General features: G+C 44.9%; 2 protein-coding genes and 2 long non-coding RNA genes across 5 annotated transcripts; 2 read left to right on the plus strand and 2 right to left on the minus strand.

Moving 5' to 3' along the window:
* Positions 1-71,726: 71,726 nt before the first annotated feature.
* Positions 71,727-73,535, plus strand: LOC123485108. Its single transcript, XR_006658870.1, has 2 exons — positions 71,727-73,059; positions 73,194-73,535. It is a non-coding gene; the product is annotated as an uncharacterized LOC123485108 (long non-coding RNA).
* LOC123485115 lies at positions 73,076-74,195 on the minus strand. Its single transcript, XR_006658871.1, has 2 exons — positions 73,532-74,195; positions 73,076-73,339 (listed from the first exon to the last, which is right to left on the minus strand). It is a non-coding gene; the product is annotated as an uncharacterized LOC123485115 (long non-coding RNA).
* A 963-nt stretch (positions 74,196-75,158) lies between these two features.
* brip1 (BRCA1 interacting helicase 1) lies at positions 75,159-184,122 on the plus strand. 2 transcript variants are annotated; one of them, XM_045213786.1, is made up of 26 exons: positions 75,159-75,241; positions 75,669-75,789; positions 76,062-76,173; positions 76,390-76,587; positions 76,946-77,094; positions 77,460-77,609; positions 81,610-81,918; positions 84,193-84,414; positions 85,103-85,302; positions 85,659-85,791; positions 86,016-86,170; positions 86,356-86,524; positions 86,703-86,843; positions 87,172-87,333; positions 100,830-101,001; positions 101,271-101,392; positions 105,176-105,288; positions 105,465-105,547; positions 106,092-106,475; positions 110,487-111,416; positions 114,794-115,537; positions 115,665-115,729; positions 115,855-115,933; positions 116,030-116,242; positions 117,045-117,190; positions 183,903-184,122. In XM_045213786.1, exons 2-26 carry the CDS (start codon positions 75,697-75,699, stop codon positions 183,966-183,968), a joined length of 5,310 nt encoding a protein of 1,769 aa, XP_045069721.1. In that variant the 5' UTR covers positions 75,159-75,241; positions 75,669-75,696; the 3' UTR covers positions 183,969-184,122. The 2 variants fall into 2 exon arrangements, with proteins under 2 accessions (XP_045069721.1, XP_041732583.2); XM_041876649.2 differs by lacking the exons at positions 114,794-115,537; positions 115,665-115,729; positions 115,855-115,933; ... (1 more) ...; positions 117,045-117,190; positions 183,903-184,122 and having other exon boundaries at positions 110,487-112,669.
* Positions 184,123-185,604: 1,482 nt separating this feature from the next.
* On the minus strand, positions 185,605-222,360 carry LOC121566695 (T-box transcription factor TBX4-like). The gene is made up of 9 exons (XM_041876640.1): positions 221,877-222,360; positions 216,939-217,084; positions 216,482-216,576; positions 205,301-205,420; positions 197,440-197,587; positions 193,912-194,064; positions 193,636-193,724; positions 187,921-188,129; positions 185,605-187,671 (listed from the first exon to the last, which is right to left on the minus strand). The coding sequence occupies exons 2-9, from the start codon at positions 217,080-217,082 to the stop codon at positions 186,992-186,994; spliced, it is 1,638 nt and encodes a 545-aa protein (XP_041732574.1). The 5' UTR covers positions 217,083-217,084; positions 221,877-222,360; the 3' UTR covers positions 185,605-186,991.
* Between the last annotated feature and the right edge of the window lie 12,508 nt (positions 222,361-234,868).

The raw sequence follows: 234,868 nt of genomic DNA on the forward strand, positions 1-234,868 counted from the left end.
GTACAGGGATTGGACTGCTGAGGACTGGGGTAAAGTCATTTTCTCTGATGAATCCCCATTCCGATTGTTTGGGGCATCCGGAAAACACCTTGTCCGGAGAAGACAAGGTGAGCGCTACCATCAGTCCTGTGTCATGCCAACAGTAAAGCATCCTGAGACCATTCATGTGTGGGGTTGCTTCTCAGCCAAGAGAGTGGGCTCACTCACAATTTTGCCTAAAAACACAGCCATGAATATGGAATGGTACCAACACATCCTCCGAGAGCAACTTCTCCCAACCATCCACGAACAGTTTGGTGACGACCAATGCCTTTTCCAGCATGATGGAGCACCTTGCCATAAGGCAAAAGTGATAACTAAGTGGCTCGGGGAACAAAACATCGACAGTTTGGGTCCATGGCCAGGAAACTCCCCAGACCTTAATCCCATTGAGAACTTGTGGTTGATCCCCAAGAGGCGGGTGGACAAAAAAAACCACAAATTCTGACAAACTCCAAGCATTGATTATGCAACAATGGGCTGCCATCAGTCAGGATGTGGCCCAGAAGTTAATTGACAGCATGCCAGGGCGGATTGCAGAGGTCTTGAAAAAGAAGGGTCAACACTGCAAATAAACGTAATGTAATTGTCAATAAAAGCCTTTGACACTTATGGAATGCTTGTAATTATATTTCAGTATACCATAGTAACATCTGACAAAAATATCTCATAACACTGAAGCAGCGAACTTTGTGAAGTCCAATACTTGTGTCATTCTCAAAACTCTTGACCACGACTGTACTGTGAATAGCTTTAGCACAACTCTTTCCTTGGCTTTAGCCTCCTGTGATTGGAACACATCAGATGTAACTAATGGCTGCTTGCAAAATCATATTCAGGAAATGACTGGGCCAATAATCAAAGCACTCTTAGACGATGCACCTAGCACTCATGCCTCCCAAAGATACAGCTTACAGGCTTTAGCTCAGTGAGCTAGCACAGTCTTTTGGCATGCACTCTTTTTCTATAAGAGAACAACAAATGATACAATGAGCTATCTATCTCACTTGGAGCTTCACTGATATGAGACATATTTGGCATTTCTTCCAGCGGGGGCGGATGACTGGCATTGTTACCTCAATTATTATTCAATTATTATTGATGAGGACCAGGAATGTGCCTTGGCCCTCCCCTCAAAATTGATACGATGTGACATAGGTACACAACGTGCTGCAGCGTGCTTTGACACAACACTGACACACAGGAGGGAAAACCCCAACATTCTGTTTTAACTGATGAATGGGCGGAGAGAGAGGGAAGGAGGGAGGAGAGAGAGAGAAAAGAAGGGAGGAACGTCAGCGTACTGGTCTTCCAGACAGTGCTCCAGGACAATACAGAAGGAGGATGACTCTGGAGCACCATGGAAACCAGCATACTAACAGATAGAGGCGGAGTCTGGAATGGCACCTTATTCCCTATATCCAGTGCATTACTTTTGACCAGAGCCTTATGGTCAGAGAATATGGGCTATGAGCCTATGAGATGAGACCTGTAAGCTCTGGTCAAAAGTAATGCACTATATAAGGAATAGGGTGCCATTTTGAAGGCAAACGACCTCTTTAGGGATATGGAACCCAATTGAGTTGAAATGAATGAATTAGACATTAGTGAAAGGATTGCTAGGAACACAGTGATTCACTTCACACCCTAATGAACAGAGCCCTGTTGACACTGTAATGAATATGACCTACTACAACCTCCTGACAACTGTCAGTATGTAGTACAGGACCAACAGTGAATTATGACACAATGGCACAGCATTACACCCCAGCCAACAATAGAATTCCATGGATAAACCAATTTGAGAGGAATGTTTGTAGAGAGAGGGGGAAGTGCACCCTGTTCCCTACATAGTGCACTAGCCTACTTTTGACCAGAGCCCTATAAAGTGGACTATATAGGGAATACGGTGCCATTTGGGAAGCACCCCAAATACAGTGGAGTGACATCCTAGTGAACTATTTGACTGGTGGACAGAGCATTATTAAGCTAATTGGTTGAGATTGATGCTGCGTTGGTTATGGTGACGTTGCCAATGGAAATGTGCTCTAAAACAGTATGAGCCATGACGGGTAGCCTACCACAGATTTGAATTCTAATCTAAAACATAATATTATTTCTCAATAATTTTGGAAAACCACGACTAATGGCTTTAAAGGTTTGATGTGTTGTTGTTATAATCATATTAGTGGTGTGTGGTTGTGTGGTTGTATGACTCTTTGTCTACTTTTAGAACGTCTTAAATTATATCAACTGGCAAAGCAAGGGCAGCTAGAACTCAGAAATATATACTTCTATCGATGTGTCATTCCTTGTTACATAATTAGTGTTTGCTTGGAAAGTTGTTTCTAAAAGTTCAAAATGTTGAAATAGTAGAGCCTACAGTTTAGGATCTCAGCTAGAGCTATAGATCCTACAGTCTGTGGTAGAGGACAATTGCCATCATGTTCTCTTTGCTCGCATACAGCACAATATAATGTAGGGCATATTGTTAAATAGCCCACATATGCATCTTTTTATTTTCTCCATTCTACGTCCAAGACTTAAAGCTCCCCCCTCGTGGAGAGTTGGCAGCAGTAGCCTAGTGATATGCCGTCTGAAAGAAATGCTTGCCCCCACAGAGGGAAGAAAAATCACAGAGTTAGAGAGCAGCGAGGAGCGAGGAGCAGAGAGGAGAGCACTCCGTCAGGGCCATATGGTTTGGGTTAGAATGAGAATCAGTTTTCAGGCAGCCGTTCCACCGTTACGCCTGCCTGTCGATAGCAGTTTCACTAGTCGGGATAATCATTAGCCTATACATGATGTGACAAGACCTAAACATCCCTGACAGCTGTCCCGTCCATAGGTCCTGCTGAGTTCTCAAATATAAATGAATTTAAGTGTAATTTTTTGAAATTGTTTTATTGAGAGTAAATGTGATAACTGTATAACATATCAGAGTCAAATACCCCAAATAAAGATGTTTAAACAATTCTACAGTCAATTCTACAAAACTGATTTTTGCACTTTGGACCCGAAAGAGTAAAACAAGTGTATTAAAAAGAAGAAGAAAAAGAAGGAGAAAAACGAAAACATCCAGCTTTAAAAGCCTCCAAACTTGAAAATAGTCTCCTTAACTTCATGACTGACTGTGTGTAATGTTTAAGGGGCCATTATAACAAATGCACTAGCCTATTCTGCACATGACAACAACGCTAAATTGTGTAGTCCCGTGTAGCTCAGCTGGTAGAGCATGGCGCTTGCAACGCCAGGGATGTGGGTTCGATTCCCATGGGGGCCAATATGAAAAAAATATATATATGTATGCACTCACTAACTGTAAGTCGCTCTGGATAAGAGCGTCTACTAAATTTACTCTCAAGCTTTAGCCTAATAAAACGTCCATGCAATGTATGAATGTAACGCAACAATGTATAATTAATACCTCGTTGTCTTCAGCTAGCGAGGTGAGATACATTTGACAGTAGTAGAACACTGCAACGAGGACTTACATTCATCTGCTCCTTTTCTGCCTCTGAGCGCACGCACGTCGGTTAGCAAATAATGGTCGCTTCTTTAAACAAATCCCTTGTGGAGTAAAAAGACAGAGTACACATCTAAACTAAAGTAAAAAACCTCCTAAATGATATCCATTTCAGAAAGACAAAGCGGTATCCTTTATAAAGTATCCTTTTGGATGGTGAACTCGTTTTCCCTCCAGCAACCTCCTCTTGTGATTTATTCTGTACCCTATTCCTTGTCAGGTGACGAAGGATAGGCAATTCAAAATAACTTTTTCCGCGACCGTTTCCTTTGTATGGTTTCAATTTTGTAGTCAGCACGTTATCAACTTCTCGGCATCGGGACAGCATCCACACTAACTGTTACTGGAGCGTCTAGTTGCAGAGCTGCTGCTGCTGCCTCCCCTTGCGCGGAGTGAAACCCGACACCTCTCTATTGCTATGGACGGCCCTCCTTCAGGTCGGGCTAATTTATTCAACACGTGAAGAAGTGTTTGGTTATGTTGCTTGACAGCGCTGTGCTAGAGAGATGCCAAGGAGAGAGCAGAGGAGAGGAGAGGTGGATAATTCTGAACTCTGGTGCCACCAAGCTATGTAAAAGGGAAGTGTATATCGTTAGAATGTCTTTGGGTTCTAAATATCTCAAACCTGATGAGCTGGTTGGGCTACTCTGACCCACCTGTATTCGGTAAATTACCTTTAATTGGCATAGTGAAGTAAATGAAATGTTTCAGAAACACAATTATGCAATTGAGTAGCAACATATTTGTCAATATAATAACCATCAACTAATATCGCACAACATCACTGAAAAAGGGACATTTGGACCATGTCAAAATTATTCTACAGTAGACCTCCATGACAAGTTTGACATTGTTATGAGAACAGACAGGTTTTTCCCTCTCAGACAATAAAGGGTGTGAAGGGCCTCAATAGAATATGTAGGATGCCCAGACAGACACAGCCCTGTTAGAAAAGAAAGAACATAGAGAAGAGAGAGCCTGACTACTTTGTGTGTCCCAAATGGTGCTATTTGGGACACAACCCTGCTTCTCATGTTAGAGTCTAGTCACCCAGCCCTGTTCTTCTCTCCATCTGGCGACTGCTTGGTTGAGAGGAGCATGTTACAGCTCCAGTCATTATGCATTCAAAATGGCACCCTATTCCCTATATAGTGCACTACTTTTGACCAGGTCCCATAGGGCTCTGATCAAAAGTAGTGCACTATGCAGAGAATAGGGTGCCATTTGGGATACAGGCTATGTTACCACTCTATGTTCCTGATCCAGTCTTCTCTCTGGAAGAACCATGCTTTTATCTTCTCCACAGCTGGAGCCATGGCCTTGGATCACTTGGATCACTTCCTGGTACTATCAATCAGTAGAAACAGCTTAACTAAAACCTCTGTCTTTCTACATTCACAACCTGCCGATCATAAGAGTATGGACAAGGAACCATGGGTTGGAGTTAATCGTTCATTCACTTCCCTTACTGTGACAGCTGCTTGACATGTCTTGGCTGTGAACATCCAGGTCTGTTTTTATCTGTGTCCCAAGTTTAACTCCTCAATTTCCTACTATGGAGACACATCCATATATTCCCATTAATTTATGTGGCTCTATACATTAAAATGAAATGTATTCTCACTAACTGGCCACCAGAAAACAGAAACTGAAGATCAATTGAGCTTGGCCACATCTCAAGAACATCTAAAAGGCTTAAATAACTATTACAGCTGTCTTCCTGGTATGTCTGCAGATGGTAACTATGTTTTAGCATGAGAAAGATCAAGAGGATATGTCTCAATGCATTTACTAGATTGAGATCTTATATGCTTTGGGGAATTAAAATAGAAGATGAAGTTATCCTTAAAAACACACCGCTCAGTTTATTTATATGAACTGCGTTTGGAAGAGAGACGGAGCTGGCAACGACACACAGGCGCTCTCTTTCTCACACACATACACATACATACACACACACATGCACGCAAACACAGACACGCACACACACTCACACAGAGACTCACGCACAGCGGTATAGTAAATTCTCATGGATGTTGGATCATAAAGAAAATAAATTATTCGATTTTGATGTGTCTTCTGCTAGGCAGGACATGCAGGACATGCAGGACATGCAGGACTGTTGTATACATTTCTTCCTTCTGACTCAAAAGGTTTTCTTTTAAATATATTTCAATACATTTTTGATAACACTCAAGTGGGAAAATAATAAACATTTCAGACTGAATCTGGCCCAGATCATCTGTCATATTAAACTCGGTAATAACAAAATAACATCCTCCTACAATTATCCTCATCAACTAAACATTATGTCACTCTACACAGTCATCTACCTCCCTGTTCGATTGGACAAACCAATGGACTGGCTTTGAACACAGATCCTCTGCATGCCTCAAGACTGTTAGCACACTGAGGTAGGCAGTAGCCCTGGGAGGGTAACAAACACAAGTCTCCAGGTCTCAGGCAATGTTGCTCATCACGTGAACGTAGTTCCTCGAACCTCCTCAAAATCATTGACACATTATCACATTTGCACAAGTTTACAACATAACGTCTAAACTTCCTTTGCATACTCTTCTTCTTTAGATAACTGGGTCGAGGGTCTTTCCTAGCTAGCTGTGTTGTGTTGTGTTTGGACCTTAAACACACATACATCACTGCATATTTGTTCTATTACATTACCTGGATAATAAGCATGGTATCCAGCCAAGTTCTTTAATGTGCTCCTCCTCTCTAGTCTCTACCAACAACCTGTCAGAGCCTTGCACTGAGGGGACCTTTATTCAAAACAGACTCCTCAACCTGGAACCACTCACAACTGGGCTGCATACAGACTTTATGGGCTGCGTCCTAAATGGCACCCTATTCCCTACATAGTGCACTACTTTTGACCAGAGTCCTATGGAGCTGCCGCTGTGGGCCTTTGTCAAAAGTAGTGCACTATGTAGGGAATAGGGTGTCATTTAGGATGCAGCCTTAATGGACTAGCCTCCTCCTCACAGGATACCATTAGGGAGGACCATTGCATGCCTCAGTTAGAACTGGAGGTAACTAAGCTTGTGTAAAAGAGCATCAGCAGCAACAGATAAATCTCCTGTTGGGTTTGTTGTTAGTTTTTAAGATGACAGCGATTTGATTGGAGACATCTATTAGGAGATAGAGGAGAACAGATGTTTACAATGTGGATGAACACAGGAGGGAAATAATGCAACCAAATAGGTTCAGCTCTCTCTCTGTCTGTCTCTCAATTCTCTCTCTCTCTCTGTTTATCTCATTCTCTCTCTCTCTGTCTGTCTCTCCTTTCTCTCTGTTTCTAATTTCTCTCTCTCTCTCTGTCTTTCTCTCTCTCTCTCTCTCTCTCTCTCTCTCTCTCTCTCTCTCTCTCTCTCTCTCTCTCTCTCTCTCTCTCTCTCTCTCTCTCTCTCTCTCTCTCTCTCTCTCTCTCTCTCTCTCTCTCTCACTCTTCTGTCTCTGTCTGCCCCTCTCATCTCTCCTTCTCATTTCTCTCTGTCTCTCCTTTCTCTTTCTCCATCTCCCTCCCTCTCTCTACCCCCTCTCTCTCTCCTCTCTCTGCTGTCCTGTCAAATCATTCAATAGCGTGTGTTTTCCCATTAACACTGTAAATACCTTGAGACCTGACTAATTCCAAAACAAATATTCTCAACAGCATTTATTCAAATGCACCGACGACCTTCCATACACCTGCTACAATAACCATAGTTTCTTAACCATAATCTAAGGGTGAAATATGGAATATATACACTGCTCAAAAAAATAAAGGGAACACTAAAATAACACATCCTAGATCTGAATGAATGAAATAATCTTATTAAATACTTTTTTCTTTACATAGTTGAATGTGCTAACAACAAAATCACACAAAAATTATCAATGGAAATCAAATGTATCAACCCATGGAGGTCTGGATTTGGAGTCACCCTCAAAATTAAAGTGGAAAACCACACTACAGGCTGATCCAACTTTGGTGTAATGTCCTCTAGACTTTATATTTAAGTTTGCCCTACAAAAACAAATTTCGGCGGTTGATGGAAAGGAGGGTTAAAACAAGTCAAAATGAGGCTCAGTAGTGTGTGTGGCCTCCACGTGCCTGTATGACCTCCCTACAACGCCTGGGCATGCTCCTGATGAGGTGGCGAATGGTCTCCTGAGGGATCTCCTCCCAGACCTGGACTAAAGCATCCGCCAACTCCTGGACAGTCTGTGGTGCAACGTGGCGTTGGTGGATGGAGCGAGACATGACGTCCCAGATGTGCTCAATTGGATTCAGGTCTGGGGAACGGGCGGGCCAGTCCATAGCATCAATGCCTTCCTCTTGCAGGAACTGCTGACACACTCCAGCCACATGAGGTCTAGCATTGTCTTGCATTAGGAGGAACCCAGGGCCAACCGCACCAGCATATGGTCTCACAAGGGGTCTGAGGATCTCATCTCGGTACCTAATGGCAGTCAGGCTACCTCTGACGAGCACATGGAGGGCTGTGCGGCCCCCCAAAGAAATGCCACCCCACACCATGACTGACCCACCGCCAAACCGGTCATGCTGGAGGATGTTGCAGGCAGCAGAACGTTCTCCACGGCGTCTCCAGACTCTGTCACGTCTGTCACATGTGCTAAGTGTGAACCTGTTTTCATCTGTGAAGAGCACAGGGCGCCAGTGGCGAATTTGCCAATCTTGGTGTTCTCTGGCAAATGCCAAATGTCCTGCACAGTGTTGGGCTGTAAGCACAACCCCCACCTGTGGACGTCGGGCCCTCATACTACCCTCATGGAGTCTGTTTCTGAACGTTTGAGCAGACACATGCACATTTGTGGCCTGCTGGAGGTCATTTTGCAGGGCTCTGGCAGTGCTCCTCCTGCTCCTCCTTGCACAAAGGCGGAGGTAGCAGTTCTGCTGCTGGGTTGTTGCCCTCCTACGGCCTCCTCCACGTCTCCTGATGTACTGGCCTGTCTCCTGGCAGCGCCTCCATGCTCTGGACACTATGCTGACAGACACAGCAAACCTTCTTGCCACAGCTCGCATTGATGTGCCATCCTGGATGAGCTGCACTACCTGAGCCACTTGTGTGGGTTGTAGACTCTGTGAAAGCACCGCCAGCATTCAAAAGTGACCAAAACATCAGCCAGGAAGCATAGGAACTGAGAAGTGGTCTGTGGTCACCACCTGCAAAACCTGTCCTTTATTGGGGGTGTCTTGCTAATTGCCTGTAATTTCCACCTGTTGTCTATTCCATTTGCACAACAGCATGTGACATTTATTGTCAATCAGTGTTGCTTCCTAAGTGGACAGTTTGATTTCACAGAAGTGTGATTGACTTGGAGTTACATTGTGTTGTTTAAGTGTTCCCTTTATTTTTTTGAGCAGTGTATATTGCACTAACATGCTCCCCATGTTGTAATAGTGAATCTTGTGGCTCTGCCTCCCTAAAACTACACTGCGTCCCAAATGGCACCATATTCCATACATAATGCCCTATGGGTCCTGGTCAAAAATAATGCACTATATAGGTAAAAAGTGCAATTTGGGACGCATACTATCATGTATAAACATAGGACAGTCAGTGCTGTTGCAGTTGCATCCTAATCACTCTGCTACTGGTGGGTTCTCCATCTTTCATAACAACTCATGTTTTAAATGATGCCGCTGTCACACGGCAACTTATATAAGATAAATATTCTGTTCCATTTTCATACACAGTGGCGGCTCCTTAGTGGTCGACGGTTGCTGGGCCACCGTAGTGGTAGCCTCATCCTGATCAGGCAGTGATGTATTGAGAGCAGAGAGCTGTGTGTTGCATCACTGAGGATCACACACACACACACACACACATACATATATACAAACACACACACTCTGGAAGGAAGATCAATGTGCTAAAATGTAATAGAGTGGAGATCTGCTTTTCTACTCTGTAGTGCGGTGTTGTCCACATCACAGGGCTGTGGTCGGGGTAATGACGGTGTGATGGCTATTTCTGTGACATCTGACCGGGAATTAGACAGCAGACCACAGAGCCTGGTTCCTATGGAGCAGCTGGAAGTACCAGAGAGAAATAATAAACACAGCTAGCCTAGCCAGCTTCATCAGGAGAGAAAATTAAAACTGCAGTATGCAATTAGAAGAACAACAAACCCGGCAGCACTGCAACTTATTTTGGTAAACAGCTGAGGGATATAAGAAATGTAACCCCTCTCAAGTTCATAGACAGAGCTATGGATGCCAGGCAACTGTCTTGTGTACACACAGTATCACTGTCCTCATTACAAACTCAGAAACAGAGCGTTGCTTTGAGTCATCTCATATTTATATGAGCACACAATAGACCAAAGACTGTTGTGATCATCATCACATATTGGAAACCTGCGCTTGGCAGAACTATACAGAGACATGCCGCCTTTCTCTGTTAACTGGTTTTACTGTGAAACAGAGCAGGCACTGTTTGAGCAGTGTATCTAGCAGTGTATCTAGCAGTGTATCTAGCAGTGTCTGTATCCCAAATGGAACTATATTCCCTATTTGGTGCACTACTCTTGACTAGCGCCCATAGGGCTCTGGTCAAAAGTAGTGTGCTATATAGGTAATAGGATGCCATTTGGGATTTAACCAGTGCTGACAGTACTCAATGGAATATATTAAATTGTGTTCAATATAAAAAAATCGAAATACAAGACCCAATTATACTGTATTTTTAAAATCTGTTTGTTGTTGGGTTGTTTCACATTATATCCTGCTGTATACAAACATTGTATCAGTTCTGTCTTTTGGGGTAATACCAAACATGACTATAAAATAGGTCAGGGTTCTTCAATTCCGGTCCTGGAGGGCCGAAACACCTCTGTTTTTCATCCTCTCCTTCTAATCAGGGGCTAATTCAGACCTGGGACAGGTGAGTGCAATTAACTACCAGGTAGAAATAAAAAACAGAAGTGTTTCGGCCCTCCAGGACCGGAATTGAAGAACCCTGAAATAGGTCTTGCAAACAGCAGTTTTCAGCACATTCCAGATTTAGCAACATTTTCAGTGCCTGCGTCCCACAATACACCCTATTCCTATGTAGTGCATTACTTTTGACCAAACCCATTGGGTCAAAAGTAGTGCACAAAATAGAGACTAGGGTGCCAATTGGGACGTAGTTTGGATTCGGGACTACATAAATATAACACATGCCACTCTCTGGTTCTCCATCATAACTACAACCAGAGAAGGTTGTTGACGGACCATCTCCCACACACCTGGCTGTACACAAACTGACAAATATTTACATAATCCACAAACATTTCTCAATGCTTCCTGTGGTTAACTATAGCAAGTTCATTGGTCCATAGAGGTGGTGGGTCAGCCAGTCTATCCATGTTGAGGATTTGTTTCTCTATGTTTTGCAGGTTCATTAAACTGTCTTATAAACAATATGGCTGCTGTCACAAGCTGGGCTAGAACTCCGGTCTCAGATGTGGGGAGCTGGGGGTTCTACCCCTTAGCCACAGAGGAGGTATAGTTGGACCCAAATGAAACACCCAAGGCAATACTCCAGGTAAGTAGATTTAATGTAACAAAAAGGTTCTTTGCACTTCAAAAATAGTCCAACAAAAGTTCTTCTCAGAAAGAGATATATTAACAGAGGTAGAGTAACAAAACAGGAGGCAAAACAAAATAACTCCACGAGGGGAGAAAAACAAACTAAAGATAACTTAGAAAAGCTTACTTGGAAAGACACGGTGGGACAAAGCAGGAGACACATAGCCAGGACTCAAAAACCAAGTGAGGAACAGGGGAAAAAACACAGCTAAAATACTCTAGGTGAAACAAGGCACAGGTGACCTGGATCAAGCTAATAAGGACACACGAGGAAGAACTAAGGCAGAGGGGGAACACAGATGACCTCTAGAGGCCCGGAGACAAACAGGAGGCAGGAAGCTGACAGGACCCCCTCCTCTAGGAACGACTCCTGACGTTCCTTCCAGAACACCCTGGCCTCAGGGTGCGAAACTCTCGGATCAAACCTGGGTCCAGGATGTCCCTGGCTGGAACCCAGGAGCCTCCTCTGGCCCGTAGCCTCCCAGTCCACCAGATACTGCAGAGAGTTCTGGACCCTCCGGGAGTCCAGTATCCGGCGGACTGTGTAGGCTGGCTGGCCGTCAATGATCCTGGGAGGTGGCGGGGGTCTGCGTGGGGGGGCAAAAGGAGAAGACAAGACAGGTTTAAGTAGTGAAACATGGAAAGTGGGGTTAATTCTAAGGAGCGAGGGAGAACCAAACGATACGAAACAGGGTTAACCTTTCTTGCTATGCGGAAAGGGCCGATGTATTTCTGGGAAAGCTTCTTGGATTCGACCCGGAGGGGCAGGTTCTTAGTGGCCAACCAAACTCTCTGACCAGCTCGGAAACTAGGGACCGTCCGGCGGCGGCGATTAGCCTGACTTTGGTATCTCTGGGAGGTCCGAAGGAGGGTACGCCTGGCCTTCTTCCAGGTCCGCCTACAGCGTTGGACAAAGCGCTGGGCCGAGGGAACACCAACTTGCGCCTCTTCCTCTGGAAATAATGGAGGGGTGTAACCGAACTGGCATTCGAAGGGGGACAATCCGGTGGCTGAGGACTGCAGGGTGTTGTGGGCATATTCAGCCCAAATGATATAGGTGGCCCAAGACGTGGGATTACTGGCCGCCATACACCGCAGGATGGTCTCCAGATCCTGATTAATCCGTTCCGTTTGGCCATTAGACTCTGGATGGAACCCCGACGATAGGCTGGCTGTGGCCCCAATAAGCCTGCAGAAGGCGCCCCAAAACCGGGACGAGAATTGGGGACCTCGGTCGGAGACCACGTCCAGGGGAATACCAAATATCCGGAAGACATGGTTCATGAGGAGCTCAGCAGTCTCCTTAGCCGAGGGCAGCTTGGGCAGGGGAATAAACCGGGCAGCCTTAGAGAACCGGTCTACCACCACTAGGGATGACGGTGTTGCCCTGGGATGGAGGAAGTCCCGTGAACAAAGTCCAGAGAAAGGTGTGACCATGGCCTTCGAGGAACAGGTAAGGGATGGAGCAGTCCCTGGGGTCGCTGGCGTGTCGACTTTCCCTGGTTGCACACAGGGCAGGCCTCAACATAGACCTGCACGTCCTTCTTGATGGACGGCCACCAAAACCGCTCGTCGGAGGAATTCCAGTGTGCGAGCACTGCCTGGATGGCATGTCAAGGGCGACTCATGACCCCACTGCAAGACGCGGCCCGAACAGAGAGAGGAACGTACAGGCGACCGGCAGGACCACCGCCTGGATCGGGCTCATGGACAAGGGCCTCTCGTACCCCTCTTTCAAGTTCCCACTGAAGAGGTGCGACGATCCTAGACCTCGGAATAATCGATGCCAAGGGCTTCTCTTGTACCTCGGGAGAATAGGCTCGAGACAGGGCATCCGGCTTGACGTTCTTGGTGCCAGGTCGGTAAGACAGGAGGAACTGGAATCGATTAAAGAAAAGGGACCATCGTGCTTGCCGAGGGTTCATCCGCTTAGCCTGTTGGAGATATTCCAGGTTCTTGTGGTCTGTGAGAACCTGGAAAGGATGCTGAGCCCCCTCAAGCCAATGGCGCCACTCTTCCAAGGCCAGCTTAACCGCAAGCAACTCTCGATCCCCCACGTGGTAGTTGCGCCGGCCTCAGACAGGCGGCGAGACATGAAGGCACAAGGGTGTAATCTCCCATCCTCACCCCTCTGTGACAGGACGGCTCCCACCCCCCCACCTCTGAGGCGTCCACCTCCACCACGAAAGGTATTTCTGGGTCAGGGATCACCAGAATCGGAGCAGAAGTGAAGTGGCGCTTGAGATCCTCGAAGGCCCCTGCTGCTTCCGGACCCCAGTGAATCTTGGTCCCTCCTCCCTTGGTAAGCGTCGTCAAAGGGGCTACCACAGAGCTGAAATTCTTAATGAACTTCCGATAGAAGTTAGAGAAGCCAATGAACCGTTGAACCTCCTTGACCGTGGCAGGTGTGGGCCAGCTGTGGACCGCTTTGACCTTCTTGGGATCCATCTCTAGGTGGCCGGGAGTGACAATAAACCCGAGAAACTGAGTCTGAGAAACATGAAACTCACACTTCTCAGGTTTAACGTAGAGGTGATTGTCAAGGAGCCTCTGGAGAACCCCTGCTAACATGCCCCTCATGCTCCTTCAGTGACCTCGAGAAGATGAGGATATCGGTCCAGGTACACGAAGACGAACAGATTAAGCATATCCCGGAGAACATCATTAATCAGGGCTTGGAATACTCGCGGGGGCATTGGTGAGCCCGAACGGCATCACCCGATATTCATAGTGCCCCGTGGGCGATGTTGAACGCCGTCTTCCATTCGTCCCCTTGCCGGATCCGCACGAGATGGTAAGCATTGCGGAGATCCAGTTTAGTAAAATGGAAGCCCCTTTGAAGCAGCTCAAAAGCAGTGGCCATGAGAGGAAGGGGGTATCGATTCCGAACCGTGATCTTGTTGAGTCCCCGGTAATCAACACAAGGCCTAAGACCCCGTCTTTCTTTTCAACAAAAGAAGCCCGCCCCAGCCGGGGAAGTAGAGGCACAGATGAGGCCGGCTGCCAAGGACTCCTTAATGTAGGTGTCCATAGCTGCTTGCTCGGGGAGGATAAGGAAAAGATCCGACCTCTAGGAGGGCAGCAACCAGGGAGTAGATCAATGGCACAGTCATACGTGCGATGAGGCGGTAAGGAAGTAGCCAGGGCCTTGCTGAACACTGCCTTGAACCGATGGTAAACACTGGGGACTCGGGAGACGTCAACAGACTCTTGAAACTGGGTACTAGGGGCTGAGGGACTCTGAAGCATGCAGGTGAGTTGGCAAGTGGAACCCCAGTTTAGAATGGTGCCAGTAGGCCAGTCGATCTGGGGATTATGTCTGCATAGCCAAGGGTGACCCAGGATAATAGGATACTCGGGAGAGTCAATGAGATAGAAGGTCTCCTCCTGCTGGTGTTGAGAGATAGTAAGTCGCAGGGGACTGAGTCGCCTCAGTAACCTTTCCTGGTTCCAGAGGTCTGCCATCTAAGGCTGTAACTGCCTGGGGTTGAGGAAGTAATTGGGTAGGGATCTTGAGTTCCTTCGCCAAGGTTACATCCATGAAATCACCTGCGGCACCGGAATCGATCATAGCCTGGACCCGATGCTGGTGGCCCTCCCAGGACAGAGTGGCTGGAATAGCTAGGACAGCGTTAGTAGGAGGAGCTCTAATTTTCCCCATCACAACCCTCCTGTAGCTGGGCGGGGACAGGCGTTTCCCGAAAGCTCGGGGCAAGTGGAGCGGAAGTGGCCGGCAACCCCGCAGTAGAGGCACCGACGCTCCCTCATGCGACGTTCCCTTTCGTTGGGAGAAAGCCTGAACGGCCTAACTGCATGCTCTCCGGGGAATCCTGGAGCAGTTCAGGAGCCGGGGAAGCTCTGAATGACGGAGTCCAAACAGGAGAAACAGAGCTGCTCAGAGGAACCTGGGACTGAGACACCTGGCGGCGAGCCGTTCTCCGCTCTCTTAGACGATTGTCCAGGCGGATGGCCAAGGCTATGAGGGACTCGAGATCTCCAGCTGGTTCTCGGGTGGCTAACTCATCTTGAAGGGGCTCAGATAACCCTCCCTGAAAACAGACCCTCAGCGCTTCATCATTCCATCCGCTCCCTTGCTGCTATGGTCCGAATTCAATGGCAAAATCTGCCGTGCTTTTGGGGACCCTGACGGAGAGACAGTAGGCGCTTGGAAGCCTCCCGCCCACTGACAGGATGATCGAACACCCGCTTGAACTCTTCTACAAATGCAGCGTAGGAGTCACAACAGGCCTCCTGGGACTGCCACACGCAGAGGCCCAGGCGAGCGCCTTGTCTGAAAGAAGGGTAATGATGTAGGCAATCTTGGAACGGTCTGTGGGAAAACTTGAGGGTTGGAGCTCGAAGGTGAGGGAGCATTGGGTGAGGAAACCCTGGCAAGAGCTTGGATCCCCAGAAAAGGGCTTGGGAGGTGGTAGTCGGGGCTCCGCCACTGGAGAAGGCCTGTCGTCACTGGGGGTGACCTGGAGGAAGGGAGAGGACCAGGGAGGCGTTCAAAGAGCTGGTGGAGGGAACTCATCATTTCGGCCAGGAGTTGAGAATGACTAGCCATCAGCTCTTCTTGTCGGCTGAGAACGGCTTCCTGGCGCTGGAAAGATGCCTCATGTCGAGTGATCACCGCCAACAGGTCCTGGGAACTGAGTGTTTCTGGGTCCATGATTGACTTGGTTTTTCTGTCACAAGCTGGGCTAGAACTCCGGTCTCAGATGTGGGAGCTGGGGGTTCTACCCCTTAGCCACAGAGGAGGTATAGTTGGACCCAAATGAAACACCCAAGGCAATACTCCAGGGTAAGTAGATTTAATGTAACAAAAAGGTTCTTTGCACTTCAAAAATAGTCCAACAAAAAGTTCTTCTCAGAAAGAGGTATATTAACAGAGGTAGAGTAACAAAACAGGAGGCAAAACAAAATAACTCCACGAGGGGAGAAAAACAAACTAAAGATAACTTAGAAAAGCTTACTTGGAAAGACACGGTGGGACAAAGCAGGAGACACATAGCCAGAACTCAAAAACCAAGTGAGGAACAGGGGAAAAAACACAGCTAAAATACTCTAGGTGAAACAAGGCACAGGTGACCTGGATCAAGCTAATAAGGACACACGAGGAAGAACTAAGGCAGAGGGGAACACAGATGACCTCTAGAGGCCCGGAGACAAACAGGAGGCAGGAAGCTGACAGGCTGCACTAGGCAGAACACATTCATAAACCCACAGCTTTTAGTGTCTGTATCCCTAATGGGACCCTATACAGTACCAGTCAAAAGTTTGGACACACCTACTCATTCAAGGGTTTTCTTTATTTTTACTATTTTCTACATTGTAGAATAATAGTGAAGACATCAAAACTATGAAATAACACATATGGAATCATGTAGTAACCAAAAAAGTGTTAAACACACTCTTGGCATTCTCTCAACCAGCTTCATGAGGAATGCTTTTCCAACAGTCTTGAAGGAGTTCCCACATATGCTGAGCACTTTTTGACTGCTTTTCCTTCACTCTGCAGTCCAACTCATCCCAAACGGGTTGAGGTCGGGTGATTGTGGAGGTCAGGTCATCTGATGCAGCACTCCATCACTCTCCTTCTTGGTCAAATAGCCCTTATACATTTTACATTTTAGTCATTTAGCAGACGCTCTTATCCAGAACAACTTACAGTTAGTGAGTGCATCGATTTTTTCATACTGGCCCCCCTTGGGAATCGAACCCACAACCCTGGCGTTGCAAACGCCATGCTCTACCAACTGAGCTACACGGGGCCTACATGGGGCCCATATACAGCCTGGAGGTGTGTTTTGGGTCATTGTCCTGTTGAAAAACAAATGATATCCCACTAAGGGCAAAGCAGATGGGATGGTGTATTGCTGCAGAATGCTGTGGTAGCCATGCTGGTTAAGTGTGCCTTGAATTCTAAATACATCACTGACAGTGTACCCAGCAAAGCACCCCCACATCATCACACCTCCTCCTCCATGCTTCATGGTGGGAACCACACATGCAGAGATAATCCGTTCACCTACTCTGCGTCTCACAAAGACAAGGCGGTTAGAACCAAACATTTCACATTTGGACTCATCAGATCAAAGGACAGATTTCCACCGGTCTAATGTCCATTGCTCGTGTCTTTTGCCCCAAGCAAGTCTCTTGTTCTTATTGGTGTCCTTTAGTAGTGGTTTCTTTGCAGCAATTCGACCATGAAGGCCTGATTCACTCAGTCTCCTCTGAACAGTTGATGTTGGGATGTGTCTGTTACTTGAACTCTGTGAAGCATTTATTTGGGCTGCAATCTGAGTTGCAGTTAACTCTAATGAACTTATCCTCTGCAGCAGAGGTAACTCTGGGTCTTCCTTTCCTGTGGCAGTCATCATGAGAGCCAGTTTCATCATAGTGCTTGATGGTTTTTGCGACTGCACTTGAAGAAACTTTCAAAGTTCTTGACATTTTCCAGATTGACCGACCTTCATGTCTTAAAGTAATGATGGACTGTCATTTCTCTTTGCTTATTTGAGCTGTTCTTGCCATAATATGAACTTGGCATTTTAACAAATAGGGCTATCTTCTGTTACCCCCCTACCTTGTCACAACACAACTGATTGGCTCACAAATGAACTTTTAAGAAGGCACACCTGTTAATTGAATCGCATTCCAGGTGACTATCTCATGACGCTGGTTGAGAGAATGTCAAGAGTGTGCAAAGCTGTCATCAAGGCAAAGGGTGGCGGCTACTTTGAAGAATCTCAAATATAAAATATACTTTGATTTGTTTAACACTTTTTTGGTTACTACATGATTCCATATGTGTTATTTCATAGTTTTGATGTATTCACTATTATTCTACAATGTAGAAAATAGTAAAAATAAAGAAAAACCTTGGAAGGAGTAGGTGTGTCCTAACTTTTGACTGGTACTGTATATAGTGCACTACTTTTGTCCAGGGCTCATAGGGTGCCACTTGGGATACAGCCACTGAAAGCTGTGGGTTTATGAGTGTGTTCTGATTAGTCCTCCCTCTCCTTTCCTCCAGTCCAGTAACTAGCTACAGCACTATATTACGGTGAGAAGTTGAGAAGTCCCAGTCCAGGTTTGGAGAATTTAGTTCCTGATCCCTCTGATGTTGGGGGCCCCTGTACGCTCTATTGGGGTACCGTGGTGTGTGTGTGATTTTGTGTGTGTGCATGCAGACTTTTATTAACAAAGACGAAACACTAAGCAGAAGCTGGGGGTGGACGGTTGGTTCCCCCCAGAACACTGTTGGTTATGAGGTAACCTGAGCCTGGGTCTGTTATTGTTCTCTTAATAGCTGTGAGAACCATGTGGTCTGTGTCCCAAATAACACTCTATTCACTATATAATGCACTGCTTTGACCAGGGGCCAAAGGGGTCTGGGTAAAAGTAGTGCACTATATAGTGAACAGGGTGCCATTTGGGATGCACACTCAGACTTATTGGTGTGGCAGGTTGTGTGGATAAATACAGCACACAATTGCTCTTCCATCTCTGTGTTGGGGTGTGAAATATAAACACTTCACACACACGGCACGGATATAGGCATGGATAGAAATTGGATCTGTAGTATATGAATATGAAGTACGACACGTTTGTGAAGTAAATTTCCAGAGTAGGTAGATTTTGGAATGGCATGATCAGTGGACTTATAGTGTGTGTGTGTGTGTGTGTGTGTGTGTGTGTGTGTACCTGCTTTCTTTGTGTATGTGTGTGTAGGCTTTCAGAGTGGGGTAATAGGGGAAAGGAGGGCACAGACCGAAACAGAGTTTACAGGTAGTTTCCATTAGGCTGTGTATCATTCCTGCCTCTCTGTCATCTTCTGGTTAATCATCTTCAGGAAGAAGTGCTTTTAAAGAGTCTCTGTTTAGGGTTTCTGGATCCTGCCTCTAAAAAAACTACAATAAAACTACTAAACTCGTGCTGAAAGGTTGGAGACTGACCATTGACTGAGAAGCGTGCTAGACATACAAACTCTGTGCACACAGCAAAACAATGGAATACCTCAACTCCACCCACTAAACAAAATAACATCCCTTTGAAAACAAACATATACTTGGAGGATTTCTTTAGGGCCGACTACACCAAGATAATTGGTTTTGTTTGGCCATTTCTGAGAAGTCTGATCTTTTACTAACAGTGGCCTCAAGTCTATTAGCTTCTTCTTATTATTATTCTTCTTCTTGCGTCCCAAATAGTACCCTATTCGATACATAGTGCACTGCTTTTGACCAGGGTCAAAAGTAGTGCACTATATAGGGAAAAGGGTGCAGTGTACTATGTAGGGAATCGGGTGCCATTCGGGACGTAACCACAATGTTTGTGTAAGTCTGCCCTGGGCAAACTAAATATGTCTCTTCCTTCAGCCTGCTGTAGCAGAGGAGGACATGAAAGGAAGTTAGATTTATATGAAAGATCTATACGGCCTGGGGTGGTGGTCCTACCGTCGTTCACAGACACACACCCTCTCTGGAGCCACAGCTCTGTGATGCCAGCTAGCCGACTAACTTCATTACTTGTATTATCTGTTATTATGGGATGGAGAAAAAAGGGAGCCAGGTCAGGGTTGACTTACAATTAGAGAGATATAGAGATCACACACATACACACACACACACATCTTCTCTTAACCCCACCACTGGTCTCCCCAGTCCCCACAGCCAGTATGGCTTCAAAGACTATAGACTGCAGTATCAAATACATGCATCAAACACCCTCTCCCTGTTTATACAATATATCCAGTGCTATATAAATAAACACTGTGTCAGCTGCTGGGTTCTGACCTTTATTCTGCTTCTCTCTGGACATAGTGTTCCCCATTTCCCCTCGCAAAGTTAGACCTTTATCCTACTCCCTCGTTTACCTGTTAATGATAGTGTGTTAAATGTGTTCAATTCCTTCTCTGGATCTATCAGTGACACCTACCACCATACAATGTACTGTATATTGGTTATGTACTATGGACCGTGCTATTATTCTCAGAAACTATTAGAAGTTAACTTACAATGACAAAAAACAAGCTCTAACTCCTGTCCTTGTTCTGTACCTCTGTCTATGTCTCTGCCCATGGCCTTGAACTAGCGTCCTGATGGTGTCTGCGACCCTGGGTTGCTACCAGCCGCATCCACGGGAGACTGCAGGTGGCTGGAGGCCAGGCGGAGCCAGGAAATTGCCTTGGGCCTTTGCGCTGACCCCCTCCACCTCCCCATCCCCCAAACACACACCCTCCTCCAGTCTTCAGTTACGTCCCAAATGGCACCCTATTCCCTATATAGAGCACTACTTTTTTGACCAGGGCCTATATTCCCTATATAGTGCACTACTTTTTTGACCAAGGCCTATATTTCCTATATAGTGCATTATGGGCCCTGCTTAAATGTAGTAGACTATTTTGAGAATAGGGTGTAGTGAGCACATCCATCGGTCTGCTGAGGTCTTCACACTCAGTCAGCACCCTCCTCTTGGCAGCAGCAGCACGGACTGGCAGAGCCGCTACACTATCCATCCGCACACTACGACCCTCGCCAAGGATGAGGATATCCAACTATCAGTGGGAACTGGGAAACTATTTCTCTCGTCCAGGGAAGCGGCTATAATGTGATGCACCTAGAGGCAGACAGACTGGCTGTGGGGGTTTTCAGATGCAGAAAATAGCCAGTTATTCAGGCAGCCAGGATCAATTCCAACCAGGCTCCTCCAACTTGTCCAGTCAAAATCGAACACTTAGTAAAATGATGACCTGGTCCCAGATTTGTTTGTGCTCTTGCCAACTCCATTGCTGTCATTGTCAAGCCATGTTTGGCATAACAATGAGTGATAGGGAGTTGCATGATAGCAAAAACTGACTGGCACTCAGGCTAGTTAAATGATGCTTGTAGTCCAATGACATAAGCTTTGGTGGTAATTTATCAACGATCAATCAAATATCCATCTTTTCTGACACTAACATTCCAGGGACTTTGTTCTGAGTCTGAGTACGATTCTGATGCAGATCACTTTTATTCTCCTCCTGGAACACATTCTGTTGTCTAGCAGTCTAGCACTGGAATGCAGCCCCCTTTTACACACTGGCTCAGGAATTCCCTAACAAAACAATTAAATTGTTCAAGCAAATATTTATTTGCCAGGGGCCAAAACAGAGAGAACAGAGAGAGAAAGATGGCACTAATCTCATTACTAGAGACTCTTTGAAACATTGTCGCTCCACAGAGTCTGAAAAATGCTGATTCTCCTCAGTCCATCAGCAAGAACAAAGTCATGACAATGGGAGATGGCATGGTAATGGTAATGAACACCCACTATTTGGCCTATGAGGTCATCCCTGCGAGACCTGGGCTGTGTCCCAAATGGCACCCTATTCCCTACATAGTGCACTATGTAGGGAATAGGATACTTCAGACGCACCTTTGTTTGGACCCATCCTTTAATCTTTAGAGACAGACAGACCTACCCTACAGTCATTCAGACAAGGGGATCTCCAGACAGTGATGCTCTCACTGCCATCCCAACTTTAGACCACACAAGTGGTGCACAGCTAATGGATTCATGTGCATCGTGCTGAGGGAAGAAGAGGATGACGCTATGGGAGGAAGAGGATGCTCTGCAATAATAAGCATGCATCAATGGAAAGTCTATTTTCACCAGCAGCAGGGCTGTAACCAGGGTCTGAGTTTCAGTGAGGTCCAGACAGGGGGGGGGGGTGGATTCAAGAAATGTTAAGAAAGTTTAAGCTCATTTACTGCATTACTATACATTAGCCCAGCCATTTTCACATTGGTTGCTGTAGCTTCCTTCACCTCAGTCGATCTACAAACACATAGCCTATTAGCTATACAATTAGCCACTCACATTAACTCAGCACCGGGGTTAAAATCTATAACGTAATACATACAGAGGGATCTGTTAGCAGAAAAGTATTTTATTAACGAAAAGTAAACAAATTAGTTTGCTTTACCAATATTTTTGTTGTTGTTGCAGTTTAACAACTAATTTTGTGCAATTCTACACATTTTGCTAATGAGTAGGGAGACATTTTTGCAGTTTAAAGCTAATTTCCTGTAATTCTACACATTTTGCCATGACTTATGCCATGTTAATATGATATCTGAGTGAGAGTCACTAACAAAATCAACGTGGGCCCCCTTTTGGTCAGGGCCGCTGGGCACGTGCCCTGCGTGCCCGGTCGGTAATTCGGCCATGGTTAGGCCTACTACACGTTTAGATAGCTGGCTAAACTAACAAGACTAATTTATAATAAAATAAAATAAACTACTGACATGGGCTAATTGAGGAACTGTCAGTGAGTGACATATAACAAGAGGAAATCTGCTAGATGCACAACTAAGTTTCGAAATTGTACCTTGTGTATTCTACTATTCTAACTCTCAACAGTAAGTTGAGACCCAGACAGAGGAGGCTGGAGTTGTTTTGATGTGTGTTCCCAGTGACATTAGGCCCCAGCCAAAGTCATCCACTCCCTGTGCTCCCTGTGCCAACACTGAATATGATATCCCTTTAGTTATCATGGGCACGCTACTTGACAGATCATCCTATCTAAAGCACTCAGGATCATCTGCTGGAATTCCACTCACCATGACTAGGGCCCAGAGTTTTTCCTGGCCAGGACATTCCTAGTCAGGGAAAACTCTGGGCCCTAACCATTAGTGATGTGCAGTTCACCAACGATTCGTTCTTTCGAGTGTCTCATTCATTTTAGTTGTTTGTTTGACCTGCTGACTCATTCATTTTAGTAGTTTGTTTGATACATGCTCCTCCGGCTCAGTGGCTCAAGAGACGTGCTCTGACCAACAACTGTCTATCATGTGCGCGCAGGAAAATACATCATGCTGCAGGCATGATCGCATGGTGCAAGAACTAATTGAATGTTGTGATGGACACAGCTTTGTAGAACCAAAACACACAAGGTAACACTTTATATGGACAATCTACAGACTATCAGTAACATTTAAACTATCAATTAACCCTAACCCTAACCTTAACACTTATCCTAACCTTAAACTTAACCCTTACTTACCTTAATCCTAGCTCTAATCCTAACCCTTACCTTAACCCTTATTCTAAACCTAACCCTAACCCTAACTGTAACCTTAGCAAGCAGTTGCTTATCAACAGATAGCTTGTTGATAATAAGACCATCGTTAGAGCATCTACAGATGGACTATCCAGACTAGCCAAATAAAGTGTGACCACATACACTACTTCTGCTCAACAAACTCAAACTCAAGAATGAATAGTTTGGGGGGCTACAGTTTGCAAATGATATTGTGCTTATCACTCTCACGACAGTCTAGCTGACTAAACTCCACTCCATGTTAAAGGCAGTTTCTGATTAACTCCATCAACAGAGTGGAGCAGAGACCAGGCTTTGTGGACTTCAGCTCCAACTACATCGATTTGGCCAAGATCAATACTTTAAAAAATATAAATTATGAAATGCTAACCTTGTATCTATATTTGTCCTCTGTAGTTGCGTGCCTTTGTTTGTTTGTTGAAACCATACTTTGTAAATAAACGTTAATCAAATACAACCACCGACTGTTTGCTACATTGCTGTTGTATTAAGAAGGCAACTCAGCGCAAACGCGCACTTGCCAATTAATCTTAACAAGGAAACAGTCGGTGGTTGATTTTGAGTAACGTTTATTGAAAAAGTGTGGATTTCAGCAAACAAAGACTGAATTCCACAAAGCCTGGTCTCTGCTCCACTCTGTTGGGCGAGTTCATCAGAAACTTCCTTCACCATGGAGTGGAGTTTAGTCAGCTAACGGCAGTCAAGGAACGCATTCTGCCAAGAGTCGTTCACAATCTAGTCCGGTTGCAGCCACAACTAGAACTTGTTTCAAATGTATCAAGAAATACTCTTCTTTGCATGCCTAGCAATCAACAAATGTATATTGTTTAAAGCACACTTTTACAAGTCTCATTCACAAATGACAGCTCCAATAAGCCCCCTGGTGAATGACGTGAACAAGAGGCTTGTAGAATCATGACTCTTTCGAGTTTTCGGTTCATCGTTCGCCGGTAGGGGGTCCTGCTTGCTCTGGACATTACTGACTCAAATGAATTAAATGAGTTGAACGATTTGTTATTTTGACTGAACAAGTCGAAAGATCAGTGTCAGTAAAAAGAGCAGAACATCCCATCAATACTAACCATAAAACCCCAGAATATTGCTAATTATTTGACTATGGTCAAACAGATTATCTAGTTGAATGCATCAATGTGCCTCATACTACACAGTCCAGCAGTCATAGTCTAGTGGCAGTCAGCATACAGATGCAGGATCTTAATTTGATCACTCTTTTGTTGCTGAGAAAACGCAAAATTATAGAGCATTTGAGTTTTAAAAAGGCTTCTAAAGTTTGTAATTTCCACTTTGAAATTTCAGACTTGATTTGCCCCACAACATTCTTTTATCAACCCCTAAAAACATTTCCATTATTTATAATCCACATAATAATTCAAATGTTCTGTTGGCTGCAGGATTATTATCCTGCTGTAGCAAACTGTCTCAATTTAAGATCCTACATCTGTAGGCCATTGTCCTGTCACGCTGAGTGTGCCATAGGAGAGGCCTGGTTTGATGCCCTACTTTGCAAACAATGGGAAGAAGTCAGATGTAAATAAGGTTGTGGTTAACCTCATAACCAGGCCCATATGGTTGTGCAGAACAACATATTTCATATGGTAAATGCCAGATGGGATGGTCCATCTTTAGCCCAGTGGACAACTCTAAATGTATTTTATTTGCGGATATTGATAATTGATCATTATTTGGCTGAAAATGGGGGCCACAAGGAATGAAATGGGCCAGTGTGTTAGAAATGCCCATGCAGATTTCTTCGTCCCTGACCGGAAGAGAGAGGAGACGCACACATCAGCCCTCTAGAGGGGTTCTTTTCCTAACTTCATCAACCAACACATTGTTTTTCAGGTCACGTGACACACATGGGCCTGCATCCCAAATGGCACCCTATTCCCTATATATGTACTCCTTTGACCAGGGCCCCTGGGGTGCACAATATAGTGCACTATTATAGGCAATAGGGTGCCATTTAGGATACACAAATGGTCATGGTCATACATTAACATAATGAGAAACAGAGGAGTTGAAAGGAGTGAATGGTGAGAAATGATTAATAGCTCTTTACTGAGCAGCTGGGGACAACGGCCTGGCTTCAGACCTGCATGGGTTCAAATACTATTTGCATTCTTTCATATACATTTAGCAGTTGCTTTAGCCTGCATGGGGTGCCAGGTGGGCAGGGTTTGCCCTTCTCTATTGATTTTGACTATTCTATTGGTTCCATTATGCCAGGCAAGCTCAATCAAGCCCAGCTAAAGTATTTGAAATTATTTCAAACAATTGTTTAACCCATGTCTGCCTGGCTGACTGATTTAATCCCAGAGTCAAATACCAAGGGGAAATTACACTTACATTTAATTCCAGCTGTTCAATGTTCCTGAGCTACAATGTAGGCCTGCAATGTGTAGGCAGCATAGTCAGTAAATCAGCCATCCTTCATGTATGTGTTAGGAGGATGCATGCCCGGTCCGCACCATCCTGCCTTTGAAAGCACAAGGGGCAAACTTCTCTCCCCAAAACCCTTTGAAGCTTGTCACCATTCATTCTCAGTGGCGTGAGTGTGTGTGAAACCACATGCACGCACACACACACCCACGCATGCATGCACAGGCACACACACACACACACACACAAAGAGTGCAGCAGCAGGAACAAGTGTCCCGTGAGCATGCTAGTGAGCATGTGGTGTGAACATGTAGCTAGTCCTCAGACTAGGGGAAGTTCAGAGCTGGGTCTGGAATGGAAACCATGTACAATATGGACTGAACAAACAATCCAACAGGGGACCTAGCTGGGTATGACACACTACCTACCAGTAACCATTTCCTCCCTCTGCTGTGGTCCAATCCTGGAGCAGAGACATATGATGTCCCGCCCACTCAAAAGGATCAAAACAAACCACTCCAAAGGCTTCTGGGAAGGAAGAGCTCTATCCGTGGTTACAGTTCATCTAAACCTGTCATCGAATATATGAAAAACCCCTATGTTTATTTCTATGTTTTTTTTATTTACTGATGTCCTCCAACCGTGCTATGAACGCGCACACTAGCAAACACACATACCCCGCATTAGAATTGTTTGCAAATGTATACAAAATAGAAGACAGAAATGCCTTATTTACATACACTACCGTTCAAAAGTTTGGGGTCACTTAGAAATCTCCTTGTTTTCGAAAGAAAAGCAATTTTTTTGTCCATTAAAATAACATCAAATTGATCAGAAATACAGTATAGACAATGTTAATGTTGTAAATGGCTATTGTAGCTGGAAACGGCTGATTTTTTATGGAATATCTACATAGGCGTACAGAGGCCCATTATCAGCAACCGTCAGTCCTGTGTTCCAATGGCACGTTGTGTTTGCTAATCCAAGTTTATCATTTTAAAAGGCTAATTGATCATTAGAAAACCATTTTGCAATTATGTTAGCACAGCTGGAAACTGTTGTGCTGATTAAAGAAGCAATAAAACTGGCCTTATTGAGACTAGTTGAGTATCTGGAGGATCAGCAATTGTGGGTTCGAGTACAGGCTCAAAATGGCCAGAAACAAAGAACTTTCTTCTGAAACTCGTCAGTCTATTCTTGTTCTGAGAAATGAAGGCTATTCCATGCGAGAAATTGCCAGGAAACTGGAGATGTCGTACAACGCTGTGTACTCCTCCCTTCACAGAACAGCACAAACTGGCTCTAACCAGAATAGAAAGAGTGGGAGGCCCCGGTGCACAACTGAGCAAGAGGACAAATACATTAGAGTGTCTAGTTTGAGAAACAGATGCCTCACAGGTCCTCAACTGGCAGCTTCATGAAACAGTACCCGCAAAACACCAGTCTCAACGTCAACAGTGAAGAGGCGACTCCGGGATGCTGACCTTCTAGGTAGAGTTGCAAAGAAAAAGCCATATCTCAGACTGGCCAATAAAAATAAAGGATTAAGTAGTCTGAGATATGGCTTTTTCTTTGCAACTCTCCCTAGAAGGTCAGCATCCCTAGAAGGTCTGTATTCTATAGTAAACTGTGGAAGTGTAAGTGTATGTCTCTGACTCCAGCAGTGTAAGGCAAAGGAAGCTACAGATGGTAAAGTTGTCTGGACGTTGTCTACCGATAATTGGCAGTTATCTTTCGCTACAGATGAGAATAAAGGAATTCGCTTAACATGGCAAAGAAATCACTCCTTAAAGCTGTCATTGGGTAATACAATTATTATTGTCTCCTATCCCCAACGGAGCCTAACCAAAATACTGCTCATGTTACCGTGAAAAATAAATCACACCACTAGTCTTTAGTTTGACCCCGACTGAGGGCACGGACAAAGTATGTGCCCCAAATGTCACCCTTTTCACTATGTAGTGCACTACTTTTGACCAGGGCCCATAGCTGTCTGGTCAAAAGTAGTGCAGTATATAAGGAATAGGGTGCCATTTGGGACGAAGCCAAAGACAACATCCAGGAAAATGGAAATGTTGACTAAGTTCTATTAACATGCTTTTGGAGGGCTTCCTCTGTAGCACATAGCTACACGATCTGAATGGACGACATTTATATTCTATGAATCCTATGAAAATAAATGACTCTGATTGGGGCCTCAATGTCTCTCTTGTTTAATGTTAGTGGGCCATAGTCTTCCGCTGCATGATGTAGCCTCTCTGTGGCCTTATAGCTGCATGGTCTCAATGCATCAGACAGACAATATTATGGGCAACATTTTCATGCTGCTAAATAGTTCAAATCTGTGCAAAAACTACAGTAAAACTCAAAGTAAACTTGCAGTGTGATTTAATTCAACACTTTTCTTCACAAAATGTGTGATTGTTTAACTAGTTTGTAAACTGAACAATGCATAGATCTCCTTGTATTGCACATTTCCAGAGAAGTTTCAAATGAAATCTCGCTGCCAGATTATAGTATGGTTTACAGTACTTTTGCACAGATCTGTGCTCTTTTCCACCTGAAAATGTAACCCTATAAACTGTGTGAATCTCAGGAATATACTATGACACCAGGGCCTGTCATGGGTTGTATAATGCAACAGAACAGAACATCCTAGCATCTCTGTTGTCTGTATTTTGATTTATCCTTGGCTCAAATCAATGTCAGCGTCCCAAATGGCACCCTATTCCGTACTACTTTTGACCAAAGCCCTATGAGCCCTTCCTGACCTTGTATATTTCATATAGAGAAATGTCATGCTTTTGACGTTGCATGAAACAATTTATTGAGTAAGGAAATCCCATTCTTCGAACATAAGATAAACGATCATTGAGGAGTTTAGGAACCGAACAAGACAACAGTATAGTGCCGGTAAAGCAGGGAGCAGCCAGGAAGAGATGTACTAGGGTGGAAGAGGAGGTAGAGTAAAGTTGTGTCCCAAATGGCACCCTACTCCCTATATAGTGCATTACTTTTGAGAGACAGGGCCCAGGGGAAGGCCTAACGTCAGCATGTAATGTTTCAGTATTAGTCATACCCAGATGGTGTATATAGACAGACAGATCTGTTATGATACAGTCAAGGCCACATGAACAAACACTGTAATCAGGCCAGGGCTGCATCCCAAAAGGCACCCTATTCCCTATATGTGCATATAGCCCATAGGCCTCTGGTCAAAAGTAGTGCACTAAATAGGGAATGGGTGCAATTTGGGATGTAACCCAGCACTAAAAATAAACTGATGGGTTTATAAATCAGCAAATTACAGATAAATATATAATTATTTTAATGGCCATGAAGATTAATGACTTTGTAACCGTGGAAATAGTAAATCAGGACATCCCTCATTAGTGCTTTGATGGGTAGACCTTTTCTCCGCCCATCCCGCCCAGTCAGTCAGTCGGTCGAAGGGTTTTGGATGAGATTCCTCATCCTTCGGATAGGAAGTTGTCTTACGGTGTGACTCACGACTCTGGAAATATAGAGGAGACTTCCAGCCAAGTCATAAACAGAGAGCTGGAGTCGTAAAAGAGATAGAGAGGTTTTGAAGATCAAAGTGGTGAGAGAGGAGAGGAGCTGGAGATGAGGGACAACCTAGTGCTTCTGCATGTCCACAAGGTCACAGAGGAGTTATCAATGGCCATCATTCTGGAGATGGAAACTATAGAGAGATACCTTTGAAATAGTGGTGATAGTTGGAAGGCGGCCTGCTATTTATTTTGACTCAATCTGCACTTTTGGCACACACAAAAAAAGCCATGGTAGAGCTTTGCAAGACTGGAGTCGAAGCACGCTTTATAAAAGTTATAGAAGTTAGAGGATTTTAGAGGATGCAAAGAATGTGAATTGTGACTGTTGAGTTAATGTATGCAAATGCTTGAAGACAGCAATCTTCCGTCTTTGAGAACAGACTAACATTCACACCAGAGGGTTCATCATCATAACAACAAAAGCTAATTAAAAGTTTATTTGACATTCCATAAAGTTTCCCGTCCTTACTCTACGCTGGATAAATACATAGCTAACATCATAATGAAAACATTGTGCTCTCCCCACAGACGCTCAGGGTGATGCATCAATGTCAGGTCTTAAAACTACAGTCTGGGATTGGTACATCCAATTTTGGACGACATATATTCATGTATAGCCATTGATTTGTAAACAAACACTGTACAGCTTCAAAACATAGTTAAAATTATAATTTGATCATGAACTGTCAGTCACATCCCTCACAAGTTGTGAATGTTGTTTTTCGAATCGCAGAATGTAGCTTTAAATCACCTCTGTTGAGTGGATCCCCTTCAAAAAGCTCTATTAATTTTCCCCATTAACATCTGCCATCTCCCTGCCTGCTGCCGTAGCCCCCTAATACACAGTGCTGCCTAGTTAACACACACACAGAAGACACAGCGCTGTCCAAACGTCTCGGTGATGAGTTGTTGCTTTGGTGTTGAAAATAATTTCCTTCTCAGAGGACAATAAATCTATTATATTTTATTGTAAAGCTTCATGGATGCAGGGTACACCACATAGGGAATAGGGTGCCATTTGGGACGTAGCCAACATTTACATGTAAGACTGAAAACAAATGCCCTAATTATCTATCTATCTGGGGCACTGCTGTTATCACAAGACCACTGTAGTAAGAGTTGTCTACAACTCTTCACCCAACAATGCTTCAGCAACAGTCGAAAACAGAACATGGCTTTTTGAGGCATATATTTCCTGGGAAGGGAGGGATGGAGGGAGGGGTCACAGTGAGGGTACTTTGCTTCCGATGTACCGTTCAGTGAACCTGGCTCTGAGATGTTATTTTAATGGTGCATAGAGAGAGCGAGAGAGAGAGAGAGAGAGAGAGAGAGAGAGAGAGAGAGAGAGAGAGAGAGAGAGAGAGAGAGAGAGAGAGAGAGAGAGAGAGAGAGAAAGAATAACAGGGTGTAATATCCACCAGTGTTTTTCTAATCAACACAGGGAGGATGGGGGAGCAGAAGGCTCTCTCTCTCTCTCTCTCTCTCTCTCTCAGGCCTGGTGTTACCATTATTCATATTCACTGCATTAAAACGTCAGTCCCTTAATCAGACATTATGCATCCTCTCATATGCCTCCTCTCCTCTCTTCTCTTCTCCTCTCCTCTTGCTGAGTTAAGCTCTCTATGGTGAGTTAGTCTACACGCCTCTCCTCTTCTCCTTTCCTCCTCCTCTCATTTCCTCCTTCTCTCCTCTATTCTCCTGAGCTCTGGACCCAGCAGCAATGGAACAGAACCTGACAGAGTCTCCTCGTAAAGAGAAATTGTGCGTGATGATGTGTTTGTGCTTTTCCATAAATTTAAATAGGGACATTGACCTCTAAATGCAACAGACTGTATTTTTAGATCAAGATTTTACAGTATTCTGCCCCAACAAGGAACAACGATACTTGATTCTATCCTTCAGTGGAAGAGTTTGATAAAAGTGCAAAATAGACACTCTTACATTTTGGTTGACAGAAGCCAGCTGAGTCAGATAGAACATGCAGGTTTTGAAGGAGGAACATTTGGAGAGTTAAAATCACTTATAAATCTATTTCCAGTGGTGGAAAAAGTACCCAGTTGTCATACTTGAGTAAAAGTATAGATACCTTAATTGAAAGTTACTCAAGTAAAAGTGAAAGTCACCCAGTAAAATACTACTTGAGTAAAAGTCTAAAAGTATTTCGTTTTGCATAAGTATCAAAAGTAATTGCTAAAATACACTTAAGTATCAAAAGTAGAAGTAAAAGTATAAATAATTTCAAATTCCTTATATTAAGCAAAGCAGACACCACCATTTTCTTAAAATATACGGATAGCCAGGGGCACACTCCAACACTCAGACATTATTTACAAAAGATGCATTTGTGTTTAGTGAGTCCGCCAGATCATAGGCAGTAGGGATGACCACGTTTTCTCTTGATAAGTGCGTGAGTTTCACAATTTTCCTGTCCTGTTAAGCATTCAAAATGTAACGAGTACTTTGGGTTGTCAGGGAAAATGTATGGAGTAAAAAGTACAATATTTTCTTTAGGAATGTAGTGAAGTAAAAGTAAAAGTTGTCAAAAATATAAATAGTTAAGTAAAGTACAGATACCCAAATAAACTACTTAAGTAGTACTTCAAAGTATTTGTACTTAAGTACTTTACACCACTGCCTATTTCCTGCACCAGACCTTCATCACCATCACATTAGTGTCAACAAACTTCCCCCTCGGAGAAATGCAATTAAATGGTGATCTGATCTACAGGGGAGTAGAGAATGGAGAAATTCTGTTCTGAGATCTTTAATACAGTATCCTCCCACTGGGCACACACTGGTTGAATCGATGTTGTTTCAACGTAATTTGTCAACGTATTGTTACTTGGAATCAACTTAAAAAATCAATTTAAAAAAGTATTCAACCAGCACTGTTTTCATCTCATTTCAACCAGTGTTGTAAACATTGAAATTAGGGTAAAACTTCAACTGAAATACATTGACTTAACCTGAATAACAGGTTGTTACATCAATCTAATTTCAACACAATCATCAGATGTAACATATACGCCGGGAGTCAGGAAACAGGTGCAGAAGGTGAGTTTAATAAAGAACTGATGTAGATGAACAAACATACTGAACGTGAGAGAAAACAATAACACCTAGTAACTGAAGACAACTGAGGGCTAAATTAAGGGGGAGTATTCAAGGAGGGAATGCCGACCAGGTTTGCGTAATGACGGGGAGCAGGTGTGCGTAATAATGAAGCCAGGACCGGTGGTTAGTAGACCGGCGATGTCGAGCACCGGAGGGAGGGAGCAGGAGTAGGCGTGACAGAACCCCCCTCTGACGCGCGGCTTCAGCCGCAGGACAATGCCCGCCATGAGGACGGCGGCCAGGAGGACGACCCCGAGGGCGAGGAACGGGCCGGTCTGGAGATAGAAATCCCGGATGATGTTTGGGTCCAGGATATCCGCCACCGGGACCCAAGAGTGCTCCTCAGGACAATACCACTCCCAGTCCACTAGGTACTGGAGCCGGCCCCCACAATGTTGAGAGTCCAGGAGGGACCTAACAGCATAGGCAGGAGTCCCCTCAATGTCCAGGGGAGGTGGCGGGGTGTCGTGGGGGACGGCATTAGCCAGGGGACCTGGAACCACTGGCCTGAGGAAGGAAACATGAAAGGAAGGTGAGATCCGGTAGTTGGTGGGGAGTTTGAGACGATAGGTTACCTTGTTGACCCTCCGGGGGACCTTGAAGGACCCAACAAACCAGGGGCTCTGCTTCTGGCAGGGCAGGCAGAGCAGGAGGTTCCTGGTGGAGAGCCAGATGCGATCACCAGGATGAAACACTGGAGCCTCACTGCGGTGGCAGTCCGCTTGATCCTTCTGATGGCGGACGGCGTGCTGGAGCCTCACGTGGGCGAATTTCCATACCTCCTCTGCGTGCCTGAACCACTCATCCACTGAAGGGGTCTCGGTCTGGCTTTGAGTCCACGGAGCCAGGGCCGGCTGATGTCCCAGGACAGACTGGAAGACCGGAGAAAGGGATAAAACGGCAGGATTATTAGAATATGTCAATAATAACCATAATAGTGTCACAACCATCAGAAAGGGGGAGATCAGTTACAAAGTCTATGGACAAATGTGACCAGGGCCGCTGACGCACGGGAAGGGGAAGTAGTTTCCCTGCTGGAGCGTGCTGGGGAGATTTGGATTGAGTACATATGGAGCATGAGTTGACATAGTGGGTGACGTCCTGCGCCAAGGTGGGCCACCAGTACGTTTCGGAGAGAGATTGGATGGTGCAGGTGATACCTGGGCACGGCTCACTCTTGGATTGCGTCCTACCTCACAGGTCACTCCTACCAGGTGGCTTGGCGAGAATCTGTCTCCGCACCATGTGCTCTCACCACTGGTGTCCCCCAGGGCTCAGTTCTAGGCCCTCTCCTATTCTCTCTATAAACCAAGTCACTTGGCTCTGTCATATCCTCACATGGTCTCTCCTATCATTGCTACGCAGACGACACACAATTAATCTTCTCCTTTCCCCCTTCTGATAACCAGGTGGTGAATCGCATCTCTGCATGTCTGGCAGACATATCAATGTGGATGACGGATCACCACCTCAAGCTGAACATTGGCAAGACGGAGCTGCTCTTCCTCCCGGGGAAGGACTGCCCGCTCCATGATCTCGCCATTACGGTTGACAACTCCGTTGTGTCCTCCTCCCAGAGTGCAAAGAACCTTGGCGTGACCCTGGACAACACCCTGTCGTTCTCCGCTAACATCAAAGCGGTGAACCGATCCTGTAGGTTCATGCTCTATAACATTTGCAGACTACGACCCTACCTTACACAGGAAGCGGCACAGGTCCTAATCCAGGCACTTGTCATCTCCCGTCTGGACTACTGCAACTTGCTGTTCGCTGGGCTCCCTGCCTGTGCCATTAAACCCCTACAACTCATCCAGAATGCCGCAGCCCGTCTGGTGTTCAACCTTCCCAAGTTCTCTCACGTCACCCCGCTCCTCCGCACACTCCACTGGCTTCCAGTTGAAGCTCGCATCTGCTACAAGACCATGGTACTTGCCTACGGAGCTGTGAGGGGAACGGCACCTCCGTACCTTCAGGCTCTGATCAGTCCCTACACCCAAACGAGGGCATGGCGTTCATCCACCTCTGGCATGCTGGCCCCCCTACCTCTCCGGAAGCACAGTTCCCGCTCAGCCCAGTCAAAACTGTTCGCTGCTCTGGCACCCCAATGGTGGAACAAGCTCCCTCACGACGCCAGGACAGCGGAGTCACTCACCACCTTCTGGAGACACTTGAAACCCCACCTCTTTAAGGAATACCTGGGATAGGATAAAGCAATCCTTCTACCCCCCCTTACCCCACCTCAAAGAAAGAAAATAAATAAAAATAAATAAACATATTGTAAAGTGGTTATCCCACTGGCTATAAGGTGAATGCACTAATTTGTAAGTCGCTCTGGATAAGAGCGTCTGCTAAATGACGTAAATGTAAATGTAAATGCATCGGTTCTTTTTTTGGTACTTTTACCCCTTTTTCTCCCCAATTGGTATTTACAGTCTAGTCCCATTGCTGCAACTCCCCTATGGACTCGGGAGAGGTCAGCTTGCAGGCTGGGCCGCCACAAGGAGTCGCTAGAGTGCGAATGTGAGAGCTAAATAAAGGGGGAGTAATCAAGGAGGGAATGACGACCAGGTATGCGTAATGATAGTTACAGTCTTGTCCCATTGCTGCAACTCCCCTATGGACTCGGGAGAGGTGAAGGTTGAGAGCCATGCGTCCTCCGAAACACGACCCTGCCAAGCCGCGCTGCTTCTTGACACACTGTTCGCTTAACCCGGAATCTAGCCGCACTATTTTGTCGGAGGAAATACCGTCCAGCTGGCAACCGAAGTCAGCTTGCAGGTGCCCGGCCCCCACACAAGGAGTCGCTAGAGTGTGATGGGACGAGGAAATCCCGGCCAGTCAAACCCTCCCCTAACCCGGACAACACTGGGCCAATTGTGTGCCGCCTCATGGGTCTCTCGGTCACGGCCGGCTGTGACACAGCCTGGGATCGAACCCGAGTCTGTAGTGAAGCCTCAAGCGCAGCGATACAGTGCCTTAGACACCACGACAGCCCTCAAATAACTTCCTTGGACTTTATGCAAACTGGAAACCACATATCCTGAGGCCGCATTTATTGTAGCTGGGGATTTTAACAAAACAAATTTGAGGAAAACGCTACCGAAATTCTATCAACACTTTGATTGTAGTACTCGCGCTGCTAAAACACTCGACTACTGCTACTCCAACTTTCGGGATGCCTACAAGGCCCTCCCCCGCCCTCCCTTCGGGAAATCTGATCACGACTCCATTTTGCTCCTCCCTTCCTAAAGGCAGAAACTCAAACAGGAAGTACCCGTGCTAAGGACTATTCAACGCTGGTCTGACCAATCAGAATCCACGCTTCAAGATTGTTTTGATCACGCAGATTGAGATACGTTCCGGGTAGCCTCCGAGAATAACATTGACGAATACATGGATACGGTGACTGAGTTTATTAGGAAGTGTATAAGAGATGTTGTACTTACTGTGAGTATTAAAACCTACCCTAACCAGAAACCGTGGATAGATAGCAGCATTTACGCAAAACTGAAAGCGCGAACCACCCCATTTAACCATGGCAAGGTGACTGGGAATATGTCAGAATACAAATAGTGTAGTTATTCCCGCCGTAAGGCAATCAAACAGGCAAAACGTCAGTATAGAGACAAAGTGGAGTCACAATTCAACGGCTCAGACACAAGACGTATGTGGCAGAGTCTACAGACAATCACGGATTACAAAGGGAAAACCAGCCACGTCACGGACACCGACGTCTTGATTCCGGACAAGCTAAACACCTTCTTCGCCCGCTTTGAGGATAACACAGTGCCACCGATACGGCCCGTTACCAAGGACTGTGGCCTCTCCTTCTCCTTGACCGACGTGAGTAAGACATTTAAGCGTGTTAGCCCTTGCAAGGCTGCCGGCCCAGACGGCATCCCTAGCCGCGTCCTCAGAGCATGCGCAGACCAGCTGGCTGGAGTGTTTACGGACATATTCAAACTCTCCCTATCCCAGTCTGCTGTCCCCACTTGCTTCAAGATGGCCACCATTGTTCCTGTACCCAAGAAAGCAAAGGTAACTGAACTAAATGACTATCGCCCCGTAGCACTCACTTCTGTCATCATGAAGTGCTTTGAGAGGCTAGTTAAGGATCATATCACCTCTACCTTACCTGACACCCTAGACCCACTTCAATTTGCTTACTGCCCCAATAGATCCACAGACGATGCAATCGCCATCGCACTGCCCTATCCCATCTGGACAAGAGGAATACTTATGTAAGAATGCTGTTCATTGACTATAGCTCAGCATTCAATGCCATAGTACCCTCCAAGCTCATCATTAAGCTCGGGGCCCTGGGTCTGAACCCCGCCCTGTGCAAATGGGTCCTGGACTTCCTGACGGGCCACCCCCAGGTGGTGAAGGTAGGCAACAACACCTCCACTTCGCTGATCCTCAACACAGGGGCCCCACAAGGGTGCGTGCTCACCCCACTCCTGTACTCGAGAGTGGGGTGAGCTGTGGAGCAGGTGGAAAGCTTCAAGTTCCTCGGCTTACACATCACTGACGATCTGAAATGGTCCACCCACACAGACAGTGTAGTGAAAAAGGCGCAACAGCGCCTCTTCAACCTCAGGAGGCTGAAGAAATTTGGCTTGGCACCTAAAGCCCTCAAAAACTTTTACAGATGCACAATTGAGAGCATCCTTTCGGGCTGTACGGCAACTGCACCGCCCGCAACCACAGGGCTCTCCAGAGGGTGGTGCGGTCTGTCCAACGCATCACCGGGGGCAAACTACCTGCCCTCCAGGACACCTACAGCACCTGATGTCACAGGAAGGCCAAAAAGATCATCAAGGACAACAACCACTGCCTGTTCACCCCGCTATCATCCAGAAGGCGAGGTCAGGACAGGTGCATCAAAGCTGGGACAGAGAGACTGAAAAACAGCTTCTATCTCAAGGCCATCAGACTGTTAAATAGCCATCACTAGGCGGCTTCCACCCGGTTACGTAACCCTGCACCTTAGAGGCTGCTGCCCCATATACAGTGGGGAGAACAAGTATTTGATACACTGCCGATATTGCAGGTTTTCCTACTTACAAAGCATGTAGAGGTCTGTAATTTTTATCATAGGTACACTGTGAGAGACGGAATCTAAAACAAAAATCTGTGAGAGACGGAATCTAAAACAAAAATCCAGAAAATCACATTGTATGATTTTTAAGTAAATAATTTGTATTTTATTGCATGAAATAAGTACTTGATACATCAGAAATGCAGAACTTTATATTTGGTACAGAAACCTTTGTTTGCAATTACAGAGATCATACGTTTCCTGTAGGTCTTGACCAGGTTTGCACACACTGCAGCACGGATTTTGGCACACTCCTCCATACAGACCTTCTCCAGATCATTCAGGTTTCGGGGCTGTCGCTGGGCAATACGGACTTTCAGCTCCCTCCAAAGATTTTCTATTGGGTTCAGGTCTGGAGACTGGCTGAGCCACTCCAGGACCTTGAGATGCTTCTTACGGAGCCACTCCTTAGTTGCCCTGGCTGTGTGTTTCGGGGTCGTTGTCATGCTGGAAGACCCAGTCACGACCCATCTTCAATGCTCTTACTGAGGGAAGGAGGTTGTTGGTCAAGATCTCGCGATACATGGCCCCATCCATCCTCCCCTCAATACGGTGCAGTCGTCCTGTCCCCTTTGCAGAAAAGCATCCCCAAAGAATGATGTTTCCACCTCCATGCTTCACTGTTGGGATGGTGTTCTTGGGGTTGTACTCATCCTTCTTCTTCCTCCAAACACGGCGAGTGGAGTTTAGACCAAAAAGCTCTATTTTTGTCTCATCAGACCACACGACCTTCTCCCATTCCTCCTCTGGAACATCCAGATGGTCATTGGCAAACTTCAGACGGGCCTGGACATGCGCTGGCTTGAGCAGGGGGACCTTGCATGTGCTGCAGGATTTTAATCCATGACGGTGTAGTGTGTTACTAATGGTTTTCTTTGAGACTGTGGTCCCAGCTCTCTTCAGGTCATTGACCAGATCCTGCCGTGTAGTTCTGGGCTGATCCCTCACCTTCCTCATGATCATTGATGCTCCACGAGGTAAGCTCTTGCATGGAGCCCCAGACCGAGGGTGATTGACCGTCATCTTGAACTTCTTCCATTTTCTAATAATTGCGCCAACAGTTGTTGCCTTCTCACCAAGCTGCTTGCCTATTGTCCTGTAGCCCATCCCAGCCTTGTGCAGGTCTACAATTGTATCCCTGATGTCCTTACACAGCTCTCTGGTTTTGGCCATTGTGGAGAGGTTGGAGTCTGTTTGATTGAGTGTGTGGACAGGTGTCTTTTATACAGGTAACGAGTTCAAACAGGTGCAGTTAATACAGGTAATGAGTGGAGAACAGGAGGGCTTCATAAAGAAAAACTAACAGGTCTGTGAGAGCTGGAATTCTTACTGGTTGGTAGGTGATCAAATACTTATGTCATGCAATGAAATGCAAATTAATTACTTAAAAATCATACAATGTGATTTTCTGGATTTTTGTTTTAGATTCCGTGTCTCACAGTTGAAGTGTACCTATGATAAAAATTACAGACCTCTACATGCTTTGTAAGTAGGAAAACCTGCAAAATCAGCAGTGTATCAAATACTTGTTCTCCCCACTGTACATAGACTTGAAATCACTGGCCACTTTAATAATGGAACACTAGTCACTCTAATAATGTTTACATATTTTTGCTTTACTAAACTCATATGTATATACTGTATTCTATTCTACTGTATTTTAGTCTATGCTACTCTGACATTGCTCATCCTAATATTTCTAATATTCATATATTCCTTAATTCCATTATTTTACTTTTAGGTTGTGTGTATTGTGTGTGTGGTTGTGAATTGTTAGATATACTGCACTGTTGGAGCTGGAAACACAAGCCTTTTGCCACACCCGCAATTACATCTGCTAAACATGTGTATGTGACAAATAAAAGGTTATTTTATTTTATTTGACAGATGCCTTCTTGTAAAGAAGCATTAGCAGCATACACCACAACATCCATGCTAGAAATGACATACAGAAAACGCCAAACACCTACTTGTGGAATTTCAACTTTGACAAAAGGGGAATATATATATATATATACAGTGAGGGAAAAAAGTATTTGATCCCCTGCTGATTTTGTACGTTTGCCCACTGACAAAGAAATGATCAGTCTATAATTTTAATGGTAGGTTTATAGACAGAATAACAACAAAAAAATCCAGAAAAGCGCATATAAAAAATGTTATAAATTGATTTGCATTTTAATTAGGGAAATAAGTATTTGACCCCCTCTCAATCAGAGAGATTTCTGGCTCCAGGTGTCTTTTATACAGGTAACGAGCTGAGATTAGGAGTACACTCTAAAAGGGAGTGCTCCTAATCTCAGCTTGTTACCTGTATAAAAAACACCTGTCCACAGAAGCAATCAATCAATCAGATTCCAAACTCTCCACCATGGCCAAGACCAAAGAGCTCTCCAAGGATGTCAGGGACAAGATTGTAGACCTACACAAGGCTGGAATGGGCTACAAGACCATCGCCAAGCAGCTTGGTGAGAAGGTGACAACAGTTGGTGCGAATATTCGCAAATGGAAGAAACACAAAATAACTGTCACTCTCCCTCGGCCTGGGGATCCATGCAAGATCTCATCTCGTGGAGTTGCAATGATCATGAGAACGGTGAGGAATCAGCCCAGAACTACACGGGAGGATCTTGTCAATGATCTCAAAGCAGCTGGGACCATAGTCACCAAGAAAACAATTGGTAACACACTACGCCGTGAAGGACTGAAATCCTGCAGCGCCCGCAAGGTCCCCCTGCTCAAGAAAGCACATATACAGGGCCGTCTGAAGTTTGCCAATGAACATCTGAATGATTCAGAGGAGAACTGGGTGAAAGTGTTGTGGTCAGATGAGACCAAAATCGAGCTCTTTGGCATCAACTCAACTCGCCGTGTTTGGAGGAGGAGGAATGCTGCCTATGACCCCAAGAACACCATCCCCACCGTCAAACATGGAGGTGGAAACATTATACTTTGGGGGTGTTTTTCTGCTAAGGGGACAGGACAACTTCACCGCATCAAAGGGACGATGGACAGGGCCATGTACCGGAAAGGAGTGGCTCAAGAAGAAGCACATTAAGGTCCTGGAGTGGCCTAGCCAGTCTCCAGACCTTAATCCCATAGAAAATCTGTGGAGGGAGCTGAAGGTTCGAGTTGCCAAACGTCAGCCTCGAAACCTTAATGAGTTGGAGAAGATCTGCAAAGACGAGTGGGACAAAATCCCTCCTGAGATGTGTGCAAACCTGGTGGCCAACTACAAGAAACGTCTGACCTCTGTGATTGCCAACAAGGGTTTTGCCACCAAGTACTAAGTCATGTTTTGCAGAGGGGTCAAATACTTATTTCCCTCATTAAAATGCAAATCAATGTATAAAATTTTTGACTTGCGATTTTCTGGATTTTTTTGTTGTTATTCTGTCTCTCACTGTTCAAATAAACCTACCATTAAAATTATAGACTGATCATGTCTTTTTCAGTGGGCAAACGTACATTCAAAGGTTTTTCTTTATTTTTACTATTTTCTACATTGTAGAATAATAGTGAAGACATCAAAACTATGAAATAACACATATGGAATCATGTAGTAACCAAAAAAGTGTTAAACAAATCAAAACATATTTTATATTTGAGATTCTTCAAATAGCCATTCTTTGCCTTGATGACAGCTTTGCACACTCTTGGTATTCTCTCAACCAGCTTCATGAGGTAGTCACCTTGAATGCATTTCAATTAACAGGTGTGCCTTCTTAAAAGTTAATGTCAGGTTTTGGCCATGACTGTTCGGGTTTTGGTCACTAGATGTCCCCATTGCACCTTTTTTGTACCTTTTGTTTTTTCTTGCTCTAATTATTGTTTGCACCTGTAGGTCATTCCCTTGTTAGTATTTATACCCTGTGTGTTCCTCAGTTCCTTGCTCAGTGTTTGTAAGTTAGCACCCAGCCCCAGCCCAAGCCTTGTTTTATATAGATATTTCTCTGGTGGGATTTTCCAGAGGTTCTCTGGTTTAGTTCTTGTGTTTTGTTTGAGTAGTCTTTTGAGGTTTGTTTTTCCCTGCTGTTTTTTACCACTTTGCGGAGTTTCTTTAGTTTTTTGGAGGTTTTCCTCTTTGTGCCTCTTGGCTTTATTTTTGGACATTGTGGATTTAGTTTCTTTGCCTGAAGATTTTGTTCTTTAATTAAACCACCATCTCTAGTACAGCTGTGTCTGCCTCATCTTCTGGGTTCTGACAATTATTAGTGACTGTTTCTCGCACCGGGTCGTGACAGAAACACTGAGCCATTATTATGAACCCAGAGGCAGCCAGTACCCAGGATCTTTTTTCCATGCTGTCCCACCATGAGGGGACTGTCCAACGCCACGAAGCTGCTCTGGTTCAGCAAGAGGCCTTAATGGCTAGACATTCTCAACTTCTGTCAGAGATGCTGACTTCCATAAAGCAGATTTCGGATCGACTTTCCCCGGCAACCGCTTCTGCTCCAGTTCATCCGATTCAAGGGCCCCTGGCAGTTAATCCCCTGGCTGAACCTCGTCTGCCGCCTCCCCAACGGTTCTCAGGGGATCCGAGTGTTTGTAAGGGGTTTTTCACCCAATGTTCCCTCTCCTTTGAGCTGCAACCATCGTCGCTTTCCCACCGACCGGTCCAAGATAGCATATATCATCACCCTGCTGTCGGAAAAGGCCCTAGCCTGGGCTACTGCTGTGTGGGATGCCCAAAGTCCCTGCTGTGCCAGCTACTCTACCTTTGCTGAAGAATTCAAGCGAGTGTTTCAAGGTCCTACCAACGGCCCTGACTCAGCCAAACAGCTCCTGACTCTCCGCCAAAGGTCGGCGCAGCGTGATGGACTATGCCATCCAGTTCCGCACTGTGGCAGCAGCAAGTGGCTGGAACGACGAGGCGCTCACAGTGTGTTTTTTGAAGGGTCTTTCTGACACCATCCAAGATGAACTGGCCACTCGGGAACCACCGGACAACCTCGAGTCCCTTATCAAGTTGGCTTCACGCATAGACCAGCGTCTGAGAGAGAGAGAACAAAACCATAGACCGCTCACCCTAGCTCCTATCGGTTCCAGCTCCGAGTCTCCACCTTTATCCTCGCTGGCTCCACCAGAACCCATGCAGGTTGGACGCATCTCCCAGGCTGAGAGAGACCGCCGGATGAGGGAGCGATGCTGTCTATATTGCGGCAAACCGGGCCATTTCCGCTCCACGTGTCCCGGGCTCCAGGGAAACGCACTCTCCCGTGCAGGCCTGGGAGGACTGTAACGGGAAACATAACCTCCTCCCATCCATCCAACTCCCGCCTGCTCATTCCAGTTACCCTTTCCTGGGACCGACCACGAGTTTTCTCTTCAAGCCTTGGTAGACTCTGGAGCCGCAAGTAACTTCATGGATGGGATCTGGGCGAAGGAGAATGGCGTTCCTTCTGAACCTCTAAGTGACCCCATAAGGGTTACTACGTTGGATAGAAGTCCTTTGGGATCTGGACTTGTCACTCGTGCCACTACCCCCTTACGACTTTCAGTTTCCCAACACCAGGAAGTGATGAACTTTCATCTGATCTCCTGTTCCGAGTTTCCTCTCGTCCTTGGTTATCCCTGGCTTCACAGCCATAACCCTCACATCGACTGGTCTGTGGGCACTATCAAGCAGTGGGGTCCTACGTGCCAAGCCACTTGTATCTTCCCGAGTTCCCAGAGTTCTCCTTCCGAGTCTCTAGAATCCATCGACTTGTCCCGAGTTCCCGAGTGTTACCATGACCTCAAACTGGTATTTAGCAAACAGAGGGCCACCAAACTACCACCCCATAGACCTTACGATTGCACCATCGACCTGTTGCCGGGGACCTGCCCTCCCAGGGGTCGGATCTTTTCCCTTTCTCCTCCCGAACGAGCTGCTATGGATACCTACATCAAGGACGCTCTGACAGCAGGCCTCATGCGTCCATCTACCTCACCGGCGGGAGCAGGGTTTTTCTTTGTGGCCAAGAAAGACGGTGGATTACGACCTTGCATCGACTACCGGGGACTCAATGCCATAACCGTCCGTAATCGCTACCCGCTACCCCCTTATGGCCACAGCCTTTGAGCTGCTCCAGGAAGCAGTTGTCTTCACTAAGCTTGACCTAGGGAACGCATACCATCTTGTGCGGATCAAACCCGGGGACGAGTGGAAGACCGCTTTCAACACGCCTACTGGTCACTACGAATACTCGGTGATGCCCTTCGGCCTGACCAACGCTCCGGCTGTGTTCCAAGCGCTCATAAACGATGTGCTTAGGGATATGCTTAACATCTTTGTGTTTGTTTACTTGGATGACATCCTCATCTTTGAGCTCCCTTCAAGAACACACTAAGCATGTCAGACAAGTGCTCAAACGCCTCCTAGACAGCCATTTGTACGTTAAGCCGGAGAAGTGTGAATTCCATTCCTCTCGAGTACAATTCCTGGGATTTATAGTGGAACCCGGACAAGTCCAGATGGACCCCAAGAAGGTAGAGGCGGTAGCGGATTGGCCCACCCCCAAGTCCGTTAAGGAAGTTCAGCGTTTCCTGGGCTTCACCAATTTTTACCGCAAGTTCATCAAGAACTTCAGCTCGGTGGCAGCCCCTCTCTCGGCGGTAACCAAGGGTGGCAACACAAGGTTTCTGTGGGGTAGAGAAGCTGAGACGGCCTTCCAAGGACTCAAGCAGCGCATCCTCTCTGCTCCCATCCTGACACTACCAACGGGCGGATGAACCTTTTGTGGTGGAGGTAGACGCATCAGAGGTTGGGGTTGGAGCTGTCCTGTCTCAGAGGGGTGAAGACAAGAAGCTTCATCCTTGCGCCTTCTTCTCTCACCGGCTTACCCCGCCGAGAGGAATTACGATGTGGGGGATCGTGAACTCCTAGCGGTTAAGATGGCATTGAAGGAATGGAGACACTGGCTCGAGGGGGCTTCTCAACCGTTTCAAGTGCTTACGGACCACAAGAATCTGGAGTATATCCAGCAGGCGAAGCGGTTGAACGCCAGACAAGCTCGATGGTCTCTTTTCTTCAGCCGATTTCAGTTTATCCTCACCTATAGACCCGGGTCGAAGAATCTCAAACCGGACGCCTTGTCACGAATCTACTCTCCTGCCATTCGAGAAGATACTGACATGACTGTCCTTCCGGCCGCTAAGATCGTGGCTCCGATCTCGTGGCAAGTGGAGGATACCGTGAAACAAGCTCAAGCCATCGAACCGGGCCCTGGAGGAGGTCCTGCTAATCGGTTGTTTGTTCCCAAGGCAGCAAGGTCCCAAGTCCTTCGGTGGGGGCACTCCTCTCGCCTCACCTGTCACCCGGGCGTAGGCCGCACCTTGGAGTTCATCCAGCGTAAGTTCTGGGGGCCCACCATAAAAGAAGACGTTGCCACTTTCATCAAGGCCTGTTCCGTGTGCTGCCAGGGCAAATCTTCTCACCTCCGCCCTCAAGGACTCCTTCACCCTCTATCTATTCCCCACCGACCCTGGTCCCATATCTCGTTGGACTTTATTACTGGCCTTCCTCCGTCCCATGGTAATACTACGATCCTAGTCATCATCGACAGGTTTTCTAAGGCGGCCAGGTTTGTTCCTTTGACCAAATTACCTTCTGCCAAGGAAACAGCTGAGTTGGTGATTAACCATGTGTTCCGAGTCTTTGGGATTCCGCAAGATATGGTTTCCGACAAGAGGTCCCCAGTTCGCCTCAAGGTTTTGGAAGGCCTTCTGCCAACTCATAGGGGCCACGGCCAGTTTATCTTCAGGGTACCATCCGGAGTCCAATGGCCAAACTGAGAGGATGAATCAGGAGCTGGAAACCACCCTCAGATGCATGGTTTCCAACAACCCGTCCACTTGGTCATCCTTCATTGTTTGGGCTGAGTACGCGCACAACACCTTGTGCTCCTCCTCCACTGGTATGTCCCCGCATGAGTGTCAGTTTGGCTATGCGCCTCTATTGTTCCCGGACCAGGAGGCAGAAGTCAGAGTGCCTTCAGCCTCGAGGTTCATCAGACGCTGTCGGCTTACGTGGAAGAAGGCACGTCTTAATCTTCTGCGTTCCTCTCAGCAGTACCAACGACAAGCCAACAGAGGTCGCCGTCCCGGTCCTACCCTGTACCCCGGCCAGAGAGTATGGCTCTCAACTAAGAACCTACCACTACGGGTGGAGTCTCGCAAGCTGTCCCAGAGGTTCATCGGTCCCTTTAAGATTGCCAGGAGAGTCAATCCCGTTACTTTTCGCCTGCACTTACCCAGATCACTTAAGATCAATCCAACATTTCACATTTCTTTATTAAAACCTGTTGTTTTTTCTCCCCTTATCCCGGCAGGCAGACCTCCCCCTCCGCCCCGTGTCATCGGTGGCCAGTCGGCTTATACCGTCCACCGGATACTGGATTCCCGCCGGGTGCAGCGGTCCTGGCAGTATCTGGTGGACTGGGAAGGCTACGGTCCCGAGGAGCGCTCCTGGGTTCCTGCCAAGGACATACTGGACCCTGACCTCATTCGTCAGTTCAGGGCCCTCCACCCTGAGAAGGCTGGTAGGAACGTCAGGAGCCGTTCCTAGGAGGGGGATTCTGTCAGGTTTTGGCCATGACTGTTCGGGTTTTGGTCACTAGATGTCCCCATTGCACCTTTTTTGTACCTTTTGTTTTTTCTTGCTCTAATTATTGTTTGCACCTGTAGGTCATTCCCTTGTTAGTATTTATACCCTGTGTGTTCCTCAGTTCCTTGCTCAGTGTTTGTAAGTTAGCACCCAGCCCCAGCCCAAGCCTTGTTTTATATAGATATTTCTCTGGTGGGATTTTCCAGAGGTTCTCTGGTTTAGTTCTTGTGTTTTGTTTGAGTAGTCTTTTGAGGTTTGTTTTTCCCTGCTGTTTTTTACCACTTTGCGGAGTTTCTTTTGTTTTTTGGAGGTTTTCCTCTTTGTGCCTCTTGGCTTTATTTTTGGACATTGTGGATTTAGTTTCTTTGCCTGAAGATTTTGTTCTTTAATTAAACCACCATCTCTAGTACAGCTGTGTCTGCCTCATCTTCTGGGTTCTGACAATTATTAGTGACTGTTTCTCGCACCGGGTCGTGACAGTTAATTTGTGGAATTTCTTTCCTTCTTAATGCATTTGAGCCAATCAGTTGTGTTGTGACAAGGTAGGGGGGGTTTACAGAAGATAGCCCTATTTGATAAAAGACCAAGTCCATATTATGGCAAGAACAGCTCAAATAAGCAAAGAGAAACGACAGACCATCACTCCTTTAAGACATGAAGGTCAGTCAATACAGAACATTTTAAGAACTTTTAAAGTTTCTTCAAATGCAAACGCAAAAACCATCAAGCGCTATGAAGAAACTGGCTCTCATGAGGACCGCCACAGGAATGTAAACCCAGAGTTACCTCTGCTGCAGAGGATAAGTTCATTAGAGTTAACTACACCTCAGATTGCAGCCCAAATAAATGCTTCACAGAGTTAAAGTAACAGACACATCTCAACATCAACTGTTCAGAGGAGACTGAGTGAATCAGGCCTTCATGGTCGAATTGCTGCAAAGAAACCACTACTAAAGGACTCCAATAAGAAGAAAAGACCTGCTTGGGCCAAGAAACATGAGCAATGGACATTAGACTGGTGGAAATCTGTCCTTTGGTCTGGAGTTCAAATTGGAGATTTTTGGTTCCAACCGCCGTGTCTTTGTGAGACGCGGTGTCACGAATTCAGCCGAGGCTGCCCCTCCTCCTTGCTCGGGCAGGTTTCGGCATTCGTCGTCACCGGCATACTAGCCACTACCGCTCCATTTATCATCACTCCATTTGTCTTGTCTTGTCTTGTCTTGTCTTGTCAATCACGCTCACCTGGTACTCAGCAGGAGGAGGAGGAGGAGGTCGTCGGGTAAGCTTGGCTTGGCTTTATACATAGCTTGGCTTTGTCGAGTAAGGCTTAAAACTATGTATTTTGATTGTAGTTAGGTATTGTAGGTAGGTATCGTGGGTTGTTGTGGGTAGTTATTGTATGTAATTATTGTAGGTTAAGTATTGTATTCGACGGTGCCGGGTGTAGCACGAAGCTAGCTAGCTAGCTAACTCACCACCTGGACTAGCTGGCGAGTGGCTATTAGCAACGGTATAGTTGTTTCACGCCTGAGAGTGCCTGTAATTACGCCAGCTGGCTGCCTACAATAATCACATACAATAATTGCCTACCATTCAGCTGTTTTCTAACCTCGTTGTCTGAACCGTTAACGTTAGGTAGCAAGTGGCTACTGTGCTTGAAAATTAGCAAGCTTGTTGCAACCTGGATAGCTACTTGTAAACAATAGCTGGAACGACCGAGTGAACAGACGCGAACTGGCTGAGTCAATTCAGTGGCTAGCTTTGCACTTGCCTAGCTAATAGTAGCTGCTAGGGGTAAGTCATAACCTACACTTGTGTTTTTTTTTTTTTTCATATTGATAGCCCGAGTCGCTCAAGGAATTCGGGACATGGGTGACTAGCTAACGTTAGTTTGGCTCTCTCTGTGTGTTCGTGCCATGTGTTATGACGAGGTGCCCGGACGTTTTCACGGAATAATACTGCACCTAGTTAGCTAGCTGAATAAACTGGGTTAGTCTATTCCTAGAAAACATTGAACCGCTGTAGTTTACAACAATTATAGTTTCTGAGGTGGAAGTTGGGAGAGTTATATTTGGGAGTTGTGGCTCTCTCCTTTCCCAGATGTTTAGTTCATTTTATTCCGATCTCCTCTGCATTATTGTAGCCATCTGCTGCAGCCTGTCAACTATGCCTCTGCCTATCCCTGTTCTCTCCTCTCCGCACAGGCTACACAAACGCCTCACACCGCGTGGCTGCTGCCTCTCTAACCTGGTGGTCCCTGCACGCACCACACACCTGGAGTTCCAGGTCTCAGGCAGCCTCTGGAACTGCCGTTCTGCTGCCAACAAGGCTGACTTCATCCCAGCCTATGCTACCCTCCAGTCCCTCGACTTCCTGGCGCTGACGGAAACATGGATTACCACTGAAAACACTGCTACTCCTACTGCTCTCTCCTCGTCTGACCATGTGTTCTCGCATACCCCGAGAGCATCTGGTCAGAGGGGTGGTGGCACAGGAATCCTCATCTCTCCCAAGTCGACATTCTCAATTTTTCCCCTAACCCATCTGTCTATCTCCTCATTTGAATTCCATGCTGTCACAGTCACTAGCCCATTTTACGCTTAATATCCTTGTCATCTATCGCCCTCCAGGTTCCCTTGGAGAGTTCATCAATGAGCTTGACGCCTTGATAAGTTCCTTTCCTGAGGATGGCTCACCCCTCACAGTTTTGGGGGATTTCAACCTCCCTACGTCTACATTTGACTCATTTCTCTCTGCCTCCTTCTTTCCACTCCTCTCCTCTTTTGACCTCACCCTCTCACCGTCCCCCCTACTCACAAGGCAGGCAATACGCTTGACCTCATCTTTACTAGATGCTGCTCTTCTACTAATCTCACTGCAACTCCCCTCCATGTCTCCGACCACTACTTTGTATCCTTTTCTCTCTCGCTCTCCTCCAACACTACTCACTCTGCCACTACACAGATGGTAATGCGCCGCCGCAACCTTCGCTCTCTCTCTCCCACTACTCTCTCCTCTTCCATCCTATCATCTCTTCCCTCTGCTCAATCCTTCTCCCTCCAATCTCCTGATTCTGCCTCCTCAACCCTCCTCTCCTCCCTTTCTGCATCCTTTGACTCTCTGTGTCCCCTATCCTCCCGGCCGGCTCGGTCCTCCCCTCCAGCTCCGTGGCTTGATGACTCATTGCGAGCTCACAGAACAGAGCTCCGGGCAGCGGAGCGGAAATGGAAGAAAACTAAACTCCCTGCCGACCTGGCATCTTTTCACTCCCTCCTCTCTACATTTTCTTCATCTGTTTCTGCTGCTAAGGCCACTTTCTACCACTCTAAATTCCAAGCATCTGCCTCTAACCCTAGGAAGCTCTTTGCCACATTATCCTCCCTGCTGAATCCTCCTCCCCCCCTCTCTCTCTGTGGATGACTTCGTCAACCACTTTGAAAAGAAGGTTGACGACATCCGATCTTCGTTTGTTAAGTCTAATGACACTGCTGGTCCTGCTCACACTGCCCTACCCTATGCTTTGACTTCTTTCTCCCCTCTCTCTCCAGATAAAATCTTGCGACTTGTGACTGCAGGCCGCCCAACAACCTGCCCGCTTGACCCCATCCCCTCCTCTCTTCTCCAGACCATCTCCGGTGACCTTCTCCCCTACCTCACCTCGCTGATCAACTCATCCTTGACCGCTGGCTATGTCCCTTCCGTCTTCAAGAGAGCGAGAGTTGCACCCCTTCTCAAAAAACCAACACTCGATCCCACTGATGTCAACGACTACAGACCAGTATCCCTTCTTTCTTTTCTTTCCAAAACTATTGAGCGTGCCGTCTTTAGCCAACTCTCTTGCTATCTCTCTCAGAATGACCTTCTTGATCCAAACCAGTCAGGTTTCAGGACTGGTCATTCAACTGAGACTGCTCTTCTCTGTGTCACGGAGGCGCTCCGCACTGCTAAAGCTAACTCTCTCTCCTCTGCTCTTGTCCTTCTAGACCTGTCTGCTGCCTTTGATACTGTGAACCATCAGATCCTCCTCTCCACCCTCTCCGAGCTGGGCATCTCCGGCGCGGCTCACTCCTGGATTGCGTCCTACCTGACCGGTCGCTCCTACCAAGTGGCGTGGCGAGAAGCTGTCTCCGCACCATGTGCTCTCACCACTGGTGTCCCCCAGGGCTCAGTTCTAGGCCCTCTCCTATTCTCCCTATACACCAAGTCACTTGGCTCTGTCATATCCTCACATGGCCTCTCCTATCATTGCTACGCTGACGATACACAACTAATCTTCTCCTTTCCCCCTTCTGATAACCAGGTGGCGAATCGCATCTCTGCATGTCTGGCAGACATATCAGTATGGATGACGGATCACCACCTCAAGCTGAACCTTGGCAAGACGGAGCTGCTCTTCCTCCCGGGAAGGACTGCCCGTTCCATGATCTCGCCATCACGGTTGACAACTCTGTTGTGTCCTCCTCCCAGAGTGCGAAGAGCCTTGGCGTGACCCTGGACAACACCCTGTCGTTTCTCCGCTAACATCAAGGCGGTGACCCGATCCTGCAGGTTCATGCTCTACAACATTCGGAGAGTACGACCCTGCCTTACACAGGAAGCGTGCACAGGTCCTAATCCAGGCACTTGTCATCTCCCGTCTGGATTACTGCAACTCGCTGTTGGCTGGGCTCCCTGCCTGTGCCATTAAACCCCTACAACTCATCCAGAATGCCGCAGCCCGTCTGGTGTTCAACCTTCCCAAGTTCTCTCACGTCACCCCGCTCCTCCGCACACTCCACTGGCTTCCAGTTGAAGCTCGCATCTGTTACAAGACCATGGTGCTTGCCTATGGAGCTGTGAGGGGAACGGCACCTCTGTACCTTCAGGCTCTGATCAGTCCCTACACCCAAACGAGGGCATTGCGTTCATCCACCTCTGGCCTGCTGGCTCCCCTTCCTCTGCGGAAGCATAGTTCCCGCTCAGCCCAGTCAAAACTGTTCGCTGCTCTGGCACCCCAATGGTGGAACAAGCTCCCTCACGACGCCAGGACAGCGGAGTCACTCACCACCTTCCGGAGACATTTGAAACCCCACCTCTTTAAGGAATACCTGGGATAGGATAAAGTAATCCTTCTACCCCTCGCCCCCCCCCCCCTAAAAAAATAAAAAAATAAAAAATAAAAAAATTGTAAAGTGGTTATCCCACTGGCTATAGGGTGAATGCACCAACTTGTAAGTCGCTCTGGATAAGAGCGTCTGCTAAATGACGTAAATGTAAATGTAAATGTAAATGTAAATGTAGTCTGTGTATAAGTGTTCCCTCTGCCCCCTTGTCCTTTGTGAGTGATTGTTCATTGTGAGAGTGAGTAGCTCGGTTGAGCTACTCTTTCCTTGTATGTAGCCAAGGTGGATTTTTCCCTTGTGCTAGTTTCGTTTTGACGCTTGCTGCGCTTTATTCATGTACACTGAATGAACTCTGGATTTCGGTGTTTTACCTCCTGCGCCTGACTCCGTCATTCACAACTCATCACACACAGTGTGAGTGAACGGATGATCTCCGCATGTGTATTTCCCACCGTAAAGCATGGAGGAGGAGGTGTTATGGTGTGGGGGTGCTTTGCTGGTGACACTGTCTGTGATTTATTTAGAATTCAAGGCACACTTAACCAGCATGGCTACCACAGCATTATGCAGCAATAAGCCATCCCATCTGGTTTGGGCTTAGTGGGACTATCATTTGTTTTTCAACAGGACAGTGACCCAACACACCTCCAGGCTGTGTAAGGGCTATTTTACCAAGAAGGAGTGTGATGGAGTGCTGCATCAGATGACCTGGCCTCCACAGTCCACCGACCTCAACCAAATTGAGATGGTTTGGGATGAGTCGGACCACAGAGTGAAGGAAAAGCAGCCAACAAGTGCTCAGCATATGTGGGAACTCCTTCAAGACTGTTGGAAAAGCATTCCAGGTGAAGCTGGTTGAGAGAATGCCAAGAGTGTGCGAAGCTGTCATCAAGGCAAAGGGTGGCTATTTGAAGAATCTCAAATATAAAATATATTTGGATTTGTTTAACACTTTTCTGGTTACTACATGATTCCATATGTGTTTTTCCATAGTTTTGATGTCTTCACTATTATTCTAGAATGTAGAAAATAGTAAAAATAAACAAAAACACTTGAATGAGCAGGTGTTCTAAAACTTTTGACCGGTAGTGTATATATTTCCACCAAATATAGCATTGGTGGTTTGAAAGGGCGAGAGTAAGTGTCTGCGTCCCAAATGGCACCCTATTCCCTATTTAGTGCATTACTTTAGAGCAGGACCCATAGGGCTTTTGTCAAAAGTAGTGCACTATAGGGAATAGGGTGCCATTTGGGACGCACAAACTGCCATGGAACCCAGGGTCTACTGTCAGTCCTTACCATCCTCCCACTCCGAGGGACATTCCGAGGCACTCTGTGGCAAACATATTTTTTATTTGCCAACACCAAAATTACATCTTTGTAGAGACACAGTGGGATAGCTGCTGTCATTCAATACCGTCACATTAAATGTCACATACAGCATAGTGTCAGATGGCTACTATATAAACTGTATTATCAGCAGAGCTTCGAGTGGAGGGGGTTGTTAATGATGCACACTCACTGCCTCGTCTAGAAGGGGAAACATGTTTTTCTCCATTTCTCTGTTTTCAGTCAGCTTGCTGCATGGTGACAGGCATCCCTCCCTCCCTTCTTCCACCCCTGCATCCTGCATGGTGGCAACCCTCAGCTCAGTGGTCTGTCCTGTCTATCCTCCAGTACTGAATCCGATCTGGGTGGAGCACCAACATGCTAAATTTACTAGCACCACTTCATAGTCACACAGCAGCACAGTTTTCCTTGTGGTGGTGATTCTGAGGCAGGAAGGAGAGGGAGAAGAAACATCTGCACCTTTCGTGAGATGGTACTCTTCCTCTCTCTCCCTCTCTCTCTCTCTCTCTCTCTCTCTCTCTCTCCCTCTCTCTCTCCCTCTCTCTCCCCCTCTCTCTCTCTCTCTCTCCCTCTCTCTCCCCTCTCTCTCTCCCTCTCTCTCCCTCTCTCTCTCCCTCTCTCTCTCTCTCTCTCTCTCTCTCTCCCTCTCTCTCTCTCTCTCTCCTCTCTCCACATCTGGCCCAGGCCTGTCAGTCGGTCGGTTGGAGGGGTGTGGGCATTGATTAGAGCGGCAAACAGCTGCCTCCCAACCGCTCCCCACATGTTTCTGTTTGGGCCAGAAGTGTCTGTTTGTTAGGCGTGGGGCCGTGTTTGATGTGCTGGCTTGGCTGCGTTGGCAGCAGTGTTTTCGTGACAGGGTCTGAGGGTGTAGAGCTCAGCGGAAGTGGAGTAACCTCACAGAGAGGCCTGTGGTGCTGCGTGGTGAAAACAGGCAGGGTAGAGAGACTTCAGCTGTGAGGAGGAACCTTCTGGAAACCACCCAGCAGCCAAACCCAGGTGGAGACCCAGACCTAGACTCAGGCCCAGACCCAGACTTAGACCTGCAGGCCTAGGCCCGAAACTCAAATCCAGACAGAGTCAGGCCCAAACCCAGACCCAACCCCATCCCCAGCCCCATCCCCAGCCCCAGCCCCAACCCCAGCCCCAGCCCCAGCCCCAGCTCCAGCCCCATCTCCATCCTCAGCCCCATCCCCAACCCCAGCCCCAGCCCCAACCCCAACCCCATCCCCAGCCCCAGCCCCAACCCCAGCTCCAGCCCCATCCTCAGCCCCAGCCCCATCCCCAGTCCCAACCCAGCCCCATCCCCAACACCAGCCCCAGCCCCAACCCCAGCCCCATCCCCAGTCCCAACCCCATCCCCATCCCCAGCCCCATCCCCATCCCCAGCCCCATCCCAAGCCCCATCCCCAGCCCCATCCCCATCCCCAACCCCAGCCCCAACCTCAACCGCAGCCCCATCCCCAACCCCAGCCCCAACCCCAACCCCAGCTCCAGCCCCAGCCCAATCCCCAACCCCATCCCCATCCCCAGCCCCATCACCAACCGAACAGCCAACCCCAGCCCCATCCCCAGCCCCATCCCCATCCCCAACCCCCGCCACAAACCCATACCTAAAACTTAACACAAACTCAGACAAATGCCCAGACCCAGCCTTATTCCTCACTGGAGCTACTGGGGTGGTAGAAGACGAGATAAAACATCTAGGAAATGAGTTGTAAATAAGAAGTTATTCTTAACAAATGAAAATAAAAATGAAATATCAATTCTACACCTTCATCACCACAGAAGCACTAAAATAAGTCTGAATATCCAGTCTAAATAACATACAGTAAAACATACAAGGATTTTAAGTCACGTGAATGCGACATTTAAGAGCCAACTTTGCATGGTCATTGCAAGCTCCAGAAAAACTCAAACTTGAAATATATGGCAGTGGTAATGTATTTAGCAAAATGTTGCTTTGCTCTATTTCATCTGTGAAATATTATTCAAGTCCTACATCAGGGCTGAGTACTATAGCATATTGTGGCATGGAAAAGACCCACACCATAAATAATCATTCTCTCTTCCATTCATTCCCCTGCAGGCAGGAACATGATGCTTCACCTTCCACTGCAATGACACACACACACATACACAAACACACACACGCACACACACAAATACAAGCAAGGACACGCGTAAACACACACATACGCACGCACACACACAAATACAAGCACGCACACACCTACACACACACTCACCGACACACACACTGTTCCACCCATTGACAACATGATAATTCTGTCTAGGCCACTTGTGGCTGGGGACTTGGCCCCGGTGACCACCCCTGTCTCTCTCCACCAATGCCCAGAAACCAAGGCCTGCTGCCTGCCTGACCAACCAACCAACCAACCAGCCAGCCAACCGACCAATCAACCCAGTCCTCCAACAGGCAGACAGGCAGAGAGAGAGGGCTCTGGCAGGCCCTGCACACCCAGCATTTTGTTTTGCATGAAAGGTATTTTAGGAAGCGGGGCACACTGAGGCAGAACTATAAAAATAAACCTGCCATTTATGGTCCGGAAAGGGCTTTGCATGGCCCAGCCACTCCTGCTTCCTCTGTAGTCCAGAGGCTAACACTCCCAGCCCCTCGGGGAGAGGAGAGGAGAAACTGCACTTGTCTATTCTTACTAGCACTGACTTTGCTGATAACTACTTTGTTGAGGGATAATGTACTTGCTACGATTGTGATATGTTGTTGTCTCACCTAGATAGCTTAAGATGAATGTACTAATTGGAAGTCGCTCTGGATAAGAGCATCTACTAAATGACTAAAATGTAATTGTAAAATGAGAGGAGAGGCGAGGGCTGAGGGGAGGGGAGAGGAGAGGGAGAGGGGAGGAGGATAGGAGGAAGGAGAGAGGGAAGAGGAGGGAGGAGAGGGCTGACCACTCCACTGCCAGTCTGTAATGAGGCGTCAGAGCTGATGGTTCTCCATGCGTGAAACAACAACGCCTTCCAGGCCCGGTCCGCTGGCCCAGGCTTTTACCATCAGGAAGATGAGGTCACCACACTAACAAGGAACTTCGCTACAAGTCTGGCCTGTTTGTTTCGTGATGATACAGATAAGATGCTAAATAAAATGCAGGAATATGTAGCTGGCTTCTTAGAGAAGGTCTCCTCGAGAAGCTAGTTTCTTAGAGATTGTCTCTTTGCTAGAGCCTTGCTAACTATGTTTCTAGTCTTTCCACCTGTAGTTTGTTATTATAACCCTGCTCTCCTCTCCTTTCTCTCTGTTGTAGTATTGTGGTTAGTGTGGGGTTTCCCAGACACACACGCAGCGTTTGATGCTCCGCAGCACCAGAGAGAGAGAGGGAGAGAGGGAGAGAGGGAGAGAAGGAGAGAGGGAAAAAAGGCAGATCCTCTTCCCTTCCTCTTCTCCATGAGACTCTCTCTGTGTGTCGCTCAGAAGCTTGCTGGGCTTCAACACAGCCTTCTCCCATGATGCACTGGAAGTACGTCCAGTAATCAGATTAGAGTGGAGGATGCTGGGAAAAGGCTTCAGAGTCAACCAGTTGACACGGGAACAGAGAGAATGGGAGGGAAGTTAGACGTGGCGCCTCAGTTGGGAGTAATTAAGAGAAGTCCAGAGGGGAGGGCTATAACATTCACTTCCCCCGACAGGAAAGCCAACGCCAATTTAATCCTTCTATACCTCCTCCCACCAGGAGACTCTCAGCTGTGGCACTAGACATTTCAAACAACCATATAGAGTTAGAGTGAACCTGAGATACACACCTGGGAGGGGAGAGGGAAGGGTTGGAAAGGGTCTGTCTGTCTCTGTCTGTTTAGGTTATGAGGTGGTCCCTGGGTCCAGGGCTGGGAGAAGGGTGGTTTAGGATGAAAAGGTCTATTGTTGAGAGAAGCACTGTGACTCAGCCTCTCCCTTATATTAGACAAGGCCTGGACTGGACCCTGTAGGTCTACTGCGGCCAGCCAGGTGTTAGTGAGAAGAGGTGAGACTGGCTAACTACAGAGCAATCACGTTTTTTTCTCTTTACTGTACAGCCTGGCCAACTGCACTTATAGCTGATGACAGCATTTACAGTACCAGTACTACTCATTCATGGGTTTTTCTCGATTTTTTACAAATGTGTTCATTGTAGAATAATAGTGGACATCAAAACTATGAAATAACACATATGGAATCATGTAGTAACCAAAAAAGTGTTAAACAAATCAAAATATATTTTATATTTGAGATTCTTCAAATAGCCACCCTTTGCCTTGATGACAGATTTGCACACTCTTGGCACTATCTCAACCAGCTTCATGAGGTGGTCACCTGGAATGAATTTCAATTAACAGGTGTGCCTTCTTAAAAGTTAATTTGTGGAATTTCTTTCCTTCTTAATGCGTTTGAGCCAATCAGTTGTGTTGTGACAAGGTAGGGGGGGGTATACAGAAGATAGCCCTATTTGGTAAAAGGCCAAGTCCATATTATGGCAAGAACAGCTCAAATAAGCAAAGAGAAACGACAGTCCATCATTACTTTAAGACATGAAGGTCAGTCAATACAGAACATTTCAAGAACTTTGAAAGTTTCTTCAAGTGCAGTCGCAAAAACCATCAAGCGCTATGATGAAACTGGCTCTCATGAGGACCACGACAGGAATGGAAGACCCAGAGTGACCTCTGCTGCAGAGGATAAGTCCATTAGAGTTACCAGCCTCAGAAATTGCAGCCCAAATAAATGCTTCACAGAGTTCAAGTCACAGACACATCTCAACATCAACTGTTCAGAGGGGACTGTGTGAATCAGGCCTTCATGGTCGAATTGCTACAAAGAAACCACCACTAAAGGACTCCAATAAGAAGAAGAGACCTGCTTGGGCCAAGAAACACGAGCAATGGACATTAGACCAGTGGAAATGTGTCCTAATTGGAGATTTTTGGTTTTAACCACCGTGGCTTTGTGAGACGCGGTGTGGGTGAACGGATGATCTCCGCATGTGTATTTCCCACCGTAGAGCATGGAGGAGGAGGTGTTATGGTGTGGGGGTGCTTTGCTGGTGACACTGTCTGTGATTTATTTAGAATTCAAGGCACACTTAACCAGCATGGCTACCACAGCATTATGCAGCAATAAGCCATCTGGTTTGGGCTTAGTGGGACTATCATTTGTTTTTCAACAGGACAGTGACCCAACACACCTCCAGGCTGTGTAAGGGCTATTTTACCAAGAAGGAGAGTGATGGAGTGCTGCATCAGATGACCTGGCCTCCACAGTCCACCGACCTCAACCAAATTGAGATGGTTTGGGATGAGTCGGACCACAGAGTGAAGGAAAAGCAGCCAACAAGTGCTCAGCATATGTGGGAACTCCTTCAAGACTGTTGGAAAAGCATTCCAGGTGAAGCTGGTTGAGAGAATGCCAAGAGTGTGCGAAGCTGTCATCAAGGCAAAGGGTGGCTATTTGAAGAATCTCAAATATAAAATATATTTGGATTTGTTTAACACTTTTCTGGTTACTACATGATTCCATATGTGTTTTTCCATAGTTTTGATGTCTTCACTATTATTCTAGAATGTAGAAAATAGTAAAAATAAACAAAAACACTTGAATGAGCAGGTGTGTCTAAAACTTTTGACTGGTACTGTATGAGAATTGACTGTAGCAACACCAAGAAACAACATATTACTGCAACATTCTGCAGGGCCTGTTTGAAAACTGCAAACCAAGGATGTGTCCCAAATGGCATCCTATTCCCATATGGCTCTGGTCAGAGGTAGTGCAGTATACGGGGATAAGCGGGTGATTTAGGACACATCCCAACTCCCCACTAAGACAGTGTGGCGGTTGTCCAAGCCAGGAAATATATCCAGACAGTTCAACTGAACCAGTAACCAACTCCCATGCCTCTAATACACAACCCACTGGGCACAGACGTCAATTCAATGTCTATTCCACGTTGGTTCAATGTAATTTCATTGAAATGACGTGGAAACAATGTTGATTCAACTGGTGTGTGCCCAGTGGAAACCCTGTTTCCCTTCATGATGTGATTAAAACAAGCACAGAGAGAGGGAGAGAGAAATAGAGAGAGGGGGGGTCAGAGAGAGAGAGAGGGTCAGAGAGAGAGCGAGAGAGTGAGAGAAGAGATAGCACGCGTGCGAGAGAGAAATTTATAGCAGGTCAGCCCTGAGGTGACCCTGGCCAGCAGCCCTCCTGGACCAGAGCTGTGATGCAGAGGTCAATGGTCGGTCTGGGAAAATGCGTCCCACATGGCACCCTATTCCCTAATAGTGAACTACTTTTAACCAGAGCCAAATGCATTTAAACTCTGTTTTTCACAATTCCTGACATTTAATCCTAGTAAAACTTCCCTGTCTTAGGTCAGTTAGGATCACCACTTTATTTTAAGAATGTGAAATGTCCGAATAATAGTAGAGAGAATGATTTATTTCAGCTTTTATTTCTTTCATCACATTCCCAGTGGGTCAGAAGTTTACAAACACTCAATTAGTATTTGGTAGCATTGCCTTTAAATTGTTTAACTTGGGTCAAACATTTCGGGTAGCCTTCCACAAGCTTCCCACAATAAGTTGGGTGAATTTTGGCCCATTCCTCCTGACAGAGCTGGTGTAACTGAGTCAGGTTAAGCCCTGACATCCTTGCTCGCACACACTTTTTCAATTCTGCCCACAAATGTTCTATAGGATTGAGGTCAGGGCTTGGTGATGGCCACTCCAATACCTTGACTTTGTTGTCCTTAAGCCATTTTGCCACAACTTTGGAAGTATGCTTGGGGTCATTGTCAATTTGGAAGACCCATTTGCGACCAAGCTTTAACTTCCTGACTGATGTCTTGAGATGTTGCTTCAATATATCCACATAATTTCCCTTCCTCATGATGCCATCTATTTTGTGAAGTGCACCAGTCCCTCCTGCAGCAAAGCACCCCCACAGCATGATGCTGCCACCCCCGTGCTTGACGGTTGGGATGGCGTTCTTCGGTTTGCAAGGTACCCCCTTTTTCCTCCAAACATAACGATGGTCATTATGGCCAAACAGTTATATTTTTGTTTCATCAGACCAAAGGACATTTCTCCAAAAAGTACGATCTTTGTCCCCATGTGCAGTTGCAAACCGTAGTCTGTCTTTTTTGTGGCTGTTTTGGAGCAGTGGCTTCTTCCTTGCTGAGCGGCCTTTCAGGTTATGTCGATATAGGACTCGTTTTACTGTGGATATTGATACTTTGTACCTGTTTCCTCCAGCATCTTCACAAGGTCATTTGCTGTTGTTCTGTGATTGATTTGCACTTTTCGCACCAAAGTACGTTCATCTCTAGGAGACAGAACACGTCTCCTTCCTGAGCGGTATGACGGCTGCGTGGTCCCATGGTGTTTATACTTGCGTACTATTGTTTTACAGATGAACGTGGTACCTTCAGGCATTTGGAAATTGCTCACAAGGATGAACCAGACTTGTGGAGGTCTACAAATCTTTTTCTGAGGTCTTGGCTGATTTCTTTTGATTTTCCCATGATGTCAAGCAAAGAGGCGCTGAGTTTGGAGGTAGGCCTTAAAATACATCCACAGGTACACCTCCAATTGACTCAAATGATGTCAATTAGCCAATCAGAAGCTTCTAAAGCCATGACATTATTTTCTGGAATTTTCCAAGCTGTTTAAAGGCACAGTCAATTTAGTGTATGTAAACTTCTGACCCACTGGAATTGTGATACAGTGAAAATTACTTGTGTCATGCACAAAGTAGATGTCCTAACCGACTTGCCAAAACTATAGTTTGTTAACAAGACATTTGTGGAGTGGTTGAAAAATGAGTTTTAATGACTCCAACCTAACTGTATGTAAACTTCCGACTTCAACTGTAAGTAACAGTAAATGTATGCACTCACTAACTGTAAGTCGCTCTGGATAAGAGCGTCTGCTAAATGACTAAAATGTAAATGTAAATGTAACAGAGTGCTGTTTGGGCCGCAGACCATTTCCTCTGCTGGCTGGTGTTCTGGAACAGGAGGCAGAATGCAGGTGTGACAGAAAGCTGAATGGTGAGCGATGGAAATTAAATAAAGATGGGTGGGGGCTGTAGCACCACACTAAAACATACAGTGCTAAGAGGCTGTAAGGGTTCACTATTCTCTGGACCAGAGCTTCTGTCTGTCTTCTACTGTCTCAGTATGCCCTCATGGACCATACTGCTGCAGTCTGTCTGTCCACATTTTCTGTTTTATACAAACCATGGTCTCACCTCTCTGACTACCTCCCTCTGGACCAGTGCTTCTCTGTCACACTCACAGCAAGCCCATCACTTCTACTTAAACACTGAGCACAGAGCCAGACAATTACATTACATTTACTTACTTTATTCATCCTTTCTTTTCTTTTTCTTTCTTTCTCAAGATGGAGGGAGTTGGGGTTGGTTGGGGCCTGTGTGATGGAAGGAGTTGGGGTTGGTTGGGGCCTGTGTGATGGAAGGAGTTGGGGTTGGATCGGGGCCTGTGTGATGGAGGGAGTTGGGGTTGGTTGGGGCCTGTGTGATGGAGGGAGTTGGTTGGGGCCTGTGTGATGGAATAAGGAGTTGGGGTGTGTTGGGGGCTGTAGTGTGCTGTGTGATTTTACAACTTGTGTTTTACAGCTGCTGTTAAACAGCATTGGGTCCACTGTTCCTGCAGTCGGAGTTATTAGATAAGAAACCTAATATAAATCAGAGCGGAGGGGCCTGGCAGGCTGGGGAAAGCAGGGGAAAGGAGAGCCGTGACGCTGGGCGACAGGACTAATTCTTTCAGTGTGTTGGGGTTGCCGGGAGGTTGCTGGGGGGTTGCCGGGAGGATAAGGTGATATCGGGTGTCCAGCCTCTGGTTATGTCGCCTAAACTCAAGTTTCCTATGTTTCCCCCTCTCTCCTCTTCTTCCATAGATTTTCAAACAGATTTAAGTCAAAACTGTAACTCGGCCACTCAGGAACATTCATGTACTTCTTGGTAAGCAACCCCAGTGGTCCTCTGTAGCTCAGCTGGTAGAGCACGGCGCTTGTAACGCCAAGGTAGTGGGTTCGATCCCCGGGACCACCCATACACACAAAAAAAATGTATGCACGCATGACTGTAAGTCGCTTTGGATAAAAGCGTCTGCTAAATGGCATATTATTATTATTCCACGTTCACTCTGTTTCCGTCTCTCCTATCCTCCTCCTCCTCCACATTCCCTTTTCTCCTTCTCTGTTTTCCTCTCTTCTATCCTCCTCCTCCTCCACATTCCCTGTTCACCTTTTCTCCTTCTCTGTTTTCCCCTCTCCTTTTCTGCTCCATGTTCACTCTGTTTCTCCCTCTGGTCTCTTCTACTCCTCTAACTTCAGTCTGTTTCTCCCTTTTCCTCTTTCACTCAAACTTCCCTCTCTCACAGACAGCCCAGAAAGAGGAACAGCACTTGCTGGACAAACCATACACTTACACTATGCATGTGCACTCACAATATAATGCAACCACCAAGCTGAGTGAGGTGAGGATGTCCTGTCAATGGTGTTTATTATAGACAACACTGACCTCTGCTGGCCATTAGCTTGGATTTTAACTGATAGGGTTTATTAGTGGAGTGTAGCCACAAAAGAGCTGACTTTAGCCACATCTGCATTTTCTGTTTTTCAAATCAACACACTTCAGAATGCAAATAGAATACTCTGTAAAACATCAAAATAATCCGGCCTACCAGAGAAATGGTAGGTCAAATGTCCATTTAGTTTTCATCTGAAGTTCAACTTTGCACTTAATTGGCAAGTCTGTTGTCTGAAGTAGTAGCAATTTGGTTGAAAGAATAACTGAGCCAAGCCAACTGGTCTTAGAAGGCTGTTTTTTAGACTGCTGCTTTAAATATTATGTCAAACCAAAGATATTTTCAATTGACCTCAGCAGCGAGACATGCTGATTCCAAAGACAAGGGATATGTCCCAAATGGCACCGTATTACCTATTTATTGCACTACTTTTGGGTGCTATTGTAGTGCACTTCATAGGGAATAGGGTGCCATTTGCAATGCACATAAGGGTATCCAAAATGTCTTGTGTGTGGTTTTGTGGCTTTGCATCCTGTCTCTGGGAATAAGGACTTCTGGTACTAATCTGTATTTTAGGCACTAAGGGTTATTTCATAGTTTTGATGTCTTCACTATTATTCTACAATGTAGAAAATAGTAAAAATAAAGAAAAACCCTTGAATGAGTAGGTGTTCTAAATCCTTTGACCTGAAATGTGAAAGTCTCTTCAAGTGCAGTCGCAAAAACCATCAAGCGCTATGATGAAACTGGCTCTCATGAGGACCACCACAGGAATGGAAGACCCAGAGTCACCTCTGCTGCAGAGGATAAGTTCATTAGAGTTACCAGCCTCAGAAATTACAGGCCAAATAATTGCTTCACAGAGTTCAAGTAACAGACACATTTCAACATCAACTGTTCAGAGGAGACTGTGTGAATCAGGCCTTCATGGTCGAATTGCTGCAAAGAAACCACTACTAAAGGACACCAATAAGAAGAAGAGACCTGCTTGGGCCAAGAAACACGAGCAATGGACATTAGACCGGTGGAAATTTGTCCTTTGGTCTGGTGTCCAAATTTGAGATTTTTGCTTCCAACCGCCGTGTCTTTGTGAGACGCGGTGTGGGTGAACGGATGATCTCCGCATGTGTATTTCCCAGCGTAAAGCAAGGAGGAGGAGGGGTTATGGTGTGGGGGTGCTTTGCTGGTGACACTGTCTGTGATTTATTTAGAATTCAAGGCACACTTAACCAGCATGGCTACCACAGCATTCTACAGTGATACGCCATCCCATCTGGTTTGGGCTCAGTGGAACTATCATTTGTTTTTCAACAGGACAGTGACCCAACACACCTCCAGGCTGTGTAAGGGCTATATTACCAAGAAGGAAAGTGATGGAGTGCTGTATCAGATGACCTGGCCTCCCAATCCCCTGACCTCAACCCAATTGAGATGGTATGGGATGAGTCGGACCACAGAGTGAAGGAAAAGCAGCCAACAAGTGCTCAGCATGTGTGGGAACTCCTTCAAGACTGTTGGAAAAGCATTCCAGGTGAAGCTGGTTGAGAGAATGCCAAGAGTGTGCAAAGCTGTCATCAAGGCAAATATAAAATCTATATTAGATTTTTTGGTTACTACATGATTACATATGTGTTATTTCATAATTTTGATGTCTTCACTATTATTCTACAAAGTAGAAAATAGTGAAAATAAAGATAAACCCTGGAATGAGTAGGTGTTCTATATATGTGTGTGTTCTGGACTCTGATATTACTAATTCTGATATTATTCTTATTTATTTTTGGGGGGGGATTTGTGTGTATTGTTTTTATTGTTAGGTATACTGCACTGTTGGAGCTAGAAACATAAGCATTTCACTGCACCTTCGATAACATCTGCAAAATATGTGTACCCAACCAATACGATTTGATTTGAACTAGCTGTTTCAACAGACATGCTCCTTAGCTCTATCTATACAGCCTATATTGCATATAGCACACATCACACTTCTGAGATAGATAGCTGACTCACCACAGAACCATATTTGTTCATAACTGTTTCCCATATTTTTCCCTTAGTGCGTAAAATACAGATTAGTACCAGAAGTCCTTATTCCCAGAGACAGGATGCAAAGCCACAAAACCACACACAAGACATTTTGGATACCCTTATGTGCATCGCAAATGGCACCCTATTCCCTATGAAGTGCACTACAATAGCACCTAAAAGTAGTGCAATAAATAGGTAATAGGGTGCCATTTGGGACATATCCCTTGTCTTTGGAATCAGCATGTCTCGCTGCTGAGGTCAATTGCAAATGTCTGTGGTTTGACATAATATTTAAAGCAGCAGTCTAAAAAACAGCCTTCTAAGACCAGTTGGCTTGGCTCAGTTATTCTTTCAACCAAATTGCTACTACTTCAGACAACAGACTTGCCAATTAAGTGCAAAGTTGAACTTCAGATGAAAACTAAATGGACATTTGACCTACCATTTCTCTGGTAGGCCGGATTATTTTGATGTTTTACAGAGTATTCTATTTGCATTCTGAAGTGTGTTGATTTGAAAAACAGAAAATGCAGATGTGGCTAAAGTCAGCTCTTTTGTGGCTACACTCCACTAATAAACCCTATCAGTTAAAATCCAAGCTAATGGCCAGCAGAGGTCAGTGTTGTCTATAATAAACACCATTGACAGGACATCCTCACCTCACTCAGCTTGGTGGTTGCATTATATTGTGAGTGCACATGCATAGTGTAAGTGTATGGTTTGTCCAGCAAGTGCTGTTCCTCTTTCTGGGCTGTCTGTGAGAGAGGGAAGTTTGAGTGAAAGAGGAAAAGGGAGAAACAGACTGAAGTTAGAGGAGTAGAAGAGACCAGAGGGGAGAAACAGAGTGAACATGGAGCAGAAAAGGAGAGGGGAAAACAGAGAAGGAGAAAAGGTGAACAGGGAATGTGGAGGAGGAGGAGGATAGAAGAGAGGAAAACAGAGAAGGAGAAAAGGTGAACAGGGAATGTGGAGGAGGAGGAGGATAGAAGAGAGGAAAACAGAGAAGGAGAAAATGTGAACAGGGAATGTGGAGGAGGAGGAGGAGGATAGGAGAGAGGGGGAAACATAGGAAACTTGAGTTTAGGCGACATAACCAGAGGCTGGACACCCGATAATTTTTTGGTTACTACATGATTCCATATGTGCTTTTTCATAGTTTTGATGTCTTCACTATTATTCTACAATGTAAAAAATAGTAAAAATAAAGAAAAACCCTTGAATGAGTAGGTGTGTCCAAACTTTTAACTGGTAGTGTATATATATATATCTATCTATACACATACAGTATATATATATATATATATATATACATACACGTACAGTATATTATATATTTATTATACACACATACACACTACAAAAGTATGTGGACACCCCTTTAAATTAGTGTATTCAGCTATTTCAGCACACAGCCATGCAATCTCCATAGACAAACATTGGCAGTAGAATGGTCCGTACTGAAGAGCTCAGTGACTTTCAACGTGGCACCGTCATAGGATGGCACCTTTCCAACAAGTCAGTTCGTCAAATTTCTGCCCTGCTGGAGCTGCCCCGGTCAACTGTAAGTGCTGTTATTGCGAAGTGGAAACGTCAAGGAGCAACAGCCGCGAACTAGTAGGCCACATAAGCTCACAGAACGGGACCACCGAGTGCTGTAGCGCGTAGCACGTAAAAGTCGTCTGTCCTCGATTGCAAAACTCACTACTGAATTCCAAACTGCCTCTGGAAGCAACATCAGCACAATAACTGTTTGTCGGGAGCTTCATGAAATGGGATTCCATGGCGGAGCAGCCGCACACAATCCTAAAATCACCATGCGCAATGCCAAGCGTCGGCTGAAGTGGTGTAAAGCTCGCTGCCATTGGACTCTGGAGCAGTGGAAACGCGTTCTCTGGAGTGATGAATCACTTCCCAGAGGAGTGGATGCTGTTATAGCAGCAAAGGGGGGGACCAACTCCATATTAATGTCCATGATTTGTGTATGTGGAGACCCCTTCAAATTAATGGATTCAGATCCCGTTGGGGCCCATGTGTTGAGGATCAGCGTGGTGTAGATGTTGTTGCCTAACTTCACCACCTAGGGTCAGCCCGCCAGGAAGTACAGGACCCAGTTGCACAGGGCGGGGTTCAAACCCAGGGCCCCGAGCTTAGTGATGAACAGCATTCTTACATAGGTATTTCTCTTTTCCAGATGGGATAGGGCAGTGTGATGACATAATCCGTGGATCTGTTGGGGCGGTATGCAAATTGCAGTGAATCAATGGTGTCGGGTAAAGTGGAGGTGGTATGAACCTTAACTAGCCTCTCAAAGCACTTCATGATGACAGAAGTGAGTGCTGCGGAGCGATAGTCATTTAGTTCTGTTATCTTTGCTTTCTTGGGTACAGGAACAATGGTGGGGACAACAGACTGGGATAGGGAGAGATTTAACATGTTCGTAAACACTCCAGCCAGCTGGTCTGCACATGCTTTGATGACACGGCTAGGGATGCAATCTGGGCCGGTAGCCTTGTGAGGGTACAGTCCTTGTGAGCAGCAGTGTCCCGCGTTGACGGCTCTGTGTTTTCATCGAAGCGGGCGAATAAGTTGTTTAGCTTGTCTGGGAGCGAGGCGTCGGTGTCCGCAACATGACTGGCTTTCCCTTTATAGTCCGTGATTGTCTGGAGTCCCTGCCACATACACTGAGAGCACAAAACATTAGGAACACCTTCCTAATATTGAGTTGCACCCCCTTTTGCCCTCAGAACAGCCTCAATTCGTCAGGGCATGGACTACAAGGTGTCGAAAACGTCCCACAGGGATGCTGGCCAACGTTGACGCCAGTGCTTCCCACAGTTGTGTCAAGTTGACTGGAATGGAAACTGTTGAGCATAAAAAACCCGGCAGCGTTGCAGTTCTTGATGCACTCAAACCGGTGCGCCTGGCACCTACTACCATACCCCGTTCAAAGGCATATTTTGTCTTGCCCGTTCACCCTCTGAATGGCACACATACACAATCCATGTCTCAAGGCTTAAAAATCCTTCTTTAACCTTCATCTACACTGATTGAGGTGGATTTAACAGGTGACATCAATAAGGGATCATAGCTTTCACCTGGATTCACCTGGTCAGTCTGTTATATAAAGAGCAGGTTTTCCTAATGTTTTGTACACTCAGTGTACATCTCGTGTCTAAACCATACTTGGGAATGTGGGGGCGTTGTGGTCTCAAAATCATTTTACTCAGAGAACACTGAGTGATTAAAGGGGCTGTCATGAATGTTGTGCAACTCTAAATAAATGATCGGTTTTAAAGAACTGTTATCCAACGATATCATAATTGCAGTCTATATCAATCAGCGATGTATCATACATTGTGGTAGGTTAGGTCTATATACATAAGGTGTGCTGATGATTTGTGTGTGTGTTCACGCTGAGCAGCTGTCCACTGCATTCTTTTTTGCTGCGCCCCTTATCTGAATCAATGCCTTAAAAGACCAAGGAACATTAGCCTATTTTGTAGGCTAATGAAAACTTTCCCAAACATAAATAAGTTAACTTCATCCAAATTCAAACAAAAGCAATTGGATTCTTACCATGAAAGAAAAGAGGTGCAGCCAAGGCCCCCCTGGAGCGGTGAAAACGAATGACTGTATGAAAACAGAATTATCCGCCGTTTTGGCCAGGTTTGATTGATTGATTCCCAATCTTTTTCTGTTACTGTACCACCACCTGAATTTTGCACTGCCCAGAGTACCCCTGAAATACCCCTCATGTGCATTTGACCAGGAAGCCTATGGTCTCAGGAGTCTTCTGAAGTAACCACTGAGGTAGGTAAAGGAAAGGGGGACACAACATAAGCAAAATAATTTAACTATTAGGCTAGACATTATTATAACATATTAGGCAATGCTGAGTTCACTCACAATACCCACACATTGTAAAAAACAAACAATGGACGACCAAACCTGCCATAATAATAAATAAATAAATCAGCAAGAAAATACAAAAATACTGACCAAAATGCGTTCATTTATCTATCATCTAATTATTAATTCATTTAATTATTAATATCAACAATTAATAATTGATATATTTATTCATTTATTTCTGCATTTCTTCGTCCAATATGATAATGAGAGGGTATCAATCAAACATCTGTGGGTGGTATCTAACACACCATCTTACTGGGCAAAAAATGGTTTAATACATTTTGTTTCCATGTCATTTTAACCAAAAACATCTATGTGATGATGTTAAATCAACGTGGAAAACTGATTGGATTTGCAAAAAGTCATCAACATAAGGGAATTTTGTCTTTTATTTTAACTTTTAACCTAAATCCAATGACACGGTGACATTTTTTGTTGATTTTACGTTGAATTCACATTAGTTGACAACTCAACCAAATGTAAATCAAAACTAGATGTTGAAATGACCCAGTGGGATTGATTGATCAATTTCATGGCTGTCACGATCGTCGTACGGAATAGACCAAGGCGCAGCGTGATGAACGAACATGTTTATTTATCTAATGTGATAAATACTGACAATGAACAAAACAACAAACGACTCGTAACGTCCTAGGTAACATAGACCAACACGGAACAAGAACCCACAAACACAAAGGGAAAAACAGACAGTTTAAATATGGCTCCCAATCAGAGACAACCAGCCACAGCTGACACTCGTTGCCTCTGATTGGGAGTCACTCAGGCCAACATAGAAATAAACAAACTAGAACTCCCAACATAGAAATACACCACATAGAACGAACACACCCTGGCTCAACATATAGAGTCCCAGCGCCAGGGTGTGACAGTACCCCCCCCTAAAGGCGCGGACTGCGACCGCGCCTCAACTAGAGCAAAACAGGGGAGGGCTGGGTGGGCATTCCTCCTCGGCGGCGGTTCTGGCTCCGGGCTTGCCCACCACCCTCCAATACTCCCCCCATAGCGCCCCTGGTCCGGTCTGGCCCCGCTGGCTGGAGCTGAACTGGACGTAGCAGGAGCGGTTAGCTTCAGCTCCGTTGTGGAGCAGTTGAGCGGTACCTGATTAGGTACCGATGACCCAGGCACGGGTTGTGCCGGACTGACGACGCGCACCCCTGGCTTGGTGCGTGAGGCAGGAACGGACCGGACCGGGCTGACGATGCACACCCCTGGCTTGGTGCGTGGAGCAGCAACGGGCCGGACCGGGCTGACGATACGCACCCCTGGCTTGGTGCGTGGAGCCGAACGGGCCTCACCGGACTGACGACTCGCACCCCTGGCTTGTGCGTGGAGCAGCAACGGGCCGGACCGGGCTGACGATGCGCACCCCTGGCTTGGTGCGTGGAGCCGGAACGGGCTTTACCGGGCTGACGACTCGCACCCCTGGCTTGGTGCGTGGAGCAGCAACGGGCTTAACCAGGCTGACGACTCGCACCCCTGGCTTGGTGCGAGTGGCAGGAACGGGCTGGACCAGGCTGACGACTCGCACCCCTGGCTTGGTGCGAGTGGCAGGAACAGGCTGAACCAGGCTGACGACTCGCACCCCTGGCTTGGTGCGAGTGGCAGGAACAGGCCGGGCCGGGCTGGCGACGCGCACCGTAGCTTTGGTGCGAGTGGCAGGAACAGGCCGGGCCTGGCTGGCGACGCGCACCGTAGGCTTGGTGCGAGTGGCAGGAACAGGCCGGGCCGGGCTGGCGACGCACACCGTAGGCTTGGTGCGAGTGGCAGGAACAGGCCGGGCCGAGCTGGCGATGCGCACCGTAGGCTTGGTGCGAGGGGCAGGAACAGGCCGGGCCGGGCTGGCGACGCACACCGTAGGCTTGGTGCGAGGGGCAGGAACAGGCCGGGCCGGGCTGGCGACGCACACCGTAGGCTTGGTGCGAGGGGCAGGAACAGGCCGGACCGGGCTGTGGAGACGGATAGGAGACCTGGAGTGAAGAGCGGCCACAACCCGTCCTGGCTGAATGCCTACCTTCACACACTCCGTGTGAGGCATCCGCACAGGACGTACAGGGCTGTGTACCCGTACTGGCATAACAGCACGTGACACTGGAGCAGAATATCCGGGACCGCGGAGAGGCATTGGAGACCACGAGCGTTGAGCCGGCACACTCCGTCCTGGCTGCATACCCACCTTCGCACGACACGTGCGGGGTGCTCGCACAGGACGTACCGGACTATGCCGGACCACTCGTGGCACAGTACGCCGCTCCGCATACCGCGGAACCTGCCCCGTCCCATGCTGCCATGCCTGAGTACGGGAAGTTGGTTCCATCCATGCTCCGCCAACCTGCCTTCTGGCCCCCCAAACCCGGTGGCCTCCTCTCCAAATCGTCCTGTGGCAGCCTCCTGCTGCCCAGTCGCCCATGCCGTGTGCCCCCCCCTAAAAAATTTTTGGGGTTGCCTCTCGTCCGTCCGACGATGACACTGCTGACGCCGCTGCTCCTCTCTCGCCAGGGCCTTAATCCTAGCCCATGGCCCTTTTCCCCCGAGCATGTCCTCCCAGGACCACTCTTTGCCCACCTGGGCCATTGCCAACCTCTCCATCTCCTTTCCCGGCGCTTCCTCCCATGTCCAGTCTGCCTGCTCCTGGACACGCTGCTTGGTCCTTGTATGGTGGGTTCTTCTGTCACGATCGTCGTACGGAATAGACCAAGGCGCAGCGTGATGAACGAACATGTTTATTTATCTAATGTGATAAATACTGACAATGAACAAAACAACAAACGACTCGTAACGTCCTAGGTAACATAGACCAACACGGAACAAGAACCCACAAACACAAAGGGAAAAACAGACAGTTTAAATATGGCTCCCAATCAGAGACAACCAGCCACAGCTGACACTCGTTGCCTCTGATTGGGAGTCACTCAGGCCAACATAGAAATAAACAAACTAGAACTCCCAACATAGAAATACACCACATAGAACGAACACACCCTGGCTCAACATATAGAGTCCCAGCGCCAGGGTGTGACAATGGCGTGTCGCTCGATTGCTTTTGCCTGGCTTTGATGGTCCGAAAAGTAAAGAATCAAACTACACACACTTGAGAGATTTACAACCGGTAGATAGCTTCAGTAGCCCATTTCTTCTGGCAAGTAGTATGGCTGCAATCAGGCGAGCAGTAGCCAGAGACTTGGCAGTGCTGGCTAATGCTGCTGAAAACGACACCTTTCCAGATTACCTGCTTTTCCGTGTGGAGGTGTAACAGATTTAAGAATGTACCGTAACTTCACTCCACAGCTAGCTTGAATTGTCGCTGAAGGAGCTATCCAATTGGTACCTTTTGTATACCTCAATCGGTTAAGACATGTTGTCAAGAAGGCCCTGGTTCAAGTCCAGTCAGTGGCAAGTTCAGGGAGGCATCGGTATATGCTAAGCTAGCACACTGACCCAGGTTATAGAGGCATGCATCGAAAACTTGGGTCAGCTAGCTAGTACAATGGACACAGAAGTGAACCCGTTAGTTCTTAACTATTTGGAAGAAGTTGCCCGATGACTTCGCCAGAGTTCAAGTGATAACAGAGAGTCCTGGGGCCTCATGTATCAATCTTGCATACGCACGAAAACACGGCGTACGCCAGCTTTCACGTTCACGGTCAGATGTACTAACAGTGAAATTAACGTAAGAATGTGCGTTCTTCCACGTAAACTTCAGGCCTGGCGTTTTGTGATGTTTGTCCGTTGGCGACTCATAGAGGCAATAAAGTGAAGTGGCAAACATTACACTACGAACTGTTCTATCGCACCTGCCAGATATTGCTTATAATTTGTAATTGATAAATGATTTGCCATATTATTGTCACACGAGTCTTATTAGAATATTCTATTAATTATGCAATTAAGTAAGAACATATATAAAGGATGTGAAAATTGATACAACCCGTCTAGCAATGGCAGCTTTGGCTTTATTAGAAGACATTTTCAATGGACAAATCCGGAGAGAACGAGTTTTTAGGGACCACGGTGATTTTCTGGCCCACGACGATGACTGGCTCATCAGCCGTTTCAGATTTCCAAGGGCTATACTCTTGGAGCTCTGCGCTGAGTTGGGTCCGAATTTGGAAAGAGAGACAGTGAGGAGCCACGCATTACCCGTTCCTTTACAGGTGCTTACTACACTTGGTTTCCTAGCAACCGGTTCTTTCCAAAGAGAACTGGCAGACCGCTCAGGAATAAGCCAGTCGTGTTTGAGCCGTGCAATGCCACCTGTATGGGACGGCATCATCCGCTTGTCTACCAGGTATATAACGTTCCCATACGATGCAGGTGACCAGCCAAACATCAAAGCGCAATTTGCAGCGATAGCCGGTTTTCCTAATGTAATCGGAGCGATCGACTGCACACATATTGCTATAAAGGCGCCATCTGAAGACGAATTTGCATATGTGAATCGGAAACATTTCCATTCAATAAATGTGCAGATTATATGTGATGCACAAATGCGCCTAACAAATATTGTGGCAAGGTGGCCTGGGTCAACCCATGATTCATATATCCTTACAAACAGCATGGTTGGGATGAGACTCCAAGCTGGCAGGGTGCGCGATGGGTGGCTACTTGGTAAGTTATGCATTTAAATGTATGGTTCTATCTAAAAGTAAAATGTTTGTGTCTGTAATTATTATTACTGCCCATCAGGAGACAGTGGTTATCCACTAAAGACGTGGCTGTTAACCCCCTCACCAACCCACAAACTGACCGAGAGCGCAGATACAATGATGCCCATTCCCGCACTCGGTCAGTTGTGGAGCGGGCGATTGGGCAGCTGAAATGTCGGTGGCGCTGCCTTGACAGGACCGGGGGGATGCTGTTATACCGCCCTGACAAGGTTTGCCGCATCATACTGGCCTGTGGAGTGCTGCACAATGTCGCGCACAGGCATGGCATACCCCTTGGTGAGGTGGGGGCACCGCCAGATGACCCTGACCCAGGACCAGTATATGTGCAGCACAATCAACAAGCCATTCAGGCCCGTCAACGTGTAATTGCGACAATATAAATGGTACTCAGACACAAAGTTCATTTTTTGACCAATTATTTTAATGAATGGCTTATTTCTGTGAGTGCGTCAGTGACATTTTTAAGGTGACTGTTCATTTCTTCAATGGCCCTAACAATTTGTTGTTGTGACTCCAGAACAGCATGCGTCAAGACACGGCCAGATGGACGGGCTTCAGCACTGGGGGGAACATTAGAGACACGGGAGACGCTGGACTGAATGGGCTCTGGCTGCTCAGGTGGTGCGGACTCTGAGTGCGTGCCAGTGGACGTTCCTGCGGTTCCTAAGTCCAATTAAACACAGGCACATCTTAACAGTAATTTGAGTCTGTTCCTTATTAATGGGTACACGCATTTGCAATAAAAGCAGTGGATACGTGAAATCTCTGGTGTACCTTTTGCTATATTGCATGCATTTTAAAATTAAACGGTGGCTGGCTATGTATATCAAAGTTAAGGAAATAAATCTGAGTCACCTTGCTGGCAGTCCTGTAGTATATCCGAGTCTCCTACATCAGCGGATACGATTCCAGAGATTAACGTGTCTCCTACAATAGAGGCAACTCTCTGATCAAAGGGTGCAAGTTCATCGGTCCCTGTACCACCGCCTGTTCTGCCCACACTTTGTCGGTGCGCAGCAGTTCTCCGCTTAACTTCCACCTTTATGTCTGACCATTTCTTCTTCAGTTCATTTACGGTGCGACTCTCAGATCCCACCGCGTTGACGGCATCAGACAAACTCGCCCACTCTTTTTCTTTCTTTTGTTATTAATTCCAGAGGACAGATTTCCAAATAAAATATTTTTTCTTGTTTCTACCTCTGATAGTAGCACCTCTAATTCGTTTTCAGTGAAATTTCGTTTCTTGCTTGCTTTAGCCATGTTCTTGCAGGTTTCTTTTGCCAAATTGGACTAATTACCATATTTAAATTGATTTAATTGAGGGAGGAGACAGGGTGTGGTGTGGTGCTCGTGCATGTGCGCTCAATTTCGCGTTGATTGGGATGTACAAAGAGAATGTATGTGGAATGCTGCGTACGCAGAGATTCATACATCAGATTTTTTTGGTGCGTACGCACATTTATGGCTTTGTCCGTACGCAATGTTTTAGTATGAATTCAACGCAAGTCTTTGTACATGAGGCCCCTGGTGCAGCACACCATAGACAATTGCGTCTGGGCCACCATAATCATGCCGTTGTTCAACTGGTCATTCAGTACAGTACCGTTTCTGTTTAATTAAATGTTAAACACCGTTCTGACGTACTGAACGAACCCCAGGCAAATGCAATCGAGAAACGCGCCGTGACATGAGTTAACCGGTGGTGTGTTAGATACCACCCACATGTTTTTGCTCGACACCTCCTTATTATCATATGAAGGAAGAAATATATAAATAAATAAATGAAGAAATAATATAAATGAATAAAATGAATGAAAGTGGGATTAATTATTGAAATATTTATGTATCTATATGTGTGCAATAATTCATCCATTTATATGTGCATTTATTTATTTATAATTATGGCAGGTTTGGTCCTCCATAAAAAACACATTTAGCATGATAAAGTACTTTTACATTTTAGTCATTTAGCAGATGCTCTTATCCAGAGCGACTTACAGTTAGTGAGTGCATACATTTTCATACTGCCCCCCCGTGGGAAACAAACCCACAACCCTGGCGTTGCAAGCGCCATGCTCTACCAACTGAGCTACAGGGGATCTTATAATGTTATAATAAAACTGTTGTAATGTAGACAATTATACATTGGTAGTACATATTTTGCTAGTACATGGGAGACCCCAGCAATTTTTTTGTGAGTGTAGTGTTAGATGGTAGGGTATTAGTATTTTTATGATTATTATGATTATGATTATAAAAATAAAAAAAATGTAAGCAAAGTATAAAGGAGTTATACTCCAGTCTAGTAGGTGGCGTAATGCAACATTTATTGGACGCCAACCGCCGTTAAACCTCATCGAAGAAGAAGAAGACGAAGAAGAAGAGACCCTGTCAATGCTCTGTGGTAATTGGCTACTGTCACGTCTCATTTTGCGTGACGAATATGTTTTATCCAATCTGATTGGTTTGTGAGACTTGCTTCCACGGCGGGAACTTCTAGCTAGCTAGTCAAGGATGTTTACAGTCAGCTAACAAGCTTTGTACATCTCATTTTTAGCTACAAAGGTAAATTAACACCATTCAAACATTGATATTGTAAATAGCTAGTTATTTTATGCTTGCTGAAAGTTGTGGTAGTTGGAGGCTATGCAAGCTAGCAAGGACAGCTAGCTACCTGATACTTGGCAAATCACACAGATAAAAGTGAAAGCGGTTAGCTAGCTATCTTAAATTTAAGAAGAAAACAGTGTTTTTTAACGCTTGATGTTAGTTTTGCTGTGTGAGTTATGACACATTGCTTACTAGCTCGATAAGCTACCGTAACTAGATGCAGAGCCTTCTATTTCGCAAAAAGCAAATGACTAGATCTAGCTAACGTTAGTTAACTTTAGTCAGAGCTATATTGTGCGGGGAATGTGACCAATCGATGTGAATGATATTGTCAGTTGCAGCAACATGTAGTGGCTTCAAGCTTGTTTTGATTTATTTCCAGTGTATACCAGTTGGACAAGGCAGTCACCATGGCTGCTCCCCCAGTGGAGTACACCATAGGAGGGGTGAAGATACAGTTCCCTTGCAAAGCCTACCCCTCCCAGCTGGCCATGATGAACTCTGTAAGTGTGTAAGCATCACACACTTTTAACCATGGGTGATTTTCAAAAGTATTTCCTTGATTCCTCATTCTCTCTCCTTGCCTCCTCTTAAAAGGTCAGAGGGAAGCAAGGAGACTGGAGGATAAGATCTGAGGAGCGGAAACTCTTGACTTTTGAGATTCACCCCATATCCCATAAACACTGTATGCAGTTAGACTACTCTGTGTTATCAGTCTGTGTTATTGAGTGTGTGACTGACTAACCCCTGTTGTTGTGTGTGATTGTCTCCCCAGATAGTGCGAGGGCTGAATCATGGGCAGCACTGTCTATTGGAGAGCCCTACAGGGAGTGGCAAGAGCCTGGCCCTGCTCTGCTCCGCCCTGGCCTGGCAGCAGGCACAATATGGTAAGGGTGCTGCTTAGACTACTTCTTATGAATTATGATTCTCGATTGATTTGCATTCACAAGCAATGCTTTTATTTTACATTTCTGGTCCACATAAAGCATTACTGCGTGTAGTGTATATTCAAGTGTAGCATATTCTGCAGCTGCATACTAGAAATCACAGTCTGAGGTTAATTGTGATGATGATTCAAGTATGTATGTCCTGTGTGTGTCCAGGTAAGCTTGAACAGGACGGCAGCAGTCCTACAGAGGGTAAGAAGCCAGCTGTCACCACCCCCTGTCAGTGTGCCTGTCACAGCAAACCCGCCAGTGTCCCAGACAACAGGCCCAAACCACTAGCCACTGTGGTGGTGGACCTCACTGGCTCACCGGAGGTAGTGGTGGCACAGCGCTCATCTTCTCCCACAGACACAGGTAATCTTTAGTTGAGAACAGTAATAGTGAGATACATAACCACTAAATTGGTCAGTGTTACTGGGGGATGACCAGGGGGTGCATATTTCCGTTCTAACCCAACACTAATAAAACGTATGATTCAACAAATGAAGGGCTTGGTGATTATTTTATTGGTTGAATACAGTGTATTCGTGCTGAGTTCGAACAGAAATGTGCACTCCGTCAGGATCCCCTCAGGAATGGATTGAGAAAGACCATATGTACTGTAAATGCACTTACTGCAGTGTAAGTCACACTCCCAATCCCCTAGCTCAGCTCAGGTTGTACATTTTTCAATTAAATACAAATGTTGATACCTTTGTCCCTGTCTGTTCAGTGCCCCCTCCATCAGAGGAGTACAAGCCCAAGTCTCTAGCCTCTCGTCTGTCTGACAAGCTCCAGACCTCCCTAACCTTCGAACAGGAGAAGGATGATGACTTCCAGCCTGATAGGAAACGCATCCGCACCCCAACCATGGAGCAGAAGGTACGTAGCCTTATAGAATGCAACAGAATTTCATGTATTTTTATTGGTAGCCATATTAACAATCCTTTCGCAGACAGACCAATAAGTCTAACCATTCTGATTTGTCCCTGTTTCAAGTTCCAAGGTATACAAAATCTGTGAATGTCTGTGCGGATTTTCAGCTCTTTACTGTCTTGAATGCCTAAGGAAGTATTTGACATCTCAGGAACTACATAAACAAGATATAAAGATCTTATAATCTATGCAAAACTGTGCTGATAATGACACGCCCTTATTCACATTAATTTTTGTACATGTTTTTTTATAGGACAATGTACAAAATTCAGTCAATAATAACATAAACCCTTACTCTCTGTTTCCCTCAGGGTTGTAAGAGGAGGTGCTTGGAGCAGGGAGTGGTGTTTATAGATGATGAGCCAGAAGGAGAGAGGCCAGTGTCTGGAGCACAGACCTGGACCGTGGAGCTGAGTACCCAGGCACAGACTATAGACCTGCCCCCTGAGAGACACTGCTGTGTGAGTACATCTACTGTATCTAAACTAAGGATATGTTGCCACTTGCCTGTAAGTGCTGATCTAAATTGATGGACCTGCCCCCTGAGGCACACTACTGTGTGAGTACTTCTAGTCTAAACTAAGGATATGTTGCTTTTTAATGCTGATCTAGGATCAGCTCAACTGATGGTGGGGCTGGGAAATATATTTACCGGTAGGGATCCATATACCGGTATGGATTTTTACCGTCTACAAAGATATTTTGATGCAGTGCTCAATTTTAATGAAAAGTTCTACAAATTGGACTACTTTCACAGGCAGTTGTGACCTAGTTCCGACATTTCTTGATTTCTTAATTTGTTGTTGTTGTTGTGTTCTGTTTGACATTTTACTGCATTGTTAGGAGCTAGTAACATAAGCATTTCATTGCACCCACTATAACATCTGCTAAACTGTGTACATGACCAATAAACTTTGATTTGATTTAGTTCGGTTGAGTATAAAACATCAGAATGTAGAAAGCCCATTCAAATCACTTAGAATTAATTTGTTGCCATCCTAGGGTCATGCTCTACTCATAAAACATATTTAGAACTTTTGTATTATTCAGAAACATAAAATACCGTCAGAAATGAGAAAAATATTGTGATATGATAATTATTTTGGCCAAAAATCTCTGAAGCTGGAGACCCTTATCTCCCTCTCTATCTTTAAGCATCAGTTGTCAGGGCAGCTTACCGATCACTGCACCTGTACACAGCTCATCCCCATATTGTTATTTACATTTTTATTTATTTTGCTCATTTGCACCCCAGTATCTCTATTTGCACGTCGTCTTCTGCACATCTATCACTCCAGTGTTAATACTAAATTGCAATTATTTTGCACTATGGCCTATTTATTGCCTTACCTCCATAACTTACTACATTTGCACACACTGTATATAGATTTTCTATTGTGTTATTGACTGTACGTTTTGTTTATTCCATATGTAACTCCGTTTTTGTTGTTTTTATCACACTGCTTTGCTTTATCTTGGCCAGGTCGCAGTTGTAAATGATTAAATGGTTAAATAAAGGTGAAATAAATAAAAAATAAATATCGGCCAGCCCTAACCGATGGACCTGCCCCCTGAGGCACACTACTGTGTGAGTACATACATTCTAAACTACGGATATGTTGCTTTTTATTGCTGATCTAGGATCAGCTCAACTGACTACCACCTTAATGCCAACCATTAGAAACCATGAAGATAAATATTTTAGTGTTGTACAGCTACCCAAGTACTACATTGTGTCCACTGGGTGGCAGCATAGCCCATTTAATGTGTGGCTGTGCTCCATCACATTCCTTTGGCGGCGTTCTCACATTTCTTGTGTGCCAAGTGAATGTGTCATGTAATATAGGTTGTGTTTAGTCTGCATAAGGCAGGAAGAGGAGGGGGGAAAGCAATAGGTAGATGGAAATTAAGAGGACGTGGAAGGAGGAGAAAGTTCCCTCCCGCTGTTCATCTTGGGTTTCCCCGTCTGATAATTGACCGGCTCCTCTATGCTGTGAGCTGCTGACTGACGTCATGAATGGGGCTCTTTGAAGGGACAGAGCTCCACTTTTAATTAAGAGGGGTTGCCTCGCCTCGCCGCTGATCTGTGAAAGCCAGGGATAAATATTGAATGGGGTTCACCCGCTGGTTACTGAGCCCTGGGACCTAGAGGGGTAAACGAGTGCTTTCTGAGGAGGGAGAGCTGGGTGGCCATTCGGGGGGCCTCACACCTGTGTCAGTTGTAGACCATGGTGCTTCCCAAATGGCACGCTATTCCCTACATAGTCCACTACTTTTGTCTAGAGCCCAATGGGCTCTGTTCAAAAGTAATGCACTATATAGGGAATAGCGTGCCATTTGGGATGCACCCCAGAGCAGAGGGGTGATGGCTAGTTTGTGTCATGTCTCCTAAGGTATTTGATCAGGACGGCACTGCAGTCATCTTTTTGCGACTTAGCCAGCCCACCACCCCTGTGTGTGTTTTAATGTGCACCCCACCTCCCACTGGAATGCATTCCTAACCTTGAAGGCTGAGGACTGAGGAGCAAATTGGCATCCAGCGAGCGGCGCCAGCAACACAGAGCCAGCCTGTCCCCGCCAAACCCCCCACCACCATCACCTGGCCCCCCCGGAGTGTGAGATTCCTGTGTCTCAGGTGTCAGCTGTGCAATGCTGAAACTCAAGGCACACAGGGATGGAATCAGCTAGGTCTACGTGGTCAAGAGTATACTGAGTGACTGAGAACCACACCACCACCACCTCTACATCCAGGTCATGGTTCTGACTGTCACTGCCCTGATAATAAGGATGATGCTAGTACCGTTTAGAACATACCAAGTGATATCTTTAAAGAGAGATTTTCTTATGAACACTGTAGGGAGAAGCCACAAGCAAGGTAATAGGGTGCAATTTGGGAGGCAGCTCCTGTGAGTTAAGGGGATAAAGAGCCCTGAGCTGACATGATGAATAAACAGAGGGGACTCTAGGGGCCCCTAGTAGGGTCAGGTTACAGCAGGGCCAGATCGTTAGAACAGACTAGTTATATTCCTCGGCTCTGCAGCTCCGCCCCTTGCCTGGGCAACAGAGCCCGATCACCTTACCTGCTGCTGCTGCCACGTTAAATAGGCCCCTCCACATATCCCTCCTACAGCGAGATCATGGCAAATAATTACTTATTCATCGACAGGTGGGGGGTAGGGGCGTCACTGCTGAATAGAGACCCTTGTCAAAAGGCAGCAGCAGGAAACTGCTGACAAGGGTATCCCTTTACATGCCTGTCCCTGTCCGAGATGCAGACCGACATGGTTTGGGGCTTCGCTGGGCTCATAGGAGCGAGCAGACACCCCCCTGGAATGGAATGTAGATAACTAACAGGGGGCCTGATGGTGTTGGCTGCCCTCTGCAACAGACACATAGCGGCTCATTCATTCAACACTGGACAATACCACCCACCGCCGTTGCTACATGTGTGATGCTGAGAGTGAGGGTGTCTGTCTACCACACAGAGTGAATACCTGTTCAATCAAGGGAAAGTGGCTGAGCTCAGTTAGGGCCCCCTAACACACATTGTAATATTTCATGGTTTGAGAAGGAGGGTTACCTGAACCACCTGGCCCTTCTAGTCTCCACTGAAGCACCACAGGCTCAGCTAGCTTGATCTGCTGGCATTGAGATGTAAAACACACCCTGAGCATTTGTTTATATGGTGAGGCATATAAACCGGTCGGTGCCAGATTGTAAAAGATGGAAGAGAGTGAGGGATTTCTTATTATTTAGGGGATGAACGTCTTCCTTTTAAAAGCAGGACTAATGCTGTTACTAAGCTCAAGGTTTAGATTCAGGGTTACTTCAAAACACTGTCATAACATTTTACTCCCTCTGATGGAAACGGCTAAAGAACACTGTGACTTGCTTAGAACTTTGTGGTGAACAATACTATTTGTGGTTGGCTTGTTTAGTCTGTATGGTTGGGTCTGGCGCGTGGGTGATGCATCATTTGCATTAGTGTTAGTGAAAGGGGTGGAAAGTGTCCCACTTAAAAGAGCTCATCACCTGACTGGTATCAGTTTCAGCAGTGCTGTTGGCTACGCTTCACCTGTGTGTCAAGAGAAAGGGACGCCACACATCCACTGTGGTTACTGACAGCCAATTAAAAAGCAGCTACACTTTCACATCCCCAACAATGGCCACCTATCATCTTTCAGCAGTCAGAGAATGTAATCTAACCATGACTGACAGGCAGTATTGTGTGGATACACATTCTTGCTATACTTTCCTATATGTTCTCTACTAGAGCATATAGAGTTCACCAGTTAAGAGATTCACCAATTGTCTGGTATTGGTGATTACCTTTTTGTTTGGTGTCAATATTTTTATAGTGAGCAATGTAAAATTGAAAAATGTTTTTCAAAATGTTTTGATGTGATAACACTCTTGATATCTTGTACTTTTATCTTCTTTCTCCCACCATGTGTCTACTAGTCCCCCGTGGTGTCCTGCTGTCTCTGTCCCTGTGCTTCGTCCAAAGGCGTCCAGAAAGGAGCCGAGGGGAAGTCTTCTAAGGAGAAGGACAAGGACAAAGAGGGCAAGAAGAAACAAGTCCCCAAGATCTTCTTTGGCACGCGCACCCACAAACAGATCACTCAGATCGCCCACGAGATGAAGCGTACGCTCTACTCCTCCGCACCCATGACCATCCTGTCCAGTAGGGACCACACCTGTGTCCACCCAGAGGTGATGCCTCACTCCAACCGCAACGAACGCTGCAAAGAACTGCTGGAAGCGAAGAATGTGAGTAGAGTACAGACCTACACACACACAGCACATACAGACTTACACACACACACACACACACACACACAGACCTAATACACACAGGGTTGCAAAGGGAGGGTATATTACTAGAAGCTTTCTAAGTTTACCAGTAAACTACTAGAAATGTGGTATCTTTATGTAATCTATCACAAGACATCTGGTGGCCCTTTTGGGTACTTCCGATTTGTAGAGGTGTCTGTAATTCTCTCTGGCCCTCTGTGTGGCCTTATCACATGTAAAATATATGAAATAATTAAATAAGATGATTTTCAAATACAAAATAGAATGACAAATCTGTAAAACATTTTCCTAAATATAAACCATCAACAGTGAATACCATTGGTGTTTAATATGAGCGTTTCAGCATGACATATCCTTTATATATTTTTTTACACACTTTACTTGGCTATGTATTTGTTTTCAATGTTTCGGCATCAAACTGGTGGCAGTTATGAAAAAAGTTAATAGTTGAAAGAGTTGCAGAGTTTATTGAAAATAATGCCATTGTTGATTAGATGCTTTTTTAATTAATTAGGCTGTTTCTCTTGAACCATATGGTCTATCTGCTAGTAACTCATGGACAATATGGACACAGATATAAAAAATGAATACTATATATGAATACATAAAAAAAAAAAAGTGATTCAAGTATAAATACCACATTTACGATAGATTGCCATAGATTCTCTCTTAATTACCAAAATGACTGAAGATTCCGGTAATTTTGGTAAACTACCGATTGCAACCCTATACACACACTTTTTTTCCCATCAAACCTGGGATTTTAACTGACGACTGTCCAGTTGCTGGCCCGCTTCCCTGACCTCTAGCTCACCTACCGCCCTTCTTTGTAGTAACAAGGTGTCCTCCTTAGTGCCACCAATAGGGTATTGTTTTGTAGAGCCGTGGTCAAGGCCTCTTGGCCTGCTCCACCCTAGGGCTTAAACCAGCTCAGCTCCTAGCTAGGCTACAATAGTGTTGCCCTGTTACCTCTCAATGGAGGTGGTTGACTATTACTGGGCCTGAATTGGATTCTTTTGAACTGAGATTTACCCCAATCCAGCTGTGAAAACCAACACCTCTTCAGACATGGAAACACATACACACACACACCTCCGATCCTGAGTTTGAGTGGTGTTTCTAATCCCAGTGACAGACACTCCTTAAGGGAGTGAATTCGAGCCGCCTCTGAGCTCTAGAAAGAAATGCTTCGTAACCCAACCCCACAGTTAAAGGACAGGCAGACATCCCCCGTCACCGTCGCCCCGGGTGGCAATTACACCCCATAATATCCCCAATCAGTCAGACAGTCTCTCTAGCACGACGACGTGTCAAGAGGCTTCAGACAGGTTTTGTGTCGGATGGGATACTCTTTATAGTCAGTGTTACTGTTGCAGTCCTAACCCCTGTTCTCCTCCAGGTGAGGTGGCTAGTGTAATGAGCACCTATTATGCACACACACACACACACACACAAGAAGGTTAGACTGATCATATAATAAGCCCCTATTGCGCTGTCACCAGAGGTGTCTATCTGTCCTGTCCGCCTCAGTCTACAGTCGACACGGTGACAGTGTCACATCCTGATCTGTTACAGAGAATGGGTGTCCCCGCAACAACCTCAGAGGATAGAATGGCCACAGCTCCATCGCACTCAGACTTCTTCTACCAGCCCTGTTTATCCCTCCACTCTCCAGTCCCCTAGGCCCTGTCTAAAGCCAGTCTCTTGTTACAACTCTATACACCCCAACTTCTGGCTTTGACTGAGCTCAATTGGGTTAAGACTCCCCTGTTGTGCTTTCTCTTTTTGTGGAGTCATAAAGTCAAATCGCACCCCTAAGCTGCCATTGCCCCAATATAAGAATTACTTGAGTGAACGCTAATCCTTTCACCTGCGCTACACACACACACACACACACACACTGAACCGTTGGAAACAAAACCGTTTTAAGTGTCGAAGTTTATCCTTGATGTGTGGCAGAAAGTGAGGACCCACCCACCCCTTTGATAGCTGCCTTTCTTTCCATGCCTTTTGCGGTAACGGTCTATAGTTGTCACGTGTGTGTGTGTGTGTCACCGGGGAGCCGGCTGGTTGTGACATGGTGGTAGCTGAGGTGTGTAAACCATGATGAAGGTCTATTGATTGGTTCTGAGAGCTCCTCAAGGTCACCAGTGTGCTGAAGTGAATTATTTTTGGTGTGTGTATTGTCAAGGATGAAAACAACCCCTCTCTTTTTCCTACGGCACTCAGGGCGTGTCGTGCCGCTTCAAAAACGGTGTGCACAAGATGCAGGACCAGAATACTCTGCAGTGGGTCCATGGTCTCCACCAGGCCTGGGACATAGAGGACCTGGTTCGTCTGGGGGGCCGGCTGAGGGCCTGCTCCTACTACGCTGCCAGGGACCTCATGCAGGACGCCTGTATCGTCTTCTGTCCCTACAACTACCTGCTGGACCCCCTCATCAGGGAGAGCGTGAGTCTGGGGGGGGCAGGATGGAGGGTGGGACGAGGGACGGAGGGAATTGTTGTTGGTGTAAGAGAAGGAGAGAGTGATGATGATGTAGGCCAGAAGAAAGGTGGCTTCACACATTGAAGGATAGATGTGTACTCCTATACTTTTAGCTGAACATATTCCTTGACCACCACCTGGTCAAACCCACTGCATGCTTACTGTTTACTGGGGTAGAGCGGGAGAGAAGGAGTGAGGGGAGGCTGTCTGTCTCTGTATGTAATATTTTCCCCTCTCCCCCTCCTCTTTCCCCTCTCCCCCCTCCTCTTTCCCCTCTCCCCCTCCCCCTCTTTCCCTCCCCCTCCTCTTTCCCTCTCCCCCTCTTCTCTTTCCCCTCTCCCCTCTTCTCTTTCCCCTCTCCCCCCTTCTCTTTCCCCTCTCCCCCCTTCTCTTTCCCTCTCCCCCTCTTCTCTTTCCCCTCTACCCCTCTTCTCTTTCCCCTCTTCTCTTTCCCCTCTCCCCCTCCCCCCCCTTCTCTTTCCCCTCTCCCCCCTTCTCTTTCCCCTCTCCCCCTCTTCTCTTTCCCCTCTCCCCCTCTTCTCTTTCCCCTCTCCCCCTCTTCTCTTTCCCCTCTCCCCCTCTTCTCTTTCCCCTCTCCCCCTCTTCTCTTTCCCCTCTCCCCCTCTTCTCTTTCCCCTTTCCTCCCCTACAGATGCAGATCAACCTGAAGGGTCAGATTGTGGTTCTGGATGAGGCCCACAACATAGAGGACTGTGCCAGGGAGAGTGCCAGCTACACCCTGAACAAACCCCAGCTGCTGTCTGCCAGGGAGGAGCTGGACGGCATGGTAACCCATAACATCAGACGCTCCAACCACGAACCCCTACGAGCCTTCTGCTGCTCCCTGCTCAAGTAAATAGACCCTAACCTCCTGGAGTTAGATAGACCCTACCCCCTCTAGGTAAACCCTAAACCCTCTGGGCCTTCTGCTGCAGCCTGCTCAAGGAAGAGCTCCCTCTCATCACCTCCCCTGCTGAAACTACAGTAGTGTTTCTCTAGCTATCTAGTCCTGGTGCATGTTTTTCTTTCTAGGCCAGCACTAGCACAACTGCTCTAATTATCAACCCATCTTGGTTAAAAATGAATTTAAATGTAATCAATACTTGTAAAGAATGTCTTCACTAGACTTGCCTCAATATCAAATAGTAGTTTTAAGATGGCCGCCTCTCTCGCTCCCTCTCTGTCTGTCTGTTCCTCCTGTTGTGTAGCTGGATGCAGGAGAGCTGCAGTGTTCTGGCTGAGAGGGAGTATGAGATGTCCTGTAAGGTGTGGAACGGCAAGGAGGTTCTGGGAATCTTCCACACCATGGGCATCACCGCTGACACCTTTGCCATGCTGCAGGTCAGATAATGTTGTTGACCACCTAGGTCTCCTCTCACCTGTCTCTCTGTCTCAATCCTTATCTTTTGCTCTCTCTCACTTTCACCCCCTTTTCATTTTTTGTTGCAAGGTTTGTGTGTTTTAGAAGGGAGGCCTACATCTCTTTTATCTCCCCATCTCTCTCCCTCCCTCCACCTCCATCATCTCTCCCTCCCTCCACCTCCATCATCTCTCCCCCTGTATAGAAGCACCTGGCAGCGGTGTTGGAGAAGGAGGAGCGGGTTGGGCTGGTGAACGGGAGAGAGGATACAGTGGAGGTCCCCACCATCAGCTCAGCCAGCTCCTCTGTCATCAAGAGTCTCTTCATGGTGCTGGACTTCCTCTACAGGGACAAGAGCAGGTCTGAAGCAATCTGTGAACCAGTCTTTAACAATCAGTCAATATTTGTATTGTTCTAATTGGGAAATGTGTATTGTAGTCAGGGTGAAAAACAAGATCAACACAACAACATACTACAAATTACATTATACAAACACTTTAGATCACTGACAAACACTTCTGTCCTGGTCATGTTCCCGTGGTCAGGTTTGCAGAGGACTACCGCGTGGCGCTGCAGCAGACCTACACTTGGACCACGGCTCCAGACGTGCCAGATGCACAGGGCTTCTTCGCCAGGCCCAACCGCCGGCGCCACAGTGCCAAGACCAAGACCCTCGTACACACACTCAGCTTCTGGTGCCTCAACCCTGCCGTGGTGAGTAGCAGGGGAGGATGTACTGGATACACCTTTTATATGGGGAAAAAAGTACCTATTACGCAAAAGTAGTGTATTATTATATTACTTTGAGCGCTGCCCGTCCTAAGGGGTGTGGTCTTTGTGTGTGTGTGTGTGTGTGTGTGTGTGTGTGTGTGTGTGTGTGTGCGCATGGCAGGCGTTCTCAGACCTTTCGGACAATGTTCACAGCATCGTGCTGACCTCAGGCACGTTGTCTCCTATGGGATCCTTCTCCTCAGAGCTGGGGGTCAAGTTCTCTATCCAGCTGGAGGCCAGCCACGTCATCAGCAAGTCACAGGTCAGTAGAAACCTCTGCCTTCATTTCAGCGTCACCACTGATGTTATGGGTGGTGATTTTATCATAGTATCCAGAAACAGTCTGATGGTTAACGATGCTCAGAAAGGAACTGGACTATGTAACCAGGTAAAAAAAGCACAAACAAATAAGATTTGACTGTTGTCGTCTTCCTTTTTTGCTAACTGGGGCTTCTCCTTCATGGATTTTGTCCTGACAGCAGGACATCCTTACCCCCCTCAATGTTTAAACAGTCAAATCCTGTATGCTTGTCAGTTGGTATACCCCTGCTCAGTGTGTTCAGTCAGTGTCTGACCTGTCCTTCCTCTAGGTATGGGTGGGCACGCTGGGCTCTGGCCCCCAGGGGAGGAAGCTGTGTGCCACCTTCCAGCACGCTGAGACCTATGCCTTCCAGGATGAGGTGGGAGCCCTACTGCTCAGGGTCTGCCAGGCCGTAGGGAGGGGAGTGCTCTGCTTCCTGCCCTCCTACAAGGTAAGACCAGTCTCTTTGCTAAAGCTAGTTCGGGGGGGGGGAAACGTTTTGAAACATTTCCAATAGATTTTATTTTTTCCGTTGCAAAACGTTTTGCTTCAGTGCCATACTGAACACGACCATTGAGAATCACTGAGCTGATGTGTGCCTAATTTTCACTCACCACTCTTTTTCTTGTTTAAAACGTATTCAGTTCCTACCATTTACCACCAGGAGGGGCTAGAGACCACATTTTGAGGTTGAGTGTTTTTAATTTTTAAATTTTTAAAAAATCTTTATTTATTGTTAGATACTACTGCACTGTTGGAGCTAGGAACACAATCGTTTCACTACACCCCCAATAACATCTGCTAAATATGTCTATGTGACCAATAACATTTTATTTTGATTTGAATGCCAAAGGAAAAGGTTCTAAGGGTCCATATATGGTGAGCAGCTGTAATATAGGCCTATGTAGAGCTAATGGAAATCTCTTAAACAGTAGTAAGCTAACAAATACCTTACATAAAACCCTGTATCCCATTTCAGTTAACCAGACACTTCTAAGGGCCCATTGATAAATACTTTGTCCTCCTTTGTTTGTTATGCCTTCTGCCATGAATAATAGATTTCCATTCAGGCTCTGTGTCTTTGTCACATCACCACCACCAGTCCACTTAGGGACCAGCTGGCTCTCTCATGTCACTGTTGGTGTGTGTTGGTGCTCACACGTGCACATATACGTGAGTGTTACATGTGAAGGTTTGTTTGCATTTTTGCATAGCGCTGCATACCTTTTTGTGTGTCCACTTGTGTGCCTGTTTAGTGCCTTACAATGCACTCATTCTTTATGCTTATATACAATAGGCCTATGGTTTGTATTTGACCCTTTGATGTCAAAGCTCAAGGTTTGTCCTCTAGCTGACTATCCAGTTGAGACTATATCAATGATATCAGAATATGAAAGGAAAGCTAAAAGTCTCCTATTAGGATCCAGTTTTGTCTCTTTCCCCCCTCATTACCCCCCCAGCCATGACGCCAGGCAGGCAGAGACAGCCACAGAACAACTCTGGGTGGATATTGTGTATTATTGATGGCTAGTGTAGGAGCTCTATGCCCTCTGTGCATTAATATTTAATGTACAGACAGACGGCTCTTAAAGATGAAGAGATGAGGGGTTACTTGGGGTATTAATTGGAGAGTCTGAGGCCCTCTGGAGCCAGTGAGTCCTGTGTGTGTGAGACAGAGGATGGGTCATCTCCAGGCACCCCTCTCTTCAGTGTGTCTGGGTGATGCCTATCAGAGAGGCAGCAGTACTGAGAGACAGAGGCCAGTCACACAGTACTAAGATCACTCAAAGGCCGCAGAGGTGTCCTTCGTTCCTCTCAGCTCTGTCTGTCGCCCTCTGACAGATACACACTCCTGGCAGACACACTGTGAATGTGTATACGCACACAGAACATACAGTACAACTCAAGAATACACAGTTAAAGGTACTCTCTCACGCGTGCACGCAAACAGGCGTGCGTGTGTGTCTGGCCATGCACACACACTCATGCAGACATTACACACTCAGACATCTCCCAGAGCCCTCCTGGAGCTGTGGTTTTGTTGCACTTGAGCCTCAACAGCCCCCCAGTTAATGCCCATTAAAACTACAGTACCCCTCTGCCTGCGCCTCTCCGTCTGGCCGCTCCGCTAGAGGAAAGGGACAAAACACACCGTGGAGGGTTGGGAAGAGAGGGTGGAGAGGTGGGTTTATTAAAAAGGGGGTTTTGCAGAGGTGAAAAGATTGCATGGAAATGCAAGATGCTTTTAAAGCAGATTGAGATAAGGGCCATTAGGGGTGATGTCGCCTAGCTGTCTGTGTGAAGACGCATCCTCGCTGGCGCCTGAAGGAGGATGGGGGCTGAGGATGAGGCTGGGGGCATGCTCACACACACGTCATATCTGTCTTTAATGTTCCAGCTGAGATGGGGGGGGGTTTTATGTTAAAAAATAATAATATGGGGGGGTAGATCAGCTTTTATACTGCAGATAGATTGTAGCTTCAATCAATGTAATTGTCTGCATCATTTCCAATCCCCAATACAGTGGGGGAAAAAAGTATTTAGTCAGCCACCAATTGTGCAAGTTCTCCCACTTAAAAAGATGAGAGATCCCTGTAATTTTCATCATAGGTACACGTCAACTATGACAGACAAAATGAGAAGAAAAAATCCAGAAAATCACATTGTAGGATTTTTTATGAATTTATTTGCAAATTATGGTGGAAAATAAGTATTTGGTCAATAACAAAAGTTTCTCAATACTTTGTTATATACCCTTTGTTGGCAATGACACAGGTCAAACGTTTTCTGTAAGTCTTCACAAGGTTTTCACACACTGTTGCTGGTATTTTGGCCCATTCCTCCATGCAGATCTCCTCTAGAGCAGTGATGTTTTGGGGCTGTCGCTGGGCAACACGGACTTTCAACTCCCTCCAAAGATTTTCTATGGGGTTGAGATCTGGAGACTGGCTAGGCCACTCCAGGACCTTGAAATGCTTCTTACGAAGCCACTCCTTCGTTGCCCGGGCGGTGTGTTTGGCATCATTGTCATGCTGAAAGACCCAGCCACGTTTCATCTTCAATGCCCTTGCTGATGGAAGGAGGTTTTCACTCAATCTCAAGATACATGGCCCCATTCATTCTTTCCATTACACGGATCAGTCGTCCTGGTCCCTTTGCAGAAAAACAGCCCCAATGCATGATGTTTCCACCCCCATGCTTCACAGTAGGTATGGTGTTCTTTGGATGCAACTCAGCATTCTTTGTCCTCCAAACACGACGAGTTGAGTTTTTACCAAAAAGTTATATTTTGGTTTCATCTGACCATATGACATTCTCCCAATCCTCTTCTGGATCATCCAAATGCACTCTAGCAAACTTCAGACGGGCCTGGACATGTACTGGCTTAAGCAGGGGGACACGCCTGGCACTGCAGGATTTGAGTCCCTGGCGGCGTAGTGTGTTACTGATGGTAGGCTTTGTTACTTTGGTCCCAGCTCTCTGCAGGTCATTCACTAGGTCCCCCCGTGTGGTTCTGGGATTTTTGCTCACCGTTCTTGTGATCATTTTGACCCCACGGGGTGAGATCTTGCGTGGAGCCCCAGATCGAGGGAGATTATCAGTGGTCTTGTATGTCTTCCATTTCCTAATAATTGCTCCCACAGTTGATTTCGTCAAACCAAGCTGCTTACCTATTGCAGATTCAGTCTTCCCAGCCTGGTGCAGGTCTACAATTTTGTTTCTGGTGTCCTTTGACAGCTCTTTGGTCTTGGCCATAGTGGAGTTTGGAGTGTGACTGTTTGAGGTTGTGGACAGGTGTCTTTTACTGATAACAAGTTCAAACAGGTGCCATTAATACAGGTAACGAGTGGAGGACAGAGGAGCCTCTTAAAGAAGAAGTTACAGGTCTGTGAGAGCCAGAAATCTTGCTTGTTTGTAGGTGACCACATACTTATTTTCCACCATAATTTGCAAATAAATTCATAAAAAATCCTACAATGTGATTTTCTGGATTTTTCTTCCTCATTTTGTCTGTCATAGTTGACGTGTACCTATGATGAAAAATACAGGCCTCTCTCATCTTTTTAAGTGGGAGAACTTGCACAATTGGTGGCTGACTAAATACTTTTTTCCCCCACTGTATACCTTTTTTAAAATATATTTTCCCCTAACCCTACCACCCCTCCCCTATTTGGAGTAGACTAATGGACAACAACACTTAGGCTTCTACTTCCAGCTTATACATACTATATACACTGCTCAAAAAAATTAAGGGAACACTTAAACAATACACTGTAACTCTAAGTCAATCACACTTCTGTGAAATCAAACTGTCCACTTAGGAAGCAACACTGATTGACAATACATTTCACATGCTGTTGTGCAAATGGAATAGACAACAGGTGGAAATTATAGGCAATTAGCAAGACACCCCCAATAAAGAAGTGGTTCTGCAGGTGGTGACCACAGACCACTTCTCAGTTCCTATGCTTCCTGGCTGATGTTTTGGTCACTTTTGAATGCTGGCGGTGCTTTCACTCTAGTGGTAGCATGAGACGGAGTCTACAACCCACACAAGTGGCTCAGGTAGTGCAGCTCATCCAGGATGGCACATCAATGCGAGCTGTGGCAAGAAGGTTTGCTGTGTCTGTCAGCGTAGTGTCCAGAGCATGGAGGCGCTACCAGGAGACAGGCCAATACATCAGGAGACGTGGAGGAGGCCGTAGGAGGGCAACAAACCCAGCAGCAGGACCGCTACCTCCGCCTTTGTGCAAGGAGGAGCACTGCCAGAGCCCTGCAAAATGACCTCCAGCAGGCCACAAATGTGCATGTGTCTGCTCAAACGGTCAGAAACAGACTCCATGAGGGTGGTATGAGGGCCCGACGTCCACAGGTGGGGGTTGTGCTTACAGCCCAACACTGTGCAGGACGTTTGGCATTTGCCAGAGAACACCAAGATTGGCAAATTCGCCACTGGCGCCCTGTGCTCTTCACAGATGAAAGCAGGTTCACACTGAGCACGTGACAGACGTGACAGAGTCTGGAGATGCCGTGGAGAACGTTCTGCTGCCTGCAACATCCTCCAGCATGACCGGTTTGGCGGTGGGTCAGTCATGGTGTGGGGTGGCATTTCTTTGGGGGGGGCCACACAGCCCTCCATGTGCTTGCCAGAGGTAGCCTGACTGCCATTAGGTACTGAGATGAGATCCTCAGACCCCTTGTGAGACCATATGCTGGTGCGGTTGGCCCTGGGTTCCTCCAATGCTAGACCTCATGTGGCTGGAGTGGGTCAGCAGTTCCTGCAAGAGGAAGGCATTGATGCTATGGACTGGCCCGCCCGTTCCCCAGACCTGAATCCAATTGAGCACATCTGGGACATCATGTCTCGCTCCATCCACCAACGCCACGTTGCACCACAGACTGTCCAGGAGTTGGCGGATGCTTTAGTCCAGGTCTGGGAGGAGATCCCTCAGGAGACCATCCGCCACCTCAACAGGAGCATGCCCAGGCGTTGTAGGGAGGCCACACACACTACTGAGCCTCATTTTGACTTGTTTTAAGGACATTACACCAAAGTTGGATCAGCCTGTAGTGTGGTTTTCCACTTTAATTTTGAGGGTGACTCCAAATCCAGACCTCCATGGGTTGATACATTTGATTTCCATTGATAATTTTTGTGTGATTTTGTTGTCAGCACATTCAACTATGTAAAGAAAACAGTATTTAATAAGATTATTTCATTCATTCAGATCTAGGATGTGTTGTTTAAGCGTTCCCTTAATTTTTTTGAGCAGTGTACATTTCACGGACACAATGTATTTTACAATAGTTATCTTTTGTTTGTTTTTAATCCCATCCTTCAAGCACCATCAACCCCTCCCATCTATCTCTGAAGCCCATCCAGTTTGATTTCTATTTTGCCATATAAACTCAGCAAAAAAAGAAACGACACTGTCTTTCAAAGATGATTTGTAAAAATCCAAATAACTTCACAGATCTTCATTGTAAAGTGTTTAAACACTGTTTCCCATGCTTTTTCAATGAACCATAAACAATTAATGAACATGCACCTGTGGAGCGGTCGTTAAGACACTAACAGCTTACAGACGGTAGGCAATTAAGGTCACAGTTATGAAAACTTAGGACACTAAAGAGGCCTTTCTACTGACTCTGGAAAAACACCAAAATAAAGATGCCCAGGGTCCCTGCTCATCTGCGTGAACGTGCCTTAGGCATGCTGCAAGGAGGCATGAGGACTGCAGATGTGGCCATGGCAATAAATGGCAATGTCTGTACTGTGAGACACCTAAGACAGCACTACAGGGAGACAGGACGGACAGCTGATTGTCCTCGCAGTGGCAGACCACATGTAACAATACCTGCACAGGATCGGTACATCCGAACATCACACCTGCGGGACAGGTACAGGATGGCAACAACAACTGCCCGAGTTACATCAGGAACGCACAATCCCTCCATCAGTGCTCAGACTGTCCGCAATAGGCTGAGAGAGGCTGGACTGAGGGCTTGTAGGCCTGTTGTAAGGCAGGTCCTCACCAGACATCACCGGCAACATCGCCTATGGGCACAAACCCACCGCCGCTGGACCAGACAGGACTGGCAAAAAGTGCTCTTCACTGACGAGTCACGGTTTTGTCTCACCGGGGGTGATGGTCGGATTCGCATTTATCGTCGAAGGAATGAGCGTTACACCGAGGCCTGTACTCTGGAGCGGGATCGATTTGGAGGTGGAGGGTCCGTCATGGTCTGGGGCGGTGTGTCACAGCATCATCGGACTGAGCTTGTTGTCATTGCAGGCAATCTCAACGCTGTGCGTTAAAGGGAAGACATCCTCCTCCCTCATGTGGGACCCTTCCTGCAGGCTCATCCTGACATGATCCTCCAGCATGACAATGCCACCAGCCATACTGCTCGTTCTGTGCATGATTTCCTGCAAGACAGGAATGTCGGTGTTCTGCCATGGCCAGCGAAGAGCCCGGATCTCAATCCCATTGAGCACGTCTCACCTGAGGGTGAGGGTGAGGGCTAGGGCCAGGGCCATTCCCCAAGAAATGTCCGGGAACTTGCAGGTGCCTTGGAGAAAGAGTGGGGTAAAATCTCACAGCAAGAACTGGCAAATCTGGTGCAGTCCATGAGGAGGAGAAGCACTGCAGTACTTAATGCAGCTGGTGGCCACACCAGATGCTGACTGTTACTTTTGATTTTGACCCCCTCCTTTGTTCAGGGACACATTATTCAATTTCTGTTAGTCACATGTCTGTGGAACTTGTTCAGGTTATGTCTCAGTTGTTGAATCTTGTTAATGTTCATACAAATATTTACACATGTTTTTGCTGAGTTTATTTTTAACTGTGCTGTTTCACAAAAGTTCTGAACCTATATACATTTTACGGACACAGTATATTTTACATTAGTTATCTTGTTGTTTTTAGTACCACCCTTCAGCTCCACTCAACCCCTCCCATCTATCTCTCAACACCATCCATTTTCTATTTGCCATATATTTTTCAACTGTGATGTTTCACAGAAGTTCTGAACCTTTCTATTCTCATAGTTTCTTCAGATATTATATTATTGATCGATTGACTATGACTCTTCAAATCACCCAGTAGTGCTATCTGCAGAATTAGCTCCAGGTAAATTAGATGTTTTATATGGCCTTTTACAGTGGAAACTTGAGGTGCGCTGCTGTTGTAGGCTAAATGTTTCACTAAGCTACAGCCTTGAGGAGGCAAAGCTTTAAAGAGGAATTCCACTCAAACTATATTTTGGTATTTGTTTCATTAGTCCACTGTTGATACAGGCCCAAAATATTTTGCATGTCATTAGTCACGTTTTCAAGATATTGGACTTTCAAGAAGCAAAGTGTCACCGGCCACATCATCATGATGATGCGTTTTGCAGTGGAGTTCCCCTTTAAGACCCCTGTCTGTGCTCACTAACAGCTAACCCTTCTGGAGTGATTTACACTAAAAAGATACCAAGAAGATCTTCAATGCTTAACTTTGACAGCCCAAGCTTCACTCTCGAGGTGTGGACACCAGGGGAGGGGTTGGGGTGGCAGTCGAAGGTGGCGCGGAAGCCACTTGGTTGGCACCCCCCTTGGCGTGATGGTCGCTGTCATATTTAAACGGCTGAATAATTGAAGGCTGCAACACGTCTCCCGTTAATGTTTCATTAATGCTACCGTCGCTCAAGACCACCTCCATTATTTAACGGGCGCTAGGAGAACAGTTTGCTTAAAAAATGAACAGTGACGTGTCGCAACACTGACACCAGGGATGGGGAAGGACATAAAGAGCGGGTGAGGAGGAGGAGAGGAAAGAGGTGAAATATGGAGATTGTGGGGGCATGGAGGGAGGGAGGGAGGGAGGGAGGGGAGATTGAGGGAGGGAGGGGAGATTATGGAGGGAGGGAGGGAAGACGTGCGAAAGAGAGAGGAAGTGTACAGTTCAGTGCCTAAGAGTGGCACTTGTCCCTCCAGACCAAACAAAGCAGAGATCCGGCCCACTCTACCATGTTGTTTGTGGCCAGAAGCTGAGCGATGCGCACACACACCATACCCAGAAATCACCATTAATTATTCACTGTTAGTTGTGCAGGTTTGTTACTCTGAGACTGGCTAAATACTGTAGTGCTCCTCATTCAATGTTGTTGCCTGGACAGACAGCTTCTCAGGGCTGCTGTGGAAACTTATGGCGTGCCTTGAATGAGGGGCCATGCTAGCACTGGCCTGCTGGAGATGCAGTGGTTGTGGACTACACATTGCCACTAGGGGCAGGGGTTTGTTTCCTCATCTATTTCCTTCATATTTGTCTAAATGAAGTACAATACCGGTAAATTCAAAAGGAGCCATTTTACTTTAAAGTGTGTGCGTGTGGTGGTTTGACCTCTGTGGGGGTGTGCTGGGTCGTTCCTGTCGTGTTTGTGCACCTGGGCGCCAGCCGAGTGTGCAGATTGACATTTACTATAGCGCTTCAGCAGACCGCCGCAGACCGGTGTGAGCCCTGTGGATACACCACCTCCCCGTCAGATAATGTTCTTGAATTAGTCATGAAGGCCAAGTTACACACACACACACACACACACCATGGCACACAATGGCATGCTTCTAGTCATACTCTCTGTACTACGTGTAGACTCTGCCACATAAACTCTACACAGGTCCTCACTTTGGTGTTCATAGGTTGCTTGTGTATAGTTCTTGCAACATTACGTTAGCTGTCATAAGTTTGGTCAGATCAGTTGGAGGTCAAGGTGAGCTGTCTGGCAGAGGAGACGAGCCTTGATGAATAGCTAGGTGATTGTAATTTGTCTGCCTGCCTTTCCATAGAGTAGTGTAGCACAGTCTCCTCTCCTAGACTTAGCCAGCCCTCCTTGTCTCCTTGTCTCCCTGCCAGGCCCCCAGTGTCTGGTCTGGAGCGTGAAGTCACGAGCTCTGCTGGTCGGCTACTATGTAGCAACCTAGCGGTGCCAAAAGCCCTTCAAATTCAAATACCTTTGCTTTCATGCACCATCGGTTGCATAGGAATACGTGGATGACGTCAGCTCTATCACTAGCTACTGGCTTTAATGTCAATGCTCCCTGCCTATTCTCTGCCCTGCCTCGCCTCATCGCCTTTGAACCCGGCTCTACTCAGTCAAGATTAAGGAAAATGTGCTCGTAATTAAATGGCCGCATCAGTCGGGGCAACGAGACACAGAGGGTTTGTCCCAAATGGCACCCTGTTCCCTATCAAGTACACTACTTTTATGGCCCTGGTCAAACACAGTTCACTATATATGGAGTAGGGTGCTATTTGGGATGCTACCAGAGTGATGTTTACTCTTAGTGTCTGAGAGAGAAAAGCATTAGGGACCATTACCCTGGGCCCTGCTGCAAGTCAAGGGGCTCCTGCTGGAGTGGCACTGACTGGATTGTATTTCTCCCCCAGTGCTTTTATAAGAGCTTTACAAATTACAGCTCAGGGAATGTAAACAACAAGCTCTGCACAATGACCGTTTGTGCTGCTCAAGTGCATGTGTCCCTTTCTGTGTCTCAAATGGCACCCTACTCCCTATATAGTGCACTACTATTGACCATGTCCCATAGGGGGTGCCATAGGGCTCTGGTCAAAAGTAATGCACTATATAGGGAGTAGGGTGCCATTTGTGATGCACACCCTGTGTTTTAAGAGCCCTGGCTGGCGTTTTATTATCGGGTTACGCTTCCCTTATTATCAGGTTACTCGCTGTTCCCTGGCAGAAGTTTACTTCGGCTACATAAAGGACAATCTCAACAATCCAATATGCTGACTACAGTGACCCAGACCATCAATTAGATCAGCGGGAGAGTGAGCTTCGCATGTCTCCTCTCCCCTCCTTGCTGGGAGCTTTTTTTCACCCTATTTTTCCCCCTCTTCCCTTCCTCCTTGAATCGGCCTCTCCTCTGGTCTTCCTCAAGTGCAGCGTGGCAGAAAATGGCTGTTTTGTTTCACATCCTAAAGTACATAACATTAATAATTTACCCTTTGTCAGTCAGGATTGGATCGGAAAGCAATTGTTGGGACAAACAGTTTTATGGAGGACTCGTGGTGGTGGTTGTTGACGAATGAAGCTGCGAAAAGACCAGTGGGGGGCCCTTGTCGATGAAACGCTGAGTCTTTTGTGAAAGTGTCATGTTTTATTGATGGAAACGTTCCTGTTTCCCGGCCCTCCCGGTTGTTTTGTGGTGCTGAGCGAGGCGACCTGATGAAATCCGCCTCTGCTTCATTTCACAATCGCAGGCAGGCGGAAGCTAGTCAGTCACCTTGGTGTGTCAGGAACTAGAGGAGCTATCCATCCACGCTCTTGTTATGTTTAATTTCCCCATCTGCCATTTTCTCACTGTGTTAGAGTAACCTACTAACTGTTTTTGTTGTTTATTTTAACATATTTTTTTGTCCTAAACCATCTACTGCCTGGATACTTTTTGGGTGTCCTCTCTGAGTACGCCGCTGTTCTCTGACAGTAAACAGCACGTTTACACAGGGGGATAACAGGGCCCATACAAACACACCCTCTTCCCTTTCAGCTCTCTTTAGCTATATCTCTCTTTGAATTTCTCTCCCTCTTTCAGTCAATCTCTCTCTGTCCTAGTCTCTAGGAAAACGAGGCCTGTATGAAAACCCCCTCCTCCGTTTCGGCCTTCCCACTGCTACACTGCTCCTGGCTGGGGCCTACTGCTCCCAAACCCAGCCCTGTTGCCCTGTTGTGAGAAGTTTAACTGCTGACTACAAGACTAGAAGAACTTCTACTTGACCCTTCGAAACACATTTCCAAACCAATGAAGATGCTCTTTGATTGTGAAGCCATGTGAATAATCCGCTACGGTGGAGACATGACTAGGTCTCTGCTAGGAGCTGACGAGGAGAGGGCTTTTAGATCAATGTTCCTCCCTGGAGAGACTGTGACTTTTTGCACTAACCGCAGCAACAGTGATTTTATTATGGATGGAGGAGGAGAAGGGAGTTTTAAACGCATCAACTTTGTGGCAGAAGGTAGGGGGGAACTGAGCCACGGGAGGGCAAAAAGGGGGGAGCGACAGGCTGGGGGGTTGGGGGGCGGAGGAGCTTCCCGTGCCATCATGCTGTGAACTTTTCTTTCAGACTTTAAGATACACACACACACACACACACACACACGCAAACACGCAAACACATACACACGCAAACACATACAGTGAGGGGAAAAAAGTATTTGATCCCCTGCTGATTTTGTACGTTTGCCCACTGACAAAGACATGATCAGTCTATAATTTTAATGGTAGGTTTATTTGAACAGTGAGAGACAGAATAACAACAAAAAAATCCAGAAAAACGCATGTCAAAAATGTTATAAATTGATTTGCATTTTAATGAGGGAAATAAGTATTTGACCCCCTCTCAATCAGAAAGATTTCTGGCTCCCAGGTGTCTTTTATACAGGTAACGAGCTGAGATTAGGAGCACACTCTTAAAGGGAGTGCTCCTGATCTCAGCTTGTTACCTGTATAAAAGACACCTGTCCACAGAAGCAATCAATCAATCAGATTCCAAACTCTCCACCATGGCCAAGACCAAAGAGCTCTCCAAGGATGTCAGGGACAAGATTGTAGACCTACACAAGGCTGGAATGGGCTACAAGACCATCGCCAAGCAGCTTGGTGAGAAGGTGACAACAGTTGGTGCGATTATTCGCAAATGGAAGAAACACAAAAGAACTGTCAATCTCCCTCGGCCTGGGGCTCCATGCAAGATCTCACCTCGTGGAGTTGCAATGATAATGAGAACGGTGAGGAATCAGCCCAGAACTACACGGGAGGATCTTGTCAATGATCTCAAGGCAGCTGGGACCATAGTCACCAAGAAAACAATTGGTAACACACTACGCCGTGAAGGACTGAAATCCTGCAGTGCCCGCAAGGTCCCCCTGCTCAAGAAAGCACATATACAGGCCCGTCTGAAGATTGCCAATGAACATCTGAATGATTCAGAGGAGAACTGGGTTAAAGTGTTGTGGTCAGATGAGACCAAAATCGAGCTCTTTGGCATCAACTCAACTCGCCGTGTTTGGCGGAGGAGGAATGCTGCCTATGACCCCAAGAACACCATCCCCACCGTCAAACATGGAGGTGAAAACATTATGCTTTGGGGGTGTTTTTCTGCTAAGGGGACAGGACAACTTCACCGCATCAAAGGGACGATGGACGTGGCCATGTACCGTCAAATCTTGGGTGAGAATCTCTTTCCCTCAGCCAGGGCATTGAAAATGGGTCGTGGATGGGTATTCCAGCATGACAAGGACCCAAAACACACGGCCAAGGCAACAAAGGAGTGGCTCAAGAAGAGGCATATTAAGGTCCTGGAGTGGCCTAGCCAGTCTCCAGACCTTAATCCCATAGAAAATCTGTGGAGGGAGCTGAAGGTTCGAGTTGCCAAACGTCAGCCTCGAATCCTTAATGACTTGGAGAAGATCTGCAAAGAGGAGTGGGACAAAATCCCTCCTGAGATGTGTGCAAACCTGGTGGCCAACTACAAGAAATGTCTGACCTCTGTGATTGCCAAAAAGGGTTTTGCCACCAAGTACTAAGTCATGTTTTGTAGAGGGGTCAAATACTTATTTCCCTCATTAAAATGCAAATCAATTTATAACATTTTTGACATGCGTTTTTCTGGATTTTGTTGTTGTTATTCTGTCTCTCACTGTTCAAATAAACCTACCATTAAAATTATAGACTGATCATGTCTTTGTCAGTGGGCAAACGTACAAAATCAGCAGGGGATCAAATACTTTTTTCCCTCACTGTATACACACACACACACGCAAACACATACACACACACCTGCAGTGTCTGGATGCCAAGCTGTCAGGACAGCGTACTCTACTGTGTATCCCTGAACGGATTCCAGGTGCACCCACTCACTCTGAAAACAGTTTAGAGTTCTAGAAAGGAAACCTGGAAACCTATTTCTCTGTATGTCCTGTGAGTGGAGAGGTTGCTGCTTTTGGCTGGTAGACAAACCTCAGTATATTATGCTGCTATGTGAAAGGTTTTCTCAGGGGGCTCTAATGTGGACCACATTTCTTGGTCTAATATGGCCCTAGTTTTTCTCCTGTTTACTGTAGTCTCAATTCCTGCTCTGTTGCTTCATTAGGTCATAAAGAACCATGTGAAGAATAGTTTCTATCCCATAGTGGTGCCAAGCCTTATTAATGTTAGCACCAATTTATAGTTATTTATTTATTGGAAGGCTATGTTGTGTAATCTGCTGATGGCTGAGTTTAGAAAATTATGCAATTTCTACCCGCTTCCTGCCAAAGAGTAAACAAATGAAGAAATTAACAAAAATATTAATTGAAAAAGATATGAACAAATCACACAGTTTATTATTATTGTTGATGCATGCATGAAGCCCTGATCTGTTTGCTGGTGTTCTGTTTCCCTAGATGCTGGACAAGCTGCGTGACCGCTGGACCAACACAGGGCTGTGGGAGAAGCTGGAGGAGAGGAAGACAGTGATCACGGAGCCTAGAGGAGGAGGGAAGGGAGACTTTGATTTACTGCTGCAGATGTACTATGATGCCATCAGAATCAGTGGAGAGTTTGCAGGGGACAGAGGTGAGTCTGGGCTGTCTCTTTGTCGCTCTCTCTCTCTTTCTTCTTCTCTCTCTCTGTCTCCATCTTTGTCTGTCTGTATCTCTTTTGTGCAAGGGATTACAGAGCACCAATTGGTTGATTCAGCATTGATTAGCTGTGTACAAAGAAGGAAGAATCAAGTTATAAAACTGTTTGGTGTTGGGTACTTTTTTAAATGTGGAAGAATTCTAGTCATATCTGTTTAGGACAGATGACTGGGTTGATGTTGGTGTTGTTTCTGTCCCCCCCAGATGGAGCTCTGCTGATGGCAGTGTGTAGAGGGAAGGTGAGTGAAGGACTGGACTTCACAGACGACAACGCCAGAGCAGTGGTCACCATCGGCATCCCCTTCCCCAACATCAAGGACCTGCAGGTAAGAACCAGAGGAAGAGGTGGAGACAACGTCTTGGCGGTGAGCCCCATCAGGACCCAGAGGGAGAGAGAGACCGCTGTTTACCGTTGTGTCCAGCCAGTCACATACAGGTGGAAAGACCACCTCTCTAGCAGCCTCCTGCAGATTAGACTTTGTGCTTCATAGAATCTGCTGGGTGCCAATGTATTTTCCTACAGACCTCCAGTGCCAACACTGAAAAGGTTCTGTTCTGGACACACATACAAAGAAAAAGCGCATCCTCCATCCTCCTCTTTTTTGGTGATCTGTAACATAATCTCAAAGTGATTGTTCAGCGTCTGTCCTGTCCTTTCTTTCTACCGTCCTCCTCCTCTCTTCCTCCTCTCTTCCTCCCTCCCTGTCCTCTTCTATCCATCCTTCCTTACCTTTTTTGTCATGGCCCAGTGTTGCCTAATATATCAAACTGTGATACCAGATTTCTTTCTTTCTTTCTTTCTTCTCCTCGTGTGTCAGCTCCCTGCCCTGGCCCCAGAGGAGCCCTGAGGGGGTGGTAAGGTCTGCTAGCTGACCCCCATTACCAGAAGAGGGGACAGGACATGACACTAATGACTGTCAGGGCCAGGTCACTGTGACTGTTTGTCCCCACGGCCCCTCTGACAGCTACGCTAAAACAACCCAGCGGGTGCCAGGCAGGCAGGAAGCCATAGGTATACAGCAACACAACGCTGCCCCGGCTGTGACAGAGCCACAAAAGGACATACTGTATATTCTCACTCTCCCACCTGTTTAACATTTCTATCTTTACCCAAGCACATATAGACATTCCCTTCTCAGCACACATTAACTTGGATTCACTCACCCTGTCCCACATTTCAAACATGCACCCCCTATAGCTTATGTAGACCCCTCATGTAGTGTGGACGCCTACCTTCGTGCCTAGACTGCTTTTCCCAGACTCAACTCTCAGCCAAACGTTTTAATGTTTTAACCGAAGCACAGAGCAGCACTGCGTTTACTAGCCTGTTATCTGGCCTGAGATCAAAGGTGAACTGTAAACAGTCCTCCACACAGAAAGCTCTGCTAAGCTGCTATTACATCAAGGCTTGCATCCCAAATGGCATCCTATTCTCTATTTAGTGCACCACTTTTGACCAGAGCCCTGCACTATATAGGGAATAGGGTGCCATTTGGGACATACCCAATGTTACATTATACACATGTAGAGTCGTTTTTTTCCACAACAGGCATGTCTTACAATACGCAGCCGTGTCGTGTGTGAGGGAGAGAAACAATCCTCTCGTTTAACAGGCAATAAAAGGACACTTACAGCTGATACGGCATCTCTGTTTGCTTAATGAGGAGCACAGTAGACATTTTAAGACACCGGACACCGTTTTATAGAGACCTGGTGTCTCTGCTTTGATACTTTATGGAGGAGGAGGACCAGACAGTTTAGATCCTATGTTGATGAGTGGGAGACACTTTGGAATTTTGGTGTGTGGGGGGGTGAAGAGTGTGTGTGCGTGCTGGTTAGGTGCTTGTGAGTGTGTTCACGTCACACAGGGACATACTGAGGACGAGGCTGTCAGCTCTGCCACATTAGGCAGATGGAGCACTCTGCAATCTCACTGACAGGCACAAGATGGTTAGGACTGCCAGGGGGGCACACACACACACACACACGAACAGGTCTGCTCAGCTGCAAACCATGCTTGCTGGTCAAATGTATGTTTTTAAGCATGAACAGGTAGCGGTGGGAGGACCGGCCAAAGCGAGCGAGCGACTAGCGATCTCCTGACATTTTAACTAATCCATTCTAGCTGGCGGTTTCTTTCACATTTAGGAGGAGATTCGCTAGAAGCTAGAATTGGCTTTTTCACATATGCATCCTGTCATGTCAGATCTGGTGTTGACAGTGCAAGGACGTGAAGGGTGGGACGCTGAAATGGACTCCCATTGGATTTCGATGACACTGGCGGCTCGGGGCTACTGGCCATTTCCGTTAGTTTCGTGGTCTCAGAAGTAGATGCGTCAACCCCTCTGGTGTTTAACAGACAGGAGGAGACATCTCATCTCATCTCACCATACAGCCGCTAGCCTGCGCCTCGTGAGCCCCCATGACATGAGTAGTATATATATATGGCCAGCAATAAAATGGCATGGCTACAGCAGGTCCATTTTGACATGGTCTAGTGAGGCGTTTCTTAATTTTAAATAATGGAATCTAATTCCTGCTCTTTTTATTTGGTTCAGACCAAATATGTGTAGTGAGTATGGACGGACTCATCCAGGCCAAGTTGACGTCCAGTTATGACACATCTCTCTGCCTATGACAGAAAGCAGAGAGAGGGGAACAGTGTGTACATGCCTGTGTCCCTGTGTCGTTTTGGGTCATGGTGCTCTGGGCTGTGAACACACGGCACCTGCCTGTCAGTCCCTGTTAGAGCCCTGTTCACCGGCATGTCCCATATGTCCCACCCGTCAGACGCCACATGAACTTTTCACTTGTCAATCCCAAAAGGTTAGCGCTGCAAATCCAGGAAGATGGATTGATGGATGGATGCAAATTATTGGAGATGGATGCTTTCGTGTCCTTTTTGTGGCATGGCTTGTTGCTCGTCTTGTGTTGACTGGACCACCTTTTCTGCTCCCCTACCTCCTGTCTCACCACCTCTTTGCCTTTTTGCTCTATCCCCCCCATCTTACACAACAGATCTGTCTACCAGACCACCTTCATCACTTGTGTTGACTAGACCCCCTCCTTCCTCCCGTCTCTGCTCTTCTTCACCTCCGCTGTATCCCCCCTTTATTCCCCCTTTCACAACAGATCTGTCTGAGGGGGCATTCGGGGCAGGCAATAACAAACCTCTTCAGGCCCTATGTGTTTTTAACAGTGGGTTGGCGTCTCCCTCTGCGCTCCCTGTCTGCCCCTCACCTTCCCACTCCACAGCCCACATTAATCACATTAATTCTCAGTGGATGTGCCCTGCACGATGCCTGAAAGGTGCTGGATTGCAGGTCAGAGCACAGGTGATGGCCCACAGCTATGGTTAGCCAATCAGCCGCCTACCAGCCACTGGAGCACATTTAGGTGGTTCTGGGGTGTCTGACAGGTAGCGATTGATTTGTCCTTCTCACGTCATGTCAAAGATAATGCTCCGGGCTACACAAGATTCGTTCAAATGTCATGATTTTGGAAAATCGAAGGCTGCTTCAGTTCAACCTTACTTTATTGATCCCCGACAAGGACATTTGATTGCAAATATTTTCTCTTTTTATATTTATAATTTTATTTATTTATACATTTTCAGTTTTACAAACAGACAGATAACAGCAAACAATACAATAACACCCCCACTGAAAGAAGACAGAAAAACTAAAAACAACAGCAATGCTCTTATAATGAAAATAAGTAGAAAATAATCGGCACCATGCTTCATTGAAATTTGACACGAACAGAATATGCTCCATTAAAGAATAAGTAGGCTACTATGGATCAGGGTGGATTGCAGACTGCGTGTATGTTGCCCATCATCACCTGATAGATAAGACAGAAAGGGCTGCCATATCTTATCAAATGTGCTGGATCATGGCTAATCCTTTCCATATGTAACAGACTAGTGACTTCAGCTAACCAGGTTTTAAAAACAGGACAAATATTTTATATTATTAATCTTTCAGTGTGTTTGTAAGCATACCAGTCTGTCTCCTGTTGTCTGTTCTGCTTGCTGTGGTGGCAGTATAGCAGTGTCCTGATGACCTGTCCTGTGAGGTGTGTCTCTAACATTCCTGCTGTGTTTTCAGGTGGAGCTGAAGATGAAGTATAATGACCAGCACTGTAAATCCAGGGGTCTGCTGTCAGGCTCCCGCTGGTATGAGATCCAGGCCTACAGAGCCCTCAACCAGGCCCTGGGCAGGTACGGCTCTCTTTGTTTGTGTTCCTGTTTGTTTCTCCATCTTCAACTCAGTCTATCAGAGGAGGCTTCCTCCTAGCTCACGAATCAGGCTCATGATCATTAAGCTGAAAAAGTGTTGATAATTTTGAAAACCAGGAGGTTCCTACCTAAACTTCAAAATGTTTTTGCTACCACAGGTGTATCAGACACAAGAATGACTGGGGAGCCCTCATTCTGGTAGACGACCGCTTTGGGAACAACCCAAACAAATACATATCAGGTACTAAAATGAAAGATCCTAGCTCACAAACAAGCCCTCCAACGTCCCTGTTGTCTGACACAATGTGTAGTTTCTTATCTTGGGGACTTGGTGGTGATGGTAGTCCACAGAGAGGGGGCTTGTGTTGTAGTAGGGTGGCAGCTAGCCTAGCGTTTAGAGCATTGGGCCAGTAACCGAAAGGTGGCTGGTTCTAATATCCGAGCCGACAAAGTGATAATATGTCGATGTGCCCTGGAGCAAGGCACTTAACCCTAATTTTATGCAGTGTCGCCGTACTACTATGTCTGACCCTGTAAAAACAACATATTTCACTGCACCTATCCAGTGTATGGAAATAAAACATAACATTGTTTGAACCTAGAGGATTGGTCTGTTCACATGCAGAATTGAGCAAAATAAAATGCTCTTAGAATAAGTGTTATAAGAAATGACTGTAAAGAGACTGTAAATAATTAGTTTTTATATTATATTAATGTATGTTTTTAAATGGGTGCAGGTGGTGGAATGCCCTTCCATTAACAAGATTAGTCTCCATTTACCCCAGGTCTGTCCAAGTGGGTGCGTAACCTGGTCAGGCACCACGACACCTTCAGCGGTGCCATGCAGTCGCTGGTAGCCTTCTCCCAGTGCCAACAGGGGGCAGTAGAGATCCATGGAGCAGGGAGCCAGACCTTCAACAGCACCACTGTCCTGTCTCCAGCCAGTCAATCTCCAGTGACTGTGGAACATCTGTCCCACTGTCTGCCAAGTCCTAGCCCCAGCTCAGACAGCCTTCTCTGGGCCACGGTGCACCACACTACCACCTCTCAGGTCCCAGAGCCCCACACCCAGCTACAGGGGGTCAGGTCCTGGGTTCCCCCTATGGTCTCTGTCCCACCTGCTCTGTGGCCTCTCTCCACCACCAGCCGTGGAAAGAGTGGAAACACAGGTGAGATGTATTACATTAGATCCAGTGCATTCGGAGTAAAGTATTCAGACCACTTTACTTTCTCCACATTTTGTTATTCTAAAATGGATTCAATTGTTTATTTTTCCCCTCATCAATCTACACACAATATCCCATAATGACAAAGCAAAAACACGTTTTTAGAATTTTTTGCAAATGATTTAAAATATAAAATGAAATATCACATTTACATAAGTATTCAGACCCTTTACTCAGTACTTTGTTGAAGCACCTTTGGCAGCGATTACAGCCTCAAGTCTTCTTGGGTATGACGCTACAAGCTTGGCACACCTGTATTTGGGGAATTTCTCCAATTTTTCTCTGCAGATCCTCTCAAGCTCTGTCAGATTGGATGGGGAGCCAGAGATGTTCGATCAGGTTCAGAGATGTTCGACTTGTCCCGAAGCCACTCCTACGTTGTCTTGGCTGTGTGCTTAGGGTCGTTGTCCTGTTGGAAGGTGAACCTTTACACCAGTCTGAGGTCCTGAGCGCTCTGGAGCAGGTTTTCATCAAGGATCTCTCTGTACTTTGTTCCGTTCATCTTTCCCTCGATCCGGACTAGTCTCCCAGTCCCTACCGCTGAAAAACATCCCCACAGCATGATGCTGCCACGACCATGCTTCACCGTAGAGATGGTGCCAGGTTTCCTCCAGACGTGACGCTTGGCATTCAGGCCAAAGCGTGCAGTCTTGGTTTCATCAGACCAGAGAATCTTGTTTCTCATGGTCTGAGAGTCTTTAGGTGCCTTTTGGCAAACTCTAAGTGGGCTATCTGGCCACTCTACCATAAAGGCCTGATTGGTGGAGTGCTGCAGAGATGGTTGTCCTTCTGGAAGGTTCTCCCATCTCCACAGAGGAATTCTGGAGCTCTGTCAGAGTGACCATTGGGTTCTTGGTCACCTCCCTGACCAAGGCCCTTCTCCCCCGATTGCTCAACTCTCGGAAGAGTTGGTGGTTCCAAACTTCTTCAGTTTAAGAATGATGGAGGCCACTGTGTTCTTGGGGACCTTCAACGCTGCAGACATGTTTGTCTACCCTTCTCCAGATCTGTGCCTCGACACAATCCTGTCTCAGAGCTCTACGGATAGTTCCTTCGACCTCATGGCTTGGTTTTTGCTCGTACATGCACTGTCAACTGTGGGACCTTATATAGACAGGTGTGTGCCTTTTCAAATCATGTCCAATCAATTGAATTTACCACAGGTGGACTCCCAAGTTTTAGAAACATCTCAAGGATGATCAGTGGAAACAGGATACACCTGAGCTCAATTTCAAGTCTTCTCATAGCAAAGGGTCTGAATACTTCGTAATAAGGTACTTCTGTTTTTTATTTAAATTTGCAAACATTTCTAAAAACCTGTTTTCGCTTTGTCATTATTGGGTATTGTGTGTTGATTTTAGGAGAAAAAACAAAAAAAACAATCAATTTTTGAATAAGGCTGTAGCGTAACAAAATGTGAAAAAAGTCAAGAGGTCTGAATACTTTCCGAATGCACTGTAAATACAAGTTATTTTTAATTCTGTTGGGGAAGTTGGTAGATTATCAGTCAGAGGTTTGATTGGTGCATAAAATAATATGAGAGCTTCATCCAGAGCTCTTGACATTAACTCATTGTATAAGTGTTTTCTAATGAGTCAAATGCATCAGTCAGTCTTCCACAAAGGTCTCCCACTACCTTGAGTACATGATCTTACTGCAGACCAACATCTGTTGTGTTCATCTATCTTGTGTTATTCATGAAGGGATGATATTTGAATAGACCTGTCCCGGTAAAGTGGTTGGGCCCCGGGGAACAGGGAAAGGGCAATGTGTGAGGCTTTTTGGATCTAGATGTTAGGGGTGTAGAGGAGAACTGCTGTTGCCGTTTCCTCCCTCCAGGGTTTCATTTTACCAACGTTCAGGTTACTTAGCTTCGATTTTAGTCATAATTTTACATTGCTTGCTCTTTGGGAATATTAAGACATGTCGATGTATAAAACTTTGTGTATATACACTATATGACCAAAACTATGTGGACACATGCTAGTCGAACATCTCATTTCAAAATCATGTGCGTTAATATGGAGTTGGTGCCCACTTTGCTGCTATAACAGCCTCCACACTTCTGGGAAGGCTTTCCACTAGATGTTGGAACATTGCTGCGGGGACTTGCTTCCATTCAGCCACAAGAGCATTAGTGAGGTCGGGCACTGATGTTGGGCGATTAGGCCTGGCTCACAGTCTGCGTTCCAATTCATCCCAAAGGTGTTCAATGGGGTTGAGGTCAGGGCTCTGTGCAGGCCAGTCAAGTTCTTCCACACCGATCTCAACAAACCATTTCTGTATGAACCTCGCTTTGTGCACGGGGGCATTGTCATGCTGAAACAGGAAAGGGCATTCCCCAAACTGTTGCCACAAAGTTGGAAGCACAGAATCGTCTAGAATGCTGTAGCGTTAAGATTTCCCTTCACTGGAATTAAGGGTTCTAGCTCGAACCATGAAAAACAGCCCCAGACCATTATTCCTCCTCCACCAAACTTTACAGTTGGCACTATGCATTGGGGCAGGTAGTGTTCTTCTGGCATCCGCCAAACCCAGATTTGTCCGTTGGACTGCCAGATGGAGAAGCGTGATTCATCACTCCAGAGAACGCTTTTCTACTGCTCCAGAGTTCGATGGCGGAGAGCTTTACACCACTCCAGCTGACGTTTGGCATTGCATGTGGTGATCTTAGGCTTGTGTGTAGCTGCTCGGCCATGGAAACCCATTTCATGAAGCACCCGACGAAACAGTTTTTGTGCTGACGTTGCTTTCAGAGCCAGTTTGGAACTCGGTAGTGAGTGTTGTAACCGAGGACAGACGATTTGTACGCGCTTCAGCACTCGACGGTCCCGTTCTATGAGCTTGTGTGGCCAACCACTTCGCGGCTGAGCCGTTGTTGCTCCTAGACGTTTTCACTTCACAATATCAGCACTTACAGTTGACCGGGGCAGCTTTAGCAGGGCAGAAATTTGACGAACTGACTTGTTGGAAAGGTGGCATACTTTGACGGTGCCACGTTGAAAGTCACTGAGCTCTTCAGTAAGGCCATTCTACTTCCAACGTTTGTCTATGGAGATTGCATGGCGGTGTGCTCGATTTTATACACCTGTCAGCAACGGTGTGGCTGAAATAGCCAAATCCACTAATTTGAAGGGGTGTCCACATACTTTTGTGTATATATAGTGTATGTTTTAGGTCAATTTTATTATACCTTGCTCTGGTTCATTTGACAGTGCTAGCTTTTTTGGGGGTACCTTGGCTCCTCCACTAAGAATGGATCAATAAAAAAACATGCGTCTGAGCCTAACAGAATGAAATTACAATGAGGTCACTGGGTCAATCAAATGAGGTGGATACTCTCCGTTCTAGAGCTGTAGTCTATTGTCTGTCGGGTGACTCGGGTCGCTGTAAGGCTGAGCTGTTTGCTCAATTGCATTTTGAGGGGTGGGTGGGGGTGGCAGGAGCTGGATCAGGCTGTGGTGGTGGGTTTATGTGTGTGTGTACACCAATCTGTCTCATTACTACGAGGCCCTCTACATGGCTGAGTGGTGCTGTGCTGGGTTTGTCTGAGGCAAGCAGCTTGATGAGCAGATGTTTGACTGTTGCTTTTAATTAAATCCCATTGACCATTGTTTGTGTTATATTGAGCGTGAGACGGTGGTGTGTTCTTCTCCTCTGCACTGTTCTGGATAAGAGACAGGAAGACATCCTTTGCTCACACCCCTAAACCACTAATCGTGTAGTGTACGCTAACCTAGCTGTTACGGGCCCAATGATCCTTGAGGCCAATGTTGGCATCTTGAATGTACTCCCAGTTATTTTCTCACCTTTACTGTCAACACCTGATGACTGCTCCAATCAGCTCCTCAGCTCAGCTGAATTTCTAAATGCATTGTAACAAATAGTCTTCATATAACCGTGTTGTCTTTCGTTTCCATGATTTCCCATAACGTGTGCATTCTCTGTGGGCAGGTGACCAGAAGCAGACACAGCAACACCCCTCCACTCATCTGAACAGTGATCCCAAGGCCCCGCCCCCAACCATTTCCACCCCCCTCTCCACCCCGCGGCCCCTGCACCACCTCTTCTCCTCCACCCCTGTGAGCTCCACCCGCTTCAAGACCCCAATCTTCCAGGCCCAGGACCCAAGCAGGCGTCGCTGTCCTCTGGTCGACACACCACGGCCTGACTCTGTGGAGGAGGAGAAGGAGAACCAGGAGAATGTAAGTCAGGATCCCTGGATCCCCTGCCCAGGAGGGAAGGCCCGTGAGGGGCTGGATGGACCGGCAGCTACCCCTCCCAGCCAGGACCAGGGTCCGGTTCTAGACCTCTCCCCAGTGGAGGTCCCTGCCAGTTGTGAGCCCAGACAGACCACTGTAGTTGTAGATGATCCCACCCTGCTAGACGAAGAGGAAGACCAGAGCATCTTCTTCACACCTGAGATGTTTGATGAGGAGGAGGTAGACACCAAGCCTCTCCCCAGGACAGTGCAGGGGACGATGACAGGGGAGGGAACTGTGGTTGCGTCCAGCCTTGCTCTCTCTACCGGAACAACCCAGGCTCTGTCTGAGGACCTGTTTGGCCCAGAGCAGGGTCCCAGGGAGGGCACAGGGACGGTCACTACCACTGATACCCAGAGGGGTGGCGCTCTCACTCTCTTAGCGAGTAGAGACTGTGTCAGTGTGGGATGGGAACAGGACAGGCAGCAGGGGTGTAGGAGTAGGATAGGGAGTGGTGACGAGACCCAGAGACGGGAGGACCAAGGTCAGGGAGAAGGACAGGAGGTAAACCAGACCCAGACGCAGGGCCAGACCCAAGGCCAGAGCAGGCAGACAGCCAACAGGACACACAGACTGTCCAGGTCCAGAAAGAAAGCTCCAGAGCCCTCCACGCCATCCTCAGGTAAACTAACCAGCTACTTCTCTGTTGTCCCTCAGGTTATAGCCATAGACGACTAGACACCAGGTTATAACTGTAGATGACTAGGCACCAGGTTATAACTGTAGATGACTAGACACCAGGTTATAACTGTAGATGACTAGACACCAGGTTATAACTGTAGATGACTAGGCACCAGGGCCCGTATTCACAAAGATGTTCAGTAGGTGTGCTGATCTAGAATCAGTCTTTATTTTTTGATAATCATTATTAAAATGATATGGACAGGGGAAACACGTGCCCAGGTTATACCCATAGACTATGGTTATAAATATAGACGACTAGACAGACCCCAAAACGCTCAGTAAAGCCAGTTAGTTCTCAGATCATCATGTCTCATTATCTAGCATGACAGCATGGCTGGGTCGACTCATCTGACTGACATTATCTGTTTAAACAGTCTGGAGCTAACGAACTTCGCACAAATTTGTGATGTTAACGTGCAGTTTTTATTTTTGTACACATCATTAAAATGCATGAAGAAATGCGTCTTTATTTTCCTGTAAACGAAATGGAAGCATTGTCCCGTTATTTGTTTTAATGAGATGTGTTATTTGGAGTGAGGAGAGGAGTGGGGGTGATGCAGCATGCCTGACTTCACACAGATAGAACTCTTGCATTTTTACAAAATTACTGTACAATCCTTTCATAAATGAATTGTCTGATGTAATCTAGAGGGGAGGTGGGATGTGTGTTCAATGACTTGGGGGAAACACACAAGGGCCTTTCCAGCAACACAAGAAACTTCAGAAACACAATCATCCATCTTGAGAACATCTCCAGGGTGACTATATATCAATAAATAATCATTGTGGCCATCTAATATGGAAAATGTATTAATAAAATCATGTTGGCTGGTTTTTGTTTGTGTGGTGTCAAATTGATGTAGAAGAGTGCAGATGGGTAGTTTGAACCCTCAATAAAGCACCTTGTATTGGCTTTACTTTGCCAGTTACCATGTTATTGACCCAATAGTACCAAAGATAAATGTTTTATCTTCCTATCGGAAGGTAAAGTCAATGAAGAATTATAAATGCTGTAAGTCTCAATTATTAAACTAATTGACTACCTGTTTTTATGTTAATATTTTATTAGTAGTTCGACCTGTCTGTCTTTGCTATGGTGGTGATCATTTTCTACATTTCTTCATTTCCGGCTTGCAGCCCTCTTTGCCAAAGTGTGTGATATTATGGCTTCCATTAAACCTTGGTAAATAAGTATTTATTGACCTGTTTATGTCCATTGCCTCATGTATACGCCTAATGTTCTGTGTGTACGAACAGTTAAGCAAATGGCATATGTTCTCACATACGTCCTAACCGTTCCCCTTAATGGGGAAAATGGTTTAATGATGTCGTGAAGAGTAAAAGGCCATTTATACTGTAAAGGAGGATTAGTTCATGGTTTTAACTTCTATGGGATCGGTGTCCTGTATACGGGAAGGTTGAGCTAATGTGATTAGCATGACTGTTGTAAGTAAGAGCAAACTTTCCAGGACATAGACATGTCTTATATGGGCAGAAATCTTACATTCTTGTTAATCTAACTGCACTGTCCAATTTACAGTAGCTATTACAGTGAAAAAATACCATGCTATTGTTTGAGGAGAGTGCACAACAACAACAAAAATTATCACGGCAACTGGTTTGATACATTCACCTCTGAATGTAAATAATGTACTTACATTAAGTAATCTTGCTCTGATTTGTCATCCTAATTGTCCCAGAGATAGAATTTAGCATAGTTTTGTTTGAAAAAATCCATTTTTATATTCAAATGTGGGAACTGGGTTCTACAGTTTGAACCCTTGCTGTCTCTGGCTCCACACCCACCCCGCCCGGCCATCTAGATGTGTGAAAGTTAGTGTATAAGCTAATGATCCATCATGTATGACATTCCTGGGAGTGTGTAATCTTACATTTTGTATTACCATATCATTTTTCTATGTTCTCTATAGTTATGTACTTAAAAATGTATCAATTGACCAATTCGGCACATTTGGGCAGACTTGATACAAAATAGTCCAGTATTGCAATGCTTCACTGAATCAATCTGAAACATTGCACACACACACAATCAAAATTGCGCCTAAACTGCAATATATTGTTTATTTTATTTATTTTTATTTCACCTTTATTTAACCAGGTAAGCCAGTTGAGAACAAGTTCTCATTTACAACTGCGACCTGGCCAAGATAAAGCAAAGCAGTGCAATTAAAAACAACAACACAGAGTTACATATGGGGTAAAAAAACAAAGTCAAAAAATACAACAGAAAATATATATACAGTGTGTGCAAATGTAGCAAGTTATGGAGGTAAGGCAATAAATAGGCTATAGTGCAAAATAATTACAATTAGTATTAACACTGGAATGCTAGATGTGCATAGATTGTGTCCTTTCTCTTGCATTTCAAAGATGATGGAACAAAAAAAAAGCGTGTAATCTTTTACCAGATCTAATGTGTTATATTCTCCTACATTCATTTTATATTTCCACAAACGTCAAAGTGTTTCCTTTCAAATGGTATCAATAATATGCATATCCTTGCTACAGGCAGTTAGATTTGAGTATGTCATTTTAGGCGAAAATTGAAAAAAAGGGTCAGATCCTTGAGGTTTTAAGGGCCTTCTTTGGATTATTGTGGCTTACCCTGACAATGAGCAATCAGACCAATGGTTAAAGAAGCTGAACTGTAGATGGAAGGAGGCGGGAACAGTGAAGTCTGGCAAATTAAGCCCCATTAGCTTGACAGGAAGTTGTCTCGTTAGAACACAAACCTCCCTAACGATCCCTAACCTGTGATTGGTTGACGGAGGAGTCCAACGTGGACGACCAAACCATTCAATTAAAGCTCACCCCTCTGCTCATCAGCCTAACTGTGTGACAGTGCCTTAGCTTCGTTAGTTAATGTAATTGCATGGCTGAGCATGGCTGGGCACCTCGTCAATATCAGTATCAACAAGCGTGCCGTGGGAGAGGGTAATCAGATGTCCTAATAGGTTGTTAGTCTGTTGGTCTGTAGCACTGTAAGGCTATTAAGCAGCACTGTGAGGTTATTGGCATATTTACTGGGGCTTCCCTAAGTCCCTTTAATATCTCGTCATTGATTAGCCTAAGTCAGGCCTTTTATCCTTACGAGTTGGAACAAATTAAATCAATAAGTGTGTTTATTCATGCCGTAGGCTAATTGTGGTATTTTTTTAATGTCCCAAGTTGCTGATAATTGTAAAGTAAGTTTGTTTCCATTGTTTCAGCTTTTTTGAGATTTTGCCACATAAAAGACAACACCACGCAGTATGAGGCAGCTGGCATATTGACATAATATGCTTTGATTGGCAGGTCACTGCGCTGAGGCCCTTGTTGCAAGACCGACCCAGCCGTGGAAAGGGAGAGTTGTTCTTTCCAAGACTCAGGCTAAAAACCAAGTCTGGTGCAGTCAGAGGGGCAGAGGCAGGACCAAGGCAGGGGTGCCCTTTGCACCCACCTCCAGTGTCCCAGTCCAGCCCCAGACCAAATACCAGGGCCTAGAGGTCCAGGGCAGGACAGCCAGAGTCAGATCTGCTAGTGTGGCTGGTTCTGGTCCTGAGGAGACTGAGGGAGAGCAGGCCGTCACAGGATGTAAGGACCAGGCCTCTACCAAGTCTGGGACTAGTATTAGGGCCAAGGCCAGGGGGCTAAAGGACTCTTTCAAGTCAGGAACCAGCGGGACGGCCAGGGGGCCGGAGGATGTTCCCAAGCCAAAGACCAACAGCAGTAAGGCCAAGGGGCAGGAGGTTACTAGTGTTTTCTGTCAACAGTACAGCAGCAGGGGGAGATTGAAGGCAACATGCAGACCAGAGGTGAAGAGATCCAGGGGGAAAAAGGCACGGTTGCCCCCCTCTTGGGAGGGCCTGGAAGAAGTCACGAGCAGTACCCCCACCCCTAACGCCCCTGCTACCGCCACAGTGCACATTGACATTGTCACCCCTAAATGCGAGGGTAGAGTGTGTGTCCAAGGAAGTCCTGGAGGTGAACCTGAGACTGAGAGTAGCCCCACTGGTCTAACAAAGGAAGGGCCTGGTAGTCTGAACTCTCTACAGAAAGGTTAGACAGCCCGTACGCATCACAGAGTAATTTGGTCAGTGTATCCTTTTTGTTGTCAGGGAATTTATCAGTGCTCATTTGGAAATGAAAACAAAACCATCCATCCGTTGCTTGTTGCCCCCTCTAGGCATCAAGGTGCAGAGGAGCTGTAAGCAGGATAGAGGGGCCAACAGGGCCTCTCGGAGGAGGAAGGTGCGTTAGGGGACACTAAATAGAACAGGGTTGGAGCCTAGGTATCTGAACAGTAGTGATGCACATTGTTTGTGTGTAACGGGTGATACGATGCACATCATGCCAACTCAAGTCTTGTCTTCCAGAGGACTAGAGACCAGAGACCCTGTTCCAGAGGACTAGACTGTGCTGTGTGTGGGCAGCAGCTACTGCCTGTGGCAGAGGGTACATTTAATTCCCACAAATAAACACATATCCTTATGTCAGTGACCCTCAATCAAATTAAAAGTGGATGTTGTAACTTGTGACCGTGTACCTTAGGTGAGCTGCAGAGCAGCCTGTGTGATCTGGAGCAGATAGCCAGGCTTAGAGGCACCAGAGGATGGGGAGCCACAGGTCCAGCCCAGTGTCCATGCCTCCCACCCAGGCCCCTATGTCCCCATGACCCCCCTAACCTACTGGCGGTCCGGGGCATCGCAGCCCTACAGGCCCTCAGAAGCCGTCTTCAGCCTTACAGGGACAACAACAACACCGGTAGGCCTGAAAGAAATCATACATCTGACTTTATCTTTAATCTTTACATTGTTGCCTAACCTACAGGAATTTGTTAATTTGTGATTTCACTGTGGGGGTTTGGAATAATACAGCCACATACGAAGAACCTGCTATTACAGACCTTCCTTGTTCGGGCTTGTTTTAGTACCTCTGGGGATGCCCATATAGGGAGCGAAGCACTGTCAGAGGAGGTGAACACTACAGTCAGCAAGATGTTTCCATAGTTACAAAATCCCTGCTTCATTAATGCCATAAGTCTATGCTGGAGAGCTCCCCTCTCTTTGAAGTGAGGGTGAGAGAAACAAACCTGTCTGAACGATCTCCCCTCTGAAAGGCTCTAACCTGGATCCATCCAAATCACTGACTCAATAGATTATTCAGGACAAAAGAAGCCATGGTGCCTGCTAGAATCCCCTAGTCACTTTTCCCTTTGACAGTGTTTGTATCCAAGCCAAAGAATAAGAATGAATCATTTTATTTCTATGATCCAAACACCTTTGATCCACCCTTCAAAGTAATGATCCATTTAAACGATCTGTCATTATAAAACAGCAATCAGTGTCACTAGCCAAAGAGCGTTTATACAAATTCATTTCCCCCCAGGATTAAGGTGTATGCCTTCCTGTGCTGACGAGTGGGTTAATGTGTGGCTGGCGGCTCAAGAGGCCTTTGATGCTGTCTCCCTACAGGCTTTTCTGTGGGTTACTTTGCATTTAGTTGTTTTGTCCTTTATTTTCATTTTCTCTTTCTCTCTCTCTGAAACACACACACACACGGACAGCCTACAATGCTATCTGGGACCCCGTGGAGTGCTCTGTGACCAGGCTACTACAGTGTAGAGGTTGTGCCTTCCAAAACCCCTCTTCTTCGTCTGCTGCTGTGGTGGCAGCTGAGATCCAGCACCCACGGGATCCCACCCTGGACCAGGTGAGCCTCAACCTTACAGGGAGGGACACAGCACCTTGTACTAGGTCTGGTTGTCCTCTAACTGGTGCTTCCTAGACACACAGACACACATAAACAATTGTTTATTCCTTGAAAGCAGCTTATGCATAAGGAGAGACCAATATCCACGCTTTGGGTTTGTTTAGAGCAATTCCATGGTAACAGAGTGATGCTGAGACTCAGATTTGTCACTTTAAAATGTATGTCAAACAAAAACCAATGACTGCAAAGTTAAATCAAACCATACAATTCTATGCACAGAGTACTTTTAACAATTTCCACAGAAAATTCTACAAAAATACACTTGCTTGAAGAACAGTGCAGATGTAAAGTTTGGTAACAGAATGACGGTTTGTGTCCTCATTCTGTTACCAAACTTTGCACCAACCAATAATATTAGCATTTTCTAACCAAAAACCAATGGAAGTCAATGTACCCCAAATGTTTGCCTCATAATCAAGTTATGAATCAGGACAGTAATGTAAACCTGACTATAACAGGTCTAATCAGTTGTAGGACTGAGAGGTATAATTGACTGTATAACATATGTCATGACTTACATCTTTTGTTCTGCACTTAGTACATTATGTTCTTTTCTATCTTCATATGTTGTTGTGGGTTTGAAGTGTGGGTTCAGTAACCAATGTGACAGATGGAAGTTGCATTGTAACCAATATCTGGCCATCTTTTGTGTTCAGAAATATGCTGTAATTATTGAACTGTATGATGATGTGAAATTAACAGACTGAAACATCATGCCAATATCAATCTGTGGTCGACAGTGTGTGCGCGCATGCATACGTGCATGTGTGATGGCATTGTACTGTACAACCTCTTAGATGTAAAGTCCCCTGTTTTGGGCACCTGCTTGGTTCTGGTACCGGTACCGACCGACATTTTAGCTTCTAAATCAGTATGTGGACACCATAGATCGAAATTACTGGGCCGCCTGTGAGTGCTTTGGGACGGGGGTGGGGCCCACGGGGTGGGGCCCTGGTGGGGCCCAAGGTAGCACCCACTGCTCGTTGAGAAGAGTAAGAACGATACGTGCTTTCACGTCAGAGTCTCCAATAACACCAGAAAAAGTCGCTAGATTTGTCGCTAGTCGCTTTTTTGAAAATGTGTCGTTAGGGGGTCTGAAAACTCGCTAAATATAGCGACTAAGTCACTAAGTTGGCAACACTGGTGTGAAGAAGGATGTGAAATCTGACACCACTTGAAGCTGGAATGTCCCTCCTACCATTTCATTCGCTCTTCCGACTGTCCATCAACTCCTTGCTGAACCCTACGTCACAGCCACTAACAACCTGGAATCCTTGCATCGTAATGCAGCAGGAGAGAGTGGGTTCGTCGCTGTAGCACATTCAGAGACCGATTTATAGCCAGTAATCTAAAGTAATTCATAGATTTTAAACAAAAAACACTTTCTGTTTGTCATAGATGGACAATATTAATATGAGATTAAGGTTGAGTTCCTAACGAGTTCTGGAAGCCAAGCTAGAGCTCTGAGAAGTTCACAGCAATGGGGGCAGACATTTTGGTCAAGAGAGAACTTTAGAAAATATGCACATTTTCTCTAACACTAAATATACAAATATGTATTTCACAGTTATAAGCAGTGGTGGAAAAAGTACCCAATGTTCATACTTTAGTAAAAGTAAAGATACCTTAATAGAAAATGACTCAAGTAAAAGTGAAAGTCACCCAGTAAAATACTACTTGAGTAAAAGTCTAAAAGTATTTGGTTTTAAATATACTTAAGTATCAAAAGTAAATGTAATTGCTAAAATATACAAAAGTAAAAGTATCAATAATTTCAAATTCCTTATATAAAGCAAACCAGACGGCATCATTTTCTTGTTTTTTTAATTTACGGATAGCCAGGGGCATGCTCCAACAAACGAAGCATGTGTATAGTGAGTCCGCCAGATCAGAGGCAGTAGGGATGACCAGGGATGTTCTCTTGATAAGTGTGTGAATTAGACAATTTTCCTTTCCTGCTAAGCATTCAAAATGTAACAAGTACTTTTGCGTGTCAGGGAAAATGTATAGAGTAAAAAGTACATCATTTTCTTTAGGAATGTAGTGAAGTAAAAGTTGTCTAAAATATAAATAGTTAAAGTAAAGTACAGATAACCAAATAAAATACTTAAGTAGTACTTTCGGGTATTTTTACTTAAGTACTTTTCACCATTGGTTATAAGGAAGGTGAACTCTTATAGTTAGTCATTTTATAAATGGATTATACTATATTTTGAAGAAATATTAGTAATTTCAAGCTTTATTCATATGGTTTTGTTGAATAGAAAATACATCATATAAAATATTTAATATGTGTACTGTGTACTTGAGCTTGTGTCCTCAAGTGACTACACCTCAGCAATTTATAACAATTCTTACCAGAAAGCTGAGATTTTAACCTTTCTTGGAGTATGCAGCATTACTAGTTATTGTTTATGGCCCTCACATGATAAATAATTATTTTGGGGGATTACGTAGATTACATTTTCGATTACATGCAGTTACATTTAAGAGGTTTAATAACAGGCCATATGTTTGATGTCCTCACACTGCAGTACATGTGCTAGACAAAGGGCTACTGTACTGTTTTTTTGCACATCATGTTCTTAGGGCAGACCATTTCAGTTGGTGTTTGTCACTTGTGCCTCTGTGGCACCCTATTCACATCATAGTGCACTACTTTTGACCAGGGCCTATTGGGTATATATGGTGCAATTTGGGACTTATACTCTGTCTCCTGCTAAGCGTCCATATGCTATGCTACACTATGCCTGGGGGGGTGGAGTGGCGAGACATTTGGGTGAATAAATCAATACCAACAACACAACAGTGGCAGGATAATTATTGAATTATATCTCCAATAATCTGTCTGATATTGGTGACGGACTGAAGACCGATTCCAAGTTGTCACGCTTCTCCCTGTGAATGAGTTAACAAGCCTTTATTGACCCGTCGGTAGATGCGGCTGCTGCCAAGTCTTAATCGATTGCGATGTCTTAATCACTCCTAAGCTGCTTTTTTAATAGTTCAATTGAGAGATTACAGAGATGCCCCTCTGCAAAAGCTTGAGGGTGACGGCTAGCACACTGGGGAAGCTTGGGTGTGACAGCTAGCACATTTGTGTCATAAACATTACTGTTTTTAGAACAGGATTTTGATTACTTGTTTCGATGTAAACTGAGAGACTAGTTTATTACCTTTTATGCTAATTATATAGGCTAGAGCACGTGTCAAACTCAAGGCCCGCTAGCCGATTCAATCCGGCCCGCGGGTGGTTTGAAAAAATAAATGTTTTGTTCTTCTTCTTCGGTGGAAAACGATCTCAATCGACATTGAAATGACTAAAACCAAATCGAAACTGTGTAGAAATTATAATGGACCTACATTTATAGACTCTTCACTCTGTCCAGCTACAGCATCGAAAATTCCACAAGCGATGGATAGGGGACTATGTTTTACACATTTTAACGCAGAATAAATAATCAATATTAAGTATGGGCCTCCGGACCTCGGTGAAGAGCAAATGCAGCCCGCGGGGAAAATTAGTTTGACATCCCTGGGCTAGAGGTAAGAAGACTCCAGGCTGAACTCTCCATCTTTCCTCTTTCTGATCGAAAGGCTTGGCCTTGATTGACTGGTCAACTCAGGTCAGAACAAATTCACTTCAGTGTCTAGGAAAGTTCTGTCCTGAGTTGACCAGACAATGACTCAGATTATAACAGGGATGGTAGGCTAATTGTAGAAAATTAGAAATGAAAGTTTGATCTTCTCATATGTGGACTCCATTTAAAAACAATGTATAAACATTTCCTGCTATGCCCTCAAGTCTTCTCAACCATGATTACTAGTTGATTTAAAGAAAATGTAGTTGTTCAACATATTACAGAAAGGTTTGTAAGAGAGTGCATAGATACACAAAATACGAATCACTAGTGTGAATTCCGGCAAAACGCTACTACCAGCAAAAATGTTGTCTGTGTATGCTGGATCGATATTTAGTCGATTGATACACCCCAGACTTTTGGCCATCTGTGTTGCAGCTTGGTTTGTTTTCCACTTATGTAGTGCATTGTGTCTACACGCAAGACATGTTTCTTACCCGTTAGCTTTCAAAAGTCAGCATTTTCAAAAATCTGCGTATTCATAGATTTCACCTGCGTTCTAATTAAACAAACGGACAATAAATACATGAGTCCACTCAGTGTTCTAGAATGCAGGAAAATATGGGTCAGTTCAAGAGGGTGTAATGTGAAAACGTAGTTTTCTTTACCCTATGTCATTAGCCTCAATATGGCTGTAATCGACAGTGTTGATGAATTACGAACGTTATAGGTGCATTGGAAAAATGACAAGCTCGCGACACGCATCTGATTAATTAATTATGAATATGATTTATTTTATTTCAGTCTTTTACATTCATAATTTTAAACACAATGTAACAAATAATCAGACTGGTTTGAACTTCAGCAAACAAACATTGTCAACATTAATGTGCTCACTTAGCCTATCTTACTTCCTCATCTCCCTCCCCTCCCTCCGTTGCATTCTATTTTCTCCTTTTCTTCCTGGTAGAAAATGGTTTGTGCCCTAGCAAGGTCAAGATTTCGGGACTCCGGTGCCCCCATTTGAAATTGTCATTAGGTCAGGGATCATCAGATTCAACCGCAGGCCGATTTTTTTTATTTTTCTTGAACGGATGGTCAGGGGGCCGGAACATAATTAGAAATAATTTGTAGACTGCAAATTCCCACCAAAAACCCAAACAAATATAATTCTTGACTAAAACATAATAATTTCAAACCTTGCTTACATTTGTGTACGATCACATATCTCTCTATTATGTGTGGGAACACTTTGGAACGGATTTAAATCACTTGGAGCTGATTTGCTGATGTTTTTACAGTCTTATGTCCAACAATTTCAAAAAATCACCCGCGGGCCGCCAGATGGGAAACCCTGCTCTAGGTGATCACTGCCTATGCGGGAGCGTTTCTTGGTCAGAATTCGCTTCTGTCAGCTGAATCCCCTTTCAGCTGGAACACTGGACACAGGGAGGACCACAGCAAGGGCCGCGAGCTGAGCGTGCACTGGGAACACGTTGCAAATGCCACTGACAGAGACTCCTACCACATACACCTTCCCCGCAGACAGGCAGTGCGAGCGAGTGGTTTGCAGGATGGATGAGACGTTTCGGATAAAATATAAACATTTGAAACTGTTAAATGGAATGTCTCATGGTCAATACACCTGCGTTTTGTTTTTTTATGTGACCCTGCCTCCCCAACCTGACCTCTGCTCTATTCTGTGAGGCAGTGTTTAAAGGGTTAACAAGGCTTGCATGGTGGCTGGAACCCTGCTGGTTAGCTGCCTGGCCATGAATACAACATGGTGCACTTGAAGCTAAGGACTAACATGCTGACTACACCGGCCACGCGCGTGTGTATGTTGATTTTGTCCATCCACATCGGACCATGACACGCAGGTTAAAATATCAACCAACTATATTAATTTGGGGGCATGTCAAACACACATGAAACATTCATGGACATTTAGCTAGCTTGCTGTTGCTAGCTAATTTGTCCTGGGAGATGAACATTGGGTTGTTATTTTACCTGAAATGCATATAGGTCCTTTTTTTAGTTGCATCTTTGTAGAATTTTGTCCCGGGGTCATACAACATTTAGTGTTTCTCTACTCCGACTATTAAGAAAAGCTGGGGATCTAAATACATTTCATACAGTTGAAGTTGGAAGTTTACATTTACATTTACGTCATTTAGCAGACACTCTTATCCAGAGCGACTTACATTATTATAATTTTTTTCATACCCCCTGTGGGAATCGAACCCACAACCCTGGCGTTGCAAACGCCATGCTCTATCAACTGAGCTACATCCCTGCCGGCCATTCCCTCCCCTACCCTGGACGACGCTGGGCCAATTGCGCGCCGCCCCATGGGTCTCCCGGTCACGGCCGGCTACGACAGAGCCTGGATACGAACCAGGATCTCTAGTGGCACAGCTAGCACTGCGATGCAGTGCCTTAGACCACTGCGCCACTCAGGAGACGATTTACATTTACATACACTTAGGTTGGAGTCATTAAAACTCGTTTATCAACCTCTCCACAATTTTCTTGTTAACAAACTATAGTTTTGGCAAGTCAGTTAGGACATCTACTTTGTGCATGACACATGTAATTTTTCCAACAATTGTTTACAGACAGATTATTTCACTTATAATTCACTGTATCACAATTCCAGTGGGTCAGAAGTTTACATACACTAAGTTGACTGTGCCTTTTAACAGCTTGGAAAATTCCAGAAAATGATGTCATGGCTTTAGAAGCTTCTGATAGGCTAATTGACATCATTCGAGTCAATTGGAGGTGTACCTGTGGATGTATTTCAAGGCCTACCTTCAAACTCAGTGCCTCTTTGCTTGACATCATGGGAAAATCAAAAGAAATCAGCCAAGACCTCAGAAAAAAATTGTAGACCTCCACAAGTCTGGTTCATCCTTGGGAGCAATTTCCAAACGCCTGAAGGTACCACGTTCATCTGTACAAACAATAGTTGGAAGAAGTCACTGCTCCAAAACCGCCATAAAAAAGCCAGACTACGGTTTGCAACTGCACATGGGGACAAAGATCGTACTTTTTGGAGAAATGTCCTCTGGTCTGATGAAACAAAAATAGAACTGTTTGGCCATAATGACCATCGTTATGTTTGTAGGAAAAAGGGGGGCCTTGCAGGCCGAAGAACACCATCCCAACCGTGAAGCACGGGGGTGGCAGCATCATGTTGTGGGGGTGCTTTGCTGCAAGAGACACTGGTGCACTTCACAAAATAGATGGCATCATGAGGAAGGAAAATTATGTGGATATATTGAAGCAACATCTCAAGACATCAGTCAGGAAGTTAAAGCTTGGTCGCAAATGGGTCTTCCAAATGGACAATGACCCCAAACATACTTCCAAAGTTGTGGCAAAATGGCTTAAGGACAACAAAGTCAAGGTATTGGAGTGGCCATCACAAAGCCCTGACCTCAATCCTATAGAACATTTGTGGGCAGAACTGAAAAAGCGTGTGCGAGCAAGGAGGCCTACAAACCTGACTCAGTGACACCAGCTCTGTCAGGAGGAATGGGCCAAAATTCACCCAACTTATTGTGGGAAGCTTGTGGAAGGCTACCCGAAACATTTGACCAAAGTTAAACAATTTAAAGGCAATGCTACCAAATACTAATTGAGTGTATGTAAACTTCTGACCCACTGGGAATGTGATGAAAGAAATAAAAGCTTAAATAATTCATTCTCTCTACTATTATTCTGACTTTTCACATTCTTAAAATATAGTGGTGATTCTAACAGACCTAAGGCAGGGAATTTTTACTAGGATTAAATGTCAGGAATTGTGAAAAACTGAGTTTAAATGTATTTGGCTAAGGTGTATGTAAACTTCCGACTTCAACTGTATATACTATTGCAAAAAATAATCATTTGGTTGTGTTTATGAAGGTTTTAGGTAGGCCTACCATTATAATATGAGGGGGAAAAAACATTTTAATTAGTTTATGTTGCTGTAGGCTATATGTAACGTAAAACCACAACAACACAATTCAAGTGTTATAGCCAACACCACCATCACAAATAAATTCATTATTCATTAAGGCAGGTCTTTAGAAACATTAAAAAAACTAAGACATTTTATTTCAAAAGAACAGAATATCATATTTCAAGTTGTTATGTTACTAGTCTGTGTTTAGTAGTCTATGGCTATGCTGCCGCAAGTGTTCACATGTAGAACTGACTGGAATATTCTACAAAATAGAATGAAATAGAGCCCATGCCTTAAATGGATACTTAGGTATTTTATCTACTTCCCCAGAGTCAGATGAACTCGTCGATTCCATTTGTATGTCTCTGCGTCCAGTGTGAAGGAAGTTAGAGCTCGTTTCGTGAGCCAACACTAACTACCGTTAACGCAATGACTGGAAGTCTAGCAGATACCATAGACTTTCAGTCATTGCGCTGACGCTAGTTAGCAATTGTGTTAGCAACTTTCTTCAAACTGCACATAGAGACAGATCTGTACAGCGTTGGTCCAACCTATCAGAATTCACGCACCATGACCGTTTTGATCACATGGACTGGAATATGTTCCAGGTCGCCTCTGGAGATAACATCAATGAATACGCCGACTCAGTCACCGGATTCATAAAAAAAATGCATAGATGACGTTCCTGAAACAAAAACCGTGGATTGATAGCAGTCTTGTAGGAAAACTGAAAGAGAGTGATGCTGCTTATGAACAGGGCAAGGTGACCGGGGACAATAGTAATCTGATCACGGATTACAAAAAGAAAGCCACTTTGCAGTCACCAACGCCACCTTACCGGAGGAGCTAAACACCCTTTTCTCACAATTCGAGCACAATGACTCTGAACTGCCGAGGAGAGCCCCGATAACAACGTGGGCTACACACTCACAGTCTCCACTGAGGACGTATGTAAGTCAGTCAAATGCGTTTACCCTCGCAAGGCTGCCGGCCCAGACGGCATCCCTAGCCGAGCCCTCAGAGCATGTGCAGACCAGCTGGCTGTTGTGTTCTTCGACATTTTCAATCTCTCCCTAGCTCAGGTTGCTATACCCACTTGCTTCAAGATGTCCACTATCATCCCTGTGCCCAAGAAAGGGAAAGTAACTGAACTGAATGACTACCGACCATTCACTTCCGTCATCATGAAGTGCTTCGAAAGGCTAGTCAAAGACCATGTCACCTCCTCCCTCACCGACACACTCCACCCTCTCCAATTCACGGATGACGCAATCGCCATTGCACTGCTCACTGCCCTTCCCCACCTGGACAAAAGGAATGCATATGTGAGGATGCTGTTCATCGACTACAGCTCGGCCTTCAATACCATAGTGCCCTATAAGCTCATTACAGAGCTCATGGCCCTGGGTCTGAACTCCTCCCTATGCAACTGGGTCCTGGACTTCCTGACAGGCCACCCCCAGGTGGTGAAGGTAGGCAACATTACCTCCTCGACACTGATTCTCAACACGGGGGCCCCACAAGGGTGCGTCCTCAGTCCCCTCCTGTATTCCCTGTATACCCACGACTGCGTGGCCTCACACTGTTCCAACACCATCATTAAGTTCGCTGGCGACGCAACAGTAGTAGGTCTGATTACCAACAACGACAAGACAGACTACAGGGAGGTAGGCACTCTGACGGTGTGGTGCCAGGTAAACAACCTCTCCCTTAACTTTAGCAAAACAAAGGAGCTGATTGTGGACTTCAGGAGGAACTAGGCTGGACACGCCCACATCCTCATCAACGGAGCCGCCGTGGAGACAGTCAATAACTTCGAATTCCTCGCCGTACACATCTCAGAGAAGCTGAAATCGTCTAATGACACAGACATCGTGGTGAAGATGGCACGACAGTGACTCTTCAACCTCAGGATGCTGAAGAAATTTGTCATGTCACCGAGGGCCCTCAGTGTTCTACAGGAGCACCATCGAGAGCATACTGTCGGACTGCATCACAGCCTGGTATGGCAACTCCTCCACGCGGACCACAAGGCGCTTCAGAAGGTGATACGTGCAGCCGAAAGCACCATTAGGTGCACACTGCCTGCCCTACAGGACACCTACAACACCAAGTGTCGCAGGAAGGCCAAGATGATCATCAGGGACCCCAGCCACCCAAGCCACGCCCTGTTCTCCCCACTTAAATCACTCAGATGCGGGCAGTACAGGAGCATCATGGCAAAAACTGGAAGACTGGCCTATAGCTTCTAACCCCAGACCATCAGGCTGCTGAATAGCCACCACTAGTCAGCTACCTGCTCCCCTCTCCCTCCTGCTACTCCCCCTATGGACATTTTCCCCCCACACCTCCTCAACTGGCTTTTACTCTGCCCCCACCCCAACAACATTCATCACTGTTGCAGTTGTTTCATATTATTGTATATTATTGATTTTCTTTATTGTAATTTTTATAGTTTTTATTTAACTTGTTCCCCAGACCCCCTCAATGGTCATGCTGCTCCCTCTAATGTCAATCCCCGCCAACTCCTCAACAGTCTTTACTCAGCCTCCACCCCTATGGACATTTATTCATCACAGCTACAGTTGTTATGATATATATAGTTCTATTTAGATTTTTTATTTTATTACAATTTTCATTATTTTACTTCACTTAGTCCTGCATGTTGGAGTTTGGAGCCTATGATTTTCACTGTACCCTGCAACCACACATGCAACCCTGTACATGTGACTATTAAACACTCTGACATAAAAATGGTATCCACAAGTTCATCTGACTAGGGGGGAGTATTTAAAGTGCCTCATTGCCAAAGTCCCAAACATTTAAAGTTGTTTGGCAAATGTACAGTATGTGTTTTAGAAACCTTAGAACCTGCTCTTTCCGATAGGTTATGAAATCAAAACGTCTTACCTGCATGAAGGAGGATTTGAAACAGTTGCTTTTTGGTAAGCTCCGTTCCCTTCTTTGCCAATTACCCACACTGCACTGCAGTCTCTTCATTCACAAGGCAATTGATAATATTGTCACCCATCAGACTATTGTCAATTTAATATTGTCTTTCGGCTATCTATTATTATAGGACTATATGTAAAATTAGTTTTGATATAGTTTAGGTGTAGTTTCGATGGGCCATTGTCAGATGGCAGCCAACTGGTGAAGAAAGGGGGGGATTACATGTCCTCCTAAAACTTCTTATAACACAAACTCTGTTTGTAAAATCGAAATTTTAAGGACGACAGTGTGTTGAATAGACTTATTTAGGGAAAGTCAAGGACTGGGGACATTATTTTGAAAATGGCAGAATCATTAAAATGTTAAATTCATATGACCTCAATTATGCTCTCTGAGTTTTTAGTTAGTTATCTAAAATAAATCTCTCCCCGTTCATCTTTCAAATACCCACGTGGGGTTGTATGCTCCTGAAAACCAATGAGTAGATGGGAGAGCTGGGACTTGCAGCGCGTCAAGCCAAGTTCTATTTTAGCGCTTGGCTATGCAGACGCTCCTTCACGCGTGGGAGCGGTGTGGGTGAAATGATTGACTAACATGTACAGTTGAAGTCAGAAGTTTACATACACCTTAGCCAAATACATTTAAACTCCGTTTTTCACAATTCCTGACATTTAATCCTAGTAATAATTCCCTGTCTTAGGTCAGTTAGGATCACCACTTTAATTTAAGAATGTGAAATGTCAGAATAATAGTAGAGAGAATGATTTATTTCAGCTTTTATTTCTTTCATCACATTCCCAGTGGGTCAGAAGTTCACATACACTCAATTAGTATTTGATAGCATTGCCTTTAAATTGTTTAACTTGGGTCAAACGTTTCGGGTAGCCTTCCACAAGCTTCCCACAATAAGTTGGGTGAATTTTGGCCCATTCCTCCTGACAGAGCTGGTGTAACTGAGTCAGGTTTGTAGGCCTCCTTGCTCGCACACGCTTTTCAATTCTGCCCACAAATGTTCTATAGGATTGAGGTCAGGGCTTTGTGATGGCCACTCCAATACCTTGACTTTGTTGTCCTTAAGCCATTTTGCCACAACTTTGGAAGTATGTTTGGGGTCATTGTCCATTTGGAAGACCCATTTGCGACCAAGCTTTAACTTCCTGACTGATGTCTTGAGATGTTGCTTCAATATATACACATAATTTTCCTTCCTCATGATGCCATCTATTTTGTGAAGTGCACCAGTCCCTCCTGCAGCAAAGCACCCCCACAGCATGATGCTGCCACCCCCGTGCTTCACGGTTGGGATGGTGTTCTTCGGCCTGCAAGGCCCCCCTTTTTCCTACAAACATAACGATGGTCATTATGGCCAAACAGTTCTATTTTTGTTTCATCAGATCCAAAAAGTACGATCTTTGTCCCCATGTGCAGTTGCAAACCGTAGTCTGGCTTTTTTATGGCGGTTTTGGAACAGTGGCTTCTTCCTTGCTGAGCGGCCTTTCAGGTTATGTCAATATAGGACTCATTTTACTGTGGATATAGATACTTTTGTACCTGTTTCCTCCAGCATCTTCACAAGGTCCTTTGCTGTTGTTCTGGGATTGATTTGCACTTTTCGCACCAAAGTACGTTCATCTCTACGAGACACAACGCGTCTCCTTCCTGAGCGGTATGACGGCTGCGTGGTCCCATGGTGTTTATACTTGCGTACTATTGTTTGTACAGATGAACGTGGTACCTTCAGGCGTTTGGAAATTGCTCCCAAGGATGAACCAGACTTGTGGAGGTCTACAATTTTTTTTCTGAGGTCTTGGCTGATTTCTTTTGATTTTCCCATGATGTCAAGCAAAGGCACTGAGTTTGAAGGTAGGCCTTGAAATACATCCACAGGTACACCTCCAATTGACTCAAACGATGTCAATTAGAATCTTCGAAAGCCATGACATCATTTTCTGGAATTTTCCAAGCTGTTTAAAGGTAGTCAACTACGTGCATGTAAACTTCTGACCCACTGGAATTGTGATACAGGGAATTATAAGTGAAATAATCTGTCTGTAAACAATTGTTGGAAAAATTACTTGTGTCATGCACAAAGTAGATGTCCTAACCGACTTGCCAAAAATATAGTTTGTTAACAAGAAGTTTGTGGAGTGGTTAAAAAACGACTCCAACCTAAGTGTATGTAAACTTCTGACTTCAACTGTATGTGTTCATTTAATTTGCAACGCTCGCACACGCAACGTGGCCGGTGTGGTTTGTGTATAAGGAGTCTGGCTGTGACTGGCTGGGTTGTATTTACCTAAATATAGCCTATAGCTCACCTCCTCAGCAGAAAAGCAGGCATGACCCCAGTGTGGGTGTGTGTGCATGTGTGTGTATGGCCCAGTGGACAGACAGACAGAAAACAGACACTATTTGGTGTGACGTGTTAATCAGTTTACCACATCGTGTATGTCTGTGTGTTTTATTCCTGTCATTGGTGTGATGCTAGCTGGCATCTTTTTATCCAGTCTGTTGCTTTCTTTTCATCTTCACACCATTGACATAGGGCGGGAGTCACATAGGGCGGGAGTCACATAGAGCGGGAGTCCCATAGGGCGGCGCACAATTGGCCCAGCGTTGTCCAGGTTTGGCCGGTGTAGGCCGTCATTGTAAATAAGAATTTGTTCTTAACTGACTTGCCTAGTTAAATAAAGGTTAAAAAAAAAATCCCAGTGGCTGCCCCACCCCAAATCATAACCGGCCATCATAGCGTAGCTGCTGTGCAATACACACAAACATTAAATAATTACTAATTACGTCCACATAATGAACAAGGCTCGAAGACGCCAACTGTGTTTTCCTAATGTGCTTTGTTACAGCAGAGATGAGACTGGCAGCTTGCTGCTGCCGATGATTCAGTTACAACTACCACGCAGGATCATGTCTCTGTCATAATAAAAGACCATGGCTGTGTCCCAAATCGCACTCTATTCCCTATATCAGGGAACCCCAAAAGGCTTTATAATTTATATATAATGTTTGCTCTTGGACATAAGACTGCAAAATCACCAGGAAATGAGCTCAAAGTGATTTTAATTGAGGAAATCTGTTCCCAAGTATTCCCACGCATAAATAGAGCGGCATATGTGATGGTATCCCAATGTAATCGAGGTTTGAAATGATTCTGATTTTGTCAAATACTAATCTGTTTGGGATTCTTGCGGTCAATTTGCAATGTACAAATTATTTATAACTATCTTCTGGCCCCCCGACCATCCGCTCAAGGAAAAATAGACCCACGGTTAAATGTAATTGCGGACCCCTGCCCTATATAGTACACTATAGGGACCGTATGGGCTCTGGTCAAAAGTAGTGCACTATATAAGGGATAGGGTGCCATTTGGGACGCAGACCACCTTCATGCTCCACTAGATATTAAATCTAATCATTTTCGTCTGAACGCTCACGTTGGATTAAACAATAGAAAACGGCCAGTAGGCTAGCTGCCCCCCGGGGTCCCATCACAATGCCATGGGGTGACCAAGCTTGTGTCTATGGATTGTTTGGTTTTGAGAATGGCAAAGTGTCAAGAGTTTATATTTAGGTCTATATATTTAGCGGCTGTGGGGAGAGACTTGTGGCTGGAACTGTAGGGGCAGGTGATGCACAGACAATATACAGTGCATTCGGAAAGTATTCAGACCCCTTGACTTTTTCCACATTTTGTTACGTTACAGCCTTATTCTAAAATTGATTGTTTTTTTTCCCTCATCAATCTACACACATTACCCCATAATGAAGCAAAAACAGGTTTTTAGAAATGTTTGCCAATTTATAAAATAAAAAAAACAAATACCTTATTTACGTAAGTATTCAGACCCTATTGACTAGATAAATCCAGACTGTGCAATTTGTGCTTATTTACAATATTATAGTCGCATTCTCATTAAATAATGTTAGTATGTCAACAAAAAAAAGGCTTAGTCAATTCATTTAGACTTCATTTTCAACATATTGATACAGCCTAACTGATAAAACTGAACCATTTATTTGTAAAGTTCAAATAGTGTAGTCTTGCAAATCAAGATAGATCATCTTGCACTTCACGATATATCGTCAATGTCAAATATCACAATATACGATTTAATCATATACAGTACCAGTCAAAAGTTTGGACCCACCTACACATTCCAGGGTTTTTCTTTAATTTTCACTATTTTCTACATTGTAGAATAATAGTGAAAACATCAAAACTATGAAATAACACATATGGAATCATGTAGTAACCAAAAAAGTGTTAAACAAATCAAAATATATTTTATATTTGAGATTCTTCAAATAGCCACCCTTTGGCTTGATGACAACTTTGCACACTCTTGGCATTCTCTCAACCAGCATCATGAGGTAGTCACCTGGAATGCATTTCAATTAACAGGTGTGCCTTCTTAAAAGGTAATTTGTGGGATTTCTTTCCTTCTTAATGCGTTTGAGCCAATCAGTTGTGTTGTGACAAGGTATACAGAAATTGCAGCCTAAAGAAATGCTTCACAGAGTTCAAGTAACAGACACATCTCAACATCAACTGTTTAGAGGTGTGGGGAGAATGTTTTGATCTTTATAGTGACTTTTTCAAACTAAACATACATGTGCCAAACACTGGCCATGCATTCTGCAATTATATGCTACAGCCCACACTTCTATGCAAGAGACTATCTGTTGTTTAATATTTTGTTTATCGATAGATGATTTCTATCTCCTGCCTTGGTACTGGCTCTAAGATGAAATAGGCTACGATGTCGCACTCCTATCACACAGCAGTACTGTAGCCTATCTATTGTCAAATATGTTTGAATGAGGGATGGATAAATAGTCATATTTGTTGTGTAGTAGCGGGAATAAAACAATCATGTTAGAAAAGAAGAGACATATCCTGCAATATGATTATGATTTATATAATGAAAGAAACATATTAGCCTAGGCCTACAAGCCCAGTTATGGGATCTCCTTGGCAACGGCAAATTAATCTTGTTTGTCATTGTTTTTTTATTACCATTAATTAATTACTTACGTGCGTGTCCACAAACACCTCCATTTCCCCCAAAAACAATATTTACTTGCAATACAATTCTTCAACCACTAGAAGTTGTGCGTACGCATGGTTTGAGGTGTGCGTGGAGATATGCACACTTTCCCATCAAGTTCAAATTGTATAAATACCAACCTTTGGAGGAAAACTGGCGCACGCAAGGTTTACAATTTTTTGTGTGTACGCACCTTTGATAAATGAGGCCCCAGGTGTGGAATAATCTGTGATTAAAGGTGACTAATCCATGTAATCTGTCTGTTATAACTACTTGACATGGCGTGGCCTACATCCAGGTTTTTACAGCCAGAAAACAAAATAAAAAAGCTTATCGGCTGAAGAAGATACGATTGGGGATTTAGATTGGTAATCTTCTATCAATCGTCTTGTGACCAAAGACAAAAGATAAGATAGGATAAAGAATGTGGTTGGTTGTGTTCAATGCTTCATTTTTTATTTGTTTGCTTGATAAAAAACAAACCACAGGTATTGTAGAACTGACCACAGACAGTCTTTCCTGTGTCAGAGAAAATTCAAAGCTTTCCTGTTTTATTTCAATTAAATAGAGCATATTGTACAATAAATAGAGTATATAATAAAACAACAGGCAAAATAGTTAAGTCGTTTATGGAATAATTGGACTTTGTCTGTGTGAATGTCCCTGGGTAACCTTACCATACGGAGTGAGGTGGCATTGGATGGATTGATGCCAGTTCATATTGCTCTCCTGCTGTCTCAAGAAACATAGGCTACGCATCAAATGCATCAAGCTTTAGATTAAGGGTCCTCCTTAGCTGACAAATGGTAGTCGCAATCACACTTATCGTATTAGTGGGTTTACGGAGTAAACACCCCAAGAGGAGCCCAAACAGAGGATGTCTTTACCAAGATCAGGCTACTTATGAAATGGCATAGGCAGATTAGGTGTCTAATTCCATGCAACCTCGAATATAAATCTGGGGATTATTAGGGTTTATTGGCCCAGGGGCTTCAAACCTATGACCCAAGCCAAGATCTGGCGGCTTTGGCAGCTGTACATGCAGACATATTGCAAAAGGCCCTTGACAATTTAGAGATGATGATGATGATCCGCCCCCACAGCCCCAACTATCCAGATCAGCCACTTACTGTAAATTAGACCATTTTCATTGGCAGACCAGGACAATGTGAAACACCAGACATGTTTTGAGAATTTTCCCAATTGGTTAGGGAAAGCAAATGTATGAGTTTTCCACAAGGACCAGTATTTACAATTCAAGGTTAGAAGATGTGTTTGATATAAAGTTAGGCTAAATGAAAAGTTTACTCAACATTTTCTTTAAAAGCAGAAAACAGAATTTAGTGATGAACTATAGCATAGTTGCGGATTTGACGATTGATTGAAGATTATCAGTCTAATTCCCTAAAGGATCTTCTTCAGCCGATAAGCGTTTTTATTCTGTTCCATGGGGAGTAAAAACCGGGATCCACGCCATGTCAATATGTCAGTATAACAGAAAGATTACAGACAGACATAACAGACCGTATAACAGACAGATTACAGACAGTGTATCAGACACCTATAATTAGACATGTTTGACATGTGAAATAACCGATATGTTTTTACAATAAATTCCAGATCTTCTTTTAATCCAAATTTGAAGCCAAAAACCCTCCAATAACACCTTTGTCGAAATGCAATAATTTTAGTCTGACACAGTAATTTGAGATATCAGCAGCCTGTCTATCTCTACCATTCATTGCTACCCAGATACAGAGGTCCCTGAGACAGAAGTCTGCTGAATAACTCTACTCTACTAGCATGTCCATTTGGGTGGTAATTGATTGGTCTTTTTATTATGAGCGAGCTATCATCCCCTACCAGTCAATCAATACTATTAAAATCGGCTCTTTGGAGAGAATGGAGACCTGCTTTAAGTCAATTTACTCTACCCTTAATCAATATTAATAAATCAATACCATTGACCTGTTGAAGTGGCTTAGTTGGTTGGTTCTGGGTACACTTTCTCACTCTTCTGTAGACGCTGTACCTGAGAAATAGCAACACACTATATTTTAGGAACAACAGCATCAAAAAGGCTATAACTCATTACCATTCATTCATTTTTGCACGTGTCTTGGCATTTTTTCAAATTATAAATGAAACGCTGAAATGTCTTGAGTCAATAAGTATTCAACCCCTTTGTTATCGCAAGCCTAAATAAGTTCAGGAGTTAAAATGTGCTTAACAAGTCACATAATAAGTTGCATGGACTCACTGTGTGCAATAATGATTTTTGAATGACTACCTGATCTCTGCTCCCCACATATACAATTATCTGTAAGGTCTGTTAGTCAAGCAGTGAATTTCAAACACAGATTCAACCACAAAGACCAGGAAGGTTTTCCAATACCTCGCAAAGAAGGGCACCTATTGGTAGATGGGTAAAAAGAGAAGCAGACATTGAATATCCCTTTGAGCATGGTAAAGTTATTCATTACACTTTGGATGGTGTATCAATACACCCAGTCACTACAAAAATACAGGCGTCCTTCCTAACTCAGTTGCCGGAGAGGAAGGAAACCGCTCAGGGATTTCACCATGAGGCCAATGGTGACCTTAAAACAGTTACAGAGTTTAATGGCTGTGATGAAAACTGAGGATGGATCAACAACATTGTAGTTACTCAATAATACTAACCTAATTGAAAGAGGGAAAAGTAGGAAGCCGGTACAGAATAAAAATATTCTAAAACATGCATTCTGTTTGCAATAATGCAGATAAATGTGGCAAAGCAATTCACTTTTTGTCCTGAATACAAAGTGTTATGTTTGGGGCAAAGTACTGAATACCACTCTCCATAATTTCAAGCATAGTGGAGGCTGCATCATGTAATGGGTATGCTTGTAATCGTTAAGGACTGGGGAGTTTTTCAGGATAAAAAATAAACAGAATGGAGCTAAGCACAGGCAAAATCCTAGAGGAAAACCTGCTTCACTCGTCTTTCCACCAGACATTGGGATATTTTCAGGATATAAAAGAAACAGAATGAGCTAAGCACAGGCAAAATCCTAGAGGAAAACCTAGTTCAGTCTTCTTTCTACCAGACACTAGGACATTAATTCACCTTTCAGCAGGACAATAATCTAAAACACAAGGCCAAATCTATAATATAATAATAATAATATGCCATTTAGCAGACGCTTTTATCCAAAGCGACTTACAGTCATGTGTGCATACATTTTTACGTATGGGTGGTCCCGGGGATCGAACCCACTACCCTGGCGTTACAAGCGCCATGCTCTACCAATTGAGCTACAGAGGACCACTGGGGTTGCTTACCAAGAAGTACATGAATGTTCCTGAGTGGCCGAGTTACAGTTTTGACTTAAATCTGTTTGAAAATCTATGGCAAGACTTGAAAATGGTTGTCCAGCAATGATCAACAACCAATTTGACAGAGCTTGATGAATTTTGAAAAGAGTAATATGCTCTTAGAGACTTACCCAGAAAGACTCACAGCTGTAATCGCTGCCCAAGGTGATGCTACAAAGTATTGGGTGTGAATACTTATGTAAATGAGATATTTCTGTATTTTATTTTCCATAGATTTTCCATAAAAAAAAAACATTCTTTCACTTTATCATTATGGGATGTGTGTAGATGGATGAGAAAAAAATAGATTTAATCCATTTTGAAATCAGGTTGTAACACAACAAAATGTGGAATAAGTCAAGTGGTGTGACTACTTTCTGAAGGCACTGTAAATAGTTAGCTACCCGGAATATCTGCATTGATGCTTTTTGCATTGACTTTTTTGACTCATCACATACACTGCTGTGACTTAACTATCTGTCACTTTATTCCTAGTTACAATATATGTACATATCTACCTCAATTACCTTGTACCACTGGCAGCTAAAATCAAATCAAACACTGTGTGTGTCACTCTACACTCTCCTCCTTCACTGACTGTACTGCACGCACTAGAGTATTTAGCGTCCTGCCTAGGCATCTCTTTGCTCCATGCACCTAGGAAGGAACCACTTACTAGGGAGAATGGGGGTCAAGTTAGTATGCCCCCTCCACTGACAGATCTATGCTAAAACGTGGGTTTAGTAGTTACTTTAACATTGGACATTTTTTAAAACAGGACAAATCTGAGAGGTGCATTTTGGCCCCCAATAAGTATGACGCCACTGAGTGTATGGATGTGTATGTGAGGGTGAATTTGATCTTGGTGAATAAAATCAGATTAAAGCAAATAGCAGGAAGCTTTAGCTTTAGATTGTGTCTGAATATGATTGCCCTGTCGGTCTGGGATGTCTGACTGTTACAGTACAGAGCACTGGCTCATCACATTGGTCCTCATGGACACTGAATACATGATACCAGCTATGCAGTAGGGTGTCCAATCAAAAACATATTTTAACAAATGGGTAAAATAATATGTTAACTGTGTAGATAATCCTCGAAGACAACCAATGCTCCAAACCTCTTGTCTCTATCATAATCCGTTCAAACGCTATTGGAGTTTTTACCCTTGTAGGATGACCAGAATTAGGGTGGCTAAATCAATGGAGGCCAGAGAAAAGAAAGTGCTACCAAATCTGTAAAATTGCATCGCATCAGCTAGGCTGGATTCTGTGCAAGAATTAAGGCTACTGGCTAACTTTTCTGTTGAACTCGTCATCTTTCTTCTCAAATCCGCAGGACATAAAACAATGTAGAGGTAAGATGGATATCGAGTTTGAGACATGACATGTCGTTTTTTTTCATATTTTAGTATACACTTTTCATGTTAATTAGAAATTCCTGTTCTTTTTCCAAGATTTCTCACAAAAACAAGCGTATCTCTGTGATGATCATTTCTCTTTTTGCGACCCGCGGAAAAAACTTTGAAGACGACCACCACAAGATGTAAAATCCTGAAAGTTGTTACGTGAAACCTGCACTGCTATGTCAACAGAGCTCGGTGCTTATTATCAGATGTATTAGGTTACGAAATCGGACATTTTTGCTATAATGTTAATGAAATGTTAGAGAAAGACCGCACTGAATAATTCAGAACATGAATAATCATATTTGTCTTGGTAAAATGTATTTTATAACATAAGGAAGTGAAATTTCACCACCAAAGTGCGTTTTCAGTTTACATTCAGTGCATCACCAAAGTGCGTTTTCATCTTACATTCAGTTTATTATGCTTTATGGATCTGCTCTTTGATTAGAATTCATACCATGAAACCTCAGCAGTTCATCCCTGGCATTTTCTAGAATCTAGATGATATCAATGTCATAGTTATTAGCAGTTCATTTGTGTATGCAGCATTGTGGGCTGACACCCATCGTAAATCCCTTCAGTGCAGGTATGACCTCACTTCCTGGCTATGGAAAGCCAACTGACATTTACTCCTGATGTGTTGAACTGTTGACCATGCTGGTCATCTATGAACATTTGAATGTCTTGAAGAATGATCTGGCCTGAATGGCCATGTACTCAAAGCCTGGTTCCTCTCTAGGTTTCTGGCTTTCTACAGAGTTTTTCCTAGCCACTGTGCTTCTACATCTGCATTGCTTGCTCGTTGGGGTTTTAGGCTGGGTATCTGGGTATCACTTTGTGACACCTGCTGACGTAAAAAGGGCTTTAAAAATACATTTGATTGATTGTGCATTCTTGTCTTTTTCTTCTTTGCTTTATTTCTCAGTTCTTCACCTGCTATAGAATAGGTGTTTTTTATACTCTCTTCTCTTTGCTTGTTTCTTGATTCTCCATCCAGTGACCTTCCAGATCAGACTATATTTCCTTTGTAATGTATTGCTGGTTAAACCTGTAGAATAATTCTAAAGGAGACCGTAGGTAGCAGTGCTTTGAGACCTCTGCTATTATGAACTGGTATGAGTTCACTTCTACGCGAGTAATGTTAATATACACTACCGTTCAAAAGTTTGGGGTCACTTAGAAATGTCCTTGTTTTCCATGAAAACATACATTGAATGAGTTTGAATAGGAAATATAGCAAAATGAATAGGAAATGTAGTCATTGACAAGGTTAGAAATAATGAGTTTTAATTGAAATAATAATTGTGTCCTTCAAACTGTGCTTTCGTCAAATTGCAGCAATTACAGCCTTGCAGACCTTTGGCATTCTAGTTGTCAATTTGCTGAGGTAATCTGAAGCGATTTCAACCAATGCTTCCTGAAGCACCTCCCACAAGTTGGATTGGCTTGATGGGCACTTCTTACGTACCATATGGGGAACGGCACCTCCGTACCTTCAGGCTCTGATCAGTCCCTACACCCAAACGAGGGCATTGCGTTCATCCACCTCTGGCCTGCTGGCTCCCCTACCTCTGCGGAAGCACAGTTCCCGCTCAGCCCAGTCAAAACTGTTCGCTGCTCTGGCACCCCAATGGTGGAACAAGCTCCCTCACGACGCCAGGACAGCGGAGTCACTCACCACCTTCCGGAGACATTTGAAACCCCACCTCTTTAAGGAATACCTGGGATAGGATAAAGTAATCCTTCTACCCCCTCCTTACCCCACCCCCCCCAAAAAAATATATATACATTGTAAAGTGGTTATCCCACTGGCTATAAGGTGAATGCACCAATTTGTAAGTCGCTCTGGATAAGAGCGTCTGCTAAATGACATAAACGTAATGTAAATGTAAATATGGTCAAGCTGCTCCCACAACAGCTCAATAGGGTTGAGATCTGGTGACTGTGCTGGCAACTCCATTATAGACAGAATACCAGCTGACTGCTTCTTCCCTAAATAGTTCTTGCATAGTTTGGAGCTGTGCATTGGGTCATTGTCCTATTGGAGGAGGAAATTGGCTCCAATCAAGCAATGTCCACAGGGTATGGCATGGCGTTGCAAAATGGAGTGATAGCCTTCCTTCTTCAAGATCCCTTTTACCCTGTACAAATCTCCCACTTTACCATCACCAAAGCACCCCCAGACCATCACATTGCCTCCACCATGCTTGACAGATGGCATCAAGCACTCCTCCAGCATCTTTTCATTTGGTCTGCGTCTCACAGATGTTCTTCTTTGTGATCCGAACACCTCAAACTTCGATTTGTCTGTCCATAACACTTTTTTCAAATCTTCCTCTGTCCAGTGTCTGTGTTCTTTTGCCCATCTTTTCTTTTTATTGGCCAGTCTGAGATATGGCTTTTTCTTTGCAATTCTGCCTAGAAGGTCAGCATCCCGGAGTCGCCTCTTCACTGTTGACGTTGAGACTCGTGTTTTGCGGGTACTATTTAATGAAGCTGCCAGTTGAGGACCTTTTGATGTGTCTGTTTCTCAAACTCGACACTCTAATGTATTTGTCCTCTTGCTCAGTTGTGCACCGGGGCCTCCCACTCCTCTTTCTATTCTGGTTAGAGCCAGTTTACGCTGTTCTGTGAAGGGAGTAGTACACAGCGTTGTACGAGATCTGCAGTTTCTTGGCAATTTCTCGCATGGAATAGCCTTTATTTCTCAGAACAAGAATAGACTGATGAGTTTCAGAAGAAAGTTCTTTGTTTCTGGCCATTTTGAGCCTGTAATCGAACCCACAATTGCTGATTCTCCAGATACTCAACTAGTCTCAAGAAGGCCAGTTTTATTGCTTCTTTCATCAGCACAACAGTTTTCAGCTGTGCTAACATAATTGCAAAAGTATTTAAAATGATAAACTTGGATTAGCAAACACAACGTGCCATTGGAACACAGGACTGATGGTTGCTGATAATGGGCCTCTGTACGCCTATGTAGATATTCCATATTTCCAGCTACAATAGCCATTTTCAACATTAACAATGTCTACACTGTATTTCTGATCAATTTGATGTTATTTTAATGGACCAAAAAATTGCTTTTCTTTCGAAAACAAGGACATTTCTAAGTGACCCCAAACTTTTGAACAGTAGTGTATTCGGAAAGTATTCAGACCTCTTAACTTTTTCCACATTTTGTTACGTTACAGCCTTATTCTAAAATGGATTAAATCCTTTTTTCCCTCAACAATCTACACACAATACCCCATAATGACAAAGCAAAAACAGGTTATTAGAAATGTTAGCAAATTTATAAAATAAAAAAACTGAAATATACAATTTACATAAGTATTCAGACCCTTTACTCAGTACTTTGTTGAAGCACCTTTGGCAGCGATTACAGCCTTTAGTCTTCTTGGCTATGACGCTACAAGCTTGGCACACCTGTATTTGGGGAGTTTCTCCTATTCTTCTCTGCAGATCCGGTCAAGCTCTGTCAGGTTGGATGGGGAGCATCGCTGCACAGCTATTTTCAGGTCTCTCCAGAGATGTTGGATCGTGTTCGGGCTCTGGCTGGGCCACTCAAGGACATTCAGAGACTTGTCCCGAAGCCACTCCTGCGTTGTCTTGGCTGTGTGCTTAGGGTCGTTGCCCTCTTGGAAGGTGAACCTTCGCCCCAGTCTGAGGTTCTGAGCGCTCTGGAGCAGGTTTTCATCAAGGATCTGTCTGTACTTTGCTCCGTTAATCTTTCCTTCGATCCTGACTAGTCTCCAAGTCCCTGCCGCTGAAAAACATCCCCACAGCATGATGCTGCCACCACCATGCTTCACCGTAGGGGTGGTGCCAGGTTTCCTCCAGACGTGACACTTGGCATTCAGGCCAAAGAGTTCGATCGGAATCCACGCTTCAGGATTGTTTCGGTCACGCAGACTGGGATATGTTCCGGGTAGCTTGTGTAAATCATTTAGACGAATACACTGATACGGTAACTGAGTTTATTAGGAAGTTTATAGGTGTCATACCTACTGTGACTATTAAAACCTACCCTAACCAGAAACCGTGGATAGATGGCAGCGTTCACACAAAACTGAAAGCACGAACCACCGCATTTAACCATGGCATGGCAAGTTGACTAAGAAAATGTCAAAATACAAACAGTGTAGTTATTCACTCCGCAAAGCAATCAAACAAGCAAAACATCAGTATAGAGACAAAGTGCAATTCAGGGTCTACAGACAATCACGGACTACAAAAGGAAAACCAGCCACGTCGCCGAGACCGACGTCTTGCTTCCAGACAAGCTAAACACCTTCTTCGCCCGCTTTGAGGATAACACAGTGCCACCGACGCGGCCCACTACCAAAGACTGTCGACTCTCCTTCTCCGTGGTCGATGTGAGTAAAACATTTAAACGTGTTAACCCTCGCAAGGCTGCCGGCCCAGACGGCATTCCTAGCCGCGTCCTCAGAGCATGCGCAGACTAGCTGGCTGGTGTGTTTATGGGCATATTCAATCTCTCCTTATCCCAGTCTGCTGTCCCCACATGCTTCAAGATCGCCACCATTGTTCCTGTACCCAAGAAAGCAAAGGTAACTGAACTAAACGACTATTGCCCCGTAGCACTCACCTCTGTCATCATGAAGTGCTTTGAGAGACTAGTCAAGGATCATATCACCTCTACCTTACCTGCCACCCTAGACCCACTTCAATTTGCTTAACGCCCCAATAGATCCACAGACGATGCAATCGCCATCACTCTGCACACTGCCCTATCCCATCTGGACAAGAGGAATACCTATGTAAGAATGCTGTTCATTGACTATAGCTCAGCATTCAACACTATAGTACCCACCAAGCTCTTCATTAAGCTCGAGGTCCTGGGTCTGAAACACGCCCTGTGCAACTGGGTCCTGGACTTCCTGAAGGGCCACCCCAGGTGGTGAAGGTAGGAAAGAACACCTCCACTTCGCTGATCCTAAACACTGGTACCCCACAAGGGTGCGTGCTCAGCCCACTCCTGTACTCCCTGTTCACCCATGACTGCATGGCCAAGCACGCCTCCAACTCAAATCATCAAGTTTGCAGACGACACAACAATAGTAGGCTTAATTACCAACAATGAAGAGACATTCTACAGGGAGGAGCTGAGGGCTCTGGGAGTGTGGTGCCAGGAAAATAACCTCTCACTCAACGTCAACAAAAAAAAAGGAGATGATCGTGGACTTCAGGAAACAGCAGAGGGTGCACCCCCCTATCCACATCAACGGGACCGCAGTGGAGAAGGTGGAAAGCTTCAAGTTCCTTGGCGTACACATCACTGACAAACTGAAATGGACCACCCACACAGACAGTGTGGTGAAGAAGGCGCAACAGAGCCGCTTCAACCTCAGGAGGCTAAAGAAATGTGGCTTGGCACCTACAACCCTCACAAACTTTTACAGATGCACAATTGAGAGCATCCTGTCGGGCTGTATCACCGCCTGGTACGGCAACTGCACCGCCCGCAACCGCAAGGCTCTCCAGAGGGTGGTGCGGTCTGTCCAACGCATTACCAGGAGCAAACTACCCGCCCTCCAGGACACATACAGCACCCAATGTCACAGGAAGGCCAAAAAGATCATCAAGGACATCAACCACCTGAGCCACTGTCTGTTCACCCCGCTATCATCCAGAAGGCGACGTCAGTACAGGTGCATCAAAGCTGGGACCGAGAGACTGAAAAACAGCTTCAATCTCAAGGCCATCAGACTGTTAAACAGCCATCACTAGCACATTAGAGGCTGCTGCCTATAGACATAGACTAGAAATCACTGGCCACTTTAATAATTTTTACTTATCTTGCATTACTCATCTCATATGTATATACTGTATTCTATACTATTCTACTGTATCTTAGTCCATGCCGCTCTGACATCTCTCGTCCATATATGTATATATTCATTCCTTACTTAGATTTGTGTGTATTGGGTATATGTTGTGAAATTGTTAGATATTACTTGTTAGATATTACTGCACTGTCAGAGCTAGAAGCACAAGCATTTCGCTACACCCGCAATAACATCTGCTAAACACATGTATGTGACCAATAAAATTTGATTTGATTTGATTTTTGATTTGATCTTGGTTTCATCAGACCAGATAATTTAATGTTAATTTCTCTACCATAAGCTGCCTCCAACGTCGTTTTAGAGAATTTGGCAGTATGTCCAACCGGCCTCACAACCACAGACCACGTGTAACCACGCCAGCCCAGGACCTCCACATCCGGCTTCTACACCTGCGGGATGGTCTGAGACTAGCTACCCGGACAGCTGATGAAACTGTGGAGTATTTCTGTCTGTAATAAAGCCCTTTTGTGGGGAAAAACTCATTCTGATTGGCTCGGCCTTGCTCCGCAGTGAGTGGGCCTTGTTCCCAAGTGGGTGGGCCTCTGCCCTCCCAGGCCCACCCATGGCTGCGCCCCTGCCCAGTCATGTGAAATCCATAGATTTGGTCCTAATGAATTTATTTCAATTGACTGACTTCTTTATATGAACTGTAACTCAGTAAAATCGTTGAAATTGTTGCATGTTGCGTTTATATTTTTGTTCAGTATCTATAATGAGAACAGTAGTGGTCAGAGAAAAGAGCCTTGAGGAGCACCAAAACTTACCTTAGATTTGCCATCCACAGAAACAAATGAATGCTTTTTTGTCAGATTCAATCTAATACTCTTGGGGTTTTCTGTTGACCCATGCTAGCCAGGAGACATGAATAAATCATGCTGATTGGTTCAACATAACCGACATGTAACTTCTCACTCATCTCTTTCCTCCTCCATTCAGAATGATGGATGATGATGTCTCACTGTTTGTAGAAGGAATGGGCTAAAGCTGACATGTAAAAGCTGAGAGGTGAAAGTGTCAAGAGCATTGCTACCCAATGAGAGTTCAAAGCTTAATTTAAACATATTTCGGGGAAAGTGGTGTGTGTGTGTGTGTGTGTGGTTCTGTTCTGTTGGTGGTCCAGGCTAATGTAAATATTAGTGGTGAAGCGTGTGGTGTCAAAACACGCCCGAGCTTCAAGAGGGACGCTAATGAATGGAGTCAGCATGTGAAGTACCCACAGAGGATTGTTTAAAGGAGACGTTTACATTTTTTACAACCAAATGTAAATTGCATGTTATAGAAGGGTCCAGACACCCTTTTTGTGATTTCACATGTTTTTGAGAAACGTACCCCAAATAGCAAATCACTTCCTCATCCTTGTTGTGTAGTATGGGGGCCCCGAACAAACATGAACAGAGGCTCCAAAATCACCCAAATACGTTGTTTTAGAAACGGCAAAGCTCTCAGTATAGTGATGAAGGTTTTTAGATGTTGTACACATGAAATTGTGTAATTCCATACTTTATCCGCAATGTTATATTCCATTTTGCGTGACTCTAGCCGTTTCCCCTATCCAGCTGTTTCATTCTCTGTGTAGCCTGCTTTTACAGGTCACTGCCAAAATAAAGAAAACACCAACATAAAGTATCTTAACCTCTACATGATCGGTGTCCCGTATACGGGACAGTTGAGCTAACGTGCACTAATGTGATTAGCATGACTGTTGTAAGTAACAGCAAACTTTCCAGGACATAGACATGTCTTATATGGGCAGAAAGCTTAAATTATTGTTAATCTAACTGCACTGTCCAATTTACAGTAGCTGTTACAGTGAAAAAATACCATGCTATTGTTTGAGGAGAGTGCACAACAACAAAAAACGTATCACGGCAACTGGTTTGATACATTTACCTCTGAAGGTAAATAATGTACTTACATTCAGTAATCTTGCTCTGATTTGTCATCCTAAGGGTCCCAGAGATAGAAATTAGCATAGTTTTGTTTGAAAAAATCCATTTTTATATTCAAATGTAGGAACTGGGTACTACAGTTTGAACCCTTGCTGTCTCTGGCTCCACACCCACCCCGCCCGGCCATCTAGATGTGTGAAAGTTAGTGTATAATCTAATGATCCATCATGTATGACATTCCTGGGAGTTACATTTTGTATTACCATATAATTTTTGTATGTTCTCTATATTTACAGTGAGGGAAAAAAGTATTTGATCCCCTGCTGATTTTGTATGTTTGCCCACTGATAAAGACATGATCAGTCTATAATTTTAATGGTAGTTTTATTTGAACAGTGAGAGACAGAATAACAACAAAAAAATCCAGAAAAACGCATGTCAGAAATGTTATTAATTGATTTGCATTTTAATGAGGGAAATAAGTATTTGACCCCTCTGCAAAACATGACTTAGTACTTGGTGGCAAAACCCTTGTTGGCAATCACAGAGGTCAGACGTTTCTTGTAGTTGGCCACCAGGTATGCACACATCTCAGGAGGGATTTTGTCCCACTCCTCTTTGCAGATCTTCTCCAAGTCATTAAGGTTTCGAGGCTGACGTTTGGCAACTCGAACCTTCAGCTCCCTCCACAGATTTTCTATGGGATTTAGGTCTGGAGACTGGCTAGGCCACTCCAGGACCTTAATGTGCTTCTTCTTGAGCCACTCCTTTGTTGCCTTGGCCATGTGTTTTGGGTCATTGTCATGCTGGAATACCCATCCACGACCCATTTTCAATGCCCTGGCTGAGGGAAGGAGGTTCTCACCCAAGATTTGACGGTACATGGCCCCGTCCATCGTCCCTTTGATGCGGTGAAGTTGTCCTGTCCCCTTAGCAGAAAAACACCCCCAAAGCATGTTTCCACCTCCATGTTTGACGGTGGGGATGGTGTTCTTGGGGTCATAGGCAGCATTCCTCCTCCTCCAAACACGGCGAGTTGAGTTGATGCCAAAGAGCTCGATTTTGGTCTCATCTGACCACAACACTTTCACCCAGTTCTCCTCTGAATCATTCAGATGTTCATTGGCAAACTTCAGACGGGCCTGTATATGTGCTTTCTTGAGCAGGGGGACCTTGCGGGCGCTGCAGGATTTCAGTCCTTCACGGCGTAGTGTGTTACCAATTGTTTTCTTGGTGACTATGGTCCCAGCTGCCTTGAGATCATTGACAAGATCCGTGTAGTTCTGGGCTGATTCCTCACCGTTCTCATGATCATTGCAACTCCATGAGGTGAGATCTTGCATGGAGCCCCAGGCCGAGGGAGATTGACAGTTATTTTGTGTTTCTTCCATTTGCGAATAATCGCACCAACTGTTGTCACCTTCTCACCAAGCTGCTTGGCGATGGTCTTGTAGCCCATTCCAGCCTTGTGTAGGTCTACAATCTTGTCCCTGACATCCTTGGAGAGCTCTTTGGTCTTGGTCATGGTGGAGAGTTTGGAATCTGATTGATTGATTGCTTCTGTGGACAGGTGTCTTTTATACAGGTAACAAGCTGAGATTAGGAGCACTCCCTTTAAGAGTGTGCTCCTAATCTCAGCTCGTTACCTGTATAAAAGACACCTGGGAGCTAGACATCTTTCTGATTGAGAGGGGGTCAAATACTTATTTCCCTCATTAAAATGCAAATCAATTTATAACATTTTTGACATGCGTTTTTCTGGATTTTTTTGTTGTTATTTTGTCTCTCACTGTTCAAATAAACCTACCATTAAAATTATAGACTGATAATTTATTTGTCAGTGGGCAAACGTACAAAATCAGCAGGGGATCAAATACTTTTTTCCCTCACTGTATGTACTTGAAAATTTATCAATTGACCAATTCGGCACATTTGGGCAGACTTTATACAAAATAGTCCAGTATTGCAATGCTTCACTGGATCAATCTGAAACTTTGCACACACACTGCTAAATTGCGCCTAAACTGCAATATTATACTGTGGCCTTTCTCTTGCATTTCAAAGATGGAACAAAAAAAAAAACGTGTTTTTTTGTTTGTATTATCTTTTACCAGATCTAATGTGTTATATTCTCCTACATTAATTTCACATTTCCACAAACTTCAAAGTGTTTTCTTTCAAATGCTATCACGACTCCAACACCATCATTAAGTTTACCGACGACACAACAGTGCTAGGCCTGATCACCGACAACGATGAGCCTATAGGGAGGAGGTCAGAGACCTGGCCGTGTGGTGCCAGGATAACAACCTCTCCCTCAACATGATCAAGACAAAGGAGATGATTGTGGACTACAGGAAAATCAAGAGGACTGAGCATGCCCCCATTCTCATCAACGGGGCTGTAGTGGAACAGGTTGAGAGCTTCAAGTTCCTTGGTGTCCACATCACCAACAAACTATCATGGTCCAAACACACCAAGACAGTCGTGAAGAGGGCACGACAAAGCCTATTACCCCTCAGGAGACTGAAAAGATTTGGCATGGGTCCTCAGATCCTCCAAAAGTTATACAGCTGCACCATCGAGAGCATCCTGACTGGTTGCATCACCGCCTGGTATGGCAACTGCTTGGCCTCCGACCGCAAGGCACTACAGAGGGTAGTGCGTACGGCCCAGTACATCACTGGGGCCAAGCTTCCTGCCATCCAGGACCTCTATACCAGGCGGTGTCAGGCCCTACAAATTGTCAAAGACTCCAGCCACCCTAGTCATAGACTGTTCTCTCTGCTACCCCACAGCAAGCCGTACCGGAGCGCCGAGTCTAGGTCCAAAAGTCTTCTTAACAGCTTCTACCCCCAAGCCATAAGACTCCTGAACAGCTAATCATGGCTACCCGGCCTATTTGCACTGCCCCACCCCCCCACCCCATCCCCCTCTTTTACGCTGCTGCTATTCTGTTTATTATTTATGCATAGTCACTTTAACTCTACCCACATGTACATATTACCTCAATTACCTCGACTAGCCGGTGCCCCCGCACATTGACTCTGTACCGGTACTCCCCTGTATATAGCCTTCCTACTGTTATTTTATTTTACTGCTGCTCTTTAGTTATTTGCTTTTATTTTTAACTTAACACCAGCTAGCTAGAAAGTTAGTCTTAAAATTGGAACACTAGTGTGCTGACGAAGGATGCTGGCTAGCTAACTTACCAGCTGCCTAGCTAGAGACAGTACCTGAGTTCAAATGTTAGATAACTAGCTAGCTATCGTGCTAATCCTAGCTAAACAAATTGCAAGGAAATTCTGTCATTACGATGTTAGCTAGCTAGCTGGCAGCTAACGCATGCTAGCTAGCGAAGCTAACTAGCCAGCAAACATGATCTACATAGCTAGCTAACTATATCATGCCAAATATGATCTCTTCCTAAATTGTCTAGTAGAATTTCTATATTCAAAAATACGTTTTAGGTTTTACCTAATGCTAGCTAGCTAACGTTTCTTAGCTAGTTAGCAAGCTACTACGCGCTAAATCATCCTGCAGAACTTCTGTATCCAAAAGTGAAACAAATTGCATAGAGAATTTACCCTCTCTCTGTCAAAATTGTTTATCTTGTGAACGTTTCTTCGATGAGGTTTAACGGCGGTTGGCATCCAATTTGTTGCATTACTGCCACCTACTAGACTGGTGTACAACTCCCTTATATTTTGCTTGAAAAATTAAATAAATACCCTACCATTTAACACTACACTCACAAATTCAAAATTATTATGAATAATTAACACCAACTGTCATGCGTCTGGGTGTAGCGGTAGGATGGAATCAGGCGCAGGACACAGAACTATAATAACAAAGTTCTTTACTGGAACAAAAATAGCAGAGCAAATCCTCCACGCATGGAAGAGCAAATACCGGCTCACCAAAAGACAGCAAAACAACGAACAATCACGCACAACACCATGAGGGAACCAAAGGGGAAAATAGGGGAACAAATTAACATAATGGGTAACAGGTGTGATCAATACAGACAAGACAAGTGTAACACAGAAAACATAGATCAGTGGCAGCTAGTACTTCGGTGATGACGAACGCCGAAGCCTGCCCGAGCAAGGAGGAGGGGCAGCCTCGGCTGAATTCGTGCCAGTACCCCCCCCTTGGAGCCGCGCGCCGACACCGGCCTCGGGGACGGCCAGGAGGACGTGAAGCAGGGCGAGACGGATGACGACGATGGAACTCCCTCAACAGGGAGGGATCGAGGATGTCCCTCCTGGGAACCCAGCTCCGTTCCTCCGGACCGTACCCCTCCCACTCCACGAGATACTGCAGGCCCCCCACCCGACGCCTCAAATCCAGAATGGAACCGACCGAGTACACCAGTGCCCACTCGATGTCCAATGGGGGCGGAGGAACCTCCCGCACCTCAGAATCCTGGAGCGGACCAGCTACCACCGGCCTGAGCAGAGACACATGGAACGAGGGGTTAATACGGTAATCAGGGGGGAGCTGTAACCTATAACAAACCTTGTTCAACCTCCTCAGGACTTTAAAGGGCCCCACAAACCGCCAACCCAGCTTCCGGCAGGGCAGGCGAAGGGGCAGGTTTCGGGTCGAGAGCCAGACCCGGTCCCCCGGTGCATACACCGGAGCCTCACTGCGGTGGCGGTCGGCACTCGCCTTCTGACGCCTGATAGCCCTTTGCAGGTGTACATGGGCAGCGTTCCAGGTCTCCTCCGAGCGCCGAAACCATTCATCCACCGCAGGTGCCTCGGTCTGGCTCTGATGCCATGGTGCTAGGACCGGCTGATAACCTAGTACACACTGAAAGGGAGACAGGTCAGTGGAGGAGTGGCGGAGGGAGTTTTGTGCCATCTCTGCCCAGGGGATGTAAACTGACCAATCCCCCGGCCGGTCCTGGCAATATGACCTCAGAAACCTACCCACATCCTGGTTTACTCTCTCCACCTGCCCATTACTCTCGGGGTGAAACCCTGAGGTCAGGCTGATCGAGAACCCCAAATGGTCCATGAACGCCTTCCAGACCCTTGATGTGAACTGGGGACCCCGATCAGACACTATATCCTCAGGTACCCCGTAGTGCCGGAAGACGTGTGTAAACAGGGCCTCCGCAGTCTGTAGGGCTGTAGGGAGACCGGGCAAAGGAATGAGACGACAGGACTTAGAAAACCGATCCACAACGACTAGGATCGTGGTATTCCCTTGTGACGGGGGGAGGTCTGTAACAAAGTCCACCCATAGGTGTGACCACGGCCGTTGTGGAACGGGGAGAGGTTGTAATTTCCCTCTGGGCAGGTGTCTAGGTGCCTTGCACTGGGCACACACCGAACAGGAGGAAACATAAACCCTCATGTCCTGAGCTAAGGTAGGCCACCAGTACTTTCCACTAAGACAGCACACTGTCCGACCGATGCCAGAATGACCAGAAGAGGGTGACGTGTGAGCCCAATAGATCAATCGATCGTGAACATCAGACGGAACGTACACACGACCCACTGGACACTGGGGGGGAGTGGGCTCCGTGCGTAACGCCCGCTCGATGTCCGCGTCAACCTCCCATACCACCGGTGGCACCAGACAAGAAGACGGAAGTATGGGAGTGAGCTCCCTGGACCGCTCCTCTGTGTCATACAGCAGGGACAGAGCGTCTGCCTTAGCATTCTGGGAACCTGGCCTGTAGGATAGGGTGAAATCAAAACGCATGAAAAACATGGCCCACCTTGCCTGGCGAGGGTTCAGTCTCCTCGCCGCCCGTATGTACTCCATGTTGCGGTAGTCAGTCAAAATGAGAAAAGGGTGTTTTTCCCCCTCAAGCCAATGTCTCCACGCCTTTAGAGCCTTCACAACAGCTAACAGCTCCCTGTCCCCCACATCATAGTTTTGCTCCGCCGGGCTGAGCTTCTTTGAGAAGAAAGCACAGGGGCGGAGCTTTGTGGGCGTACCCGAGCGCTGAGACAGTACAGCTCCTATCCCAGCCTCGGACGCGTCAACCTCGACTATGAATGCCAAGGAGGGATCCGGATGAGCCAGCACAGGAGCCGAAGTGAACAGTGCCTTCAGGTGACCAAAAGCCCTGTCCGCCTCCGCTGACCACCACAGGCGCACCGGTCCCCCCTTCAGCAAGGAGGTAATGGGAGCCGGTACCTGACCGAAGCCCTGGATAAACCTCCGGTAGTAGTTGGCAAACCCTAAGAATCCCTGCACCTCCTTAACCGTGGTTGGAGTCTGCCAATTACGCACGGCTGCAATGTGGTCATTCTCCATCTCCACCCCTGACAGGCGGTGTCCTAAGAAGGAGACGGACTGTTGGAAGAACAGACATTTCTCAGCCTTGACGTAAAGGTCATGCTCCAAGCACCTTGCGCACCAGGGACACATGCTCGGCTCGTGTAGCGGAGTATATGAGAATATCATCTATATACACCACTACACCCTGTCCGTGCAGGTATCTAATCGACAAAGGATTGGAAGACTGAGGGAGCATTCATCAACCCGTACGGCATGACGAGGTACTCATAGTGCCCAGAGGTGGTACCAAATGCCGTCTTCCACTCATTCCCTTCCCAGATACGCACCAGATTGTACGCGCTCCTGAGATCCAATTTGTTGAAGAAGCGCGCCCCGTGCAATGAATCCGTCACACTAGCAATGAGAGGTAGTGGGTAACTGTACTTTACTTTACAGTTATCTAATTGAGACCTCGATAGTCAATGCACGGGCGTAAACCGCCATCCTTCTTCTTCACAAAAAAGAAACTCGAGGAGGCAGGGGAAGTGGAGTGCCGAATGTATCCCTGTCCCAGAGATTCGAAGACATATGTTTCCATAGCCGCCGTCTCCTCCTGTGACAGAGGATACACGTGACTCCGAGGAAGTGCAGCGCCCTCCCGGAGATTTATCGCACAATCCCCCTGTCGATGGGGTGGTAATTGAGTCGCCTTCCTTTTACAGAAGGCGAGAGCCAAATCGGCATATTCGGGGGAGAATGTGCATCGTGGAGACCTGGTTTGGACTCTCCACCGTAGTTGCACCTACGGAAACACCTACACACCTCCCCGAGCACTGACGTGACCATCCCTTGAGAGCCCTCTGTTGCCACGAAATATTGGGGTCATGAGTGGCTAACCAGGGAAGCCCCAGCACCACGGAAAATGCAGGAGAATCGATCAGGAAGAGACTGATTCTCTCCCATGACACTCCGGCATTTCCATCCGGAGTGGAGCTGTAACCTCCCTAATCAGGCCCGACCCTAAAGGGCGACTATCTAAGGCATGTATGGGGAAGGGCACATCAACAGGCACAATAGGGATCCCTAATCTACGTGCAAACACACGGTCTATAAAATTCCCAGCTGCGCCGGAATCTACGAGCGCCTTATGCTGGGAATGTGGGGAAAACTCAGGAAATCTAACACACACACACGTGAGCAACAGGGAGCTCTGGGCGAGTTGGGTGCTTACTCACCTGGGATGGTCCACCAGGGCCCTGCCTGCTACCTCGACTCCCTGACGACCCTTTCCAGCACCGACCAGCAGTGTTCGTGACACCAACCCACTCCACTATTTAAATATATTCATTCCTACCTCATGCCCTCAACCTGAGATGATGGAACATCACCACTTAACACTCCCTGTAACTCTTCTGATGTCAAGTCTCGCACACCCAAATACCTCTATGCAGCTGCCACCACAACCTCAATTTTCTTAGACTTACGTTCCATCCCTGCAGTACAATTAAGAACCATTGCTATAAATGCTAAAAATCCAATCTTACTGAAACATATATCACTTGTTGTCCTATCCCTCTGTACTGGTACATATCTACTACTCTCACCACTCCCCCCCTTTGACCCATCTTCCTCTACTTTCTTCACTGCCTCAGCATATGACAACTTCTTCACTACTCTTACCCTGGAAACCTCAACCTGCCTCTCTCGCACGGGATATTTCTGATCCCCTGCCCCATGGGCACCCCTACAATTAGCACATACCACTACTTTCCCCAATGCTACACATTCCTTTGTCTCATGCCCTTCTGTACACTTCTCACACCTTGGAACCTCCCTCCTACACACTGCTGCCACATGCCCATAAGTTTGACACCTGTAACATCGTAATGTATTTGGCACATGAGCTCATACAGGATAACTTATATACCCTAACTTCACTTTATCAGGCAAAGACTCAACTTCAAAACTCAAAAGAACAGACAATGACTCCTCTGTTTCCCCAATCTCGCCCCCCTGACGAGCATCACACACACCGGGAATCTTCCCCTTCAGTTGGTCAACTTTTACATTTACTGCTACCCCAGTAATCACTCTTTTCAATGGCGCCCTTTTCTTGAGAGCAAAACAATTCACCATTCTTTCCCCCATTTGTCTAAATCTGAGCGCCTTCTCCCTCTGACCAACAGAAACACAAACAATTATCACTAGACCACCTCTGGTTACCCTCACCGATTCCACTTTACCCAACGCTCTTTTCACCCATCTTGAAACCACAAATGGATCAGCCAAAAGGCAAGGCTCCACTTTTTCCTGAAACTTCACTCCTACTGTCACAGACTCATCCTGTGCAATCCTCGGGGTCCGAGTACTTCACCACACCTTCCACCTCCGATACTTCACCCTCATTCACTTCCATTTCTCCTCCTGTCTTCAGCTCACTTTGCTTACATTTCCTACCATTCTTCTTTAACAAACCTTCTCCTTTTTTCCCGCCATTTTTAACAGACTTAAGCTCACAGTCTTCCTCCCTCTCTCTCGTAGACCTCCTCTGCCTCTCTTTTTCCCTTCATTCCTCCTCTGTCATCCAGGTATACATTTCCTTATGATAATACTGCACTTCTCCTGACATACATCTGTTTCTTGCTTTCTCAAGGGACTCCATTTACCTTCCTACTCTCCCTTTCTGCACTTGTTCATAGCGCTTTCGATAAAATATGAGCAATAAACTTCGGTCCTTCTTCGCTACCTGGGCGTCCTTTACTCGAGCTCTCCGCACCAAACTCACACCGAGCATCATCTCTTCTGTCTGGCCTTTGCACACTTCTTCTAGCCACGTCCATCCTGATTCTTCAGGACACAGTGTCACATGATGTCAGTGTCAACACAAAATTCTGGTCACGTTCCAGGTCGTCTTTATTTCAAGCGCGTTTCACAGATGGGCAAAGTCAGGGGAATTTCTTCTGAAACCAGCGAACCACACCAATAAAATGGCTTGAGAGCTTCAGATGAGACCTTCATTCCTGGAATAAATAAGTGTACCAATGCATCATCAGGTTTTCAAAAGTGGGGCAAGACACATCATTGGAGTTGACCATTGGTCTGAAAACCAACCATTTCTGTTCAGAGCAACAATGCATCACACCCAAAAGTGAGAAAATAACTTTTGTTTAACTGTGCAACCATTGAAAATAAGGTTGCATGATGATACATAAGGGTTCAATATTATACGCATTTGTAAGTGCATTTATAAATGGTTAATTGCTGGAGGTAAATAGTGGCTCTCTATTTGGCAAGCACTGACTGGTTATCGCACAATTTTGACCAATTTGTTATAACCCATTTATTAATGGTTTATAATGCGTTTACAAATTATTAAATAACAGTTAATAACGTCATCATTAACCCTTTACAAATGGAACCTTATTGTAAAGTGTTATCGCTGTATGCTGTATTTAAGACTGGAAGCTCAGAAAATCAAACATCTACACACATACACACACATTGACTCTTCATACAGTCAAATAGCACCCTGGCAGATAGACACTCCTTTGTCATGGGAACGGCAGCTCTTCACCCATTACTGTTTGAACAGGTTGAGTCCCCCTTAGCTTTCTTCCCTCTGCACTGCTCTGCACTGCTCTGCTCTGCTCTGCTGTGCTCTGCTCTGCTCTGCTCTGCTCTCTACAGTCAACAGCTTTCCCTTTTCATCATGGTAGCATCCCAAATGGCACCCTATTCCCTACTTAGTGCACTACTTTTGACCAGAGCCCTATGGGTCCTGGTCAAAAGTAGTGCACTATATAGGAAATAGGGTGCAATTTGGGACGGAGCCTACAAGAATGGCTTCTTCACACTGAGGCCAACTTCAAAGAGGGCTACCAAGCAGGAGTATGATTGTTGATAGTTATTTGGCTTTTATCTAAAGCTGATGGTAGACGTGTGTGTGTGTGTGTGTGTGTGTGTGTGTGTGTGTGTGTGTGTGTGTGTGTGTGTGTGTGTGTGTGTGTGTGTGTGTGTGTGTGTGTGTGGCGAGAACATGTAAACAGGCCTACAGGTGAGACGTGGCCTGGGCCTGCAGTTGGTAGCTGTTGAGAAACCTGAACTCAGTGGAGGTGTGGAGAGACAGGTGTTAGCCTGAAAGAACTGATAAGAGCTACTTTACCCATACCTTGTCAGTCTGTCTGTCTCTGTCTGTCAGCGTGTGCTGGGTCTCACACACACTCTGGGCCCACATACCTCTCTCGCCCACAGAGCTCCTCAATTTGACCATTTACAGTCAACACTGATATAATTCGACAACCCTGTAATGACATTGACTGGTTGGGTGTGAATTTAGCAGTTAGTCCTAGTGCAGGAATGGGCAAACTACGGCCTGCAGGCCGAATTCAAATCCGTGGAAGGTTTGAGTATAAAAATAAAATAAAACATTTTGGGGGGGTATGGGGAAGAATGATTATTTTGGATAAAATACAACAACGCTCCAGGCCATATATTTTCAAATAACTGTCATTTTCTTGGCCTGCAAATGGCTAATGATGAACAAAATAATTTCCCACTCCTGTCCTAGTGCAATAAGACTGAATCATTTTGCTTGCCCTTTTCCAATAGGGGTGTTATGTGTTACAGATAAAAGTGAACCTTGTCTTTATTCTTCTCGATCAATGACAGTAGAGGGGATGAAAGGTACCTTATTTACCTGGTGGAAAGAGGGTAAGGCTCCCATTTGCCACTTCAGAGATTGCCTTTTGAAAGAGCTTGGGGTGTTAATTAGGTGTGTATGTATTTTTACCTGGTCTTAGGTGTGTATGTGTGTTTTGGTGGGGGGTGTGGGGGATGACATTGCAGGTGACATTCTTAAAGAGAGCCGCGCCCGCTGGCATCAGTCCAATCAGACTCCTACACGCATCTATCGGTGTGGTGTGTACCCCTCACTAAGCCTTCCATGTCAGCAGACAATGGCTGTGGGCGTCCTCATAATACACAACCAATATACCAATATTTCTTCACAATACACAGCCGCATTCTCACAATGCATAGCCGCTGGGGCAACCGGGACAACACCTCTGAAGCAAACAGGGTCAAGGGTGAAGCAAACAGGGCCAAGGGTGAAGCAAACAGGGTCAAGGGTGAAGCAAACAGGGTCAAGGGTGAAGCAAACAGGGTCAAGGGTGAAGCAAACAGGGCCACCCGCTCCTCAACAAAAGCAGCAAAGTGCTTTGCCTTTGTCCTCCCCTCCATCCATCCACTCCTTGTCTTGTCCCGCACCGAGGGAACAGACACAAAGGTTTCTGGGAGCTCGTTAACAGGTGTCACGTGAAGGCGATCCTCTGATCCATTGTGTCCCCCGACGTTCCGTGTCTCGCTCCGAATTTGCCTTCCCAGAAGTCTTTGTGGTGGGATTGGGCTCGGGCGGCTGGGTGATTGTTCCAATCCCAGTCTGAGAATGAGACAAACGGCTGTGTTTGATTTTGTTGTGGCCAGCACCATGAAGGAGAAAGCCTCAGGAAGTGTGTGTGTCTGCCTTTTGTAGGGAGCATGTTTGAAAGGGCCGCGGGTGGGACTCTTATTGTGTGTGTGAAAACTGACACCACTCTGCTCTAGGGCTGGGAATTGGCAGGGGCCTAACAATACGTCTGTAAAGGGACAAGAGAGAGAATTTTGATCAGTCATGGAAATAAAAGTGATGAAATCTAATTTGCTCCCTATATAAAAAGAAGATGGAGAACAAGCTGTGAATAAAAAATACTGGAGTTTTTGTGCAGGTACAGCCAACTAGTGCAAAAATAACATTGCGATATTGTCAAAACAATACAATACGATATATTGTCAAAAATAATATCCCGATATGTAACTATAAATTTTTTTCCTCCATCAATACTCTGCTCCATCCTTCCCTGTGGCATTGTGTTGAATGGGTGTGGTGTGGAAGTAGGTCCCTGTTTAATGTGATGGATATGTCTGATGTTTATCTGATAAGAATAGTTTAGAATTGATGGTAAAAACACCATTATCACACGCTAATGTGCCCCACGCCCAAAACAAATTGTTTTGAAAGTGTATCCTGAAAACGCTAAATTAAGACATTTCAATACTCCTCAATAAATTAAGAGTGCATTGAAGTTTTTAATTCAGAGAAGACCCAGTCTCATTCCAAAGAGCAGCTATATACATTTACTCTACATGTTGACACCCAGTCTCAGCTGTGTTCCTTCTTAGTTTAAAGAATGTTTCCTTCTGGCCAGCAGAGGGCAGTCTGCTCCATGTTAATGGCGCTTGGGCTGCTTGTCATTGCAACAGCTGGATTACAATGTGTTGTAACCCTCCCACTTCTTTCTCTACCCAATGTGTTAATGACCTCAAGACTACTGTAAAATCCTGGAATTTCACCTTAAGCCAAAAAAAAATGGACAACTTTCAAAATACAAGACACAATTAGAGGTCCAGCAGGATTTAGTAGGAACAGTTTTCAAGGCCCCATTATTTAGTAGCCAGTATTGTATGGATTGTATAGTATACAGTTTTGTTTACATAGGAATGATCTTGTACCAAGGTTTTTGATTACCACAAACATTTCTTCTTAGGTGCAATAATATATATTAGACACACAGTATTTCATTGTCCCTGCCACATTTCAGTGGCCCCAGTGGCTATTTCTCAGCCTCCACTCCCAGCTTCCTCCCTCTCTCATGACCTGTGTCAGGGTCCATGCTGTCATGGTCTGTCCTCCATTAGGTCTCTCTCTCCATCACTCTCTTCCCTCTGGTCTCTCATGGCCGGCCTGGCCACCCCAACATGATCTCATGGAGGAGAGGATGAGATCATCACTCCTCAGGTCACAGTCTGAGCCAGTAGAGATGGAGGGAATAAAAGAGAGGGCGAAGACCCCATTTGAAAGCGTCATTATTATTGTTTAACACCCTCCCTTTTTCTTCTCGTCACGCACTTTCACGTCTGTTTCTCCGCCTGCCTGGCTTTTGACGCAAATGCGTGAGAATAAGGACCTCCGTTCTCTTTGTGTTAATAGCTTCTCTCTCCACTCAATTTGACCTTGGCACACATATTAGATTAAACTGTTATGCCTTTTTGATGCGGGAAGTGTCAGAATGGGTTTGGCGCAAGGCAAGTTGACCCTGCTGAAAACAAATTGAATTTGACATGGATGGCGTTCTGGGAATCTCCAACTATATTTAGGTGGGAGTTAAATCCACAATCGAAAGCTTTTGTTTACGCCTCTAGGCTTAAGTGACCATTGTACAACAGCAAATATCCCAGATTGTGCCTTTTTAAGGCTCCCGGATCCCAAGAGTTGACCATGCTGTCGACAGAATTCCTGGTGTTCCCAAATCCTGGAAGAGGAGAAGGACAGGGAGGCAGGTCAGGGGGATGACCCAGATTGGCAGCTCAGACTCAGGGCCTCTTACACACCCTCCCTCCCTGCCTCTCTGTGTCAATGTTTGCTTTAGCGCTGTAAAACTGGAGAGGCGAAGGAAGAGACGAAGGGTGGTCACAAGAAAAGAAAAAACATGTTAGTAACTGCTGTGGAGTTGATCCATGAGCGCCAAAGGAGCTATACATCAGGTGCAGGGCCGTGGCGGAGGAGTGTAGAGTAGAGGAGGGGAGGGGTAGAAGAGGGGGAAGAGGAGAAGAGGAGAGAGAAGGGGAGAGTGGAGAGGAGAGCTCACAGAAGCTAAAGCCTGGGGGTAATGAGATTGCAAACAGAATTATTGACAGGAACACAAAGGCAGGTTTAGGAGGAGTCTCTCTCTCTGCCCAGCTATGTGTGAATGGAACATGCGTTTGCAAACACACACAGACACACACAAACACACACACACACACACACACAAACAGGGAGATGGAGATATAACACGGTGTTAACCCCCTCCTGTGTACTCAATTCAGCATCCTCCCTACATACAGTACCTTGTACACACACACACTCACTGGACTGCCCTTTCTTTCTTTATTATCAGTCCTTTTTGGCCAAGAGATTTACATATCACCTACACTCCTCATTAGATGACCCACCCCCACCCAGAGTGGTAGAGACTGCTTCCTTCATTAGTATGCATGCAGATTGCATCCTCATCCTTGTATTTTCTCTTGGCTTTCAGCCGTGACCCAGTTTTAGGGAGCCAGACCCCATGGACCCCTGTTGTGCCCTTAACAATTATGTCTCCAATTAGTGACTGTGTGTGTGTGGACTCTTTGCGTGACACTGATTACTGAGCAGTAGTCTAATTGCCCTCCTCCGCTATGCACCAGACAGTATGGGGCGCTCCTGACTCTCATTCTTTTTGGCCTCATCTCCTTATTCCCACCAGATGCCTGTCTCCAATTCAGTCACAATGAATCGACTGCATCTTACAGTCAACAATGGCTGTCAATTTAATTGTTTGCCTGGGTTTTAACTTTAATATGCCCTCTTCTCTTCACAACAATAAGGAGACATCTGTTTCAGAAGCTGATGTGGTCTCTAGTACCCTATGCAAAGCTGTCTTAATTGAGGACCTACTCTAAGCTCTATACAAGGGCTCAGCTATTCTTCTCTTTATTAAATGTTATGTTTTACCACCTCGTTCACTACTCCAATCTGAATGGGGATGTTGTCCCCCCTGAAGTGGTTGAAAAGAGTGTTGAAACAGCCTGTTAAACTGGCAAGGGATCTGGGGGTGCTGTAAGTACTCAAGTCCAGAGAGGATGGGGGTGTTCGGAGTCTAAGGAACCACACACACCACAACGAATGTTGATCTGCCATTCATTTGCTGTATGTCTGCTGTTCGTTCGGCGCTGTTGAACGTCTGACTGCCGACATTTCAGCACGGTTCTACAGGTAGAATCGGTTTGCACTCTGTTTAAAGGTGCTAAGTACTCTCAGCCGGCAAACACTACCGGTGTGTCCGTGCCTTAAAAGAGGCCCAGAAACAACCATATTTTCCCTGGGGATAAAGTAGCATCAACACGAGAACACAACATCTGCCTCTCAATGTCTTCTATGATAGATATTGCAAAATAAATGATAGATACCCTAACACTGTCGAAAGCATGGAATGATCTATGAGAGGCAGCCTGGCAACATTTACCATTATGGCGCCTACTTTAGCCTGTCAGGAAAAACATGTATTGAGGGATTGAGGCCAGACTAGTCTGGTTTGCTCAGGGTACCACAGGGGTGACGAGCAGCATTTAGAGAGTTTATTTAGAAAAGTGATGTGTGGTGACATCGGTAGCGCTCTTCTCTCTTCTCCCCGTAAGTGGTGTTTGTTGGGCTTCGATTTCCATCATCTGGCCCTCGGCCCTGTTTGTTTAGGTGACAAAAGGAATCGCAAATGTTCCTGAGTCACGCTAGGGCTGGGTCATATTCTGTAGGCAAAGGATCTTCCCGCCTGGTGTGTGAGTGTGTGTTTTGTTTGGTCTCACTCTCTCCCACAGTAGTACAGTACTTACCTTTGCAGTTTTGCTCCCCACTGCCTCACAGGTCAGATTCACTGTCCAGCCACCATCTCCCCTCCATATGCTATCCTACTTACCTGCGACTCTGAACTTTGACAAGTCAGAATAAGAATTTCATAAACACCCAACTATCGATGGGTGTCAACCCCTGAACCGTGCAGGGAAAGCACAGGGATTCCCCCAAGATACACACGCTGTCACTTGAACAAAGGATTTCTGCACTCTCTCACCCAGTGTTCATACACTCTCACACAAACACTGTGGAGACAAACAGAGGCAGATGATGGGAAGAACCTGCAGAGCAAACAAGGGAGTGTAGCACGGAGACCTTAAAGCCTCTACAAACACCAGTCACTGTGGGTGAAGTGTTATGGAGAGCTTTGACGAACATTCTTTAAGTGTGTGTGAGTGTGCTTGCGTGCGTGTGTGCATGTGTTTGTGTGTGTGTGTAGTGTTTGCTCTGTCAGCCTGCTCGACAGCTGTCTCAGCTCTTAACTAACTCCATTCCAGGTTCCTGTTTTAACACCCACTTGGCCTTATATAACTAATGGAAAAATAAGCATTGCAAAGGTGAGGCTGGTTTCTTTAGGCTTTATGGAAACCCATTAATAATCGGCAGGCTTTTATATTCAGTGATTATGATAAATTGACAGTCGTTCAACACTGTCCTAATGAATTCTGTCCACCCTACTAATATTTATCTATCTATATTTGTTTCTCACTTCAGTAACATGGGCCTGATTCCATGAAACACTTTGCTGACTTGTTATATTGATATTGGCGTGAAGATTTACTCTTCAAACAGAATTACTATGGTGTAACAGAATCTTGTAAATAGTTTAGTTTCCCCTCAGGTGTAATTGTCTCTAGTCAATACAAAGCTACTAAACAATGTTAGACTGAGGAGATCCTCTGTTGAAAAGACTTTACGATTCTTTAAGTTTTCATAATCAACTTAAGTGTTTGTCGAGTACAAGCATTTGGTAGTTCATGTTCTTTCTGTACATGGTACGATTCCAGGTGTCAGTGGATGGCCTCGGAAACAAAACCATTGGCTGTGTTCTAAATGGCACCCTCTTCCTTATATAGTGCACTACTTTTCACCAGGGCCCATTGTGCTCTGGTCAAAAGTAGGGCCGGGACGATACCAGTATCGCAATATTTTTTCCATGGTAAAAAGCAGAGCAAATTGTTTGGTACTTAAAAAACCTGCTGTACGTAAACTATTGTGTGCTATAGCTTAGAAAATGAATAAATGTGACTCTGGATGACAACATAATGATGTTTGTTTCCAACATTAGGGCTGTTTTCCTAAAGTAGTTCCTTGCCACGATACTAACGAATATGGCGATTCTGGTATCGTCCCGGCTCTGGTCAAAAGTAGTGCACTATGCAGGGAATATGGTGCCATTTGGGATGCAGACACTATCCTTTGTTCTCAACAACAGAACTATCTGATATGAGACGACACAATGTTTTTGGTTTCACCTCAAAGTGCCCCACCTGTACACCAGTTAGTTACACCAGTTACCTTCTTAGTCTCTGATCCACTCTATCTGATCTATTGGATAGTAAGCTGACATTGATAGAAAGGCCAATACCATTAGGATTCATTGTCCAATTAGTTATATGGCATTTTGTTAACATAATCGTGTTTGAAATGGACTTAAGAGGACTTAGTAAAAGGGCACAATCAGAGTCAACATGCAATCTTTTAGTTACATTGCCTTCATTTACATTTTACATTTTAGTCATTTAGCAGATGCTCTTATCCAGAGCGACTTACAGTTAGTGAGTGCATACATTTTTCATACTGGCCCCCCGTGGGAATCGAACCCACAACCCTGGCGTTGCAAGCCATGCTCTACCAACTGAGCTACAGGAGGCCTGAAAGTATTCACACCCCTTTACTTTTTCCACATTTTGTTGTGTTACAAGGTGGAATTAAAATTTATTTAAATGTAATTCTTTGACAACGATCTACACAAAATACTCTGTAATGTCATATAATTTTTTTAATGAATCACCTTTGGCAGCGATTACAGCTGTGAGTCTTTCTGGGTAAGTCTCTAAGAGCTTTGCACACCTAGATTGTACAATATTTGCACATTATTCCTTTTAAAATTCTTCAATCTCTGTCAAGTTGGTTGCTAGACAGCCATTTTCAAGTCTTGCCATAGATTTTTAAGCCGATTTAAGTCAAAACTGTAACTAGGCCACTCGGGAACATTCAATTTCATCTTGGTAAGCAACTCCAGTGTAGATTTGTCCTTGAGTTTTAGGTTATTGTCCTGCTGAAAGTGAATTTGTCTCCCAGTGTCTGTTGGAAAGCAGACTAAACCAGGTTTTCCTGTAGGATTTTGCCCGTGCTAAGCTCTATTCCGTTAATTTTTATCCCAAAAAACTCCCTAGTCCTGGCTGATGACAAGCATACCCATAACATGATGCAGCCACCACCATGATTGAAAATATGAAAAGTGGTACTTAGTGATGTTGTTGGATTTGCCCCAAACATAATGCTTTGTATTCAGGACATAAAGTTAATTTCTTTGCCACATTTCTTGCCATTTTAATTTAGTGCCTTATTGAAACAGGACGCATGTTTTGGAATATTTTTATTCTGTACAGGCTTCCTTCTTTTCACTCTGTCATTTAGGTTAGTATTGTGGAGTAACTACAATGTTGTTGATCCATCCTCAGTTTTCTCCTATCACAGCCATTAAACTCTGTAACTGTTTTAAAGTCACCATGGGATATTCAAAGTCTGCTTTTTTTATTTGAACCTATCTACCAATCGGTGCCCTTCTTTGCGAGGCATTGGAAAACCTCCCTGGTCTTTGTGGTTGAATCTGTGTTTGAAATTCACTGCTCAACTGAGGGACCTTACAGATAATTTTATGTGTGGGGTACAGAGATTAGGTAATACAAAAATCATGTTAAACACTATTATTGCAACTTATTATGTGACTTGTTAAGCACATTTTTACTCCTGAATTTATTTAGGGTTGCCATAACAAAGGGGTTAAATACCTATTGATTCAAGACATTTCAGCCTTTCATTTTTAATTCATTTGTAAAAATGTTTCTAAAAACATAATTCCACTTTGACTGGCTGTAATCTCATCCTTTGGCTAGAGGCCATAAAAGTGGTACCAGGATGTCACAATCGTTATAATGAGTGGACCAAGGCGCATCGTGATATGCGTACATCTTCTTTAATAGAGTACTTAGCAACACAATAACACAACAAAAACAACAAACGATACGTGAAGTCCTCGGTTAACAAAACACAAACCTACACAGAACAAGATCCCACAAAACACAAGTGCACAACAGGCTGCCTAAGTATGGTTCCCAATCAGAGACAACAAGCAACAGCTGATTCACGTTGCCTCTGATTGAGAACCACCCCGGCCAACCTAGAAAACACATGAACTAGAAACTGAACATAGAACACAAAACATAGACCCTACACACCCTGGCTCAACATATAAGAGTCCCCAGAGCCAGGGCGTGACACAGGATCTGTCCTGGCAAATCCGGCTTGCCCATGATGGATGGCTAGGTACCACTGAAGGCGTGTTTCTGGGTGTTGTATCAGATTAAATACAGTGGAAAGAGATCAAATAATACAGTACTGTATCAGTACACAGACATTATGTACAATTCATGTTATGTGCTACTGTACTTTTGTACCCGCCCTTGGGACTGTCATTAACAGGTTAGAGAGGTGATTGCCCGTCTAGTTTATACTGTACACCTGCTAAAGCAGAGCAGAATCAAGAGGTTTGCTCTGTTTAAGTCTATAGGTACACAAATGAAGAAGGACACTTCCTTATTGTGTTGTTGTCATATTGTTGTGTAGTCGCGGTGCGTGTCTCTTGGTGGTGATTATCACTTTATCATTCACAAACACTGTCACCATTCGCTGTCTGCTTCTGATCTGTTGGGATCTGGCCACGGCTCGATGTCCGCATCCCAGGGCACCACAGCGTGACCAGCCTAGGGTTGCGAGAGGTGAGAGGTCTGAACTGCTATTACAAACAACGATTTGACATTGATATCTGATTTTGAATACAGTACATGTATCATGAAAAGCAAAAAGTGGTTCAGATGGAACACACACTGCTGCGGTCACCATTTAGAGAGAGAAAAAAGCCATTGGCATTTTCTTATTATGCTGTGTTGTTTTATTTTTACGAAAGCAGTTTGCTGTGAATGTGCTTTTGTGTGTTGTGTCTGCCGTGACTGGTTATACCCTGAGTCATCACCTCGCCCAGGCAGACAGCTATCAGTGTGATCACACAGAAGCCTGGAGGCTGGCACCTCTGGGAACCCGCACCGCATGCCCTGTCTGACCCCTCCTCCGCCACACACACCCAGCCCAACACCCCTCCTCCCACTCAGTAGAACAGACACAATCTGTCTTGTTAATTCCCTGATTCCATAATTATGTAAGTAGGTTGTTTGTGCCATCAGTAGATTTGCAGCCATTGTCTGGACTGTGTGTGTTTGTGTGAGATGAGTGTCTGTGATACACAGTCCCCGGCTCCGTGCTGATGGCACTATCTCAACCATCAGAGATTAGAGCCTTGCTGAACACACACTCACACACAACAGCATACACATCCACTGAAAAAACAGACACAGGCTCCACATATGACTCACACTCCATGCTCTTAGACCCAAAGCCTTTGAATAGATCCATCTCTTTTTCACAGTTACACACTACCTTTCCTCCTCAGAACTTTTGTGGCCTGAATGCAGATAAGGGTCTGTTAGTGTGATAGGCATGTTAACGTTGTTGCTTAGGTTGTTGTCTCCCATGTAATCTGGGCGGAAGCAATGTTATTGCGGAGCGGGCGGATGTTTTCCAGAGAGAGGACAGAGATGCTATCCTGCCCATTAGTGGTAATTGTGCTCGTTTGGGGAGGAGTGGGGTCGGCAGGAAGAAGGCAGCGGAAGGGGAGGTGTCATCCTCTCACATCAGAGATGGGGGAGTGGAGGAGGTGTGGAGGGAGAGTTGTGGTGAGGAGTGAATCATCTGTAAGGAGGAAGTGGGTGGGGGGGGGGAGGGACGAAGGTGCTATGAGGGTAGAGAGGGCAGGGAGGCGGGCTTAGAGAGGGTCATATCATATGATTGAGATGATGAGCTGTGTAACCCTGGCACACCCTTCCCTTCCTGGACCTGCCTGCCTGACGATGGTAATCGTCTGATTTGTCCTAGGCTAAACGACAGACTCTAAACAAACACTTAACATAATAAAGGGCAGGTGACTGAGGTGACTGGGACACTCAAGTGAGGGTCAGTGAGGCTGTTGGAAGGGCCCGTCACATAGTGGCTTAGAGCTGAGAGACCCCACACACACACACACGCACTCACAATACATACGCACACACACATACACACAAAAGGAAAGACACAAACACACAAGTCTACTCAAACAGACACACACATCTACAAGACACACATGCACTGACCACACACAGACCGGTATCACCAAAGACTCAGATACACAAAGGCACACACACATATATACAGCCAGTCAGTGACAGCTATCTCCCACAGCCTGAAAGACAACATTGAGCTTTTAAAGCCCCTTAAGCAGACACATGTCGACATGTCAGTCTGAAGCGACAACCACTGGGAACGTTGTCTTGCCAGCAATATCTGTCTGCCAGCACACACATACACACATGCCCTACTTGACCTCATTGGCATAGCGATCATTCCATCAGAGCGTCACACAGATAAGAGGCCTGTTCACCTCTGTACTACTCAGAGCTTGGGCCTGTGTGAGTTTGTATGTGTACCCTTAGGCTTCTAGTCAACCACTCAGATCTTTGGCCTGGATGAGTTTATATGCATTCTCTACAGCCTCTGGTCTGCACCAATCAGAGCTTGGGTCTATGTGAGTTTGTATGTGTTCCCTTTGACCGCTGCTCTGCACCACTCCTCTCTATGGTATGACTGACTGACTCTATCTCTGCTTCATCTGTGGCTCATCCTTCAGTGCGTGCCACTTAAAGGTGGTGACTTCCATGCGTCCACCCCTGGATTAACACACTCATCTTGATCTTCAGCTTATCTATGGATCACTCCACATGTTTTTCTCCCCAGAGGATAAGCTTGTAACTAGGTAGCTAATCAGATTTTACAGCAATACCACTTTTTTCAGTTAATAACTGCTGAAAGACATGCTTCCTCAATGCACTGAATAAATCAGCATTCCCTAACATTCAATTTTATTAGATTCTGATGAGAATTCTCATCACAACGACGGACTGGGTTTCGACCCTTAGATGGACTACGACACACCCACCCACCCCTCCTGTGTATCCTGGCCTGACCTGAGGCTTCCTAGCTGGGCATTGTTAAGCAGACGGCTGCTTTGATCGAGGGGCCACCACAAAGTCACGTCAATTCAGGTCCTCCTGGCCTAAACCCAGAGTGGGTGAGCTGCAAACCATCTGCTAAAAGTCTTTGGAGCCAAGCTGAGGCCTTTAGATCCCTAAGTTGGCTTTCCTACCTGGACTTACCTGGGTTTACCTGGGTTTAGGGCACTTAGTGTGTGGCAGGGCTTGGCAGGGTACAGGGGCTAAGAGGATACCTGGAAAAGCCACCTGATCCTGTCACACCTGTCCTGAAAACACCTGCAACCCAATTGTGACACCACAGGGGAGTTTCAAGTTGTAATGTCACGTGCAGTGAAATGCCTTTCTTGTGAATGTTTTTGTCATCAATCCTAGAAGAGACCTCTTGTTATTTGGCATCAGGTTAGTTGTTCCTACCTGGAAATATTTGTTGATTCTGCTGAACTTGAATAACAGCAGCCGTAATTCCATGAGTAGCAAACCTAGGTTGCACATGTGACTTGAGCTACCTGGTAATGCTCACAAGTGGACGTGGCAGATGAGTCACTTATCCCATCTGCTTACGCTTTATTTTTATTTGTCTTAATTGGCATTATGGGCTTTGTCTGACTTAAGCATGCAAAATGACAAACAAGGTTGCCGTGTGCTTCTCTCAGGGTTTTCCTTTAGGCACGTAATCACCTTGAGGAGGCTTGTTTCTCCTTTAGCTAACCTGCCAATCACCGGCAGGCCTGGCGATCCCTGATAAGCCGTATTTGTCAAACTAAACACTTGATCTGGAGCGGCGCTTCGGGATGAAGCTGAAGCTCTAAGGAGCCAGCCCAGAGGGTTCAGGCAGAGACTTTAAAGAGGACAAACCTTTTAGCTGGAGATTTGCGGACGCATTTCTGGAGCTAATCCCCAGATCTCCCCCTGCCTCCGGAGATGCTCTGTGAGGCCTGGACCACTTGGCCTGGTCTGGGCTTAGTGCAGCTAAAGTGGCTGCAGGGGGCAACTGTCTGGCTGCCTCCCAAATGGCACCTTGTTCCCTATATAGTGCACTACGTTTTACAAGGGCCCTGGTCAAAAATAGTGCACTATATTGTCAGAACGCTGCGTGTGGATGTGGTGCAGGGAATCAAGCGCAGGAACAAGGGTGTTCGTCAACAGACTTTAGTAATCCAAAAACAGGTGCATTGCCAACCCAACCGGGAGGCAAGAACAAATTACGCACACAAAAAACAGTGCGCAAAAACAAGAAAAGACGCACGCAGTGCGGACTCTCGATACTAACAACACGAGAGAGGAAACTCCTCAATAGCAACAGCTGACAATAATAATCACACATAACACCTGACCCAACACACGATAACTAAATAGGAAACAAAATCAAACACTAACAAGGGACAGGTGTACAAACAGACAAAACCAAACAAACATGAAACATCGAACGGTGGTAGCTAGTACTCCGGGGACGACGACCGCCGAAGCCTGCCCGAACAAGGAGAAGGAGCAGCCTCGGCCGAAACCGTGACAGTACCCCCCCTTGACGCGCGGCTCCAGCCGCGGCGTCGATCCCGCCTCGGGGGACGACCAGGACGACGCGGAGCAGGGCGCGTAGGATGACCCCGATGGAACTCGGTCAGCAGGGACAGGTCTAATATGTCCCTCCTCGGCACCCAGCACCGCTCCTCCGGGCCGTACCCTCCCACTCCACGAGATATTGGAGACCCCCATCCGGCGTCTCGAATCAAGGATGGACCTCACAGTGTACGCCGGGGCCCCCTCGATGTCCAACGGGGGCGGAGGAATCTCCTCTATCTCATAATCCTGGAGTGGACCAGCTACCACCGGCCTGAGGAGAGACACATGGAACGAGGGGTTAATATTCCTGTAATCAATAGGCAGCTCTAACCTGTAACACACCTCGTTCAACCTCCTCAGGACTTTGAATGGCCCCACAAACCGCCGACCCAGCTTCCGGCAGGGCAGGCGGAGGGGCAGGTTTCTGGTCGAGAGCCAGACTCGATCTCCAGGTGCGTATACAGGCCCCTCACTGCGGTGGAGATCGGCGCTTGTCTTATGCCGACGGATGGCCCGCTGCAGATGGACGTGGGCAGCGTTCCATGTCTCCTCCGAGCGCCGCACCCACTCATCCACCGCAGGGGCCTCGATCTGGCTCTCGTGCCAAGGTGCCAGAACCGGCTGGTACCCTAACACACACTGGAAAGGGGTTAGTTGGGTGGAGGAGTGGCGGAGAGAGTTCTGCGCCATCTCGGCCCACGGAACGTATCTCGCCCACTCCTCCGGCCGGCCCTGGCAATAAGACCTCAGAAACCTACCCACATCCTGGTTGACACGTTCAACCTGCCCATTACTCTCCGGGTGGTAACCCGAGGTAAGGCTCACCGAAACCCCCAACCGTTCCATAAAGGCTCTCCACACTCTGGAGGTGAACTGGGGGGCCTCGATCAGACACTATATCCTCGGGTACCCCGTAATGCCGGAAGACATGGGTAAACAGAGCCTCAGCGGTCTGTAGGGCAGTAGGGAGACCCGGCATGGGAAGGAGACGACAGGCCTTCGAGAACCGATCCACAATGACCAGGATGGTAGTATTCCCCTGTGAGGGGGGAAGGTCTGTAACAAAGTCCACCGAGAGGTGGGACCAGGGTCGTTGTGGAACGGGCAGGGGTTGTAGCTACCCCTGGGCAAATGTCTGGGCGCCTTACACTGTGCACACACCGAACAGGAGGAGACATAAACCCTCACATCCCTGGCTAACGTTGGCCACCAGTACTTAGTGCTAAGGCAGTGAACTGTCCGGCCGATACCTGGATGTCCAGAGGAGGGGGGACGTATGAGCCCAATAAATGAGGCGATCGCGCACTCGAGCGGAACGTACGTCCGACCCACTGGACACTGTGGAGGACTTGGGTCGGTGCGTAACGCCCGCTCGATCTCTGCATCGACCTCCCATACCACCGGTGCCACCAGACAAGACTTTGGTAGTATGGGAGTGGGCTCAACGGACCTCTCCTCCGTGTCATACCGCCGAGACAGGGCATCTGCCTTCCCGTTCTGGGACCCAGGGATGTAAGTGATTTTAAACACAAACCGGGCTAGAAACATAGTCCAGCGAGCCTGGCGAGGATTCAGTCTCCTAGCTGCCCGGATGTACTCCAGGTTACGGTGGTCCGTCAAAATGAGGAAAGGGTGTTGAGCCCCCTCAAGTCAATGCCTCCACACCTTTAGGGCCTGTACCACAGCTAACAGCTCCCTGTCCCCTACGTCATAATTCCGCTCCGCCGGACTGAGCTTCTTAGAATAAAAGGCACAGGGGCGGAGCTTAGGTGGTGTGCCAGACCGTTGTGAGAGGACGGCCCCAATACCGGCCTCGGACGCGTCTACCTCTACCTGGAATGGTAAAGCGGGATCCAGATGCGCCAACACCGGCGCCGAGGTAAACAGGTCCTTCAGTCTCCCAAAAGCCCTGTCCGCCTCAGCTGACCACCGCAAGCGCAGGAACAAGGGTGTTCGTCAACAGACTTTAGTAATCCAAAAACAGGTGCATTGCCAACCCAACCGGGAGGCAAGAACAAATTACGCACACAAAAAACAGTGCGCAAAAACAAGAAAAGGCGCACGCAGTGCGGACTCTCGATACTAACAACACGAGAGAGGAAACTCCTCAATAGCAACAGCTGACAATAATAATCACACATAACACCTGACCCAACACACGATAACTAAATAGGAAACAAAATCAAACACTAACAAGGGACAGGTGTACAAACAGACAAAACCAAACAAACATGAAACATCGAACGGTGGTAGCTAATACTCCGGGGACGACGACCGCCGAAGCCTGCCCGAACAAGGAGAAGGAGCAGCCTCGGCCGAAACCGTGACATATATAGGGAATTATGGTGCCATTTAGAGTCTTGCAGACAAACTGTAGCCCACGGGTGCTGAGCTGAGTGAGGGGAATCAGTTGAGACTCTTTCTTGGCAATGTTTTTGTTTGCACTTAACATATTCAATGATTTTCATGTGATTTATATACACTGAGTATACAAAACATAAAGAACACCTGTTTGATCCATGACATAGACTGACCAGGTGAATCCAGGTGAATGCTATGCTCCCTTATTGATGTCACTTGTTAAATCATCTTCAGTCAGTATAGATGAAGGGGAGGAGACAGGTTAAAGAAGGATTTTTAAGCCTTGAGACAATTGAGACATGGATTGTGTATGTGTGCCATTCAGAGGGTGAATGGGCAAGACAAAAGATTGAAGTGCCTTTGAACGGGGCATGGTAGTAGGTGCCAGGCGCACCGGTTTGTGTCAAGAACTGCAGCACAGCTGGGTTTTTCAGGCTCAACAGTTTCCCGTGTGTATCAAGAATGGTCCACCACCCAAAGGACATCCAGCCAACTTGACACAACAGTGGGAAGCATTGGAGTCAATATGGGCCAGCATCCCTGTGGAACGCTTTCAACACCTTGTAGAGTCCATGCCCCGACGAATTGGAATATGAGTTTGGAATAATACTGTTGATGATGATAATGCCATTTTAGTGTAAGAGCTGTTTGAAAAGACCGCCTGAAATTTCAGCCTGTTTTTTTCGGATGAAGTTTTGGCCTGACTGGTGTGAACACCAGGCGGTAAATTAGTTAATAGACCAATAAGAAAGAGAGTTCCAAACCTCTCTGCCAATAACAGCTAGTTTTCAGTTTCCCCCTCCCCACTCAGACCACTCCCAGACAGTCCTAGCAAAAGTATTGCTTGAGAAATTGCTCTTTGCTAAGAAGCAAATGTTGTTTCTTTTTGACCATTTCAATTTAAAACAAAAACAGTAAGGTACTTAATTGTTACCCAGAAATGATTTGATATTGAGATAAAAAACGGCTGCATTGGACCTTTAAACAAGTGCACAATCAGATATTTACTGTATCTGATGCTACGTTAACTTGAACCAGCAGTCCGCTTACTTTATGACCAGTTCAAGCTAGTGCATACATGTCACTAGTCGTGCATCCCCTTTCCCCATACTCATCTTGGGGGTGGTTAAGCCAACTGTAGCTCAGTTGGTACAGAATGGTGCTTGCAACGCCAGAGTTGTGGGTTCGTTTCCCACGGGGGGCCAGTATGAAAATGTATGCACTCACTAACTGTAAGTCGCTCTGGATAAGAGCGTCTGCTAAATGACTCAAATGTAAAATGTAATGACCACGTTTATACCTTGATGGTGTTTGACAATAAAACACTAAAGGCAACCTAAGTTTTCATTATTTGTGCATACAATTGCTGAGCACTCCATTGTTCTCTTCCTTAGCCCTTACTAAGCACACACTAATCATGCAATATGTCTGCACAGCAAACCAAAATTGGTTCTGTGAGAGTTCCCAGAACATTCGTTAGGTTGCGGCAAATGTTCTCATAACACAAAAACTGTCGTCGTAGTGATTTTGTGTTTTGGGAAACTATCTCTTGTAATGTACCCACACTGTTCCCACAACCTAATTACATGTTCTGGGAACCTTTAAATAACTCAAAAAGGCTGTTATGTCAAAATTCTTGCAACATCAAAGGAATGTTTTGTCCACCCTGATACATACATCTGAATGTCAGCACAACTGGACATGTTTTGTGTTTTGGGAACATATATTTTGTCATGTCCCCACAATGTTACCACAACCTAATGAAACATACTGGGAAGCTTTAAAGAACATACTTTTTTTGCATCCGCACAACTGGACAGTTTTTGTGTTTTGGCAACATATATTTTGTGATGCCCCCACAACCAGACAGTTCCCACAACCTAATGAAACATTCTGGGAACCTTTAAAGAACAGATTAAGTGTGTTCTTGGAACATTCTTGTAAAATCTGTTGAATGTTTTTTGCACCCTAAAACAAACATTGTAGAATAATCAGCACAACTGGACAGTTTTGTGTTTTGGGAACATATCTTTTGTGATGTCCCCATAATGTTCTCACCAGACTGTTCTCACAACCTAAGGAAACATTTTGGGAACCTTTAGAGAACAGATTAAATGTCTTATAGGAGCATTCTTGCAACATCAGGCGAATGTTTTATACAAACATTTTATAATCAACAACGACGAATGGACAGTTTTTGTGTTATGAAAACATTTGCCGCAACCTAACGAATGTTCTGTGAACTTTCACAGTACCAATTTTGGTTTGCTGGGAAAACATTACAGGTACATTGTGTTATTACATTACCTGTAAACCTAATGAGAACTTTTGGGGAATGTTCTGTGGTGGTTGTTACAGATGTTGTGCACAACATTTTAGTGAATGTTAGAACATTCCAAGGATATTTCATTAAAAAAAAAATATATATATATATATGTTTTGTTCTGAATGTTTTGGGGTTGTTATCATCCTGATGTTAGATAAAACCCTAACTAGTACGGAATGGGAATCTTAGCTAATGTTCTGGGAATGTTCACAGTTTTCTGGGTAGTCAGCTGCTCTCTGGCATCGTCTATTATTGCCCAGTCTTTATCAACAGTTTTAGTCTTTTTAAAGAGCAAAGCATGTTTCCCACCTTGGAGAATGTCAGGGAATGGAAACTACTGTGATCGTTCAGTTACACCCCCTGGCCAGTAGAGGGGATAGGCACTCCAAGTGGAGCTGTCCAGGCTGCTCGGCTCATTGTCTCACTGCGCAAGGTTGTCATTGTGTTCTTCCTCCCCATATCCAACAGCCCATCTGTGTGTGTGCTCTGATGTCACGCCTCATCACAACACAGCAGCAGGAGAGGAGTTCGCAATTTTGAACCAAACCAGCCTTATTTTCCCTCCAGTGTGCCTCTCTGTCAGCTGGTGCCAGTTCATTTGTCTCTGAATTAGATAAACAGAAACCTGGCAGTATTTGAGATGGATCTGTCTCCCTGCTCACGGGTCAGCATCAACAGAGACCCACAGGGCAACCAGAGAAGTATAATCCCTTTAAAGGGGTGGTGTTGGTGGCTGTATTGTTCCACAGGCTGTATCCCTAAGGGCACCCTATTCCCTATATAGTGCACTACTTTTGACCAGAGCCCTATCAGCTCTTTGTGCCATTTGTGACTCAGCCACAGACTACTAGGGAGTCTGTCGGGAGGAATTTCCTCATTGGCTCCCAGTGGCTTACACACACAGCGGAGCACATAATGGCAATCTTGTCACCAAGCTGCAGTGAACCTGAAGAGGGGAAAGGTGGAGGCGAAGGAGTGGGGAAGGAGGCGTGAGGATGGTTGGAGTCATGGTGCTTGCCTTGGCCGGCCAGACATCAAATAGGCTCCGGCTAGAGGTGGTAATGGGCTTAGCTGGTGGGGGCTGGTCGACAGTAGGGGTATGGGGGGTGATGCGGGTGGCTAGTTGTAGGGTGTGGATAGTGGAGAGGCAGGATGGGGTAAGGGGGCTAGCCCTGCCCTTACCAGACCTCCGTCATCAGTGACGAGAGTAACCCCAGTGTTTATATGCTTGTCTTGCGTGGCTTAGAACACAAATAGGTTTTGTGTGTCACTGTGAAATTACAGTTTTTTTCCAACTGCTTACACACGTTTTCAAAACTGTCTCCTTTTTTCAAACCTCTACACACAATTCCCAAAACTGCACACACAAAATGCAAAATGCCTCACATCTCCTTCAAAATGTAACACTGCATTCAAAATGCCATAAACACGTCAGAATGAAGCATTTGCATCAAATGGCAAACACATCTTTCATAATAGTACATTTTTGGATATACCATGTAAACACTGTTGTTCTAAATCTAAAGCTCTTTGGTCTTTCATAGGCTATTATCTACATTTCAATACAATGTTCTACAGTGAAAGTAATCTGCTGAGAGGGGTAACAAGTACACTGTAAACACCAATGCAATGTAGAAACAGAAAATATTTATTAGGCCAAACATTACTGTTGTATACAGTAGCACACAACAAAACCATAAACATATGTAAACCAAAAGTATATTCTTTAGAATACAGTAAAGAACACAATTGTGTGTGTGGGGTCCCGGGGGGGCAGTCCAGGAATTGGTAGGGGGGTGGGCAGTCACCAGTGCTAAGCTACGCTTCATCTCTTCTCCAGGCTGGGTCTGGCCACAATACTTTGTCCACATCACAAGATACGTTTTCTCTTGCCAAACATCGAGGGAAGTATCTCCTAGCATGGCATATCCAACCTTGGACAGAGGCAACCTCTATGTCCCCACATGCGTCCTCCATTGCCTGGAGAAGCGGCATGTGGGCATAGGGTTGGCGATCATACACTTTCCAGCGCCAGGCTGAGAATAATTCCTCTATGGGATTTAGAAAAGGTGAATATGGGGGTAGGTACAAAACTACAAATTGTGGATGGGTGGCAAACCAGTTTTGGACCAGAACAGCCCGGTGAAAACTAACATTGTCCTATATAACCACAAATCTAGCAGGCTCCTAATCTGGATCAGGGACAAGCATTGTGTAAATTGCATCCAGAAAAGTGAGCATATGGCCGGTGTTGTACGGACCCAGTGTGGCATTGTGATGGAGGACCCTGTTTTGAGTGATGGCAGCACACATAGTTATATTACCCCCACGCTATCCAGGGACATTGGTAATTGCCCTCTGTCATATTACATTTCTTCTGCGGCGCCTGGTTTTGGTGAGGTTGAAGCCAACCTCATCCACATAAATAAATTCATGGCGAATTACATGGGCATCCATCTCCAATACTCTCTGTAACAGACAAAAGGATATACAGATGAGTAAATATGGTATGTCTGAAGTACTGGAAGTAGTGTTGTATACATACCTCTACAAAGTCATGTCGCAGATTCTTGACTCTGTCAGAGTTTCTCTCAAATGGCACCTTGTAAAGTTGTTTCATCGTCACTTGGTGCCGTTTGAGGATGCGTTGTATGGTCGACAGGCTTACAGCATTGATGTTGTTAAATATGGTGTCATTATTCAAGATATGCTCTCTTATCTCTCGAATCCTAATTGCATTGTTGGCCAAAATCATATTTATAATTGCAGTCTCTTGTACATCTGTAAACAAGCATCCTCGTCCTCCATGATGTCTTTGCCTTTCCACTCTGTACAGAATTCAAACACAGTATGTGTTCAGCATAGGAACTGTAAACAATGTACAAAAAAACCAATAACCAACCTCATTCATTCAATGCAGTGAAGTAAATGGATGGCTTAGAGTTACAAATGTTTATGCAATACTATGCAGTCATACGTATTTTACAGTACATTACTGTAATGCTAAAATAGTCATTAGATAGTTGCATACCTGTTCTCATTTCTGAAGGTTCGAATTATGGACGCCACTGTAAATCGACTCAAGTTGGGCTGGACTCTCAGTCCAGCCTCTCTCATGGCTCTCCTTCCTTCTCTTCTTTGCCCTCGTCCTCTTCTTCCTCTTCCTCTTCCTCCTACTCCTCCTCTTCCTCTTCCAACTCTTCGTCTTTGAATTTGTCCTCGTTGTTGTCCCCTGCCTCTCCCTCCTACTCCTCTTGCTCTCTGTCCATTGTTGGCATCCATTGTTCAAAACAGGTAATCTGACCTTTGACCTATTTACAGGCCTATACTACAGTAAAGCAGTGATTGGTTAGTGATCAGTTAAGCAATTAGTGTTTGCACATGTGAGGAGTGTGTGTGTGACCTGGTGAATAAGTGTAGCATTTTGATTGGTTGTGTTTGGAAAAGGAAAGCAAGTCAATTCCTGTTAGATTTTTGTGTTTTAGGTAGAGAATTGTGTGTAGTGTTTTGAAAAAAGTGTTTTATGCAATTGACAACTGAGTCAAAGGCTGAGAAATAGCTTATGGTTTTGGAGATTTGGTGTGTAGTTTTGCACTTTGAGTGAGAGGTTTCAAAAATCGTGTGACATGAAAAGATTTTGTGTGTAAGCAGTTGGAAAAAACTGTAAAGCAAAAGTTAATGGTATACATTGAATATATGGCACATAGTTTGCTTATCCCAGGGGAGAACGACTGCCTCCTCTCATTGAAGCCACGGAAGTTCAAGGCCGACCGCAGTACTGCATGCATTGTTAGCAGAGAACAGGATCCCCCATTGGGCATCTCCTGAGTGGCGCAGTGGTCTAAGGCACTGCATCGCAGTGCAAACTGTGCCACTAGAGATCCTGGTTCGAATCCAGGCTCTGTCGCAGCCGGCCGCGACCGGGAGACCCATGGGGCGGCGCACAATTGGCCCAGTGTCGTCCAGGGTATGGGAGGGAATGGCCGGCAGGGATGTAGCTCAGTTGATAGAGCATGGCGTTTGCAACGCCAGGGTTGTGGGTTCGACTCCCACGGGGGGCCAGTATAAAAAAAATAAAAATAAATGTGTTCACTAACTGTAAGTCGCTCTGGATAAGAGCGTCTGCTAAATGATTAAAATGTAAATGTAATTATAGTGAATGGAAAAATTTAAATCTTCATGGTCAATCTTCGTGTAAATTAAAACAAATGTTTAGAATACAATCATGTTACCAATAATTGCTTCTAATACACCAGATGTATGTCCTAGAACCGATTATTAAAAAATCGCACACAGAAGAAGTTATAAGGATAATTTAGTTGCTAATGGCAGCCTGCAGTACCCCGGTCGGCCTTCAATTTGAGTTACTCAGAGGGGGCAGCACTGAGCTAGCCTGCAACATCACTTCCTGGAGTAGCTCAAACTGCTACTTCTCCATGAGCAGAACCGGATTAGGAAATCATGTTTCCATTGGTTCTACAGACAGATTAGTCTTCTCTTTTCAGCAGTAGGCATTTGCTTTCCAAACTGTACGTTTTTCCTGCGATTGTATTTTGAAATCTGCAAAAGGCAAACTGTGGGCTGCAACCAACCATAGAAATATAATCCATAGATGGCAGTTCCCATTAAAGCTAGGACTGGCATCCATTGCTAGAGTACCCATGAGTTTAACAATCAAATTGCCAGGGTAAGAGGTTTCAAAACCCTATGTCTATGGACACAATGCAACAAGCTGTAGCCTATATTTGGCATGCTGCCCAAACTGTGGCCTTCCCAACTGTAGGCATATCGGTAACTGCCAAAATAAATGAAACACTTGAGTAAACAAAGGGATACAAAGTATATGTTATGGTGTGGGGTGCATTTTCCTGGCATGGTTTAGGTCTACTTGTAGAATGTATGCCAAGGCACATTGAAGCTGTTCTGGCAGCTCGTGGTGGCGCAATGCCCTTTTAAGACACTTTATATTTCCTTAATTTGGGCAGATTTTTTTATAAACTATTGATCTTCTGTGGCTAAATTATGCTCTCTGGTGTATTTTGAACATTGAGAGCGGGCTCCTGTGGTTGGATAAAAAATTATAATAATAAATGTATTATAATACATTTGGGCACGCTATGGGCTTGTGTCCCTGACTCACACAATTGACAAGTCTCATTTATTTATTATGCAGTTTATTTAAAAAAAAATATGAATCAGTTACCCAATCAAGGCAGCCCCCCCCAGTTACCCAGGTGGGCCCCCTACCTCCTCTCCTCCCCCCATCTAATGTTTTACTAATGGTTTTCTTTAAGACTGTGGTCTCAGCTCTCTTCAGGTCATTGACCAGGTCCTGCCGTGTAGTTCTGGGCTGATCTCTCACCTTCCTCATGATTATTGATGCCCCACGAGGTGAGATCTTGCATGGAGCCCCAGACCGAAGGTGATTGACCGTCATCTTGAACTTCTTCCATTTTCTAATAATTGCGCCAACAGTTGTTGCCTTCTCACCAAGCTGCTTGCCTATTGTCCTGTAGCCCATCCCAGCCTTGTGCAGGTCTACAATTTGATCCCTGATGTCCTTACACAGCTCTCTGGTCTTGGCGATTGTGGAGAGGTTGGAGTCTGTTTGATTGAGTGTGTGGACAGGTGTCTTTTATACAGGTAACGAGTTCAAACAGGTGCAGTTAATACAGGTAATGAGTGGAGAACAGGAGGGCTTCTTAAAGAAAAAACGAACAGGTCTGTGAGAGCCGGAATTCTTACTGGTTGGTAGGTGATCAAATACTTATGTCATGCAATAAAATGCAAATTAATTACTTAAAAATCATACAATGTGATTTTCTGGATTTTTGTTTTAGATTCCGTCTCTCACAGTTGAAGTGTACCTATGATAAAAATTACAGACCTCTACATGCTTTGTAACTAGGAAAACCTGCAAAATCGGCAGTGTATCAAATACTTGTTCTCCCCACTGTATGTGACAGTCCTAAGGCCCTCAAGTTGAGCCTACTTGTGTATGTTTTTTTATGGGAATTATTATTGTTTTGTGTGGTGATTGGGGAAAAATCGATACAGTTACATATCACAATATTATTTTGGGACGATATTATATTGATATTTGACTCCAAGTATTGCTTTGTAAAACATTTTACAATGTTTTATATTTTTTGCAACTGTAGGTAGCGTTAGCTAGCGCTAGTCGGCTGTACCTGACCCAAAAGCTTGTTCTCCATCTTCTTTTTAAATAGTGAGCCAACAGGTTTTCAGCACTTTTATTTCCCTGACTCTCCAAAACCTCGTTCTCATGCTCTGTCTTGTCTCTCTGCAGCAGACATACAGTGAGGGAAAAAAGTATTTGATCCCCTGCTGATTTTGTACGTTTGCCCACTGACAAAGAAATTATCAGTCTATAATTTGAATGGTAGGTTTATTTGAACAGTGAGAGACAGAATAACAACAAAAAAATCCAGAAAAACGCATTTAAAAAATGTTATAAATTGATTTGCATTTTAATGAGGGAAATAAGTATTTGAACCCCTCTCAATCAGAAAGATTTCTGGCTCCCAGGTGTCTTTTATACAGGTAACGAGCTGAGATTAGAGCACACTCTTAAAGGGAGTGCTCCTAATCTCAGTTTGTTACCTGTATAAAAGACACCTGTCCACAGAAGCAATCAATCAATCAGATTCCAAACTCTCCACCATGGCCAAGACCAAAGAGCTCTCCAAGGATGTCAGGGACAAGATTGTAGACCTACACAAGGCTGGAATGGGCTACAAGACCGTCGCCAAGCAGCTTGGTGAGAAGGTGACAACAGTTGGTGCGATTATTCGCAAATGGAAGAAACACAAAAGAACTGTCAATCTCCCTCGGCCTGGGGCTCCATGCAAGATCTCACCTCGTGGAGTTGCAATGATCATGAGAACGGTGAGGAATCATCCCAGAACTACACGGGAGGATCTTGTCAATGATCTCATGGCAGCTGGGACCATAGTCACCAAGAAAACAATTGGTAACACACTACACCGTGAAGGACTGAAATCCTGCAGCGCCCGCAAGGTCCCCCTGCTCAAGAAAGCACATATACAGGGCCGTCTGAAGTTTGCCAATGAACATCTGAATGATTCAGAGGAGAACTGGGTGAAAGTGTTGTGGTCAGATGAGACCAAAATGGAGCTCTTTGGCATCAACTCAACTCGCTGTGTTTGGAGGAGGAGGAATGCTGCCTATGACCCCAAGAACATTATGCTTTGGGGTGTGGAAACATTATGCTTTGGGGGTGTTTTTCTGCTAAGGGGACAGGACAACTTCATCGCATCAAAGGGACGATGGACGGGGCTATGTACCGTCAAATCTTGGGTGAGAACCTTCTTCCCTCAGCCAGGGCATTGAAAATGGGTCGTGGATGGGTATTCCAGCATGACAATGACCCAAAACACACGGCTAAGGCAACAAAGGAGTGGCCCAAGAAAAAGCACATTAAGGTCCTGGTGTGGCCTAGCCAGTCTCCAGACCTTAATCCCATAGAAAATCTGTAGAGGGAGCTGAAGGTTTGAGTTGCCAAACGTCAGCCTCGAAACCTTAATGACTTGGAGAAGATCTGCAAAGAGGAGTGGAACAAAATCCCTCCTGAGATGTGTGCAAACCTGGTGGCCAACTACAAGAAACGTCTGACCTCTGTGATTGCCAACAAGGGTTTTGCCACCAAGTACTAAGTCATGTTTTGCAGAGGGGTCAAATACTATAGTATAGTAATAATTTCGTATTGTGAGGTCCCTGGCAATTCCCACCCCTAGTTTTGTGTGTGTGTGGTATGTGTGTGGTATGTGTGAGTGTGTGGTATGTGTGTGTGTGTGCGCACGTGTGTGAGTGAGAGAGAACTATATACTCGGACACTGTCATTGGACATGTTTGGTGTGTTCACTGTGCCCAATGCTCAGGCTCAGGGACACTGTTGTTTTCGTGGCTGGAGCAGAGGGAGAGGGGAGGACGGAGGAGAGGGTCGGGAGACAATAAGAGAGGTGCTAATTGGCTAAGGAGAATCAGCCTTGGCAGCAATTGGAGGAGGGAGGAGGAGAATAGTGGTGGACACGCAAACCTCTGAAAATGAATGTCTCACCCACACAGTGTATACTCGTGCACCATCACACACATATTCCAACACACACACAATAAATTCACTTCGATAAACACTCACTGGCTTTAATCAGAGCTATGCAGAGAAAGATGAGGTAATTTTCAGACCATGCATCTGCATCATCAAAGCAGTTCAGAGCCTCCCTCCACCACAACAGCCCATAATGAGATTCTGTTCTGTTCTGTTTGCTCCCTCCAATAACATGTGCATATTTCGCTGAGGTAACTAAGGATTTGGATGGCAACCCGCTTCTACCACGTTATAAGTGCTATGCTCCGATTGGTTTCAGGGCCAATTAGACTGAGCCGTAATGCTAGAGCAGAGGGTTTCGATCTTAAGAGTTCTTAAAAGTTCTAGAGCTTGTTTGTTCTGTGTTCCACTGCCATCACCATCATTCTACTCACGTTGCACAGCGACGACGCCGCGATCTCAACGAGGCTCGTAGAACTCTAACTTCATCTGGATAAAACACTTAATCCACCCCCCCATTTCCTCCCTAACGGCCTAATCCAGGGAGCTCTCACCAGATGTAGACCCTACCTTTGATCAAGGGACACCGCCACAGTTAAGTGTCCCACTACCAGAGTTGAACCTGCCGCAGCCCCCCCATAAGCAGACACACACACACATACATACACTCCCAAGACACTTACACACACCCTTCAGAAGGAAGAATTCCCAGGGTTCTCTCTGCTCCCTCTGCTGCACTTCCTGTGGCCGCTGGTGGGGAAACATCTCCCAGAAACCTTTGCATACCATGCAGCAGCCTGGCATGGCGTATTAGGTTAACCTCAAGATGGGTAGCTAGATGAGCTAGAGGAGGATGTTGGATGAAGCCCCAACACAGCCCCTCTACTGGCCTCCTACATCTTCTACCCACCACCCACCTATTACCCTCATAACCTACCTGATGGTCAGGGCAGGGGTATCTCTGTCTCACCCGAACACCAGCTCCAGCGGCAGGGGCTTGAGGGAAACACGCCAAACCATGCTGCACACACACTCCTCCCACCCTTCTCTCCTCCCTCCCTCCCCTCCTCTCCCACAGCGGATCTCTCCGCATGTGGATCAAATCAGAATCATCCACTAATTGACTATTTACAGGGCTCCAGAAAGGCTGTAATGGACTTGATAATAAATCCCCCCTCCACTATTTAAAGCGTGTTTTCAGAGTGCCTGGGCTGGGCTGAAGGAGAGAAGGAGTCAGAGAGAGCCCAGGTTTTTTACAAGGCAGCCCAGTTAAGCCCATCGGAGTGGGTCAGAGTCGTCAGAGTGGGTACCGCCCAGCCCAGGGCTGCGTTCCAAATAGCACCCTATTCCCTATGAAGTGCCCTACTTTTGACCAGGGCCCATAGGGCTCTGGTCAAAATTAGGGCACTATATAGGGAATTTGTGCCATTTGGGACGCACACCCAGGCGGCTCTTAGATGGGATTAAGGGACGACAGCGGTAAGGGAAAGAAAGGGCAGCGTGGAACGGAGAGAGGCACCGGCACAGCCAGATCTCAGCACCAATGAGTTCCAGATGGAACCCTAGGCCCCCAGTCAGGTTCTCACAGATAGGTTGCATCCCAAATGGCTTTTGACTTTTGAAAGGTAGTGCACTATAAAGGGAATAGGGTTCCATGTGGGACGCAGGCATAGATACACTGCCATACCTCCGCAGCTCTAGAGAGGGGATACTACTCTGCAAGGGGCTTAAACTTGGCTTCTTTATAACAGAGACTGCTTTTTATGTGGAAAGTTATCATAAATTTACGTCTGCTGCTATGTCTGTCTTTTTATGCTCTATTCAAGCTAGCTACAGCCGAAAAAAGGTAATCATAAATTGAAGGATGAGAATTAACTTTAGTTTTTTTCCCAGTAGGTTCTTAAGAGTGTCTTTTGGGTGTCTCCTGTTTTACAGGCAGGTTGTTCAAACCACATGAAGCTTTTATTTCTCTGTCCTCACCTCTCACACAGCACTGCTTCTGTTAGCCATCGTTGGCCTCTCAGCCATTGTAGGATAATCAAATCAATAGAGATTATTTTGTAGTCAAATGACTCTTGACTGAGTCTGAATTACTTCCTTTTCAGATTATAAAATGGTCCAATATTCCCTCTTTTTCTCTGTTGTTGTGTTTCCTTTCTGCTCTTAGATCTGGTTGGCCCCAGCTGCAGTCCGATTCTGCTCTCTCCTCCAGATCTACAGCCCTGCCCAGTAGAACCACCTGGATTCAGTTGGACATCCTCCATAGAAACATGGAGGCCAGTCTAACTCTTCAGCCTCACAACCACCATATCCACCACATATACACAGCCATTCTAACCATACTTCCTCCCGGTGTGCACATGTGAGAATAACACATTTGTGTATATTACAATACACATGGTTTATTACTAATGATATCCTGTATCTCATTATTGTCATACTTGTGAATTGTATGATGCTCTATGTCATAAATATGTATCTTAATGAGTTAGACCAGATATTTTATTTTGTATATAAGTGTAAATATTTATTATGGTCAAATGATGATTTGTACCCACAATATTTAGGTTCTCTTGTGTAGACACACTGTAAGGCACCACATCCAATCATTTCTACATTCATTTCAGAGAGGAAATTATCTATATTTCTTGTATCTGTGGTGTATGTATTGTGAGGTATTTGTCACACCAGTAAAGGTGTATACATAACCTAAGTTGCCCATACAGTATATGGGAAAATACATGCATTGCCACTGTCATTTTAAGTACAAATGTAATTAATGTTCAAGATACTAACAGGATCTCTGTTGAAAATATCAGCACCCCTCTTATCAGGCAAAGAAAGATCTAGTTGCCATTATCAGTCATGTCGAATCGCCATTATCAGTGCACCAAGTTCTCACCCACCGTTTGACATGGTAGACATTTCATCCTGTCTGAAGACCCTAGAACTCTGGCTATTGATTTGTTGGAGTGGGAAGAGAATGAGGGAGAGAGAGGATGAGGGCGAGAGAGAGAGAGAGAGAGAGAGAGAGAGAGAAGAACGAGAAAGAGAAAGGAGAGAGAGAGAGAGAGAATATTAGCTGTGAGAAAGGAGGTGCTGACAAGAGCCAGGCCAGAACCATCACCATAACTCAGGACCCTAATGATTGCTGTGTGTTAGAGAAAGCAGAGGGCTACAGGACTGGTATGTATGTATGCCCTGAGAGATCTGACCTCCTTTACCTCTACCATTCATCTACATACTGTACTGTACAGCCACGCTGCCCTGACACACACACATACACACACACTGACATATGACATACACACAAATTATTTCATTTGATAGATAACTAACCCAGTCAATGTTCATGGTATGATGCCATTTAGGTGGGTGTAGTTGTTGTTTATGTTTAATAATGTCTTTGATAGCTTGATTGGTTTTTAATAATAATTTGGTGGGTGCTTATATTTGTCCTATTTCACACATGTACAAGTGTGTATTAATACGCATATGTGAATTGGAAATGTGTTTTTTGCATATCCAACCTCTCCCTGAGACACCCTCTGAGAGTGGGTTCATGGCCAGGGTCTGCCGTTATAATTAGCGACCCTGGAGCCTTGCTCAAGGGAAATAGAAATAGAATGTCTATTTCTGTGGGCCCAACGCTCTAACCTGCTAGGCTACCTGCCGCCCGTAATGATTGATGTGAGCTTATGTGTCTTAGATCACCAATGACAGGTAGGTGCTAGTGGAGGATAGACAGAAATTAATTTCAGACTGAATCCATTCCCATTATTATTACCAGTATAAAACATCCGCAAAGCTACTCTGTTGAGCTTTTCATCTTTTTGGAGTAAACATAACGCTAAGCAACAATGGGAGGCATACAAATATTTATTTCATCAGATGTGCAAAATAAAATATTCAAAGAAGTTATATTGAATAACAAAAAAAATGAAGGGATAACGTGGGTCTGCTAGGTAATAGACCCACCATATTGTTCTATTATTACCCATTCCTACTTGTCAAGGTCAGACAGGCCTTGCCGAATGTTACACAGTCGTCCCTGCTTCAGTTCAGCTCAGCTTGACTTCACAATGTGGCTCCTCGCCCGCCCCGCTCGGGCTGTTTTACATTTGCAGTCTTGTAAGGATTTTCCCAACTCAGTCATTTGGGGCTATGATTTGTGCGGAGCTCTGTGTTCTGCACTAGTGTTGGCTTAACAACGATTCCTTAAGCTCCCATCTGGTTGGCCAGGGACCTTCTCTGAAGTCCCACTTCAACAGGCGGGAACGCTGCTTCGGAACGGACCGCGGGTTTGTAGCCAAAGTGCTAAGCGTTTACTGCCCTATTGTGGTTCAAAGACTTGGGCTAATGCTAACTAAGGTCTGTTAGCCTAGCGGATGTTTGGCTTCATGCTAAGTGGTGTCATGCTAGCTTACAACATGGCTGGCAGAGGCTTATGGCTGAAGGTGAGATCTAGACCTACAAACACTTGAGCTCTGCTCAAATGGACTGCATGGGTGGGCTTGTTGTGTAGTTTACCTGCAGCCCATGTTTAAAGTTCAACAGATTTCTAACGAGCAAAGTTTCTCAACACAAGCGAAGATGGCAAATTAAATTAAGGCTTTACTCAAGGTCTCAACAAAACTTTGCAAAACTGCACACACACATCCATGTTCCACTCCCTCGTTTGCTGATAATAATATGATCAAGTTTTGCATTTAAATGTTTTTCTTAGAAAAGTTAATCAATTCATTACTGGTACATACGTGTCCATCTTAATCCTAAACACACTACTTCAAACACATCAAAGGCATAATGGATATTCTTCACTTTGCTGAACACATCTCCTTTTGACACTGTTTGACATTGATCGTTTTGGATGATTTTCTTAAGCCATTATATGGCATGCTTTTGCAGAATTCTATAGAGGGGTTCTTCCTCTGGAATACTCATCATCATCATCACAGTCACGATGCTCCTCCAGTCAGGATAACATGGGTCTGAAGGTGCAGAGCCTTTGGGCAGATGTAGGTTTCTATTGGAGTTTGGCCACTCTGATCTGCTTCCCCTCATGCTAAACTACTATAGCTTCCAATGTGCAACTTGGCAAGGTTTTCATGGCTGTATTTCAACATAATCTCACTTCAGATGCCTCACAGGCAGTTCAACGTTGGCTGGCTGGCTAGGGGGAATCTGGTTGATTCTGGACCGACCGTGTGGGTGGACATCGCCGCTGCCTCAGGAGCCACACAGCACCCCCTAGCCCTAGCTATCATTCCAGTGGGCCCCTACACTGCTCTGCCCCATCTGGTACTGGTAGAACGGGTCCCGGATGGATGGGGGGGCGCTCTGTGTTGGGAAGGCCGAGAACTCCCTGTGAGGCAGGAGAGGAGACCCAGGCCCAGGCTTCCTGTGGTACAGAGGAGGATGGACCACCGGCCTGCTATCCCCGGAACCAGGAACTGGTGGAGAGGAAGACGAGGCGGAGGATGACGAGGGGATGGCGGCCAGGCCTCGCTGTGCTGTGGCTGGACTGTAGACTCCTATGTCGGGCTGGGGGCGTGAGGGTCCGGAGGGGGTGTGGTGGGGCACCACGGAGGTGGCGGTGGCAGTACTGGTGAAGTGAGCAGTGAAGGGCTGGTAGGGGACGGCCTCCACTGTCTGCACACTATACCGGGGGTAAGGCTGCACCGACGCCCACATGTTGCAGTTCAGAGAGGGGGGAACCAGGTCGTCAGCACCCACAGCCCCGTGGCCGTTCTCTCCTTCCATCCCTCCGTACATACAGGCCTCCCTGGAGCTTATGGCCTCACCGCAGTAGGGGTGGGACAGCAGTGGAGGCTCGTAGGAGGGAGGAGAGCGGAAGTAGTGTTCCTCCGAGACTGATGGAGGCGCCGTGTCCAGATACGTCCGTTTACAACCCAGTTCCAGGTGCCTGGTGTTATCTGTAAAGAAATGAAGATTGAATCATCATAACTGAACGAAAAAACTCAATGTATCACCCTGCTGTCCTATGATGCTTCTTCATACTGTTCGGAACTGTGTACCAACCCATTTATATTGTGTGATATTGATGTGTAGCACCAAAAGATGTGTTGCAAGACAACAACGTTTTCTGAAAGACTAATGAGGACTTCCCATTTTCTGTGATTGACAGGTATGGAGATGTTCAGGTAGGTCTGTAGCTAACCCACCTCTGTGTTTGAAGCAGTGGTAGAGCAGGCTGGGCTCTCGGCTGGGAGGGAAGGGATTGGAGATGTGTTCCTGGTGGTCTGAGTTCCCCAGAGGCACCCCACCCTCATACTGGTAGTGGGACAGGACCTGGGGGTGCCCCGTCAGGTGACCGTGTGAGGAGAGGAGCCTCTGGCGAACCATGTTCTTAGAAATCACTGGGTAGTCTTTTCTACGGACAGGAAGATGGAGAAACAAGAACAGAAGGATTAGCGTTACAGTGTTGGGGAAGCTACTCTGAAAATATTGTTTAACAAGCTACCAATTACTTCACACTGGAAGAAGTTAAGCTACACCAAAGCTACCCTTAAGAAAAACATAGCTTACTTAACTAAAGTTACTTAGAAAAAGTTGTTCACTACATCCAAACTACTTAGTGAAAAATTATATCTAAATCTGAAATGTCATAGACTACAAATTGCAAGAACAATTCACTCTGGAGTCAGATGTTGACAGAATGTGTAATTTAAAGACAAAAAGTGTAAATTATGCACAGAAAAAGAGTTTCAAGTGAGAATTAGGCAGGCCTGATACATTTTTTACTTTTTTAAAGGTACATTATTTGTTCTTTTTTTCTTTTTTTTTCTGGGGGATGGATCAGCTTAATATTGCAGATAGATTGTATCTTCTATCAATGTAATTGTCTGCATCACTTCCAATCCCCCATGTTTTTTTTATATATATACTCCCCTTTATTACTTTTCAACCCCGCCATCCTTTCCCTACTTGGAGTAAATTAGTGAACAACAATGCCCAGGCCTCTACTTCCGGCCTATACTTACTATCTACACCTTATGGACACAGTTAATTTTACAATAATTCTATTATATATATACAGTGGGGAGAACAAGTATTTGATACACTGCCGATTTTGCAGGTTTTCCTACTTACAAAGCATGTAGAGGTCTGTAATTTTTTATCATACAGTGAGGGAAAAAAGTATTTGATCCCCTGCTGATTTTGTACGTTTGCCCACTGACAAAGACATGATCAGTCTATAATTTTAATGGTAGGTTTATTTGAACAGTGAGAGACAGAATAACAACAAAAAAATCCTGAAAAACACATGTCAAAAATTTTATACATTGATTTGCATTTTAATGAGGGAAATAAGTATTTGACCCCTCTGCAAAACCTGACTTAGTACTTGGTGGCAAAACCCTTGTTGGCAATCACAGAGGTCAGACGTTTCTTGTAGTTGGCCACCAGGTTTGCACACATCTCAGGAGGGATTTTGTTCCACTCCTCTTTGCAGATCTTCTCCAAGTCATTAAGGTTTCGAGGCTGACGTTTGGCAACTTGAACCTTCAGCTCCCTCCACACATTTTCTATGGGATTAAGGTCTGGAGACTGGCTAGGCCACTCCAGGACCTTAATGTGCTTCTTCTTGAGCCACTCCTTTGTTGCCTTGGCTGTGTGTTTTGGGTCATTGTCATGCTGGAATACCCATCCATGACCCATTTTCAATACCCTGGCTGAGGGAAGGAGGTTCTCACCCAAGAGTTGACGGTACATGGCCCCTTCCATCGTCCCTTTGATGCGGTGAAGTTGTCCTGTCCCCTTAGCAGAAAAACACCCCCAAAGCATAATGTTTCCACCTCCATGTTTGACGGTGGGGATGGTGTTCTTGGGGTCATAGGCAGCATTCCTCCTCCTCCAAACACGGCGAGTTGAGTTGATGCCAAAGAGCTCGATTTTGGTCTCATCTGACCACAACACTTTCACCCAGTTCTCCTCTGAATCATTCAGATGTTCATTGGCAAACTTCAGACGGCCCTGTATATGTGCTTTCTTGAGCAGGGGGACCTTGCGGGCGCTGCAGGATTTCAGTCCTTCACGGCGTAGTGTGTTACCAATTGTTTTCTTGGTGACTATGGTCCCAGCTGCCTTGAGATCATTGACAAGATCCTCCCGTGTAGTTCTGGGCTGATTCCTCACCATTCTCATGATCATTGCAACTCTTGCATGGAGCCCCAGGCCGAGGGAGATTGACAGTTATTTTGTGTTTCTTCCATTTGCCAATAATCGCACCAACTGTTGTCACCTTCTCACCAAGCTGCTTGGCGATGGTCTTGTAGCCCATTCCAGCCTTTTGTAGGTCTACAATCTTCTCCCTGAAATCCTTGGAGAGCTCTTTGGTCTTGGCCATGGTGGAGAGTTTGGAATCTGATTGATTGATTGCTTCTGTGGACATGTGTCTTTTATACAGGTAACAAGCTGAGATTAGGAGCACTCCCTTTAAGAGTGTGCTCCTAATCTCAGCTCGTTACCTGTATAAAAGACACCTGGGAGCCAGAAATCTTTCTGATTGAGAGGGGGTCAAATACTTATTTCCCTCATTAAAATGCAAATCAATTTATAACATTTTTGACATGCGTTTTTCTGGATTTTTTTGTTGTTATTTTGTCTCTCACTGTTCAAATAAACCTACCATTAAAATTATAGACTGATCATTTCTTTGTCAGTGGGCAAACGTACAAAATCAGCAGGGGATCAAATACTTTTTTCCCTCACTGTAGGTACACTTCAACTGTGAGAGACGGAATCTAAAACAAAAATCCAGAAAATCACATTGTATGATTTTTAAGTAATTAATTTGCATTTTATTGCATGACATAACTATTTGATACATCAGAAAAGCAGAACTTAATATTTGGTACAGAAACCTTTGTTTGCAATTACAGAGATCATACGTTTCCTGTAGGTCTTGACCAGGTTTGCACACACTGCAGCAGGGATTTTGGCCCACTCCTCCATACAGACCTTCTCCAGATCATTCAGGTTTGGGGCTGTCGCTGGGCAATACGGACTTTCAGCTCCCTCCAAAGATTTTCTATTGGGTTCAGGTCTGGAGACTGGCTAGGCCACTCCAGGACCTTGAGATGCTTCTACGGAGCCACTCCTTAGTTGCCCTGGCTGTGTGTTTCGGGTCGTTGTCATGCTGGAAGACCCAGCCACGACCCATCTTCAATGCTCTTACTGAGGGAAGGAGGTTGTTGGCCAAGATCTCGCGATACATGGCCCCATCCATCCTCCCCTCAATACGGTGCAGTCGTCCTGTCCCCTTTGCAGAAAAGCATCCCCAAAGAATGATGTTTCCACCTCCATGCTTCACGGTTGGGATGGTGTTCTTGGGGTTGTACTCATCCTTCTTCTTCCTCCAAACACGGCGAGTGGAGTTTAGACCAAAAAGCTCTATTTTTGTCTCATCAGACCACATGACCTTCTCCCATTCCTCCTCTGGATCATCCAGATGGTCATTGGCAAACTTCAGACGGGCCTGGACATGCGCTGGCTTGAGCAGGGGGACCTTGCGTGCGCAGCAGGATTTTAATCCATGACGGCGTAGTGTGTTACTAATGGTTTTCTTTGAGACTGTGGTCCCAGCTCTCTTCAGGTCATTGACCATGTCCTGCCGTGTAGTTCTGGGCTGATCCCTCACCTTCCTCATGATCATTGATGCCCCACGAGGTGAGATCTTGCATGGAGCCCCAGACCGAGGTTGATTGACCGTCATCTTGAACTTCTTCCATTTTCTAATAATTGCGCCAACAGTTGTTGCCTTCTCACCAAGCTGCTTGCCTATTGTCCTGTAGCCCATCCCAGCCTTGTGCAGGTCTACAATTTGATCCCTGATGTCCTTACACAGCTCTCTGGTCTTTGCCATTGTGGAGAGGTTGGCGTCTGTTTGATTGAGTGTGTGGACAGGTGTCTTTTATACAGGTAACGAGTTCAAACAGGTGCAGTTAATACAGGTAATGAGTGGAGAACAGGAGGGCTTCTTAAAGAAAAACTAACAGGTCTGTGAGAGCCAGAATTCTTACTGGTTGGTAGGTGATCAAATACTTATGTCATGCAATAAAATGCAAATTAATTACTTAAAAATCATACAATGTGATTTTCTGATTTTTGTTTTAGATTCCGTCTCTCACAGTTGAAGTGTACCTATGATAAAAATTACAGACCTCTAAATGCTTTGTAAGTAGGAAAACCTGCAAAATCGGCAGTGTATCAAATACTTGTTCTCCCCACTGTATATATAACTATTTTTGAAAAATTATGCATATCCTATTTATACACACGCACATACTCACATACTCCAACACACTCAACCCCCCTCCTCCACAATCCACCATAAAATCAGATACTCAACGGTTGTTATATCCCAGAGCCCAACTCGAGAAATAACCTGATTTACGAGTGCACATACAGTTAAAGCTGATTGAGAAAGCATGCAGATTGAGCAGAAATTGATAAGAATGTGAGATTTGATTAATCTACTTAATCTATGTCAAGTCCTAGTTGATGGAGATCAGATCCACCCTCTTCACCTGAGACACAAACACTCTGATCCCCTGTTGTAACCATTTTCCCAAGCATCTCTGTGCGGTCAGACCTTTAATTATTTTGTGCCACCTGGGCCACAATGATAAACCCCCTCTCTGATTGTCCGAGTGTGACCCCCTCCCCATGGGTTACTGCAGCCAGTGTTGCCAGCACTGCCAATACCTGGGTGGGCGTACCCCACCGGAGTCCCCACCGGCTAGGTAAAAGGTCGTCAAGGTTCTCATTAGCAGCTTTGAGAATTTCCTTGTATATTATGCTCTCCCATCAGGGGGCTCTGGCTTTGTAGGACCAACCCTGCCAGGCAGGCTCAGAATCTTGAGGGGGCGGTGCTGCTCAAGTAGGTCTCTGACCGCATTTATTTATCTGTTTAGGCTGCATATTCATGGGTCGCTCAGGTGGGTGTCCAGGTTATAGGGTTAGGGATCTTTCCATCATGATAGGACAATAAAAAATTAGATTAGATGTATACTATATTTAAAAATGTATATCCCTCATCTACACAAAATTGAAAGCTCTCTCTCACTACCCCTGCTCGGCTCTGGGATATGCAACCATTTCCCCTCTCACTCACTTAACGCTGCACCTTTTCAAACACAAAAATGCACACCACATGGTTGACTGCGGAAGAAATGGGCCGAGTGTGCAAACGCACCCGCATCCACATCTGCCGCAAGGGGGAAAGGACGCCAGAGAGAACACAGGACCAACCACAACAACCATCCGCCAAAACAACAACCTCCCGCCAAAAAAGCCATGTTCTAATTATTTGTATTTAAAGATGTATTATTCTGCTTGTTATGTCGTTTTATCCTTTTATAAAATACTATGCTTACTATAAATGTTATTTAATATTACAATCCCTATCATTGCTAGTATCGGGTGCATAAAGGTACATTCTTGCCTACACCCATATTTTATTTTATTTTTGCAAAAAAAATAGTAGTGTGTAGTTACAGTAGTTAGCTACACCCTTACATGGCAACTACTGAAAACACTACCAAGATTTGAATTTAGTTAAACTACCACCAAGCTACTGCAAAATGTAATTAAATTACTAGTTTAACTAAATGTAGTTCACTACTCCCCAACACTTGCGTTACAGATTCTACTTTGCAGAGAGAGAGCAATGTATTAAAGGAAGCAAGCACAGTTAATTCATTCACAGATGGGGAAAGAAATCTGCTAAAGGAAGAAATGGAACAAGTTCCAAAAAGATAAAATGGTTCCAATGAATGATGTACTGTGCCAAAAGTAGAATTGTTTCCATGATAAAGTAAGTATTCCATATACTTTTATTGAGTGGCACATTCCCATAAACATACAGAACATACCCCTGGAGTCTGGAGACACGCAGGTCCCCTTCGTCGCTGCCACGGAAACCCTTGGCAAACGGGTTGTTCTCGATCTTCAGCTGAGTTATCTAGGAAGACAGCAACATATCTTGTCACTGCACTCGAGACTCATCATGAAATGTGCAGCTAGGTTCAGTCAAAACTTGACTATGAAAACTTGACGATCTATAACTGTCCATTTTGGATTTTGAAGACATGCTCTCTTATTACTGACATTAGAAACATCAGACTATGTGTGCAGAAGACATACTGTACCTTATGGTTCTGGTATGAGGTGACGGAGATGAAGGCTGTCTCGTGAAACACGTGAGTGCAGTAGGCAGTGTTCTTAGACCCAAAGGCATTGTTCTCGTCGGCCTTGACGATGTGGAGCCGAGGCTGGTACTTGTGCATGGAGTTCAGGATTATCTATCAGGGGGAAAGAAGGAAAGGTAGAAGAAAATAAAAACAAGTACAAGGTCAGACGAACAACGAACGAAAATCCCCCTAGCCAGGATTTGTTTTAGTCACTCCCGAGTCGATCACAGCACACAGTCCTCTTAGGGGCACCAGTGAATGACCAGCCACCACCACAGTCTTAAGCCTTTTTAAGATGTTTTTTTTTTTTAGAGGCTAGTTTTTCCCCCTTTAAATTAATGGTTGTCCCTGGCCTAGATGCTAAATGCCAAGTGATGTATTGACTTGAATTGACTCATAGTGTGAATGGGGTGCTTAAGATGCTCAGGTTTTCCATGGCTAGCCTTTTTTGGAGGTAAGCCTATTTTAATGCTACTGGAGTCAGCATTAGTGTGCATACAATGCCCAACTTTGTCCATACAATGTGGACATTTGTAAATGTACTGTAGTTCAACGTGTTGATACTGAAAAGTGGGCACCCCTTTGTCACACTTGAGTTGCAACTGTATAGTGCATCAATCAGCACATGTGGAGCGTGCTCAATGTTTAGGTTGGGGGGGAGGGGGGTGGGGCTAGGTCAGCACATCGGCACCAGTCTGCTCAGAGTAGCCCAGTAGCCTTGCCACATGCTCACTGGAGCGTCAGCAGGGTTGGAGCAGGGTCATCTCCAGCGCAGCTCTGTCAGGGCCGATGAGCGTCAAGCTCTCCCACCTCTCCTACCTTCTAGACTCATAGCCCAGTGGTACCAGAGCCTTGTCTTAAGAGGCCAGCCCCTCCAGGAGGCTACCACAGAAAGGGGTTAAGACTAATTGGGGAGGACAGGCTCATAGTAATGGCTGGAACGGAATACATTTAATGGTATCGAAAACATCAAATGCATGGTTTCCATGTGTTTTATACCATTCCATTCACTCCATTCCAGCCATTATTATGAGCCATCCTCCCCTCAGCAGCCTCCTGTGCTATCAGGCCACAGCCGGCCGGGGTCATAGTTGCACCCTGAACAGCCCAATGCTCACATGCCCCTGCCCCCTTTTGCTGAGGCAAGTTTCAGATAGAGATAATCAATTGGTTCATTGGCTGGCTACAGACTCTGTAGTGACAGGGAATGGATAGAGATAAGCTACTGGTTGGTTGACTGGAGACTCTCTGGTGACGACCTTTGTCTAGTCTGCTAGTCTGGCCAGTGTCTGTCTGGAGGCAGTGCAAGAAGGAGTCTGACTCTCTCTGTGCTGTCTGGTTGCATTGATCAGGACAAGCCTTCCTTGGATCAATCCAGAACCAAATTGTGCGTTCTCTCTTTCATCTTTTGGGTAAAAATGCCAACCCCAGACAGTCTACTAACTGGTTTATAAACCAAGACACTCAGTGACAGCTGGGAAGTGACAGCATTTCAGGAATGATTCCTTGGACCATCTCTTGGTCAACAGTAGCACGGGTCAGTGGGAGCCCAGATCCCAGATCAGTGCTAGTGTTTTTACTGCTGATGCTGAGCAGGTCAGCAGCGAAGGGAGGGGCAGAGTTTGTGGGGGATGGTCAGGAAAGGGAACGGTTGTCATAGATCTGAGGTTGAATCAAGCTGACGGCCATCCTGCTCTGGACTGTGGACTAGCAGCCATGCTGACCCACATACTTGCACACACAATAATGCAGACCGCATACTCTCATATACATAAACAAACACACTTGAAAAGACACACTCTCAAATGCACAAACAACAGAGTCTGTCATTGACTGTCATTAGCTTACTTCACAAGCTGTTTTATTTCAACTGTGGGTCAGTTTAGAGCAGGGGTGTCGAACTCATTTTGCCCTGGGGCCGCATTCGGTCTTCAATTTTCTATGCTCCCTGACTGTCTAGCTTTCATTTCAGTGATTATTAGCGAGCTGGATTTTACCCCCCACCATGGGCCGTATGCCATATATTTGACACCCCTGGTTTAGTGGGTCCCCCTAGCCAGGATTTGTTTTAGTCACTCCCGAGTCGTGGATCCAGTGCTATGCAGGCCAGAGGGAGAGGCTCTCTGGCTCCCCTGCTGGCGTGGGCTGTTCTATCAGCAGGGCTTAGTGAGACCTGGCCTCTCTCTCTCTCTTTGTCCTCATTATTCGCCCTTATCACTATCCAGGCGGCGGACTCAACCTGACAGCGGGCCCCGCCGCTGATCCCAGAGGGTTATGAACCTAATGAGCTCGCCTTCTGACGGGATGGCTTTGGACAAGTCTTCTCAGAGTTCCTCTGGGCAGCACTGCTACCGCAGTCACACTTCTCACTTCCCTCTGTGGCAAGACACTCACTTTCTCTCATATGCTTTCTCTCTCTCCCTCTCTTCTCTCTCCGTCACTCCCTCTTTCACCCTCTCTCCTGCTCTCTTCCTTTTCCTCTCTGGCCATCTTTCCTCGACTCCTTGCCCCTCTCTCCTCTCTCCCTCTCTTTTCATGAAGACAGCTTTATGACTCTGTCTCTTGTTAAAAAACACATATATTCTGCTGTTGTTTTAACACCAGTCTATTTAAGTCTCATCTACTGTGTAGTTTTGACAAAATGAGCCGTGTCCAGTCCCATCTTGTTTTACATGGCCAGGAGAAGTGAGAAGCTCTATTGTGTGAAATGACCCAGTGCCTTCCTGGGATATGAATTGACCTACATTGTGAGGCATCAGTAAAGGGGGATACCTAGTCAGTTGTACAACTGAATGCATTCAACTGAAATGTGTGTTCCGCATTTAACCCAACCCCTCTGAATCAGAGAGGTGCGGGGGGCTGCCTTAATCGACATCATCGGCACCCGGGGAGCAGTGGGTTAACTGCTTGCTCAGGGGCAGCACGACAGATTTTTACCTTGTCAGCTCGGGTATTCAATCCAGCAACCTTTCGGATACTGGCCCAACGCTCCTAGCTGCCAGGCTACCTGCCGCCCAGCTAATATTTTTCTCTCTCTCTCTCTCTCTCTCTCTCTCTCTCTCTCTCTCTCTCTCTCTCTCTCTCTCTCTCTCTCTCTCTCTCTCTCTCTCTCTCTCTCTCTCTCTCTCTCTCTCTCTCTCTCTCTCTCTCTCTCTCTCTCTCTCTCTCTCTGCATTATTTTGAGCAGTCAAGCTGTTGATCACTTGGCCCTGCTGATGCAACTGTTGTGACAGGCAGACCACTTGGCTCTGTGACAAAGTACTCCTGTTACTCCCCCAAGTGTTGGTGATCTAAGTGACTTTAAGGGCCAGGTGTGGGGTCACCTGGCCAAAATACCTGTTGTTGTTGTTGGGCAATTGTCCAGCATATGCCCATCGTTTTGTTGTGGTCTGTTCTTGTTACTGTTACATGTATTTTTAGTATATTTGAGTGAATGTTAGCCTGTGTGCTGGGATCCTGTAGGTAGGTAGACTGAGGGTCACTCACATGGCCAAAGGGGTCCAGGTGGTTGTTGGTGAGCTTTAGCTTCTGGAAGGACACCATCTGCCTCATCCAGTGGGCTCCTGTAGCCGGGGAGTCTGGATGGACATAGAGCCTCCCTGGCATGGCCGGCTCCGCCTTGCCTGCCACCATCCTGAGTAGAAAGAGAAGAAGAGAGAGAAGAACGAGAGTGGGAAGGAGAGAGAGAGAGAGATGAAGAGAAAGGCGCAACGTCATCATCATCATAAGGACCCCTTGGCTTGCAGCAACCAACGACCATTACTCTGCCAAGATGGCTCAGCCATTGTAGCAATCCAGCAAACATATGCAACCCAGCAGCCCTGTGATCTAGCAAACCCTATTGTCAACCTCTTGTCACGGCATGGCCAAATCTTCCAGCAGCCACACGACTCCATTCAGGCTCACCGATTGGCCGCTCAGACTGAAGAATCCATTTTTATACCAAACACATGTAGCTACAGTCAATAATGGCAGCGGTTTCAGCCCTCACAATATGGGCTATGGGAACCATTCCCCCAGACTGGAGGTGGTGGTGGTGGCTGCTTCAACCGTAACATCACTGCTAATTACGCTCCTCCAAGGTGTCGCTGAGAGACTCCAGAACCCCACGCTGGCAAACGCTGGGATTCCAGGCCCTTCCAGGCCATCCCACAAAGATCTGGAACAAATGGCTGTAAAAAAAGAAATGGCTGGGTTTCTGCTGGAGAAAGCAAAGCGGTGCATTTTATGGAGGCTTTGGCTGCGTCTCAAATGGTACCCTATTCCCTACATTGTGCACTACTTTTGACTATGGGCCCTGGGATTAGGGCACCATTTGGGATGCATCCTTTTCTTTTCTTGGCGTGACGTCGGGTTCTGGTTTCAGTACACCCTACCCTGGATACGGTTGTTTTGTAATTTGCACGGCCGGCAGTGCCAACGGTTGATGCCGCTCCGGTGGGCAGCGGCAGAAGCAGGCTGTGGTGGCATCACCGGTCATGGCTAGAGGGATACAGTTTATGTCAAATTGATGTCAAAAGTTGCATTTTAGCTAACCTTAACCCTTTTCCTAACCTTAACCTAACCTGCTATGTTAATTCTCCAAACCTGTTACGAAAAGTCAATTATTTCTGGTCAATTCTAACATAAGCTGTATCCCATCTAGGCATCACCCAAGGCATAGGGTCACTGGAAGGACAGCGGGTACAGCCCAGCTGTTTTTAGCCTGTAGGTTTTGACAGGCGGCTTGCCAGTGCCCTGTGGTAATGAACTGTGTGCTAATGACGATCCGTAGCTACAGTTTAGTTAGCACAGCGACTGAGACATGAGGTTCTGCTCTTGGTGTGCTCTGAAATAACAAAGGAGCATGCATGGCATGGCACTATTATAACATGACCTCAATAACAACAAAGTTGCCTGTGGACTTGTCACTTAAAATATTACAGTACTAGAGATTCTGATGATCATCATACTGTATTTGCATCATCTCTCTCGTTCTGAGAAGTGGTGATTTTTCTCTGCAGCCAGGATGTTTGAAAATGGTTGGAAGAATGTCCTTTTTGTCTTAAACGATCCCCTTTTTGTGGGAAGAGGGGATTAGGCCACTCCTTTTCACAAGAGCAATGATTAAATTGACAGAAACCAGTTGGTTTTCCTCATTATTCAACCACAACAGACAAAATTTAGGCATTCCATGACTGGAGGCAGCAAGTGCCTGGACTCACGCTCCATCTCTCCATTCCATCAATGAACGGATACAGATGAACGAATTAACAGATGAGTAGGAGATGAACATCACACATGTTGGTCTTGAACACAAGCAAATGTTGTTAACCAATACACACACAAAAATGAGGGTTCCTGAAGAGTTCTTTGTAAAGGGTGATGGTTCTATGTGGATCCATACTGACCCAAATAACCATTTGAGCCCTTCAATGGTTCTTTGCAGTTTGCAGAGTCAAAAAAGGGTTCTTTCCTCTTTTAGTGATAATTAAAATGTAGGTGCGGCAGCTCATTAGAATATTTTGGGGCGTGGTTTGCGCACCATTCTTTTTGTACAACTGTGAGTGAGAGTCATTCCAGTTTATCTAATCTTTTTTGTTATGCCATGTTGAAAATGACTATGGCCAATGACGGTGTTTTGTGTAAGACTCACGTATGGTATGGCCTTGTGTCAATTGAGACTGGCCAACTGTTGTGTAAGTCAGTGGTTCTCAATTCTCTCCTTAAGGACCCCCAGCCTTTCCAGAGCTAGCACACCTGATTCAACTTGTCAACGAACACAATAATATAACCTATGGAATTTTAACAATATAATATGGCTAACCAGAAAAAAATAACCCTGTATGGTTCTTCAAAAGGTTCTTTGTAGAACTTTTGAGATTGAAAATTGTTTTTTATAGAACCAATCTCCATAAAGGTTCTATAAAGAACCTTTAAAAAGTGTTGTACTGTATAAAGCACCAAAAAGGGTTATAACCATAGCGGAACCCTTTTTGGTCCTATATAGAACCTTTTTTTATAGTTCTTTATAGGAAAGGGTTCTTTATAGCACCATAAAGGTTCCATTTAGAACCGTATGAGCATGGTTCTTTATAGAACCTTTAAAAAATGGTTGTATATAGCACCAAAAAGGGATCCGCTATGGTTACCATCCTTTTTGGTGCTGTATGGTTACACACAGTGGCAATTTTAGCATGTAAATCTTGGTGGGGCAAAAATAAATACATTATGATGCATGCCAGCATAGCCACTACACAACACAACACTAAACAATACATTAATTGCACTATAACGGTGACAAACGGTGCCCACAAACTGTTAGGGCCTACATAAAGCTGTCCCAACACCTTACCATTGCTACACCTGGCTATCAGCGGAGCCTTGTCTGGCAGCGAAACAGTTCATTCAGCATCATTTACTGCCTTTTAAAAAAACATAGCTGATATGGTTGACTTGCTTAAACAAATGTGGTTTCTACTGACAATTGAGATGTACAAACTATGGCATATAATATAATAATAATAATATGCCATTTAGCAGACGCTTTTATCCAAAGCGACTTACAGTCATGCGTGCATACATTTTTTTTTGTGTATGGGTGGTCCCGGGGATCGAACCCACTACCTTGGCGTTACAAGCGCCGTGCTCTACCAGCTGAGCTACAGAGAACCACATGGCATAAGGGGACGACAAGCGGATAAGAGGCAATCCGTAATTTCGATTAAGACAATGAAAGAGGTACGACAGACGTAGTCAATATAACTATTTGTTCAGCACTTTTGAAATGTACAGCGACAGAATTCAGAACATGGGCCGTTCTTACAGTGTTCTCCCTGTACACCAAGTCAGAACCGTAGGATAAATAAAGGGGGCATATAAGCAGACAATGAAAGCTCTAACAATTTCCGATGATTACATTTCTCTAAAACAGGTTATAGGCTACATGTGCACCACCAAGTCAGAACAGTAGGCGAAATTAAGAGGTGAAAATATACCAAATTATTAGTGTGAGGCACATTGTTGTGCTTACTTGAACAGGAAGGTGGCGCGGCGGTCCTTCGTGGGCAAATTCTGTCATCAAAGAAAGTGGCTGGATTTACAACTCCGAGTTGGATGACCGTTCAAAATGTATTTTCCCAGTCGGAGCATGTTTATTCCCGACTTCCTAGTTGTCTTGAACTCACTGGAAGTCAAGTTTTCGCAGTTCCGAGTTCACAGTTGTTTTGAGCGCGGCACAAATCATGCTTCATTGACAGCATGGCCAATGTTGAATGTTTATCATTTTAAGCTTGGAAAAGAGACCCTTAATCCCAGATTTGGGACCACACAGACACTCCACTGAATAGCAGGCTAGTGATTGCTTTGCAATGCTTGCAGTTAGCCACTGTCACCGATTCCTTCCAAACCACTCATTGTTGAATTTGCGATTTCCAACTTGTTTATGTCCAATGGCCGATGAGCACTGATACGTTTTATCTATAATTTCTCTTCATTATTTCTCTTCATATGACAAGGATTAAAAAGGATTTGCCAGTAGATTGTCGACTTGATTCATGATGATGATGCTAGCTAAGATTTATAAAGTAAGATGTTGACATGATCAGTCCAGTCAAAGCTACTGTTCATATAACGTAATTTGACGTCATTTTATCTATGGCCAATGACCTTGAGCCTTCTTGGAAGGGCACTTCTAACTCTATGGCAGGACCCAACGGGCTAGAATTTTCGATGTCTACCCTTACTAAGGACTTAGACTTGGTGGTGATGTAGTGTCCCCATGAGTGACAGAGCACTGAGCCAATCACAGCGCAACGCTCCTATTTTCTGCTGGCTTGCCCCACCACCACAGAAAGCACTGAGCTAGGCTGAAACACCTGCATTTTGGAGCTGCCTTACTCAAGAAAACAAAAAAGAGACCATGTTTGTATGCGGCTTTATTACAGTTTTTCTCAATTCTTTACACACAAATACTGGTACTTGAGACACAATGACCACAACATGTAACTCATGCACCAACCCCCTGAACCAATTCTGCTAAACTACAAGCACAATTCCTGCTTTACACTCAAATTGCAGTTCTACAACACACTTTTTTCAAAACACTACACACAAATCTTTGCATTTGGCACAATTTTCATGCAGAAAATCTCTTGTTTTCACAATGAACACACTGCCATTCAAATATGCACACTGACTCATCACATGGGCAAACACCCGTCACACAGTTTTACAATTAGCAATCAGAGCTTTAGCATAAAAGGGCAACAGGTGAGCTCTTCTGTTTTGGAGCAATGGATGCCAACATTGGAAACAGAGGCAGAGCCAGAGGAGTGAGAGTAAGAGGTGGAGGACGGGGAGGACAAGGACGAGGACGAGGACGAGGAAGGCCAAGGACCGTAATCTCTGATGAGATCCGAGCCACTTTGGTTGATCATGTGGTCAACCATGGTCTAACAATGAGGGAGGCTGGGCAAAGAGTACAGCCAAAATTGAGCAGGTACACTGTAGCATCCATCATCCGGACATTCCGAAATGAGAATAGGTAAGAAATCTACTCTCACTAGAAAATTGCAGTACAGCATATCAATACAGTACTCAATGAGTATAGTAGTACAGTATTGCCTGTGGACTGTTCTGTAGGGCTGTAAAAATAAAGTATGTTTTAAGTATTTGGGAAATGTATTTCTACTTTGTATTTACAGCATTTTACTATTTGTTTGGCAGAACTGAAAGATTACCAACACAAGGTGGTCGGGAACGTGTTCTGTCTCCTGAACAGGAAACTGAAATCATGAACATGGTCCTAGAAAATAACGCCATAACATTACGGCAAATACAAAGAAAAATAATAGAAATCAATGAGATATTTCAAAATATTGATAGGGTAAGCTTATCAACACTGGACCGTATCTTGCGCAGAAATAATCTCAGGATGAAGCAGGTCTACAGGGTGCCATTTGAACGCAATTCAGAAAGAGTCAAATAATTGCGATATAACTATGTGCAAGTGAGTCCTATACAATCCCACAATTGATGCATACTCTCAACATTGTATAAATTATACATATTTCAGTATTGTAATCATAATGATTGTGCATCACAATAGTGACCACTCCATGTATATTTCTGATATTGTCATGTGTGTTTCAGAGAGTCCTTGAGCTAGAGGGGGCTGCAGTGGAGCACCAGTTCATCTTCATTGATGAGGTTGGATTCAACCTCACAAAAATACGAAAGAGGGGAAGGAATATCATCGGCCAGCGTGCCATTGTTCAAGTCCCTGGCCAGCGCGGAGGGAACATCACAATGTGTGCAGCGATTACCCACCACGGCGTCATCCATCACCATGCTACCCTTGGCCCCTACAACACCGCCCATCTGATCACATTCCTGGACACCCTACACAACACACTCATTCCTCCAGATCAGGTAGATGGCCCAGAGCAGCTCAGGTACGTTGTCATTTGGGACAACGTACGTTTCCACACGGCTGCTCTTGTTCGTAACTGGTTCACTGCCCACCCACGCTTTTTAGTTGTTTATCTCCCTCCATATTCTCCATTCCTCAATCCTATTGAGGAATTTTTTTCTGCCTGGAGATGGAAAGTGTATGACCGAAATCCACAAACGCGTATACCTCTTCTCCAAGCTATGGAAGACGCATGTGGAGATATAGCAGCTGATGCTTTATGGCTGGAATCGCCATGCTAGGCGATATATCCCCCGCTGCTTGGCCAGGGAAAACATTGCTTGTGATGTGGATGAGGTGCTGTGGCCAGACCGCAACAGAAGAGAGGATGCAGCATAGTTTTTATTTTATTTAATTTTTTTACTGTAACTGTATACATTAAATTCTTCTGTTTTGTATGTAGACCACTGTATGTGCAACTTTGTGTTGGTTGGGAATGGGATGTACACTGTGTACATTGTTTTTGTGGGGAAAATGAAATATATTTGTTACCCTGTATTTGTGTGTTCTGAGTATAAAAACAATATTCTCAAATATTTTACAACACACTTATGTATGTACTGTCTGTAATAATGGCAACACTGAACCAAAAAAAGGCCTAAGTCATTATGATGAATGGAGAAGAAGTGTTTTCCATTCATCATAGTGTTTTACATTGAGCACATCAGTGTTCAACTGGTTCTTATAAATGTCTATTCATATGATGGTTTGTGTGTGTCATTTGAAAACAAAATACAATTTTGATAAGAAATAACATTGTTTTGAATGTAAAGTTTCATTTTGCTGGAGAATTGAGGGGTTTTGCCCATTGTGTGTGTGTTTTTTGATTTGTGTGTAGAGTTCTGAGAATATGAGGCATGCTTTCAGAAAATGTGTGTAAACAATCGAGAAAAACTGTAACTCAATTATATATTTTTTTTACATTGTTTGCAAACTGATATGTGAGACGTATTAATGCAAAAATAACATGCAAAACAGGCAAGCCCCCCCAAAAAATGAATGTCTGAATGACAGGTCGCCACTGGTTACACATGTAACAACGTTCCATTATCCAACATGACATTGTGAAAGGAGAGGCGGTATAAATATAGAATATAACGCAGAAAACATGTTCATTTGTACCCTTCCATTTATTTGGTTTGCATAATGATGTCACAGCATGTAAAGTGTTTGTTCCAGAGCCTGCTGGGAACAGGGCCCTCCGCCAGGGATGTGTGTGTGTGTGTGTGTGTGTGTGTGTGTACTGCTTGTCTGTGTGTATACTGAATGTGGGAGGCAGCATCACCTCAAGCATATAAAACTGTCTGAGAGTGTTAAATGTCTCTCTCATTTGCACCCACCGTTATTGTCTACTCTACAGCGTTGGTGATTCTTTTCCCAAGGTGAGAGGAAGTCCTCTGCAGAGAGGTGGGGATGAAGCTGTGGGGTTGAGAAGAGCTATTTTCACCTTGCTTAAGCTCACCGCTCCCTCCCCAACCTCCCTCACCACCCCATTTCTTGACCCCCCTTTCCATTTCAAAACATCCCTGCCTCCTGAGGTCTAAAGCCAAGCAGCATCTGAGACAGAGACGAATGGGTAGATTTCTCATAACAACCATTAAGGAGGTTACTCATCTAAGCCCTGAGCTTAGAGAACTTGAGCAATAATGCAAACTGGAAGAACTGCCCTGACAAGGTTTTTGGCAGGATTTTATAATTGTCTTTGTATATTTTGTATACTGATGTGTTGTATGTATTGCTGTATTGTCTGTTTTTAATATGTACATTTTTGTATTGAGTGTATAGCTGCTGTCTTGGTGACCAGGTTTCCCTCGTAAAGGAGATTCCTTATCTCAAGGGTCTTCCATGTTAAATAAAGAATAACATTTTAAAAAAGGTGTCTCTGACTAAACTCACCACTTGTTGTCGCAGAACTTGTAGCGATGGTCATCAGCGGGGACGATGTCTGTGAGGAGGATGTACTTGGTTTTGGGGTTCATGCCTGTCACTTTCACCTTGTAGCTGGGGAACATCCTCCTGTGAAGGACACGAGAAGGGTCTTAAATTAAATTAGACATTCCCTAATGACGATGATTTCACCCACCATAATACCCACTAGACCTAATGCTCGCTCCCCAACTCACTCAAACACGAATTGGGTCAGCAGGTGTTTCGTTATTGGTGACAACGTCACCTCATCCTGATCCAATTTGGAAAGACTTGCTATTAGCTTCTAAGCACCTTTAGTATCGTAAGACCCGTAAATACAGAGGTTTATTTAATGCCTTTTGTCTTCGTGCTGCACTCACACCTTGGAGCTTTGAACGGGAATCAAGGTGATAAGGCGCTTTGGGCAATGATTTCACCCAAGCTTTTTGAGCACCTAAGTACCTTCCCTCACCTAGCTAGCTTAACCTGGAAAATATTTGCCTCTTGAGATGAGCTAATGAAAATCGGCTTGAGCCCCAAGGTGTCTCTCCGTGGGGCTGAGCGCACAGTGTAAGCATGCATAAGAGGCTCTTCTCCGGCTTTGCAGGAGGGTTTTAGCCAGCCCTGAGTGTAGCATCAGCACGGAAAGTGTTCTCCCTGCGGCAGATGAGCGGACAATTAGCGCTCAGAAAGCGGCTCACGCCAGGCTTAGAGACTGATTGGGATGAGTAAGGAGTTAGAGAGGTCACAGGAGATCACAGTTGAGGGAGGTATGTAAAGTACAATCCCACTGGGCACAAACTGGTTGAATCAACGTTGTTTCAATGTAATTTGTCAACGTATTGTGACATGGAATCTACGTGGAAAATACATTGGATTTGAAAAAATCGTGTAGCCCTGTGTAGCTCAGCTTTCGACATTATATCCACTATCAGAAAAAAAAACTGTAGGCTGGGCAGCACCTCCTACTGGAGAGTTGATCTAGTTAGAGCTATTCATTTGGTCTCCCATACAGGGTTATAACCAAGCCCAGACCTGCTTAGCTTTGATATTTGTCACTCACTACTAACAATGTACTATCATGAGAATGATTACTGTGAGATCTCTTAATAACTAAATCTATTCACTCTTGCTATCAAAGTCATTCCAAAGGGATAGGTTTAACAGAGCAAATGAAATGTAAACATACTTTATAAGTCATATATAATCAATTATACTATTTAGGCCTATATAGCATTTGCAAAGTCATCAACAGCTTTTGATCATGTAGTAACCAAAAAAGTGTTAAACAAATCAAAATATATTTTATATTTGAGATTCTTCAAATAGCCACCCTTTGCCTTGATGACAGCTTTGCACACTCTTGGCATTCTCTCAACCAGCTTCATGAGGTAGTCACCTGGAATGCATTTCAATTAACAGGTGTGCCTTGTTAAAAGTTAATTTGTGGAATTTCTTTCCTTCTTAATGCGTTTGAGCCAATCAGTTGTGTTGTGACAAGGTAGGGGGGGTATACAGACAACCAAACACAATTCAATATGGAGCCGGTTCCAACACGAGTTAAGCGTGCGTAAATGGAACATTTTTATGCACTTTTCTCTCTACGCGTATACTGACCTTGAACTTAAGCATGAGAAAAGCATGGCATTCACCCGCTATTATTTTGGGGTGGAGATCGAATACATTAAGGTGTGGCAGAGGTATAGCCTACATTATCATTCCATTTCATTACATTGTTTCGTTTACGTTCATTTGCTTCTTCTGTAAACGCCATCACGGCCATGTGGTTGTTGCTGAGGATCATTAGTAACAGTTGTTAATATTTTTAAAAAGACATGTAGGCTAATTAAATCGTTATGGAGCGAAGCGCAGACCAAGCTGTAACAGTTTGAACCTGATGCATGGAGCAATACTTGGCTGTGTCATCACACGGTTCCATGGTTAGTGCAGGCAATAGACAAGGGTATAGCCTACTACTGTACACTATTCTCCCTATTGTAATTATATGTACACTAATCTTCCAACATTATCATGGGTTAAAGAACTGAATGTGGCAATTTTCTGAATTAATCAAACCACTGTTTTCTTACTTTCGTGCATAAAGGCTCTCCTAACCTGTTTTTATGATTCCTAAATACTTTCCTAACCCTAAATAATCTACAAGATCAGAGTATTGTTTTTATCTACCAATTGGTGCTGAAACATAGAATAATATGCATATATTTAGATGGCTTTTTTTCATGATCCCTAATATTCTGAACCCGTTCTCTCGATATATTCTAGTGAGTCTGTGGACAAAATTCTAACTAAAAGGTACACCGTATTTAAAGGGATGGCTTACAGTTTTTCTCCATTGGTTTGGCTCATTTCTTGAAACAGAAATTACATTCTCAAAACTACATGGACAAACCTCCAAACCACTTGGCAATTGTTCACAACAGAATTGAATTTCTCATTCATTTCATCAAATTGCAAATGTCTAAGTACATGTCTCAATGTCTCAGTACATCTTTGCAAATGATTAAGTACAGGTAGCCTACATTTAGCACAATTTCCAAGTGAATAGATCTTGTTGATCTAAACTGATTGTTGATTCTCAGTCTAATGGTTGTTCGCTCCAAAACGTGTCAGCGTCATTTCATTGTATAAGTCATCACATGCACAATAGTCTGTTCAATTGTCAAAATTAGTCAAGAACATAATACCATGAATACCATATATGAATCCCTTGGAACATTTGATAAATTTATTACAGCAATTGACAGTCAGGTGAAACTAGAACTTGACTAACGAAGGAGGAGTTTCACACATCTCAGATGACCAATCAAACAGTATGTTTAGTTACCTGACAGGTGCTGTCCATGACTGTGAATGCTGCCAAACATGTATGTAAAGAGCTTGACCATGCAGGACCAGTACAATTTCTGAACATGGAGGCACCTGGCCAAGTAAATGAACAAGGGCAACTGCCTGCTCGAGGAAGAGGAAGAAGAAGAAGAGGAGGAGGAGGAGTAAGGGTGCGTGGTGGTGGAATAGGGGGAAGAGGCCGAGGAGCACGAAGACACCATGCTGTCCCGGATGAAATTCGGGCCACAATTATAGACCATGTCATCAACCATGGCCTCACAATGGCGGAGGCAGGTCGCCGAGTGCAGCCTAATGTGCCTCGCTCAACAGTCTCCTCCATCATCCAAACCTTTCGCAGGGAAAACAGGTATGTAGTCAGTCAATGATGGAATTATATGTTGTATAGGACAGGACACTGTGCATAGAGCAAGAAATATATTTATTTACATATTTACCTATTCATTTAGTGTGTGTGTGTGATAGGCCTACAGTAATATCTTACCTCAATGGGATGTTATGATACTAAAAATGACAAGAAAAACATTGGAGAAAATAAACTATGGAATAGTTTATTTTCTACAGTATTGATGATACAGTTTACAGTAGTATTCCAGTCACTGTGCAGTGATGCATTAGAATTGTGGTAAAGTTACTGTAAGTAAAACAACAATACAATTACATAGGTAACTCATTCTGTAAGGAATACATAAGGTATACATTACGAATGGAGTGTTGTCCTTTGACTTCTATATCTAGGATTGGACGACAACCTTGCACAGGTGGCAGAGGAAAACTTCTCAATGAACAACAAGAACAAGAGATCTGTAACATGGTGATGGCAAATAATGCCATCACATTGAGACAGATCCGCGCTGCAATCCTACAAGACAATGCCATATTCCAAAATGTCAACTCTATAAGCATCTCCACAATAGACCGGATATTGAAGAAGCATCAGATGACAATGAAGCAAATTTACAGGGTACCATTTGAGAGGAACTCTGATAGAGTGAAAGAGCTGCGGTACCAGTATGTACATGTAAGTCAGTTACTGGTTGTCCATCATTATAACATTTTTACAATTAAGCAGTGGTTCCCAAACTTTTTTGGCTTCAGTACCCACTTTACCTGATTTGTGTATCCAGGTAATCCAGGTATGGAAGTATTTGATTTATCTGACTTCAACATTTCGCCTAAAAACTGCAGCTTACTGTATGATGCAATTATCATTATAATCCTTATTTTGAAGAATATAACATACAATAAGAAAAGGGGTCAAAGAGCTGCAATTAGTGCCTCCCATGTAAATCTATCTAATACTGTGGGTTTTACTGTAACATTTCAGTAAGTCTAGTCATTGATGATTTCCCCCTCCCCTTTCTGTCAAATACCCCCTGTAGTACCTCTGCATAGGGGTACATGTACCCCCAGGTTTGGAACCACTGGAGTAGTGGCCAGTAGTATATTGAACTTGTGGAGAACATAGAACATTCCTATGTAATTGTCTGTAACTGTAGTGTATGACTCTTCTGTATGACTGATTTGATGTTTTCTTTTTTTACGCTATTGTAGAGAATAATGGCATTGGAAGGAAACGAGACCCATCACATCCTCGTGTTTGTGGATGAAGCTGGCTTCAACCTGGCCAAGGGCCGAAGACGTGGCCGAATATTATTGGCCACCGGGCCATGGTGGATGTCCCAGGCCAGCGAGGGGGCAATATAACTATGTGTGCTGCCATATCGGAGAATGGTGTGGCCACTCACATCCCCAGTCTTGGCCCATACAATACACAGAAGCTCCTCATCTTCTTGGACCGCCTTCATGTTGATTTGATCCCTGAAAATGAGAGCGGTCTCGTAGGGCCTCACCTACCACAATATGTCATTGTATGGGACAATGTGAATTTCCACCGTGGCCCGCTCATCAGGGCCTGGTTCACTACTCATCCAAGGATGGTCATGGTGTTCCTACCACCTTACTCTCCTTTCCTCAATCCTATTGAGGAGTATTTCTCCGCTTGGAGGTGGAGAGTGTATGAGCATCGGGCTCAAGATCAGAGGTCCCTGCTCCATGCAATGGACGCTGCGTGTGAGGATATTACAGGAGATCAGTGTAGGGGATGGTTGCGACATGCACGCCGTTTCTTCCCTCGTTGCATCGCAAGGGAGAATATACGCTGTGATGTGGACGAGAATCTGTGGCCAGACAGACAGCAGCGTGTGGATGGCCAGGAGGGTGAGGACAGCGACCAGTGAAGAACTGTTAGTTGTGAAACTCCAGCTTTATTTACAGCACTGTAGGCTGCATATAATTTTCATTGTTTTTGTTTGTGTGTTTATATTACAGTATATTATGCTGTATACATTTTCTTTTACTCTGATGTATGGAAGTTACTTTATGTGTGTGAATGATAATGGTTACAATTTCCTTGGCAGTATGAGTGCAATGTGTGATGTCAAACCTTGGAGGCTACTCTTACCCTAAAATCCTATTTATTTTTTTCAGTTTTATACACAATTGTATTCTGTTAGCTAGACAAAAAACAGTACAGTAACCATTGTCAATGAAGGACTGGGCTAAGACTGAAAGGTGGACATGAGGGATATTTCAATGGTCCTCTGCCATAGTGACAAAACATCTAAACATTTTGACTTGCAGTGCTTACACAATGCCAAAGGGACGAAGCATTTTGGGGGCACTGACTGTTTAAATGAGAAGGAAATTTAGTTTTGACACATGCGTGAACTGTTTTGGGAGAGGTATGAGCTTTTGCAGGTGAACCATGGTGTTGTGCCGAACCATCCACGTTATTTTGGCTAAAGCACCAAGAGTGTTGAGAACGTCCAGTCTGTTTCAAGAAATGAGCCAAAGCAATTGAGAAGGATCTTTGCCATTTTCGTGGCACTGACTCCTTATATGGGAAAGGAATTTAGTTTTGAAGCATGAGTGAACAGTTTTAGGAGAGATATGAGCTTTTGCAAGTGAGCTATAGTGTTGTGCTGAACTGTAAGACTGTTTTGCCAAATGATCTTAGAGTTTTGAGAATGTAATTTCTGTTTCAAGAAATGAGCCAAACCAATGGAGAAAAACTGTAAGATAAATGTAATGAAAACCCTATTGAATGAAAACTCCATGAGAAGATATATTGACCAGCAAGTGGGAGGGTTTTCAAGGTTGAATTACATTTATTCAGTGCGGGCAAGAGAACCACGCCTGCAAAGCCCGTTACGCACCTACAAAAGGTACGTCTGAATACCAACTACTGAGAAGTGCGTAGGAAAGGCGTGCATAAGAAAGGCTAATTTCCTAAATTGGAATCGGGCCCTATCACTTATGTAATACAGTAAATAGCCTATTAACTTGTCGGTAAATTAACAAATTACATGTTGGATTCACGTCTCCAACTAAACCAAAAATAAAAGTTAAAGAATAGGATTAAGCCAGTGGCTCAGATGAAACTATATACTATCCAAGCATTAGATCTCCTTTAAATGTTGATATTTGGTTGCGTTGTCAACCAAACACAATTCAATATTACTTTTGTAATACAGTCAATAGCCTAAAATTAAGGCTTTCTTACAAACTAATGTAACAGTATTTATTCAACCTTAAAATGAGTAACACATCCATGGCCACATTTTGAGGTTAGCCTAATGGAACTATAAATGTCTTCTTATATAATCATAGAACACGTGCATGTTCAAGACAGCATGCAAAGGTCGCAGATCTGTGGAGATCTTCACAATTGCTATAATAATCTGCGCAGAATCTCGAACAGCATTGATCACTCGCACTATGTACTTTTTATGTAATCTCAACTACAATCCAGGTCATTTGGTTGTGTTATTAGATGAAGCACAGTGATAACACATTAAGTTGTTGTATGAATACAAAATATCTGATATTGTATTCCCATTTGAACTTTGCTGTGCTTTTAAATGGTTGAAAGCGCAGTGATAACACATTTCGCTGACAACTTCACCAAAAATCAGAAGAAAAAAAATCCATTGGAATTTGGTTGTGCTTTTAGATGGTTGAAAGCATAGTGATAACACATTGGGAATTCAACAAACTTCTGGCTGTCTTTTTGAGTGGGTGAATAAAGGTTGACATCTCATTGATCAACATCTCAATCAAATTTCCGCGTTGAAATGACGTGGTGTGCCCAGTGGGATGTTCCTAGAACTCACATGATGGTTTTTGAGAGCGCAGCGGCAGCAGCGCCATAAAAAGACAAGTGTAGGAAAGCTGTGAGTGTAGCTCTCTGTTCTCATCCGTCTCAGAGAGCGAGAGGGAGTGACTCAGGAATGATAGACAGAATATGCTAATATAGCAGACAAGGCCATAAAGCACATGAATGGCGCTACCTTCCATGACCTCTTCCCTGAGAAATGGCTCTCTTTTTCATCCAATCTGCGTCAAAGCAAAAAGTTGCAAAGGGATCTGCAGCACCCTTTATAAACCCCTAAGTGCTTTTTAATGGCGGTTCGGATCGGACAGCAGTTTTTACATCTGACTTGTCATCGTACCGCATCCCCCCCTGAGAGTAGGGTCGGTCAAAGGGTCTGTACTCCAGTACAGTTGATCTGCTGCTTCCCCTTCTCCTGGCAACAGGTTAAAATAGTGGGAGTGTGAGACACACTTGTGAAAGGCTGACGATGACATGCTCTCTGAACAGATGAATGTAAGAGCAGGCAGATAGCGGGGGCCCCCTAAGCAGGCCAAGCATAAGGCTCTGGGATGCATCAAAAGTAGTGCACTATATAGCGAATAGGGTGCCATTTGGGACCCAGCCTCTATCTGCTGCTAACGCATAAGGCTTCAAAGGACCCATCCCAGATCTTTCTGGCCTGACAGGAGCCCTAGTTCATGGATCACATCACTGTAAATACTCAACCCATCCCGTACGGTTGAGGGGATTGAAGGCAGGTAATCTCCCTCCGTCTCTCTCTCAGGCTCCAAATCCAATCAGTGAGGAGATCAGTCCTGGTGTCATGCTCACAGAAAGACATTTTAATCTGAGGGGAACATCCAAAACAGACCTGCAGCTCATCCCAGCCCCACTCACACCATCCAACCAGTGTCAACAGATCAGGAGGTCTCTAGAAGGATATTATGCTATTTCTATATAACCCAGCCTGCCATTATTGCTGATGGCTTTTCAGCACATCCATAAGAATGATTTCATTTTCTCACAAAGACATGACTCATGAGTCGAAATAGTGGTGTACAGTTAGGGTAGAAACCGTGTTCGATCGGGCCCCAGAATTACCATCTCCCTATCTGAGTCCATTTCCAAAAGACTCAGCTCCGCGAAGGGGTCCACAGCACAGCTCTGCGAGGGGGCCCACACTGAATCACATAGCATGGCTAATGGCTAATCGGGGACCTCGATGGCTCAGCCACCTCAGCCCTGCCTGATGACGGATGCTGTGGTTTCCATGGCAAAGCTGCCAAACAGCGATGATACAATATCCAAGCTTTACTGTCCATCCCCTTGAAGTGCAGGACTTTACTCTAAAGCATGCCTTTGTGTCATCAAAAACGGAATATGACAATGAATGAACAATGGAAAGGGATAAGTTTGTTAGAGCGAGTGCCTGTCAAAACTCAGGAGCAGTCAGGACCAGCTGATTCCACATTTTCCCAAGGCATGTGTTTTCTGTGAACGTGCGTGCCTGAGAGAGTGTTTGTGTGTGCAGAGGACTGGAGAGAATGACAAGTGGAGATGGAGAATATGTATGATATCAGTGTCAGTGTGTTTGTGTGGTGTGTGCCAGCTGTTTCATTCCTAGCAGCCCAGCACTATGAGCCTCCTTGCCTCCTAGGCCCTCCAGTCCAGGGATCTATCCAGGCAGCTTCCCAAATGGCACCCTATTCCATTTACTTTTTACCACGGCCCATAGGGCTCTGGTCAATAGTAGTTCACTATACAGGGAATAGGGTGCCATTTGGGACTCTGATCCAGTCTCTGGGAACCTCCAGCACTGAGGGAGATCAAAAGGAGCGGCGGGGGGATGATGGAGCGCTCCAGGCCCCGCTAGACGCCGCTGAAAGCGGGCCCCGGGGTACTCTTATCACCCCTCCGCCACCGCTCCCACTGACTGGCTGTGTACAGACAGAAAGAGAGGAGAGAAGGAGCGCTGTGTGTACAGAAAGAAAGAGGGGAGAGTTGGAGCACTGCCTGGGTACGTTGAAGAGCAAGGATTAAGACTGGGACTGCGGCACTCGCAATAACAAACTACATCTACGTTCCTCAGTCAGGAGTTCACTGACTGCACTGTAAGAGGCTGAAGGGCCAAGCTGCACTGTAAGAGGCTGAAGGGCCAAGCTGCACTGTAAGAGGCTGAAGGGCCAAGCTGCACTGTAAGAGGCTGAAGGGCCAAGCTGCACTGTAAGAGGCTGAAGGGCCAAGCTGCACTGCAAGAGGCTGAAGGGCCAAGCCGCACTGTAAGAGGCTGAAGGGCCAAGCTGCACTGCAAGAGGCTGAAGGGCCAAGCCGCACTGTAAGAGGCTGAAGGGCCAAGCTGCACTGTAAGAGGCTGAAGGGCCAAGCTGCACTGTAAGAGGCTGAAGGGCCAAGCTGCACTGTAAGAGGCTGAAGGGCCAAGCTGCACTGTAAGAGGCTGAAGGGCCAAGCTGCACTGTAAGAGGCTGAAGGGCCAAGCTGCACTGTAAGAGGCTGAAGGGCCAAGCTGCACTGTAAGAGGCTGAAGGGCAAAGCTGCACTGTAAGAGGCTGAAGGCCAAGCTGCACTGTAAGAGGTTGAAGGGCTGAACTGGCAGTATGTTTCCCAAGCCACGGTCTAGTCTAAAGACACAGCCATAACTTCTTCCTAGCCCCGCCCCCTCACTCTGCCCCTTCCAAGGAGTGCTGACTGGACACTGCCCGCCCTCTATAGGGTGTTGACCTCTCACTGTTATCCCTTCCAAGAGAAAATGTTCCTGAGAACCTGCATTCATTAATTTATTAATTTGTTCATTCATTCATTCTTCAAGTACTGAGAGGGATTAAAACCTGCTAGCTCGTCAGATCCTTTAGCATCTAGCAGCACCTAGCACTACTGCTTGATGTTCCTTCCAGATTCTTCTCTGAAAAAGTCAGTGTTGGAATAAATTGGCATTTAATTGTTTTGGCAGTCTCAGTTGCACCTTGAACAACAATATTTCTGTTAGAGCCTGCAGAGCAAAATGTCTAGCTAGAGCTGGTGTAGCAGTGAAGCAGCCTTGCTATGTTTACTCATCATTTGTACATAGCGATATACCTGCAAAAAATTATGATTATGATTTTGGCCCCTACAGTTTTTCTTTATCCTACCTACAACATTCTCGACAAAACCAACTCTCGCCCACAGTGTTGTGGCCTACAACTGGTTTCATTTACAATACATTTTTATGTTCAATAACATTTCTTCACATCAGTTCAGACAGAGTTCATTCTTAGAATTGTTGAATGACGTACTGTAGAAGCTCCTACTCCATTACCGAGTAACATAAACCTGGTGTGCGTCTCAAATGGCACCCTATTCATGCTCACCATGGGCTCGGGTCAAAAGTAGTGCACTATAAAGGGAAAAGGGTGCCATTTGGGATGCCGCCCTGCTCTTCTCTGGCTTCTCAGGCTGACTGACTGTATAAGCCTAGTCAGTCAGTCAGGTTTTCCAGCTGAGTGCAGCTGGTGGAGCTGCGTAGCTAAGCATCACTATGAGGCCGGGCCCTTCAAAGGTTTTAAGGGATTCTCAGCGCACTTTATCAGCTGGACAAGGGAAAGCCCATCTCTCACAGTGATGCGGCATTAAAGAAAAATTGTGGTGACCTTTTACATTTTGGACTGGGAAAAAAGCCCCTGTGAGGAATGAGGGGTGGGCGGAGGTTGGTTAGAAAGCATCTACTCATCTTCTGGTTAAAGTCCAGGTTAAGGGCCAGACTGTCTAATCCACAGGGCTGCATTAAATCTAACACAGAGCAGAGCTGTGGGTTTGTGTTTTCAATTAGATATTCACTGGGGCAGAAATTATGTCTGTTAATTTACTCTACCTGAGACCCAGGGCGCCATAACTGTAGCATGGTGTAATTGGTTGCCTTAGCGCCAACAGATAGATGGTCATAGCTGCTCAAAATGGAGGTGCCATAATGACTACAGTTTATCACTAATGAAAGCAGCTACTCAATTAGCAGAAGTAACCCATATTTTGGGGGAATCTGAGATGAGTCTAGTACAGTTTAGTATGGTGTAGTATAGTATAGAATGTGTAGTGCTAGTCTACTAATATGGTATAGCCCATGTATTTGCTGCGATATATGAACTGTAGGTACTCACCTGCCTGCTTTCGTTATGATCATCTCTGTTCCCGCCTCATGGAATTTCTTCCACAGCTCCCTCTCATGAAGAAGAACCTTAATGTTCTCAATATTCTAAATAGAGAAAGGTAGAAACAGCCATGAGGGTTGGCAACCTGTTGTGGGCTTATTGACAATCAGATTATGTCATCTGGATTTTTAAGTTAAACCAGTTCATTCTCAATAAATATTTCCCAATTGATAGGGTGTCCACCCACTGTGCCCCGACAAGAAATAAAAACACCCACGATTTAATATGGCCAATAATTTTGTTAACAAGTCAACGATTTCCTTAATAATAGCTAAGATCATTGAAATTGAGAGCAAGGAAACATACCTATTTGGCCATTTCCAAGAATAGGAAACTTCTGAACATATAATACCTTTGCAGTTCTGGTTCTGGCTCTGTGTTGAGAGCCTACAATACTCATGATTACCTGGTCTGGCTCATTGCCCTGGGGGATGCTGGGAGTTGTAGGCAGGCCCAGGTGTGAGGAGTCAGGGCTGAGGTCTGGGGGCCCTCCAGGCTGGACCCCAGTCACACTGTCATCCGTCACAGCTGAGGCCTTCTCCTGGAGCATCTCTATGAGACGAACAACGGCTTCAGTTCAATACACAGACTTACAATACACAGACTTACAATACATGGACCATAGAATTACATATACTTATATAGAACTTATATAGTAATGTAATAGGATATCTGTGACACAGACTTACTATAATACTAAAATAAAACAGAGCATCTCTACAGATAATAACAGACTTACGATACACAGACAGACTCCAAACCAATACTACACTGTCTCTTAAAATACTTAAATAACACATTCCCATAAAATGGACTGGACAAAATATGTTCCAAGGAAATACACTGTGCACAAACAAAATGTAACACACCTTCAAGATACAAAGATGAACCCTATCCCTAAAGAAATATGGCCTAATATTTCATCATGACTAAATATTTAGCTTTTATTTATTTTTTCAACTACTAATTGACATTAAGTACATTTATATAATGTACTTGTACAGTAATTGCTGTTCATTTTGTATTTCTACAATAATAATGTATATTAATTAATACTGTAAGGAAATTAAACACATATTTTCTAATGAACATTTGTAGAATGTCCAATGGGAGGAAAAAACGGAACTTATGAACTGAAGGGGACTCGTCATCCCACACCGTGACGTTCTTCAATGGAATTCCTGTCTGTTTTAGGAAGAAAACCTGCTCTGCGTAAAAGACAAGTCTATTTTAATTTGTCTCTGTTATTTACGCAAGAAAATTATACATTTTATGAATTACTATTTTTATTGAACGATAACGCAAAAGTAAATTGTTTAAATGAGTTAACATTTCTGGTAGATACATTTTTTAAATATCAAACCTTATAAGGAAATTTCAAGGATACGGAAGTCAATGCCTCATTGTTGCACTGCAATAATACACACTTGAAGGTGTGTATTCATCAACAAATGTTAGCAATGAGAGAAATTAAAATAACTCTTAACTGCATATTAATTCATTCAGGCATGCTCTCTCATTCTGGGACATTTCTTGGAATTTATTTTTCAGTTCTTGGAAACCAGGTCACTGTTTTGTCCCCAAGCTACTAACTATTGTTAATAGAAATATCAGTTGAATTCTGTAGGCAAAGTCATTTCAAGGTGGATCACTGCAGCAAGGACCATGTGCCATTGGGGGAATTTGGTCACAATGACCCAAATACTGTATGATGATGGGCCCTCATTCATGCAAAATAGAGCCGATCTACGTTTGCAGTGAGGTCCCATGTAAGTTTAAAGGAGGAATTGTATCTGAATCGTCTACTGTAAACTGTACCCTCAGCTCTGCTCTCCACTCATATGAAAAGATGGAATAGTAGATAGCAAACTTGATTGTTCCACACATAGAATTTCAATTACTGGACCCATTCAAGTGAAGTTATTCCCACATACGACTACACTGTTGTGCTTAATATTAATACACAACTACTAGGTAATAATAAATATTCAAGCAACATTCTGGCCATAGAATTACAATTACTAGAATGGACAATCCCATTCAAGTCTGCGCTCTGTGATGGGTGGACCAGCGGCCATATTGAATACTTATATTTCTGTTATAGCATCTCCATTTCCATTCTCTGACGTTTAGTTTGATAAATGAAATGACAATAATATATATTTGCATATTAACTTGTAAATCATATGAAACTCTAGACATAAGCTAATTCCTCAACCTGCATGCTTGGAGACCACGATATTAAGCACATGGGGTCAAGATTAATTTGTTCTTCAGAAGAGTTGGATTAAATATTTACTCTTCTAGCATTACGGCGGGATAGTTTTATGTAACGGCTCCTAAACACTGTTCATTCCATTAGTCCAGATCACCAGCTAAGCTTCGCTCTCTCACGGCTCTAAACCCAGCTCAAAGACAAACATATTTTCATGAGAGACACAGACACACAGACAGCCTGGTATAGCCTCGTCTGCTCCATACAGTTCTGTTTCACAAGACCCTCTCCTCTCCCATAGCAACCATTCCCCCATCCATTTTACCATACAGACTTAAACTGTAGGTCTACGTCCCAAATGGCACCTAATTCCCTATATAGTGCACTACTTTTGAACAGAGTCCTATGGGCCCTGGTCAAAAGTACTGCACTATATGAGGAATAGGGTGCCATTTGAGACGCACATATAAAGGTATACAGTGTACATTTCGGAGAGTCTTTACACTCACCCCGGCCCTCCCTTAATCTCAGGCATGTAAACAATGTGAGTGCTCTCTCTCAGGATGAAAGAGAAGGAGCTCCAACTGTAAACCAACGCAGACATTTGCTAAAGCGAATAAAGATAAGGCGCGCTGCAAATCAGCCGTGGTACTTTTTTACCCTCCTGAACAGGGCCCTTTCACTTACCCTGTTTAACTAAACACGGTGAGCTAGCCCTCTGTTTATATCTATGTCACTCCCAGACATATAATCCACTAAACTATTCATGGCAGATTGTCCTGTGTGTGTGTGTGTGCGTGTGTGCGTGTGTGCGCGCGTGTGTGTCTGTGTGTGTGCACCCTGGGTGCAGTAGGGAGGCTATTCTCAGTGGTAAATCCGATATGCTGGGATCTGGCCAAACTGAATTAGCAACTGTTACTTTTAGGCAACTCTTGGGTTTTTAATGAGGAGCAATACCATGACATTAAATGGAGGGGAGAGCATGCAATGTACTGTATCTGTATCTCAGTACATTTTGTGTCATATTTGTGTGTGTGTGTGTGCGTGCGTGCGTGCGTGTGTATCTGTGTCTGTGTTTTCGCCTCCCAGTCTGAAATGTATAGCCATGATGCATGATGCATGTTATTGAGACAGCTGCCATAAATTCAAACCTGACCTGCCATTTTGTACAGCAGCCAGTCTTATGCATATGGTGATGTGTGGCAGAGACAGAGAGAGAGAGAGAGAGAGAGAGAGAGAGAGAGAGAGAGAGAGAGAGAGAGAGAGAGAGAGAGAGAGAGAGAGAGAGAGAGAGAGAGAGAGAGAGAGAGAGAGAGAGAGAGAGAGAGAGAGGGCCCTGTCTGACTATGCATCACTTCCATAATGTGAGTACATTGCGCCTTTGTTGTTGTTGTATGTATGTCTCTGGCAGCTACTACTCAGCTATGTCAGTAGAATCACATCACGTAGCCTTGGGCTTGCGCCATCACGTAGCCTTGGGCTTGCGCCATCACGTAGCCTTGGGCTTGCGCCATCACGTAGCCTTGGGCTTTCACCATCACGTAGCCTTGGGCTTGCACCATCACGTAGCCTTGGGCTTGCGCCATTAGCGCAAAATAATTTTGGATGTGAAACTGACCTATCACAACAAAAATGTAATGGCACCAAAGTAGTAAGTGAGTATGGTGCTGTAAAATCTCTCACCTGGAAAACAGGTCTCTAATGTTGGATTCCCTCCACAAAAGTGAATTAGGCCTACGTTTTAATCAGTTGTTTAGTTGATTGATTGGCTACAAATGTCAGTATCCTACCTAACAGAACATCTCAGGATGTAATGTTTAGAGTCAAATAAAAAATAAAAAATGATTTTATTTATTGTAAATATGTGAAAGTGTTTATAGTCCATATTTTAGAGACATCCCACATCATTGTTCGAGTGCTATGTATTTTGGTATTTCTTGAATGAAAAGAATGACATTATTTAGACTCCCATATGTAGATGAAATTATTTGATTGTAATTTGTGATCATATAATTCTAAAAGCATGTTCTAAAATCATTATCTGTCAGTCAGTCTGCATAAACTAATTAAGTATATTATTGTGAATAATAATGATAGTATTATCATTATTATTATCATTATTAATCGTTAACTATTATAATAATGATACTAATAATAATATGTTAAACATTATTTAAGGATAATAATATTTTTCATCTTAAACAGAACAGATAGAATTGTTGTTTGTTTCACTTTTTATATTACCTTAAAGCTTGAATTGATAGTTGCTACACCAATTTTGGACTTATAAATGAATACACCCATTGATTCTTGAAGAATATGACTTATAAATGCCTCATGAGCTTAGTTCAACTGTCTTACCCCATCAGAACCCAAAATAAAAGCTTGTTTTATTTACTCCAATGTTTGTAAACAATGTAAATTAAACAAACACTGTATAGCCTCAAAACATAGTTAAAACTATCATTTTAATATCATGGATGGTCAGTCCTTGCATCCATAGCTCTCATAGCTTTAATGTCAATCAGCTTTGAATACCTTCACAGGGCCCTGAAACATGTATCAAACTGGTGTTTTGGTGATTAATATGACATTTAATGTAATTTCTACACTCTTGAAATTATTGAGAAATTGAGTAAATTATGTAACAACTGATTTCATCATATTTACAGTAACCTCAAAATTATATTGTGAAAATAATAAGCATTTAGCCTATAACTTCTTTGAGCATAGGTGAAATGTATAGAAATTGTGACTTTCAAATTGTACTATAGGCTACATGTTCATATCAGTTATTATTTCATTTTTTATAGACCGTGTGACCATAGACTGTTATACATCTCCATAATATTACCGCGTCATACATCAACGGTTAAGGACACTGCTTTAGCTTTTATTCTTGAAATAGGCTACAGACACAGCATTATCACGTTCACCATCACTATCAAGAAAGTCAGATAACGCTGGGAAAAATAGAAAGTAGAAAGTATATCCTAACACTAATCGCATTAAAGAAGCTGAGCCTATCCAACTACGGCGTTTTCAGATTGACTCCATGCCTGAGCTTGTTTACAAAACACGTAGATAGGCAGATTACACTGAAGATATGCAATAATATTATTATATTACCTCATGAAATATTATAAGCTTGAATCCATTTATTTTCCAAATGGTAATTTTCTGTCTTCACCAAGGAAAGAGCAGGAAGTTACGTTCCATTGGGACGTAGTTAGGGAAAGTCGTCCAGCATCTCATCTTAATAGGTTTATCTTTCTCCGGTATAACGGTTCTCGGAGTAAACTCCCTGTCACGCGTGAGCGCCCGTGTTAACCCTGCCTTGGTGTGATTCAACGCTCGTGAACCGAACTGTTGCCTACTCTGCGCGTGTGCAGTGCGCTTTCAGCTTTAGAGAGAACGAACTTGGTGCGTGGTGTTTTCTTGGAAACGCAAAAAAGAATTTGCTCAACCCCTTGAATTGTTAAAACACCGGGATGAGTGAATTATTTGGATCGTTACCCAGCTCTCCCTCCCCTCTCTTCCACGCAGACCTGACGTCGCTCCCCTACCGACGAGAATGCCTTACAGCGCGATGCACTGCTCCTCTGGAGCCAGAATCTCTCCACCAACGACTATTGGACTAATAAGTGTTGTGTATGACATGAATACAACATCATCTCCTCCCCCATCCCACTGGCTATTGGTTACATCATTAAAAATACTAACCCCATGCTATAGGCTATATAGCCTATAACTGGATATAGCTGCGGAGTTTGATAGGGCCTATGGGCTATTAATATACATAATATAGTATAGGCTTCATTAATAAACAATTCAGATAAAAAAAAATATTTTGCACGATAGGCCTTTGCTACTAGATATTATTTTTTCAACCAACCCAGAAGAGTACAAATTGATAATTGAAGCATCGGCTCTGGGTCTTTTTTTGTTTTTGTTTTTTTGTTTTTTTGGGGGGGGGGGAATGGATCAGCTTAATATTGCAGATAGATTGTATCTTCTATCAATGTAATTGTCTGCATCACTTCCAATCCCCCATGTTTTTTATTTTATTTATTTATTTTATATATATACTCCCCTTTATTACTTTTCAACCCCACCATCCTTTCCCTACTTGGAGTAAATTAGTGAACAACAACGCCCAGGCCTCCACTTCCGGTCCATACCCACCACCTACACCCCATGGACAGAGTCAATTTTACAATAATTCTATTATATATTTATTTATTTATTTAATTTTTTATTGCTCCTGAACTTCTTCTACTCTCAACCTCTCCGATCACTTCCACGATGTCCATCCGGCCCGCCCCCACACGCCACATCCCCCCAACCGCGCTCCCTCCCAAAAGCTCCCAACATACAACCTATATACTTATTATGGACACAGTATGCTTACATTATTAGCTATCTTTGTTATTATTTGTTGTTATTTGTTATTAGTCCCATCCTTCAACTCTATTCAATACCTCCCATCTATCTCTTAACACCATCCATATAGGATTTCTATTTGCCATATATATTTCAACCGTACTGTGATGTTTTACACACGTTCTGAACCTTTCTATTCTCATTGCTTCTACAGATTGTGAATTAAAAATAAACATTTTTGCTAAAAGTATTATTATATTATTGATTGATTGACTATGACTTTTCAGATCACCCAGTAATGCTATCGGCTCTGGGTCTTTGTCAATCAGGTGTCACTGTGCAAACAGACATCTGTGGAACTGGGTTACCTGTGAGGTGAACCATGTCCAAATCAGGATTGTTGGGGTAACAGAGGCTCCTCTGTTCCAGTGTCAGGTAAAAATAACCTCTGAGGGCCACAGTGAAGAGAGTGGACTAGCCTATAACCGACCCATCCTCTGGTTCAGTTAGGCTCTAGATTTTACTTCTTTACCGTTATTTCGCACGACATGTTTTCCTTTCAAAACAGCAAATGACCTCTGAGGGCAACAGTGATGACGAGTAGACTAGCCTATAGCCTACCCATCGTCTGGTTTAGTTATAGATGGTATTTCTGGACAGTTATTTCGCACGCCATGTTTTCCTTTCAAAACAGCAATAGCCGTCGAAGAATGACGCTAAACGCTCATACATTTTCAGGTGAAATATGGTTGTGGTTTTGGAGTAAATGGGTCGAAGCACGAGGCTGAAAGACCAATAAATCAACAATAGAAGTTGGCGGGTCAGGTTGGTCGGTGAGAGTTTGACTTATATCTACTGATGACATGGCCAAATGAACGACAACAGCCTAAATGTCCTTCCCGCGACAGTTTGTCATTTTCAGCCCTTTCAATATTTCTCTGCCAAAATATGACTGGTGAGGAGGCATCGAATGATCAGACAGTGGTCCTTTTTTTAGTCTGTTGAATGTTTGGACATGGGTGATGTATTGTATCGGTTAATGTCAGGTTTTAGAGACCTATTGATGATTTGTTGTTGGCTCAGAATATAGATTTTCATATGCATTATAATTAACACATAGCTTGAGTTTGGTCTCCTTTTGAGGACAATAAATGGCAGCTAGGCTGATTGTATTTGTCAGTTTGTTGAAATCATCTGTTTTTTAAAGTGCAAATCATAGGCTGAAATGTAACACACTAGTTGCCTTTCATTTCTTTACTTTGTCGATGGGGTGATTTTCGTTTTATGTTCGTCCACTTAACTTATTAATTTAAAAAACTGTACGAATAATAGATTTAATATTTATTTATTGTAAACATAGCCTACTACAACTACTAATAGCCTAATAATAGCGTAATAATCATAGGCTAATCTAATTGAATGAACACTTGCATTTTCTTTCGATAGGCCTGTCATCTTTATTATATAATTAATCAATATAATTAATATTGACGTTTTTTGTCAGGGAACAATCATGCAGAATAGTCCGTTTTCTATGGTTTTCCATATTGCTTTATCAACCCCTTTGCTAAATGGGACTGTAATCTGTCTTTAGCCATGTGGCGCCAAAAGGCCAAAGCCTCTGGAGTTCGCGTGAAGGCCTTTTGTTCCATATAGAACATACAGTCCATCCAAGATCGAATGCAGTCCTCCAAACATCAGTAATTTGCGCGGGAGGAACATATTTAGGGAAACATGTAAATATTGACCCTAAATTCAGGCTGTGTTAACGCATATGCTATGCTAAGCTTACACAAATGCCTCGTAAATGTTGGACAGAAATAAGTATTTAGAGGATGTTTCTGTCATTTTGCTCATGTGCGCCACTAATAAAGGCTATAGTGAAGGCTTGAGGAAATGCAGATGTGCCATTCTATCTCTTACATCATATATATTAGCCTACCTCATGAAAGAGAAAAAGCTATGGTATGACCATTGACCAACAACAAATATGCCGAATTTAAAATGCCCAAAGGCTAATACTCAATTCTGTGTAACTGGCCCTCACAAACATAACACGTGATGTAAAAGTAGCCGTTCTTACCTCCACGTTATTGCTCAGCCCTTCACACGAACTTGACCTCTGCACTGTACTCCCCTTTAGCTGTGCTTTTCTTCAGGGAATCTTAGTCCCACAAGGACAAACCTTAGCCGCCGTGGTATAGAAGATGCTTCTGCTATAAAATGGTTGAATTTTTTATAGGAGCTGAATTGAGTTGGGTTTCTGAAAGGGAATTTAAACTTGACTCACTCCCACCGTCACGTGGTGCAGAAATTAGGAACAGGAGTCCAGTGGGCTTGGAGCAAAGCTGGGTGTTGCTGAGGGGACAACGTTCAAGCATCGTTAAAAACTCCCATATTATATATACCGATTCATTGGCGTTTTGGTCTCTGGTCCGAAACAAATAGTGTTAGTTGGTTTAGTAGTTAGGCTATATTGATGTTTTTGAGAAATACTAGGCAAAACAATTGACATGTCCTTTCCTTTTATTAATGTGTCAATAGGTTACCTATGGCTTTGATGGGGCCATTAGTAAACCTTGCTAATGTTATGATCATTTTGGGGTTTTTAATGAAAATATCTGTTGCCAAAACATTAATTCCAATACAAACATCAGCTCGTTTTCACAAGTGAGCAAAAAAAATGTGTGCCAATTGTCTTATTTGTATAGTCTATTTTGAACCATTTTAATTCGTTATTTCGGTATCAAATTAAACCAGAAACTGTTTTTTCCAGACTTAAAAAGACATGTATGATGAATGAACATGTAATTGACCTTTGGCCCTGAGTAGATAAGTACAAGGTGCAGTACAGTCCCCAAAAAATCAGGATGTAAATATAACATTTCTCTGAACGGTCCTTAGAATATAATAGTTTGCTTCATGGAGGTATAGCACTATTTTACCTACAAATTTATATTTATGAAAAACATTCTAGCAGAAAAACCTAGGCTAATTTTAAAAAGGTTACCAGACCTTTTGACTTTTAAACCTTACTCTTAAGTTTTTGATATGTATGTATATGTATGTATGATATGTATTTTTTTTCTTCTTAAATTCTAGCAATTAGAATAGCAGATGTTTTAGTCATTATCGTGATTGGAAGGATATACACTAACTGTATGTGTTATTGTTGGTATATGCCTATTCAGAACCAATTATGCATCTCTAACGAATTTGACATTTCAAATACAGTACATAACAATGAGATATTTTCATTTATGTGCCAATTTTCTTAACATTTATACAATGTTGTATGAGTGTACATGTTCCCTCCATCTATTCCATCTGACTTTATGGAAGTAGACTGAGCTCTGTAATGAGTTGTTTACAATAATATAGTTGACCTTTCCCCTCTCTGGTATATTGCCATACATACCATTGTATTATATAGAAGTTTGACACCACTCAGCCATTTATGGTTTCAGAATTGTTTTTATGCTTTGTGACAAGGACTTAAATTCTGGTGTGGGGTTAAAATAAGGATTTTCTATTCTGTTTGATAAAGGACAATGCTTATTTAGCTGGAGTTGTGTCTACGTGATATTGTATAACTAGGGTGAGCGTTGCTGTCACAGCATACAGAGTAGTCCATTGGCTGATTTATGTTGGAGGGAGTGAGGGTTTTTATTTCCTTGGGAAAACATTTGCCTGTGTAATTGGCAGTGGGTGAGAGAGAGAGGGGTCTCGGTTAATAAAAAACAAAAGAGCAGGACGACGTGGTTCCCCCTCTCGCTCTCTCTCCCGTCGCTGTCTTCCTTCTCTTTAAAGCCACACTCCGTCAGGTGTTCATATGTCATATTTATCAACATCAAGGAATACATCATTTATTCGTTGAAATCATCTTACAGACTGTTCAAACTTGCAGACTGTGGCTTGAAGAAGCCTGTGCCTCTCCTTGCTGATTTGTGTGCAGTCAAAATGGCGGAGATAGAGAGAGTGGTGGCTTTGGGCTTATTACACCTACAGTGCTCAGATGCCTATTAGCTTAGCAGTTAGCACAGTGCTAGCCAGCGCACAGAGGCTATTTCTCCCTCTTACCCTGATGTACTGTATACATCAGGGTATTCAGACCCCTTGACTTTTTCCACATTTTGTTATGTTACAACCTTTTTCTAAAATGGATTCAATTGTTTTTTCCCCTGCTCAATCTACACACAATACCCGTTAATGGCAAAACAAAAACATGTTTTTAGATTTTTTTCGCATAAATAAATAAATAATGGAAAATATCAAATGTACATAAGTATTCAGACCCTTTACTCAGAATTTTGTTGAAGCACCTTTGGCAGCTATTACAGCCTTGAGTCGTCTTGGGTATGACACTACAAGCTTGGCACACCTGTATTTGGGGAGTTTCTCCCATTCTTCTCTGCAGATCCTCTCAAGCTCTGTCAGGTTGGATGGGGAGCGTCACTGCACAACTATTTTCAGGTCTCTCCAGAGATGTTGGATTGGGTTCAAGTCTGGCTCTGGCTGGGCCACTCAAGGACATTCAGAGACTTGTCCCGAAGCCACTCCTGCGTTGTCTTGGCAGTGTGCTTAGGGTATTGTCCTGTTGGAAGGTGAACCTTCGCCCCAGTCTGAGGTCCTGAGCGCTCTGGAGCAGGTTTTCATCAAGGATCTCTCTGTACTTTGCTCCGTTCATCTTTCCCTCGATCCTGACTAGACTCCCAGTCCCTGCCACTGAAAAACATCCCCACAGCATGATGCTGCCACCACCATGCTTCACTGTAAGGATGGTGCCAGGTTTCCTCCAGACGTGACGCTTGGCATTCAGACCAAAGAGTTCAATCTTGGTTTCATCAGACCAGAGAATCTTGTTCCTCATGGTCTGAGAGTCCTTTAGTTATCTTTTGGCAAACTCCAAGCGGGCTGTCATGTGCCTTTTACTGAGGAGTGGCTTCCGTCTGGCCACTCTACCATAAAGGCCTGAATGGTGGAGTGCTGCAGAGATGGTTGTCCTTCTGGAAGGTTCTCCCATCTCCATAGAGGAGCTCTGTCGGAGTGACCATTGAGTTCTTGGTCACCTCCCTGACCAAGGCCCTTCTCCCCCGATTGCTCAGTTTGGCCGGGCGGCCAGCTCTAGGAAGAGTTTTGATGGTTCCAAACTTCTTCAATTTAAGAATGATGGAGGCCACTGTGTTCTTGGGGACCTTCAATGCTGCAGACATTTTTTGGTACCCTTCCCCAGATCTGTGCATCGATACAATCCTGTCTTGGAGCTCTACGGACTATTCCTTTGACATGGCTTGGTTTTTACTCTGACATGCACTGTCAACTGTGGAACCTTATATAGACAGGTTTGTGCCTTTCCAAATCATGTCCAATCAATTGAATTTACCACAGGTGGACTCCAATCAAGTTGTCGAAACATCTCAAGGATGATCAATGGAAACAGGATGCACCTGAGCTCAATTTTGAGTCTCATAGCAAAGGGTCTGAATACTTATGTAAATAATGTATTTCTGTTTTCGCTTTGTCATTATGGGGTATTGTGTGTAGATTGATGAGGGGAAAAAATTATTTAATCCATTTTAGAATAAGGCTCTAATGTAACAAAATGTGGAAAAAGTGAAGGGGTCTGAATACTTTCTGAATGCACTGTATGTGTGCCCACCACCCACCATTGCTCAGAGTCCAATTGGACTGTTCCTATCCCCTCCACTAGCCAGTCTGGGGGATAGAGAGCCAGTCGGACCACCAGCTGGATCTATAGAGAGAGAATAGTCACTTACACTTCCTGTGTGAGCAGCCAATCAGAACCATGGGTTTGCCTAAATTAGCCACCCATGGTTCTGATTGGCTGCTCACACAGGAAGTATAACTGACTATTCTCTCTCTATAGATCCAAATGGTGGTTCGACCGGCTATCTTTCCCCCAGGCTCCACTCTATGGCCATGGTGCATCATGGGAAACAGGAAGTGGCCCAGCATACTGCCCAAACATGGGGGCAGATTAACTGTACATGGGGCTAATGTTACGACCCTGTTACATCACGTTAACTTTAAATGTTCATTGTTAAATGTTAATGATATTACAGAGACACACACACACACCATGTCCCAATCGTCACAGCTCAAGTGTCCCTTGACTGTTCAGTTTGGTAGACCTTCAATAATGGATTGTGTGTGCAGTTCCATTAGGGAATGTACTAACTAGTATGAAGTGGTATTAGTCATATAATCAATATTATGAGAATCTTCTGATTTAAGATTTTTTTTATTTATTTTTATTTATAAAGCAGGCACGATCTGAAATTATCTATAGAGCAATGACCCTGATAAAATTATAAAACTTAGCTCATGATTTTAGTTCTGAATATTCATAGGGCAATCCTACAGTAGAACTTGTGTTAAATGCCTTCTTGGCAGGATGGGATTTCAGATCCTTCTTGGAGCTCTTGGGGTGTTTCAATCAGAGGAGGCTGATGGGAGGAGCTATAGGAGGACAGGCTCATTGTAATGGCGCAAATGGAAAAAATGGAACAGAGTCAAACATGTGGTTTCCATATGTTTGATACAATTCCATTCATTCCATTCCAGTCTTTACAATGAGCCCGTCCTCCTATAGTTCCTCCCACCAGCCTCCTCTGGTTTCAGTCCAACCACAAGTGGCCTGGTCTACTCTGAAACAACAGCCTCAAAAGAAACTATTTTTTTTCAAACAAGACTTTAAAAACGTTTTGTTTATTTCCATTTTAAGTGGCACACACTAAAAGGTTGTTTTGAATGATGTCAAAAATTAAGTATCCTTAATTTGGGAGGTAAAGTTGAGTCCAAATAGCTGTGGTTGGATTATATTGAGCATAAATCCCCAAAGGCCAATTAATGTAGAAGTTGTGGTTTGTTGAAAAATATTTTGAATGCAGTCAAAGGTTATCACAGATAATGAGGTTGACAATATAAGAAGATGGCTTTCTCTTTTCGCCCAATCTCTGACAATTCTATACACTTTAGATTGCATCCTCCAGTATTCTAGTTGATGATCCCTGCTGTACAATATATCATCATATCATTCCTGTGTTTTCATATACTTTTCAAAGGTTGTCATTCCCATTGACAATATTTAATGATGAAGCTACTGCCTTGAAGTTTGCACAGGCGCTGAATAACCCTGCTTACATACAAATCACAAACCAAAACAGAGCCATTAATGACCAGTTAACCCCTAAGTTATGGGAAAACATTTGGATAAGAGCAGAAACTGGGGCTCACCCATACTGAGGCTCACCCCACATTGGGAAAAGTAACTCAAGTGCAGTTGACATCTTCTGGCTTTCTGTCAAGGCAAATGGACAGTTTATACACATGGTTCAGAGCTGTCCGAAGCGAATGAAACACTGAGCCCTGGCTGTCAGCTAGCCGAGGGTGTCATGCTACAAATCTCAGTTGAGACCCACTAGGTTGTTTAGCTTCAGACTCAGGCAGAGGCAGTGGAGAGGCAAGGTTCACATTCCTATCTGAGTGTGGAGGTACTGGACTGGTAAAAATGACCATGTTACGTCTCTACTAGAGCCATGTATTTAATTCAATATATATTTAAGCAATAAGGCACGAGGGGGTGTGGTAAATGGCCAATACACAACGGCTAAGGGCTGTTCTTATGCAAGACGCAACGCGGAGTGCCTGGATACAGCCAACAGCCATGGTATATTGGCCATATACCACAAACCCCAGAGGTGCCTTATTGCTATTATAAACTGGTTACCAATGTAATTAGAACAGTAAAAAGTAATTTTTGGTCATAACCATGGTAAACGGTCTGATATATCACAGCTTTCAGCCAATCATCATTCAGGGCTCGAACGACCCGGTTTATAATAATAAATATATGGCTCTGATCATGGCCAATCTGTGTAGGGAGACAGAATATTGAATCTATTGGTAGCCTGTTACTTGCAATCCTTTGTTTGTTCTAGTTGTAGTGGCTCAATGTTGATCGTGAAACCAATGAGCAGACTGATAATGTAACTCATGAAGCTGATTTTAGTTCCCTAATCACTGTGAAGTGTAAAGAGGCCTACATCTAAGCTGCGAGATAAAACGTAAGAGGTCAGGGGTCTCAATTTAACCACAGAACCACTCATAATTGTATTTTCTTTATCCACAATACAAACAGGCACTACTGTACATGTCTCTGTTCTCTGTAAAACCATTCACATGTTTATTTGGTTGTATTACCATCAGCACTCCATTACATCACCATAACCATCGTAAGATCCTTAGCAAGCGTAAATTATTAGAAAAGTCATGCACTCTGTTCTTCTGAGATAAGCCCTCCAAGCTTTGAAGTGAGATGGGGTTCGGACTGTTAGCGTTCAGTTCATGGCAGTGCTACGAGACATTAGTGTCAGGGTTAATTGGTGTGTTTAGTCCAGTTTAGTAGCTCTCTCGGCTCTCGCTCGTGGTCGGTATGTAGGCATCATGTGCTGTGTGGTTCAGGATCCGGTCAAGCAAGCCCCATAGTCTCACTAACACAGCACACACACACTTACTTACACAACACACACACTGTGACAAACACATACTGTGACACACACACAAACACAGTCACACACACACACACACTCACCTCCTCCTGTCCACCGCTCTCTGATCCCCAACCATGTGAAAGGGGAGACAAGGGACCTAGTTTGGCCATCCAACATTACAGAAGCGGTGGAGCTAGTCCTGCTCCATACGCTGTGTGTGTGTGTGTGTGTGTGTGTGTGTGTGTGTGTGTGTGGTGCCGCTTGGACCTCCCAGGGAGCCTCCAGCATCCCAGAATCCCCCTTCAACTTGACGGCCCCTTCCTGTGTCTCCTTTTAAAACACACATCTTCCTTGTCATCTTGTCATCTTCCTTGCCATCGTTGGGCCACCACGAGCCAGAACAGATTCAATGCACCTTGGCATAGATTCTACTAGTGTCTGGAACTCTATTGGAGGGATGCGACACCATTCTTCCAAGATAAATTCCATAATTTGGTGTTTTGTTGATGGTTGTGGAAAACGCTGTGTCAGGCGTCGCTCCAGTGTTCAATTGGGTTGAGATCTGGTGACTGAGACGTCCATGACATATGGTTTACATCGTTTTCATGCTCATCAAACCATTCAGTGACCACTCGTGCCCTGCGGATAGGGGCATTGTCATCCTATGGGGGCTATATAGGGAATAGGGTGTGATTTGGGACTCACCCTGCATTTATTTTAGTATAGTAATTAAATATGGGTTGGTTCTGGTGAGGCTTTGGATGATGGGACTACTTTCCTAACCCCTCTCGTCTTTGTGTTGCTCTCTATATGTGGCGTAAGGGAGGCCATTTGTCATGCAACACTTAGCTTTTTCCCTCCATTTTTATTGGGTGCGATTTACCTGTCAATGGTCATCTAAAATGTATTTCAAAAGACTTCCCTAATACTTAGCCTTTGTTCTCGTGTGAAGAGAAGCATTGAGAGTAGTAGATACACAGAAACACCTGGACTAGAGGAGACAGAAACTAGACAATGAGGAAGCAACATGGGACGCCCACACTGTAAGCCTACTGGTGACATCGATACCCCATCAGTGTGCAGGGATGACGTGTTGTGAGATGTGTGTGTGAACATGTGCGTGAATGTGTGTAAGTGCATGACTGCATGCAAGCTTTTGAATAGAAATGTGTGCATATGTGTATGTCCTACACAGTGAACCAATACGTTTTAAACATCAGTCTGTCTGTCTATGGCCTAGATTCAATCAGATCAAGCGTTAGCGGCGATAGCTGACACCCGCATAGCTGATGTTTTGGCGGTGTCGGAGGTGTAACTGCGTTGGAGCTGTCACATCGGTGAGCAGCTGCTCTTGATCATTGTCACAATACCACACCCATCCCACTCCCATTAGAAGTTCAGAGCGAGAAAGTGTAGGCTATAGCCTACAGAAATAATGACACTCAAATTGAAAATCATTAAACAAAATAATGAGGATTTCTATCAGCCTAATCAAGGTGTAGACCTAGATTATATCACACATTCCAGTGTTTGAACTTGTAAACAATGATGCATGGAATTTCAACACTTTTGGAAAAAAGGCAGTGGTGTAAAGTACTTTAGTAAAAATACTTTAAAGTACTACTTAAGTCATTTTTTTGGGTATCTGTACTTTACTATTTATATTTTTGACAACTTTTACTTTACTTCAGTACATTCCTAATGAAAATAATGTACTTTTTACGCTATACATTTTCCCTGATACCCAAAAGTACTTTGTACATTATGAATGCTTAGCAGAACAGGAAAATGGTCAAATTCACACACTTATAAGAGAACATCCCTGGTCATCCCTACTGCCTCTGATCTGGAGGACTCACTAAACACAAATGCTTAGTTTGTAAATTATGTCTGAGTGTTGGAGTGTGCCCCTGGCTATCCGTAAATTTGCTTAATATAAGGAATTAGAAATGATTATTCTTAAGTATATTTTAGCAATTACATGTATTTTTATACTTAGGTATATTTAAAACCAAATACTTTTAGTATTATACTCAAGTAGTATTTTACTGGGTGACTTTCACTTTTACTTAAGTTATTTTCATTAAAGGTATATTTACTTTTACTCAAGTATGACAATTGGATACTTTTTCCACCACTTAAAAAAGTGTTCCAAAATAGTTATTTGGCTGTCCCCATAGGAGAACCCTTTTCGGTTCCAGGTAGAACTCGTTTGGGTTCCATGTAGAACACTCTGGGGAAAGGGTTCTACATGGAACCCAAAATGGTTTTACCTGGAACCAAAAAGGGTTCTTCGAAGGGTTCTCAAATGGGGACAGCCGAAGAATCGATAGCACCTTTTTTTCTAAGAGTGTACTAATGCGACCGTGCAGCCGAAGTCCGTGATAGCTATGCCTGAGTGGCGCAGTGGTCTAAGGCACTGCATCGCAGTGCTAACTGTGCCACTAGAGATCCTGGTTCGAATCCAGGCTCTGTCGCCGCCGGCCGCGACCGGGAGACTCATGGGCGGCGCACAATTGGCCCAGCGTCGTCCAGGGTAGGGGAGGGAATGGCCGGCAGGGATGTAGCTCAGTTGATAACGCCAGGGTTGTGGGTTCGATTCCCACGGGGGGCCAGTATAAAAAAAATATGTATTCACTAACTGTAAGTCGCTCTGGATAAGAGCGTCTGCTAAATGACTAAAATGTAAATGCCGGGAGCCACTTGTGGATTTGACAGCTCTAACGCGGTTCCACCTCTAACACATCAAAACACCAGCTATGAAGGTGTCGGCTAGCGTGAATCTGATTGAATCAAGCCAATGTCTGTATGTGCACTATCTCCCTGTCAGCCGTTGTGACTGTTTCTCTTTGTGCTTAACCCGGGGTTGTGTGAGAGGATTGTATGTTTTTAGAAGAGCTGGCTGGTTTAGTCTCAGGCCCCGGCTAGGCCCTGCACTCCGTTCATCATGACAAACTCTGTTAGTGTAAATTAATCTCCTATGTTCATCTCTGTGTCAGGACCAGGGGCGCTGCGTGCTAGGAGCAAATGATTTCTCCCGGGTCAGATCTGAAAATCCCTCACTGCTCCTCTGCAGTGTTTTATGTCTTCTTAAACATGCCCTCAAGGACCATGGAGATCAAAAGACACTTTGGACGTCTACGCTGTCTACTCTACAGGTCCTACAGGATGCATGGAGCATGTGTCTGAGAGTTGGTGTGCGTCCCAAGTGGCACCCTATTCCCT

Source organism: Coregonus clupeaformis, chromosome 5, assembly GCF_020615455.1.
Source record: "Coregonus clupeaformis isolate EN_2021a chromosome 5, ASM2061545v1, whole genome shotgun sequence".
Lineage (NCBI taxonomy): Eukaryota > Metazoa > Chordata > Actinopteri > Salmoniformes > Salmonidae > Coregonus > Coregonus clupeaformis.

Bases quoted from the DNA above. Each gene is read 5' to 3' on its own strand.
- brip1 (XM_045213786.1), top strand. From the start codon at position 75,697: ATGGCTGCTCCCCCAGTGGAGTACACCATAGGAGGGGTGAAGATACAG. The intron at 75,790-76,061 runs GTAAGTGTGTAA...TTGTCTCCCCAG, and splicing joins AGCTGGCCATGATGAACTCT to ATAGTGCGAGGGCTGAATCA. The intron at 77,610-81,609 runs GTGAGTACATCT...TGTGTCTACTAG, and splicing joins CCCCTGAGAGACACTGCTGT to TCCCCCGTGGTGTCCTGCTG.
- LOC121566695 (XM_041876640.1), bottom strand. From the start codon at position 217,082: ATGCTCCAGGAGAAGGCCTCAGCTGTGACGGATGACAGTGTGACTGGG. The intron at 193,725-193,911 runs GTACAGTATGTC...CTGTCTTCCTAG, and splicing joins CCTCATACCAGAACCATAAG to ATAACTCAGCTGAAGATCGA. The intron at 187,672-187,920 runs GTGGGTTAGCTA...ATTTCTTTACAG, and splicing joins CCACTGCTTCAAACACAGAG to ATAACACCAGGCACCTGGAA.